The sequence below is a fragment of the Rhinolophus ferrumequinum genome, chromosome 26 (assembly GCF_004115265.2).
Source record: "Rhinolophus ferrumequinum isolate MPI-CBG mRhiFer1 chromosome 26, mRhiFer1_v1.p, whole genome shotgun sequence".
NCBI classification, from domain to species: Eukaryota; Metazoa; Chordata; class Mammalia; order Chiroptera; family Rhinolophidae; genus Rhinolophus; species Rhinolophus ferrumequinum.
The window spans coordinates 2729185-2972977 of NC_046309.1; the positions used below are offsets into that span (position 1 = coordinate 2729185).

Consider the following 243793-nt stretch of genomic DNA (forward strand, 5'->3'; position numbering starts at 1 on the left):
CCCCATTGCGATGGCCTTTTGTGAGAGACCAGTGAGCGTGATTAAAAACGTTAGGATGGCAGACTTTGCACACAGCACCCAGCCGGGAAGGATTGCTTCTGTATGAACCGCATGCTGACGGAGGCCTGCAACTAATACCTCCTTCCTAGGGATTCTGCTTAGTAGGAAGGACGACTAAAATTATGTCTTCTAGGATTCTTATACATAATGCCCTTCTCCCAGCCAGGAACACACAGTGGCCTGGCACTGCTGGGAGGAGGGCACGTTTCCGATGACACTCCAGGCTGACTTTGCTACGACCTTCAAATCTTTCATTGTCAGGAGAAGCCCAGAATGGTACTTTGGCCCCGCTGGCTGTTACTGTCCCCGCAGGACACCTGTAAGTGCGAATAGTTCACGGCCTCCAACATTGATCTGCCATGACAGCAGGTGACGAAATAGTAGCAGCAGCGGCAGCAGCACCGACATGGATTATTTCTTTGGAATTCTCCAGTGAAAACTTAGCAGACAGATATTGATGCCTTCCTAAACCGATTTCAGCAGTTTAGAAAGATTTCACACAGAAGCGATTGGTCAGCTTTACTTTATCTGTGGAAGAAAAATTCATAAGTTTCCGACCAAATTTGTTCCAGACTTGACGTCTAGTTCTTTGTCATCAGCGCTCTACAGGGATCGCAGTCAGTGTTTTTCTCGCCATGTTTAACGAACCGTCAGGTGATAGCTTATAGACCTCAGTAGACTTCTTCATTAGGGCTGATCTTGGTAACGTTGCCAAAAGTTAGGGTGCCAGAAGAAAATATATAATTCCTCCCCAGTGTGGCCGGGAAACTATCCCCAGACAAGATATTAATCCTTGTGTAGGAAAGGTATCTTGGAAGTGCAGAGAAATGCAAGGAAATGCCTGTGAATTCCATGCACAGCTGACTAGGGCTCCCGCCAGCTGGCCCAGCTTTACACCACCCAGCCCTCAACTGAAAGGACATCCTTTCCCTGCCAGGCCCCTGAAGCACACAGGGGTCCATTCTGTTGTGTTGGGTTGTGTTCCTCCTCCAATAAGATGTTGGAATGCCTTCCCTGAGATACCCCCAGGATCTGTCAATGGGACCTTATGTGGAAATAGGGTCTTTATAAGACATAATCAAGTTAAAGTAGATTACTGTGGTGGGCCTGAATTGTCCCTATGAAAAGGGGAAACTTGGACACACAGACAGGCCCAGAGGGAGAGAGCTACGTGAAGATGGAGGGAGAGATGGCGGTGAGGCACCTATAAACAACAGAATCCCAAAGATGGCGAGCAAACCACCAGAAGCTCCTGGAGATGCGTGGAAGAGATTCTCCCTCAAAGCCCTCAGAAAGACCCAACCCTGCCAACACCTCAAGCCTGGACTTGCAGCCTCCAGAACTGTGAGACAAGGCATTTCTGCTGTTTGCGCCACCTGGTTGGTGGTGCCTTATTATGGCAGCTGGAGCAAACTCGTACACTCCTTCCCTACCGAGGTTCGCAGGCCGAGAGGGGCTGTGCTGCCATGTGAATCTCTCTCCCCAGGGGATCACGATTCTAGGGGAGGCCGTGTCAGAAGCCGCCCCTACAGAGGGGCCCACACACCGAGGAGGCCCGCCTCCGGCAGCGGCCCGTGAGTGAGCTTGGAAGCAGAACCTCCAGGTGACATGACCACAGCCATGCCCTGGCCAGCAGCCTGAGGCAACCTCGCGCCCGTCCCCAGCCAGCACCACCGCCGAGGCGGGCCTGCCTGCGGTTTTCAGCTGCTAAGACTTGGACTTCACTAACACTGGACGTGGTAACGGCGAAGGAGAAACGCAACCCGAGCAAAGATGGAGGAACGATGCTCGAGCCTGACAGGTATACTGACGGCACAAGACGGTGACAGAAAATGAGACAACCCTTTCCCGCAGCTGAAGATGTATGTGGAAAAGCAGTGGTAGATAAAATCAGGTTGACGGGGCCTGATTATGGAGGCAACTCAGTGAGTTTGGGGGCTTGGGGGTTCACCTAATCCAATGTTACTGGAGAAACTGGTCCAGGTAATATTAATAAGGGGCCCTGATAAAAACCAGTTCGGTGTCTCGTACACGTTTGGAAAGATTCAACTGAATAAAGCTGAACTCGTTTTTTGATGTTCGGTAAGGAATGAAAGGAGTGGGGAGAGGGAGAGGACAGCTGGCCTCTCGGGAGGAGGGAGACGGCATTGCAGAAAGCTCTCCTGCCTCTTGTATTGTACATGATGCCCCGCAGCCCCTGCTGAGGCCCAGGACATAATAACAGGGCTCACCCATGAGGCTAAGACAGGGAACACGCCAGGTGAGATTGGGGGCAGGCCGAGGGGTGGCAAGCCGTTCCGAAGGCCTCACCTTGACAACAGACTGCCAGGAACAGGCTCCTTCTGGATATTCTTGCTGCAGTTATGGAACTGCTGGCGGGGTATTGAAGGTGAGCAAGTCCACACAAGTTGGCGTGCGGGTCGGGTGGTCCCCTGGTGTAGACAATCTGCCCAGGTACTGGAACCATACTATGTTAGAAAGAATTAGGGGCAATACACCCCTGATGGCGTCGGGGACGAGGAATGGAACACAAGGCAGGCAGGTGTCCTCTTGGCTGTGTTCTGTTCTATTTGAAAACCTACATCACCCTCATTGCGTTTTCTGTACCATCGAGAAACAGGAGGACCTGGTGTCACATTCCATCATCTTCCGGTTTTTGAAGCTAAAACGGGTATTTGTCCAGGATATGTAGGGTGCACACATATGGAGCTATTACCAGAGGAGAGGAAGAAGAGGGGGCAGGAGTAACAAAAATAGCAATAATGATACCCTGTTCACGTCATGGTTAACAGGGGCAAGGAACTTCAATAAACACTTCATCCTAATAACGCCGGGAAACTACCAGGGTGTTACCCAATTTTACTGATGCTGACAGCTCACGGAGCATAAATAATTACCCACCACTGGAAGTGGCAAAGCCTGAAACAGGAATCCTGGTCTTCTGGCCATTAGAAAGTGCTCCATAATAAATATTCGAGTTGATTTTAATGCAAATGGACACAACTCAGCCTTACCTAGAAGACTAGGTAAGGTGTATGGTTCACACGTTGCTGGGTGGAGTAGGAAGACAACTAAGCTAAGCTCAAGGCTGAGGCCTAGGAACGGGAACACCTCCCATCCAGTGCGCTGCCAGACGCGAAGTCGTCACCAAAATAATTTAATGGTACAGATCTGTCAACCGACGCAATGGGAAAACATACGGCACACACAGAAAAATCTGACACTCTTCTAGCCAATTCTTACATCAAAACATCAACTACTTAATTCGACCCAGTTTTCACTGCAGGCTGAAATAAACTACGTGTCTCCGTCACCAGCTGAACGGGTATGGGATGTGTGCTGACTAGGGAGCTTGACCGATACTTGGATTCATGTATCTGAGTTTTGATCGCCCCACAGCAAACCCTTCAAAATGCTCCCCACGTGTTCTCTCACGCTACAACAGCAGGCGTCAGGTTTCCCTGCAGGAATGACCACTTTGGTCCATTGCGGATGTGACATCCTTGGGCTCTGAGGGCAGATGGGATATTTGGAAGCAGCCAAGGTCATTCTGGGTTGTTTGAAGGTAAACTCATACTATGCTGGGTCAAAAACCAAACTAGTAGTAGTCAATTCTAGTTGCATTAACAAGGAAGCTTTTGGCTATCACCTGGCCAGACCTGCTTTAAATTTTTTTTTAAGGCGACGCTTTGAAGCAAAGATATGAGGTGGAATCTCCACAGTAAATATAATACCTGAACACAAATGATGTTGCAGCTGACATTTTGTAGTTGTGTTTTAGTCTGAAGGAAATCTATTGCTGAAAGAGTAATTCCTGTTTCTTTAACCGCTTGGGTTTGTTGTTCTGCTGTGCTTCGGGCGAAACTCTGAGTAGAAGATGTTTATCATGGCAGAAGAAAGATAAGCAAGGTTTACCTGGCTTGTTGCCTATTCTAGTGAGAAATATTTATTATTTCCCATTAAGTTTCATTCTCTCAGATGCAGCCAAGGAATGAATTTAGCACTTCGGGAAGTCATATGTATACTTGTAAACCACTAAGCCGCTAGTTCGTCAGTTACTAATCCAAAACAATAAAGTTAGCCTGAGATAGTTTTCAAAATTCATTAGAATGACGAAATTCAACCTGAGCTGAAAATTTGCTTTGACACATCTCACCTTTGTGACAGCCCACACTCCCACTCTCACCATGCGATGGCTTGTGTTTCTAGACTAAGAGAGAAACCATCTCATCACCAAAATCTACTAAATTCCCAGTACTTAGCACAGCACCTGATGTGTAGTAGGTGCTCGTGTGTTAAGTGAATTAGTGCACAACATGGTCCTAGATACAGACAGAGGGAGGAAGGTGGAGGCAAAGGAGGGCATGTTGAAAGTGAAAAACACAAAATTGGGTCCCTGCTCTCAAGCAGTTTGTAGTGCGAGATAAGCAGCTTACAAACGAAAATTAATTAATCTGTGTCATATTTTCTCTAGACTCTTCCTCCAGCCCCAGAGAAGGAGGAGAGCCTAGCATATTTAAGAAATAGAAAGAAAATCACTGAGCTTGGCCACAAACGGAGGCGGAATTTGAGAGAATGAGCTAGGCAGACGATGGAGAATTCAGAGGCTGGGGGAAGGAACTCTCATTTCATTCCAACAACGAGAAGCCCCTCATATGTTTCAGAAGGTAAACGATGCGATGCAAGGCGATTTGTGTTTATGAAAGTCACCATGGTTGGTAGTGGAAGAATGAATGGAGGAAGATGGAAGAGGAACAGGATGGCCGGTGAGGAAGGTATCGTGTTATCCAGGTGAGAGGAGAAGATGGCTGGGTCTAGAGTAACAAACATGGAGAAAGCCAATGGAATAGTCCTCTGTTTTGGTGACGCAACTCCGACTGGATTTTCAGATAAATTGGGTGGTCAAGAGAAGGGAAAAGAAAAAAACTAGGGATGGCCTATAAATGGTTAGCTTGAACACTGGCCAGATCCCCGCTTGCACCCCAGACTGGTTCCTCCAGTTTCTCCGACCTCAGAAAAACATGGCGTCTTGTTGCAATTGTGAAGTTCATTTGTTCACATGGGTTTCCAGATGCTCTTCCGCCAAGTAAGTGGTTGTACACAGACATCAGAGCTCAGAGGTGCAGTCAGGGCTGGACTCACCAGCGTCCAGGAGAGTTTTAGAGCAATGGATGGATGGGACTCTCTAGACAATAAATACAGAGAAGAAACAAGACCAGGATAAAGTGGGGGACACACAATGCTAAGCATGCTGGTGGAAGAGAGGGAGCCTGGAAAGGGGCTGATGAGAGGCCGGAGGAGCAGTGGAAACCCTTCTAAAGTCAAGAATGAGACAAATTGCAAGGGAGGAGCGAGCAACTGGGTCACACGCTGCTCAGCTTTCATGAAAGATGGGGAATAAAAACACCGTCTGCTTTGGAAAGAGGTTGGTGGTAAATCTGATGGGACTAGTCCCCTGCACAGTGATAGGAAGAGACGGCACCTGGAAACATCTGGGAGGAAGCAGACCCCAGACGGCACCTCCTTCAGCCATCTCCGAAGAACGCTGTGCCCTAGAGAGGACAGGCCTTTGCCTAAGCACAGACTTTGACTTGTGGTGACCAGGACGTGTGGCGTGTGTGTCCCTGAAGGCCACCAGCAGGGCATGGAACTGCAGCATAGGACAGACGTCCTGCACAGAGCTCCTTGCAGTCCCTCCAGCACACATTAGCCGAGCACATTCTCTCTTAGGAGTAATCGGTCTGGGGCCCCAGACCTACGGCGTAAGAGAGACTACGTGCAAAATTGCATGCAAATACATTTTTCTGGTGAAAGGGCCCATAGCTTTTATCAAATTCACAGTGGGGCCATGACTTCCCCTCAAAAAAAAAAGAAGAATTTTGTTTCACACCAAAGAAGTTGCACAGCTCACCAGGCCGAGAGAGACGTTCTCTAAGATCAGGGTGTAAGTGCAGAAAGGCTCTGATTCCAGGGACACGTCACTGCTGGGCGTGGAGCTGACAAATGCCAGCCGGCCCACGGATTGGAGGACCAGAGGGCGGAGTGTCAGTGCGAGGCCACACTGAGTTCTGGCCACAGACTCACGGTCGCTGGCGCATGCGGTCCTCGCTCCTCGGCACTCGGATTTGGTCAAGCTGTCACAAGGGTTTCATGCACTTTCACTACTTGGGCACCAGCTGCCAGAAATACTCGATGACACTGAGCCTTCTTCTCCCAAGAACATAAAGGAATTTGGGGACTTTTGCGCTCTTGGGAGTGCCCGACGTGGGGCGTAAGTTGGCTCCCTGCACACTCAGAGCACACTGCACTCGTACGGGACACCAGGAGGGTGTGGGGTGACATCTGATTCTGGAGGCTGATGTCTCCACATCGAGGTTGTAAAATCTTTGGAGGTAGGAATGGTTCTACTTCACTGTCTTCTCCCGAGCCTCCCACTTGCAAAATTGTGGATGGATTGTTGGTTTCACATCCTCTGAAGTAAAATTCCTCGAATTTTACTTCTCACCCCCTGACAGCTTTCCAGTCCAAGAAGGTGGAATAAGTCTGTGTGTCTATATTTCCGCTCTCTAACTCCCCTGGAAATGAAAGAGATATAAGAACCTAAAGATCACTGGAACACGGGAGGAGTGCTGACATGGGAAAATATCTTCCATAAACTTCTGGCCAATACACAGACAATGGGTGTGGACAGGTGGGATGATGGTCTGAGTGCAAACAGCACAGCCGGAAGGATACCAGCTGCAGAGGTGAGTGAAAAAGGTGTGATCAGCTCCCGCTGTAACTTGACTCCCTCAGAAGACATCCCGGTCCTCCCCACCCTCACCAGCGAGAGCTCACGTTCTTCTTTCTCTCGCTCTCCAAGGGAGGACCATGCAATAACACGCTTGGTCAGGACCTGACGCTCCTCGTTTACTGGACCTCAAAGCACGAATGGGACAGGAGCTTCCCACCTGGACCATCCAGAATTCCGTCTCTATTTCAAGGTCAACTGACGAGCACCCTTGTACCCCAACATGTTCATAGGTCCACAGGATAAAAATGTGGGCATCTTTATGTGTCCCAAATCCCTCAAGATAATATGGGACAGAAATACTTAATCCGAGACCCAACATCAATGTAAACTAGGGAGTCCCTATTCCAAGTAGAATTGACAAAGCTGTATGATGGATCAGAGATACTAGTCTAATTTTTTTTTTAATGCTTCGTAACTTTGCAATCTGGTACAATAAACTAAATGAAAAGAAAACCACCAAAAACCTCCATTAAATTATTTAATTAAGACTAGTTGAATTATTTCTGCCAAGGGATCAGCTCAGGAGGCCCAGTCACCTTTCAGAAGAGACTTCTTATAAATTTAGTTATAGAGTGTTACAAGCTTCTCCGTTACAACGCTGCAAAACTAAATTTTGTTATCTCCTGCCTTCACACCCCACCCGCAGGAATTAGCCAATTAAGAACCAGACCATACACACAGAGACAGAGACATTTTGATAACGCAGCATCCAGTTTTGACTTTATCATCGTCAACATGGCTTTAAAGTGAGTTCCCACGCTAATCGCATCAATGTTAACAAGCCCCATCTATTTTCCACATTGTGTGACTAGTTAGTGGGTAGAGCTCTCTGTGAATGGGGCTTTGTTGTCTCTCTGGGAAACTATCCAGCAAATTCGATCCACTGCACAGCGACGTCCACCTTTCTGCCGAGTATGGGGGGAGGGGCAGGGTGGGATGCAGAAAGTAAAACCTGTCATGCAAATGAGCGTGGAGATGTAGAAAGGAGAGAAAGACAATCAGGAGGGATTTGAGAAGGGCAAAGCATAAATCCATCGGCTGTGATTGGAATCTATGAATTTTAATATCTTTTCCAACAAGGAAGTGTTTCCAACAGAAAAGAAAGAAGTTTAATAGGTCGGTGTCTGAGAGGAGGTTGGGTTCAAAGGCACCAGGAAAATCTTAGCGTGGCCACCACACCATGAGTTTGGAAACAGAATTTAACGGTAGGTAGTTAACAGTTATCGTGAGTTAGGGAGGGAGATTGCAATAGCCAAGCATTAAAGGGTGTTCCGGGTCAGCTTTGGCTCTCCTCGATGGACCCCGGGAATAGGGGTCCCCATCTTGTGTAACTAGATACTTTGTGTCCACGGCAGCACCCCCACAGGCCCGGTTAGAGAGCATCAATGGTTAATGCATCAGGGAGGACATAGTGATACCCCTAAGAGCTCCCTTCCCTCGGCTCTCCTTTGGGCTGGAAAGTTGCTTATTACATATATGGAAGCTTCGCTAGTTCTGAGACCACAGGACTAGAGTTCCAAAGACAGAGAGAGAAATATGGGTTGTAATACGAAGTGTAAGGGAAACTGCTACCACGTAATCAGGCAAGTTGATGAAGCCAGAAAATTAAATGTCAAAGAAATATTTGACCCACTGGCTGAATGGCTAGAAAGGCAGAACCAGGACACACTGAGTCAGAATCTACCAAAATGTAAGTCAATTCTGCACATCGCACGATGGACGTCAAGGGAACCAACAAGAGGCCGTGGGTGGCTATTTTCCAAAAACTCTTTGACAACAGGGTGATGATATCCACACAGCAGCCAGTGAATGTGTGACATATGGTAAAAAGCACACCACTAAAATGCCCATCTAATTCTTCAAATGTTTTTATCAAGTCAATCGATACAGTCAAGTTCCTACGGAAAAGCCATCATCACTCAACAGAGCATTTTCTGGAAATGTGCATATTGGTATAGTGAGGAAGCTCTATGATAGTGGTTACCTAGTGACCTGAAGAGATCCTGGTGATGCTGGACGCCCCGCGGAAGACAGACGTCAGCCACAGGAAGGTGCAAGCTGCCTTTGGTTGCACCACTGATCCAGCGGATCCTAACTCGTAAATATATCCAAAGGAACACACACACACACACACATGGACCTGTGCCAAGAGCAAAATTATACTTGAGAATCTTCCAAATAGTCTCTCAAACATTAGAACTTGGAAACAGAGCCAGCATCTCTGAAAAGACGAACAGTTATTTCCCATCCCATGTATATATGTTTTAATTAATATGACACAACTTATATTATGAGGACAACTAACATTCATTGAGCCTTTCCCACATTCCAGGCATTATGAAAGTTTTTTATATATATTTCATTGAGTCCTTACAATAAGCCTTGGAGCACCTGTTATAATCCCTCCTTTATCAATAGGCGACCAGAACTCAAAGATCTATTACCCAGGGTCACCGAGCTGCAAAGGCAAAACAGGACTTGAACCCAAAACCTTCCTAGGTCCAGGCCAGCGTTCTTTCTAGAAATTTTTCATAAATTTCTTTTTTCCAGAAAATTTTTTTGGTAAACATTTTCATTTATTTCCATTTTTGTCTCCACTGCACATTAGAGTCCAGCATATTTTTTAACTTTCTATTTTGAATAAAGCATCAGTGGGAAAATGGACAGGGAGGTTTTATGGACCCGTCGTGCAGTTTCCTCCAACAGCAGCACTTTGTGTGACTAGATTACAACATCGAAACCAGGAAACTGACGTTGGTACGACCCACTGAGTTCATTCAGATCTCACCAGTTCCACATGCACTCGGCTGTGTGTGTGTAGCCCTGTGACATTTTGTCACATGTGTAGCTTTGTGTGGCCATCATCAGAGCCAACATTTTTAACTGCCATCACCACCAGGAGCCCTCCCATTATCCCTTTGTAGCCACACCTGCTCCCTAACCGCTGACAACCACTGATCTGTTTTCCGTTTCTGTAATTACGTTATTCCAATGTCCATAATTCATCTCAATATTCCTAATTGTATGACAAATATTATATGGAAAGAATCATGCAGTGTATATCCTTTTGAGGCTGGTTTTTTTCCACTCAGCATAATTTCCCGGAAACTTCTCCAACTTACTGTACGTCTCCATATTTGTGCCTGTTGACTGCTGCATAGTTCTCTGCGGTGTCCATGCCCCAGCTGGTGTAAGCAGCCACCCACTGAAGGATACTTGGTAGTTCCCAGTTTGAGGCTGTGACAAATAAAGCTGCTGGGCACATTTGTGTGCAAGTGTCTGTGTGAAAATAAGTGTTTGTTTCTGGGATAAATGCCCACGAGTGCTGGACGGTGTGAATAGTTTGAGTGGCCTCTGGGCTATAGGGGTCCCTAGTTATCTGGTACCTGGCACTTGGGGCAGGGGGGATGTGGCTTCATGTGCGAGCGTTAGATAAGGAGGCGGTTGGGGGTCTGGGCTCTGGCTGACATGGGAAAGAGGTGTTCAAAGGAAGCTGTTTACTTTCTCTGCAATCAGCTGGTAGGGGGGAAGGGGGCAGTCTCTCCAGGATTAGGCACCAAGATGTCAAAGCATCATAAATACAAAAAATAAAAACATGATTGACACAATGTGGCAGTGGGTACCTAACTTTACAATGAGGGTCAGCAAAGTTCTATCTGAAGAGCTGATATTGAATCACAAGAAGGTGTCAGAAACACAAAGGGAGGGGGAGCGCACCAGACAAGGGAAACACGGATGTGAGAACGAGGTCAGCCCCATCTCAGAGGAGCCAGGCTGGACCAGGACACGTGGCTGGCGCAGTGAGTGCCAACAGGCATCAGGAGACGGGGCCAGCCTGCTGGACTCTGGAGGTTACGGCCATTGGATTTGTTCTAACTGCAACAGGAAGATTACAGGGATGTACCGGGGAGGAGTGTGGTCTGACTTACATTTTGCAAGGTCACCCCTAGGCAGCGAGGAGACTGGGTGGCATATGGGCCCCGGCGGGCAGCAGTGAGGTCAGGTGAGAGCTGCATGCCCACTGCCTCACTTGGGACGTCAGCCCGAGGGCCATCCCCTGCTGTGTGTCTAACCCTGACACCTGTCACACCTGCGCTGTACAGGGCTTAGCTCACATGGCCTTCACCACAGACACCATTCCTGATCACGTTTTCCCATAAACCGAAATAGTTCCAGTTCTCAACGTGATCCCCCACACTTATCCCAGCTGTCTGCGACGGCCGTCAGAAAGCACCCCGGGAAATCCAATCATTTAGCCGAAAGCTACCCATGGATTATCTAGTACATGACCCCAAAAGTTTGGTAACTATGCAAAATATAACTACATTTGCTGTATAATAGTCCCAACTACAAAAGGGAAACTTCTAGTGCAGACTCAAGAAGCTCGGAAGTAAGCAGGATGAACCCTAAAACAGGGAAATGGACACTGGACACTCGGGAAAGGGGCCACGAGGAGGTGAGACATGAACCGATCCTTAAAGAATTGAAATTGACTTCTCGGACCTCAGAGCACTGAAGATGGCAAAAGATCCCAGGGCCCACCTGGCACCCACTGTGCAATAGAAAAAAAAAAAAGACTTATCTGGTAAGACTTAAACAGGAACAAAATAGAAAACAAGCTGTTATAAACCTCTAAGTACCAATCTGATGGCTTGCTTACGATTTAGTTCATGTAAAACAATATAAAAGTAATATTCCAGTAGGTATACATACTTTGTCTTTATCCATTTGTCCACCAAAGGACACATCTTGGCTGAAACTCTTTGAACTTGATCTTTGGACATTTTGACTTAGGGGCGTCTACCAGCCCATCCCCAAAGCCAGAAGAAATCCCTGTCATTGAGTCACGAAATACTCTGCAGGACACAGACAAAGGGTGGCGTTACAAAGGAAGGCAGTCCCCTGAAGAACAGATACGTAAGGAAGGGCAGGTGCAAAGGCCGTGAGAAGGACTGTGAAGAAGAAGAAGTGAAGCTGGAGTGAGAGATGGGGTTTCTACATTTCACATGAAGTCCGACGAACAGCTCATGGTTGCTACGTCACCAACTCACATACGTATTTATGGCTGAGTTGGCCACAGAAACAGTCTTGGGTTTCAAAGCAGTGGAAGAAGTCGATACGAATGATACATTTTTATCTATGCCAGGATCTTAAAACGGAGCAGCTCTGTCCCACCTGTTCAATCCGTCTGCTCTACTTACACTCCAGCACGAGTGTTTTAGTGGAAGTTCCATCTGAGATGTGAAATTGTTTATGCTGCTGAGACCAATTCAAAGCAACCCGCCATCTGTAATTTGCCGTGGGATGGACTTTTTAAAGCCATTGGTTATCACAGACTCGCTGCTGAGAAGAGAGGCCGCAGATGTAGCGTAAGTGGCTTCCTCTGGGACATTTCTCAAGGGTCCTCCTCTTGCAGAGAAGAGGTTGTTGGGTAGCTCCGATCCCCTAAGGAGACCCCCCCACCCCCGTGCAGACGTAGAAAAGAGACACCTTGTAGCTCAAAGCTAAACAGCAGCTCGCTTCACCTCTGTTTGCTTCAAAGGTTTCCAGAATAACAAACGTTTCAAATGAAAAGGAAACACATCAGTAGCTTGAACACCAGAAAAAAAATCCAGAATTCTAAGCTTAATTTCCGAATCACAATCAGAGTCATGAGCATAAACTGTTGCGTGTTATGTGTTATGCTGACATGCCCTCGTGCGATCGCTTCTCACCCGTTGTTGGGAGAAAACCCGTGTGGTAATTCAGGGTCTTCCCATCTTGCCAGGAGGTGAGGTTCTGTACGTCCAATGGTGTGGGGCAAGCCAGAAGACCCCCTGTACTGTAAAGGACCGTGTGTCGGCACCTTGTGTCACCTGCCACTCAGAAAAAAAGCTTTGTAGTTCTCTTCTGCAGCCCTCCGAGCTAACTGACAATTGGGTGGAGCGGGATTCTGATGTCCGATAAGAATGATAAACTCAGTAAAAGAACGACAGCTCAGAGAACTGTCAGACGTCGGTATAGATGCGAATGGAACTAACATATAAAGATGGACATAAAGATGGAAACATGCCAGTTACAGGTGTATTTGTATATAGCTAACACATAAAGATGGCAGCCAGCTTGGGCGGAAGATATATCACTATATCCACTGGTCAAAGAGTTTATTACAGTGATGGTCTGTGATCCAGCCCTGAGCTTAAAATAAAAAGAAGGATGAGAGAAAAGGACAGATGAGAAAGAAGAGAAGGTGGGAATACGCTGGAGGAGAAGCGAAAGCAGCTGTTTACATGGGCAACGACTTCCCTCCAGACTTGCCCGTCTGGCACCCTACCCATCAAGGGCTACTCCTGAGAACACCTAGGAGTCCACAGTCTTCAGAAGATTTCCACTTCTGATGTATGGGATGGATTTGCTTTTTTGTGGGGTGAGGAAGGGACGCAGTGGGGAAGAGGGCTCGTTAGATACTTTTATGTCCTTCTTCATTCACGACTCCACACGGAGCTCGGTCAGAGGACTCGGCTAAAATCAGTGAGTAACAGCAAATCTTCTGATTTCAGTTGCCATAGCCTTTCCACTACATCGCCATGTCTTTAAAATATCATTAGACTGACATCAAATAGCACTTTCACTGTGACAGACGCACCAGAGACCATGATTTAAATTAAAGGATTAAATCGGTAATGGTGACATTTCAGGCAACATGCAGAACTTTAGTTCCCATTAAAAAATGCAAATCCTTCATAATACTTTTTTCAAAAATACTTAAAACTAATTTTTACTCTAACAAAAGCCAAGTTCCCAAAATCAATGCTGTAATTCAAAACCCTCACTTAATGACACTTCCCTGAGTATGCTCATTCTTTCAGATCATTTTTCCTGAGGCCTGAAAAACCTTTAGCACAGAGGTGAGCTGCGCCTGGTACTGAGAGCTGTATCGATCCAACAAGAATTCCACCAATAATAGTTACTGAACAATGCTATAGCGTATCTTAGTCTCAGCTAACAAAACAAAGGCTGTTAACACTTACTAAAATATTAAAATATTTGGTCTATTGTGAAATCAATAAATTGGGCTATTGAACAGAATTAAGAATGTCCATTTTAAGCTCTAATATGTTACAACGCTTCACTGTCCATTGTCATTTACAAGGAAAGGACACCACCCAACAAGGAAATCTCATCCATAGACATCAATTTTCAAAACAAAAGCGTTCAAGACGTGGCTCTTTGAAAATTACTGTCATAGAACACAAGAGATTTACTGACAGATACACTGTGTATCAGGGTTTTCAGAGACGCTTATGAAACAATACAGATGCCTGAGCCCACCACAGACATACTGAATAGACCCATCGGGGTAGGTGAAGGCATCTGCTTTCTAGGAAGTTCTCCAGGTCCATCTGCTGAAGAGCCAAGCTTGAGAATCCCTGCTGTGATAGACAAGAACATATCCCTAACCGTGGGAAGCATTCCTTCTGTCTTGTTCTGCTTTTCCTGTCCTAAGAACGCTGGACATCCTACTGCCTCCATGAGGCCTTCTTGTGTCAGTGCAGACGATGGCATTTGCCAAAACCACATGCCAACCACGGCAAACATGGAAACCCTAAGACACATGCCAACGAGCCTCCATTCAACACAACTCTCTGCAAGTGAAAGAAGCGAGGACAGTTCCGCCAATGAGAAAGTCCCAGCCCGCACGCCATACTCTATGCAGCAGGTATGTAGCTGTACTTCTAGGGGACTGGGTAGAAGTAAACAGAGTTCAGTACATTGCGGGCGCTCACAGCATTATCAGTTTCCAAGCCAAAAGTAAAGAATTACCTACAAATTAAATAATTGTCTGGTTTGTAAACAAAATTTGCAAAACAAACTTTTGAGAGTCATTGTTAACTATTTTAATTATTATAATAAATACCGTGTTTCCCCGAAAATAAGACCGAACCGGAAAATAAGCCCTAACATGCTTTCTCAGGATGACATCCCCTGAACATAAGCCCTAATGCGTCTTTTGGAGCAAACCTTAATGTAAGACCCGGTCTTATTTTTGGGAAACACAATAGGAGAGCACATGGCTTAAGGGGAAAGTGAAAAGGCGTTTCTGCAGTTCCGTGCATAGCGATGCGGTTATCAGTGTCTCCACGAGCTGTCTTCTTGCCGAGTGCCACCGCAGGTCTTTGCAACGCCTAGCCATTAATACATCACCATTTAAAATTCTCATCGCAGAGTCTTCAGATGACACTGGGCTCGATACACATATTTAGGCTGCTCTCGCCAACAAAACGAGAGCCAAGTAAGCATCTTTTAACGATTTCAAAAGTTATAGAAATAAGAGACCAAAAAAATTCCTATTCAATACCACGAGGTCACAAAAATCATTGGCTTTCTCCAAACACGCAGACAATTTGAAAAAAAAGAAAAGTTGTATTCGATGCAGTTCGGAGCTGCCTCCAGAGGCGGAATTCTGGAAAGGCAGCTTGAGGAGTCCAGCGACCCTTCTCCCCAGACAAACAAGCACTTATCTAGGGAACGTCAGCCCCGTTACTAAGTCACCCTCCAATGATCCTAATCCGAGTATGTCCCTGACAGGCAGCCCTCACCCAGGTCTTTGGAGGAGAGTCCAAATGCGGGGAGTGGCGGGGCCAGCAAGCCAGCCAGCCTCAGGCAGTTGCTTACCTGGCGCCCCCTCACCTTACCCTGAAGTCCTAGCCCTCTTTCTTCATTCCGCAGGAACACCGTGCCCTGATGTCCTGATGACTACAAAGGAAAGTCCTTTTGTAGCAGGATTGACTGGAAGTCATTTATCCAGTTTTATAGAAGAGAATCCCAATAACGCAATATAAAGCATCACTTGTAATTACCACAAGCAATTAGCCCTGATTAAACAGCTCTCGCATTTGTCAAAGAGCCATTTCACCTTAATCGCTAGGTGTGTTAAATAAGCAATTAAACACAAATTAAAGTGAAGACCACATAGGAAAGGGAGGCAGGCCAATCGGGCAGGAACGGCACCCCAGCAGAAATGCAGCTCTGCTCTCCTGCCCAGTAAGCTCTCGATGAGACAATATCAGAAACACACACGGGGGCGTTGGGTTAGAACCATAAACTAAGAGAATGGGAATTTGGACCTGGGAAGGTAAAATCCTTTCTGGAGTGTTCTACACAAGTGAATACCTACTCAGTGTCTCCTTTGCTGAGTTTGACAAGGAGCATGGAAGCCACTCCCTCTCAGTTGCTGGAGTGATGCTGTCTTGTAAGACTTGCTGTTTCCAGTGCTCAGGGGAGTGGCAAAGGCGTTAGATGTATGAGCACACTCAGTGATACGGCTCCTTAAAGCGTCTCATAACCAGACACAGTTTAACGGAAGAGGCAGAATTTTGGTCAGACCTTGTCATAGGAGTAGGAAGAAAGAAGCGAGGGCATTCTAGGCCAAAAAAGTGGCATACCCAAAGGCTCAGAAATCGGAGCTGCTCTTGCGTGCACCCCATGTAGGCGGTAATGTCGTGAGACGTGTTGATCTGAAGTATGTCTTTTGGGGTGAGTTGTCTCCATTGGGGAGCACTTGAAAATTTTCGGGTGGGTACGTCACACAATTTTCTTGGTGCACTACTCCAGTGGGCCCAGTAATGGGCTGGCTATTCTGAGCAGCTGTTGGAAAAGAATTACCTAATTCCCCAAGAATCATTCAGCTGCCAAGAGACAAGCCAGCATCAATGTCAACTTGTGACCTTCTGTAAGACGCTTCATCTCAGAGGAGCATGTGTAAGGGACGGGGACAGTGTCGACGAGTTTCCAGACATGAAGGTGTGAGCACGAAAAGATCTTTACACGCCTCACACAAGTAAACCGCATTGATGGTCAGCATTACTGAGCTGCTCCAACCGCACTGGCAGAAGGGCCAGGTCTGGAGGCAGCGCGCTGTGTTCCAGTGGTTGGTTTTAATGAAAGTGACAAGATTCCAGGCTTCATTATTTTGAAAGCACTAATACCACACAAGGTCTTGAGTGGATGTTGCCAACCCAAATGGAACATTTCTCCCCTCGGATTTCTGAATCTTTCAGGACCGGTGCCATAAAAGCAAGTGTGAGGCAGATGTTTGGTTGGGGAAAATCACCAGTAAAAAATAAAATGACAGGTCTCTCCTGATGTCAAGTCCAGAAGTCAATGGTTTCTAACTGAATGACGGAACAAAGCCAACGCCTTTCCATACCACTTGCAATCCTAAGGCAAAGTCAGTGACCCAGGAAAAATTAAAAACTAAAAAGGGTACAGGGAGGCGGGAGCCACACATGCATTTATTTCATAAATGCGGCCACGCTCTGTTCCTGAAAAGATACATATCTCATCTCCCCAGCCAATGAGTGGTTGACAAATGGGAGTTGGGAGAGGTTGGTACCTACCCCAAGGGGACATCTGGAAATACTGGGTGGGGGTTACTGTTTGGAACAAAATTGTGGGGCAAACGAGACCGTGGTCTGAAGAACCATGGCTGCTAACCATTCTGAAGTACACAGGTGCGACCACGCCAGCGAGAGCTGTCCCTCCCAAAATGAGCATCCCATTGAGAAGCGCCATGATGGCAGCTCTGACCATTCGGCGAAGTCATCTTGTGACCAAACTGTCTTCTTCTTGCTTGCTTCAGCTTCAATAATGCTAAAAGCTTTATCCCATGAGAATAGAATGGAAGAAGCCACCGGGCACAAGTGTGGTTTTGTTCACATGACTAATTGTCATGCCCTCTTAGCAGAGATTTAAGGAATACAGACAAGATCAAGAGGATTTCAGGCAACCGCTTGTAATCTAAGCCCAATCCTCAGACAGAATCCAGGACAGAGTTAGACCACCTCAGTTCTTCCAAAACGTGACAGATTATAAGGATCTAGGGGTATGAGAGCTAAAGGGTGTGGAGGTGTTTTTGAGGCAATAGAAACGTTCTAAAATCAACTGTGGTGATACTGCACGTAGCTGTGAATATCCTAAAAAAAAACACTGAACCACACACGTTGGATGGGTGAACTGTAGGCTGTGTGAATTACGTCTTGGTAAAGCTGCTTTAAAAATGGAGAAATTAAGACATCCTCAGAAAAACAAAAACGGAAAGAGCTCATTGCTACCACTATTAAAGAGAGTCTGTCAGACTAAAACAAAAAAAAACACTCAAATAGAGTATAGTACTGTATTTATAAATACAACATATAAATACAACTACTGTGAGTAGTATATTTGTATACTGCTAGTAGCCGTTCTAGGCTAGTACTGCTGCTAACCAGGTATAAATCTCCCAGATCCAAGGACCACAGGAGCTCCCCCTGTATTTCCCCTCCCACATCTAGCATCCAGCACAGAGCTTCAAGCCTAAGATGCTGTATCTTCAGTGCAAATGAGGAGTGCAGACTGACCAACGACCAGCATGCTCCGGATAACACGTTGCCTACACTCAACACACCAAGATGGAATTTTTGGCAATCCAGTGGGTGGGTGAGAAAGCTGTTTAATAAAGGGTCTGTTTTTCTGGCTGAAATTCTCATACAGTGTATGAACAGTCAGCAGCTCTGAGGATGCCACGGCCAGATGCAGACTGCCTGTGACCTTTGCAGCCCTTCGACCATCACGGCCAAGTGTCAGAAGACAGCTTCCCCCCTAAAGTGACTGACAAGTACAGGCGTGATGCTCTTGAGACTTGAGAAAGCCCGCGCTCCCCAGGCGGTGGCCGGTAGGATGTCCACTCCCTGGGGCTGGGACGTGTGTGACACAGCACATACAGGTCCTGTCCCTCAGGGGGTTTCGAATGTCAGCCTTACACCGCTCCTCTCATCCCCTCAGCCCCTCGGCCTCCCGGGTCCAAGCGGCTTCTCTATCTTAGCTGATGCCTTGGTCTAGTGACTCTGAGAGCCTGGCCACCCAGACAGACCTCCTTCCTCCTTCCTGTGTGACCCACTCCTCAGAGGGACCAGCTTCTGCTCAGAACCAGCGCCTCTGCCCAGCCTCTGCAGGATGCTCAGGCTCTGACTCTCTCACGTCCGCAACGGGGGCGAAACGCCACATCATAGGATCCGACCTTCCGTGTGGTAACTTGAGGGGGAGGTGACAACCCAGAGGGAAGGGCAGAAATCCCCACGAGGCAACATTGACCAGCGGCAGAAAACGTTCTCATCCTTTCCCTCAAATGGACTGTTCCAAGGCGCCGACTCTCTGAACAGCCTGTCACAGGTAATCCCGTGTGGCAGGCAGGGACACCAGCATGGTGACCAAGGGTCCTGTAGCAGCTCCATGCAAAGCAGGCGCCAGTGCAGTGCCTTGGGACCGGCCCTCCCTCCCACGGCCCTCACTGCCCTTCTCCATCTGTCTCTGCCCGGAATAGCCCCTCCTACAACCCACCTGTGACCAGCCCTGGCCTCAGGTCTGCTGTCACGGGAAAGCCTAAGTCACCTGGTTTTCCACTGTCATCATTCAGTGACATCCAGCACATTGTCACCGCACGCCTCTGTGCCAGCGTGAGCCAGGGTGACTGCACCGGATGGACCTCAGCTCGGGTGCTCCCTCTGCTGGAAGACCACGGACAAGTCCCTCAGTGTCCCTGCATCAGATCGGGGACCTCACACAAACCTCGCAAGACAATTACACAGAAATGAGCCCATTTGACACATAAGACGCCGAGACAGAAACTAAGTAACCTTGGAAACCTCTCCCTCCTCTATTTCTCTACAAACACTTGCGTTCGATTTGATATGTTCAGGGATTACCAGTCAGCTACGAGGTTTCACTCTCCCTTTTTGAAAATAAAGATTGACCTGCTCACGCAAGTTCTCTCCATGACACTTGAAAAGTGAAATAGTCAGTGAAACAGGTATCCGGATCGTGAAGACCAAAACACAAGCTTCATAAACGAGCTTAATACTGTGAGCGCCACGTACTGGAGACACCCACCTGCTGGTGGCTGTGAAGTTTCCTCCAGTAGCGTGCTGACGTCAAATGTAAAGCCATAGGCCACTACGGGGTTTCTAAAACTGTTTCCAGGGGCCAACATCTCAGAAACGCTGTTGAGATTCGCGGCCTGCTGTCTGCACCACAGCTGACGTTAGAGGCCCGGGGGCTGAGCTCTGCAGAGCTGAGCTCACGGGCCTCTGCCGAACCCCAGACGCCAGGAGCACCCACAGACACACAACCCGAGTTCCCGGGAGCCCAGGTCCCAACAGGGCTGGAAACAGACTTCCTGCAAGAAGCCTGACCGTCAAGCTGGCCAAACGGAGCAGGAGCCGGAGCTGTGAATGGAGCACAGCTGCCCGTAAACACTTCCTTCAATTCCAACTCCACCACGGGCAGGGTCCGGAATTGCCCTGGGGAGTTTCTCTGAACTTCTGTGACGTCCCAAAGCTGCCATGGAAAGAACAAGGGAGATAGGAAAGCTCAGCCCAGAGTCGGGGACGGAAAAGCTGCCGGCTTAGTCACTGCAGGGATCCTCAGGTCGTGCCCTGCCAGGGATTCCCGAAGCCGAGGAGCACGGGTGCGGGCCTGCGTGACACCTACAGGTATTGGGCAGATGAGCTGCTGAGACTGACAGGTAGTGCAAGATGTGCTTATTACAGAGCCCGCCAGAGCCCTACTCTCCATTCACACCTGCTCTCCTACACACAAAGGGCTCAGTGCACATTCACTGACACCGTCCCAGGACCCACGCACTCAGGGAGCGTGCGCACGATGGCAGCTGTTGCTCCAGACTCCGAGGACGGGGCCGGGGAGAGTCACAAAACCTCCGCCCCGGGAGCTTCTGCTTTCCTGGGGAAGGCAAAGACGGCAAGAACACGGAGACGGTCACTGCAAACATGACGTCCATGGGCTGTGATACATGCGATAAAAGAATCAAACAGGGCTGTGGGCAATGAGTGACGACAAAGGCTCTCGTTTACCCAAACTTCGGGCCGGCTCCCCGGGGCCCTCTTCTCCACGGGCCCTCGATCGTGGCCCCATGTGTTAGCAGGAATCGACTAAGTCATTTACAGAGAACTCCTCACCGGCGATATCCGGCCAAATGCCTCACGCCCCTCCCCCACATGACGTCATCACCTTGACCTGCCTCCCAGCAGCAAGAATCCTGTTAGGGCAGGTTAGCGAGCACCCCCCACCCGTGACGTCTCCTCTCGCTTTCCACCCACCGACACCTGCTCCCGGCTGTAAATCCCACCCTGTCCTTGTTGTACCAGGATTTGAGCCCCATGTCTCCCTATCGTGAGCCGTGGCACCTACCACGAGAGTCCTCAGTGAAGACCTCCCCACTGTGCTAGCAACGGTCAGAGTCATTTTTTCTTTAACAGAAACCAAAGGAAGAGGGTGTTACTTCTGATCAGGTGGGTGCGGCAAGGCCTCTCTTAGGAGCTCAGGTCTGAAGGCTGAGAAAGACCTGCATGCAGGAGGATGAAGGGACGGCTTCCAGGCTGCGAAGGCAGGACCCGCTGCTGGCGTCACATCCAGGGCTGAGACGACAGCCAGGCAGGTCCACACAGAAAGCAGAGCGCCGTGCAGGGGCCTGGAGCCTGAGGGTGGGGGTGGGGAAGCTGCTGGAGGTGGGCAGGGGCTCACCTCACAGGCCTTGCCGGAATGTTAGTGGCTTTCACCCGGTGAAAGGCGGAGCTGGGGAAGGTTTCTAAGTAGGGGGGTCATGCTCCAAGGGACTGTCGAGAAGAAGGTGCGAGTTAACTTCTGATTGTATATACCGGTCACCTCTCTGAGGCTGAGTGTACACCAGCTCCCGCCCCACAGCAAATGCACGGTGTGTGTAAAATCGTTAGCTGGAGACTCCGGGAGAGCTAAATAGCACTGAAGCCTCCCCTGAGGACACTGCAAAGGATGCAGCACAAAGCTTCAGCCTGGCTTCCCGCGTTCTCTGCACTGAAGCAATGTCACGGGCTGCTCAAGGGACCCCGGCCTCATTACATCCCACAGCTGTGCTCCTCAGCTTACCCTCATTTGGAAGGCTGGCAGGAAGGAAGGGTCAGAGGAAACCACGTGTGGCCTTTAGGAAAGCTGAGATGCCCTGCCCAGGAAGCCATGAGCAAGAAAGACTCAACAAGAAGAGAACGTGGGGGCTTCGCTCCCTAACTTCCCAGCCGTCCATCTCACCCTCGCCCTCTGTCCCGGTGCAGGTCACGGAGGAAAGCTCATTCTCGAGGCTTCGTGCAGTTTCTTACATGCTAAGAATGTGTAGGACGTAAATAAAATAAAAACTGTATTTTTAAAGTATACTGGGTGGGATGAATGTTATAGACTAAAAAAGTCAAGAGTCATATTTTTAAAGGCATCCTTTAAACAACTCTCCGTCAAGCACAGTGGGTGTCGTCGGCACCAGTGACAAGTAACAGAGCACGGTGACAGGCCCAACACCGCGCTAAGGGCTCTGAGTATCCTTGGACAATGAAGCGGATGTGGCCCTGCTCTGACGCCCCACCAAACATCCGCCATCCTTGTCCCCGACCCCCCACCCGTCCCCATCCCTGTCCCTGGTGAGCACATGCTCAGAGGCTGGAGACCCCCTCTGAGCTCATATCCGGTGAAAGGCGGAGGATGCCTGGAGAGGAGCAGTCCTGGACCCAGCAGGTATGTCTGGGCCCCTCCTGGCTACACCCTCTCTGCTCACTATGGGCCAGTTTGGAAATGGAGACAGTGACATGTCCTCGGGAGTCGCCATCCGCTTTTCCTGGCTAAACACCAAGGCAGACACAATGCCCAGCGCACAGGGGGCTGAGACTAAAATCAAACCTCGCTGCACAAGTGAAGTCTTTTTCTGAGAACAGCCCTCTCCCATGTTGGTGGCCGTCAACTTGCCCTGGTGTCTCATGCCCACTGGGTCACTGTGCTCATCTTGGATCACGAGTCATGCATGACGTTTGGGTTTCAACACCTGGAAGAAGCAGCCGGGCCCTGCGCAGCACTGAGCCTCGCCCGGCTCTCCCACGGTGACAACCCCTCCACGTCCAGGTTCACGCAGGTTCAACAAATTAAGTTCCCACCGCACCCTTGACACTGGGCAGAGGCTCCCCACTCTCAGGGGACCTCCACAGTATCCCTGGCGTGGGGGGAGGGTTAGGGACCACCCCGACTCCATTAATGAATAAATGGAGATTCTGGGATTGTAAATCCCCCAAGAGCAAGCTAGGAAGGGGCCGCTCTGTGATTCCGGCCCCAGGAGCTTCACCATCCCCACAGCTGTGTGTTCCCAGAACCAAAGAATGAAAAGCAATGCAGATACGGCAAAACCACATGAAGGTAGAACCTGCCAACTAGTTGCTTCAAATTATCAATCAAATACTCAGCAAGAAATACAACTTACAAAGCTTCCGACCACATACAATCAATCAACCCATTAACAACGTGTTGGCAAGTGGAAAGCTTGTGAGCACCTGCTTTAATGAAAATAATTAGAACTAGCACAGAATTCGAGTCAAAAGCTGCAGCTGGAAAGCAGTTTTTCTCAAGTAAGATGACCATTTCCCAGGCTTTGCAATCATTATTAATTTGCTTCGACTTAAAGACGAAGCCTCCCTACCCTACACCTGACCTAAGGGCAGCTTGCAGCGCACACTGGATGTTTTTTCTGCCTGGCACCCTTTTGCCCTGCTTCTGATAAGTGTCAGTGGAGTTCTTTGGGCACCATTTCCCCCCACCCTTTGAGCCTTGTTTGGGTAGGGCTGTCTCCATCTTCTCTCCAGGGGGGACATATGACCCAGGCCTGGCCAAACCCAACACGGAGCTCCCTAGGAAGGATGACACTGGACGCAACCCAGTTCCCAATTTGGGGACATAATGTTGGCGTTTCCAGCAACGAGAACCTCTTTCTGCTGGAATTGTTAACAATGAGAGAGCTGGCAATGAGCCTGGACCGGCCACATTTGCAAGGTGAAACAGGAAAACGTAGCCAAATGTAAAAAACAAAAAAACATTTGAAGAGAAGGGAGACACCGTGAATGGATTTACCATGTGTGTTCCTGGATCCAACCGTGCCTGAGTCTATCTCTGGAAATTTATTGGGTAATTTATTAAGTTACCCAATAAATTAAAAATTAAGGCAATTAAAGTGGAGCTACTTGTGAACAAAAATCCTTGCCAATATTGCTTCTTTGCTTTCCAAAGAAAGACAACCTTTGACCATGGTACAAATGTAATTTCCAGTCCAGCGCTGTGGAAATGGAAACCAACTCCACATAAATAAGGACTAAATTGAATGTTTGATTATACTGCTTTCTGAAAAATGAATAATCTTTGTATCTCATAGCGGGTTCAGCCAAGACTGGCAGAATGCCTGCAGACTTCCTGTTCAGGGTCATACGCTCGATTTCTCTCTATTGACCTGAAGTGCCGAGCTTACCACCAAGAGTGGTGTTTTATGGCAAAGACACAAAGGAACATGATGTAGGATGGGATACTGTCTCCTCCTTGGATGTACAGTCACTTTGAACCTTGGGACGTGCATCCTGCCTCATCGAGTCCTGGAGATACAGATCAGCAGCATAAGCTAGTGGGACATGCCCTGTATTTGTTTTCCAGAATTGTCTTTTCTACGGGGAAGTATGCGCCTGGGCCCAATATAAAGCGCTCTCACTTGTCCAAGGTCTGTACAAGCCGCCGCCAGGGAGCCAGGGCACCTTTACACCAAGTTTGCTCTTGGGGAGCCGTTTCTCCAGGAGAGAGTAGCTCTTTGCTGCACAAGACAAGGCCTTGCTCCTGGGCTTCTGTGCCACACACTCCTCCCCTGCCTGTGAGACTTCCCCGAGCTTCCTTATCCAGTATGGCTGCTCCTGGCACCACCAGACCCACCAGGTTCTGTGGCTCGAGTGGCAGGCCAGCTGGCACCCTGCCTGGCCTGGACTCTCTGCCGAGCCCTCTTGTTCTGCCTCTCCTGAAACTGTCATCCTTCCCTCTCACACAATTAATGGATCAGGGCGATATTCCCCACAGCGGTGCGTGCTGCCTCCAAAGCCTGCGCGGGCGCATCCAGCACAGCGCCTCTTCCTTAGCAGTAAATGTGCCGAGGCTCAGTACCTTCTCATTCGTCTTCCAGGGGATATCCTGGCATGGCCCAGACCACAAACTCCAAATAGTCATGGGGTTTTATCCCTCACCCTCTGGCTCCCAGGTGAATTACTAGGGCATTTACTACGTTCTGTTTATCAGATCCAATTAGTCTTTTGCATCAATATTATGGACCAGTGCAGTATATGTTCGAGGCCTCTGGGGGCTGTATGATGATACACAACTGAGTCCGCATAGCCACGGGGCAAGACAGTGAAGGAGAACCGCTGTCCCTGCTTTCTGAAGATCAGCTGATTTTTATCTTCCCCATTGATGACTCAAGAAGCAAGCTTTGATTCCACTTCTAGGTCTATACCCAAGATAAATGAAAATATGCGTCCACACAAACACTTGCACACAAATGTAACAAATCATAATTCATAATCATCAAAGTGTGGAAACAACCCAAATATCTATCAGTTATTGAATACACAAAACGTGGTGTATCCACACAACGGAATGCTTGGCGTCCCACGGTCAAGCTTCCCACCTTGACCTCAGCCCAGGAATACAACAGGAGCGGTTTTCAGTGCATCCGTAAGTCTCTGGTGCAGATGGTGTGGCTCGCTCCAGAGCCCCAGCTGTGATTCCAGGGAAGAGAAACAAGGCGCACCCAGGTCACCACTGAGTTAAATCTGGAGGCCTGACGCTGGAGACTGGTCCTTCCTGAACTCCCGGAAGGACCACGTGGTTTGCTCAGGGACCAGAGAATTTCCCAGCGACCAGGGAGGAAGCGATGAGCATGGATGTAAGGTTCTCATGCAGCCCCAGTGATGCTGCACCATTTTCAGGGCCCACCCTGGGCTGCAGGCGTAAGGGTGAAATGGTTTTTCATTTAATTCTTCTTTCTTCCTTGGACCTAGATGTGTGTCTATGGGGAGGGAGAAGATGTCTGGAGCAATCCTGTGCCCTGAGCCCCCTCCTTCCGTCCTTGAGGTGAGTGGAGGTGGCGGGGTGCCACTTCCTGAGGATGAGTGAGTGCTGCTAGCAGACGTGTTCCTGGGGGCCCAGCCCCGCTGCTCTACACACCTATGTGGTCACGTCCAACTCCCAGCAGTGCCTACAGAGGAGGCTCCCCCCGGGACCATAGTGAAACCAGAAAACTGTCCTGTTCTCAAAATATCACATCTCTCTACGAGTAAAGCTGCCAGTGCGCCTTTCCCAGCAGACTCCATGTTCCCCTTCCTTTCTCTTTCCCCTCAATAGCTGTGATAGAAGCTTTTCAGGTCTTCCTCTTGAAGCTTAATCTGCTTTATTTCATCCAGGCTGTACTTACTTTAAAAATAAACACATTAGAAGCACTCCCTGACATTCAGCATGTATTTTTTTAAACATTCAGGGCTGTTTTATTTTGGAGGAGAAACATCCAAAAAATAAAAAGTTTTCTTCCTTCCTCCTGGCAATTTCTTCAGCAGGCAATGCCTCCTTGGAGAGGGCACCTCCAAGACTTTACAGGGAATACTTTAGCTGACGGAGGAGGTGGGTAAAAGGCCCTGACTAATTGTGCTTCTCACTTCTGAAGGGAGAGAACAAAATGGATTTCCAGTGGTGCAGAAACATTTCGAAAGTGATTTTCACAGGTGATTTCTCCGAGTGTCTCCAAGTCTCCCATCTACTGCAGAAGTCGCTTGTCAAGTACAGCATGACGTGGGCCCCCAAGGTCTCAGAAAGCCTGGGTGCCGTGACTCAATTATCAATTGCTAGTTGGTTTTAAAAATAAGTGAGGGTTGGGGTGGCCAGTTAGCTCAGTTGGTTGGAGCATGGTGCTGATAACACTAAGGTTGCCAGTTCGACCCCCGCATGGGCCACTGTGAGCTGCTCCCTCCTTTAAAAAAAAAAAAGTGCAGGTTGTACTGCAATCCTTAGTTGGGAGGTACATCTCGCCTCGTCTTCCTGGGCCATGTGGAGCTCCATCGTAACATCTCAGGCACAATATTTGATCGAAATTGATTTCAGTCGCCACTCAGGACCATTCATGAAGTTCAATGTACCTCAGAGTTTGGCCTATGCGGGACCTATGCCAGACTCACGGGGATTGCTTGTTAAAAGAAACACATTTCCTGGTTCTCAGTCCAGACTTACTGAGTCAGTGTCTTGAGGGGCACCTGCAGATGTGCCTATTTTAAGCTGGGGTCCTGCGTGACTCGTGCGCATGGCGCAGTTTGAGGGCCGTCCCTCTCCGGAGCGATTCCTCTTAGGCCACAGGGAAAGGAAATACAGGGAAGGGACAGCGCGAGTCACTTCTTCTCAGCTGAGACCAAGGTGCAGGGCTGACGGGTGCTCTCTCGTGGCCCCTCTGGTTTCCATGGAAAATCCATGTTTGCATCTGAGAGAGGAAGGGCCTGCCCCACACGTCACCCTGGACCACCCACCTCCTTGGTGCAGCATGTGGCCCAGCGCTCCTCCTCATTTCAGTGCCTGAGCGACTCCACCTGCAAAGGGGCGGACACAGAGGCCACATTGCACGGCGGGCGTCCTCAGCTCGGCTGAATTTCAGATTAAAACAGAGCTTGGGGACTTAAGATGAAGCAGTCCTTCCCAGTTTAAAGGGTTTCTGACGGGGAACTGAATATAAACTCTACCAGAATCAAACAGAGCCATTCTTTGCATCACTCCTAAGAAGAAATAAAACAAAAGAAAGCCAAGCATGAAGCTCCCTTCAGGAACACTTTGCACACATTTGCACTTTAGGATTTGCCCTAAATCTGCAGCAGGCGGGAGTGAGGACAGAGCCACATGCTGCACAGATATCGCCATGGGGCGTGTGGCCTTCAGGTTTGTCCCCATGGGGTCTGCGCCATTTGGCCTGTGCCGGGGGGAGCTATCCCCCGCAGCCCCACGGGCCCTTAGCTCCCAGAAAATGTGCTTCCTTTTCACTCCTCACGGTCGGCACATCCATCACACGCTTCTGCCCCTGCACACCAGGCTCTGTGGCTGAAATTCCCACTGAGAAGGATTATGTCCTACTTCCACCCAGATCAGCAGGACGTCGGCACCTGCCATGGCAACAAATTGCAAGAAAAACCCCAAGCAGTCTTGGATCTCACCTGCTCTGCTCTGACACCTTCACCTGCTGTTTCAGAAGCATTTGAAAACAAACACGGACACAATAAAACTGCCTGTTGGCATTTTTCGGGATCACCAATGCAGCCCTCTGCTCCCAAGCGCTGTAATGGGAAAGCATGAAATACAATATGATCTCCCCACTTTTAGGAGCAGTACCAAGAAAATCTAATTTTGCTTTTACAAAGACATCCCCCTGCTGCCACTTTGACCTGACTTATCTACTGAAGAAACAGTCTTCGGACCAGAAAGAATGGCTATGAGCAGCGTTGAAAGCATTCAAATGCATTCTCTATTCTATAAAGTAGTAGATTCAACTGGAAAGACCATGAAAAGGCAAAGGGATCTTTTCCATCATTAATCAGGCAAATAATTGTTGGACATTCCCAACCTTTTATGGTTTACAAACACCCTGATTTCAACTGCTTTAATTTTTTGAGATGACACCTAAATCTCATTATCTCTACCTCCCGGTCCCTCTACCTACCAATACAAACACAAACACATACATTTAGCTGACAGAATTAAAGCTAGTTTTGATGTAGAGGTTTTAATATTGCTTCAGAAATTGCAGGTGGAACCGTCAAAGTCAGGCGGTTAATATTTTCATCTAGTACTTCTCAGATTTCCAATCACATCATGAAAAACAGTTATTTCTTGTTTCCAAATCCAGAGGGTTTTTTCTTTTCCTTCCCTGTTGCTCATAGGAAGGGCAGATAGTAGTTGAATGAATCTTGTGATTTCCTGTGACAGGTCATTTCTATTATGTCTAATTCTACGCCACGTTCTCAGAAGCAAACGGAAGTCTGTAAGCTCTCCTTTGTTTTTCTACCTTATGTATAGCACAGAGAAGACATGTTTTGGAACATTTTAGGTGTGGAGCACAAAGAACTACTGGTTTATTACTGGGGGTAGACATTAGAAGACTTTGGGCTGCAAATGAGATAAAATGGAACCCAAACTGAATGAAGGAAATTATTTGGCTCTACGAGCGAACGTCTACAGATAGGGTAGTGCTTAGAATTCATTAATTCAGCAGTTCAACGCGGTCATTAGAAACACAGGTTCTCCTCTCTTCTCTGTTTACCAGGAAGAGACCGCTGACGCACAGATATGTGCCCCAGAAACTGCTGATACATGCTTCCTCAGAATGGCTATACAGAGTCTTCGGGGGCTTCTAGTAGCATTTCCCGGGTGACTGAGGAACCCCATTTTCCAGAAGGTTCTAGAAGACCTTGGCCTGAATGACATCACATGAAATCCGGGCACAGTCTGTATACAGACTCATGCCTTCTTCCCCTCACCCCTGACCTGTGACCGCCCCCTTCTCATCTAAACCCACAGTGTCCCTTAGTGCCCAGCTTCCCGGAAGCCCGTCCTTCCATTCCTTTCTTGTCTGTGGTGTGGTGCAGACCCCCATTCCACATACAGCATAAATCCCATCCATCGGCCATGTGGGATTCCCCAACAGGCCGGCCACACACAAGCACAGAAACCAAAAATCGAACGTGAATAAATTTGTCCTGCAAACTGTGACGGTATGGGGGGACACCTGGTTTATGATGGTAGTTTGGACTTGATTTTGAGCTCCTTTTCATTGCTTAGGGCTTGTATTTAACTTCTTGAGCTCAACCTTTGAACATATTAATAGTTAAATGGGTTGGACAGGCCCTAATCTGTATTTGAGCCTATACTTTGCTACTTACAAGGCACTTGAATTCGTTGTATGGATGAAAAAAGCCCTGCTCACAGGTGACTGCCCAGCTCCTAGAGTTTTTTTTGTGAAGACCCCATGTGCACTTATGTAAACCACCACGCTCTGTCCTCCGTGAATTTAAGAAGTATTTCCCTCCCCATCGTGGGGTCCAGCACGTGCGCCTGGGGAAGGTGAAAGTCTTGAATTGCTCTTCTATTTTCTGAAGAGCTCTCCCCTAAGGCCCTACCCCCACCTCTGGTTTCTTTGGCTCCACAGCGCCAGGCCGGGGGACACTCACGCACTGACTCCTTTCCAGCCTTTTTCACAGAGTTACATTTCCACGGCGAACCCTGTTCCCAGGCCGGGCCTGCCAAGGCTCCTTCCAGCAAACCGCTTCATTTGGGATTAGGAGGATGCTGGCTTTTCCCTTGTCGGACTCCTCCTTTGAACTTTCCTCGGGGCTCTGTCATTTCACTTTACGCTCAGCCCTGTGCCCCCCCTCATGACCTGGTGCCACATAAATCCCTTCAGATGGGTCTCCATGTGGCCGTCACATAATCTCGGCCGGGTGCCTGGAGAGCGTGCTTCACTGGGCACTTCGAGGCGGCTGCAGCCCCCCGACTCCTCCTTACCCACCAGTACTTCCTGGAGCATGGGGGGTCGAGGCGTTTGTGTCGGGATGAGAGGGACGGCCCACAAACTGCCCTGGGAGGTGACTTCCCACAAAAAGCCAGCTGAGACGGGGACCTCTTCCAGGCAGTCCGAGCTTCTCACTCAGCTCCCTGCAGGACCAGGAGCTCCTGCCTGTCCTCTCAGGTTCCTCCTGCAAACACGGCCAGGTACTCCAGCCTGCCCGGATCCCAGGGCATCATTCTGTCCTCCCGGGTGGGAGCTTGCTCTGGCACTGCCCCCATAAAGGTCGCTTCCAGCAAGACCGAGTGTCCTGGCCCAGGAACCCCTCTGCACAGGCATGAGACGGGAACAGCCTGCCTTCTCCCCGGCTAGCCCTGGTTTCGGAACCCCCAATAAGCCAGTTCCTTAAGCCACACCGTGTGATCAGGACCCCCAAGTCCTGTTGCACAGCAGGCGGTGTGTTGAGTGTTCTCCACCTGTGTCGCCTCCCCCACTAAGTTACCTTCCAGCACCTTTAGCAAAGGAAGCAAATCCCGTGATGTATCCGTGCTTGATGCTCTTTCGGTTGAGAAGAAATCCAAATACACAACGCGGATCCTGACCCCAACTCCCGCAAGAACGGAACTCGCACCTCCCAAACTACCATGACTACTGCGGAAGGTAATAAAATAAGTAATGCATGTACGGTTTTCAAAGGGGCATTTTTCCTTATCTTTCAGCATTGGATCCTCCCAGTCCAATCCAGTGTGATGATAAGGCAGATGGCGATATGCCCATTTTATAAATAAGGATGCCAGAGGTGAAGGAAGATCGATGACTCGCTTAAATCTGCGCACTTAGTAACCGATGGAGTCAGGACTCAAATCCAGGCCTTGTGACTTTGGACTACAATTTTCTTTTCCCATTTTATATTCTACTTTACTCCTCTCCTCGACGAATTCATAAACCATTATTTCACTGCTTCTTTCTGCAATCTCCCTTTATCAATCAGAAGGAAAGATCCACGGAAAGCTCTGAATCACTTCTGTTTCCGCCTAGATAAAACGCTTCGTCGGCAATTACATTTCACGTGCACTTTGCTGCCTCACCTGAGTGCCGTGCGTCCATCACACTCAGCAAGCCAAGCACGTGATCAAGTGGCGCCCAGTACCCTCTGGAGACGACGAGTGCCTCCCTATTCGGGGAGCAGAGTTATACTTTAGTTTTCGTTCCAAATGTTTAAAAAAGGGAAAAAGTTGGTGGCAGTTGAACATAAAAATATTTCTCTTCATTAAAATCTGAAATTGTATCTGGCCCTTAATTTTGCTGTTCTGGTCCTAATGGGACTTTTTCCTCCCGTTCTTTGGATAGGATTTTTTTTTTCCCCCAAGAAAAACAAAAATGTTAAGCATGAAATTCTCTTTCACATGATCAGGGGCTCCATCTTGTTCCCACCTGGCTGACAGGCGGAAGGATGCAGGGCTGAATCACAGATCAGCAGCGGATGCCTAGATATCGTCTGTCTGGCTCCCACTCACAGGCCCGGCATGGAAACATTAATGCACAGTCGTAAAACAAAATCAAATTGGCAGATTTGAATAACTCCGTGCAGATATGGAAAGAGTGCAAGCTAACAATCAGCAAGCTTCCAGCTCTCCTCTTCAGAAGCTTCGGTGTGTAAAGAGATTCTTTCTCATTTACATCGTTATTCCATCTTTGTCGTTACTGGAACCTCCTGAGGAAGGAACGGCTGTACTGTGAGGCTTGAAATTAAGACTCACTGTATACACTGACGTGACATCTGGGAAAGTGGGGAGGCCTCAAATGGCCTCGCTCTGAGCCCCCTTACCCACTCTGCTCCTGCAGGTAAATCCTCTAGTCAATTCCAGGGACCAGACGTGAGTAGTGGGTTAGGTTCCCTAGCAGCCTGCAGAATTATTCAAACAAACCAATCTCATCCTCCTGTGGGAACCAGGGGCACCCCCCTCTTGTTACTACGGAGCCTCCCTCTCACAGCTCCTACATGTTCACTCTGCCCCCAAGGCTCAGCCCGTGGGGCCCTCCTCCCACAGCGGTGAGTACACGTGACCAGTAAGTCGCTGTCAGTCTGTCTGTCCCGTGTCCCCACTGATCACGCTCTTCTTGACCATGGTCTCCCTCTGATCATCAGTCGTTCATCACTTCGCCCCGCTCTTCTTTCTCTAGCCCTTCTTTGTCCTCCCCATTGCATTATCTATGGCTTTCTTTTCTTGCACAATGCGCACGACATTAAATGTGCCAAATCCCCATACTGAGATTTTTATGAATGCTCACACGCACACACTATCTAATGTTCCTTCCAGAGGAAATTACAGGCGATCCCCTGCAAGTCCCCTAATTGGTCTTTCTTTCTGCAGCCGGGAGGGGAAGGACAGAGCTCTGACCTCCTCCAGAAGGCTGGGGCCAACCTCTGGCTCCTGCTGACTATTTATACCACCTGGGTCGAGTTAGGAAACCTCAATGGCTCTCGGTTTCCTCATATACAAAATAAGGACAATAATACCAACCGCATACAATGCATTTTATTGCTCATCCGTTGTTTCTAAACATTAGAATGTGTATAATTCCTCACACGTTATATTATGCTTTTAAATATATGATTTACTTTATTTTCACTGTACAACTTAATTACTGTTCCCATTTAACACAAAAAAGATCAAAAGATTATCCAACTGCCTTGCCCAAGATCACAGAGGTTAGGGTCAAGACTCAAATCCAAGTCTTCTTACTTTAGAATCTGTTTTTTTTCCACTAGGTTCTGTTGCCTGTCGACAGTTTTGGAACATGAGGGCCTATGAATAGGCATTATGCCCAAATGAGGAAACTCAGGCTCAGCAAATCTAAGTACCAAAGTTTGCTCCAGGCTAGTACATCGTGGAATCGGGTTTCACTCCCAGCTCTGCCTCACTGAAACCTCTGCCGGATCAGTGCACTCGTACGTACTACTACGACCAGCAGGTAATACATGCCAGGCACCGCCCTAAACACTCTGGGCATTAATTCCGTCAGTTATGACCACAATTATCCCCATTTTACAGAAAGACAACAGACACAGAGCACTTGAATAACTTGCCCAAGGTGACATGACTAGTAAGTGGCGTGTTAAACATAAACCCAGGTCCTCTGGCCCCAAGGTCAGTGTTCTCAGCCACCACACGAGCTGCCTCCATGTAAACGAGTAAGTGCAGAGCAGACAGACATCTATGTCTTGGTTTTAGTTCAAGGTAGACATTTTTATCTCATTAATCTTGTTACCTCCAGCACATAGAATAGGCTTTTGGATGGATGGATGGTTGGATGAGTGGATGGATGGATGCATGGATGGATGGATGGATGGATGGATGGATGGATGGATGGATGGATGGATGGATGGATAGGTAGATGGATGGATGAGTGGGTGGATGAATGAATGGACAGATGGGTGGATGGATTACGGGATGGAGGGAGGGATGGCAAGCTGAAATCAGTAGGACAGACAGAAAGAGGAACAGGGGAGAATGCTGAATAGAGCCTTACTGTTTTAAGTGGAGTAGCATATATAGCAGCACTAGATACCTGTGTCTGGAACATAATACACACATAGGCAGTAAATTTGGCTAAATAAACCCATACAACAATAATCTTATGAAATGAGTACTTTTATGTCCACATCCTAGGTGCACAAACTGAGGCTCATTTAAGCTAAATAACAGGCTTTGAACAGCATCCAATAAGTGTTAGAGTCCAGATGCGAATCCAGATGTGAAGGCGAAGCCCCGCACGGTGCCATCGGCCCTGCACACAGTGTCAGATCACCCCGTACTGTAACCACCTGCGTCCCCTGAGTTGGCCTGTGGCAAACTGATTTCTCCAGGGCACCTTCCTGTGTGACAGAGGGGGCGGTGCAGGCAAGGAGGGGAGACTGTCTGTTACTGAGATTCCGTCCACCTCCTGGTAAGAATAATCCTTGTCAAGGAGCCCTTCCCTCTTGTCCATGAAATCATGGCAGAAACAAAGCTGCCTAATGCATTTTTAAGCTTTCATTCTCGGAGTTCCTGAATTCATAAGAAGATAATAATTATCTTTTTATGGGCTCTTAAGAGAACTCTTTCTAACTGCGTTCTCAATCACAGCATTCGTCTCCAGGGCTATCACTCAATCTTTTTGTCATTCTTCTACCGTATTTCCCTGAAAATAAGACCGGGTCTTCTATTAAGTTTTACTCCAAAAGACACATTAGGGCTTATGTTCAGCGGATGTCCTCCTGAAAACTCATGCTAGGGCTTATTTTCCGGTTAGGTCTTATTTTCGGGGAAACACAGTATGATATGACAAGCTCTGATGTGTTTTCAGTGCCATCATGCCCACAGGAGACTATCTTCTTCTTTTGAGGGTGTATACGTCTGGACCAAGGCACGTCTTTTCCATCAGTCGAGAGCCCACACAATTACAAGTATGTGGGAGAAATCAGAGAACCAGGTGTGGGCTGCCCGGGGATTGTAGAATTCTAGGAGCTGACAAAGACCTGAGAGGCCATTGAATCCCCTTCGCATTACAAACACGAAACCCCAGAAGTCAAGGCGCTCAATTAGGACTGTGACCCACTGTCTGGTTTCCCGGCAGAGCCCCACAGACCAGTACCAGTGGGGACAGACACAGCCGGAAGTCTCAGGTCCTCAGGCAACACCCCTCCTGCTCCCAGCCGTCATTTGCCTCAGCGTGTCCCCGCTCTCCCTACCACAGACCTCGGCAGATCCTGACCTCACGTGGCCCCAGACCTCGTGGCTTCTCCCTCCCAGTTTACACGTCCTGCTACAGAACTGAGAACGACAAGTGCCTTGACCTCTGAGTTCCCGAGGCCATCACCTCTCAAAGGGTTAGGAAAACGGGAATCAGGCTCAGAGACAAGCTACCCCTGGTCTTGCAAGACAGGTCTGGAGATGGATGGCATCTGTTGCGGGTAAGTCATAGGCGGGTAGGTACACCCAGTGCGGGGTTGCTTGCTAACCCAGGAAGCGGTGCCATGGGCAGAGAACGGGGTGACGGTCCCTCTCCAGCAGGCGCGAAAGGTGTTCTGGGGTTAGAAATATGGATTCCAGGAGCAGAGCACCAGAGAAGAGCATCTGGTACGAAGACATACAATTCAGGTGTAGAGCCACTCGGGCTGACTTCACGGGCAGCCGGCCTTGACAGTGGCGCTTCCTAGGCCACCTCAGTGGGTGGCACAGCCAGAGACTCTCTATAGACAACATCTGGCCGCTTCCAATACGGAGGGCTGTCCCCAAGCACAGTGCAGCCAAGACTTTCCACTTCCCCTCCATCCCGGTGGGGGAAGAGCTGCTAGCAGGAAACCAGTGGACACGCTTAAATTCTATCTTCTTCTTTTCCTGCGGGTTTTAATAGGAGGTGGTTTGGGGGCAGTGGGACGCCCAACAACAGCCTGGAGGAGGATTTCATGTCCCTCACTGGTATTTACAGTACATACTATGCACCAGGCACTGGACTAAGCGCTTCTGAGGGGACAAAGATGAATGAGACAAACCCACGTTATCACAGAAGAGGGAGATAAAAACATTCCTGTAACGAACTAAGATACACAGAGCAGCAAGGCACTAGCTAATCCCCAAACTGTGACGTTGGCTCCTAGCAGCTTTAGTCAGGAGAAGTCAGCCTGATAACCAGCTACAGCAACGGGGTTTGCGGGCCGTGTGTTCACGCCCACCTTTTCTAATGCCGCCTCCTGTGAGAGCTGGGGTGGTGCAGACGGAGGTTTCAGGTGGGAGGGAAGAGCTTGGTATGGCCGTGTGGTTGACTGCTGATTCCCTGTGTTAGGGACATGAGTTTGTCACCTACACAAGAACAAGAATGGGTGCGAAATGGCCAAAGGGGTGAACACCTTCTGTCCACCCATTCCCCCCTCACCTGTGCTGCTGGAGGTTGGCCTGGCTGCACTGCCTTCTTGGTTCTGGTCTGCTGTGGGCAGACGGAGTCACAGGCAGATCAGAGCGAGAGGAGAGGAACTGGGGGTGGCCATAGCTTGGCTTTCTCTCTGAGTCACCGTGGATTTGTCACCTCCCTCTGTCAGAGGCCACAGCCCCTGTGAGCGTTCCCTCCATGCAGCCACTCCCTGGGTCCTGCTGCTGACACTCTCCCCTTGTCTTTGGAGGCCTAGGAACGACAGGGGCCCCACACTGCCGCCAGCCCCGGGGTCCCACTGCCCTTGTTCCCCAAACCCTGCCCACGTCTTCTCTAAATAGCCCCTTGGTTACATTCTCCTCCATTTCCCAGTTGGAGTGGGCCACCTGTTTCCTGCCAGGACCCGACCGAGACGCCTCCCTCCTTTCTGTTTTCATGTCATTTGTTTGCAAACTATTTCTTAAGAAACGATTTGTTCCACACGACACGACTGAGAGACATTTGAGCCTGGGGAACATTGTGATGTCTCACCGTCCCCTCCTGCCCCCAGCCAGGCACTGGACCAGCCTGAGGAAAATAAAAATGAACAAGGCACTCACCTCTTCCTGAGACAGGCTTACAGTCTGCTGGAGAAGACAGCCACACCAACATTACTTATGTGTTACAGCAGAAGTGGCCCTGGGGACGGCGTGACAGGGACATCAGTATCTCCCTAGGGGCACCTGGGAAGGTCACCAGGACCAGTGAGACAGCTGAGCTTTAGAGGACGAGAGGAGGCCAAGGAACGAGCCAGAAATCTCAGCATGGTGGACGCCTGAGGCCACAGGCAGGTAGAGGAGGAAGTGGGGACCAAGTGGGGGAGAGAGGCCTCTTCAGGGGACACACATCACTCAGATCCGGGTGGACCCTGTTCTGCAGCACAAGGTCGATCAGATTTTTCCTGCCAACCAGAACAAAATGAAGCCGATGTGTCAGCTCAGTGACCCCACTGGACGTCTCTGCCCAAGTGTCAGGCGTGAGCAGGGACGCGTCCCCGAACGGATCTGGTAAGTCTCAATATTCAGCTTCCGTGCCTTTCGAGCCTTTGCAGGAAACTTTAATTCTTGTGGCTTTTCAAATGAACCCAAACTCTGAGACATTTGTCACTGCTGTCTTAAGCGCTCTAAAGTGGTTTTTCCCTGTGGAGAGCAATCTGTCACTAGCCCGGGGACGTGGCCCGGGAACAGATAGATCAGCAAGGCAGTAACTCTCAGGGCAGCCTCACGAAGCCACCTCGGTGGCGACAGACGGCTAGGGGGATAGTGTGCAACGAAGGTGTGATAGCAGCTGTCCGGTGTCACCAGCTCACGGGCGGACAGCAGGAGTAACGACCCAGAGGGGTGTGGACCGTGTCCAGCGGGCGGGATGCAGGAGCTGCTCGTGGGCGGCTGCCAGGTGGGGACACAGACTCGGCAGAGAGCCATTTGGAAAGCGGCCTGTTTTAATCTCGCGTCCACCATTAGCATATTTAACTCGTTTTTCATCTGCCCTCCTCACTCTGATGGAAACGGCCAACAAGGAGGGAAAGTTCAGCTTCACGGGGTGAAACATGGCAAACAGTGCGGAAACAAGCTGGTCTATTGCAGGGCAGGTGTGAGTAGAGGAACCAGACAGACAAACCACAGGGGAGAAGTCACAGGCTGGACCTGCATCACGCTCGACGGTGCTCGGTGATCAGGACCCGAGAAAACAGCCATCATACAAATGACGGATGCACACAGCCAAATAGACAGACGGTCTGGAAGGAAGTTTCTGAGGACCGGCTGCCAAGAGGTCCTTGGGGGGTTCAGGCACCCTTCCGGCTTTGAGAGCCCGTCAGCTCCCCTTGTCCTGGAGCCCCGGGAGCTGACCTCAGAAGCCAGTCATCCCCACCTGGCGGGCTTCATCACCTGACGGGAGGAAAGCCGAGAGCACGCCCACACGGCTGTCCTCCCTGGGGGGACATCAGTAGTGGCCTGAAGACACCTGCCTCGTCCCTACGGCCCCTGGGGGACACCAGGGACCCACCAGGCAGCACTCACCCCTCCCGGCCTTCAGGCCTCCAAGTTGCCCTCAGAAGCCTTTGAAAAGAATAAGAACCAGACAGGAAGCTTCCACAATCTTCCTTCATATAGTGGGCTGAGAATTTACCCTTCTTTTATTTCAGCCCCAAATTGTACACAATTATTCTATCAGTCAAGCTAAGCTAAGCTAAGCTAAAATAACTAAAAAATAAAAACGGTTCCAAAGCCTCACCAGCTTAGCACACAGCACTGTGTTCGCCCTCCCTGTAAAATCCGTGTGAGTGGGCAGCCGTCCGGGGCATCTCAGCTGCTTCAGTCACGTTCCCCCAACTCGGGAAAGCGCAAGGGCCATTGTGTGACCCTGGACATGCGTCACCTGGGCTCACAGCTCATTGGCCAGAACGTGCCACGTGGCCCTGCCTAACTGTCGGGGCTCTGGGAAGTACGGTCCTCCAGAACCAAGAAGGAGAGCCCTGGACATGGACGGGCAGCGGTGTGGGCTGCAAGAGCTGCCCACCACGCCCACCCCCCATGGATGTAGGCACAGGAAGCCCGCAGGTAACGTTAGACGCCCAGTTAGCCGTGAGGGACGTGCAGCCCTCTCGCTGTAAAGCCCGGGTCTTGTTCCCATGAAGCATTTCAGATCCTGACATGACCCTCCCCTCCCACAAATCTCTCCCTTCTCCCATTTCCTTTACTTCACTGTTCTATGAGTTTGGGCCACAGGGATGCCACTCAGGTCTCCGGGGAGAGCCCAGTTTCCTTCTGCAGCCAGGGGAGCCCCGAGCCCTGGTGCACACATCCGCTCCGCGTCTGAAGTACTTGTGGGCACTGGGGTCGGCCCTTCCGTTTAGAACTGTGTGGCGCACGTGACCTCACTGCCACCCATGCACCGCTCGTAGGTTTTCCAAGCTCAAAACAGGGCTTGGGTGAGTGGGAAATTACAGTACTCCCCCAGATTTGGGGGCCCTTTGCCTCCCCTTCATGAGTGCTCTGTAAGTTTTCTACTTGCATTCTCAAGTGTCTGGAGGGCTTGGCTAAGCCTCCCGGTCACCAGGAAAACAGCTGGGGTGGGGACTAGGCAGTGAGCTGGCCCACAACACGCCAAGCAGAATGAGTCCCTCCAAGGTCCGGGCTGGGCTCACCTGAATGGTACCCCTTGGGCCTCACTGCAACGAGATGAGAGTGATCCATGCGACAAACCATCTTACATCAGAGACCCTGGCATGGGTTTTGTTTTTTGTTTGGAGGACAGTTGAAGAAGAGACATTCAGTGAGGTTTAACAGGGAGCCTCGAGGAGTACTGGAATAAATCCCTCTCCAAAGAACACTGATGACAGCTGACCCCTTTCCTCATACACCCTGAAAAGAGGAGGACGGCCCCACCCCCAGAACCCGCCCTCTTCCTTTCCCCTGCAGGTCCCTTCCTCGTCTCTGAAAGAGATCATGCCTTCGAGCGGTTTAAAATGCCGGATTATCGCTGTAAAATGTAACGCAATACGAGGACAGATCAAATTCACAGAATGCCTTTTATGAGACTCTCCCCAAGGGCTCTGTATAATGGCCATAAAATTGCGAAACACATTGTGGAACAGATTTAATTTCTAAAGCAGCTGAAATATATATCTATTAATGATTTACCGTTATTATTCCTCATCAGAGGTCTTTACGAATACTAATAAAATGACTCTACCGACAATTATTTTCATCCAAGTGCTTCTTCATGAAATTCAATCTGATCTTATAGCATGTAATTAGCCAATCAAAATAATGTTCTGAAGGGGGGGTAAAAAAAAAAAAAAGACAGACATAGAGTCGGTTCAGCCAAAGAGCCATCCTGTTTTGTGTTTTGTGTGTTTCTTCCTGCTCCTTTACCACCAGCTCGGCCTGTGCCTGGCCCACTTAGCGTCGATTTGCGTGCAATCCTATACTGCCCGAGTGACATTAGGGCAACAGACGTTTGATGGAAGCCTGTCTGCCCTTGGTTCTCGCTAGAGAAGGCAGGTGGACCTAACCCGCCAGACCCAAACCCCAACCGGCCCTGCACTCCAGTCCAAGCCCCGTCCTTATCAGGGGAAGGACTGCGGCAAGCCTGGCACAGGCCCCGCCTCGTGCCGCGGACTCTCACTGCCTCTGGTTTATGGCGGCCGTAAATCCAGAACAGGGGATTGGCGTCCCCTGGAGTAGTGATCACCAAGGACCATTCTCTCTGCCGCATTTTCGTGTTGCCCTTTTCCCTTCTCTCCGGTTTCATGATCCCGTAACTTTCCTGGGCACACCCCTTCCATGGTATTCTCTAGTAAAATGTCAGAGGGGCTCGCTGGTCAAAACCCACGTATCTCGTGTGACAGAACCAGAGCACAGAGCAAATCCGGAGCGTGAGATGGAATGGAGGCCATGCTGGGCACGGCCTGGGGCAAGGAGGGCCCTGTGTCCCTTCCTCCTCACCGTCTGCTGTGTGACTTTAAGCAACTCGATTAAACTCTCTGGCTCTCGCATCTGAAAAATGAGGTTTGGGGCTACGATGCTTTCTCAACTCCCAGCCTTTCCACTCGGTAACTGATGGGTTGCAAAGCCACAGAAGGCGTAATCATTTGGGACGGGTCTCATGAATACAAACGAAGGAAAAGAGCCTGGCCTTGTAAGATCAGCAGCCAAGACGCCCAAAGCAGCCAGAAGCACTGCTCGAGTCCCGAGGAAGTTTGGAGATGCCGGGAAGGGAAAGCTCCTTATGGCTTAATCCCTCTCTGTCCAACCAGTCAGACACAAATCCTTTAATCACATCTAATAAGCTCAGCTCAGCTTTGACATGGGGGCTGAGGAATAACTAATGTGTTTTCTGTCCCTCCAGATTTACTCTCCTGGTCTCCTCCGTGAATGTGCTTCCAGGTGATACCAGGAAGGAACAGGGATGGAGAAAAGCAAACAGGTATCGTGAGGAGCCTTGAGGGTCCACAGCAAAGGAGGCTCCCACCAGCTCTCCCGGGACGGGAGCTGGTCTCGTTGTAGATCAGAGCAATGGCTGAGGGGGCCCCACCCCAGTCGTGGCAGGCGGGACATCAGGGCCCAGGAGAGAGACCAGGGCAGCTGAGGCAGGAATGGGGGTGAGAGGACAGTGTAGGAGGGGTGGTGACATGAGTAGGAATCTAGATGCCAGCAAGAGGCACATTCAGACCCGGGACCCAGGCAGAGGCAGAGGCCTGGGCAGTGTGACTCCACGCTCCTTTCCACGTCATCATTCATCGCCTCCCCTTCTTCCACCAGCTCTGACATCAAAACGCACCAGGCCCTCTCCCTTCCAGCCGAATGGGCGAGTCTGCCCTGATCCCTCCGCTTGCCCCACCCCTCTGCTTCCAGCTAATCAGCCAACACGGGGATTCGGCTTCCTTCACACCACCCCCACCTGTCCCCTCCCCCTGCCCACTGTCTCAGTGCCAAGCCGAGCTCCGAGGTCACCCTCCACGTGGCACAGTGATAAGTCCTGGTAGAACGAAAGCACAAAGACCACTGGCTGCCCGCACCCCGGGTGCCCAGCCAAGGCCGCAGAGGACCAGAAGGCTTTCCTGTCCCCAGCTCTCCGCTGGGACCTGAAGCTCCCAATGAGGGTCTGTGTGCAGGTGAGGACGGTGAAGCCAGAAGAGAGAAAGAAGTCCGATGTATGCTCAGAGCCTCAATCGTGACACAGGAATACCCCCGAACTAAGTCTGGGTCCGCTCACGTGAATGCTTAACACTCCTGAGGCCCTTTGGATCTCAGCTTAGAGCTCATCGGAGAGGAGAATGGCACTTGGTCACGGGGAACGCAGCCTTCACTGCGTCGTGGCTTCTGCGTCTGCCGCCTCACACAACACAGACCCCACACACGCCAGCGATCCCGCCCCGCTTCCTAGCTGGCCTTTCCACCTCCGCTCTTACCCCTCCAAACCTCCCCACACCGTCCCCAGGGCAATCGTTCTAGAACACAAGCGCAATATGACAATTTATGTGCTATGGAGACAACTCACAGCTGAGAACAAAAAGTTCTAGAAACCCCACTGCTGGGTTTGATGAGAAGGGCAGTTCTGCAGAAATGTGGGGGAAGCCAGAGTCCCCTGGTCTATTGAAGAGAACGGGAGAAGGGGACAGGCTCTCCTTTGGGAAGGGCAGTGGTCAGACGTAGTGACACTTCCCCCTGCCGGCCGTTCCATGGGACAGGTCGCCCAGCCCACACAACTGGGTGGGGTTGCTGGAGCAGGACACCTCTCTGACCAGGCGAAAACATGAAGATATTTGGGTCCCATGTGACTGCTCACCAAAGGGAGACCAGAGAAGAGAAGGATTTTCATACTCAAGTTGCTGGAGGACCTGTTGTGCTAACACCAGTCAGGCTCTTTCCCCCACCACCCCTGCATCACCCAATGGGCTCAAGGATAACACGGCCCTGGTGGCAGGGATGGAGGTGACACATGGGCTTCCACTCACCGGGCGGACCTGGCTGGGGCCACCACTGAGGGCCCCGTCTGCCAGCAGCAGGGACCACCGCTGAGCCCCCAACATGGCGTCATTCCCCAGGGTGACCCGCCAGCTACCTGGTGGCGGGTTGACTGCACTGGCCCCGTCCACCATGGAAGGGGCAGTGTTGTCCTCACTGGAATAGATGCTTACCCCGGTACAGCTTTGCCTTCCCTGCATGCAATGCTCCTGCCCAAACTACCATCTGTGGACCTTATTTCACACAGCACTGCTTCGGGTCAAGGAACTCACTTCACATAAAGTAAGTGCCACAATGGGCCACGCTCAGGGAACTCTCTGCTCATACATGTTCCCACCATCCTGAGCCGCTGGCTTGATGGAACGGTGCAACAGCCATTTGAGGACTCCACCACAGCATCAGCTAGGTGACAGTTCCCAGCAGGGCTGGGGCAGGGTTCTCCAGGGGCCGTATCTTCCCTGAATCACTGTCCAACATGTCGTGCCATTCTCCCACAGCCAGGCGTCCGGGTTCCAAGAATCAATGGGTGGAAATGGGAGTGGACCCCTCGTTATGACCCCTAATGACGCACTAGCGAAAAGTTTACTTCCTGTTCCTACGACCTTCTGCCCTGCTGGTCTTGAGGTCACAGCTAGAGAGGTAGGAAGGCTTCTACCAGGAGATACGGCAATGATTCCACTGCACAGAGAGGTAAGGCTGCCGCCTGGCCCGTCTGGGCCCTCGTGCTTCTGAATCAACAGTCTGCGGCTCCACAACGGAGGAGAGGAAGACCGAGTCTGCAGGGCAGGCGATCCCTGAGGGCACTAGTGTCCCATGCCCTGGGACTGAGGTCAGTGGGAAACTATGACGACTCAGTGCAGGCAGGGTGACTAATGCCAGACCCTTTAGGAAAGAGGGTTGGGGCCACCCCACCAGATACAGAGCCATGAGCAGCTGAGGGAACACAGAGTGGGTAGTGAAGAAGGTAGTTATAAATACCGGCTGTGACCTGGGACCAGTTACAGAAATGAGGGCTGTAATTGTCATGAGTACGTCCTTCTTATTCTGTGGACAACATGTTTGTGCGTGTGTGAGTATATTAAGCAAATATCATTGCTTCCTTCCTTCTCTTATCACGTAACATAAGAGGTACTGACTTTATACCATAGTATTTAAGTATCGTTACTATGACATCACGGTATTTAAGCTTGAGATACCAAACGAGTAAACACACTCAAGGGCTTTACCTCCCCTTCTGGGGTGGGAATTAGTGCATTTTCGGTTTACTCAGAAGAATTGCACCGTGTTAGGCAGATTATGCCTTTGTTTCTGTCTTTATGTGGAGATAAGTATGGTTTAAGGAGATGTGTATGGGTGTCAGGTGACAAGAGGAAGACTTGTGATGGGTAATTTTATGTGTCAACTTGACTGAGCCCCAGGGGGCCCAAACATCTGGTCAAACTTTATTCTAGGTGTTTCTGGATGAGAATAACATTTGAATCAAATTAGCCTGTTTTCTCCTTCTAAATTTTGCTCTATAGTGACTGACAACTGTCATGACTAAGGCTGAGTGTACTTGGTGACTTCCAGAGTTGATCTGAATATTGAGCCCGGTTCTCGTTTGCATATGACGTGAGTGAAAGGAGGGCTTACAGACTGGAAACCTTCTGCCACTCCCAGCGCCCTGGAAGCGAACATGAACCATGGCTGCCAACCGCCCCTTTGCCAAGGCCTGTGTGTGCAGGCCAATGGCAAGTGGAACTACTGCGATCCTGGGGTCTAGACAGTCTTCTGCTTTAGAATTGAGTCCGCTCAGAATTCTTAGGGCCCCAGAGCCCTGCGGCCCGCCTTCCCCATGTGCTTCGTGCAGCCACGTGCCGGAGCAGAGAGGTTAAGTGTTCGGCGCTTTCCTTCCCCGGGCCCATCGCAGTCAGACACAGAGATTCATGGCGGCCATTTGGGGCTCTTGTCGCATCGTTTGTCATGAAAATGAGGTATTAGAATTTTCAGCAGCTAACACGCTTCCTGAGTTATAATGGCGAATACAGTGGCTCCTTTGGTATTTCCGATAATAGGTAGTTTTGTCAAAGGCTGGTGGCAAATGATCAGTTCAAAGGTGCTTGGAAAAGCACACTCTTCGTGTCAAAATCGCTTACACTGCGGAAAAAGTTACTATCAGTCAAAATGGCACATAGGGACAAGCTCACGTGCGTAGAGGAAGCCGCTCTAATCCTCATAAAATACATATAGTGAACCTCCAGCTAAAGAACAGACAACCTCCAGGAAGCCTGTGTGAAATGCACCTGGTCTGTGGCTCCGCTGGTTACGGATGTCCCGCTTGCACCGCCCCCCGCCCCCCAACGCCTCCCAGAGCATCAGGCCTGGACTTGTATGTGGAAAGTTCCCCAAAAAACTTCTTGTTGCCTGAAAGTGCCTCCCCACCCACGCAACAGTGCCCTCAAAATGGTCACTGTGACCTTCACTTTTGAAGAGTGATGTAGACATAGACGCATTTACACTAAGTTAAGTTTCTATCTTCCCGGAGAACGACAATACATCACCAGCTTACAGGGCCCATTTAGAGGAGAAAAATAGGGCCAATGGTTGAATGAATGCTCTGGGGGGAAAAAGATTTAATCCAACTGGAACCCAACATGGAAAGGGTTGGGACAAAGAGCTCTCTGCCTCCTGGAAGTGTTCAGGGGGCGGCTGGATGGGCCTCTTTTACAGGGGGTAGGAAGCTGGACCAGGCTCCTTCTGACTCACAGATGCTGCAACTTTACCCTTAACTCATAGGAGGGCAGGGGTATTCTCGCCTCTTCTTTGGAAAGCATGTTCCTTAAGTAAAAGGGTTGTCCTCAGTCTCTCGTTCCCTTCCCATTCTGGACTGTACAATTCCCCGAGCCTGAGTATGTCGTACAGAATCCTTCCGATTACTTTAGATGACAGAACAATCATATAACACCAGAGTGGCAAACAGGGAGCGAGTCTAGCACCGATCCTCATCAATGGGTAGTAAGTAGCCGCTTAGAAAACTGTGGCAAAGAAGGATTCTGTGGTCACCTGGAGGTGAGTGGAGATAGCTCCACAGATAACTAAGGATGTCTGAACAAGAGCCTCGAGTGGAAAATGTTGATAATACCCTCCGTATTTACCCTCCCTGCAGCAGACCCGTGAAAACTCAACGTTTCCAGTTTCAACTCTCACAGGTGATTAATGACCAAGGAAAGGACAGTGGCTGAAATGGGCTGAGAAGCTGCGTCATGCCCTCTGACCAGAGGCAGGAAGCTCGCCAGAAGCCCAGACTCCAACTCAACGCCTGGGGCTCCTTCCTCACCCAGCACTATTGTTCTATGTCTAGCACATCTGAAGTCGTTTGTCAGACGTTTCGATTAAGTTTTATTCCGTTCCATGGGGGAAATGACACACATTGATTGCGAAGACTTGAGAGGGCTTCTGGAAGAAATCACTCACAAATGTTAAGGGTTTGTTGTGTAAAGCCTTCCCTATGGTATACAGGAGTGTTTAAAGCATGAATTGAAATAAGATATACAAAAGTGCTTTCGAGGCACAAAGTTGTACAGCTGTAATGCATTATTAATTGTATTAAAAATAATTTGTCCTTCTTCCCTTCAGAAATGGTATCAAAATACACAGTGGAAGATGAAATGCCAATCAAACAATTCACCTTAACATTAAGGAGACTGACAGAGAACTAAGGTCTAAAGGGACAGATAAAAATCGGGTGAAATGAAAGAATAACGAGTTCCTAGGAGGTATACCATACACTCTCCACTTACCTTTTCTCTCTCTTTTTTCTAACTCATTTTTTCATAAATTTCGAAAATAACATGAGGATTGAGAATAATAAAGTAGGCTTAATAAAGAAATGACTACACGATGCTAAACTGTTCCTTAGAATATTGAGTGGCAGCCACTGTTGACACCAGAAGTCCTGGAGAAACTTGCCAATGAAACCTCAATCAATAAGCCTCTCATGGGGCAAAGGACTGAGGCTGGGAGAGAATCTGGAGTTGGATCCCCTTGCAGGAAAACAAACTTTGGCAACTAAGTCAGTATTTTCCCAAAGATTAGTCATATTTTCAATTTCTCGGTTTGGGCTTGTTTAAGTCACTGCTGGCCTGATATGAAGGACAAAAAATAATTAGCTCGAACTCTGCCCTAAGCATGGGTTAGCCAGGTATCTCGAGAGAAACAGAACCAATAGGTGATACAACTACTTGCCAGAGAGAGAGAGAGACAGAGAGACAGAGAGACAGAGAGAGACAGAGCAGTCTCAAGGCAGAATACCTTCTGCTCTGGGAAACCTCAGTTTTTGCCCTGTTGTGAACTGAATGTGTATCCGCCTCCTGGTATTCATGTGTGGAAGCCCTAACCCCCAATGTGATGCATTTGGAGATGGGGCCTTTGGGAGGTAATCAGGGTTAGATGAGGTCATGAGGGTGGGGCCCTCACGCTGGGATTATTGCCCGTATGAGAAGAGACATCAGAGAGCTTGCTCTCTCTGCCCCGTGAAGACAGAGTAAGAAGGCAGTTCTCTGCAAGCCAAGAGGAGAGCCCTCACCCGGGAACGGAATCAGCCTGCACCTTGATCTTGGACTTCCCAGCCTCCAGAACCATGAGAACAGGTTTCTGTTGTTTCACACCCAGTGGGTGGTATTTGTCAGGGCGGCCCGAGCAGACAAGGACATGCTCTTAAGGCCTTCAGCTGATTTCACGAGGCCACCACATCGTGGGCTTCATAATGTAAAGTGAAATTTCTGACTTAAAATCACCTGATTCTAGATGTTAACCACACAGCGTCACCTAGGTAGTGTTTCATTGAATCACCAGGTAGCACAACCTGGCTGTGCTGACACTTGACACTAACCTGAGAAAGCGTCCTGAGGATGCCTACAAACAGCACTGGTGACAGGTAGGAAGGCCCATGAGACCCCTCGGCTGTGGAATAGGATTCTTGGCTCTTCTATGAGTTTCTGTCATTGAATCCATCACTGACTACTAGGGCGGACCCAATAAATACTGTCAATTGACAGTTTGTTGATCACCACACATCTCTGTGCATGTTTTTTAGATTTGCATAAATATAGGCATGACCATTATGCAAAGTAGACAGTGTTTGGGCCCCATGGCATAACTCCCCAGCCTGCAGGTTGGGAATACTGTTTTAGGATGTCCTATAACCTACCCCGAGTTTCCAAGAGCCCTGCCCACCCCTGTCAGAGGTGCAAGCCAGCTAAGTTAGTGGCTAGAATTTCAGGCAGCTGCACAGAACAGTTTTTCAGCAGGAAGGCTTTCTTTGATCCTAACATTCAGCATGTCCTGACAGCATTTACAGCCTCACCTCTTCCTCTCCAGGTCAGAGGAGGGAACAAGAAAAATCAAATGAAGAGAACAGGAAATTGCTTTAGGGATGTACAATCAGGGAGAGGGCTGGTGGAAGGTAGGAGAAAGAAAATAGAATTGTAGCTGCGTCCTCATGGGGAACACTTCCAGCCCCATCCTGCTATCAGGGGTCACGACTCTCCTCTCCATTTATTTCTAGACTCATTCCCTCTCCAAATGACCCTTTCCCACGTTCTCCTCTCTCATCAGCACATGCACACACACACGCACCATCCTTACTGACTCCAGAAATGCTTGGGTGGTTTGCATCATAGTAAAACCAATTATAGTCACTTATGAGCTGCTTATCATTCATGCCTAATTACCAAGTAGCGTAATAACCACGGTGCATATAATTAAATGCATGTTAGATTAGCTTTGTTGTAAGTTTGATTTGATATCAATACTGAGCTCTGTCTGTGAGCTCAGCCTTCATTGTCTGGAGGGCTGTTGTTCCTGACAGGATAAGAAAGGAGTCACACACAGGAACACCTACCAGCAACAAAGCAGCCATGTAGAGTTTAGTGACAGGACCAAGAGGTTAAGGGCAGATCTGGAGACGGAAAACAAAGCCAGGGGGTCAGGAAGCAGGTGGACACTGGAACAGAGAGGGGACTGGCAGAGTGGGAGCAAATGCACTAAAACTGATACAGGTAGGGCACTGGTCATCAGGTGTGTATCTCATGTACAGAAGATGATACCAGATCTCAGGGACAAACTGAGTACATCTGAAAAGCTGTGGATGTGGCAGGTGTACCCATTAAAGATCACAAGTAGAGGAAACACCAAGGTTTATAGCAGTATTATCCACAACAGACAAAAGGTAGACACAACCCAAATGCCCACCGATGGGGGAATGGATAAACAAAATGTGGGCTATCCATACAATAAAATATCCTTCAGCCTTAAAAAGAAATGAGGTTCTGACAGAGATTCAAGATGGTGGAGCAGATAAACACTGTGTCTGCTCCTTTCCATGAGCACATGAAAATTACAACTGAATTATAGAACAATCAACCTTGAGAACCACCTGAAGTCTGGCTGAAAATAATTCCTATAACTAAGGATATAAAGAAGAAGCCATGCCGAGACTGGTAGGAGGGGCAGAGACGCGAAATGGGCCGAACCCACACCTGTGTGTGGCCGTTGAGAATCAGGACGGGTATCTCAGCCATGGAGTTTCCCCCAGAGGAGTGAGGGACCCCAGCCCCACATCACGCTCCCCAGACTGGAGTATTGGTGCAGGAAGGTGGCAGGAAACCCAGACATCCTCTTAAACAACCTGTACACAGACTCACTCGCTCACAGGCACTCACCTGGGTCTCCCATGGAGGGATGGTGACTTGGGGTGGGGTGGAAGGGGGCATCAGAGGCATAAGGGACACAGACTGAAGTGTGTGGCTTCATATCGAGGGCTGGAGGACAGTCATCATTTTCCCTGTGAGGAGACCTGCTCCTGTGCAGGCAGCAGGTGGGTGCCATCTTTCCTGTGTTGAGCCCGCCCCCTACACTTACAGCCAAATCTAAATCTGATTGGCCTGATGAGCTCTGGGGCTCCGCCCTGCTGACTCACTGGGATCAGGCCCCACACAACTCACAAAGAGCTGGAGGCACTTTCTCTGCCAGCCGCCAGCCCGGCCCACATTGCAGTCTTCTTGGAAAACGATAGCTGTCATCAGACCCCTGGCAGGCAACAACTAGCCTCAATGTGCTCTGACACTTTAGACTTTTGCTGAGTAGCTCCAGGCTCAGCACTGGCACCAAACCAGAATTTACATTAACTTGGTGACCACAACTCTTCCCACTCCAGTGACTCTCTGACACCCTGCCTCACCTAACTCGGGCACCACGTGAGGCTTTATCAGTGGCTAAACTTTAAGGGAGCTGGCAGGTAGCAGCAGGCCTCAGCGTGTCCTGGTTTTTTGCGCAGCTACCCCAGGCCTGGTACTGGTGGAAGCCATCCTCAGTTTGCAGCCTGGCCTCTCCATATCAGTGGGTAAAAGAAGAGGAGGAGAACATTTTAGGAGGAGATGGGGAATCCAGCGTTAGACATTTTGAGTTTGGGAATGGCAAGGTTGAACGGCTTGGCTCGTTAGTTAGTCTACAATTCTCTTAGGAAAACAGCGGCTCTAGATGATTCTCATTTTCAGGATGCAATGCCTGCCCTGGTCCAGTGCTTGGGACGTTGGGGACCCACCCCTGCTCTGCCTCTATAGCTACAAGGGTTACCTGGGGCCGCTGGGGAGAAGCACAGAGAGGAGATGTACATGAAGCAAATCCCATTACTGGGAACGTCTGTCCTCTCCAAGACCCACTGTCCTTTAAGAGTCTTATTTGGTGGTGACTTTTTTTTCTTTCAACACTGCCCTTAAGTAGTGTGAGCGCACGCCTGGCACACAGTCGGCTTGTACAGACGTTCTTGGGGATGACGGAGGCCCTAGGGGTTACGTTGTGCAGAGTGCATGGGTGAGAAAAGCAGAGGTGGTGCTGACGCACACGGCACCCCAAGCCCTGGGCCCCTCTAAACCCAGCAGGGCCGCGGCAGCAGCAAGACTCCATGTGCACCGACCCAGAAGCCCGCAGGCCACAGAACAGGGTGGCCCACATGGGAGCTGCTCACTAACAAAGCTTCCCGGTGGCACTCATTCATCACTGCCTACGACGGGGGCTGCACTTAGCCCTGGGAGAGCATTCACTTAACAGGAACACATTAAGTGCCGGTGTAAATTAAAAGCCTAATCATTCTATAATCAAATAGCCATTATTCCAAAAGGACTTACTCACTGGGCACACTTTTATCAGTATTTATGGCCCTGTTATATTATAATGGGCTATTTAATAAAAAATACATCCTATTGATTAGACTCCAGCATTGGATGCAGACAAAATTGCAGAGGTCCTGTGTATATTTTCATTCATCGTACAATTTTCTCCTTGCTGCCCAGCTTGTGTTTTGCCCTGATCAGCGGGAACAGGAAGGACACAGAGATATTTTAGCCGCTGCCGTTTGACGGTGGGTGTTACTCTTTGCGATCCTTACAGGATACCGTATTACACCTGACACACACCTCCGACTTCCTGGGGCTGGAGAGACACCCCTTCCCCTTTAGCCCAGGAAAGAGGACACAGAGTGTCCAGGCCGCTGTAACCTCAGTAGGAGAGGACCGGCTCTGGGAAGCAGGGCTGGAGAAGAAAGGAGCTGAGAAAGGGGGAGGGAGAGGGCAATGAATGAAAGAGAAAACGGGAAAGGGGGCAGAGAGAACAAGAGACAGGGGAGGAAAGAAGAGGGAGGAAGGAAGGAAGAGGGTGGGGGAGGCAGCAAAGCTCTAGGACCAACAGTGGGGGTAAAAAGGGGAGGTGGGGGCAGGCCTCCTCACATGTAATCTCCACCCCCCATTCCTTCCCCCAAACCATGCTAAATAACATACAGGATAAGCTGACCCGGGGCTTGCTGAGAAAGCACAGCTTCAGATAGGTTGCACCCCCCTTTCCAACCCGACTGACTTCCCTGAGCTCCTGCTAAAAGCCCAGCTCACACACATAGGCCGTGAGACTGTGCAGAAGTTTAATTTAACTCACTAATGGGGGCAAAAAACAAGTGCAGAATCTAAGGGCTGGTTGAACGGGGATATGAAAAACTGGGGTGTATACCATCAGGGTGAAAAACAAATGCTGAAATAAGATTGTTGCATTATATTTAAAAAAACTGGTTAATAGCCTATAAGTCAATAAAACCATAATCTGTGAGGTTATATTTACTATAAGTCAGAAAGAAATCAGAACACTACAAGCTAACCTCTCATTTTACAGGATTTTAAAATATCTGGGTCTTAATCAGTTGTTTAGAAAATGCTGGGTTGTGCGATTCAAAGGTCATGGAACTATGTTTCTGGCTGTTTTCAACTTTTAGACTATTTTTCCTGAAAATCCTCTTAATTAAAACTTCTAGGGCCTTCTGGGAATCTAACACCATATTAAGTTCAACCAGAGCTGGAACTACCTGGTCTGCAGGTGTCTGCCCTTGGGGCAGGAAGTCTGCTGCTTCCCTAAGCAATGGAGACCCTTTTTTTTTTGTTTCCATCTAATCAGTCTAATTTATTTCTCTTTGAAAACATGGAGGGGTTCCTGGGGTGAGGGGCAAAAATGTGAAACCCTGAAAGGTTGCTCCAGCCTTTGGATATCGATGGGGTCAAATAGCCTAACACACAATCAAATTAAAGCCCTTTTATTGCCTCCAGAAAGAGCCCTTCTGTGCAGTGAAGAATTCATTCATTCAAAGAGAGACACGGTCCTTGTTAGTTGGGTGGCGCCTCTGAGACCACACCTGCTAGTTTACCTAATGAGGTGACACAGGGTGGGGTCTTAGGTTAGGGCTGGCCATGCCAGCCAGACCAACAGTGGCTAGAAGGTTGAGACTTTGAGCCACGTGATTTGAGGCAGCCCCATCTCTGGGGAGGGAAGGGGGGCAGAAAATTGAGTTCAGTCCATCATGCCTGCAAAATGAAGCCCCAGTAAAATGTCTGGCCTGGAAGCTGGGATGGCCGCCAATACTCTGTGCACCATCTGTCACACACCAATGCTGGGAGGGCCACGTGTCCCTGAGGACATGGAAGCTTTGCCTTGGGGACTCCCCCGCCCCAAGTTTCACCCTGTGCATCTTTGTCTGGTTCTAATACATATCCTTTCACAACAGCCAAACTGTAATTGTAAGTAGAGCATTTTCCTGAGTTCTATGATTCATTCTAGTGAGTTCCTGAGCTCGAAGGTGGGTGTGGGGACCCCCAAATTTGTAGCCAGCTGGTCTGAAGTGAAGTTGGCCCTGGGCACCCCAAACTTGTGGCTGGGTTCAGATTCTTGGGCAGACCGTGCCTTTCCCCTCGTGTGTGGCCAACCCCGGTGCTCCTTCACTCATGATCCTCTGCTGCAAAACAAACCGCCACTCATTTAGCAGCTTAAACAATGCCCTGGGACCGTCTCATACTTTGTTGGTGAGGAGTCCAGGCCCCACTCACCAGGCCCCCCCAACTCAGGGTCTCTCACTAGGTTTCCACCAAGGTGTCCCCCAGGGCCGGTCCTCTGAGGCTCCACTCCGCTTCTGAGCTCGCCTGGCTGGGGGCAGATTCAGCTCCTGACACTGCAGGACTCAGGACACAGGGCCCGCTGGCTGCTGGCTGGAGGCCACCCCAACCCTCCCGTCCCCCGTCCCTGTCACGTGGGCCTCCCCTATGGCAGCCGTTCTATCTGAGCTAACCAGTACAGGCTGGCCAGTGAACCAGAAGTTACGGTTTTCTGTAATGTTGTCCCGGAGCTGACAGCCCATCATTCTGTGAGAACCAGACAGAGGGAGGGATTACACAGGAAGTGAGGGCAGCCGCCATGACTCCCACCACGGGACGCCCAGGGTTGAAAACGTTCTAACTATTTTGGCTTAAGCCACTGACGGCTCAGAAGGAAACTGAAATCCACAGGATCAAATCGCCCTCCCCCAGTAGGAGGATGGGCTGTCCTGTCCCTCGCTGCGGCCCTCGCTGCAAAGCCCACAGACGTGTGAGCTGGACAGGCCAGGACGGGGCTGCACACGCGGCCGGGCCTCCTGTCGAGGCTCTGTCCCCACCTCGTGCGAGGTCCTGCCCTCACTGCCGAGGACACGCAGATGAGTAAGACAGTGTTCATCCTTCACGGGCCCTGAATAGGGCCCGCAGACAGAGGAAACAGGGTGTAGAAGCATTTGGGCGGTCATGTGCAGGGTGGGTGCTGCACCATTTTCCTCCTCCTATGATTCTTGAGACTCTTTCCTGTAACCACGCCAGAGTCCCTGCGGCCAGGAGAGCAGCCAGAGGAGCTGGCAGGCGGAAAGAGCGCGTCTTCCTTCATCGTATCCCCTTAGGAGTGGGACAGCAGACCCAAGCCAGGAGTGGCATGGCCCTGTCCCTCTCTGTCTCCTTCCGTGGTGTCACTGCCCCACTCAGCATGTCTGCAGGGCAGAGCTGGCATCCACACAGGACAGCCTGTCTCTGAAAAGACACGTTTCAGCAAAGTGACTCGGTGTCAGCCTGGAGGCCAGGATGCACGTGGTCCAGCCCTCTGTCCAAAGAGGACGTTGATAATGGAATTGGAGCCAAGTGGGAAAGAAGAGGTCAGTGAGTCTACCCCCTTGTCACGCACGTGGGAGAGGGAGGCCCAGACAGCACAAGTAATTTGCCCAAGGTCACCCGGCTTTTATTACAGAGATTCGTCTCTGCAAGCCAGCTCTCCAAATCCCGGGCTCTACCCACATTTTCATGACTGTACATGAATCGTTCACTCTCGCTTTGGCCCCGATTTCTCCAGACACTTCCCACCACACACTCAGTTCCACACACGGTACCATGAAGAAATAACACAGGTGGCTAGACGGCACCACAACCCTCTGCGACATTCACATGGGTGAGGCTCCTTCGCACACGTCACAGGTGACAACTGCCTCACCCCGGCTTCCATATAATCCCACGCGTGTCCACCAAGTGCACGTGCCTCTTCCTTTCCTGTCGCGGCTCATTTTCCTCTCTGGATGCCTCGTTTTCCCCTATCATAGGCTGCGTTATGTCCCCTCAAAATTCATACGCTGATGTCCTAACCCCCAGTAACCCAGAGTGTGACTGAGTTTGGAGATGGGCCTTTGACGATGTGATTAAGATAAAATGCGATCATGGTGGGGGTACGTCATCCAGCGGGACTGGTGTCCTTACAAGAGGAGATTAGGACTCAGACCCGCAGAATGAAGACCACGTGAGGACACGGGGAGAAGGCGGCCGTCCACACGCCAAGGGGAGAGGCCTCGGGGGGCCAGCCCTGCTGACACCCCGATCTTAGATTTCCAGCCTCTAAAATGCAGGAAAAGACATGTCTGCTGTTGAAGCCACCCCATCTGTGACACTTGGTTATGGCTCCCCGAGCAAATGAATACACCTTATCATCCTCTTTGATTTTCCCTTCTGGTTCTGCTAATTTCTACTAACTAGTCACAAGATAGCTATGAAGGCTGGTTTTAATTACTTTTCCACTGAATTTTCATACCTCCAATTTTTAATTTTCTAAACAGAGAGAATGTTTAGCTTTATCTCTGTAAAATACACAAGTTACTTTTACATATAAAATAAGCCATATACATCACAGATAACGTTCTTAATATTATTTATTCCCTGAGGTTTAATCAGAAAAGATTAGCCAGAAAAGACGACTCCGGCTCAGCTCCTGAAAATCAGTGCTAAGTTGCTTTCTACTGAGTGTGGATGATTTATCAGACACTGTGCAAGAATCACTTATTTATTCAGTCCACAACTGTCTGCCTACTATTAAAATCAAAAGCTCACCAGGTAGATGAGTCTTATTTTCAAGAAACAATTGCCTCTGTGACAGCAGAGAAGAGTGTAGAAGACCCCTCGTGCGTCCAGGAGCCTAACTCATCTGAGGATAATACGAAATAATTTAAACATGGATGTCGTAAGGAAAAGAGCAACCAAATGTATTCACAGAAAGGTAACACTAACCATAAAAGTGTTGCCAGGAAACAGTTGGAAAGAGGGACCTAATATTTCACATGCGTTTTTTGTTTGTTTGTTTGTTTTTTAATCTGAAGAACTGCCTCCAAGGACAAGCATCAATCCAACAGGCAATAATCCAGGAAAGAGAATGAGACGGTCAGAAAAATGACAGAGCCTCAAGGAGCAAACCTGGGAAATAAACTGGAGATAAAAATAAAACCATCAGAGAAGTCACGGTGAAACTGGAATAAGAAAAGGGACAAATACGATGCTGACATAAGACTAAGTGGTATAGAGGTGGGGACCTACAAGCCTCCCCTTCACCTGGGGACCCGGCTGACCCCTGTCCTGCCCCTAAATCTTCTCTTTTGCTCCCACATGGAAACTTAACTTTCCTCGTCCTGTCCCCTCACAGTCCGGCTCTGTTGGGCAAATACATAAACGAACCTGCATGTCCACGTGCAAATTTATCCAGAGGTTTTCGAACTTTTTCAGCCATAGACTAACCCTGCCCCCAGCCGCACCCCCAGAGCCTGATTTCACTGGTTTGGAGGAGGACCCAGGCATCCGTTTTTGCAAATTCCTCCAATGTCCCTAGTCGGCAGCCAGGGCTGAGTGCCCACCTGTGCCCACGTTGGCAGACAGGGCAAGGGCAGAATCGTGACTTAGTGCCCTAGCCCCAGAGCCTAGCACAGTACCTGGCACAGCTGAGCATGCAACGGGGTTCATCTGTGAGCCGGGTGGAGACCCACGTGCAAGGCTAAAGGGTCCCTGACAACTTCCATCACCTCTGAGCTGAGCCCTGTAAGGGGCAGTGAGAGGCAAGGAGAGAGTTCGGGCTCCAGGACAGGAGACGTTGCTGAGTCTTTCCGCAGAACGTGACAGCTTGTCTTTCCTGGAAGCCCTGTGCTAAATGCCCAGAGGGGCCCCAGCCATCCCTTTGGGCGCCTCTCCAGCCTGGGGTCTCTAAAGCCCCCAGCCCCTCGGGCACGAGAGCTTTGCATCAGGATAAGCAGCCACAACCCTCCACGCTCCTTATCTTGTGGTAACACATTGAATGACCAAACTCACAAGTCACTGAGGGGAAGGAAGGTAGCTGCGTGTACCTGTTGCAGCCGACAGGGGTTATAACCCGCCCCTAGCCCGGCCCAGCTGATCAGATAACCTGTGGATTTCTGCCAGGCTCTGGGGCCAGTCTGGCCTTCTGAGGCTGTAAGCCTCCCCCTGGGTGATTTCAGAAGCAATGTGGAGATAAGGTACCTGCTGCAAATATCAGAACTCCTTTCCAGTTTCAGCCCTTTGACTTAGGGCTAGGATAGTAAATATCGTTCCAATAAGCCTTTGTCTTCCCCTAGAGCTTGAGAAAATCTTTTAATCATCTCTTACTACTTGCATTTCTTCCCCTGAGGGCTTGTGGGTGGTACGAAGGTTATGGATATGGTGTAAGGTAAGGCATACGGCCTTCATCTTCACTGGGGGGGAAACTGCCCCACTGGCTGAACACACAGCCCTGGAAGGCCCGTGGCAAAGAGAAACAAGTATGCAGCTATGTTTCAGAGACACAGAGCATTGTATTTTGTGAAGAAACCCAAAGGGACCCCCGTGGAGACCTGGAGACAAGACGCAGAGCAGGAAGAAGTACCAGCCACCACGGGTGGGGGGGTATCCTTCACTCGAGGTATTTGTGTTTTTACTGACGTCTTCCGTGCATCCACTTTTGTCATGTCAATGTTGTCTGTCATCCTGTTGAAGTACCGAGTGTGACGGGAGAAGGCAGGCACAGGCTGGGAGGTGTCCCGAGATACAGAGGGGATTGCAGCCATGCTAGCGAAGGCCGGGTGGCTTTTCCCAGGCGTCAGGACTTGTAGTGTGACAGGCAGGGTGGGCGGCTGCCTGGACACAGAGCCGCACAGTTACCTCCAGGCTTTTCGGCCTAAACCAAGGTTGCCTTGCACACATATTTCTGGAGTCAGAGGGTGTCCCCACAGCACACCCTTGGCCGTCACTGGCGGGACACTTGGATTACCAGTGTTAAGGGAAGGCCCCTAGAAATCCATGGAATCGTCAGTTGTGGAGCAAGAAGAACTGAATTCTTGGAAGTCTAAAGGAAAACCAGCCCCTTAAAAACCAAAAACCAACTGCTGCTGAGTCTTGGGGGCTCCTGGCACCACAAAGACTCAGTGGATGGTGTTTAGCAAAGAGTCAGCAGCTCTCAGAGAGCGCAGCATGGTGTCACCTTCTTGTGGCACCAGCCAAACCTGGAGAGGTGTTTACTGAGTGTGGGGGGGGTGGGGGGGGGAGACAGAGACAGACAGACAGAGACTGACAGGGATAGAGAGAGAGAGAGAGAGAGGAAGTGCTGGAGGGAAGGAAGGAGGAAGGACGTGTATAATATTTAGAGGACCTGGAAGAACGGAAACCCAACAAAAACAAAACACACCTGCTTATCCACCCTCCTGAGCCCCACTGCAAGGGTTAGTGTTCAGTAACTGCCTTGAATGGTGACTAAAACATTACAGGGTTGTGAGAAAACATGTTCCAAAGTAACAAGGGGGCGGCCACAAATTTGCTGTCCTGGAGCGCCGTGTGACCACACAGCCCTCGCCTCCCTCCACTTTGATTTTGTCATCTTAAAACTTATTGAAGAATAGCTGCCATCCCTTCTGGTCAGGCAAGGTTGGTTTCGAGGCTTTAATGACGTGTGTGAGTGTGCTTTGTAAGCCAGCGAGCGCCGTGCAAGCGGCATTATTATTATTCGAGTCCGCAGCTACCGGCTGAAGCTCAGCCTCACGATGCCGCACACGATAATATTCACTTTTTACACACTGGCTTAGGAACTGCTGCTAAGCTCTTCATTTAACCAGTTTACAGGTACCGTCTCACTCATCGCTTATTGAATCTACGCACAATATGCAAAGCCTTTTCAAATCTACAAGTCACAGTGGGGGATGTTTACCACATTCTGGAAGGTGCAAGCCATCCCTATAACTCAGAGCCATTCAGTAATCCAGCGAGTGAGAACACACACGGGCGTGGGGTGCATATCGTGAGAACAAACTCAAGTCTCCTAATTTCAACCTCCACATCAATTTAAAAAACAATAAGTGAGGAAAAGCACAGTCACGACTGGCATGCGGACTTCTGCGCTGTTTTATTTCTTCCTGAGACTAAATGAGGCCACCCGAGGTCCTTGTGCTGGGCGTCCACCACGCGGGTGCTTCAGAGTCTTTCCCGAGCATTCGCTGCCCCCTCGGACACAGTGTGTCCCCCTCCCTCCTCCTGGCCCCCCAGTCTCAACACTGCGTCAGAACCAGGCCCAGCCTCTCAGAGGAAACCCCAAACCTTCCAGACTTTGGTTCTGCCCCCAGGATGAATCACAGGGTGGCAGCACCTCCCTTCTAAGCTTCGTGGGAGGGGCTGATTGACAGACGGGTGATGGACTGGGTTAGAAGGGCAGAGTGGATGAGGAAAGCACCGATCCCCGAGACCGCTCACATGTCACTGCTTCCAGGATGACAGGAAAATTGATGCCCATGTCATTTCGGAGAGCTGCTCCTTCCCAAAGCAAACCTTCCGTAAAAGCAGTTACTCTGCCAGCTCCCAAAACAGATGTACGCCAGCGGCTCATCGGCGGAGACGCTGTCTCCCTGTGACCTTGTTCAAGACCCTGTTAAATCGGCGGCAAGTCCACAAATACTAAAGCATAGGGCCTGACAACCGCCCTGCCTGCTCTTTCCAGGTAACCCCGTGTGTTCAAGTTATCACCCCCTCGGGGAGAGGGGGACACTCCAAATCTAGAAGCCAAATCCTGGAGCAGGGAGCCGGCAGGGCTCAGCGAGACCGGCCTGTCCCGGGCCAGTGTCTAAGCCCTGCAGCCTGCCTTCCACCCCCACCACGTGTGTCCCCCGCATGACTTCCCTAAGCAGTGGCTGTCATGGGAGGTCTCCACGGGATCCTTATGCTGCATCCGGGGCGCCCAGTCGGGTCACCATCTGAATTTCCAGCCCTCTGTCTGTGAGACAGGCACCCTCAGCTTCTATCAAACTAGCCTGGTCCCCGGACACCAACATGCCTCAGCCTTCCCTGGCCCGTGACACGACCTGCCTGCATCGCGCCCGCCCACCCGCTCCTTCACCTGCTGACGACATATAGAAACGAGTGGGTGAGTTGGCTCTTGCTTTTGGAACCACAGCTCCCTCGTCCCTAAGCCATCCTGATCACAGAGGCACGTTCACTACCACAGATGCACAAATCTGCAGCTACTTCTGCTGAGGGCACCATTTTCTTCCCCTTTCTGTGTCTCTTCCAGGTAGGTAGACAGACAGACAGACAGACAGACAGACGGTAAGGGGAGAGAGACAGAAAGGGAGACAAAGACAGAGAAGGGGAGAAAATTAACTGTACGGAAAAAAGTGAGAGCTGGAGCATCCTTAAGCCCTGGGGGGGGTTGGTGGAAAAGTCCTGCACGTTAGGGGGAGGGTGGTCAGTGTGGCTGGGCCATCTGCCACTGCTAATTGGCGCTCATGGATTTAGGCTCCTCCCCTCCCACGGAGTGTGACACACAGAGCACGATCTTTCTTGTTGATGGCATTTCAAAGAGAAGGTTCCCAGGTCTGTGAGAAAGACAGTCCTGGGTTGTCAAACTGGCCAGAGGCTGGAGGAAGATTTACATCTCAAGCAGCAGAGAAAGACTGTACAATTACACGATTCTAAAGTAAGTGCTGGAAGGAAAGGAGCTCAGCGGCCCACAGCGAGGAAGAAAGCTGTCTAAAGTTTAGCCAAGCTGAGGGGAACGTGTGGGCCGTCTCGAGTCACCAGTCCACTCCTCCTGAATCACGTCTGTGCAGAAGGACCCAGGAATCTGTGTTTTAGCAGCTACCCAAATGTTTCCAAAGCTGCCAAACGGCCAATTCTCAGATCTCATAACCCAAGTAACTAGAAACCCGGTGTTTAAATGCGCTGCGCTTAGCAGATACCATTTGGATGAACTAGCTCCCCTACAAAACAAAGCAGGCAAGGGGAACACTCAGAAGTGGGATCTCCGTTGTTAAAGAACCAAATTCTGTCCAGCAAATGTGAAGATCTAATTGGCTTTGTGAAGTGATTCATGACCGGGCGGCGTCCCATGAAGCCACTGGCAGGTTGCTCAGAAGGGTCGTTCAGAAGGGAAGGGTTTATAGGCAGAAGGGTGGGCCGGGGATGTCATTTAGCAAAAGAAAAGATCGGTTCAGGCCAGGATGTCTTCTTTTGGAGGGAAAGCAACCAATAGGGTTTTAACAAACAGATCACGTCACTAGTGCCAATCAGGACATTTCAGATTGACCACTTAATGGTCCCATCCCTGGGAGAGGTTGAATACTGCAATTATGTCTTGGGTTCCTGTCCTTGTGGGGGCAAATGACTCCATTTTGCGCCTGTTATTTCGTGTGTGTTTTTTAACACCATGTTAGCCCTAAGGAGATAATACCCAGTGGGATTTAGAAAAGTCCTGGACTTTTGTTTGTTTTGTTTCTTTTCAATGAGAACCCCCCCCCCCCCCCAAAATTTACTTTCATTCAAACAGGTATTTTCCTTGGGGCCCTGGGTGTCCACCTTTTGGTAAAGGCGATTTTTTTCCCTTTAAGGTTCTGTATTGCTTTCAGTATATTAAAGCTACCACTCTCCACATGATACAGGGACGTGTTCTTCAGGGGTCCTGTAAATCACAGGATAAGAGCTAATTGAAACGTGCCTGCATACCTTAGTGGGCTGAGTCTTGCAACAGGAAAGCAACCAGCCAGCAGTTAAAATGCTAATACAGGCTCACCCCAGCTGGGTGCTTTTGCCCAAATCCAACAGGGAGCGTCAGCAGAATTCATAACATCCAGCCAGGACTGGACTGAATTTAGAAGCCATTGATTTATCACAGCTGCAAATAACACGGCAGAGATGGTTTGCAAATGGAAAATAACAACAACAAAAATAATAATAATAAAAGCACTGATTGTTGTGATGCAAACAAAAACTGGACTTAATTTAGAAGCCATCGATTTGTCAGAGCTGCAAATAACACTACAGGGGAAAAAAATTCCACAACTATAATGAGATGGATGTTAACTAAACGTTGTGGCGAGCATGTCACAATACACGTATATCACGTCATTATGCTGTACACCTTAAACTTACACAGAGCTGTATGTCACTTACACGGGAAAAAAACACCATCAAAGACATTTTGTCAAAGGAAAATAGCAACAACAACAATAATGAAAGAATTGATTGTTATGATGCAACCAAGTTATTCCCAATTGTCTAGAATTCAGTGCAAATAAAACCAGCATCTTGGGTTCAGTCCCCTAAGGCTTGCTTTTGGGAGGGCCCAGCCTATGGGAAAAGCTGCAGGTGCCCCAAAGATTTGGGGCACCAGAAACCCGCCTGAGACATGTAAACAGGGGCTGGTCTTACGGACTCTCGAGCTGAACTGACCTCCCTTCAAGTCCTGACGCCATCACTTGCCAGCACCTCATCTTTGGCAAAGTTCTTTCACTGCTATGTGCCTCAGTCTCCTCACCTGTACAAGGGGGATATGAAAATGCCAACCTTGGAAAGTTCTTCTGAGCGTTACATATGATAGTTCAGCAGCTAGCACAGCACTTGCCCAGCACGACTCCTTTGTCAGGGATTGTTATTACTGCTATTATTACGAATCTCTGCAGACCCTGCGCGGCTCTGGCCTCCTGCCCTCATTTGTTCTGCGTTGCTGCCTTAGCTGCCGTACCCCTGCTTTGTGCCTATTCTTGGGGTTTTGCCCGCAAGCCCTCCATCAGTGTTCCAGTAGGAGTCTCAGCTCCCACCTCGCTGCCATGGGCCAGACCCACCTGGCCCCTGCACCCAGCTGTTTCCCACACAGAGGTCACGTGCTGCTACCAAACTGTCCTCCTCCTGAAGGGCACGTGAGAGCAAGGGATCTACATAAATTCCAGTTCAATTCAGAACCACATATGCAATGTCTACGAAAGGTCAGGCTCTTAGGAAGTTCTGCACACGGAATTAGATGGTGCCATAAGCAGAACCACACGCCCGGCCGCGAGGTCCACCTCCCAATCCCCAGAACTCACGCGTATGTCACCTTGCGTGCTGAAGGGGCTTTGCACCTGTCATCAAGGAAAGAAGAGGTCCAACTGGGTTAGGGTGAGCCCTAATTCCAGTGAGTGGTGACCTCCTACGGAAAGAGAGATTTGGAGACAAACGCATGCTCGTAGGGAAGAAGGCCATGTGACAACGGAGACAGACTGGAGGGAAGCGTTTACAATAGAAGGAGCACCAAGGATGACGGCCATGCCACAAGCTGGAAGGGGCCAGGAAGGACCTCCCCTCGAGTCACCTGAGAGCATGGCCCTGCAAATACCTTGACCTCAACCTTCCGGTCTCCAGAGCTGGGAGAAACTTCCAGTCTCCAGTCTGCTGCTGTAAACCACCCGGTGTGAGGTCCTTTGCCACGGCCACCCTCGGAAACTGATACCCTGACCAACTCAAGGATTCAGAGGACGCAAACCCCCTTAAGCCGTCCCAGCTGCAGCTAACTCAGCAGGAAGGCTCAGGCCAACTTCGCCAGGAGCAGGAAGCACGGCATCAGGAACAGCTGTCCACGTGCCAATGTCCTCCTAGCAGCTGCAAAGAACCAACCTAGATGGTGTAAGTATGTCTGGGAAATACCTGCCTGATCAGGAAGTTGGTTTTCTTCGTTTAAGAGAAATAACTCACAGGGCAGGAGCTTGGTGCCGAGAGCCGGCTAGTGGCTATTTTCTTCAACACCCCCCAACCCCATCCCACTCCAGGAGGCGCCCAGCCACGCTTCAAAGCTTCAGGCCACGACCAAACACAGCACCATTTCAAACAGAAGTAGCAGCTCAGATCTGTTCACGGATGGTGACATCACTATTCACCATCCACTCACTCATCCAGGGGAGGAGACATCAAGATCAATTCACGTTACAAAAAATAGCTAAGCTGCCAGAATGGAAAGGAAGGCTCCTCTCTCCAGCACCCGTCATCTTCACCACCAAGCCTACAAACACCTTTACCACCCACACAGGTCCCAGGGGAGCAGAGAAACCACACCTGATGGGCGAGCGGGGACCACCTCGTTCAGGCCCAGCTGTTCTGCAGCCGTGATTTTCCTCTCCTGTCTGGTGTTTCATCTAACCACAAGGCCCCGGTTCTACATGACAGCTGCTCAAGAAACGTGAGCAGCAAGATTCCTCCTAGCACTAGGCAAGGATAAGCCTTGATAAGAAAGCTCTAAACAGAATGTAACATTCGTCAAGACCAGCAGAGAAGCAGGGAACGCAGTCAGGCCTCCTTTTCCCACCCTGAGAGGGGAGCTCGCCAGTGGTTCTAGTGTTTCAAGAAGGTGAAGATCTGTTTTAAACCCCATGATGAAAGCCTGAGGGAATCGTTCTGTCTGGCCTCAACTTAAGGACAGAGGGCTCTGAGTGGAACCTTCTCTTAGAGGGAAAAAGCGTCCCTGTGTGGACTATTTAGGCATAAAAAACTTCAGGCAGCCTTAAATGCCTCTGCTTTAGGAAACACACGTAACCATCATGGCTGCCCAGTCTCAGCAATGGGAAGGAGATGCTGTACTTAGAGTCCAGAGGGAAACTGGTTAGCTGGCGCTGCTGAGGACAACTCTGGGGAAACTTGGCTTAGGTCGTGGTGCTTCAGAAAGATGTGACCAAAATGATGATTTTCCAAGTTCATTAGAACCTGGCCTCTACTGCAGACATCTGTACACATGTGGACGGTGCCCCCAGAAGGTACCCGAGGACAGACAGTAATTCTCATCCTCTCTGCCTGACCCAAGGCCAGAGCTCACGCTCATTGAGTAAATGTTTCTTGAAAAATGGACAAATGAATGTTGCATAAATACGCCACATTTTCTCACAGACTGTACGATTTATTGATCCAGTGGGAGGAAAAATGTGGTCCTCTCCTTATAGTTCCTTAATTAAACCGAACTAGACTGAAAACAAGGTATAACTTGGAGAGCGAGTCAGGTCAAATCTAGGACTGATCCCAGCTCTGCCATTTATTATGTCTGTAACCTTCGGAAATCCACTTAAATCCTACAGAATGGGAATAACAGTGGTGCCTAACTCACTAGGTGGGTGTGGGGATGAAACGGGAATTACTCAGCCAAGTGCTGAAACACAGAAAATTCTCAATGCACGTCGGTCACCATCAGTCAGTGCCCAGTATTTGAACACGTGAGCTGCTCTCCCACATGCGTTCAGTAATCAGAGCTTTTACACATGGCACTCGGACTCTTCCTCCAAGTAACTATATTATTTCCCAGGAAAGAAATAACATGCTCGGAGGAGACCCAACATGGGAGAATAAACAAACGCTGTGCTTGCCTCATTCCATGAACACATCAAAATTACAACTAAATTATGGAACCATCGACCTGGAGAACATCTGAAGTCCGGCTGAAAAGAAGTTCTATAACTCAGGATATAAAGAAGCCGCGTCAAGACTGGTAGGAGGGGCGGAGACGCAGAGCGGCCCCACACCTGTGTGGCGGGCGGTTGAAAACCAGGAGGGCTACCTCGGCCGTGGAGTTTCCCCCAGAGGAGTGAGGGAGCCCAGCCCCCCACAGCAGGCTCCCCAGCCAGGAGCACTGGTGCCGGGAAGAGGAGCCCCCACAACACCTGCCTGTGAAAAACGGGATTCTGACTGACCAGGTGAGACAGAAGGTGGCGGGAAACCCAGGCGTCCTCTTAAAGGGCCCGCGCACAGACTCACTCGCTCGCAGGCACTTACCTTGGGCTCCAGCGGAGGGACGGTGACTCAGGGGGACATCGGAGGCATACGGGGAGCAGACTGAGGCGTGTGGCCACAGGGCGAGGCAGTCGCTGTTTTCCCTGTGAGGAGACCTGCCCGGTATAGCCGGTAGGCACCCTTTCTGTGTTGAGCCCGCCCCCTACGCTTAAGGCCAAATCTGAACCTGATTGGCCTGGTGAGCTCCGGGGCTCCGCCCATCTGACTCAGCTGGGACCCCGCCCCACCCCACTTTCACACAGCTGGAGGCGCTTTCTCCATGAGCAGCCAGCCCCTTGCACTCTTTCTGGGAAAACTATCAGCGTCCACAGGCCCCAGGTGGGCAGCAGCTGGCCTCAGTGTGCTCTGACACTTTTGCTGAGTAGCTCCAGGCTCAGCACGGGCCCCAAACCAGAATCTACATTAACCTGGTGACCACAACTCTTCCCACTCTAGTGATTCCCTGACACCCTGCCTCACCCAACTTGGGTACCACACGAGGCTTTGTCAGTGATTGAACCTTACAGGAGCAGGCAGGTGGCAGCAGGCCCCGGGGTGTTCTGGCTTTTTGTGGAGCTACCCCCGGCCCAGCTGGTGGCAGCCATCCTCGGTTCGCCGCGTGGCCTCTCCCATGTGTTTCCAACTCCAGCACAAGCAGCAACCAACCATGGGTCACTTGTAGCTCCTACCAGGTGGTCTCTGGGTGGTCACAGGCAGTGGGTAACCTGGACCTGCACCAGGCAACAAGAATGCCATCCAGCTCCCAGGATGGACAGGGCTGATCTTCTTGGGGGCTGAGTCTAGCCAAGTGCCACCCTGAGGAGTGATGGCATGTCCCCACCACTCAGAGGGAGGGCCTCGCCCCCTGGGCTGTGTGACTACATGCAGGTAGTTAAGTTAAAGACACATTAGGAAAATAGAAAGTAAATTTGCCTAGAAGATGGCATAGTGTGGGGGAGAAAGAGAAGACACACATATCACACAAGGTAAGGTCTTTATTCCTCAGCTAACACACACCGAGCTTAGGAGTAACATTTTGCCAGAGAAACTGTGTACAATATGAGGACATTCTTTACTCCACCCACAGGAGAGGTCACCACGCTTTGCAAGTCAGATGAGCAATGATCTCTTACTGTGTGATTGGAGAAGAGGAAATTGCTATAATAAGCATTTTTTTTTTGGTTAACTCTTCTCCATAAAATAATTGATAACATGTCAAACTTCTCCTTTAAAACATTCATCTTATCCGTGTACTTAGTAGAAAGATATTCTCAGCTTGCTCAACTGTGGCTGCAGCAAAGCAATTATTTATTTGACATTTGCATTCAAATGCAACTGTACTCAAATTCATTAAGCCAGCATCTCCGATGCTAGAAACGGAGGGCGACGCTGTCTCTGCCCAGCTCTTTGAGGCATCTGCTCTCCCCATAAGGAGACAGCCAATGGTCAACGCCAGTTACAGCTGACTTTATGGCATGTGTCATTTAGACAGACTGGTCACCCTGGGCTATATAGGCACTTTGTTAGATCACATGGGTTTTTGGAATTCTAAATAAAGCAGCAACGTGCAATTTCGACAGCATCGTTTACAATGAACAGCACCAGAGATCTGCCGCAAGAGGTCCTCACCTTCCCTCAGCAAAGCGACCGTTCCTAGAATCTGCCAGTCCAAGAGCTCTTTAAATTCAAGGGCACCCCCCACACACACCCACCCCCGGTGAACTTCAATCAGCGGTGAAGTATAATCCCAGATAAGTCACAGAGGATGACATCGTATTCTTCTTGGGCTGGAATCCATGCCCCAGGAGCTCCCCGACAGTCAGTAATTTGTAGTTACTGTTCAATTGTTTCTATTTCATTTCAACCACAGGCCAGGAGGCCTGCACAGCTCCCCCTGTTCAGAAGGCAGTTTGGAAATAAGGTGGCTGGTGTGTGACTTTGTCCGATGACGGCCCTCCCCTCCCCGAGCCATGCTTCCGCGCCGGAGCCTAAAGTGCTTGCAGCAGGCGCCTCTGACAGCCTTTCAACCACGCAGGAGGTTCAGCAATTTGTTTCCCTCCAACTTGCTGGAAGAGACCAGGGAGAACAAGATAAGTGTATTTCATTAAGACCACCAATGCTTTTTCCCTTGGTAGGGCTACAGTTACACCATCCAGAACGAGGATATCCACTGGGGCAGAGCCAGCCCTGAGATCAGCCTTATGTCAGGTTTGTGCGATCCCAGAGGCTCCTCGGGGTTTGGGTTCCCACTCCTGCACCCGGAAGGAGCTCAGTGGTCCTGAGAACTGCTCCGTGTAGGAAGGAGGATTCAGCCCGGCTCAGTGATGGCAGGATACAACCAGAAGCCAAATGCCTGACCTCCCACCCTGGGCTTCTTTTCCCAGAGCCAGACCTAGAAAACCAGACCTTCATTTATCAGACCCTATTCACTGGGGATCTGTATCCATGGGTCTTCGTCTGGGATGCTAAAATCCTAAAATTAATTGTTAAATATAAAACTTAGCTCTGAGTTTTCTGAAAGTTAGAAGTGTGGTATAAATAAATATAAAAGAAACAAGTTTGCCAAGAAATAGTGTGAGCAAGATTGCAGGGTGTGCGTGTAACCTAATTTAATAGAACAAACCATTTGGAGATACACAGAAGGAACGGTTAATGTCCAATAAGCCAAACTCACATACATGTCATCGTTAACGATCCCGTTCATTTATTGGAGTTTGCAGGGTGAGTAGATGATACTTTGTTGATCTCAGTAGTGCTTTGTGTAAACTTGAAGGTGATACAAGTGTTTAGACGAATGCTGTAACTCAGACCGCACAGATTCCTTCTGGCTTTACCCCCAATTAACCTGAATAATGAGTCTCAGCTATATTTGCATACACATCTATCAGCGCAACAATGTTTCTCCAGGAAGTTATAACTCAGCTCAGACATGCATACCCTTAGGGAGAGTTAAAATCAGCATGCGTCTGTGGATCAAATGAGCAGGTTGGAGAGCCTCAGGTGTGAGAGGCAGCCCAGTCACTCCAACCCACCTTGGAAGAGGGGGTCCGTGGCACAAGACAAAAAGTGAGGAAAATGGGAGGACGTAATGTGAGAGAAGACGGGGGTGAGCGTATAAAGACAGGGGCAAAGAGAGAAAGGCATGTTTGGGGCAGTGAATGAACAGATCAGAGTGTCTGTGCATTGGTACCTACACCTCCCAAAGTGTTTGAGGTGCCTTTTAACAAAAGACATTGAACCCAATGGAAAGCATTCAAATAAGGGTAAGATGACAAAATCTACTCGATGAAGATGGGAGTGAAATAATTTCACCAGGAAACCTAGACCTCCGAAATCTATTCACGCTAAGTGCAAACCTTAGTTCTGAGTCCCCTGATACAACAGAGACCCTGTAAAGAAATGAGTCTGGGAGGGCGGCTGAGAGCCATGCTAAGAACCAGCGCTCTGCCTTTTCCGTCATCCCAATGGCAGCTCGTCCTTTCTTCCCCTCATGTGAGTCGTCCTGGCTGGGGTCTTGGGTGTGACTTGGTCTCAGTGCTCCTCGTTCGACCGCCAGCCATTTGTTCTCCCAGCGTGCCGAGCACCTGCTGAGGGAAGGCTGCCACACATCAACCCCCCGTGGCAATCCACTGACGAGTTGCCGTGATCAATGGCTGACTTATGTCACTTCCAGGAGGACCCCCAGCCATGGATCAAGGGCAGACAGCCCGATGACAGAAGGATGTGATTCACCACCCCTAGAATGGCTGGAGATTGGAAGTAAGCTGGGCACACAAGCTGGTGACAGTCAATCAAAGCACAGGAGGCCTGGGACAGCCTCGTGTGTCCACAGACGAGGGGGCTGCATCACCAGAGACACCAGCAGTGAGGTTTGCTTCCTGGGGTGCTCTGTGGGACGGCTGTCAGGGTCCTAAGGCCACAGTGAAAGGTGACATGACTGCAGACACCAGAAAGGATGGCCTCTGGCAAAGTTCAGGAGGCCCCATCTCCACCTGTGTCAGAAACAACCGTCTCCCCACGCCCTGAGGGCGCTGAGAGTGGCTCTGGCTTTTCTGGGCCCCTGAGCTCTCAAACCAGACTCTCCAGCGCTGCCCAGCGCAAGTCTGCAGTGGGGTCGCCTCCTCCGCTGCCGGGAACGGCCGGCCAGCTCTGGGCCTCCTAGACGGGGATACCGGAGCCAGCCCAGCGATGTGGGAGGGAGGGGAGGTGGGCAGGTCTCTGCCTGGCCAGGCTCCTCCCCCTCGTGCTGCCCTTTCCTCCCGCTGCCCTGGGGGTACTGAGGGGTGGGGCGAGGAGCTCAGGAGGAGGACGCCCCACCTTGTCCCCTCAATACTTACTACTGACCAGTGTACACTGAGCCCTTCGTGGATTCTTTGCGTCCTTCTCCCCAGATAGATCGCAGGAAAGGGGCTGCGCCATCTGCAGACAGAATATATCTATCTTGACTTGTCAAGCAGGCCCCGCTGTATGTAGCAAACGGCCCACAGTGATACCCACGGGGTGCACGGGTCGCCAGCTTGGTGAAGAAGCATCGCAGGAGACCTCCCAGCCCCCTGCCTCCCCCGGTGACATTACTGTCTGAAATTGCATGGAACAGAGTGATGAGTAGTTTTCTGAAATTCGTTTTGCAGAATGTTGGTCGGGGGGTACATTTGAGAAATGCTCAGTTAACGCAGAGCAGGCTTCTGGGAGCTTTGTGTGTTGCCGTGTGCTGTGGGGCTCCAGGAAGAACGCTAAGCAGGAAACACCCGTCTCACCACCTGTGCAGCTGCTGAGCTCACGGAAGCCGCCATCCTCTCCCACCTGGATCCTGCAGTAGCCCCACCCCCACCCCCACCCCCACCCCCGGCTGGTCCCTTGCCTCCCTGAAGCCTCTCTTCAGCCTCCACCAGTCAGAGTGACCCTTTGCAATCTTCTGATCAAAGCCTTCCAGTCGCTTCCTAAACCACTGGGAAACAGCTGAAATCCCCAACTCTGGCCTGAAACGCCCGCCCACTCTGGCCCCCCTTCTCCTCTCTGCCCTCCCCTCACCCTGCCCTGCTCATGCACTTCACTCCAGCCACGCTGGTCACCTTGGTGTTTCTCAAAGCCACCGGTAACTATCCCACCAGGCCCTTTGCCACGCCTGTGCCCTCAGCCTGCATGGACCGTGTGAGCTGCATGCTGACTGCCCACCCCGGGCAGGTCTTTGCTCGGGTATCGCTGGGCAGGGGCTCCTCCCTGCAGGCGCCCGGGCGGCCACCTCCACAGCCCCCTACAAAACCACACGATGACCACCACCTCTCCCTCGGAGGAAATCCTCCAGCAACTGGCCTGTATAATGTACAGGAAAAATGCAAGGGATGCTCGCCTGTGGGGAGGGCCCCTGGGGGTTAAGGTGAAGCAACCGCAGGATGGGGAGGCGGGGTTTTGTGAAATGCTCTTTCCCCAATTGTTGAGGTGATCACACAGCTTTGCTTCTTCCATTTGCAAATCCAGTGAATTGCACTGATTTTTGAATGTCAAATCCCCCTCAGATTCTGGGATCGACCCACCCGCCCCGGTCATGATGTATTTATACATGTTTGGATTCAGACTGTAAGATTTCGTTATGAATACGTGCATCGAAGTTCATGATGGAGATTGGTCTACGGTTTTATTTTCTTGTATTATCTTTCTCTGGTGTGGGCATCCATGTAATGCTGGCCTAAGAGAACGAACTGCAAAGGATTCTGTCCTCTTCAGCTCTGGACGTTTGTGTACAATTGGTAATGTGTCTTCCTTAAGTTTTGGTAGAATTCACCAACAAGGCTGTAGTTTTATGTGAAGGTTTTTAATTATAAACTTGATTTTTTTTAAAATAGATGCAGGGACAGCCTTTTCCACCATGTGAGGACACAGCAAAATGATGGCTGTCTATGAACCGGGAAGGGGGCCTTCCAGACACTGAATCTGCTGGCACCTTGATTTTGGACTTGCCAGCCTCCAGAACTGTAAGAAATAAATTTGTTATTTACAAGCCAAAATAAATAAATAAATAAATAAATAAATAAATAAATAAATAAATAGATGCAGGGACATTCAGTTATATCCTTTTTCCTGGGTGAGTTTTGATAGTTTGTCTTTTAAGGAGTTTACCCATTTTATCTAAATTGTGGGATTTTTTAGCGTAAATTGTTAATAACGGGCTCTTACCTTGTACTGCGCACTGAATGGTCGGCTGTGCTTCTCTCGTTCCGGATGTGGGTGCTTTGGGCCTCACTTCTTCACTTCCCAATCAGTCTCGCTAGACGGGCATCCGTCGGGTTGATCTCCAAGAACCAGCTTTTGGTGTCATTGATTTTCTCCACTGTTCGCTGCCTCTTTCATTGATTTCCGTTATCTTTATTGTCCCCTTTCTTCTGCTTAATTTGAGTTTGATTTGCTCTTCTTCAACTAGTGTGCATGCTGGGAAAAGGCACTGATGAAACTGTGGCCTCTGCGTTATGCTGGAAACGTCCTCGGGTGCCGCCGGCCTGTGGTTGGGTCACGCTGCAGCAACGTGCACAGCAGCAGGAAGAAAACACTCCCTGCCAAGGGGACAGTTTCCTTTCAGGTCAAACTGAGGCTCGTCTGCGTTGGATTCATATCATCACGGACTCTAGGACGTGTGGCTTCCATCTTCACAGGATTTGTCCTCACTACCTACCTACCGAGTTCCCCTGAAAATAAGCCCTCGCATGATTTTTCAGGAGGACATCCCCTGAACATAAGCCCTAATGCGTCTTTCGGAGCAAACCTTAATATAAGACCCGGTCTTATTTTCGGGGAAACACAGTATCAGCTTATGTCTAGATTAACTCACGATTCCCTTAAGTGTTTGCTATAGGAAGTTAAATGTGTAAGACTGTTTGTTACAGAAAATCACCTGTCCTCTGGGCATTCTGAACAATGTTTGCCATAGACAACCGAATTCACTTACCAACTTGTTATAATTAACCCAGTAGCTTGGAGCAGACCGATGTCTCCTGCGTGAAATTACCTCTAGATAAACCGAATGCATTCTCCTGCTAACTCACCAAAAACTCTCTCAGATTATGGGTATAGATCGCTCTTCCTGCCAACTCTACAAGGAAAGTTAAAAGGGCAGTTGTAGCATCTGTGTCTCAGCGCGATGGGCACTCCCTCACAGCACCCGCCGTGCAGACAGGCACCGCGGAAGGTGCCTCAATCTGGGGGTGACAGCCGTCCTCCTCGCGTTTAAGCTGTGGGACCCTCTGAAGCAGGGAACTGCCGGGGGCTACAACCCTGAAGATGCCCGGCACTCCTGCCAACTCCCTCCTGTGCTTTTGGTCCCCGGGCTCCAGGGGACGCACCGGAGCTGCACAGGGGGACTGGCTTCTCCCCTACCGTTCCGCTTGCCTGACAAAGTCAGAGAACCTTCAAGAAGCTCTGGTGCCAAGAAACTACCAGAGGTTTTCTCTTTGCCACTAAATCTGACGTTATGAGGAGAGGGATGAGGAGAAACCGGGCAGGCCCCGCCAGCTCTGACAGGCAGGGGAGTGGCACCAGGGAAGGCTTGGCCGTCACCTTTGTGCTGTGGGCATGTGTGAGCTTCGAGAAGTGACAGTATCCATGCACTGCATTTCCAGATGGAGCCCCTCACCGGCTTGAGCCTGACCCCCCAGAATGCACTAGCCCCTGAAGGCAGGTCCCGGCCGGTGTGAGGGGCACTGAGCGCCCACAGCCGCCCAGAGCTGAGGGCAACACGGTCTGCGTCTCGCCGCCCCTGCGGGTTCTGGACCCTGAGCAAGGGCAAGCTCAGGGAAACCCTGTCCCTACCTTCATGTCACCACAAGCCCCTCGACCCCACCCCTTGGTCCCCTTCACCACGCCCGCCCACAAATTCCCCAAGACCCACTTAGTCCCCAAAAGGTGGTCATGGGTCTCCCAGGGCCTGGCCAGCCTCCACTGCCCTGCAGGGACACTCTGGGACTCTGAACCCCACCTCTGAGTGCCCGCCCTCCCCGCTTGTCCCCTCCACTCCCACACCCACCTCCATCAGCCCTGCGCGCTCCCTGGCCACCCGACATCCTTGCCTGACACCTTCTCCATCATCCCTGTCCCCACCGACAATGAGCCACTGACACCTTCTCCATCCTGCAGCCCCACTTTCAGTCCCAACAGGACACATAGGCCCCTTGCTCCCTGCTCTGCCACCACCTCTGCTGTCCCTCTCTCTCTCTCTCTCTCCCCAGGAGCAGAAATGGCTAGTGATGGAGAATCAGGGAAGCTGGTGGCCATTTTTTTTAATGCAAATTTTTTTTTTTTTTAAGATTTTATTGGGGAAGGGGAACAGGACTTTATTGGGGAACAGCGTGCACTTCCAGGCTTTTTCTCCAAGTCAAGTTGTTGTCCTTTCAGTCTTAGTTGTGGAGGGCGCAGCTCAGCTCCAGGTCCAGCCGCTGTTGCCAGTTGCAGGAGGCGCAGCCCACCATTCCTTGTGGGACTCGAGGAGTTGAACCAGCAACCTTGTGGTTGAGAGTCCACTGGCCCATGTGGGAATCGAACCGGCAGCCTTCGGAGTTAGGAGCACGGAGCTCCAACCGCCTGAGCCACCGGGCCGGCCCACTGGTGGCCATTTTTAGGGACATAAAATAACAGATGCAGGAGGGAGCGGGGAGGACATGCTCTGCAAGGGCTTTGGGGGGGTCTCTGAAGCCACCTTCTGAGCATCAACCAGGAGATGCCGCCCGAAAGAACCTTCACCAGGTAACGACAGCCAGACACAGGGTGACTTTCACTTCCATTCCCAACACACTTCACGGTGAGGGGGGGGGGGGGGGGAAAGCACAGGCTGACGAGACGCTTTGCACCAGGGTGCTCTTCGTTCTCAGACTGTTGTCGGAGATTTCCAAGGGAAAGCTCTAGCAGCACAGGCTCCACGAGGGAGCTGCAAAGACCCAGCTGCGGTCAGACGCTGCCTCCTGGGCAGTGAGTGACGTTCAGTCCCCTGTCACGCAGAGCCCTCACCTGGCCTGCTGGGCTTTCTTCCTCAGTCTCGGCCATTCCTCCAGTTGGGGCGCAGCCCTTTCCTCCCCCTTCTGAGGTGCTAAGAGGCCAGGGCGGGCTGCCTGGTCAGAGGTGTAAGAAAAGGCAGCCCGAGGGGGGCGCCCCGACCTCCCAGCACAGGGTTTGGTGAGAAGTTCTCCTTCCCCTCCTGGTTCAGGGCGCCTGGGGCCAGAGCCCAGGCTGCTGGGTATACGGCCCCCGGCAGAGGCAGAAGCCCCGACCCAGGCTTTGCATTGGCCGCTGGGTTCTTTGTCCCAAAGATCCCTGAGGGTTTTATAGGCACGTTCACTCTGAAGGGCAAACTGCAAAATAGTTTGCGTTCTGTCACCTAAATCCCCGGTGGTTCATTACACTCCATGCGATGACAAGATTTTAAAATAGCCCGGAAGGGTTAACGCAGGTTAGCGGTCCTCGGTTCCTTCTGATTTCACTGACCTCTGAGGATGGGCCGTGAGTCCCACGCTTTCCAGTCACACAGCATCAGCCGCAGCCAGGACCCCGGCGGGTCGCAGAAATACGGCGGCCGCGGTGCTGGGGCGCCCTCTGGCGTCCGCCTCCGGGACAGGCGGCCTGCACCCACCGAGGGCACCGGCCGCCCGCACCGGAATCCGGACCCCGGACGCATCTGGACACCGGACGCTGCCCTCACTGGGAACCTCAGGATTCAGGGAGCAGAGGGAGGGACGAGCGCGAAGGGGCCGGCACCCAGAGATGTCATCTCTCAGCATCTCGCATCCCTACCTCCTTTTCGCCTCCCGCAACCCTGACAGCTCGGTTTTGGGGCCCAGGAAACGGAGGGTCAGAGGCAAAGAAACACACCGAGCGAGGTTCACACGATTAACGAAGGAGGACCCAGGATGAAACTCCCGGCCTCCGGGGCCTAAGCGCCCCCCGTGTTTAACGGCTTCATGGAGGAGGCGGAGGGAGGCCCGGGTGGGTTGAACCGAAAGCTTCCCACCCAGGCGTGGGGAGGCAGGGCGAGCTGAACCGTGCACTTGACCTCACTCGTCCAGGGGAACGCAGTGCCTCGCCGTGCGCGCCGTGAAAGAACGAGACGACACCGTGTAGGAGGAAGGCAGTCTGCACCGTGGTTACCATGTCACCATTCACGGTTTTGTTCTCACTGATGAAATAGGGCGGGAGGGGGGGGCAGAGGGCAGGAGCGCGGCTTCCTCACCCACACCGTCCTTCTCTGCTCCTTCCCTGAGCGGCTTCCGAGACGACCACGTGGGTTCAAAAGGCGAGCGAGCCATCCCGGTGACGCCTGGACAGCGGTGAGCTATTCTTGCAAGGTCTTCATTGCTTCCTAATTGTAGGGAGGTATTGGCTTCATTTTTCTTGTTAGGAAACATTTAAAAAATTAATCTCCAATCTCGGGCTGCTGCTCATTTACAAGCTCCTCATTTATTAATGAAATATTAATATTGCGTGTTATTTCGATCACATCCCACATGCCAGCACGCAAGCGCACACATCACTGATCTCAAAGTGCCTCCCCTGCTCTCCCTCCTTTCTGGTCACTGTCACTGTACTATCCAGTTGACTTGAAGAGGTCACTTGATGAACGTTAGCATTTAAAACTGCGGGGGTGGGGGAGGCCGATGGCTCAGTTGGTTAGAGCCGGAGCTCTCAACAAGGTCTCAACAACAAGGTCGTGGGGTTTAATTCCCGCGTGGGCTGGTGGGCTGTGTCTCCGGCAACTAGATTGAAGGACAACTCCCTGGAGAAACACACTGTCCCCCAATATTCCCCAACAAAATTTAAAAAAAAAAAAAGTTTGTTTTCCCTAAGAGATAGAAATTAGACGTCACAATGATGATTGCCGCACTCTGCTCCCTCCCAGCGAACCCTGGGGATCACTGGCACCTCTAAGTCCCTTCCCTTCAGGGCATTCTGTGTCTGTGGGAAATAGAATCCCAAGAGAGGGACATTATGTCCTGAAGGAAAAAGTGTCTGCCGGAATGCAGTCTGAAGAGAGTAACAGACAATGTTAGCATCACCTTAGGTGGTAAGTATGAGCAGAAGAAAGGAAAAATGACAAAAGGAAATGCCAAACAGTCCGTCTGGTTAGTTAAAACAGTCTTTCTGCAAAGTACCAAAATGCCCTCTGTGACTTGAATTTTCATTAATTATTTATCACCAATGACCATCAGAAGTACAATGATCATTTCTCTTCTGTTCACAGTAAAGTGAAATATTCCAAAGTGAAAAAAAAGAAAATCCTTTTTAGAAAGTTTAACTGGTCTCTCTCTCATAACAGTCAGTCTATCAGGAGCAAGAATACAGATGCGCCTCCATCGACAGCCCTGTGAGGGGAGCTGTTCCTGGGGGATCCCATGAACACTGGTGTCCCAAGCTCTGTCCTCTGGACCAATGGCGCTGAGTGCGCTTCCTGATTTGCCAGGCAGGTGCTAGCACGAGAGGCTGGGTACATCACTGTGAGCTCCTGCTCAGGACACGGCACATCCCAGCATGTTAAAAGCGCTCATCAACTCTGAGCAAAGAAACATGTCTAACTTCCACACAAGGTTTCCCAAACATATGTGACCTTGAAACTTGTTTTTAATCTCTCTGCTGTACCGAGCATACTCACGAGCAATTCCGTAGTAGGAAGCCAGAGCTCACCTGGAGCAGGACGGAGTGATTTTCAGTGGTCTCGCCCACGGGGTCACTGGTTTGAGTCCAGTGCAATTGATCCAGCTTTACACTGGCCCACAGACAAACTCTGACTGCCATCAGTCACTTCTCATCACGTGTCATCGAAAGGACCGGTAAGTGGGGAGGACGAGCAGAGGCAAACCGGTTGGTCTGAAGGTCTGTAGCTTTGTCATCCCCACAGATCCATCTAATATTGGGGAAACAACGCCAGGTCCATTTCCTGTTCTACTCAAACTGGCCATGGGCGTCACCTCTGGGCAGGGGACTGAACAGATATAAACACACTATTCACAGCCCAAAGCTTCTGGAGCAATCCATTGTAATGGTAAAGTATAAGATTTAAGGGGAAAAAAATACTCCAAAATATATATCCCTTTGTGTGATTATTTTTAAGAAGAAAAAAAAAAAAACCCTGAAAAACTGTCCTGGGTTGTGGCTCTTAAGCCCTGTCAATATTGTTATTCCATTTCCACGCAGCTAATTTCCTGATGTGTCATTGTGAAATCAGGTCGTAGCTATGACGACTTCTCGGGGCACTGGCACAACCGACTTCACACACAATTATTATGAGTGACATAGTGATTCCTACTCCATTATGGAGGACACGCCCCCTTCTCCCCCCACAGGAAATGATGCTGTCCAGTAGAGTTTTGGCACAAGTGCTGTCAGCTCTTTAACGGTCATTCAATTGTAAATCAGCCCAGCCGTGGTGAAATGCATAGTACCACAAAGCTTACAACGCTATTCATCTTTGCCATTAGGGGACATTTAAGTGTGTATGCCACTGTGGTAACATTCTTAAACGCTAATTACATAACGCAATTGCTCAGTGATTCTGAAGGAAAGCTACAGCCCTTGGTAGAAAGTTGTAGGCATGGCTGCATAAATCCTCTCACTACTCTCCTACTTAAAATCTTCTTACAAGCTCAAGGACTTTGTTCTTAAGACCAAGACCGATATTCTAACACATGCCCATCCTGGACGCTGTTACCTCCATGCTTCCTTCCGCGCCAGGCATAAGTATTAGTGAAGCATGGAAGCTGCCGTGTCAACCTCTGCTAGGACTGCTTCTCACCCCACCCCCAACCTCCCACCCTCGTGATCTCAGCTGAAGGTCACTGCCCAGGAAGCCTACACACACACACACACACACACACACACACACACACACACACACACCCCCCACATCCTCTGGGGCCCCTGCTGGATGTTTCAGCAAACCCTGCACTTCTTTCTCTCACAGCCCTTTCCCAAGGTGTAACTGTCTGTGACTCTCCTGCTAGAAGGGAAACCCCAGGACCATCCATCCGTCAGAGTGGCTCACAGGCACTTAGCAAATATGTGTAGGCAGATGGGAACTTAGCACAGCACCCAGAACCGAGCAAGCAGGCAACAAATGATGGCTTTTCCCAGTTTAAAAATAGTAACAAGGGGGCCGGCCCGGTGGCTCAAGCAGTTGGAGCTCCGTGCTCCTAACTCCGAAGGCTGCCGGTTCGATTCCCACATGGGCCAGTGGGCTTTCAACCACAAGGTTGTTGGTTCAACTCCTGAGTCCCGCAAGGGATGGTGGGCTGCGCCCCCTGCAACTAAGATTGAAAGGACAACAACTTGACTTGGAAAAAAGAAGTCCTGGAAGTACATACACACTGTTCCCCAATAAAGTCCTGTTCTTCTTCCCCAATAAAATCTTAAAAAAAAAAGTGACAAGAAGGATCGGCGGCACAGGCCACCCCTGCAGGGCTGCCCCTGGAGTTGTGCAGTGACCATGTACCCTGCCCCTCACATCCACTCCCATCACGCACAACTTCCTCAGCCACTCCGCTAGGCTTAGCTTTCCACCGAACCCTCATTTTCCGAGTTACTCCATCCTGCAGGATCCAATGACCGCTGATTACCGTTATCTGTGAGGTAAGGGACGGAAAGGAGACAGACAGAAAGAAATGAACTGACGGTAACGAGGACCGCTAGCCAGTCAACAGCGGTGCCAGAGTCTGAATGATGACTTCTGCTTCATCCCCAGGCTCTGCTACACTGACCGCTACGAGCCAATGACAGGAAGTACACCTCGCTGGAAAACATGAGCACCTGGCCACCACTGCCAACCAGACAGGAGAAGCACAAAGACAGATGACTCAAGGCCAAAGTACGCAGATATTCAGAACTTATCTGCAGCCAGTGCTAATGTGGCCAAGAGTGAATTAAATGGAGCTTTGATCTGACCTTTTAATATTGAAAAGATAGCCAACGCCTAAATTTTCATCATAAATCCTTAGGTTTGTAATTAATTTTTTAATAACAAAACTGTATTATCAATTATCAATCTTTGCAATTCTTGCTGGCAAATACTATTAATACGTATATATGAGTGCACACACACACATAACCAGAAATAATCCATAGCACCCCAAGCTAAACACAAAAGGGTAAAATAAAACCTGAGCCCTCAACCTGCGGGGAATAAACAGCTGCTTACTTTGAGACATAATACAGAGTAGAAAGAACTAGTATTTTAACATTAGAAAAATCCTTGCATAATACCAAGATCAAGCCATCGTTTCTTTCAGCTTTTAAAAAATATTTCCATCTGAACAAGTAAAATTGATGTAGTTGTCAATCAGAGCCTCACACAATTATTTTGCCAATCAATTTATATTCCTTTTTAATAAGCCTGACAGTTGCTTTTACAAGAAACATTATGAGATATTCCCCAATTAAGTAAAGAATTATTTAACAGATAAATATTCTTAATGGGACTCCCCTGCAGTTTTAAATAAGCTGGGCACTTGATTAACCACACGAGCTTGTTTGGCACAATCGTAATTTTTACAAATGAGATAGAAAGGAGGGATCACAAAGAAGGAATTAATCACAGAACGACCGGTACTTCACTCACACAAGAGCTCATTATTCATGTTAGTTAAGCTGGAGAATGAACTGGCTGCCGCCGCCATAAAATACACTTATGCCTGCGAGACTCCTGCAGGGCAGTTTCTGTGCGGGGCTCTTTGTTGATCACACTGGGGACGGTGACCGTGGGGGACGGCAGCCACTCCCACGCGACGTGTCCGGGACACCCACTGCCGTCACACGGAGGGGCCCGATTCCACATCAGTGAATGTCTTAAGGTAATGCTCGGTAACATCCCAGACACTCAAGGACCAGCTTTCACCTGAGGTCACCCACACACTCAAGGCTTCTCCGTATAGAGCACACAGAGCCTGGGAAAACCCGAGCCACAGGAATTTAACTCAGTGTTTATTGGGCACCGACCAGGCATTGCGAAGCTCAGACTCGTATTTCCGAGGGCCTCCGTCTGGAGAGGGACACAGGGCACACCCGGGTAAGGACAGGCTGACTGATGGGGGCGGTCAAAGGCTTCGTGCAGAGCTGATGCTGAAGAGGCGGGAACAAGTAGGAGCACTCCGGGCAGGGGGGACCCCTCTGGGGGCCGATCGCTTCAGGACGCCATCCACCATCCTGCCACTGAAATAACACGGCGATGCAAGAGTAATTCTCCAAGTCCCAGTGCGTTAACTAAAGCGTGTCTATGGAACATGCGTCACCAGAACTGAAGACACCTCAGAGTGCTTATCAAGGACGCTGCCGCCATGGCACCAGCGGGCAACAGCTGCTGTGCAGGCAACACTGGGTGATGTTTTTTATTATATGTTTGATAAAAGTGATTCAATTTTATCAGCAATTAATAATAAGAGCAGGCCCCATGATGTTTAGATTCTACAACTACATACTAATATCTTTTAAAAACTATTTTCTTACTGAAAGTCCTAAAGACCATTTAGCTCCTGAGCCTAAAATTCTCTTTTCCCCAGCGAGACCAATTTCTAATGCAGTTTTGGCGAGCAGGACTCACGGGACACAACTGCTTTATAACAGAGTACGAATGGCTGAAATTTATCGACCACTGACTATGGGCCCATTACGGCTCTAAGTGCTTAGAGTAACAATTCTCTTACCTCATTTGCCTTATAACATAAAGTCAATGCACGTGACAAAACATACTGGCAAAGCATTTTGAACAAAAACGAAAATAATTCAACATCAAAACATCCGGGATCGGTAGCCTCCTAGAAGACATGACATAACACATAACAAGGGATTTGGGGGTTAAGGGGGATTTTCCCACCTTCCCACTGTGCTTCCAAACTCTCTATTCCTGTATCTTATGAAATCATGCCAGAGACTCATGGTCTTGGGTTTGACCAACAACTAACTCTCCCACTCGGTGGCTGTTACCTACCAAAGAGCCAAATGCTTCTGTACGAAGGCAAATTTTCGGAGAATAAAACATACTGCATGATTTAGAGAAACACCATAAATACCAGTTTAAAAAGGTAACAGTAAGTACCCTAGGAAGAATGAAATAAAACTAAATCTCTTAATTAAGCAGATTACCTTTCAAGCCAGCAACTCAGCAAATGTCAGAACATTTAGAGTCGTGAGAATAAAGGCACGAGTTCTGAATTCCTCGGAGGGGGTGCTGGGGATCGCCAGGTGTGTCCCCCCCACCCCCAGCCCTCCCTCCCCCAGCCCCTAACAGTCTCCCCAGGTCATCCGTGCCACGGGCAATGATGGAGGAAGGGCATCATTCTAGGAAATTTCCTCCCACAAACCCGGTGCTAATCAGGAAATCCTCCACCGAGGTGAAACAAATCTCAGGATCCTTTCAAAGAAGCACGGGCACAAAGGAGAAAGCCACAAGACCAGCAGGCCACACAGGAAATGTTTATAAAGAGTCTAATCGCTTTTATTACAGTGGTGCAGGGGAGTATTTCATCCAACACTCACCGGCAGCAAACCAGCATCTTCTACAAAGCAGTTCCAGAAAGTTCAGACAAGAACATGAAAAGGTATATGATCTGCAATAATTCTCATACAGTACTGTTTAGTGTTTCAACTTCATGTCACTCCAATAAAGTGCAGTCATTTTCTGGCAAATGTGGCAAAAAGTTTGCTCTGGTTTACGTCCTCTGCGCCTACACATGCGTCACAACATGCCTCACAATGACACACGTCTGCCACAGCGGCACTAGTGACACCCACATCTGCTCATGCTCAGGATTAGCTCGCTGTACCAAATGTCATAAAATACAAAATGATAGGAAATATAAACAGCAATTTGTATTTCAAGTTTAGAACACGTTATTTACAAAAATAGGTTGGGAGGAAAAGGGTTTACAGCCCCATATTCTTTCCTGGAGGTAGGGAGAGGGGGAATATTTTGCGCCATGTTCTAGGGTTTTTCCTAATAATTCTGAAAGTCACAGGGAAATTCCTTCAGAATTACATCTGTCAACTAGAAGCTCGGGTGGAGAGGCGGAGGGGGCGGGAAGGCAGGTGACAGGGGGTGGGCACACCGATGGCTTGTACTGAGCTGACTGGCGATGCCTCATGCACTCGGCGACGCAAGCACGCTGCTCGACCCCAGCTCCCGACGCCACTGCTCCGGGAGCTGAGGGCTTCTCCGCACTCTGAAGGGCACCTGCTCGGCAGCTGACACGACTGGACGACGCCTCGAGGCCGACGCTAGGACATGACTCCAAAGACGGGGTTGTGGCGGCAGATGCTGGGGCCGTACTCCTCGTAGTCCTTCTTGGTGTGACAGACCTGGAAGAACTCGGGCTGCAGGAGGCAACGGTTAGAGGAGTGTGTCCGCGTCCCAGGAAGGGAAGGCAGCTCAACAAACGACGGCTGCCCCAAACCTCCGCTCTGCCTGCACACCCGCTGGGACAGCTGGAACCTCCCCCAGGGCCTGACTGCCACATGGAGTTCATTTCATTTTCTTAAACTTTCCTCAGCCTCTATTTTTGTGCTTGCCCAAAATTATCAATTCTTTATCTATTCATACATCTGAAGAGGAAAAGCAATCATTACTTGGAAAAGTCCCTGGAAATGATGATTAATTCAAGGCATTTTAGGTTATTTTGGGGTTTCACTAATCCATACAATCTTAACCCCTAATCACAGGGATACATGCGAATTCCCTGGGCCGTTTAAATGATCCTATGTTTTATATCTCACAGAATGAAATGTGCGATCGTGTAGAGCCACGCACCATTAGAACACACACTACTGCAGCTTCGTAAGTCAATATTTAACCAAACTCAACAGAGATCGCAGAAATGAAAACACAGGACAAGCGAGGGAAGGACTCACGGTCGAGGCCAGCATGGAGCCCCCGAACCACACGGCGTAGCGCTGCATGTGGTGTGTGATCACCTGGACCTCCACGGGCTTGGGCTGCAAAGCAAAGGGACGTGTGCTCACTCAGCAGGCAGGCGGACACCCTCTCAGCACCTTCCAGGGGACAAGGCAGCGGCTGCACTCTGGCCACCGCCACGAGGGCCTCCTCCCGCCATGACGCCACAAGGCCCTTCCTTCCCTGCTGCCAGGTCCCTGTGTGGTGGCATCAGCCTCACCGGCCTCTTACAGGAAGGTCCTCAGCCGATCCGCTGCCAAAACCCCGCCTGCAGCCCCCGGCGCCCTGCCCGCCCTGGGGTGCAGAGAACACAGCACACCCGTCAGGGAGGGCCTGTCTTTCACAACACTCAAGGCATTTAAAACCCCAAGCAACTAGCCCAACTGATTTCTTTTACTAAACAGATGAGATGGGTTAGGAATTACTGTAGAGCTAATTCCAAGTAACACGGAGGATCCCAAAAACACTCCCAGAAATCCCATTTTCCAACAGTGTGATTCCAGCAGTGAGGACATACGCTTGCTCCCCATTCACCCGACACCAAAGCCCGATCTGCTCAGAAGCCCAAGTGCAATGGGCAGGGAATGAAGAACCACTATCCGGGAGGAACACAGCGGAAGTCCCTGCGAGTGTCAGTTATCTCAGTTTAAAGAGAACATTCCCAAAGGACATTCAAGATCCTCAGTGTAAACAGACCCCGTCTTCTTGGGATACCGGTCATTACCCGACAAGCCTGATCTCTTACAAAACAAAAGACAATTGCTGGCAAACGTGGGTCAGTGAGAGCAGAAAATTGTTGTTGCTGTATCAGTAGGTATATCCGTCCTAACTACATACTTGGAATGAGTTCAGGCAACAAACCGCTACATGTAATTTCACAGTGTGGCTGAGAAAGTGATGCAAACTTGTCTTATTTCACGTTACCCAGACAATAAAGTCCTTCAGCTGTGTGTTAGGGAGACAGCCACGTCAGCTCAGGTACAGAAACTCTACTTCATTCGCATGCCCCAGTCCCAGCCCCGTACCTTTATTCTGCCACCACTGAGCTCCTCACTGAGTTTTAGTCTGGCATCCACCACCCTTTTTAAATCTCTCTGTAGTCGACGTCCAAAATCCCTGAACATAGTGGAGCCTCCTGAAAGAACGACATTCTAAAAGACACAAGCAGAAGGGTTTCCTTTGATGAATTATCCACCCACAATGTTCTAGTAACCCACCCACACAGAATTCCCACATGCCCAATCACTTGTGTGAATAACACATGTCAACCTATATGAAGAGATGACAACTGAAGCAAAGTTAATGCTATCAAAAGCGTACACTGTACTTTTTTCCTGTATCACAAATTCTTCCTCTCAGTACTTTCCTCAATTATAACCAAGTGAACACATAAAGCAATTCTGCTTCCACATGCTCCCTCTGTACAATGAGGAAGCTTTACAAGGACCAGGAGGCCAGAGAAAACTGTATAAGTCGACAAACTGACTTGTTATAATAAAAATCTCAGGCCAAATTAACACTGGATATTTAGTTATTTTGCCTTAACAATCACTGGGGAAAAGATAAGTTTCCAATTAATACCAGAACCTTTCAGAAGGGTGATATTGGGGAGAGAGGGAGCGTTATCGAAAGTACCAGAAGTGCTGTCAAACGAGACATCCTTGCTGCCCACGCCCCTCCATCATCACCCTGAGATTCTGCTAAGAGGCCACAACAGAATCCCATGTGTGGAGGGGGAAGTAGGGGAGATTCTCATTAATCTCTTATCAGACTTTGATGAAACAGAAAAGCTGTATTCTTTCAGGCTACATGTTACTTGGGACAATGAAAGTGAAATTACGTATGTGCTGCCTCCGACTGTATTTACTGTCTGGCCCTTCAGTCCCCGATTCACACTATGGTAGCCACGCCTCCCAGGGTTGGGGGTTCCTCCAAGGCCCTCCCTGCGCCCCCTTCCCAACCTGCTCTCCTTCCCATCCCCACCTCAGGTGCTCCCTTCTACTCACACTGCTCCCTGCTCTTTCCAGACCACACCGGGCCTGCCCCGGCCTCAGGGCTCTGTGCCTCCTCCTGGGCTTCTGCCCAGGTGCTGCCTGGACCGTGCCGCCCCCGGACGCGCCTGGCTGGCTCCCGCGGCCCCTCGAGTCTTTGCTCACACGTCGCCACGGCCTAGAGGAGACCATGCCCCCACACCCCAAGCTCCTGCACTCCGTCTCCTTTTCCTGCTGTACTTTCCTCCTTGGCACCTCACTATGTATCCTGCTCGTTTATTTTGTCTGTTGCCACCACAGAAATGTAATCGCCACAATGAAGGGACTTTTTCCCCTGTTTGGGTCACAGGTGATCCCGCAGTGCCCAGAACAAGCACAGCACACAGGAGGCTCCCCATAAATACTGCCCAATGAATAAATAATTGATGGACCTGGAAGCGCCCGTAAGCCCACTCGGAATTTTGACAGGAAACCCCAAAGTGCTCAAAGACCTGGTGACCTGGGAGCATTTCAGCCAGAAAGCATCTGCTCCCCTCGGTCAGCAAGTTCTCAGATGAAAACCAGCCAACAAAAAGGCAGCACTAATTACACACGGCCATGTGTGTCTGTCCTGGGAGAGAAAGAAATCATGACCTCGGCTAGAAAAATATCAAAACCTAAATACAGGAAAAGAGTTGGACACTGAAACAGACATAGGATGGAGCATTAAATTCCATTAAAAAGAATGTTTTTGAAGAACGTTAATTACTTAAGAAAATGTTCACAACATAACGCTAAGTTGATATACAGGATATAAAGTATAAATATAGCCTGATATGTCTATCTACCTATTTATATTTCAAAAAAACAAAAGAGAAAGATAGTCAAAGTAATAAATGATAAGCAATGATTACAGAGGAGTGACTTCTGTTTTCTTTATTAAAGATTTTGGTACTTCTCAAATTTTCTAAATGCATTTGAAGTTGGAAATAATCATCTTTGCTCATGTGTGGAGTCTAAATTTTCTTTACCTAAATTGTGTTTTTGCAATGCAGTCCCCCGACCTGCTAAACGAATCCTTACTTGTGGTTGGCATGACTGCACCACATTTGTTGAGCTCACTTGCCGACTGGATTTCTTAACAGCCCTCTACTGTTATCACAGCACCTTCCTCTGCCACACAAATGTTTATCTCATGACGTCAAATAAAGTCTCAACTGTAAATGACCTCTACAATGGGAAGGTCCCGTTCTTCATGCTGGCCAAAGAAGATCGCAGCACATACCATTATAAACACTACACATAACCTGTCAGTCACCTGAAATTTAAGTCAGACAGATACAAAATAAAGTCTCTGTTAATGGTAAGTTCATTTAATAACGAACTTGGTGCTAAAAATAACGACCATTCCGGCTCCTGTAACGTAAGTACGTTTTGTGCTACGGGCTCTCGTCCTATTCCCAACCGTCTGACAGACACACAGCGCCACCTACCCGCCACCCGGCGTACCTGTCACGGGCCGCCGCGGTTCACGCAGGCGCGGAGCAAACCGCCCACAGACAGGAGTGGGGCACGGCCACTCCCCGGGAAGAAGAGGGCTCAGCCACAAGCTCCTGGGAACTACCCCGTCCTGGTCCCTGCACGGCAGTGTCTCTTTAGGGCCTCGGGCCTTTGCACTCTTGAACTGAACCAAAGGCGACAACCCCAGCAACGCTAACCAAGCCTATTTCTGAGGTGGGGGCTGTAGGCGCGCCCAGCAGTCCTAGAAAACATGCCAGTGAATCTCAGCGCTGCTCTAACCCGCGGCCTGATCACAGGGGATGTGACAACTGGGACAGACGTGTCTTCTCTGCCCCCAGGACTCCCCTTTCTCCTCCGACCGCTGTAACTCGCCTGTGTCTACCCGCCCCCCGCCCCCCACAGGCTGTTCACCTCCCAGAGCTTCAGTGGCCACATCTTCACCCTCATCTTGTGTGACTTCTCAGTGTCACCTGATAGGGCTGGTGACAGCTGTCTTCCCTTGGCTTCCAGAGTTTTCTTTCTTCGACTACTTCTTGGCTTCTGTGTTGGTTCATTTTATGTGTCAGTGTGGCCTGGCTACAGCACCCAGTGATTTACTCCAACACCGCTCCAGGTGCTGCTGAGGGAGCCTGTAGGTGGGGTTCACATTCGAGGGGTTCGCAGTGGAGGCCTCCAGAGCCCAGTGGGCCTCACCAGGCAGCCGAAGGCCTTCAGAGCAGCGACAAGGGTCCCAGAACAGAAGGAATCTGCCCCACGTCTGTAGTGCCAACTCCTGCCGGCCGGCACCATGAATTCTGGACTTGCCAGACTGAAAGCAGGCCGAGTCCTTAAATCTGAGCAGGACACAGAGGCAGAGGTGGAGGTGGAGACACCGTCGTTTCTCTGGAGAACCCTAGCCGATACCCAGTCTCTTTGGTCTCCCCTCTCTGTCTGTCCCTCACAAATCTGCCCAGGCTTCTTGTCCTCGCACCCGCACACTCCCCTGGTGAGCCACTTGCAGACCTTTTCATCCTTGCAGCATATGGATGATCCTCAAAAATCTAACCCAGATCTTCCTCCTAAACCTTCAGCTGTGCAGCCAAGTCAGTTCCTCCAGACTCCACGATGGGGCCCCCTTCTCCTGCATTTCCACTTAGCAAAACACAGCGGCTCCCTCCCAGATGTGCGAGCCTCTCCCGCTCCCCGCTCCCCGTCCCGCACATCCCCTGCCCCCTCCCCATGTGGGCACGGTCCTGTGTCGCCTGCAGCACCCCAGCAGCCCTCACCCCCATCCTGCCTGCCCTCCACTCCCTCCCTTGCAGCTCAAGCACTTTCCTCAAACTGAGTCGGGTTATGTCACCTCCCTGCGTGAACCCTCAGTCCCCTTAGGAGAAAGCCCAACTCCACGAGGCCCTTCCAGGGGACAGGCCACACCTCTCCCTGAACCCCACTCAGGACACCACGGCCAAAATGCCGATTTTGAGAAGGGCTGAGAAAAACCAATGATATCTTAAAATATGTACATTTCTCTCTCAAATAAAGATATTTGGGGGCCGGCCCAGTGGCTCAGGCGGTTAGAGCTCCATGCTCCTAACTCCGAAGGCTGCCGGTTCGATTCCCACATGGGCCACTGGGCTCTCAACCACAAGGTTGCCAGTTCTAATTCCTCGAGTCCCGCAAGGGATGGTGGGCAGCGCCCCCTGCAACTAAGATTGAACACGACACCTTGAGCTGAGCTGCCTCCTGGATGGCTCAGTTGGTTGGAGCGTGTCCTCTCAACCACAAGGTTGCCGGTTCGACTCCCACAGGGGATGGTGGGCTGCGCCCCCTGCAACTAGAAAACGGCAACTAGAAAACGGCAACTGGACCTGGAGCTGAGCTGCGCCCTCCACAACTAAAAAAAAAAAAAAACTGAAAGGACAACAACTTGAAGCTGAACGGCACCCTCCACAATAAGATTGAAAGGACAACAACTTGACTTGGAAAAAAAAGTCCTGGAAGTACACACTGTTCCCCAATAAAGTCCTGTTCCCCTTCCCCAATAAAATCTTTAAAAAAAAAAAAAAAAAAAAAAAAAGATATTTGAACTCATTCAACCCTAAGAATAAAAAATAAGATACACAAAATTTAATTTGCAATATGTTTCTCATCTAAAAAGCATAAACATAAATACACACACACACACACACATACACACACACACTTTAAGCTATTTTGTTACAGGAAAGTCATTCCTTGAACTATATCGAAATGTATTTACATAATAAATAAGCATTGTGAACAACTCCCAACCTGCTGCTAAAACAGGCTGAAACTATTTTACCGCCAGCCCCACCCCCTCCCAGACTTGTCTCCCACTCCTGCTACTACCATGTCTGGCTCCACCCAAACAGATTTCTGAAATCTCTGCTCTACCCGCACCCCTCTGCTCATCCAGTTCCCTCCACCTGTCTTGTGGCCCCTCCACCCCCCAACTGCAGGCCAAGCCTTCAGATTCAGCTCAAATGCCAGCTTCTCAAAGCCTTTCTTGATCCCCTCTAATTAAATGCAGCCTGCCCCTTCTCTCAATTACCATAATTTGCATGATTCACTTTCGTGACATTCAGCTTGTAGTGGTTCCCCTTAGAATTATTTCGGTATTATTTTTAGTTTTTTTATAAGCTCCTGAACCTAAGAACCATCTCTCACACATACTTAATCCTCTAATTTAACAACAGTGTCTTGTGTATGGTGGGCACTCAGATACCTGATAAACAGAATTCAGGATGAAGCATCCAGATGGATTGCCAAGCAACTCGAAACTGGCTTCACTCTTGAGTAAGAGCATAAAACTAAACACTAATACTAAACTAGTCGCTACTGTGGTTCTCAATCTAACTGCACGTTAGAATCATCTGGGAAGCTTTTAAATCCAGATGCCCAGGCCCAGCCCAAGTATATCAGTATTTCTGAGGGCGGGACCTGACACATGTATATTGTAACCTCCAGGTGACGGCCAGGGGCAGCCAGGGCTCGCACATGCTCCTTGCAGTGACTGGCCCTTTGGGGACATCACAGGCCTGCCCAGACGTGCCCGTCACACACGATTCCCCTCCAGGCCCCAACCTCTATCCTACTTAGAAGCTGAACAAGAAAGAAGGCCTGTAAATACTTTTCTTATCTATAGCCCAGAATGAAATAAAAATTAGGTTATGACTACTTCCGTGTAAAGAAAGTGTTTTGCTTTTTTAAAGATTCTACATTTTCAAAACCACCCTTTATTCTCCTTCTCCCACCGTCTCCACCAATAGGAATGTCTGCATAGAGATGTCAGTGACCTATTTGAAGCATGACGGCCGTTAGTCGTGGGATGAGATGAGGCACCTTACCCAGGAGGCTTATACCTTATACAGCGGACGACGTACATCGATGGGACAGTTCTGTATCACTTCATCAACAACATCTGAGATGGATTCCATAAAATCGGGGTTGGCAAACTAAATTTTACATAAATATAAAAGAAACATTACACATTTCTCTCAATAGGACAAAACAAAAGTTCTTTTTACAAAGTGACTTTAACAAATACAAAATTGACTATATCTTTAAAAACTTCACATGGGAATGAATGATATGTCAAATGAATCCCATGTGACTAAGTGTGCATGGAGTGATGAAAACATATGTCCCCTCAAGAGATGAAATATATGGGTTTAATGAAGGAAAAATGTCAAACAGTGACAAAGGCAGACCAGCCCTGTGTTATGAATACACAGTGAATCGTGCTAATAAGAGACTGTAAAAAGCAGGTATATGATGTATGTGATGTGGAATGACAAACACTATGAATATATAATTAGTATATCACTTGTGAGTACCAGTATTATGAAAAAATTAGCCAGGATATAAAAAAAGTCAGTGAAAGATCACTGAATGGTGGCTTTAAAATGAAACAATCAACACTTGTTCATGTCACCGAGTGAACAGCCTTAGATTCAATTCCTTAAGTAAGCAAAAGTATGAATAATTCAGTTACGTGACGTTTGAAATACGTTTTTAAAATCAAGGAACGCGTCAGTGTGTAACAAGTCAGGGAGGAAGAAGGTAACATCCAGCTGTTCAGAAGCTGTTCACTGGGCACGGTCAGTTTCGTGTCGATTTCAAATCAATCCTATCAAAGGCACGAGTGAATGAGTATGATATCTGAGCTTATAGTAACACACACATTTTATGCCATTTCCCTGAACAAAATAGTCACATGCACATGTAAAAATAGGCAGCAGTTTATAACCTACCTACTGAATTAGGCAGGAAAATATACCAAACCATGAATACAATGTATTTTATTTAAACCTTAAAATGTTGCCTCTTAACTACTGTTTCTACAAAAGTAATAATAATTATTTGTGACTACCAATTAAAATGATAACATGATTCTTCAAGACAAGATTCTTCAAGACAAGACCTGCTAACTAGGGACCAGTCGAGTCCTCAGACAAAAGCTTTCACTAACTGACAGCAGGGGGCACAGCAGGACCAAGTGTCCTGGGTAACAAGTGGGGAGCAGGAAGGACAGTCAGTCATGAAAGGTGGACAGGCTGTACGTCAGCCCACACTGGGTCCCTGAGATGAACGGGTTTTCATACCAGTGTGACAGTCATTTCAATTCCACTATCTTCTATTGCTCTTATAACCACTCCTGGTATAATCAATTGCTAACTATTTCCAGATGAAGTCTTCGGAGAGGCAACCGGACACAATCAGTGAGCAGACAAATCGCACAGGGAGCTGTGTCTGTCTGCAGAGTGAGGCCGTGTGTGGCGTCACTGAGAGGTGACCTTAACGCACACGAGGTGGCAGTATCGCTCCATGCACGCCAGACTTCAACACACTCCAAAAGCGAACATCTCACCTCCGGGTGAAAGAAAATCTCAGGCCCTAGGAACCTCTCGTAGCCGACATCTATAACGAACTTCTTCCGGTTGATGGCGTTGATCCCCGTGTACTGCTTGATCCACTTCCGGGGATCCACGTCGTACTTGGCAAACTCCTTGACTATGTCGGGGCAAATGTAACAGTATTTCTCCTGCATACACAGAGAGACGTCCCCAGGCATTAACAACTGCCCAGATCCTCTTCCCTCTGACAAATCCCAGTAACCCCAGGCACTGAACACACGTCCGGAATGACACCTCCCCACACCCCTAACTGCAGTGCGGACATGCCATCGAGCCTCGTATTCTATCGTCTTTCATAGCAGACATGACTTCGCTTTGATTTGGGGTATGTAAATCGGCTTTCTTTGCAACTCGGCTATTAATCTGTCTTACTATATCAAATTTGTTGCCATATTATCTGAAATACTGTTTCAAGGTGTCTATCGAGTACCTTGTCTCCAGCTCCTCTTTCCTTACTCCTTTTAGGCCCCACATGGCGCCTGCCCGGGTTCCCTGCCGTCTCCCTCTGGACAACACCCAGAGACCTACCACCAGCGGTCAGCTGGGCTCTCACCTTCTCTGCAGTCATCGGCTCCACAGCAAGTATTTACTGGGTGCCGAGGCACGTGGGATGCACAAGTGAACAAAACACACACAGATCCATCGCTGCCTACTGGGCCACCCGCTCTGCGAGGGTCCGGAATAAGTAAGGAGATGGCATGGCACGCTGTAGGTGGTAGGCGCCATGGGGAAGGAAAAGAGAAGGTACATGTAGGCAGGGCTGGGGCTGCCATCCATTGCTGCTGCACAAGCACTGGCTGGGCCATTTCACCTTGGCACCTGAGATGTGCAGCGTGTTGGCTCTGCATCTGGTGATGCTTCACTGGGATCTCTGAGCCCAGTACCTGTCCTGAGAATCAACCTCAGCAAAGCAGCAGGGGGCACTTGAGTACCAGCCTCTGAAAATAAGTTTCCTGTGGGCAAGAGGGATGGAGCAGGGCGCCTTACACACACGGAGCAAGACTGCCCGAGCAGCTGCAGATCGCCATGGAGACACTGAAGCCACGCTCACTCAGAGTGGGGTCCTGGTCTCGCCCTCCACCTCGGGGCCTTGGGACATGGGCCTTGAGTGGCTGACGTGTCTCCATGGTGATCTGCAGCTGCTCGGGCTGTCCTGCTCCCTGTGTAAGGATCCCCCTCAAGGACAGAAGGCAGCACACGGCTGGTGCGCACTACACGTGTGGGAAGGACCTCTGAAAGCGTTTTCAGGATGTGAAGTTTGAAGTTTCTTGGCATCCCTGAACCGTATGCTAACACCATGCCTGATATACTCTAGCAGAATTATGAGACTGGCAGGCAAGACTCGTCACACAACCTGTGTTCCCTGATAACAGAGACACAGTGAGACAGTCACTACACCCTCAAATCTATCAGGCTGGAGACAAAAACTGAGTTACTGTTAGAGGCCTGCTCAATTCCTTATGGCCTCTCAGCCGGCGTAACTGATGGCACGAGGCCTAGGTGAGGAAGGTGGGGTGGAGAGCGGCGGTGCTGGTCTCCAGGTCTGGACTCGCTGCGAGCACGGTGCGTGCCATGACCCACACGGCCTGAGGCCAGCTCAGGACCAAGGACACAGCGCGGGGGCAGCTCCACACCACTCTCTCCAGGAAGAAGTGAGGCGAGAACTAACAGCAGGACAAACCCCCCCACAGGGCCCGGGCAGAGCACAGAGGACTGTCCCTGACTCCCCACCTGCACAGCTGAGCGACACACCATCACAACCTGAACGGGCCGGCTCCATGCCAGGGGCAGACGTGGCCCCAGAGAGCCAGTGAGGAAAGTCAATGCCACCATGAGGACAGGAAAGGGACCTCATGAGTCAGCGCAGTCAGGGATCTCTACTGAAAAGGGGACACTCACACTCACCAGCCCCACCCTGAGCGTTGGGAACAAGAGGTTCAATTCGGATTCACATTTGTAACAGATTTGGGGGTGGTGAGGGAGCTTGGATCAAATATTCAAATTTCTTTCATTGAAGAAAGGCCAGGAAAGGAAGAGCAAAAGTCTTGGGAAATATTTAGCATAAAAAGGAAGTCTTGGGATACTGGGGTAAACTTCCCCCTCTTCCAGTCTGCCCAGGGCTGCACGTTCCGGCTGAGTGTCCCCATCCCTGGGAAGTCCCGTCCCAGGGACATCAGAGCAGCTGGCCTCCGGCTCACAGGAGCCCTGACCTGTCCCAGTGCTCCGTGCCCTTAAAAATGCCTGTTTACACCAAGAGTGCCATGCAAAATGTGGGGGTCACCTCTGATGCTGCTGTCCCTTCAACCAGCGTTTTCGGTAGTTTGATGGGAGGAAAGCAATGGGGGCGGGGGGTGCTAGGGTCGCCTCTCCACAAACAGGGAGGGTTCCACGAGAAAGGAGACGCTCAAGCTCCCATGTCACAGCCCACACTTAAATTCTTCTCCACAAACAAAACAAAATCCTGCTCTCTTCATCTACCTAATAATTATCCTTGCATTACTAAGAAGAACCTCTTGCATTTTGACTAAAAAATAATAATAATTTGTCCTGCTTTTCAACCTGAAAAGTTCCTTTAAAAAGGTCCTGTCGACTGCTATGTACATAGTAACACAAAGACGAACATGATGCAGCAGGTCAGGTGGACATTTAAACATGGACCAATAAGCCATCTTTCTTCTAATCCAATGGCTTAATTGTATAACTTCCTGTAACAACTGTAGCACGGTAGCTAGAGTCCAGAGATACAGGTGGACTTTGTTGAATGATTCTGGATCCCAGAATGGACTGCTCTGAACTTTAGTTCTCAGGGTACAAACCCCACATACAGGTACAGGAAACGCACTTGAAGACTGGCTGACGTCACTGCTGTCATTAGCTCCCTATTCTAGAAATGAAGCCGGGGGTGCAGAGACACACCCCACTAGCTGAAGGCTCCATCTAACAAGGCTGCGAGAAAATGACGTGCAGCACGTAGCTGGTGCTCGAGCCTGTTATCAGGACGTTATATGTTCAGAGGAAGAGGCTGAGCCGTCAGTCTTTCAGCCCCTTCCTAACGCAAGTGGTAAACAGATCAAGACCCACATTCACGGGGAGGGAGAGGAAGCAAGGCGGGAGCGGGAGTGATGGCAGCAGAGGGAAGTGTGCAGACACCGTCTCATCTCTCTCACCCCCAAACCGGCCAGTTCCCCGTCTGTTTTTACCTTGATGGCTTTTGCGGTCTCCAAGGATTGCTCAGGAGGGATTCCCACCTCCCTCTCCCTTAGCAGCTGCTGAATGAAATACGTAATATCTCTACCTGCAATCGGGATGTGCTTGATACAGCTTCCAATTACATAACCTTCTGCCTAGGGGAGAAGGGAGGCAGAGGCCGTGTTAGTGAGTGCCGCGGGAGGGGCCCCCTCCCCCCAGTGAGAGGGAGCGAGCTGGCGGTGTCCCATCCGTGCACCCGCCCGACTCTGCGTTCACAACCCCACACTGTGACCCGATCTCTCCATCAGCAGCCAATACGACGCTTTCATCAGAATAAAAACAGAAAAACACATAGTTCACTTCCAGACAGTAATGCTGTGTGTCAGAACAGTGAATCCAATCATTTTTGTTGTTCCTCACCAAAACACAAGTGTTATCTGCAAACTGCTAAACCAACTATAAATCTACTTATATTTCAAAATCAACAATTTGGTTAAGTTTGCAGGAAGTCAGTTCCAGCCTGGATTCAAATCCCAGGCCCACATTTGTCAGCTGAGTGGCCATGGACAAGTCTGGTTCACGTTTCGGCCCGGTCCCTTTACCACAAACGGGGCACTACTGCCCCGTGGGGCTCACCATACAGAGTCAATGAAATACAGTAGGGCAGCAGCTCACAGTGCTTTGGGCATTTACTAAGTACTTGGTACATGGTCCCACTGGCCACAGTAAGGACTGTCCTGTTAGGAATCGCGCTGAGACGTTAACCTACACAGGACGCCATCTGAGACAGCCTCAGTCAGGAGCTCGGACGCGCTCGCTCCGAGGCCAGTGAAGCCTGGTCTGCCGGGGGCAGGAAAGGGGCTGCTGCCCATCCCCAGCGGGGCCGGGGCCAAGAGTTCACAGGCCCACAGCTCAGCCAAGGCCCCTCCTGGGGGCATGGCTTGCCCCAGGCCTGGGCACACATCCAGCTTGCTCTGTGGGGACGACAGAGTGGGCATCTCCCTACCGGTTTCATCAGGAAAAGACGGGATACCCCAGGTTCCACATGACAGCACTGGCTTCTGTGCCGCGTGCCCACACGAGACGTTGGGAACGGTGGCGAACTGCTGATTTCATCTTACAGGTGGACTAGTTCAAATGGTTATAAACTAGCTGTGGTCACCAGGGAAGTTCCAAGGACAAGTTACTGCATTCCTCTAACGTTTCTTTCTGATGCACCTAACTTCTAGAAGTAAGAGATTTGGCCTTTTCACAGAGCCCGAGTTATTTGTGAAAATACTTTAATATGGAGATAAAAGATATGTACAAATTATTAAAATAGTAAAGATCAACTTAAAGCCATAAGAATATTAGTTCTCTAACACAAACTATTGACAATTATTATACTCTTCCATCACGTTTAACATTTTTTAAAACTAATTCAACCAGTGTATACACAGTATCAGCTTCAGTACAGCATTCGAAACATGAAAATAACCTATAAGTCTAACAACAGGAAAATAAAGAAGTGAATTATGCTATCCCACATGATGGGCTATTGTGTAGTTATAAATATTTTTTTCACAGGATAGTTAAACATACAAAAAAATATTAGGACTAAATCAATATGCTAAATATAACTTGAGCATTACATTACACAATTAGAATGCAAAATCAGACACAGGATATTCCAATTTTGCTTAAAGTGTATACACGTGTGTGTCTATGGAAACGAGCTTAGAAGGCTAAACAACCAAAACTATCATGTGTTCTCTGGGTGAATTTATGGTCATTTCATTTTCTTTTTCACATTTCTCTATTTTATCCAAAGTTTCTACAACAAATATAATTTTGATAATCAAGAAAAAAACTAAACTAAGATACAGATAAACATTTTAAAAACAATTTTCTCAGCGGGCCTGTATACCATGTGAAATCTGTTTTCTTTTCTCCTCCTCAATTGGATACACGGATGGAAGGAAGCGGGCCCACAACCCTCTCCCCACACCCGGGCCTGCACTCGTCTGGGAGTGTGTAACCTCAGGGAAGAAGCCAGACGCCTGCATTTCCAGTCAGTATTACACGTCAAGTGGCACCAGTGGGTCTCAGTGACTACAAAACGAGTAAGTGTTTGAGACTGGCTTGCAGGTGCTCCAAGCACAGAATGCTGTTGGGGGCTTGCGGGGGACCTTCACTCTGGCCCTGGCCCTCCAGATCCCCGTGCAAAGGGCATGCTGCCAGGGGCACAGGGTGAGCAAGGGAGGAATCTGGCTTTTTTCCTTCCTGACTATAGGCACATCTACCAGTAACCCTTCCCCTCCAGCAATTTCTAACCTTGAAGGAATTAAAATCATAAGCATATTAGTACAGCATTCCTTCAAATTCCCAAAATGAAATGGTGACTATTTTTTCAACTTAAGTAAATGAATTGTTTTTAAAAAAAACAAAGAACCCTCGTTTGCATTTTTAAAAAGTTATACATATACACATACACCTGAATGTGCAGAAAACTATTTGTAATATACCTAAATAACTAGTAAGAGGGGCTGCCTCTGAGAAAGGGGGCAAGCTCGGGAATGAGAGCAAGCCTGACTTTGCACTGCACACCTTTCTTTGATGGTTTCAATGAATTTCAAAGAAACCAACTTTAAACAATTCAATTAGTTTACTGGACCAAAAAAAAAAAAGAAATGGAAGCAATAGATGTCTCTTAAAGCCCGAATCATTCTGCTAATATTTTGAAATTTAAAACCAAAAAGTGACATTGCAGAGCATTCTGCAAGTCAAAATATACAATCTCTCCTTCTTGGCTCTTAAATAAATAAATAAATAAATAAATAAATAAATAAATAAATAAAAAAGAAACAGAAGCCATTTCTTTAAAGCACGAGTAAGTTAAAGCCATCCGCATCTCGTCACAAAACAGAGTTAATCCTTCAAGTGGTCAAGACCACACCTGCAATTCGAATATCCATGATGGCAGCTATCCCTGTCTATCCCCACAGCTCAGGACACGCCAGCAAAACCCTCCTGGTGACATCACACCAGGGATCAAACAGAGCCCTGGAGACCCCACACAACGGCTGACAAATTGTAAACGGCCACAGATGTTGGGCATCTTTTTCTTTCTCACATACCTGGTTTAAAAACTCTTGTTACCTTTACTAAGTACAGTTACGACTTTAAGAGTGGTATTTTAATTTATAAAGGGTTTTTTCCTTTACTTCTTCCCTTACCTCAATCAGGTGAGTCCTACAGGGAGGCACTGACTAATCTGCTTACCACTGGGATAGCGTGGGTGACCCCATCCCCGCTGTCAATGACGGTCCCTGTTAACGTACGTTCGCCAACTTGCCGAGACGTCCAAGATGCTGCTAAGGCCAGCACTGCCTGGGCAAAAGATGGGGGAAACCGTGAGCACAGGGGGACATTTTTCTGAAGTAGTTTGCATGCTTATTCTCAGGTTGAATCTTTTTTAACTTAATAAGTCTGAGTAACTCTTGCCCTTATGATATCCTTCACCTTTCCTCCCAAAATTCAAATTCCAAATTGGACAACTAACATGCAAATTTTGTATACTTAAACTGGAGGAGCCAAATTTTCAATAAAATAAATCATTTTTTTACATAGAAAAGCCAGTGAGACAGGGATTTTATTCTGGAATATAAAACTGTAACTTCTAATCCACTGGTTCCCAGCATGGGTCCCCAGACACGCTGCAGTAAGATCACTTGTGGAATTTTTAAAAGACAGATCAGTAGGTCTCACACCTGGGTATTCTACACTGGTTCTCAACCTAGGGCAATTCTGCCCCCCAGAGGACACTGGGAAATGTCTGGTGCCATTATTTATTGTCACACTTGGGGGAGGAGCTGGTGGTGGTGCTTTTTCTTGGGTAAGGGCCAGACATGCTGCCAAACATCCTATAATGCACAGGACAGCCCTACCACCAAGAACTGCCCAACCCAGAGCACTAAGGTTGGAGAAGACCTTGGTGTGAGATGAATGGTGTGTGTGTGTGTGTGTGTGTGTGTGTGTGTGTGCTGAGGGAGTGGAAAAGGAAGAACACACAACACAACCTTACTACAAAGAGCCTTTGGAATCACCATTTCTTCCGCTATTAAATAGGTAAGGTCCTTTGGGAATCAAAAACAACTTTGTTTTTACCTGAACTGCAATGTAGAGTCCTGGTACATTAAATGATTCAAACATAATTTCTGCCAGATATTCTCTATTTTCTGGTGTATTCAGTGGAGGTTCTGTCTGTAAGAAAACAGTCACCATATTTAGTGTTCACCCAAATTTCATGCAATTACCTCAGAACCACAAAATAGTTAACCTAAAAGCATGGTAATTAGGATGCTGGATGCCTCTCTAATTTTACAGACAGAACAGACCCAGAGTGATTAATTAAAGAAATCCAGCTGTGGGTCTTAAAAGCTTTCATGTGGCAGAGTAAAGTCCTCCCTAAATACTTCTGCTCTCAGTAACCACCCAAAAAGAGGAACAAGTCACAGAAAAGGAAACTCCACCTTTCAAACCATAACACCTGAACGCCCTGAAACTGAACAGACCTGTAGGAAGTTACCAAGGGCAATAAAAACCCAACCAAGACGAGTAAAGACACCAAGAGAACACCGGTGACTTCAGATCTCAGGACAGCACAGATTCTCAGACAAGGAGGGGAGGCGTCAGCCATGGCTGCAGTGAGAAGACCCGTTTGAGCAGAACCGCAGCAGAAGCCTCCCCAAGCCCCACCTGCCATTAGAGCACAGAAGATAAATAAGGTCGGACAAAACATCTCTGCCATCAGCTGCGAGGCAGAAAATTCCAGAAAACTCTAGGGCAGAAGCAGCTTCACCCAGACACCACCCCCCACCACCTAAACTCACACACGTGCCTAGTCCAGGGAGAATTTCCTTCGTTCAAAGATGAGGAAAGAACACAAAGAAACTGGCCAAAGACCATATAAAAAAAAAAAAAAGAAAAAGAGAGGGAAGAGAAAAAATAGGAAAAACCAATGGCAAACAAAAAACTCATAATCAGAAAAGCATAAAAATAAAGCAGACTAAAATCACAACCAAAAACATTTCAAAAAATTCAAATATCTATTTTATGCTAATAACCATTATCAAACAGGAGGAAAGGAAAGGATTTCAGAAAGATAAAAAGAATACGTAAACTTGCTTTTGGTCAGTCAGCAATATGTTGTGAATTTTTCCAAGTCAATAAGTATGGATATACATCACATATTTCAAGCTGCAAAAAAAAAAGAATAAATAAAAATTCTCTAGGTCTTTTGCAAAAAAAAAAAGTCCACATTACTCTTTGTTATGCACTGAACTATGTCCCCCCAAATTCCTATGCTGAACCCCCAAACCCGAGTGACTGTATTTGGAGATGGAGCCTCTAGGGAGGTGACTGGTGTTAAATGAGGTCATCAGGGTGGGGCCCGAATCAACAGGACTAATTAATGTCTTTACAGACGCAGAAGCCAGAGAGCTCTCTGCAATGTCAGAGCAAAGGCCACATGAGGACACGAGGACAAGGTGGCTGCCTGCAAGCCAGAAAGAGAGTCCTCACCAGAAGCTGGCCCCGATGACCCCTTGACCTTGGCCCTAACGCCTCCAAAACTGTGAGAACACCAATGTCTGCTGGTTAGGCCACCCGGCCTGTGCTATCTTGTTGTGGCAGTTGGAGCAGACTCAGGCACCATAAAGGCACAGAAAGCACAGGCGGCCTCGGCCACTAGCACAGCTATGTCTAACCCTGGGACACATGGGTCAGGCTTACAGAGTCTTTAGAGCAAGAATTCTACTTCTGACCATACTGTCAATCGAGTATGTTGCAAAAACAAAATACCTTTAAACATGTAAGAACTTGGAGAATTTGGTTCCCACGAGCCCTGCATGAATTCACTATTAGAAGATAAACATTAGCCAAACAAGAAGGCAGGAAGTGTAGCCAAAGACTTACAGAGAGCCATTAATCTATTTAAGATGTAACACAAAAACATTTTCTTTTCTGGGAATCACAGTTATAGAACAGAATGTAAATGTTATAAATTAAAACAGTAGAAATAACAACAAGTTGAGAGACGTAGAAGGAGAGACTATAAACACACTGATAGCCTCTTATGATGGAATCAAAAGATACCGTTTTAAACTGATAAAGTATCAGAGGCATTAGTATACATAAAATGATAAATGTTAACATTAGAATAAGTTTAGTAATATAATCAATCAAAAGCAGGTGGTAGAGGAAAGAAAGAGGAGGAAGAAAATGTGGAAATGTGCCACCTTGGTCACTAATTACAGCAGGAAGTAGTTAATCACCCCTAAACAAATAAAGAGCAAACATATAAAATTCTTAGTTACATTAAAATACGTAAAAAACAAAAAAAAAAGGAAAAAATATATTAGAAAGAACACACACCCAATACAAAGAGAAAACCAAGCCTGAGTTGTACAAAATTAATTCATAAATAAAACACATTAAAAACAAAAAGCAGGGAGGCCGGTTTGCTCAGTGGTTGGAGCACGGTGCTCATAACACCTGGTTCGATTCCCACATGGGCCAGTGAGCTGCACCCTCCACAACTAGACTGAAAACAATGACTTGACTTGGAGCTGATGGGTCCTGGAAAAATGCGTTGTTCCCCAATAAAAATTTAAAAAGAAAAAAGCACAGCATAAAGTAAAATAGCGGAACCAAGACCAAGCTTTTCTATCTGTTGCACAGCAGCATACCATCCCAGCGTGGTTCAAATGAGACCTGGAGTCCCATCAGCTGGTCCAATCCCGACATTCGATCTGACTGCCTTTGGAAAGTGATTTCCCCTCTCGGTGTGCATTTAGCACCTACCTCACTGAGTTGGGAAGATGTAAGGAGTCTAAGTGCTTACTAAGCGCCTGGCACATGGAATGAGCCCAATGAAAGGGAGGTTTTAGTATTAAAATCACCAGCAAACACAAGTGAAGGATTCACCTACTAAAAAGAGAAAGTGTCTCAGCTAACACCATGAGACAAAATTAAATCACATCCTACAGGCAAGAGACCCACCTAAAACAAGGCCTCAGAGAGATCAGTCAGCGTTGTTTGGAAGGAGTGGAAGATGAGAAACAATCTGAAAGCCCATCATTAAGGAACTGATTAAATACATTATGTCATATCCATAAAATATCATACTTTGTAGCAATTAAAAAGGATGAGTCCCAGATGTGCTGATATGAAACAACCTCTGTGATAAACTGTTAAATGAAAAAAGATGCCTCATAACACATACATTCTTAAATATTCTTTTGTATTGACAATGTTTAACGAAAACTTTTTTTAAAAAGCTGGTGTATGGGGGGAAGAGAAATGGGGAGCTGTTCAGTAAAGTTTCGTTTGGCAAGATGGAGAAGTTCTAGGCATGTATCACACAACAAAGCAAATACAGTCAACATCACGGAATTAAACATGGCTAGGAAGCTCAGCTTCATGCTCTGTTTTTAATCACGATTTTTTTTTAATTCTTTTAAATTTAAAAAATCAGGTGTTCGACAGTATGTACATTTTATTACCAGTTGTATAAAACAAAACGTTTATGCGTGATGCATATGCCTGCACACAATTATTTCTGGAACGATGAGCAATGAGTTGCTTAAGAACTGGTAAAGGTGTTTCTTCTAGCAGAGGCCACAGGGGGCAGAACAGAGATGGGAGCGGGGCGTCCTTGTACCGGAAACTTTTGTGCACCTTCTTTCGGACTTCACTGCTGTGTGTGTGTATGATCTCGTCAAACACACACACACACATCTGGCTGTCAACTAGCTGGGTGGTTTAGTTTAGACTCTCGTGTAGCAACAGACACAAAGCTCAAACACAGTGCCCAGGTAAGTTTTAGTCACTGTAATTCGAATCGTTATATTCCAATGTATTCCCTGGATGAGGGAGAGAAAGCAGTCTTAAAACATGGAAGAGAAATAATGAGGTCCCACTCAAAAGCATATTGTAGACAGGGATCCAAAAGTCACTGAACGACTCCTCACTTATTTTAATGTGACCCCCTCCAGGGGTTCGCTAATACCTGTAAGGTGTTACACAGCATTCCCCTGGCCTGGTGGCTTCCCCATGGGGATGACACTCTCCACGTGGGTGGACTCCAGCCAGAGCTGTGAAAAGAGCTGAATTCTTTCTTGTGTTGCCCCTCTCTTCATGGCTGGCAGGCACTGCCAGTGACGGGCCCAGTACCAGTTCTCCCTCTTCCTCACTGACAGACCCTGATCAATCCCAGCAGGTGGCAACAGGCCCAGAGGAAAAGCATTTCTCAGAACTGCCTGTGGACAGGATGGCTAAGTGAGTAAGTTCTGGCCAGTAAGAAGCCAGAGCTGATGGATTCGGCTTCTGGGAAAGCTGCTTGCAGGGCTGAGGGTGGACTCACAGGGGAGCCTCCCTGGGGCCCCTAAGCCCGTCTCCTTTCCCGGAACACAAGAGATGCAGACTGGGGCTGCAGGAGCCAAGCTGTGATTGTAAGGTGCCCTTAGAACAGAAGTCACATGTTAAGGACACTAGAGCACAGAGGTCCCTATGACACCAGGGAGCTGCCACACCAGCACTGGCCTCCCCGCTACAAATTTATTTAAGAACAATAAGACCCCCTAACTGGTTTAAACTTCTGTTTTTTAATACTTCTATTACTTGGTACCAAACAATACACCATCGGTGAAGGATTTACATTAAAATCTACATACTTCCATTTAAGGAACGTTTACAATGTAATTACGTTCTCCCAGTTCTTGACTCAAACTCAGCATTAAGGGCATATCGTCATGGGTTCTGAGAACCATACTCAAAAATCCATTTCTCCCTCAATCCTCCATTCTTTCTATGTTTACTATCAGTAATTGTTCCTTTAGGAGACCAATTTAAATAAAACTTTCCCAAACCATTGTTTATAACAAGTTCTGAATTGGCGGTATCGAGCTTTTCTTTTTTTTTAAATACGGAAGCATATGATTAAAACATCACATGAATGCAAGCTACATAAACATTTTTATTCATAACAATGGCAAAAATACCATCTGGTGTTGATTCAAAAATGAATAATTAATCACCACCATAAAAACCAACCCATATTTCTGGATAAAGAGTAAACTGAACACATGTACCTAATACTGCCCCACCACCATCCTTCTCTGTAATTACAGTAAAGAAACCTTTTTTAAAAAATATAAATCCTCAAGGACGGGAGACCAGGGGAGGAGATGACAGTACCCTGGAAGCGGAAAGCACACTACCTGAGCAAACCCAAGGCGGTCAGCCCCCACGCCGCCTGGTGGCTGCCATGCTGGACAGCGCAGGTGTCCATCATTCTCAAGAACCAGGAAGGCAACTATCCAAGTACGTCAGGACACGCTGCATGCGGAGGTTCATTTCATGCGTCAATGTGACCACAGAACTGCTCCAACACGTCTCCTAGATGAGTCTGGGAGGGTGTTTCTGGACAGATTAGCATTCGTAGACTGAATAAGGGGTGGTGCCCTCGCCAGTCCGGGGGGGCATCATCCAATCCACCGAGGACCCGTGAAGCAGGAGTCTGAAGGGAGGCTGACTGACCCCCATCCCCGCCCAAGCTCTCCTGCTCTCAGACGTCAGAGCTCCTGGTTCCTGGGTATTCTTGAGCGGCACGTGCAGCTTGCTCCCGTGCTTGATTTATATTCAGAAAGTTTGCAGATCTCTTCTGAAGCTGTGACTCGATTTCCAGTCAAGAGCACTGCAGGTCTCTGAAAGACACGGTTCTGTTGTGACCTCTGGGCAGCTCAGGACTGGATTAGAGTGTGGCCCCCATGTGCCACCTGCTCAATCCACATGACCAATACGAGTTGAGGCTCTGAAACTTCTTGAGAACTATGAGCCGTGAGAAGCTTGTTTGCGCCCTGTATGTTCAGATGTCTGCTCACAGCGGTCACAGAGAACAGCTGTATAGCGACCGAGGGACAATAATTTAGAACTCTGAGACTCTTTTACACCAGGAAGCGCTTATCGGCTGCAGCAGTTCAGTAAATGTCTTCAATGACCTTCCACGGCTTGGCCATCAATCGCCATGCCTGCTTTCCTCCCCTTGAACCAATCCACTAACTGATGAATAAGGGCATAAACTTGAAAGAAAGTTACCATTCTCATCACTTCCACAATCACATCACGCAATGAACTGACTTGCAGAATTCTAAGCACAATACACATAAAACAATATTTAATTTAATAAACTCGATTATTTTTGAACATTCATCGCAGGTACTCATTTTTGGCAAATGGCCTCTAGCTTTTCCATATTCACACCAAATACTTCCATTTCCTTCTTGGCAAGTGGTTTTATCTTACTAGCCTATATATGCCAGCTAAGTCAGAAAACATTTCCTTTCAGAAAAACCTCCTGTGGACTGGGTCCCGGTGGTGTGCACCTGCCCCACAGGCCTAGCTCTGATGTCTTCCAGCGCAGCAGAAGGGAGAAACCCTGGCAGGGTACACTGAGGAAGACACAAAGATGGCACCTGCTCCTGAAGTCCTGTCCTACCGGTAGTTATGGGATGCGCTAGAGAAGGAAAATGCCAAATGTGATAGGTGAGAATCTGGGATTTGTTTTGGCTACAGTGACAAAGCCACTCAGACAGACACACTGTCCGTTTCCTGGCTCCCTTCATTGTGCAGTAAGCACTGTAGATGCACAAGAGAGAAAACACAGTGGGCCGCAGAACACAGCTCCCACGCCTGGCTCCTACTTGTGAGGGTACAGCCAGGACTTGCTTCAATGGATAGTAAATGCACACGTTCCACTAACTGTCATAGTGGCCTTGCAGTTACCAGATTTTCAGCCAGATAATTCCAAAGAACACCATATTCAACATTAGAAAGAATTATGTAATTGCATCTGGCTGGGACCATTTCACAATGTACTTGTATGGAAAAAATCCAAAGCTAAGTTTTGTAGGTTTTAATATTCAGCTTATGTTATATGCAATTGCTCTCTATAAAGCAAGTGTTTTGTCCATGTAACTAATTTTATCTTAAAAAGAACATTTCATGGCAGAAAACACATAATATTGAGGAGAACAATTAGAACAGATTTCATAACCAAGAGATAATTCTTCTGTATAATGTTTTGTTTGAATAAAGATTAAATACCATAATCAGGGCCCCTAACTCAGCTCAATTTTATCTTACAGTAAGATTTAAACCCTGGCAAAATAACATCTTGACTCAGTTTCCTCTGCTATAATAAGCAAAAATCACAGTGGTCCAGTTGCTTCCTGAAGTTATCGAAGTATTACACAGATGGTTTCCTACCCAAATCCATTCCTCCCTCCAATTTCCTCGCTGTGTTCGTTCAGGTACCTACCCTGCCTGCCTGGGCCAGGTGGTCAGAGATGGCCCCAGCCCCAGGGAGACAGTCTTGATTACTCTAACCGAATTCCATGTCCCTTACTACTGACCACGTGAGGCATGGATGACAGCACAAATCTGCTGGGAAGGTTTCTGGGAATCTTAAAAAAGTGCAAACATATGAGGTGACACAGAAGTGGGCAGCCATCCTGGGCCTGGGGGGAGCCGACACTGGACGCCAAGCTAGCGCACTGGCTGGGTCCCCGCTTCTGTGGCTGAGCCCCTGTAAGAACCACCCTGGAACTGCCGGACTCTGGCTCCCATTTAGTGAGAAAATGAGCCCCGTTTGGTTTCAGACATTCTTGTTGAGTCTCCTGTTATTTGCCCAAAAAGCATCCACGTCACACAAACAGCTTCAGCAGAAATGAAAAACTCCCCAGGGAAGAACATCTTGAGTTTAAAATCTAAGCAATTTGGAATTCACAGAGATGTACTCCTCTCGGCCCCAGTTACTCACCATTAAAAAATAATGGTCCTCAGGTTCGGCTCGAAGATACTTAAAAATCACCTGCTCCATGAACCTTTCCATGAGGTCCCAGTCTTCAATGATTCCATGTCTTATTGGCCACTAACATGAGAGACACCAAAATACGTCAGGCTTCCGTCCACACCAGCGACAGTAACCATTTACCAGCACTGGCCGGAGAGACCGAGTTAGAAAACAAAGGTCTCCATTGCATGAAGTGAATGTAGAGAAACAACAGGCACTTTAACAGAAGATTAAGTTGTATTATTGCTTATATTCTGCTCCACCCTTTCCTAAGTGCAAAGAATGTCTTAACAATGGAGTAACAGATGGGAAAACGCCGCCAGTCTACCATACCGCCCCCATCGGAGGCTTTTTCTTTTCTTAGAACAAGTGTCTACTTAAATAACTTCAGAGCTTTACTTTTAATTACTCAATCTGCGACTTTCCGTATCTGACAGGTTAATTAGCCAACCTGCCATGTCCCAGCGCGGCAGATCTGGCCCCGCATGGCACCCAGCATTCGGAGTCCATTCTGCATTCCAGGGTTTGTAAATCTGCTTGATTCTCCACAGCAAAAATACCATATTCAAAAACAACAACAAAACCTCTTTTCAAACCTAAGACTAAACACATCCCACAGCCCACGAGCACACCTCTCAGGTAACGGACCATCCTGCCTTATCCATGCCTCCGCCCCCTGGACGGGGCTCACCTTTGTGGCGTACGTGGGTTTATCAATGGCTTCATCCCCTATGAAAAAGTCCAGGTCGTCCACGCCCCGCAGCACTCTTCTTTGGGCTTGGTCGACCACCTTTGCTGACTCTCTGATGGCAATACCTTTAAAAAAAAAAGAACAGCACAAAGATTTCCATCACCACCCACATTTATCTGAATGATGAGATATAATATGATCCCTATGTACATACAAGTAAATTGTCAACACTAGGGTGTTATCTGGTGTCGAGGGGATTCACAGAAAAGACACTATCAATGAGCCAACAGACAGCAGGACTATTACGTCCCATGACTATTTTCAGTAAGGCACAACAATGTCGGCTGTCTGCTTTTAATGCTGACAGAAGCTACATTACTTAATTTCTTGGTTTCATCTGAAACAAAAAGATTCCATAAGATGGTACGTGAAATGCTCTTGGAGAACATATCGATAGGTTCCAAATTTTAAAATACAAGACAGAGGGAGACAAAATTAAAAATACAGAAGCGAATTAACTGGAAAAATAATGCCTATCCGCTCTTAAACCGCTCAATTTAATAAAACTGTGCATCAGATAAATTAAAAATATATTTTTAGTCCTGTTACAGAAAAAAAATAAAAATAAAAAATAAGTTCCCATTAAAAAGAAAAACTAGGAGGTTGCTGGTTAGTATCTGTTGCAAAAAGTACAGTAATCAAACAACTGTGTTATGTAAAAACATTAGTTTTATGGTATATTATTTTCTTAACAATTTAGCCTTGATATTTGGGGATATACTTAGGAGTAAATAATTATATAAAACCTCACTCCAGAATTTACCATTTAATGAAATGTGGAAAGCTCTGTAAAGATGTGATTTTCCATTTAAATTTCTGACCCCTGGTAGTCTGAGCTCCCATAAACCCATCTTCATCACCTTTACTCCAAAACAAATTAGTAAACATATACAAGTATTTTTAAAAGTAGATTATCCAAAATATATGGTGATGGAAGAAGAACTGACTCCAGGTGGTGAACACACAATGGGATTTATAGATGATGTAATACAGAATTGTACACCTGAAATCTATGTAATTTTACTAACAATTGTAACCCCAATAAATTAAAATAATTTTTAAAAAAGTAGATTATCTGAAATCCCCAATTTATTACAAATGAAGAATAGCAATAAAGCTATAAGAGTGACCTTCAATTCTTTTTCTCAGAAAGGTATCTTGAAGTAACAGGAAGAAGTGAAAAGAAAAAGATGCAGGACAGAACTGACTTTGCCCATCTCCTTTTCTCACTCCAATGCAAGTTACAAAAGCTGGCACAAATCTAAAGGACAGAATTTCTGCAGGGCTGAAGAAGCAGGGACGACGTGAAACGCTGGGGACTGAGCCGAGAGAGTGGGGCCAGGAGAGTCTGGTGGGCCATACTTACTAGGCAATCTGTAGAAATAAATGAAACTCATCTCTAAAAACTGACCACGCCATTCCGTGGCACGCTGACACCACCACACAGAATCATTTGGCTCCCAAGTGAGGCATTTCAAAGGACCCCTGGAAAGATGGCTTGCAGCAGACCTCAAAAGTCCTTATACCGTGTGCCAGGACAAGTGACACATTCTATCCTCTGGGCAAGATCAAACTTAATTATGCATGAATTTAGAATTAAACTGCCAAGTCAATATAAAAGATTGCAAAGAGACAAAGGCAAAAAGATTCTGCAACTCATGACATCATTCAAGTTTACCAAGAATTGGAAGGCAAGAATTTTCACCCAAAGAAAAATCACCACCTTAAAGAAAAAATGCTGAACTTAGTGAGAACAAAACTACCACACTCAAAAATTTAAATGACAACAAAGTAAGTCTAATCCCTCCTAAAAAAGCAGATCAAAGTTCTCAGACCCCAAATCATAGCAGAACTATGTTTAGAGGCTCTTGGAAATGACAATAACAAAATTAATGAAATACACTTCTTTTAACTATTATACAGGAAGCAACTGAATCCATGAAAAAGAATAAAGGTACATACAGCTTATATTCAAATCTTTTGTTTATACCTATGAAAAGTAGATGTGGCCCCAAGAGCCCTCACAAACGTAACAGAGAAATGTGCCTGAGAGAGCAGCTGTCAAGGAACACCTATGATTATTCATAGATTATACGACTCCTCACAGAATAAAGATCTATGGCCCCCAGCAGCCATCTCCAACACACCACAGCATACAACAGAGCCCTGATTCAGGTGTAGACAGAGAAGACGAGAAATGTACGAAGGAAACAAAGACGGAAAGGACAATAACTATAACAGATAACAGAATGGACGTTTAAACATGGCAACTGCTGAAATGTATGTGGCATCTCCATGCAATGGAATATTATAAAGCCATGAAAAAGAATGAAGCCCTCTTCATGTATTGATCAAGAAGGATCATTAAGACACGGTGTTTAAGAAAAAAGGCAAAACCCTGTACATCTGCTGTATCTGTAGAGTATCTCTGGAAGGATGGAAAGAAACCAGAAACAGTAGTTGCCATCTAGAAGGAGAAACACTTTGGCAGTTTCTTAAAAATACTAAACATAAACCTGACGTGCAACCCAGCAACTGCACTACACAGTATTTACCCAGAGACATGAAAACTCATGTCCACACAAACAGCTCTTCCCAAGTGTTCACAGCAGCTTTATTTGTAACAGCTGAAAGCTGGAAATAACCAAGATGCCCAGCAGTAGATGAACGTTTAAACAAACTACGGTACATCCATGTTGGAATATTATTCAGCAAGAACAAGGAGCAGTGTATTGGTACAGGCAACGACTTGCCAAGTGAAAAAGCCAATCTCAAAAGGGCATGTACTGTGTGATTCTGCTTATATAACATCATCAAAATAACAAAATTATGGAGATGGAAACAGATTAGTGATTGCCAAAGGTTAGGAATAGTGGAAGGGAGAGGAGTAAGTATAAGTATAAAGAAATAGCTCGGGAGAGATTTTTATGGTGATGAAATAATTCTGTATCTTGAGTGCAGAGGTGGTTAAAGGAATCCACACATGGGATAAAATGAAACAGAACTGCTCCCCCGCATACACACTTACCCATGTCAGTTTCCTAGTTTTCACATTGTACAACATAATTATATAAGATGTAACAACTTCCTGTGAATCTGTAATTATTTCAAAATAAAATATTTTTAACACAAAATGTAGTTTGCAAATGATTTAAACAAATTAAAAAAAATGAAACACTTCAGTTAGCTGTAATGATTAATCAAAACTAACAAGATTAGACTTTACATAAAGAACAACGTAACTGTTCTTCAGATTAAAAACAAATGTTTAGGTTGGAATGTGCATAGCCAAAAGAGACAGGCTGTTTTCCAAATGCCAGAAAGTCATCTGAGGGTAAATCTAAGGAAAATTATCAGGGAGATTATCTCTAAGGAAGAGTGTATCTAAAGATTTAGATACAAATTCTGTATCTTAAGAACACTTGCTATAGCAGTTAACAGAGGATATTAATTTTTAAAATAAGAATATCCAGTGTGTTTCCCAAAAGAATGTCATATATTTTACTAAACCTTCAAGGAATAAGTAATTCCTAACATGTAAATTGAAAATAGAAAAAGAAAGCTAACAAACTCATTTTATAAAGCCAGTATAATTTTGATATACAAACCAGACAAAAATAGTGTAAGAAAGGAAAATTATAGACCAATCTCACTTTTGAACATTGATGCAAAAAATAAATATTTACAAATAAATACCAAAACTCCCAAATAAATATTTGCAAATACAGTTCAGCATGTATTTCTTGGTATTTCATCACCAAGAAGGGTTTGTCTCAAGAATGAAACAAATGACTTTAACATTTGAACATGTTAATGGGATTTAGGATATTAGGGGTTTAAATATTCAAAACCATATGATCATCTCAAAAGATACACAAAAAGTCTTAATTGTCATCATCCATTCATGATTTAATAATAATTTTTAAAAAACCAAAACCCTCTGAATAGAAGGGTACTGTACTAAACTGCAAAGGCATTTCCACAAAATTCTACAGTAATAACTAATGAAACACTAACCCATTCTTTAAAATCAGAAAGACAAAAGCACCTGCTATTTCCAATTCTAGTCACTGTGGCAGAAGTTTTAGCCAATGCAACAAGACCAAGACAAAAATATAGATGAACTATTGGGATTGGAAGAGACAAAATAACTATTATTTGCAGTTAATCCAACATCTGCATAGAAAACTAAAAGAATCTGCAGACTATTAGAACAAATCAGACAGGTCAGCAAGGTTGCTGGATTCAAAAACAACTTTAAAAACTCAGCAGCATTCCTCCTATGTGCTGGCATTAGCTAATTAGAAAATTCAATTCTAAAAAAATTCACAACAGCAACAAAAACATAAAGGTACCTAAGAATAAATCTAGCGAAAGGTTGCCTGAGCTTTTTGCAGTTTCACAAACATTACCGGAAGACACAAGAGACATGAATGAACAGTACAACATATACCATATTCATGAATGGGAAATTCGATTCATAAAGAGGTCAAACTTGCCCCAAATAATCTACCAATGTAATGTGTCTATAATCAAAACCCCACTATAATTTTTCACAGACTTTAAACCGACTCCAAAACTTACAGTAAAGAGTAGGGCCTAAGGATAGCTAAGGCTATTCTGAGAAAGAAAAAGGAGGAACCAGACCTACCAGATATCAAGACACGTGCTAAAGCAACAGCGCAGATTTGGGACAGAGCTAAGCAAACGCGTGGCTGAAACCAGAGTCTCGCAGGCACGTGTGGGATGGCAATGTGATGAAGACACAATCCGTATCAGGATACGCGCCTCCATAAGAACTGCTGGGACAGTGGCCTTCTATTTGGAAGACAAACAAAATGAATTCTCTCACACCACGTTAAAAAATAAAGTTTCTGTAGAAGAAAGTATAGAAAGTCTTATGACTGAAGTACAAATGCATGTGTTAAAACAGAAACAATTTATAAAAGAAGACTGAAAACCTTGACTATGTCAAAAATTTCTAACTTCTAAACAAAAAGAAATTATTTGAAAAAGATGTCATGGAATACAAGAAACATGCAATAAATTAGTATTCGGAGTGCACAAAGGGTTCCTATAAGTCCATTTATAAAGGATAAAAATGCAATAGAAAAAGAGGCAAAGACATGAACAGGTGATGAAAGGTACTGAACCTTACTAGGAATCAAAAAAGTGAGACTTCATTTTACAGTCATTAGACTGGCAAAAATTTTCAGTCTCACAGTACCGACTGTTGTCAAGGACGTTTCTGCAAAAGCAGAAACACTCGTCCACTGCTGATGGGAGTTCAGATCAGAACAAGCCTCAGAAGAGTAACGGGGTAACACCTGACACACTGAAGAGTGGCACCCCTGAATGACCAAACAGTCCTGTGTCCCTCTATTTTCTGTTGGGAAACTAGCACGTGTGGATAAGGAGATAGTTACTGCACCAGTTTGTATAACACAGAAAAGTGGAAAATGCCCAAATGAAAGAAAAAATTGCTATGGAAGCACCTGTTGGAATGCTGGCCTAGACGTGTGTACATCAACACTGGTGTCTTAAAACCGAATAGTGAGGGTTTATTCAGAAGAACAATGCAGAGAGTTACTCACAGTACGACACCATTTCGGCAATGTTTAAACCACAGAACACTGCTACATATGTGACAAAAAGAATGCTACATATGTGTCCTGCTATCTGTAAGGAAAGGACCAAACATGGATGGACTGGATGCAGAAAATACCCACCAGAGGGGAGGACCGCGAAGAGAAAGGAGGGCCGGTACCCCGCCGCCGTGTGTACCCAGGTGTTTCCAAGATAAAGTCATGTTAACATTTGCTCATCTGGGTGGTGAGGATATGGGTCTTTGTTATAATATCTTTTGCTTTGCTTTCTTTTCTTTTTTCTTTTTCGCCAAAATAAAGGTTTTAAAGGCCTCTACTAAATTTTTCAAAAAAGCAAAACCGTCTCGGGCTCAGCCCCTGTCCCCAGTCCAGAGCTTTCCCCAGAGCACCAAGCCGTTTACCCAGTTGCCCACTGGACCTTTACACGTGAACTCTTCACACCCTGGTACCTAAAATGGACTTTCTTTCTCCCACCCCTCCTGGGCCCTCCCATATCCTCTTTCTATGGATGCAATCACCACACACACTCCTCTGTCTGAAACTTTTCAGTGATTCCAAATATTCTCTGACAGCTTAAAGGAAAAGGAGAAAAACGTAGGGAAACCTTTCCTTCAAACAATCAAGCAATTTTTGTAGAGGCTGGAACTCAGACACAAGCAGAGCTGCCATGCAGCAGGACAGGCTGGGTGCCTCTCCAGTCGGGGCCAGGTCTCCGCGGGAGCCTCAGAAACAACTGGAAAATTCCCGGTAGCAAAGCGAAGCTCAAGTTCCTTAAGAGGGCGATTCCAAGACCTCCTCCGCGTTCCCACGTTCGCAGGCGCTGGGCTCGGCTCCGCTAGGAGCGGATGGGAGTGCGGCCACCCCTCCCTCACGCACACGCGTGGACCTCGCCTCTGTGCCCTCCAGCTTCAGAGGCAGCATTCCAGCACCTACCACGCAGCCACACACATCCACAGAAGCCCCCTTTTCTCTCTGGATCCCACTTCAGCACACACGGCTTGAACTTCGCCACTGCTCCCAACACTAACACAGCAGTGGGCCAAATGCCCAAGTAACCAAGTCCCTGTAGGGGTCCCAACACCCGACTCCTGCGCAAACGTCTAACCTGCCTCCTGCGGCTGCTCTTTCGCAACAAATTCAGCAACAATGTAACTCTTCTTTTACTCCCACATCTCTGACATTTTTATTATCTTTCTAGCTTCTGCCACTGCAAAGGTTCTGACAGCACCCATCTGAGAGCTGCCATGCCTTTTGACAGCAAATGAAATCCTGCTAATAACTGACTTCAATTCCCCCTCTCTATTAATGGTGACAGGTTAAATGGCTCAGACAACTAAATGCTGCTGACAGATTTAAATGCCAAAGCATCAAAGCACGAGGTGCAAGACCAGCCTCTTAGAGTTGTTGCACTTGACAAGGTTAGAATTTAATCTGCTTTGAAAAGTCAGGAAGTTCCTTTTACCAATTTGGCATAGAATGATCAAGTTCCGGGGCATTCACAATAATAAAATTCACAAAAGTCTAATGTATCCTACAAAATGCCAACGGCTATGGACTGAACTGTGTCCCCTCAAAACGTATGCGCAGAAGCCCTGAGCACCCGGTGAGTGCACTGGAGAGGCGGCCTCTGACTGAGGCCAAGGGCCTGGGCCTTCACACCCAGGACTGGTGTCCTCATAAGAGGGAGTGACCCCGGGGACCCCTCTCTCTCGGCCACACGAGGACACAGTGAGAAGCCACCATCCGCAGGCCAAGGAGAGGCCTCACCAGAAACCAATGCTGATGGCACCTTGACCTTGGACTTGGAGCTTCCCTTCTGTGAAAAATAAATTTCATTCAGACATGCAGTCTGTGCTATTTTGTTACGGCAGCCCCAGCAAACTAATACACCCAATTCTGAACAAAAACTGACGACACAGCAGACCAATCGTGCCTATTGTCAAGGACACCCCGTCATGGCATGGAAGTATTCAGACCTAGAAAATCAAAATCATTATCAGTTACCCAGCAAACAGGAACTGGGACGAGCTGACAGACGTGCTCGAGGGATCTGGAGTACATTTTCCAGTGATGGGAATCCCATGTCCACTCAAATGTCTTTCGTCTTCCCTTGAATAAACACTGACCAAGCGCCTTCCCTCCAGCTCTGGTGTCCCCCCAAGCCATGCATGTCCCCTAATGGTCACGAGAGCCTGGGCATTACCATGTTGCTGGCCCCACAGCAGCTTACAATGTCTAAGATCACAAATCTTACCAGAGCTACATGCAGGAGGCAGAGTCTCACTTCCCTCTTGATTGCTATACCTACTCTTTGGTCAACTGTCTCCAAATTACAACCCAGAATTTAAATAGTTTCAGAGAAGAATTCTACCCTTTACACAACTGATCTGACCCTTGAGACTCCCGTGGGAAAATGTGAGGACATGTCTTCTTTTCAGTTTATCATTCTCTACTGACTAAAATTTAAACAAAAACAGAACATTTCCTAACACAGTAAAACAGGCCTCTCATTTCAAAAAACAAAAACAAAAAAGTCTTTCAATAGAGTGAACAGTGAGTACAATGGCTATTCAGCCCACAGAGATGCTAAGCTGATAAACCTGTACTTACTTAAAAAGTACAAATTAACCTTCAAGAACCAGATGTACTTCTTCCAAACAGCTCCGACATCTGATTGATGAAAGGCCCTACTCGTCACCCTCACAGAAAGTCCAATGACAATGACAAAGGGCTGTGACAGAAGAGACCAGGAAGGACGAAAAGCCTGAGGGGTGTTTAGGTCACAGCACAGCCAACAACAACATTCAGGAACTAAGTGTGGAAATAAACAACCCTCCCCAGGAACCAGAACAATCTCCAAAGTGAAGATGGCACGTAAATTAGTACACCTTGGGAAACAGAATTACAGTGCTTAGAACAATGCTGAGAAACACAAGCCTTTATAACCCGTGGGCGGAGCTTTACTTACATGACGGAATAATGAACTGGGGCTCAGTGTTGCCTGCGTAGCCCAGCTTGCTGTACCTAAAAGCACAAAGTCATCGACACATGTTTAGAGAATAATACTCTCCCCTACATCCCACTATGTCTCTTATTATAAGCTCTCCAAGTCCTCAAATAGCAAGTCTCAAAATATTCTCTTGAAATTAAAAAAAAAAAAAAAATTGTGATGCCAGAGAATCAAACACTAATTTCGGATAAGCAAGCAGTTACAAAAACGTAAAATATTATGCTTGTTTCTATTGGAAAAATTCTTGCACACATCTATGAACATACAAATTACACTTGTGTATCCCTAATAACTTTAAAAAGGATTTTACATGCTTAATCTTTACAAAAACCCTGTGAAGAAAGTAAATATTATCCCGATTTTGCAAATGAGAAAACTGAAACACTGAGCAAATTAGGCTGCCCAAAGCCCAACAGCTAGTGAGCAGAAAAAAGACCCAAAGCAAAATATGCAGGTGCTACTTCCCGAACTGGCTTTCAAGGAAGGGTACATCCTTCCCAACTTGGTGAACTTTTGGGGGGGTTAGAAAATGATTACATAATTTTCTTAAAATGTCATGGCATATGTCTAGAAACAGCTAGTACCACCTCCTGAGAATATCTGACAGAAGCATCTCTTTATCGTCTTATTTCAGGATGAGCCCATTTTCTGTCAAGATACTCTCTGATAGATTCCAAAAGTCTTAACTGAAATGAATGCCAAAATGCTACTATCTGTTCCAAAATCATTTGCTAATCTCCTAAATTTAAAAAAGGAGGCGGGGGGAGGGTACACCACTCGGAACCATCTGCTGGAAATAAAAAGTTGAGAAGACTCATCAGCTCTTCCCTTCTGATTCGGCCTGCTGTAATGAAGAGGAAAGTCTGGACAACGAGCATCATTCTGCGTGATGCTTGTAATGAATAAAAATATTTGCTAGCAGTGTTGAAAGTACCTTTATCAATTCATTTTATTTTACAAATGCTTTCAAGATGCTTGATACTAATTTTTTGATGTGGTAATACATTCCAAATTCTAACCAATTAATTTTATAATTTTAAATGCATTTTACCATATGCTAACTTTCCTATTAATATTTTCGAACACAGTGAATGAATAGGGTTTGGGAAGACAAAAAAAGCAAGCCAGCTCCACTTAAAGCACAACTTACTGCTCAGTCTCCAGAGATCTGAGGTCTTGGTGCCACAAGAGCTGGGCAAGGCCAGGCTCTGAGACCCACTGAGCAGGCCCTACAGAGTTTCTAAGTGGCAAGACCCAGCAGAGGGCCCTCCCACGTCCCACAAATTCCCAAAGTACAGTGTTCCCACAAGTGCCTCACTCCGGGGCTCACAAGACCCACAGAGAGGGTTCAGTTCAAAGCCAACCCAGAGCCTGGGGGCTTTCCAGAAGGAAGGCAACATAATGCTCAATTTAAAAATTCCAGATCATCCCTGATTCAACCATCTTCTGGAGTATATTCCAGATAACGAATATACGTAAATAGACTGAATTACTGACCCAAGGCTAAAGAAGCCTACGGGGTCCAACACATGGGCCAGGAATCACTAAAATCATCACATTTAAGTCTGTGTTTTTAACAAGCCACATTTCCCGCTCCCATCCCCCACCCCCACAAAAAAAAAAAATGATGCAGCCTGCACTTAAAGAAATCCACCTTCCCACGCTGCTAAGATTCTGAGTTGCATGATGACCACAACGTGGCCCGTTTTCTTGATTGTGTCTCCACCCAGCACAGGGACTGGGACACGGGTCACACTCTGGAGCTGAATGAGCTCTCACCAGATGTGAGAAAAGGTGATCACTGTCAGACGGCTAAGGAAAGCACCAGGGTGTCAAAGAGGAAAGCTGAAAAAGGACCTGAGGGGACCAGAAAAGACCAAACACCTTGTCTAATACAGTCTCTTACAGATGAGAAAACACTTTGTGTAATGGGATTACTTAAAAAAAAACACAAAAAACTGGGAAGGGGTGGTAGATGGGAGTAAACGGGATCAAATACATGGTGATGGGAGGAGAACTGACTCTGGGTGGTGAGCACAGAATGGGACGTATAGGTGATGCATCACAGAATTGTACACTTGAAACCTGTGTAACTTTACGAACCACTGTCACCCCGATCGACTTTAACTCATAATAATAATAATAAAACCTGAAAGCAAATATAGTAAAATGTTAACATTTATTAAAATCAGGTGCTAAGTATCATTCTCATCTGTCGTATTCCTTTCTGTATTTCTGAAAGGAAGTTGGGTGTGTTGTATTGGTTAAGAGCACAGACTCTGGCACCAGACTGCCTGGGTTCAAATCCTAGCTTGCTATCTACGTTTTAGTTGTTATTTTTTACTATTATTTTTCTGTGTTTCAAATATTTGCTCATTGAAATTTTTGAAAGTTTTCAGGTCTGTCCTGGGTCCTAGGTCACCTCAGCCGTTCTGCTGCACACACTGACACCACAGACACACGGACAGGAAACGCACACGTGGAGAACCAAGTGGACGGCAGACGTCCTTCCACGCCTGGGTCTCATCTCTGCCCCCAAGTTTGTATCCTGAATTCAGAAACTGGCCCAGAGCAGCAAAGGGTCAGGCTGCAGAAATGGACAAGAGCATTTTTAGGCCCTTGGCACTAAAATTCAACTCACTACTGATGGTGCCCCTCAGCAACAGTTGCTAGAATGTTCCGAATGTGAGATACCTCGTCCTCGTGGGTAGTACAGCCTTCACAGGAGGCCTTCTGCCATAGTCACATGGGTACTTTAGCAGCAAGAGCACTTAGCAAACAGTGATTTTCATGACTAAGGCAAATTGACATTAAGATATATTAATATTCTTATGTATTAACAACTTACTGCGAGATCTTCCCTTACCATCCTAGTGAAACTAAAATCATGAAAAACACTGGCAAGAGCCAGTGTTTTCAAATCACTTTCTGGTAATTTAATATCTTTAAAATTTCCTGTGCTATTCCTTAAGTAGCATCAAAGACACTTGAAGTTTTGTTACTTTGAATAATCACAACACAATGAATGTTTAACACCATTTTTTTAAATGAGATATTCAAGTTTAACATTTTTATCAAATCTTCATCAACAAAGCTATCTCCCACTTCAGCGAGAACCTATGGAACACAACATCGTAAATGGAACCATCCAGAACTGGTCCTGGTGACCTCTCCAAGGCCAACCCAGTGCTAGATTGGTATGCCCTATTAGAGGTGATCTTAGACAAAAACGACTCAGCTACATAAAGAACAGAAAGCAAAAGAAACAAGTAAAACACAACCTTAAATGTGGAAAGTGTTCAAGATACCACTTATGGAAACAAAGAAGCATCTTTATTCCAACCAGTTTACTAGCTAGAAACTATGTAGCAGGCACCCTGTGAGGGCGCTAGACAAGGGGTGGGGATGGCCTTGGTACCCAAAGTGTTTCACAAAATGCTCACCTATTAGAAACATGATTTCAGATTGAGCGTTTCATTGTAGCAAAGGCCTACTTTACGTGGCAGGCTAGTTTAAGATCATCTGGGTAGGCTTCTAGACATAATGTACTGAGCCTGGCTGATTAGATCACCCGGGAAGCTTCTAAAAGAGATTCTCAGGGCCTGTCCCAGAGTCACAGAGGAGCCTGGGCATCTATATTTTAAACATCTGTCCCTCCCACCAGGATTCTGAGGGTCAACCAGCTTAGGAATCACTGACTAAACTATACCACAGGCAATCAATCATCTTTACATGTTTATATAACGAAAGCTCCCCACCTTCACGTTCACATTCTAACAAAATCATGTACCACGTAATCAAATAAAATGTGCCTATAATGTTGAAGTTTAATACTGGCCAGAGTTCATAAGAAAGGACTCAAATGTAGCAATTTTGTCTTCTTTAGAACACTGTGCTTAGGTATTCTATGAAAAAAAAAAATGTAGTAAATACTTTTCAATTCAAACTTTATGTAATTAAAATGTGGTGAAAAGAAATCCAGGCTCAATCTAATAGTGGAAACAACAACAAAACAACAGGCTCAAAACAGAAATATTTAACCTTAGGAAGAGATTGGGGGGAGCGGGGGGTCTCTCAAACCAAAAGATAGTAGAAAACTAAAACCACCCCTATTAAAGTCAGAATTAAGTCAAAGAGACCCAGTATCATTGCTCTCATTTAACACTGTTTTGGAAGAAGTAGATAAGACAAATCACAAACTAAATAAAAGGAATAATATTGGGAAGGAGGAGACAAAATTTATTTGTAAATCGTAATTATACACCTGGAATACCTAAGGAAAGTAAATGAAAAACTAAAAGCAATAGGAATTCAGTAAGATGAGCAGTTGCTAAGTGAAGAGACAAAAGTCAACAACTTTCCTACCCAAAAAAACAAGAATACACACTGGATGAAAAGATCCCACTCATAACGGCAACACCATGAAATAATACTGCCCTGAAAAGGAAACTGCACGATGCGTGTGGAGAGCTCTCCATATACACACAGATAAATAAGCAGACATATCTTACTCACACAGGAAGAGTCAGGCTTTCAAAAGATACATCAAGTATCACTAAATCCACCTATAAATTTAATGGCAAACATTCAAAATCTGGGCCAATACTGAAGACGATGGTAGTAAATTATACGTGGGTGTTAGTGAAGGTCGAAGAGTCATCATAAAGGGAACTTTCGCACTGTCCAAATTTTAAATGTTTATCCCCTATCATCTAAACAGCACATTCCTAGAATGTACCCCACACGAAGCATTTTCACATGTGTGCAAAGATAGGCACAAAAAAATGTCCACTACAGCGTTACAATAATAATTAACAAACACTGTAAACAACAAAACACTGGAAACACTCAAATGTCATCAACAGAGAATCTACTAAATACATTACATTACAATCATTCAATAAAAAGCCGCACAGCCATCAAAACGGAAGCAGACCTACGTTACTGCCACACAGAGATGTACAGTACAGTTTGAAAGTAGAGGCAGAACAGTGTATTTATAACGTGAGGGGGGTCCTTGGGGCCTGCAACGCTGCGTTCAGAACACAGCCCTGGCCACGTGACGTCAGGCCGGTAAATCCATCCTCCACACTTCAGGTTCACGGCCGTAAAAGGCGAAGAATCACAATCCCTACCTCATGGTTCATATGACCATTTCTGGACGTTTCCTATTCAAAACAAAAGGCTCTCATTATTCAATAATTTTATTTAACAGTTTACCAGCAAATGTTATTTGCCGTGTACTAGCAATCTATATTTCTTCCATGAATTGCCCTTAGACAATTTTTCTACTAGAGTTTTAGTATCTTATCAATTTGTGTGAACACTTACATACTGGGGATATTAACACTTGCTCATATAAAGCGCTAGTTTTCCCCGGTTTGTGGTTTATCTTCAGTTGTATGTTTTCTGAACTATAATTGTTTAAACAGGTTAGATGATCAAATCCACCAATTATTTTCCTGAATATTTCCTTCATAGTTTCTACTTGAAGTCCCTGGCTATACTAAAATTTCCTACTCTCTTCCAATTCTGTGTGTATCTGATACATGTGTACATAAGGAATCGAGACCAGTAACTTTTACGTTAAAAGCCCCTGGTTTCTTGTTTGTTTATCTGAACACTATCTTCCAAAAGGACAGCCTGCATGGCGGGCGCAGGCCCCGTTCCCAAAACTACATTAACTCTATGTACAGATTCCAGTCACAGTCTCAACTCAATGCATCCCTTGACCTGAGGACTTTTCTGGTATGGAAATGAGGACAGATATGGAAAGAGAACAGTAGCTGCATAAAGCAATACCGACTGTTAGTTACAACTCTACCTTTTAAACAAATATGTTCTCCTAGTTCCAACTTCCAAACACTACAGAAAGGTAGCCAGTAAGAAATGTCACTCCCCCTCCTACACCCAGCTACCTTCTAGCCACTCCTCTTCTTGTGTACCTTCCAATGTCTCTTTCTATAAATACAGTCGATCCGTATTTGCCCCACACATTTTAAACAGTCCTTCTGCAAAGCTTGTTAAATGCCACTGCTTTCCTCAGCAGTAACTTTCTGCAGTCAGGAGAATTAATCTGACTACTGTCAACTCAACACACATATAGTTGAAATTCCTCCTACAACCATTTGGCTAGAGCAGAAGGTGACAATGTAAGCGCAATTAATTTATGTTTCAAAGTGGAAATGTCACATCTTAGAACAGTGTTTGTCAAACCACATTACTGCAGGGAAGTTCTTTTGATTAAGACCCTTATGAGGTCCAGCCTCAAACCCCAAACTTCAACCAGGTCGACTCTCTCCTAAGTTTCTCAGTTAACAAATAAATAAATAAATGTGACTACAATTACCTGCGAATATGGTTTTGATAAAACTAAACTAAAATTGTTCCAAGATCTTAATGATAGGTTTCTAAATAATACACTCCCCACACTGTACACTGTAAATTAATATATGATCAAGCTCTTCCAACATTCCTTGGGTTGTTGAATAGAAAAGGGTGGTCTCTGTTCATAGGACACAGAGCTCACCTTGCATGTTGAAGTTTATTGTTTTATCTAATCCAATATCCTGGTGTCTATTGGATCTGTAAGTGAAACACCACCTATGGTACATGTCCATCTCACCTTCTACGAGCAGCATTTTTTGCTCTGTCTGGTAAGCATAAGATCATGAGGTATGTGTGGCCTCTGTGGATTTTGAGCATTATTAAGTGAATTCTGACTTCCAAGTTAAAACGATGGACTAAACATCTAAAGTCACTCTGTCCCAAAATCCCACAAAAAGCAAAGCAAGATGATGTTTTAAAAGATATGTTAAACCACACAATATGCAGAAAAGAGGAGGCCAGAGCAAACTTTGGCCCTGGATAGCAGATCAGTGGTACCTGGCTTTGGAGATGTAGGAAAACCAGCAGAGGCAAAAGCTGAGAACCAGACAACACACAACCGGGTCCTCAAAAGCTCCAGAACTGGGAGCCGTATGGGACCCTGTGCAACTGTGACTGAAGGGCCCCAAACCCCGGGCCTGGATTCCCCTCCCCTGCCCCACACTGCTGGGCGACTTCTCTTCTCCAAACCCAGCATTCTCTGAAATCTAAAGATCCTAAAACCAGAAAATTCCCCCAACAAACAACCCACCTCTGTCACCCTTGGTAAAGCTCAACATCAGTAAGCCAAATCCTCACATTCAGAGATTCCATCTAACAGCTCCTTAATTTTCTGACTTTTAATCATGAGCAGGCAGCCAGAAATTACTGACATCTGAGTAAAGCCTCTACTATTGAATATAGAGATGAAAACAGACAAATCAAAAAATCAACTTGGAGGAAACAGAAACTATAGGAAGAAACCTCACCAACACCACAAAAAACAAGCAAACAAACAAGCAGAAAAACACCATCATCAATATCCTATGAGAAGATATTGAACGCAAGAAACAAAAACAAGATACTAGTAAAACAAAATTAGAAAACAAAAAGAGCTCTTGAAAATTAAAAATTTAGGGCAAAAATAAAAGGACTAAAGAGAAGGGCCAGAAGATAAAGTGAGGAACACCCTAGAAGAAAAAAGACAGAATGATGAAAAACCAGAGAGAAAGTTAAAATCAGAGAAACAGTCCCAAAATTCAACACATGAATAACAGAAGACCCAGAAAGAGTATCCACGCGTGCACACACACACACTTATATTGGTGCAAATATCTAAGTAAAATATTAACAGAATCTACCTACACATCAAAAAATAATGTGTCATGATCAAGTGGGGGTCATGTCAGAATGCAAGAGTGGTTCAATATTAAGAAAGCCATTAATATAATCCATCCCAAAAACTGACTAAGAAAAAAACAACACACGTTTCATTTATGTTAAAGATATCTGACAACATCCAATACCCATTCAAGTTATAACATTCAAAAAAACAGAAATTGATGGATAATTTCTTCACGATTTTTATACACATATGTTTATATACATATATTTGTATGTGTGTGTGTGTGTGTATGATTATACCAGCCCAAAAGCCAGTATCTTATTTTAGAAACACCAGAAGCTAGCCCATTAAAGTAAGGCACAAAAGAATAATGCCCACTAACTCCATTCCTAATTAATATTATTTTGGAGGTAATGGCCACTGCAAAAAAAAAAAAAACACACACACACAAAAAAAAAACAAGAGATCCTAGAAATGGAAAGAAGGAGAAGGCAAAACAATCTTCATTTGCCAATGAAGATTGTTTCTGGAAAACCCTAAAGATCAAAGGGAAATTTCATAAGGGCATTTTATAAAGTAGCAGGTTATAAAATTAACACAAAAAAACAGCCTTAATGTATTCAAGAAAAACAAAAAATGTAATGAAAGAAAAGACACCATTTATGACAGCAGAAAAGAAAACCGCAAGCTTAAGTGTAAACGTAACAAGAAATCCACCTGAGACAGGCACGGTATTCCTAAGACACAAAACAGACTGGAACTAATAGAAAGATACCTCATGTTCTTTGATGGGAAGACTAATGGTCTCCATTAACTTATAAATTTAATACAATCCAAATAAAAATGCTATCAGACAATTTTCCCTGTGAAACGAGAGAAGTTGACTATAAAGTTCATTAGGAGGAACACGCAAGAATAGACGACAAAACCCTAAAAAAACGGACGGGCAGGGAAGGCCAACCCCATCAAATATTATTCTAACTCCTCAGTAATTAAAACTCTGTGGTGCTGGTACATGAACAGATTGATGCCACACTAAACAAAATCCAGACATAAACACAAGGGCACGGACAATTTTAGTATACAATAAAGGCAGCAAATTCAAGCACTGGGTTTTTTCGGGGTTTTTTTCATTCCTCTCTTTTAGATAGCCAAAAGGAAAAAAGACTTGGTGCAACTGGGTCCATTCCTCACACCATATCCTAGGATAAATTCCAAGTGGATTACAGACTTAAATTAAAAAAAAAAAAAAAAAAAAAAAATTTAAAAAAACCCATATAATGTGGAAATGGGGAAAAAATCCTCTTAACTATTACTCAAAATCCAGAAACAGTCAAGAAAAGATAATACATCTGATTGCTTAAAAAAAAAAAATCAACAAATATATGGTGATGGAAGGAGAACTGACTGTGGGTGGTGAACACACAATGGGATTTATAGATGATGTAATACAGAATTGTTCACCTGAAATCTATGTAACTGTTCTAACAATTAAAAAAAAAAAATCATTGCCTGGCAAAAGACAAATAATACATAGGGAGAATGCATTTGCAACTTAGGTCACAACGGGTTAATACCCATAGGTGCAAAAAGGAGTTAACAGGTCCAAGACTGCTCTCCTTAGAAAAGCCTGCTCACAAGCCTTGCCTTTGACTGGCATATGAGCACTCCAATTTGAGAGTTCCCATCATTCCTTAAATGATAAGAGTGGACCACAATGTGCCCAAACCACGCAAACAATACATTTTATGCTGACCTCCTGCTTTCCTTGTGGGGCTCTGGAATTTCAGTGTGTGCTAGGCAGAGGGTGGCATGACCAGTCCCCAGTAAAAACACAGGGCAGAGTCTCTAATGAGCTTCCCTGTTGTGCTGTCACAACTGGGTGCTGAGCAAACGCGTTTGTGTGACTCCACTGAGGACTCTGGAAGCTTCTTCCAGACCTACCTCATGTGCTTTTCCCCTTGGGTGCTAACTTGTAGCTTTTCACTATGGTCCTGTGTTCCTAGCAAATCACTGGACCTGTGGGGGGTATGTGGGGCCCCAAACACACCCTAACATATGAAGAGCTTCTAAAAATAAAAGGAAAAGACCAAAAACCCACAGAAAAATGGGCTAGAGAAATGAAGAGACAGAAGACAGAAAAGCAAATGCCTCTTAACTATATGAAAAGACACTCACCTTCCCAAGTAATATAAGAAATCCAGATTAAAACTGAAATAAGATACCACTTCTTACCTTCTAATTGGTAAAAGTAAAAAAAATTGGCAGTAGACTCTGTTGGTGCATTTGAAGACGACACAGGCTCTCACACTCGTACATTGCTGGTGGAGACACACACTACTGAGTGGGACTGGACACTGTCCAGCAAAATTATATATACATTCACCCTTATACCTAGAAATCTCACGTCTAGAATATTATCCAGAGATATTCCAGCAAAAAAAAAAAAAGAAAAAGAAAAAGAAAGAAAGAATAAGAAAAAAAGATGTATGCATTGCACAGGTTATCACTTCAGTCTTTTAATAATACGTAGCAAAACGCTCAAAAAATGATGTGGACATGTCTGAACAACACCAGAAACACGTTGAATGGGATTCTGTTGGCCAAATCTGGAACAATTTAAGAACCAAAACAAATAATAACAGATAATAACTCACAGCATATAGTAGTAATGACATAATGGATTATAACCCTTTGAATAAAATAACCCATACAGATGACAACTAAATAAATGGGGGCTATGGAAGAGTGCTTCCTTATAGTAAGATGTCAATTAACAAATGGAGATAATACTAGTGTTTTTCTAAAATCACATTTTTTGTGACTATCACTATAATAACCAATGAGGACAAGAATCACCAAAGTGTACTAAAACAAATGGGAGAACCTTTAAGGAAGAGCACGGTATGTACAGAAGCTCAAAATAGCTCTCCAGAAATGACATTAATTACAAAGGGGAAAACTATACAGTGAAGAAATCGAGTGGACATCACCGTATCCAAATAACCCAAGTGAAGCTCATTGAGCACGAGGCCGAGCACTATCTTAAGCACTCTGATCAGATGAAGGGGTTCTGGGGAGACAGCAGAGTGATTATAGAGAACAACACTGTACTTGAAAGTCACTAAGAGATTAGATCTTAAATGTTCTCACCACAAAAAAGAACCAGTAATTATGTGTCGTGATGGAAGTGTTAGCTTGACACTATGTGTAACCATTTTGCATATAAATGTATCAAATCAACACATTGTATACCTTAAACTTACACAATGTTCCATGTCAATTACATCTCAATAAAACTGAGGGGAGAACATGCCTTCTGACGGGATGCACTAAGGAGGATTGATGTCACTTCTGTGGCATTCCTGACAAAAATGCATAACCTATATCTATCACAAGGAAGCACCGATGAGCCTAAATTGAGGGACATTATCCATAACAACTGGCTGCCAAAAATGTCAATGTCTTGAAAGACAGAAAAAGGCTAAGGAACTGGTCCAGTTAAATGAGACTACAAAGACGTGATGACAAGCAAACACAGTCTGTGGTGCTAGATGAGGGAGCAGAGGTGAGAATCCGTAAGACATAAATGGGGCCATTTGTGTCAGTCCAGACTGCGTACAAGAGAACACTACCGCACGATGTCAAATCTGATTTCGATCTTTCGCCTGTGATTGTGTGAGAGCTCTTTGTTCTCAGAAAGTATACACTGAAGTATTTTGGTATAAAACCACACTTAAACAGTTCAGAAAAATAATAATACATATAGATATACAGAAAATGATAAAGCAAATGTTAATAGTTGGTGAAACTGGATGAACAAATAGTTTTTTGGTACACTTCTTGCAGCTTTTCAGTAGGTTAGAGCTGGTCTCAGGGTTTATTAGAGGATGCTAGGCTACCAGGATGGAATGTATTTTGCTCTAACAAATACTCTTTAGCACGCTGTCCAATAAATCATTAGTGTCTACCATGTATAGTTCAGTGTGAATTTTTATTCTAGAATTCAGTACTACACAAAGCTCTTTCACCAGAGTAACGGGCCTTTTTCTCCCTTCCTGATGACAGGAATTACACAACTGCTGATGGCTCTTACAATTTTGTCAGACAGGAAGACGAAGGCCAAATGTGAGGCTAAACTACAGCAGCCACCGGCCCACAGCTTCGGGGACTCCCCAGGCCCACTCTTCTCCTTGGCTGTGGTTGCTTTTATCTGCATGTCACCCCTTTTTATCCTATTTTGAGGTAAAAGTCAATCCAAAAACCATTTTAACTCTCCGGGAAATGTAAGAACTACTTATATGCTCTCAGTAAATTAAGGCTCTTCCAGGCTGCTCCTTCTGGCCATACACTGGACACTAGGACTTCATGAGTGACCAGTTGTTGCCATGACAGAGTATGTCCACGTGAGACCCACTGGGAAGATTCTGTGCCACTGTTTCTAAGTTGACACCAAAGCCTATGGCAGCTTGGAGACAAGAACATGACTTGGGGCCATAAAACAATGACATACTGAAGTTACACCTCGGACAGAGCAAAGTTACTCTTATCACGTACCTCTGAAGGTCAAAACTGGGCACCCCATTTTGGATATTTATAGCAAGAATGATGAGTTAGGCCCTCGGCTTACTAATATTAAAGGTGACAAACTCTGTGAGCATTATTGTGTTCCTATCGCCAAGACATGCCTTGTATTCCAACAGTTTGACAAGACCAGAAATACAAAAGCAAAAATCATTTTGGGAATGAAAAATACTTTTACCTGTTGCCTTCAGTCTTGACACAAGCAGACCTCAAGTGGGTGTGGGGTGAACACTAGCTTGTGGGAGGGGATGCGTAAGGGAGTTAACAATTGGGGGTGTTAATACCAGCGCTGATTTGGGCTTGTATGTTGGGTAGCAAAACGACTTCTGGTACAGTGCGTATTTCAAAAAGCTTAGTATAGAGGCAAAGAGGCAGTTTATTTTTGTGGGTGTTTTTTCCAGCCTGTAACCACTACCGGTGGCTTCAGCAGCAAAAGGAAAAAAGAATCAGTAGGAGATGGACTGCAGCAAACTAAAGAAGACACCCCCACAAGGTTGTCAAGGAAACCAAACCAACTGCGTTTCTCCATAGAAAAGAATCAAGGCTGAGAGCAACGTGCCATGGAACATTTTGTGACAGAAGTGATTACAACCCCGTCTTGAAAACTCTTTAAGAGGCTACATCACTTCTAGGCTATTTTAACCAGTACTTCATCTAGAAAGCAAGCAGGCAACCTTGCATTTCCAAACGACCGGCGAGACGGGCTCCGTAAGCACCTTCGCAAGACCAGCTAAGCGTGGACCACGGCAAGCACAGGGCATTTCCAACGGTCTCTTCTGCACATCTTAACGTCAAAAGAAGCAAATCACACCCAGACAGTAAAGGGACAATAAAACTACACCACAAATAGGCTTTCCCCAATGTAAACTTTCTGTGTTTCAAAATGGGGCCCTCCCCCCCCCCACCCTTTTTTTTAACCTTTTTAAGCGAAAAGGCAAATCTACACCGACTAAAGCGAGGGCGTCGCCTGGGTGAGCCATTCAGTCCCGGGAGAGAGCAGAGTGCGCTGCAAAAAAGGTGTCAAGTTGGTCACGATGGGAAAAGCTCCCCAAGTCGGTGGGCGAGAACCCTCAGCCGGCGGACACGGCACGCACGCGGGGGCCCGGCGAGGGCCCCGGGAGGTGGGCGGGAGGCACACGACGTGCAGCGCCTGCAGCGACCCGCCGGACGCCGGCCTCCCCGGGAGGCTGAGGCCAGGGGGCGCCCGCCCGGCGCGAGGGCGGTGCGGGAGGCGAGCGAGCCGGGGGACGTCTGCCTCGACTGTCCCCGGTCAAGGTGAGGGGCCGGGGCGCGCGGCGCTGCCGGCTCTAGAGGAGCGGGGCGGGGACGGGGAGCCGCGCGGGCGCAGCTCGGCCTCCAGGTGAGCGAGGGCGGGCGCGGGGCAGGTGCCTGGCGCCGGGGCGGGAGCGGGCTGGGCGCCAGCGGCTCTTACCCGGTGCCGCAGTCCACCACGCAGGGAGGCAGGCAGCCCGCCATGCTCGGCACGCGCGCCGCTAGGCCCACGCGACGGCCCCGGAGGCCCCGCCGCCGTCCGCTCGCCGCGCTTGCCCCGCGCAGCCGGCTCCCGGGAGCCTCCGCAGCGCCGCCGCGGGAGCCCGGATGCTCGGCGGCCGCCCACGTGACGCCACTCCATCCGGCCAATCACGGCGCGGGCACTCCAGGCCCCGCCCCCGCCCCGCCATCTTTAGTGCTGGCGGCGCGGCTTCCTTGCCCACACGCCCAACCTTGAAGAGATTGGGGACTATTTTTAACTGACTTACCGTGAACGTGACCGGGTTTCCGAGGCCTGGCTCCTCATCTGTAAGTCTCCCTGGTTCCTTCTCATCCTGTAAGTCTGGGCTCGAATGTCACCTCGGGGAAGTTGTCCCCTCGCACCTTACTCTGTATCTCAGGAATCTATTGCTTTCCTTCGCTATTTATTTGTCGTCTGTCCCCTCACTGGACTATAGGCTCCCCTAGGTTAGAGCTCGTGTTTGCTTACCATTGGTGACCCAGGACTGCACTGGTATGCAGGGGACTTGGTGCATACATGGTAAGCACCCAAATGTTTGTTGAATGAATGAATAAACGTCGCCATACAGAGAAAAGACACTCTGGTAGACTTACACCTAGCAGAACACTGCAGAAGTTATGTAACAGAAGGAAATATCCAAAACAAAGGCATGGCCAGCATGAAGGAATGAATGTCCTTAGATTGAATTAACACCACATCAAGGTCATTATATTCGGGGAAAATCTTTTCAAGTATCAAAGATGGAATCATCCCAAAGTTCTTACTGAGACCAGGGACCAGAGTGGTCAAGCACCTACCACGTCATAAAGGTACTAAAAGTCCCACTTGCTTCCTGCTGTGTGTCCTCTCGTAAATTCTTTTTTTCCATAAATTCTTGACGTTAACCTGTAGGAGCTTTCTGGAGATGTCATTTCATGTAACTGAACTATGTAGTATTAAAAGCATTGTGGTTTTTTTTTCCCTAGAAGAAGTAAAGGCCTTGTGTTAGATGGGGCATGAAATGGTGAGCAGGATACATACTCAACGTGTCAGAATCTAGTGAGAGAAAGCAACAGTCTACAGGCAGTTGCACTAGTGTGGTGATGCCTGGATGGCCAAGCCCAGGGTACCCAGAAAACCACTCACAGAGCCCCTAACCCTGACATGGCAGTCAGTGGAGCCTTCCCAAAGCCATGGGCTCTGAGCTGAACCGCAGTGAGTGGGTAGAGAAGAGCTCCCTGGTGGACAGTGTGGGGCAGTTGCGTGTCTCTGGGTGGGAAACATGTACAAAGGCCAGGAGGACCTCGAGACTCATAGGTGGCCCAGCCCACTTCACCAGGTAAGAAGCCTTTATAGGGACTTGGGACGGGCTAATTATAAAGAAAGTCCCTTTGGGGGAGTGTCCCCACTGCCTACGACGTATTGGAAGTGCTGGCCATGGTCAGAAGCTGGTAGGAAATAAAAGATTTCCTGACTTCCATTCCTTCCTCTGGACACCCCTAACTTTAGAGGTATCAGTTAAGATGTTTTCAAAGGCAGGTAACAGAAAACTTAAGGTAGCCCAAGGAATGAGCAAATGTTATTATGTCATAGGATCGGAAATCCAGAAATTCCAGGGTAACTCAACCACAGGTGTCATCAGTGTGGGCCTGTGCGTTTTGTTCTACCAGGTTTGCACATTGGCCGTTGTCCTCAGACTTACCCCCTTGGCGATGTGAGATGGCTGCAACAGCTGCTCCATACACCAACTGCAATGGGCAAAAATGGGGGAGAAATGCCCCGTCAGATTCCTTTCTAAGAGAGAGAGGAAGGAAACTTTCCCAGAAGGCCCTAGCTTATTCACCTGGCTCCATTCACCTGGCTCCAATAGGGGCTGCTGTAACAAAGCAAATGTAACAATTGTAACAATTACCTACAAACTGGGCGGCTTTAAACTATGGCACTTACTATCTCAGAGGTCTGGAGAGTAGAAGGCCAAAATCAAGGTGTGCGCAGGGCCCTGCCCTCTCTGCAGGCCCCAGGGGACAATGCCTCTCTCCCAGGTTCTGCAGGTTGTCCATAATCCTTGTCGTTCGTTGGCGGGTAGGTGCATCGCTCCGATCTCAGTTTCCAACGTCACAGGCTATTCTCCCAGCTCATATGTCTGCATTCATGTGGCGTTCTCCTCTTCTTATAAGGATACTAGTCCTACTGGATTGAGGGCTACCTTAATGACCTCATCTTAATTTAATACAGCTGCAAAGGCCTAGAAAGACCAGATCAGATCCCATTTATTATACCAGGTTTTAGGATTTTAACATGTCTTTCTCGGGGACAGTTCACCTCATAACACCAGCAGCCATTGGTAAAGGGAACCGAGGTACTGTGATCAGCTTAGACTATGAAGGGTGACCCCCTCGGGCTGGACGGGGGTCTTGTGTCCTCTGAAGCATATGGCTGCCAGTACCTGACTGGAGTCGGGTTTGATCAGCAGGAAGGGGAATGACAGCCAATAGTTTCTGCCTCACTCATAATTTTCCTACTTAAACCATTTTCTCCCACTCATTCTATGCCCTTTCACTCCTCTAGCCTCTGCTTGGAACTGTCGTTTAAACAAACCTTCCTCTTCCCCCTGCTGGAGTTTTGCCACCTCTGTGAAGGTGTCCCTCAGTTTCACAAAAGACTGTCACTCTCCTCTGCTCCGAGAGAGCCAGCGAATCCTTCCACGTTTGTACTTATTGGGTGGCATCATAATGGTCACACTTCCATCACCCCAGTACCCCAGGAGAAGCGTAGAACTGTCTACTAAGATGAGAACTGTCTAAGAGTACAACTGTTGGATACATTTTTTATCTTCATCGGGCACTGCCTGGCCTCTCTGTAGCCACTCAAGGAATAGCTATTGAACAAATGAAAGTCTTTAGGCAATCTTTAAACCTCTCAATTACACATCACACTTGCTATTACGTGCTTTTTTTATCTGGTATCTTGAATATTTTAAGCAAATACAAGTGGATATTATGTATCATTCCTGTGTTAGTGTTCTTACCGTTTTTTGTCTTTTTGTGCTGTTCTTCTGTATGGTACAACGTATTCTTCTGTGATATTCTTCTTAGGTCGTAAACTCCTATCGATCAGAGACTGGTGGCATCACTGACAAGTGCCTTAGAGCAGAACAGCCAGAGAGAAGCACGGTAAGTACAGTCGCCATTAATTACATTGCTAAGGGAGCTTGGCCCCCTCCCATATATTGCGCAAAATTCTCCCTCCTTGGAACAAGAGGCACATTTGAGTTGGCTTCCTTTAGCAAGGCATCTCTTTACTGTGCTTCTACCCAACAATGGCCGTCTACTCTCCCCTCCCAACAGGCAGAAACGTGGAAACCAGAACACTTCCTGTACAGGACCCAGCATCTCTTCTGGCCATCGAGGTGACTTTTTCTTAGCTACTATCCTTAGTGCTGCACAACCCAGCACCACTCTCAGCCGAACTTTCAGTAAACACCTTTTGATGCATTTTGATGCCTATGAGGACTACTTTATAAAATAATCAGGGCTTGGAGATCGTCCATGGAATGGGGTTTAGTCCGTGAGCGCTGGGACAATGTGATCCTAATGTCCTGCACTTAACTGGTTGCGCTGGGCCAAAAAGGAAAAAGAACACACAAAACGAAAGGCTGTCTTCAGAAACGGCCCACCCAGCCGCTCTGTGAATCTTGAATCACAGAGCTGGAGCCAAGCGCGATCTGGGTGTTCTCTGTTGCCATAGGATGCAAATAGAGAAAGGAGTCCCCAAAAATGAGTGCCGCATGCCTTTGAAAGTAGCTGGCATTCTCCTTTAAGAGGAAGGGCCTGTCACTGCACTCAATGGACCTCCCAGGGGTCTTGGCAGGAGTGGTAGAAAATGGTCCCAGCTGCAGCCGATTGGCCAGACCGTGGTGACTGTGTCAGAGGTGGTAACAGACCCGAAACCACAAGGTGGGTAAGTTGACCTGACCATCTTCAGATCAACAGTCCTCTGTTTCTGCCTCCCCCATGGCGGGCGATCACTGGCCTGGACGCCCCCTCCTCTCTGGCCTCGTGTCCTGTACCACTCAGCTGCCACGTCCTGTTCACCCCATCCCACCACTCCCCTTGTCTGTAGACCTGCTTTTTGTCTTCCTGCTGCTCTTAACTGAACTGCTGCATATCTGTCCATCAGCCACCCTGGCTCCAGGCTTTGGCCTGTCTGAGACTTCTCTGGGGCAAGCAGTGCTGCTCTGAGAGGTGTCTGCCAAAACAGAGAATGTGTGTACATCATGTCAGCCTCCTTCCCCCAAACCTTCAGGGACTTTCCCCAAACCTTCAGAGAGACTCTCTATTATTACAGAATTTGATCCCAACCCTGCTTATGACATTCGAGGTCCTCTGTGATCTGCTCCCGAGTCACCTTTCATATCTCATCTCACACGATGCCCCTTGCCACATCTGGGCACAGCAGAGCACGTGCCCAGCCCGCTGTGTTGGCAGGTCTTCGTGCAGGCCCCTCAGTCTAGAGAATTCTTCTTCACTGACCCCATCTCCTCCTTCAAGACTCTGTCCAAAGCTCACGCACCCTTCCACTTTTGATTCAAATCCACGTCATTTTTCCCTTCAACAAAATAGGCTGAGGGCTTCTTTATGCCTCTACTGAGGAATCAATCCCTAAGCCTATGTCTACGAGTCAGGACCCAGTGATGTGATCTGGAGATGTGCGTCTCATTAAGGTCTTCTGTCCCACCGTACAGTGCTGGGGTTTGATTTGTAACCACTTCCTGCCCAGTTCTCACGGAAAACTGAGTTCTGATAACGTCTTCGCTTACAAAGCATTCAGTACATCATCACGTTGACTCTTCATAACAATCCCATGAGGTAAATGTTATAAACACCTCCCTTCATCAAAAAAGAAGACTGAGGCTCAGACTTTTCAAGTTAGGGTATATTAAAAACGTAATTTTGTCCTGGGCACCTTCGTTAGGACCTCGTGAGAAAACAGGAAAATGCTCTTGCGTTCCTACAACCAGCATCTGGTAAGCACAGGTATAATGTTTGTTAGAGCCAGAAGCAATCTCAGCGACTGGTCCTTCAGACTAACTTGGCCCTTTGATCACTTCACATGCACTTTGAAAAATCTGAGCTCTTCACCTTGAATGTTTTCTATTTCCAGTAACAAATGCCCCTGAGCTCCCATTAGGCAGTCACTATACATTGTGGAGACTGAGTAGTAGCCAATAAAAATGTAACTTTTGCCAACAGGCATGAAACTGCTGAGTAGTGTAGCTGGATGCCAAGCAATCTGGACAGAGCGTACTGCCAAGAGCTAAGTCCAAATGTTTCTTGCCATTGTGTAATCTCACAAGCAACAGGTTTTGGAGGAGTTGGCTTCCCAGGGGCCTCTCTTTTCCTTAATGATGTCCATTCTAGAACATTCTTTTAGAAGCAGCACAGCAGCAACTCATATGTAATTATAATACAAGGAATGAACCAAGACCATGCCACTTCAGAATCTCTTCACCAGATACTGACTTGGTCCTTTGGGACAGAAGTTGTGCAGGGGAACTGAGGTTGTAGTGAGCGGGGGAGGGAACGAAGGAAGAATGGCATAGAAAGGTGGGGAGGGAGAACCCATGCCTGCTGAGTCTGTCTTTTCATCCAGATGAAACTCTGATCGCAACAATAAGTGTCTGAAAACTGGGCACAAAATTACGTTTCCATGTCGTGTCTTACTGTTTCTTTTGCTTGCTTACTTCTGAAGGTGCAGGGTGTTTCTAAGCAAACAGAAAGTATAGCCAGTGTTGCTGATCGTTGGAAATGGTGCCAAATAGCAATCGGTTAAGGGAAAAATCACACTGTCGTCTTAATCCAGACATTTTTAATTGCGTTAATTTATACCAGTAAAAAAATGTATGGGATTAATTTTACTGTTTGAGTATGGAAAGAGCCCAAATTTTGCAGTCTTTCAGAACTTTGTTCACGTCCCGTTTTAGAGACTTAAATGTGTTTCTGCATGAGTTATTTCCCGTCTCTGAGCTCTGGTTTCCTTATCTGTGAGGAAGGGTGTTTCTGAGTTTTGTTTGTAGACATACCAGGCACAGTGTCATAGAACGTGTTCCATGTCACCACGGCCCCAATTCTCAGCAGCCTCGGTAGTAATTCTCTCCACCTTAGATTTGTGTGGCCACAATCACATGGCTCTGTGCTGGCTGTTAGGACACTAACTAAGGGATCCAAAAAGGGTTGGAATAGCCCTATCCTCACTATTACTTTAAGGTTTGAGACGTTTTTCCGTGAGTGGAGATGAGCTATGTTTAATCATTCGTGTCCTCTTACCAGGTCTCCCTTGTGACCGAGGACTCAATATCATCACAGTACTAGCAATGCTGTAATTCCGAACTAACTGGTCTACGTTGGTGAAAGGTATGGGCTTGGAAGGCAGACGGCCTGGGCTCGGATCTCAGCTCTGACTTCGTGCATTTATTATGAAGTACCTTTTAGGTACTGGCAGTGAGCCATGTGATTGGGGTCTAAAGATGCATACCCGGGAAGGCGTGCAGAGGAGGAAGTGTGTACATGTCGGTCTAGAAACATGTTGGGTAGAGTGAGGACGTTGCAGGGAACACCGAGAGAGAACAATTCATTCTGCTCAGGCAAACAGGGACAAGGTCCAGAGAGGGAGAAACATTTAGGAATACAATAATGAAAAGTGGGAGAAGAAGAGCGTTTGCAAAGGCACCCACCGAGGCTTCTTTTAGGAAATGACTCATAGTCCAGTGGGAGCTGACCCGGGGTGCACTGGTTGAGGTGAAGTTAGAAAGAAGTGTTTGAAGTCAAGTTGGGAAAAATCTTCAGTGCTATTTTATAATACTTGTGCTTCATTCTAGACAATAAATACCCAATTATTTTTCAGGAGGGAAGAATGTGTGTGTGTGCGTGCGCACGTGTGTGTCTGGAGGGAGTCGGGAGGGTGACACCGGATGTGAGGAAATTCATTAGGGTGCCACTGAGGTAGCTCAAGTAGAGGGTCATGATGACAGCAAGAATGGAAAAGATATTTCAGTGGTAGGAACATAGAAATAAAAGCTTTCTGGGACCAGTTGGATTTTTTTTTTTTTAAGTGAGGAAGAGGAAGACAGGTAATTGCTATTTTGGTCTTGGATGGCTCCATGTATGGTGAAGCCATGAACTGAAATCAAAGAAGGATCCACAGGTCCCCTGTGAGGTGGACATCCGGGGAAGAGGCGGTTGGGAATGGCGGTCTGGAGCTGAGCAGGGGCACACTGCTCGCCGCCGCTGGATCGCAGAGAGAGTGTCTCTCCTTCTCCGTTGTGTTTGGAAGGGCCATGGTGAGTTGCCGGGTTTTTCACCTTTGTCTTCGTCTATGACACAGGGATATGGAAATGTCAGAATTCTTCCCGCTGCAGTGCGAGCCCCCTCTTTCCAGCTCTCTCTGCCCAGCTCTTTCAGCTGCCATATCTTTGGCACACATCCCAGCTTCAATTATTCGGTCCCATTGTCCCCGTAAATTTATTTGTAGTTGTCGGAGTACGTGTCCCAATTTTTAGTTTGGACAATACAAGTACCTTAGTCATCAGTCATCCATCACCCACGGTCCCTGGTTGGCATCTGTCCCTGGTTGGCATGTATTTCTGTCCCACAAATATAGACAATCCCTGGCTTAGTCACTGAACAAGCACCCACACATCAGGGGCCCCAGTTTTTCCCACATGCCCTCTACCTTCCAAGTATCCCTGAAAAAATCCCGGGGCTCTTAAAAAGCTGGGTTAAGGAATGGAAGAAGGAAAGAGCTGATGAAGAAAATGGGACCAGCTTAAGAGAGATGATCCCGGAGGAACTTCCAGGTGCAGCTGCTATGCCTCGATGCACCGTCAGTGGTTAAGGTGACCCATAAGGAAGCAGATGCGGGAGCAGTTACCCTCTGAGGAGCGATTCATTCGCAAACAACGTTGTGAGAAGGGCATTGAACATCCCAGGGCCACAGATGCCAGCATTGTTCAGTGTCACTGCCGGACACTCTAGATCCCGTTTCTTTAAAAACGTAGCCAACTCTGGGAAGGTGGAGGACATTCACGTAGCATCGTAAGTGGGTGGCTTTCCTGAGCCAGCTGCTGGGGAAATGGATACAGGCTCAGGGTCATTCCCCATCTCATTGCAACACTTTGCTGAAGATACAGTCTCCGAGGATACGACGCGCAAAGCCACTCAACGTGCACCTAACCTCGGACTTCACCATGTGTTGAAAGCAGGGGAACAGTGAGGGGCCACCGCCAGCCCCTGGGGGCACCCCCTGTTCTTCACTTTCCATCAGTGACACAGCGCCAGCTGAGGCGCTCACCCATGTCCACCAACCAGGCTATTAGATGTCAGCAAAGCTTTGTTTTGTTCCTGTTGACATAAAAATAACAGCAGTCCAAATTCTTTCTATGTTCCCTGCAATGCATATATGGATACATCTTGTATACATTTTATATGTCTTATATACGTCTTATAGTCTTATACGGACGTATCTACCCCAGTTTGGAAAGCAGTGCTCTAGGAAGATGGAGATGAGAAGTCCTTGCACCCAGCCTCAGGCTGAAACCCAGCAGGACGGTGGTAAGGGTCACCCTGAGAAGGTGCCACTGAGCAGGCTGCCAAACCCAAAGTCCTCACGGCAGTAACCAGGTCCCAGGCCTGAGGGCAACTCAGGGGATGCCCCCTCCCCCAATGGGGACGAAGGCCATCCTAACCTGTTTGTTTGCTTCTTCCTTGACTCAGGGATTAGCGGGACCAAACTAAAGGCTGCAGAATTTCAATTCTGCAGCTGGACAGGAGCTAGGAAGGGTTTATAGGCAGGGACCTGGAATAACAGCTCATGAGAACAGCGTTTGGAAGGGTGTCTACGAGTTTCCAAATATGGGACCTTCAGCAAAGCACATGGCCCCCCTCGTCTCAGCTACCTCGCTTGTAAAGGAACGGCGTTGGTCAGACCAGGTGGTCCTTCTCAAAAACTCCTCTAGTTCTGTGAACTAAAGGTAGCCAGTGCTACCTCTGGAAATTTAGTATCATTCGTAAATGTCATGCATGCCTGTCTTAATCCTTTATTTTTGTTTAAAAAGCAAAGAGAAAATATTTAATATGTACATGCAATCCTTCATCCATGCCCTTAGTTCTAGCCGTGTTTCAGAACTCAGAATCGTTTAAACTTGAGAAAGGAATCGGTGCACAGACACAGCCTCTCGTGCCATCAGCGGGTGCTGGAGCAGCACCCCACCAACCATCACCTTAATATTTCTGCACTGAAACCTCTGAGTTTTCACACTAAGTAGGATAAAGACTAAAAATAGCCTCCCATCCGTTCAGGTCAAGTTTTACAGCCAAAAATGATTGCTGCATCCTCAACAAAAAAAAAACCTTGTGTTTTCAGAGCTCTTTTGGACTTGAGAAGTTGCTGCAAGGGTCTATAGATGCGTGCTGTGTCCTCACTCATGCTAACACTTAGGTAATGATTTCTTGTGGAATACATTCAACCCAGCATTAATAGGTTCCAGGTATTTCACAACCTACTAGCACTTGCATGATTCTGCATTTAAAGGTTAAAATTCACTGTGATTGAAATGTCTCCTGCCTGTTCTAAGCTCTTCCGTTAATTAATCACTATTGAAGAAAATTACGATTGGTCTGTCGAAACGTGTCCTTCACAAAAACCAACGTTTGAGATTTTTGCAAGTGGCCTTCTGAACATTTTTAGAATTGAAGTAAAGTGGACTGGACTGTAATCTCTAGTTCCACCGTTCTCATTTTCTAAATACAGGCCATGCGTGTGTCCATCGGCACCCACGCTTCCCCTTGGACTCCCAATATAACTAGTGTCCTTCACATCTTACACTCTGCAAGTTTTGGGTGTAGAGTTAATGCAGACCTGCCACCAGAAATTCAACCTGGAGGAAATGTGGACAAAGCTATTCCAGAGGGGTGTTACCCTCTTCTCCTAAAAGAAATCTTCCCAAAGCTTCTGGTTTCATTACTGCCTGTCAGTAGTGCACGGAACGTGTAGGTCTTTGCTCAAATGTTCCCTTCTGCCAGGATATGTCCACACGTGGGCAGCCTTACAGCTCACTGTCTATTATCGCCATGGAATGGGGAGAAACATGTATTTGACCATTTATTATAACCGTCTGTTCTTAGAAATATTAAAAAGCAGTAACATGAGCTTGGTTAATTTTCAGTTACTTTGATTGTATTTTCTCAGCTCACCTTTGAGTGGAAGTCCAAATGATTGTAAACTCTCACCCCACTGGCTCTCAAGCGGAAGAGACATGAAAAGCCCAAATCAGCCCCAAAATCAAGATGTGTAACTATCAAGGGACAATTTCCCCCCCGCCTTACTTTATAATGCTGTGACATCCTGAATAGAGATGTGTATTCAGAAGCATTTAATTAAAAGAAAAAAATTATAGCTACTGCTGACTGTGTTATTCAAAATATGAAACTTAAATGCTCTGTGAAAATCAAAATATTGCATGTCTTTTGCTTCGCTATCTTTAGCAATCAAAACAGTCACTCCCTTGGAGAAGAAAATTAAAAAGGACTGACAAGCCTTGTTCTCATAGGTGTGCTTTATAGTTGATTGATTGATTGCTGTCAGCCATCGACAGCACTGTGCTGTCGGTCAATGTCTTAGACAGACAAATGGAAAGTTAGAAGATTTGATCAGTTAATATGAATACTTACAAAGACGTAAGTAATATTCAACTAAAATAGTAAAATATTTCCTTCATCACAAAGAGCTCCATCAGTTTATAACAGCTTTTTTGAGGGAAAAAAAAAACCTGCTTTAAATGAAGTGTTTAGAGTTTAATGAGTGGGAAAATGATACCTTATATTTGAAGAAAAATTCAAAGTGTATATTCCTGCAAAGTACCAAGCATTTATCACAGCATCTTATACTCGAGTGTAAGAGAAAGAGTACATTCTCCTGGATAAACCCGGGGTGGTGGGCTTTGTGGCTTTGAAAGGACATGCCACCTACCTTTTGACCCTATTTCCAAGTTTTGGATAAATTTTTAAATAGTCTCCCCACCTTGTGAACACAAATAATATCCGAAGATTATTTCTGATGACAAGCAAAGGCTGGTCTCCTTCTGTTTGGTCTGATTACTACAGAGTTGCAGCAAGAGTGTTATATTAATTTGTCAAGTGTGACTCTCAGAGTATCTGTGGATTGAAAGTAATTATTCTGCAGCTTAATTTGATTAAAAAATTACTTGGAAGGCTCTCCATCTCAGTGCATGGAACTTGAGGAGCACTCCTTTTTTCCGATGGAAAAAAATTTTCAAATATCAGTAGTGTTGTCCTGCGTGTGTGTGTGTGTGTGTGTGTGTGTGCAGTATACTTGCAGAGAGCACTCTAATACCTTTGCTGCAGTAACTTCACTCCCCAAGTTCTTTCCTCTCTCCATTACCTAGGAAGTTCAGTAGATATTTGCCTCAGACGTCCCAAGGGCACCTCAAGTTCAAGCACAGGCAAAGAGTTAAGTTACCATCTTTGCCAGCAAACTAGATCTTCTCTCTATGGAGACAAGTCATCATTCTCCACATGGTCACGAAAGCCAGATACCCAAAGTCCTGCATGTACTCTATTAAAAAAGTATCATTTTCAAAATGATGAAATCATGATTCTTGTGTAAATATAAAATGAACACTTGTCAAATATTTTTTTTCAACTCGCTAATTAATGCGGGAAATGGTAAGATGTTGAGACTGGTTCAAAGACCAATTAGGATAAGATTGATGGATTGGATTTAAAACTGGCTAATATCCTAGAGGGCAATAGAACATAACCTTGGTTGTTGTTTTTCCCCCCTCCCCTGGAGAGAAATTATTTGCATCTCTACTAGACAAAAATATACAAGTTAGCATGTAACTTAGAGCTCTAAGTCTGGGAACTTTAGGCCCTAGTGAATAGTGAGTGGAACAAAGTACATCACCTTGATAATCCTTGGGTGGGTGTTTGCTCTTATACAATGTCATTGAAAAGCTGTGTGCCTACCTTTTGACCTTGTTCTAAGTTTGGGACAATTTTTCCCATCATCTCCCTACTCTTCCCCAGCCCCTATATTCAATTCTTGTTCGATTTCCCTCTATGGTCTCCCTTGTATAGATCCCCACCACCCATAATGCTACAGCCTTATTTCATATCCTCATTCTCTTACCTTGGCTTTTGCAGTTGTTCTTCCTGAATAACTTCCTGAATAACTTCCCAAATTCCATGCCAGAGGAAACTCAAATCTGATCATGGTAACGATGTATTCCTCACCTCAGAGGTTACCTTTAAGATTGGATACTGGGCCCTCTGTGACCTGCAGCATCTCTAGCCTCACGTCTTCAGCCTAGAACCTCATTGCAATTCACTACACACTTTTGTTTCGTAGCTCTGCTCACCCCTCTTGGAATCTTTTCCGTGCCAATGTCACCTCTTCTCCTGGCCCACCCCACATTCCCTGCCTTATCTCAAAACTCACCTACTATGTACCTACTTGTTTCAAAACTCAGGTCACGGATCGTCTTCTCCTCCTTGCTCCTGCCCCAGGAGAGTAGAATGGGCCACACCCTTCTCTGTCGCCCTGCATGCATCTTCACACCTTTACTGCACCACCTGGACCCTCTCTTTTTGAACTTATTTCATTACCTTTCTGTCTCCCTTGCTGTTTATAATACCTATGCTATTGACCTATCTCAGAGGTTATGAGATTACGTGGCAAACGATTATGAACGTGCTTTAGGAACCAGCGATGCACTTAACAAATGTAAGCTGGTGCCTGTTATAGTGGAGACCACAAAATAAGTGCTCAATAGACAGTGGAATGATTATTGATCACCAGCCCCGCTGGCTGCTTTAGAAAACCGGATGAAAATATCTATTCAGGACACATTATTTTTTAGCATTTCGTTGTCAACACCAGTACCAAACTCTCAACCTTTCTGGATTTCCAAATCCACCTTAGAAAGAGTTTATGTAGAGAGTCAACACCTGATCAATCTATTCAGCGGGCTAATCGGCCAGGATGGGCAGGATTAAGTCAGAGAGAAATAATTCAGCTGCTGAAGTGTGGGTGGGAGTTCTTGCCACCTGAGAGCAGGTTAATACTAGTAGAGAAGAAAGAGATGGGAGCACATAGGGGTCCATGTGAAAGCCTGGACATCACTCAGATTGACCCGTCCAGGGGTAGGACCTCAGACAGCAGGGAAATCTTTTATTCCTTCAGGTTAGCTTGACTCTGGCTGTGGAACAGAGATATTCTTTTCTTATGTACATGCTTTTTGTCTCTTTGATTTCACAGTTCTTAACTTTTAAAATATCCCCAACATTTAAATTCTAGCTGTTCTCTAGGGTGATATTTTAAAATCCGGAAGTTTTCTGTAAAAAGAGGAGGCTGTAAATTTGAAAGTATTGATGCCCATGATGAAAAAAAAAAAACACAAGAGTTCTGAGATGTTCTAAATTAAATTGCAGCGGCCAGAGTGAGAGAAAGAGACAGTCTGTTAAATGGCTGTGTGCCAGCTCACAAGACTTCTCACATTCCTATTTTGCCTGTTGGAACTTCAGATTAATTTCCAGGTGGCTTTTTTCACAGATTATTTTAGCCAGGCCTCCTCTCAGTCCAGGAGCCTCCGTCTGACGTTTACACATGGACTCTCCAGACTGCTGCCCACAGGAGCGGACATTTCTTTGTGCGGATTCTGCTATCCCAGAGCTGGCCCCACTTCACCTTCTCCCGCCCCTTTGCCTATAGCTCATGGAAATTCTTTCAGAGTACCTCTTTCTTCCCCCTACCCCCTGCTTGATGTATAAAAAAATGTTTGCAAAACTCTGGGACGATGGCCATGCTGTCTTTTCTCCCTAGTCATGCTGTCGGTGGTTTAGAGTCTGTGACCCAAGACCGGTCTTTTGGCTAGCATTTTTGGCTCAATAAAACCTTTCTTACAAAAAGACTTTTCAGCCATGAAAGTTAAGAACTTTCTGTGCTAAACACCCCTTCATTTTGTAAAACTAATATATTTCTCTTCAGGTTCGGTAGAGTTGAGATTAGATGTCTTTTGTCTCCTTCCCTTTTCCCTCATTCCATCTCTTCTTATGTCCCATTTCCTAGGGTCACTAGTCCACCTAAAAGAAAAATGTTAAGGCATTACTTATAATTAGAAAGACGTGGCATCAGCCTCCTTCAGTAGACATGACTGGATTTCTCCTTCTGCCACTTAGATCATTGATCCTGACCACCTCACTGATCCTTGCCATTAACAGGAGCGCTAACAATGCCTTTTCTATCTACCTGAAAGGCTTATGGGAAGGTCAAATAAGGTAACAAATGTGAAAGTGCTTTGATGAAATAAGAGGAGTGATCCAAATGTCAGGTATTATTACTAATAACTCATGAGCTGAAACACTAATATTCTCTAATAGGAAATTAGTTCTTGGATTTAGATATTTTTTTTAAACTACATTTAATTTTACTAGAAGGTGGTTTTTACTAAAAACTGGAAATGTAGGGGTGGCTCGGTCTCAACAAGCTGTTTGCATGCAAGGCACTGAAAATTAAAGACTTACTATGTCAACAGAGACAATTAACTCAAGGCTAAAGCCCCATTGTACGACATCCACACACAAAAAAAGTTTGAATAAAAGGCTTTTAAGAATCCCCTCTGTTGCAGCTTTGGGGACGGTGCTGAAAGCCCTGGGGAGTCAGCAGTCATTTAGCAGGATCTGATGACATCAGTCTGAGTCACGCTAGGATGGAAACCCAGTATGAGGTCATTTTAAGCTAATCAAATGGGTGGCTGCAGGAAGGTGCCATTCACTATTTATTACCTCAACTGGCCACAAAAGGACTGCATTTAGTTCATGGAAACCCGGGGCTTAATGAACCAGACTAAATAAGGAGGGTGGCGTAATTGTGTCATTAAAGCCATAAGACTGAGAATCTGTCTACGTCTTCTACTGGCCCGAAGACGACGTTTCCAAAGGTGATTCTTTGGTCATTGAAAAAGGTTTCTGCTTTCAAAGGTTGAGCTTTTCTTGTTGCAGAGCCTGAAGTGTTTTCTGGGTCATTAGGGATGTTCGTTATCGGTCTGCAAAAATGTTGGTAATGCCCACCGAATTCTCTTACTGTGGCAGATGTCTAATCAGCCAGGTGATGTGACTATATAAAAAAAAAAAATCAAAGCTGATTTTATTGAATGGCTTTTGGAAACTTGTCTCATTTTCTTACTGTGCCATCACATCAGACCAGCACACAAATTGTTATAATTCAAGGAAAGTGCCGTAAAAGAAGTGAAAAGGGCTAAGGGGGAGGGGAAGCCCAATGGACGGACATTTTCTTATATCTGACCCATAGGCTCAGGGACTGCTCTTTTAGAAAGGTGACTCTCACAGCCATTAGAAGATGGACTGAAATAGAGACAGGAAGGAGAAAGCTAGCAGTAATGAGAATCCGAGAAATCTAGAAAACTATGGTATCAGGGCTAGAAGATTAGGAATAAGTGAGAGATTTTTAAAGATGATATACATGAAGTATAAGGAGAGAACAGTGTGCCACCCCAAAATATACCTCTTTGGGATAGTGATTATTTTAGGCTGGCTGATTTTAAGAACCAGCAGAGCTGGGAGAAGCTCTGAAAACCTTTGTAAGAAAAGGCCTTTACATTTATAAGGGCCATCTCTGTCTGTAATGGTGTCTTTTGCACTGGATCCCGCATGCCCTCGCTAGCTAGTGGCGCAGGTGGGGACTTAAATCTGCATCACCACCTTATCCTTGATTTCTGTGCTTTTCCTGGTAACCCCCAGTAACTGACCCTGCACTCAGCGTCACCTTCTGTCTTTAGCTGAGGTGGTATTTAAGGTGATGGTTCCCGCCGTTTGGGCGACTCACTTAATGCTCCTGGGTCTCTGTCCCCTGCATACAGGAGGTACGGAAGTCATAAAACTTGAATTTGCTTTTCTCTTGTTAGTCTGTGTTGTGTTAATTTGATTATTAGTCCAGCCAGAAGAGTTGAGTGTAGAGGATGATTTTGCACGTAGTTGGTGTTCCGTGTGTGATTTTATAGGCTTGTAGGTCGGAAGAAGACAAGATGATCAGGTAGGTAGGCACATGGGCACTCACATAGACGAGCAGAAACCTGCCACATGTGGGCAGGGAAAGGAGGTACAATGAGTGCAAGGAAATTTGTGATGAAACCGTGTGTCAGGGATGCATTTTGGACAGGAGTTCACCGTCCTCAGAATGCTGGCGTTTTGGATAAACCTGCTTTTCTTTCTACCACACATGCACACGAGTGTCAGGATAATTCCCTAAGGCAAACAGCAGTTAGCCCCAGGTGCCTTTGTACCTGATACCTGGGTTTGCCCACACGAGTTACTGACCATTTTAAAGACACAGCTGGGGAACAAGAATAAACATGGGGAAAAAAAGAAAAATAACAAGAATAAACCCATTACCAGTTAACATAAAAAAAAAAGAATAAACATGGTAGCTGGACAGCATCCAACGAGAGATGATAAACCACGACAATGCTTGGGCCTCACCGTCCGGGTTGTGGGGTGACTACTGCAGGTGCAGTTGAAAAACAGATACACACCTCTAGTCTCAGATGCTGGAGTTGGGAGACAACAGGTGGGTCCAGACTCTTTTTCTGGGCAAGATTTAGAGCATAGGATGGCACCAAGAACATGGAACGTGTACAGAAGTAGGGAGAAAAGAGGCAAGTGTAGCAAATTATACTAAATGCAGGGCCAGCTACAGAATTTTCAGGTCCCAGTGCAAAATGAAAATGTGGGGGCCCCAGTTCAAAGAGTATGAAAAATTTCAAGATAGTGTCAGTAGTGCTGAACCAAGTATGGGACCCTCCTAAGTGCAGGGCCCTGTTTGTACAGGTCCTGCCCTGTGGAGCTGACCCTGGCTGCAAGCCCAGTGTCAGCGTGGTGCTGTGGTACACACACTGGGAAACACAAGCAGCCTGGGTGTGCAAGCTCTGTCGCATGGCTCACTAGCTCTGGCAAGCTCTCAGGGAACAAAAGAAACTCCAAGAGAAAGAAAAACCTCTTTTCTGTCATTTAGCATCCTTTCGGTGCAAACTGGGGACTTAGAGTCTGATGTGGCCCTCAAAAGCATTTTGGGGCTCCCATGACATTTGAAAAGTTGAGGAAAGTGGATGCCTTCCTGACGGGAAAGTCTTGGCCGCAGCTCCTGTGATCTCAGGCCTCCCTGCCGGGCTCATGAAGACGAGTTTGTAGACTCGGTTGGAATCCTAGCCACGAAGAGTGGCCAGTTCCTTATTTGGGATCACTTTGTGATTAAACTCTTACACCCGTGAGGTTTACACTGATCAGTAAGTACTCACTCAGACCTACTGCAAAGACCTTGTCTCCCGCCCACCGTGGCTTGGTGTCCACACATGTTAGGCAGTGTCTCCCTCACACACTAGGAGGCAGTGTTGTCCAGTCTGGAAGGACCGGTTTTCTTTCTCAGGCCCACCTACTAAAGGACTTTGAACCTTTATGGTCAAGAGGTGAAGAACCACTCGTAATTGTCTACTTCACGGCAATTGATGTTAGCTTTCTGAGGGACGCTGCAGAAAAAAAGTGCAGGGCTAGTTTGGACTGCAGGGTGTCCTTGTAAACTCGATTACATAATCCATTCGACCTAAAACCGGGGCTCAAATTCTGGTTTCAAGACAGGCTGAGAGAGATTCTAGTGAAGAACTGTCCTGAAACTGAAGGCTGCTCAGATTTTCTTTCCCTAGGAAACTTGCGGCCCGTGAAGCCCCAGGCACTGGCTTTGACTGGAGGGAAGCTCGACTTCATTCCTACGGCCTGAGGCTCAACAGCTTTGCAGTTTGGCAAAACAAAGTAGGAGTGATACTGAAAGAAGCTGCTAGTACTGGTCTGCTTCCAAGGCCATTCACTAGCGCTCAGGGCAGGACTTGTGAGCAATCCCACCCCCTCTGGCACCTCAAGCCCCACTTCCCGAAAAAGCCCCCAGTCTTTGTGTTCTCAACATTCACTGAGTTCCTAGGATGGGCGTAGAAACAGCTGTATGTTGTTTCCCATCTTTGTACGTGTACAAAGAATTCATGTACACAAATAACTGCACACGATGGTGTATTTAAGGAGATTACATGAACTGGACAGTCCATGCAGTAGGATTTCCAGGGGAGGGAAGGCGATCCCTCAGACTAATAATCTGGCTCCACAAAAGGGTGGTACCTGAGAGGAGAGGTCTTTCGGTCCAAGGAAATGAATAGAAGTCAGAAAAGCACAACTCTGGCTCGAGGGGCAGTGGGTAGGTAAACCTCTGTGAGAGACTTCTAGAAAGATGAATTGGAGCATATTGTGAAAGGCATGGAATGCCAGGTTAGCAAATATAGGGTTTAACATGTGCAATGCAAGAGCCAGTTAAGATTCTCTGGAAAAGAACGATGTATCTGAGAAAGTGACTTGCAGAACTTCAGTAGAATAGAATGAAGGAAATACAAGCAAGAAAGCACTTAGAAAAAAATCATCCCCCAAATTCAGCTAAGTGGGGGGAGGGAGGGCTCAGGCTGTTTGCATGTGAATTCCAACTCCCCCGCTGTGGGCTGTGAACTCTGGGCGAGCTCCTGAACCCCTCTGACCTGCTGCTCACCTGTAACACAGAGCTGATGGGAATACGGCCCTCATCGCTGATGGTCTGTGTAAGTAGGGCACTCAGTACAGTGGCCAGAGGAAATGCTCACTAAATATTAGTTATTGATGATGATGATGAAGATGGTGGCATTGGGAGGAAACTGTAGCCCAAACAGATCCAAAATGAACAAGAGGCAAAGCTGGAACACAAACCCAAGTCTTCGGGCTTAGATCCAGTGTTTGTCATTCTTGCACATTTAAAAAAGTGGGGAAAGTTTTCCCATCCTAAAATATCTCCAGCATTCCCGTGTTTTGATCTTTATGTCAAGCACAAATTCTTTCATACATGTAGGTCCCATAGTAGCTCCGTTTTCATAACCCCGAGGAAGAAAGCCTAATCACTATCAGAGTTAACCGATTTCTGGTTAATAGAGATTTTATATCGCTGGGCATTGACGTTGTCCTTCGGTTTAATCCTTTTATTTTCATTTCAGTAAGTAAACTTGGTAGTTTCTATAAACATGCTATACAGTAAAATATACTTAATCTCTTTTCCACTTTAGAAGATATACTCTACAGATTTTTAAAAAGTAATCTAGATTTTTAAGGTTTACTTTTCCAGCTGTGAAAAAAAAAATTACATGAGTATCTGATTAGCTAATTCATGCAAGTGAAATTCAGATATGAAGTCTTCAGAAGGGACCATTCTGTAACCCAATGCTAGAATAGCATAATGCAACTGTATAATGGCGTAATAGTGCTCTGATAGCAAGAACAAACAAACCTTCCACCGAAAGTGATTAACTTGTTTTATTTAACTCAAAGCAAGCTTATTGCTCTGAATGTTTTTCTTTGGCAAGAAATAAGCATAATTATTTTAATTCTACAATGTCACAGGAAGAATAAACGAGCTCCAGACATGTTGGCCAGAAATGAATTGTGTGGTAGTAAAGGGATGGGCAATGGGAGAGATGCAGGGTGGGAGAAGATAAGGTAGAGAAGAGAGCTGTCTTGAAATTCTTGCAGAACCATCATTGCATAGAAGAGTCTGACTCATTCTGTGAAGTTCTAGAAGCAAAAGCAAGGACAGCCATTTGAAATCCACAGAAATTCTAGTTCAATTTTAGGTACAATTTTCTGTCAATTAGAGTGCTCACAGTGAAATTTAACATAGAATTGTGTTTTAAATAAAGTGTGTGCGTGGTGCTGGTTGAAGGACGCATGCTACATACATATGAATACATGTACAAAACCCTCTTATAAAAATGCGTAGAGACTTAACCATGGTTGCCAGAGGGAGAGGGACAACAGAAGTAGGATGGAGAATTACCCTGCTCAGTATACTCTTTTGTTCTGCTTGTGTTTTAATATATAATAAAATGAAAGTGAAAGGAGTGCCCTAACAATTTTTCTGACATTGATGGTGCTTGAGCAGTCTTGTTAACCCGTTGCTGAGAATGCTTTAAAAGGAATTCCTGCTTTGGGTCAGGACTGGCTCCTGGCAGCATCACTAAAATAGTGTAAAGATGCTATGAATAACTTAGGTGAAGACAGATGAGACAGGAGAGCCAGGGAAAGTGGGGAGGCTTTGATCCACCCTGTTTCTTTCCAGGTTCCCGGACAGAAGGGGCATTAGCTTCTCCGAAGCACAACACAGAACCGGCAGTGGTTATCAGAGGCAGAGAAAAGTCTGCAACCCTGTCTTGTTTTTCTCCTCAGGCTTTTCTGCTTGTGTATTTAATCCCTCTTTTAGTTTCAAATCAGCACAGTGGCAGATATTATCACCAACCATTATCCCTGTCCTGGGGTAGTTGTCAACCTGGGAGAGAAATAGGATCAACTCTGGGGAAATACCCTGGGCTTTGTTTCTGGAGGCTGTAATTGCTTCTGTCAGGAGAGGGATAGAATTCCGTTTCCCTCTCTGCCCATAGAAACCAGCATGAAATTCTCTTCCCTTGCATCCTTCCAGGAAGGTCTCCTTCAGAACGAGGCTGGCTGTGGACCAGAAGGAAGTTAAAACAGATGCCTGAATTCCAGTGTCTCACTGGATCCTTCCAGGGGCCCCTGCTCTATCCAACTCTGCTGACCTAACCCCCTCCCCGCCCCCCGGGCACTGCGGCCTGCTGACTGCCAATGCCACCTTACCTCCTTAGCTTGTGTCCACTTTGACTTATGGATGCGGCCCAGGCTTTGACTGATGTATTTTGTATTGACCCCTGACTTGGCCTGATAATCTTTTTTATGAGGTCACCTGCCTTGCTTGCACCTTCAGCCATGTGCTGCCTATACCCTTGGTGCAACATATGGTCTGTACAAGCCCAGGTCATTGAGGAAGTAAAAACCAAGTTCTGTCCTACTCAATGAACTACCTGATTACTAATGCTTTGCATAAAGAGACATGTGCTTCAGGGAACAAATAATGCATAAATGTTGAAAATGTGATTGCCTTTTTAAAAGGAGAGTATCTGTTCAACCTAATTTGGGAAATGTTTCTTTTGTCTCCATTGTTCAGGTCAACTATACAGCTCGTGAATTAACCAGATCTTGTCCTTTATCTTGTTTGGCCATCTCCCTTGCTTCTCAGTTATTTTTAGAAAGTGCTTTAATAGCATTTTCACCAATGAGTAACAAAACAGAAAATGACACTGAAAAAAAGAGAAAAATGTGGTTTTTTTTTCCTACTAGCTTATCTGGTAAGAATAAAATTTTAATAAGGATTGAATTAGATGTCTTCTGAAAACGGCAGACTAGATAATGGGGAACAGCCCTTTCACTGAGAACAGTTAGCAAAACTGCACAAAACGTAAGAAGAATTTGTTTAAAGGCACTGAAGGATCTAACAACACAGTAAAGAATTATAGGGCTGAGATCTAAATGAGAATTAAACCCAAGGAGGTACATCCAATTTTAGGTCTACTGTTCTTCCATGGCCTCTGCCAATTCCTAAAAAAGCAACTGAAAGATTGAGAAGCTGAGCAGATGTTTTGACAACCATGTGAGGGGGACCTACAATGAGGGGGAGCTCTGAAAACAAAACAAAACAAAACAAAACAAAACCCATACTCTGGGTTGGGAAACTCAAGGGTTAGACTCTAGGAAGAAGGACGACTAGAATCCCAGCTTCCAATCATCTTAAGGCCTGTACTGGAGCAGCCTTGTCTGGAATTGCTAGTGTGTGTAACCATCTGCCGAAAGCAAATGCAAATCAATCTTCTCCAGCAAAAGATAGCATTATACTAGACTCAAATGATTTCTGTGATAATTAACATACACTGTCTTGTACACAATAAAAAAATAAATAGGCTTATGAGGAGCCAAGTCAGTTGAAACCTAGAGAAACAATAGACAATAGAAATAGACCCATAAGGGAGCAAAGTAATGGAGTTCTTACTCAAATGTGTAAAAATAACTATGCTGAATATGTTCTAAGCAAAAATGGAGATTCTAGAACTCAGCAGAGAATTGAATACTATAAAATGGAATTAAATGCAAATTACAGGATTAAAAATATCACCGGAATTAAGAACTCAATATATGGGACAGTGTCAACGTCACAGTTTTGCTCGATGAAACAATAGATACACCTGTGGGAAAGGGAGTTTTTTAAAAACACATTCCAGTGAATCACTTACTAGGTTGTAAACTCCGTTCAGGCATGTCTCTTATTTTTTGTGGTCTTCCGAGAACTTGGCACAAGGCCTGACATGTAGTAAATACTCAATATCCATCTATCTTTTATCATATATTGATTTAATTCTATCTAGTTAGCTCAATGAATGAACTTGATAACCAATAGTAATAGAATTCTTCTACCTCCAAAAAGAACTTGATAAATGTGCAGGCTTGGTATGTTTTTAAAATTCTTTTAAATTTAGTGTACTTTTGCTTTTTCTTTTTTTCAGAATTAACCATGAATCACATGCACAGCCAGCCAGAGGCTTTTAACCCAAGAATGGACAGAAAAGCCTGCTTTCTCAATGAATATTTTAATAGTAAAAAAATAATAAGTATTATACGTGCTGTGAGTTGTACCTAATGAAAACGAAATGAAGTATATGGAAAGAAAAATACCATCACTAGCTGTCTCTCGGTCTCCCAGGAGACGGCGTCTGACGTCACCAGAGCGGGGCCCACGCCCTACTGCGCATGCCCGGCGCCGCCTGCGGGCGCCGCGCGCACGCGCGCCTCTGAGGCCGCGGAGGAGCGCCGCTGACTGGCTGGCGGGCGGCCCTGACTGGCGGGCACGTCGCCGCCGGTGGTTAACGCCGCCGGTGGCGGGAAAGTTGAGTACCTGGTGCGCGGCGCTTTCGGGACGATGTGTAGTGACCTCCACAGGGCCGAGTCAGGGACGGAGGTGAGAGGCGCCGGGGTGGGAGCGAGGGAGAAGACGACAGGGCCGCGGGCGGGCGGGGGAGGCCGGAAGCGACGCGGCCTGGCCGGTGGTGCGGCTCGGGGCCTGGAGGACGCCCGCCACCCCGGCCCCGCCACCCCCGCCCCGCCGCTCGCCTCCCCCTGTGCGCCGCAGCCCCCCGGGGCCGCGGGAGCCCCTGAGACGGGCGGCCTGACGCGCACGCTCCGAGGGGAGGCGGAGGAAGTCCTTGGTGGCTGCGGGGGGTTACCCGCGTGCACGGACGGGGTCAGCTGCCAGCTCTGCTCGCCGGGATCGTGGTCCACCCCGGGCTGCTGGACTCCGGGCGGAGACGGTGCGCTGGGCGGGCCGCGCGGGAGGAGGGAAAGCCCGCTGCCGGGAGCCTGTCGGACGCCGGCCGGGGACGCGCGCGTCTGTGCGGAGGGCGGCGAGCCCGCCGGCCCCGGCCACATGTCCAGCCCCACGACGTATCTGCAGAGGCACACAAGCCGTTTGATGTCCGGCACGAATTTATGAAGGAATCGAACCGACAAGTGTCAAGCGTTGAGTACGCACGTGTCACCCACTGGTTAAGGAACAGGGGTGAGAAACGGGAGAAACAAGTACTGCCGATCAGAGTTAGTACAGGAGGTTGACGCCAAAGTCACAGCGGGTGCGTATGTCAGGCTGCCCGGGAGGGGGGCGGGCGTCCTGGCCGGCCACCTGGGACCGGGACCGGGACCGGGACCGGGACGGGCCGAGCTGAAGATTTCAGGCCGCTGGAGAGCGGCGAGTCGGTGGGCTCTGCGTTTGGCGAGAAGAGCATGGCTCATTTAGGGAGCTGCCGGTGGTTACAGTGGTTGGAACGAAGCCAGTGAGGGAGAAGTAAACTGAGGGACAGGAGCTTCCATGTGGGTGAGGGAGAGCTGGCGAGCCGCTCAACACTCAGCAAATGTAGTCACGTTTAGGCTTTGCAGGCCCAGTGGTCGCTGTCACTCCGACTCAGCTGGGCAATTCCAGGGTAAAGGCAGCCCTGAGGATGGGAACAAGGGCCCGCCGTGTTCCGGCGAAACTTACTTTGTGAACGTTTGCATTTGGCCTGCTGGCCATAGTCTGCCGCCCCTGGTCCCGACGAGAAGAAGCAGCGCCAGGTGTGAGAGCTGGTTCAGTTACCGCCTTCCTTACTAAGCCGTCGTGCGAGGCCCAGGCTAGACGCGGATGACTTGTGCAGTCAGAACAAGCCCAGCGTCCAGGAAGTGGGAGCCCCGCACGGTCACGTCAGTACGCGAGGCCTTTAGCCTCCCGCGCTCGGCGGCCATGTCCGCCTGCAGATCCCAAAGCCGATTTCCTCTGTCCTATTACGGGAGTACCATGGGGTGGAGAGGAGAAGAGGCAATGGGGCTGTTGGTACTTTATTCTTTTTCGTGGTTTGACACAGCCAACGAAGCAAGCCCCTTCCCTTAAGCACGAGGCACCATAGGGCCGTCGCTTAATTTGTTTGCGTACTATTTTCTTTCTTTGCACGATAGTCTACCCAGTGGGTTCCACTTGGAGACGTGTTGAGGAGATCTGAAGCCATAAACTATCCCAACAAACTGAAATAAGCCACTTAAAACGTTTAATTCGATGGGATTGCCATCTTATAACATAGCTAATCTTTCCCACATCTTTTCAATAGTAGGGAAAAGACATTTCACACAGGGTCTTCCAAGAAAACAAAGTTGCGAAGAATATTTTAACGGATCCTTGGGATGCAGTTTATGGTAGACCAGATAGCGAGTAGAAAACTTAAATAATGAGCCCTTTATTTAAAGGGCTCAATAAAATCATTTTTTTTTTACCTTTTGCACAGTAGCAATGGCATTTTTACACATATCTTTCTGAGAGTATAGAAAAGACAGTGATTTTGGGCAGAATTTTGGTATTGTTCACCAAATGACTTCACTTGGGCACAGTTGTTAAATAATGGCGTACTTTACATTTTCTCAAAAATGGCAAATGCCTTAAGTTTGAAAATAATTGGTGGATGTAAAATTGAAAGTGTCCAGTTTTTGTTGCCACACATACTGTACTCTCTGCTTGTTTTTTTTAACTTTATTGTATTTTTTATGAAAGTAGTGCATGCCTATAAGAGAATATTCCAATGCTGAAGTGAAAAGTAGGGAGCTTCCCACTTATCACTTCCCAAGGTGCATTTGTACATTCTTCTGTAAATGTTCTCATGGCATAATTTTGGAAGCTGAGATGGAGAATTCTGGACGAGAAGTTCAAAGACCTTGGTCCTCATCTTGGCTCTGCCATGGACAAGCTTTGTGATTTAGCATAACTTATTAAACCTTGGCTTCTACTTTTGTAAAGTGAGGGTCGTAGACTATGATTTCTCAGTTCCCTTTTAGCTGTACCTCTAGGAGGTGGGTTCTTATATTTGTATCTTTTCACTAAGAATTGTATTCTCTGCATAGTAAACACTTGATAAATATTTGTTAATAATAACAACAGGTTTTCCTTTCTTAGAAAAGGTGCAGGGTGGCCTTTTTTGCCAGAGGCAAATATTAAATACAAATGTTTAGTATTTATTATATTTTGGTTTTGTGTGGTAGAGTTTTAGAATGTCTGTCCCCTTCTCTATTTGCTTTCCTTCTCACGCAGAAAAGAATTGGTGCTGTATCATTACCATTACTCCATTATAAATACCATCAACTTCCTTGTCTCTTTACACCCTAAACCTGCTTTCCTAACCGTGGTGAAGCCCAGCTGTCTGGTTTCACTGTGTCTACCCACTCAGCTGAATTTTACTAGAGAAAATCTCAAGGAGGCTGACTGATTGCGTGTTAATGTTATAACCATCAACCTCCAATGGACACCCAGTCCAACTGTATTTACCTAGTAATGAGTTCACTTTTTCACTTCAAAACGTGTCATCAAATCCAGCCTTCCTCCTGAATTCCAGACTCATATGTTCTATTTTCTTCTTGACCTGTCCACCTGGATATGTAGTGGGCATCCCAAACTTAGTAGGTCGTCATGACCAAATTTTGGATCCAGGGAAAATACAATAAAGAGTATATGTCAGAGAAGAATATTGTGTGTACTTGTGTTAAATTTATTAGTGATAATTGTAATGAACTTGGACAAGAGAAAATCATTTTGCTAAGAAGATAGAGTATATTAAAGTATTTCAGGGGAAGTAGTTCAGCCAAAAAAAACTGTTGAAGCAAATTTGGCAAAATGTTAGCAATAGGTGAATCTAGGTGACGTATACAGGTGTTCACTGTACTGTCTTGAAGTTTCTCTGTAGGTTTGAAATTTTTCAAAAATTAAAAAATTGAGGAAAACTTGAACATGCCCCAAACAGAAGTCTTGACTTACCACCACCCACGTACACCCACATTCCAACCTGCTTCCTCCCACGTCTTCCCTGTCCTGTGAAATGGTGACTGTCCTACCTGCTGGCTCAAGCCAAAAACCGTAGTCGTTCTTGAGTTGTTTTTCTCTCACATCCCATATCAACCCACATTCAGTTCATTAGCAAATTCTGTCTGCTAAACCTTCAATATATGTCATGAATTTGCCCACTTTACTACAGCCATTCCTCGTCATCATCACCTGCTTTATTGCTGTAACCTCCTAAGTGGTCTCCGCTGCCATCCTTTCACACTTACCCTAGTATATTTCCCACCTAGTAGCCAGGCTGATCCATTGAAAACATAAGCAGACTACTGCTCAGAGATTTCCAGAGGCTCCGCTATCAATATAATTATATCCGGAGTCCTTATTTCCTCCAGTGATGCAGGGTTTGTAATTTGACATGAGTGCCCTCCAGCCCCACCCATAACCTCTGATCTCATCTGCCTTTCTCATCTCATCTCCCACTCTTGTTTCTGCTACTTAACTCTTCTTCATCCCCAGAGCCTTCTCATCTGCCTAGACTGCTGTTCCCTCAGAAATTCACGTGGCTCACTTCCTCACTTGCTTCAGGCTTCTGCTCCGGTGTCAACTGGAGAAGCCTTTCCTGACCCTCCAGTATAAGGCAGTCAGTCCTTCCTACTGCTAATCTGTACGTACTCCTTCTCTATGTTGATAGTAGTTACCACACCTGACATTTTACACTGTTTACCTGGTGCCTCCCTGCTGCCATTTAGGGACATGAGAGCAGACTCTGGGATTTCTCCTTTGGTCCCAGTATCCAGAGCAACATTTCCTGCCTGCCTTCTCGTCCTCTCCCCTCTTCCTACCTTAACTCATGTGTCATTGAGAAAACAAGAAATTTGACAGGAAGGCCCTTATTTTTCCTGTTGTTTTTCTGTTATGATTTCTCGTTTGTTTCCATTGTAGTCAGAGAACATCCTATGTATGATTTCAGTCCTTTTAAATGTGTTGAGGTTTGTTTTATGGCCCAGCATGTGATCTGTTTTGATGAATATTCCCTGGGCACTTGGAAAAAAAAAGTATATTCTGCTATTGTTGGGTGGGATGTTCCATTTTATGTATACGAATTAAGTCCTCCTGATTGTGTGGTTCAGATCATCTATGTCCTGGATGCTTTTCTGTCTAGTAGATCTATTGGGTGCTGAGAGGCGTGTGTTGAAGATCCAGCTAAACTTGTGGATTTCTCTCTTTCTCCTTTCACCTCGATTAGTTTGGTTCTTGTATTTTGAGGCTCTGTTTAATAGGTACACATTTAGGATCATATGTCGTCCTGGTGGATTGATTATTTTATCATTATGTAATGCCCTCTTTATTGCACATTTTCTTTGCTCTGAAATCTACTTTATTGGATATTAAGATAGCAACTCTTGCTTTTTCATCAGGTCTATATTGATAATAATATATGTACTACTTCCCTCTGAATTCCCTTCTGTAAAATAAAATATTCTTGCTTGTAAAGAGGGCAGTGTCTCTACTTGTGATATGGATTCCATCCATCCCGTTTTTCCTCCTCAGGGACATCATTCCTGCAGATATTCCTACTCCTACATCATTGCCCTGTCTTTTGCGTCTTCCGCCAGTATCGTAGAATAAAACAATAAAAACAAAATAAAAAAAATCCTTCGACGGACGATGGTGGTGCATCCCCTCCAGCCCCATTCCTGTTCTCTTCAGCGCAGCAGGATTGTTTGTACCTTCCTCTGCCTGCTCGTGCTTATCTCCCGTTCACTCTTTGGCCACCGTAATCTGGTTTCTCTCTCCACCGGTCCCCTAAAAGTGCTCTTGTTCAGGTTGTCAAGACCTTTCTGTTTCCAGATGTGGTGCTCAGCTCATTCCCATGTCCTCCTCACACTAGACTTCTCATAGTTGATCGTATAGCCCTGAAAACATTGTCCCCTAACGTATGTCCATCCCTCAGGCCCCTAAGGCCCTGCTTCTGTCAAACATAGGAACATGGCACAGTGTGTATTTCCTGCAGACAAGCTGGCAGGAGAGAGGAGCAGGCTGATGTATGTGTTTTGAGTTCCTGCTCTTAAAATTACCCCTTAGAAAAATCTCTCCTGCTCTGAGGAAGAGAGAACGAGGAGATGGAATACCGTACGTGTTTGGCCAGCAGAGTTTCTCCTCATTCAAGGGGGTGGTATAAGCGTTGCTTCTGTGCTTTACCGTCTCTTTTTGGGGATCTTGCATGTGGTTGATTGTCTAAGTGAAATTTTAAAGCACAGTGTGATATAATTTCCTAATGAAATCTTAAGCATTCGTTTAATGGAATTTGTTGTGGAATGTCATAAGTTTAAAATTTGGTCCTTGTAAATTTTGCTAGAAATTAATCCTTAAATAGGTATACGTAGTAATTTTTGCTTGGCTTTTTATATATTTATCTCTCTTTCCTTCAGATACATGATTGTTTTTTAAAAATACTGATTGTAAAAGCAGCAGCCCGTCAGAGAATATACTTAGAAAGAATGGAATTTCACCACATAGTATTTGAGTAATTGTCTTTTTTGTATAATTTAGACAAAAGCTTTATTGAAGAGCCAGGCCTAGTACTGTGCCCTGAAAGGTGGTTTAATTTTCAGTGTCAGAGGAGTCTGATACCACGTGTGAAAAGAATTAGTCCTCTTCTTTAAAGGACTACCTTGATAAGGGCCAAATTTGCATGGATCACATACATACATAGCTGCTGGTTTCCCTTGGTCCTGTTCATTCTGCCCTTCTCTTCCTTTCCTTGTGCTCTAGTTACTCACACGTTTTTGCCTGAAGTAAATTTCCTTCTTATATCATTAGTAAAACTATTAAGAATTGCGTTCAATTGGTAGGTAGAAATCCAGCCCTGCCATAGGGCAGGTTTGGGAACACGTGGTTTAGACTGTTTGCTTCTTTGGGTAGCCCTTTATACTTAACTGGTTTGAAACCTTGCTGCTGGAGTCCGTCTGCAAACAGATTTAATCACAAAAGGTCAGGGGAAATGAGCCTTTACCCAAATAAGTCTTATAGACACGTGTTTGCCTTCATGTCATTTATTTCTGGTTAATTTGATCTTGAAGCACTCCTTCCTGCTCTAGTGTAGGCTTTCCCATAACTAAATGATGTTTAAAAACATCTGTATGAAATGTAGTCTACTTAACAGGCATCGAGTGTGTATGACTGCCTCTAAAATGGACTTTGTTGGTGAGTATTAAGTACTTTGATGACAGCCATGAGAGTCTCGTGGACTTTTGTTTAGTAGAAGTTTGCACAGATTATCCAAATATATGAAAATCTCAATTTGAGTTTCTTTATACTCTCTCTTCTTCCCCGACTTCTACCTATTTATGCCCTGTTTACCTTCAATTTACCAGGCAGCTACTAAGTTGCTGCCAAATGTAAAGCATTTGGAATTGGTGGCCAGCCAAGCCAGATCCCTTTCCTTTTATTAAGCTTTTGCATCCAGATGAGGGAGACAGGCTGGTAACGTGCTCTTAAGTATGTAATAGCTTCATGGGAGGAGGTGATCTTGAGAATGTGTAGAATTTGGGTTTAGTCTAAACCCTAGGGAATTCAGTTGAGAGAACAGGGCAAGGACGTTCCAGGTAGAAAGAAGAAAAAGCATTTCGCTGTCAACGCTCAGCGTGTACCTACCTGAAAGAACTGTGCTAAATCTCTCGTTCAAATGAAAGGCGCCTCGCACACAGGTCAGAATTGACCATCTCTTTTTTATGTCTTCACAGCTCCCCACGTGCATTTCTGTTATAGCACCTACAGTACTTTATTGTACTTCTGATTCTCCCCATTGAAATTCTTTGGGGACAGGAGCCGTGTCTGCTGCATGTCTGCATCCCCAGACCTCGCTCAATTCCTGCACGGCTCGGCTGAGATGTTTACCAGTAAACGTCTGTATAACAGTGTTGCCCCTTGTGTAGACTGTACTTTCAACAGCTAGGGCTATTGAAAACATTTGGGCTCCTTGTTGGCACTTAGTACTCCTTGAAGGAATACTAAGAGAGATGGTTGAAAGAGGCCTGAAAGTTGCCTGCACAGGACCTCAGATTGGTTTCATCTTTAGCTCGTAGGTCCCAAAACTATTTTGTCCCTCTCCTCAGCTTTGATCAGACTCGGTGATAACTGCCTGAGGCTGCGTAGCCTCAGAGGGGAGGGGAATTCTAGGCTTTGGGAGCCAAGAGATCTCAGTTAAATCCTGGCTCTGGCGTCTGCTAGTTTTCTCATCTGAAAAATAGAACAATAACAAATAGAGTTAATGTGGCAATTAAAAAGGGAATGTGTATGAATTATGTACTGCTGATACCACAGTAATCACAAATAGCAATTATTAAATAGCTATTGTTATGATAATAAAACCTAGTAGATACTGGTTTACAAACCAAATGACAAATCTATAATTTACAATATTTGTGAAACCACCAAATAGACTAAAATGAATGTGTCCACTGTATGTTCTTTCCCAGTTAGGAAATTTGACCTCAGGAAGGTTGCTTAGTTAATCAAGAGAAATAGTTGAATTATCTGAACGGCTGCCATCACCAAGCTCTGATTGCCTAGTGTGTTAATCTTCCCTGAAAGGATTAAACTGGCACATCAGGCAGAATTTATTTGGGTTCCCTTTACCCTGGATGCTTAAACTCCTCTCTGCCCTTCGGAAACTCCAGATTGGCTAATTATTTCTTTCGTTTCATTCCTCAAATCTGGACAGCATCATTAATTTTAATTTCTATAAGTCAATCAGGTTTATGTCAGATTTTTAGGGTATTTTCTGCTTATGATTGGAAGGTATCTTGTCACTTTATTGTTAATGTTGTCCATTATTTGTAAGGTAAATCTATTACGAAGTCCTGGGAGTTCACTTTCACTCCCTTTGCACACTCTGCTTTTGGCATTGTAAAACATTATTTTGACTATTCTCGATAGTGGAAAGTTTCCATCCTTTGAAAATAAATTTGATTTTTAAGTACCAGTGGAAAGTCAGATGCAAATTGGCTAAGTCAGCTAATAGTACCATCTGTATCCAAGTCAGGTCAATGACAACGATACTTTGTTGAACACCAGCTGACAAGGAGTTCTCAGAGGGGCGGGTTCTGGAATACTGAGCAGTGACAATAAGAGCAAACAATAGGAGTAACTTCCTGTCAGTCATTCTGCGGAGGATGTTAGTCATCCGTACACGCTCCGTTTCAAACATTTTGTAGTTGTTTTATGTGCTCCATCTTGTCCATGGGGGTTTCTCGGTCCTCTCTTTCTAGCTGGACTCTCAACCTTCTAACTCAGTGGTTCTCATACTTCTCATACTTCTCCGTCTCAGGACAGCATTACACATTTAAACATTATCGAGGATTCCAAAGAGATTTTCTTTGTGTGGGTTATATCTGTCAGTGAAACTGAGTAGTTTAAAGTTTAAAATATTGATATTCACATATCAGTAACAATAATAAACCCATTGAATATCATATTTTTATGAAAAATAGCTATATCTTTCTAAACAAAGAAAATGTAGTGAGCATGACAGTTTTACAGGTTTGCAAATCTCCTTAAATCTAGCTGAATAGAAGTTAACTGGGTTCTCATCTTCTGTTTCCACTGTTACTATATGTTGTCAGGTTAAAGTCTATTAAGAATACCTGGCCTCTCCCAGATCTATAGTTGGAAAAAGGAGGAGTGTTTTAAGATCTTTTCAGGTAATTATGGATGTTATTCTTTGATACTATACCAAAACTCGACAAGTAGTAATTTTCCTAAAAGTTATTTGCACTGTAGAGTATCAAATTATATCAGTAAAGTTTTCAGGCATTGAAGCCCATTGGTCTGTCCTATACTTGGACTGACTGAATCTTTTACCCCAGAATGATTTGACATCATGCATTGGTCATCTGGAAATACTGGTTCCCTAAGTTATGCAGATTTTCCAAGTACTGACACATTTTGTTAAATAATTATCCAGAAAAGCTGCCCTCATTGAAATCACCAGTGACTGCACCAAAAAGGACCTTCACGTATTGGGAAGCTGTGACGCTCACAGTGCTGGGTAACAGTGTTCCCAAGCTCAAATAATAAAAGGCTATTCCATGAAAAATGCATCCATCTCTCACAATCACACAGTTGCTTTTTCTAGAGAAAGACTATTATATTTCAGTTTGGAGCAGAAGTGTTTTATCGCTGAAGTTGGAGGGGTCCCCAAGGCTGCCTTCACGTCAGACACCAACTGCAGAATCGAGGGCCCCAAGAACATGTTCACTCTAACACTAACTGCAAGTTTGGGGGTCCCCAAGACCACACTCAGGGTTAAGAATTCTTTAGAAGGACTCAGAACTCACTGAAAGCCATTGTATTCATTGTTGCCACGCAGCAGCCTACCCGTCTGTCTCCTCGTACCTGCCCCTAAAAAAAGGAGTCTGTGAGACGGATCTTTTCAGGGACTTTGCTTCATCTTTGTGCTTGCACCTTATGGCCTCCGTTTGGCCCCAAAATATGGCTGGCTCGTCAATGACGGGTAAGATTCCCCACGGGGGTGGGGGTGGACAACCCAAGCCAGACACAGCCCCGTGGGGACCCACTGGAGAACTCGAGGGGTTGATAGAGGTGGGCACAGCCCCCCACCTTCCCCAGGCTAAGGAAAGCCTCTGCCTCTGTGGCGGCATTCCTTCCCACATCCTGCAGGGGAAGTGACTCAATGACGTACTCTCCATCTATTCATATGCATAAAGGTTTTATCGCTTGGGGAGGTACTTATCCTGGGACTTATGGTCCCGCTGCCTGCAGGCAAGGGTGACTGGCTTGAATCAGTTTCCATTGTAATGTGCGGGATTCACAGATCTTGAAGTTGACAAGCTTTATCTCCTTTACTTCCCCACCTAACTAACAAAACCCATGCGTAGGCCCGATTCTGGGCTCAGTCCTTGAGGCTGGAGTCCCTTGGCCCCGCTTGCACTCTATTCTTGGCTACTGTATTTCTTAACCCTGTGCCACCCTCCTCTCTCCCCACAACTTTTGTTGTGCAGGATGCGACAATTCATGGTTATGGTTTCCTGCCGTGAAAGGAATCAGATTAAAATCAGCCAAGGGAAGAGATGTAATGGGACCAAGTCGGAAGAATTCATTCCAAACACAGAGCTGCCAGTTGTCCTCTCCCAGTAGAGTCCAGCAAGTGTGTGACAGTATGCCAGCCAGTCCCCTGAACTTTGGCGTCCAGAGTCATTACATGGCTCTGGTGTAGACGTAGTAAAGCAGCTGACCTCAGTCTCCACCCCTCTGATCTCAGAGCTGATCCCAGAGTTAGAACCAATGCAGAGCCCGCATCACGTGGTTCGAGCTGACGCGGAGCCCCCACCCTGTGGTTTGAGCTGACGTGGAGCCCCCACCCTGTGGTTTGAGCTGACGTGGAGCCCCCACCTTGTTGTTAGACTATCTGGTGTGGCTCAAGGTCCCCAGGGACACATAAAAGACACTTTTATGGGGCAGGATATTCCAAGAACCTTGGATATTCCGATACCTCCCAGGAACCTTGGGCAAAGGCCATGTGTCTTATGTCAAGGTTAAATTCTTCACTACTCTTCCCCTGTTATCACAAAGAGTATTTTAAAGTCTTCAGGGGTCATGATACTTTTTACTGCTTCATCAAAGACATTCTTACGTAAAACTAGTTTTGCTTATTTGGGTGTTTGCCCTGCGAGTGAAGAGAACCATGTGTGTTAACACCGTTTGATGCCACTTCCTTGACTGTGCTGGGTACCTTGACTGTGCTGTAGTTTTACTCACCGCTGCTGTTGCACCATCAGTGCAAGTATTAGCTTAGTGAAAAAGACAAGTAATATCTTACTATTTATGAAAATGGTTTTGACCTGAGGTCCACCCTCAGACTGCTCTAACTCCAAGCACTCTGTCTTGGGTGGGTAGCAGTCTTTACCTTGTTTTGTCCTAAGATCTCATCTCCTAGCAGACCTAGCCTGCAAGTTCTTAGAGGGCAGGTTGTCACCTTTATCTTTGTAGTCTCCATTTTACCTGCTGTGGTGCTTTGTGCATAATAGAAACTCAGTAAATATTTCCTACATTAATATATGGAACCTTTTCATCACTTCAGGAAATCTTTTCAAAACCTTCACTTCAGTTAAACACAAAGGGTGACTGCTTTTCTTCCCATTTGTGATATGCTCTTTTCTCTTTTGTTGGGTTGTCAAATCTGTGCTGTATCCTAAGAAACTTGAGAGTCAGCTTTGATTGCATTTCCCTCAGTGACATTTGAGTCAGTCGCTGAGTTTGGCTTGTTTTCGTCCTAACTTTGACTCGGTGCAGGCACTCCTCCACGTTCCTTGACAGGCTCCAGCGTCTCTTCTCTCGCCTCCGTTTGTACTCAGATCCATCCTCGGCTAGCCCCCAGGATTATCTGTTGGAAGTTCCAATAATAGTAGCTCAGACATACATCGTTCTAAGTGCTTGTAACACATCGAACCCGCAGCACCCTCGTGAGGGAGATAGTGTTTGTTAGCCTCCCTTTACTGACGAGAAACCTCGGGCCCAGAGAAGTGACCTAGCAGGTCTGCATCTGGGTTCCCAGCTGCCTCCTCCGAACTGTCTAGCCTGCTGCTCGCTGCGTTGCTCTTGTCTACAAGCCAGAGAGCGGGATCCCAAACGTGGTATCTGAGCCCTGTGATCTGACTTCTCTTCTGAGGCTTCAGTATCTCCTGCCGGTTTCATGCTACAAGCTCTAGCAATTCAAATCTGCTAATAGTTTACTGCATTGATAACCTCTGCGCCTTGGCCGATGTGATCCCACCTGCCTGGTATGCGGCCTATGCCCCGTTTACCTAACCAGTTCAGGTAGGAGCTTCTCAAGGAAGCATTTCTCCACATTTCTCCTTTGTCCCGTCCCCCCACTAGATAAGGAGCTGACAGTATAATGGGCAGGCAGTTAAAAGCTGATACCTGTGTAACAGGTTTAATAAGTATGGTGAGAAAGGTAATTATAACACATTAGGAAGGTAGATACTTCCCAGTTAGCATTTGGTCCTATGTCCCAGACCACAGCGTCAGCTCCTTTGAGGGCGGGACTCCGAGTTTGGTATGTAAACAAAGAAAGAAAGATTCTCTGAATACGTGGATACAGCTCTTCTAAATTATATTCCCTGTTTCATCATGTCCTCCAAATCCTCAGAGAAATTATGAAAAGTCTTTTTTATAAACTTTTGGAAAATCATATGAATGTAGATTTCTAGGATTTTATAATTACGGGTAATGACTTTTCCTTCTCTCTCTCTTCCTTTTGAAGCTCCTTGCCCGACTTGAAGGTCGAAGCTCCTTGAAAGAAATAGAGCCCCATCTGTTTGCTGATGAAGAGTCACCTCTGCATGGTAAAAACACAATCTCAAACCAAATACAGTCCTATGTTCAGTTTTGTAAAGCAGCGTTTTTTCATGTATATTCACATACTCCTAGCACGAAGCTATATGGTTAAACTGTAAAGTTAAACTGAGAAACAGATCATGACAACAGTTTTAAGCCTCCCTTGTCTACGTCAGATGACGTGAAGTTTGGCTTAACTGAGGTGAATCTTCAGAATAAACATGGACCTCTTTTATCCCAACACAATATTTGTGGGAATTTTGCTTTTTTTTTTTTTTTTAATTCTTTAAAAGTTTGAGAATCACAGGAAAGTCCTTAGGTACCCTTTGTTCTGTTAATGTTTCTACAGTAGGGAAAATACACACCTTTTTGTTTATTAAATTTACAAAGACGATAGTGTGCTAAGGTTGTCTTTTTTAATGTCACAGCTTTATAGAAATGAAGTTCACCCATTTCAGTGTACAAGTCATGATGTTTAGCATTCACAGTTAGGTGACCGTCACCACCATTGACTTGAGAACATTTTCATCCCCCAAAGAAACTCATGCCCATTAGTCGTCACTCCCTATTTCTTCCCACAGACCTCAGCCTTAGGCAACTGCTAGTCTACATTCTGACTTTATCGACTGGCCTTTTCTGGACATTTCATATAATTGGAATCAGGTAGCAATGTGGTCTTCTGTGACTGGCTTCTTTTATTTTGCATAATCTTTTCAAGGTTCATCATATTGTAGCATACGTCAGAAGTTCATTCCTTTCTATGGTTGAATAATATTCTCTTGTGTGGGTACACCACATTTTGTTTATCCATCCTTCACTTGATGGACATTTTGGTTGTGTCTACTTTGGGGCTGTTAGGAATTATGCTGTGATTATTTGCGTGCAAGTTTCTCTGGATATGTTTTCAATTCTCATGGGTGATACCTACCAGAGAGACTGCCAGGTTGTGTGGTAATTCTGTTTAACCTTTTGTGGACCTGCCAGACTGTTTTCCAAAACAGCTACTCATTTTACGTGCCACCAGCAGTGAAATGTGTGATGGTTCCAATTTCCCCACATTGTGCAAACAAATGCTATTGTCCTTTTTGAGTAAGCCTTCCTAGTGAGTATGAAATGATGTCTCACTGTGGTTTTCGGTTCCGTTTCCCTGGTGGCCAGTGATGTTAAGCATCTTTGCATGTGCTTATTGGCCATTTGTATGTGTAATTTAGAGAAATGTCAGATCTTTTGCCCATTTTAGAAATCGGGTTGTCTTTTATTATTGAGTTTTTATAGTTCTTTGTATATTCTAGATACAAGTCCCTTATCAACTATATGCTTTGCAAATATTTTCTCCCATTTTGTGGGCTGTCTTTTCACTATCTTGATGGTGTCCATTGAAGCACAAAGTTATTTTGATGAAGTCCAATGTATCTATTTTTTTCCTCTTGTTTAAGCTTTTGATATAGTTAAGAAGCCATCACCTAATCCAAGGTCAAGAGGATTTACCGCTTTTCTTGTTGTTACTGATTTCTGTTTTCATTCTTTTTTGATCTGAGAATGTCTATGAGTCAATTTATTTTTTTTTAAAGATTTTATTGGGGAAGGGGAACAGGACTTTATTGGGGAACAGTGTGTACTTCCAGGACTTTTTTTTCCAAGTCAAGTTGTTGTCCTTTCAGTCTTAGTTGTGGAGGGTGAAGCTCAGCTCCAGGTCCACTTGCCGTTGCTAGTTGCAGGGGGCACAGCCCACCATCCCTTGCGGGAGTCGAACCGGCAACCTTGTGGTTGAGAGGACACACTCCAACCAACTCAACCATCCAGGAGTTCAGCGGCAGCTCAGCTCAAGGTGCCATGTTCAATCTTAGTTGCAGGGGGAGCTGCCCACCATCCCTTGAGGGACTCAAGGAATCGAACTGGCAACCTTGTGGTTGAGAGCCCACTGGCTCATGTGGTAATCGAACCGGCAGCCTTCAGAGTTAGGAGCATGGAGCTCCAACCGCCTGAGCCACCGGGCCAGCCCCTGTGATTCAATTTTTTTAAATTATTGAGGCTTATTTTATGGCCAATCATATGGTCTATCCTAAAGAATGTCCCATATGCACTTGAGAAGAATGTGTGTTCTGCTACAGTTAGGGCAAGTGTTTTGTTGGTGTCTCTGAGTTCTAGTTGGCTTTTAATGTTGTTCAAGTCTTCTATTTCCGTGTTGATCTTCTGACTAGTTCTATCCATTATTGAAAGCGGAGTGTTAAAGTCTCCAACTATTACTGTTGAATTGTCTATTTCTCCCTTTAGTTTTGTCACTTTTTGCTTCAAGTACTTTGGGGCTTCATTTTACCCCAAATTGACTCATTTACCTTTTTTATAAAATGTCTTGTCACCTCACACCCATCAGCATGGCTACTATCAAAAGAACAGAAAATAACAAGTGTTGGTGAAGATGTGAAGAAGTTGGAACCCTTTTGCACTGTTGATCAGATTATAAAATGGTACAACTGCTATGGAAAACAGTATGGAGAGCTTCAAAAAAATAAAATAGAACTATCACATGATCTAACAATTCTACTTCTGGGTATATTTCCAAAAGAATTGAAAGCAGGGTATTGAAGAGAGATAGTTTGCATGCATCACTCACTGTAGCTTAGAGATGGAAGCAACCCAAATGTTCAATGGATGAATGGATAAAAATGTGGCAAATACATAAATGGGATATAATTAAGCCTTAAAAAGGAAGGAAGTCCTGTCACATGCTGCAACATGGATGAATCCTGAGGACATGCTATGTGAAATAAGCCAGTGACAAAAAGGAAAATACTTATATGATTCCAAGTATATCAGGTGTCTAAAATAGTTACATTCACAGAAGCAGAAAGTAGAATGGTCTACCAAGAGCTTGGGAGAGTGGGAAGGATAGTTGTTCAGTGGGTACAGAGTTTCATTTTTGCAACATGAAAAAGGTCCAGAGATCTGTTTCACAGTAATACAAATATACTTAACACTACTGAATAATGCAAATATACTTGACTGAACTATACACTTAAAAATGGGTAAGCTGGTAAATTTTACGTTATGTGTCTTACCACAGTGAAAAACAAAGTGTCCTTTGTCTCTAATAACAATTTTTGTCTAAAAGTATATTTTGTCTAATAATAGCATAGCCACTTCAGCTTTCTTTTGATTACCTTTTGGGTGGTATAACTTTTTCTGTCCTTTTACTATCAACCTGTTTGTAACTTGGCATGTAGAGTGTGCCCATTGTAGGCAGAGAGCCTATAGTTGGACCATGTTTTTTAATTCCATTCTGCCACTCTCTGCCTTTTGTTTGTACTGTTTAATCCATTTATAGTTAGTGAATTACCAGTAAGATAGGGCTTATGACTGCCATTTTGCTGTCTGTTTTATATAATTATTTTACTATTAGTTTTCCTGAGGATTACAATTAACATCTTAATTTATAACAATTTAGTCTGGATTAATACCATCTTTTTTTTTTTTTTTTTAATTTTATTGGAGAATATTGGGGAACTGTGTGTTTCTTCAGCTCCAAGTCGTTGTCCTTCAATCTAGTTGTGGAGGGCGCAGTCTTCAGCTCCAAGTCCAGTCGTCGTTTTCAATCTTTAGTTGCAGGGGGTGCAGCCCACCATCCCATGTGGGAATTGAACCGGAGACCTTGTTGTTGAGAGCTCGCGCTCTAACCGAGCCATCGGGCTGTCCATGGATTAATACCATCTTAATATTTTTTTTTAAAGATTTTTTTTATTGGGGAAGGGGAACAGGACTTTATTGGGGAACAGTGTGTACTTCCAGGACGTTTTTTCCAAGTCAAGTTGTTGTCCTTTCAATCTTAGTTGTGAAGGGTGCTGTTCAGCTTCAAGTCGTTGTCCTTTCAGTCTTAGTTGTGGAGGGCGCAGCTCAGCTCCAAGTCCAGTTGCCGTTTCTAGTTGCAGGGGGCGCAGCCCACCATCCCTTGCGGTCCCTTGCCATGGTTGAACTGGCAACCTTGTGGTTAAGAGGATGGCGCTCCAACCAACTGAGCCATCCGGGAGCTCAGCGGCAGCTCAGCTCAAGGTGCCGTGTTCAATGTTAATTGCAGGGGGCGCTGCCCACCATCCCTTGGGGGACTCCAGGAGTATGAACTGGCAACCTTGTAGTTGAGAGCCCGCTGGCCCATGTGGGAATCGAACTGGCAGCCTTCGGAGTTAGGAGCACGGAGCTCCAACCGCCTGAGCCACAGGGCCGGCCCTAATTTTAATATTTTATAAAAACTTTGATAGTATGTATCTTGATTTCTGCCCCCTCCCTTTGTGCTGTTACAAATTGCACATTTATATATTGTATGCCCACAAACGTTTAAAATTATTTATTAATATAATTGAAATAATTACTTAATGCAGTTTCTTAGATGAAAAAAGTTACAAATATAAAACACATTTAGACTGTATTTTTTATTTAGTTAGGTAGTTACATTTATTTGTGTTCTTTATTAAGTCAGTGGGATTCAAGTTACTGTCTGCTGTCCTTTTACTCAACCTAGAGGATTCCCTTTAATATTTCTTGTGGAGCAGATCTGTTAGCAAATAAAATTCTAAACTTTCAATAATAAAAGACAAATTTTGATCAAACGTGTTAGACCTGTCTTTCTATTCTTTCTGTCAGAAAGGATATTATTAAGTTGAACCTTATGAAACTGACGTTGAAACATGGGTCTGTAGCACAGCTTATGCATTTGAATATTACATTTATAGAAATTCTAAAAACACCATCTTGTTCAGTCGCCAACAAAGTTTACTTAAAGCTGTCGTGGATCTTACAGCTGTAAGGTAGTTAGATGAATGCTCATCAGAGCACTAGCATGCATAAGACTGGGATTATAAAGCTGACTTCACACGAGTAATTTATCAGAAATAGTGCTAGGGAAGTTCAGGTCGAAACAGTTGGAGATTTACGGGTTTTAGGAGTCTCTAAGGCTGCTGTAAACGTGTTTTTAATGCTTTTTTGGATAGTAGTTATTCGGTACCATATAACAATTTATTACCTCTTCATTGCTCTGATTGTGATCTGCAAATTCAACATATTTGTTACATAATTAGTAGGTTGGTATCAAGAGGATATATTTTTTGGCTGTTTTTTCTTTTCCTTGTTTTGAAGGATCTTTAGATGCTAAACTCGCTGTGGCAATCTGTTACCCAAACCCTTTGCAGTATTCTATTTGTGAGAGTAACTATCAAGGCCAAACCATCCAGATTTCCTGATTTAGTTTAATTGACTCAAGTGCCAAACTGTAGAAGGGTTTTTTTGTGTTTTTTTTCCCCACTACAAGTTGTCATACTCAGTACTTTTTGACTGGACAAGGGTGCAATTTTTTGTAACAGCTCACAGAAACATATGACCTAGTGACTTCAAATACACTTAAAAGGACGGTGTCCCTCTATTAAACATAATACTTGAATACAATTTTTGGTCTTCTGATTAGATAGTAAATGTTTATAAAATCAGTGAAACTGATTTCAATTCATCATTAAGCATATTTGTAGGGACTCTAGTTCAAGGACCTTAATGATATGTGTAATTTGTAGATTTTACTTCCCCAGTTTTTATAAATGACCTTTTTACGTGCTTTTCTATTAACCTGTGAAAGGAGAAGAGTGTCTTTGTATACCTAATAACCTCTTAACCAAGCACTTGACTTCAAACCTTGCCTCAGGTGCCTCAGTGCTGAACCCAGGATGGAAGGAACCCGTCAGTACATCAGCTATTTCCTAGTTGATGTGTGGACTTAGAACGCCGTATTAAACCATGTAGGAAAGCGCTCTCGACCGGTTCTTTTGAGTGATGCTGAACCGTGTTTATGAACACCACCCCTCTCTCCAAGGACAGTCTTGGCAAATTTTTCATTGTTTTTCCTATTCTGAGAATTCCAGATCATATCTCACAATTACTCTCTGACTAGTATCATGTATTTTTATCTCTCTATGGAGTCCCTTGCCTTTTACCTCAGAATACAGTACATTACTCTTAAATTATCTTCATTTGCGTCTCCAATCTCATGAAACTGCTGTTGAGTTTCCTTACTTCTATATGAACATCAACCACTGTATCCCTTTTCTAACTCCGCATTTAGCGGCTGACTTCTATAACCTGAGCTCTGTTTTTGGTGTTCCTCTAAAAGCAGTGACTGCTCCCCACAGCGCCTTTTCAGTCTATCTTCCGGTATCTCCGTTTTTGAAGTTTGGTTCATAAAATAATATGTATGTGAGATGTGCTTTTGCAAACTACACATTACTGCTCTACGGTCACTCTTCAGGAGCTGTTGTTCCTACCTCTCCCTGCCATTTTTTCATTTTTAGAATTTTTCCATTGCATTTAGTATTGTTTAGCACTATTTTGTTTTCTTGAAACCTTATTTTGTGCTCTGTGTTATTCTTCCTCCTGCTTTTTCTATTCCTGTTTTATCTGACTTCTTTAACTGTAGTTGTATCCCAAGCATTGAGCTTTTGGCCTTCCATTCTTAATTTTAAGTTCACTCCCACCAACCTAAAAGAGTTTCTCTTCTATTACCATGTAACTTTCTCCCAGATCTCTGTATCCAGCCTCTTACTACTGTCTTAAATATTAAATCCTAGTCGTTGTAAGACATTTTTATTTTGTGACTCCTAGGTCTCAACATACCGTTTTGAAAACTAAATTCGTGTTAGGATATTTACATAAATTACGTGAATTAAAAATCCCTACTTTGCTTATGTACTTGATTTCTATGGGTACTTCTAAGCCTATCTCTTCGTAGTACTTTTAAATCTCCACCCGTACCTTCACACCTGCTGGACTCTGCTAAGCACGGCCCACCCCCAAACCCTCACCTGCGGCTCCCCCCTTACCAGACCTGCTTCCTTTCAAAATGCCATTTTCCAAAATTGACTTTTGGGCGTCTAACCCTGCCCTAATCCGGACTTACATTTTCATTCTTTAGATGTCGCTCAAGAAGTTCTTAAGAAGAAAGTAATCCAATGAAATACATTCAAAAGATAACGTGTTTTGTGCTGGGAATAAAATATTCACGTGCCAGCCTTGAAGTAGCCAACAGGAAATATAATCAAATAAATAGGCAGAATTACGTAGCATGATAAATGTGGTCATGGTTGATGGTCAAGTTTGTTATTCCCACCTCAGTGTTGTTTGGTCCCCAGGGCTATCAGGAAGCAGTCCCTTTCCATTTGTCAAGTACTGTGGGAAGGCCGGTGCTGCTGACCAGCCTCTCCTGCCTGCTTTTCTGGGGAGAGGAGAGCGGAGAGCTGGTGCAGTGTGCTTACGGTTCCGCGCTGTGTTTCTGCACAGTCCATTCATTGTGTCCCACAAACCGCTTTCGGATTGATCTTGCTACAATTGTGTTTTCAACTTGGCTTCACTGCCATTAATGTTGGTTCTGTGTTAACGTTTCTTCAGCTAGTGTATACAGTTTATTCTCCTGCTATAATATAAGGCAGTAAAAGACTTTGTTTGGGGACAGCTTAGCTCCTCAGTAATATAGTAGGAGAGAGTAAACTGAACATCTGGGTTGAATATAGTTTTAGTCACTATGTTAACTTTTAATAAGAGCAGCCATGAACAGTTGTTGATGTGAAAATAGTTTCACTCTTTGAGACTGGAATCTTTGGGGGTGGTTGCGAAGGGGAATCTTTTTCATATAAATTTTGAATTGCAAATTGTATGTAAGATTGTAGAAGAAATTGGCTGAAGATTTATACTACCTTAAATATAGTATGGTGGCAACTTGCTAGATTTCTTACACATTATTTGTGAGTGTTCCAACATATAATGGTTTGTTAGTAATAACAGGAAGTAAAGTAACTGGATTCTCAGACTATGTAATTTTTGGGGGCCCAGAATCTGCATTTTAATGGTGTTCAATTATGTGGTTCAGCCATAAATTAAATGGCAATAGTTTTAGCAAATTTTAATTCTAGCAAGAATTGGAAGGCCACTGTTTAGAGCAGATTTTGAAAAGCTCTGGAGGCAGGACACTTTCCCCAGTGTTTTATTTAATTTGTGCTATGCTCAATGAAAGACAGTTATTGGAACCTACGTAGAGAGAGATTTAGCGTCTTCAAAGTTCACAGTAGTTGGCTTTGATTTATAATGCTAAGAGAATAATTCAAAATGCTGATATCCTAATCGGACATAGTTCCAAGAGAGATTCATACAGCAAAGAATAATTGAAGGCAGTGTGGAAATGTGTGGCGTGTTTTCAGCGGAGGGATTCTGTTGGCACTCAGGACCTAGATGTGTGAACTGCACAGTCCAGAATTGCTGTGCCCGTAATGCCAGTAACCTCGAGACCCCTAATCAGGGGTTATTGCATCTGATTGGAACAGAAGTCCAGCCTAGTAGCTTATCACGGACAGGCTTGTTTTCCTCGTATGAAAAGTGGTCTAGAGGCAGAATGTGCGTAACTGGTCCGGGATCCGTATTGTGATCACAGTCCTGGGCGAGGCCTCCTGTCTTAGAGCCCCCTCCTTGGAGACCCCTCCCTCCTCACTGTTTCAAGATGGCTGTTTGAGAAGGCAGCGAGAGAGCAGATGTGGCACCTGCATCAGGAAAGCAAAACTAGAAATCCCAGCAGACAGCTAAGTGGGTCTCATTGTCCATGGCTGAGATACCTGGTGAATCCTCTTTGCAAGGAAGACTGAGAAAAATAGTCTTTAAGTTGGCCGTGCTTCCTGACCCAGTTGGGGTTTTGTACTGAAGGAGAAAGGAGAGAATGGACGTTGAGTAATCAGGTACCAGACGCCGTGTGACCATGGTCACCAGTAGAGTTTCGAAAGGCCCTGGGTCCATTGCAATTTATTCTTAACTCTCCAGCATCACCAACATAAGTGTGAATGCATGTGGACCCACCCCCAGGAGGTTCCCTTAGGCCCCTTTCGACCATGTCATTCTGTTTTTCAAAGGTTCTTGACGCTAATTAATAGCTAACTCCATTCTCAGGGGTGAAATTTAATGATTTAATTTCCTGGTTTATTTGTAGTTGCTTATGACAGATAGATTTAGATTTTCTTTTACATTCCAATAAATGTCTTTTAAAATATTTTTGCAGGCTTTTCGTTTTGTAGCATACTGTCACTGTGTTGCTGCATTTTGACTGCCATTTTTAAATTTTACACAGGTGATATTCTTGAATTTCATGGTCCAGAAGGAACTGGAAAAACTGAAATGCTTTATCATTTAACAGCACGATGTATACTTCCAAAATCAGAAGGTGGACTGGAAGTAGAAGTCTTATTTATTGATACAGATTACCACTTTGATATGCTTCGGCTTGTTACAATTCTTGAGCATAGACTGTCCCAGAGTTGTGAAGAAACCGTAAAATGCTGCCTTGGAAGATTTTTTTTGGTACACTGCAGTAGCAGCACCCAGTTACTCCTCACACTCTACTCACTAGAAACCATGTTTTGTAGTCACCCCTCTCTCTGCCTTCTGATTTTGGATAGCCTGTCAGCTTTTTACTGGATAGACCGTGCCAATGGAGGAGAAAGGGTTAACTTGCAGGAGTCCGCTCTGAAGAAATGTTCTCAGCTCTTAGAGAAACTTGTCAATGAGTATCGCTTGGGCCTCTTGGCAACAACACAGAGTATCATGCAGAAAGCCTCAGACCAGGCTGAAGGGCCTTGCTCTGCCTCCAGCCACGCCCGCGACACCCACGTGGACTACATCCCCTATCTCTGTAAGGCGTGGCAACAAGTGGTAAAGTGCAGACTGTTTTTCTCCAAAGACGATTCTAAAACCAGTAACCAGTTTGCTTTAGTTTCACGTCATTTAAAAAATAACAATTTAAAAAACCATGTTTTTATTATTGGAGAAAGTGGGGTTGAGTTCTGTTGATATCGTATGTATCAAAATAATCTTGTAGGATATTATGCAAGTTTTAAGAAGCTTAATAGGCAAAAGTGATTCAGTTCTTAAGTTTTACACACTAAGGGAATGAACTTAGCAGAATGGATTTCTTAAACTAGAACAGTACAACCTCAGAATATTCTGTTCCTAGGTCATTGAAGATTAATCAAAGTGATATTAACAATTAAACTGTATATTAAACTTGTTTTAAAACACATTTCAGCCTAAATAAAGTACACTTTTATGACTTTGTGTCCCATTTCTGGAATTCCGTTAAGTACTTTTTTGTTTACGGAGGTTTAAGTGCATTTCTGGTTCTTCACATGTAACTCCTTTAGGGAGCTATGGCTTTGGAGAATGTTTCTGTAGAGTGGTTATTTCTGCAGAGGGGCAAAAACAAGTAGTCTGCCCTCTGCCTTCACACCAGGAACCATAGAAAGTTAGAACATTTTAATCTGAGTTAGTTACGCTGAATTCCAAGATGGAGTTCATTAGTTGGGTTTTTGTATGATTTTTAAAACATAGGGAAATGAAATCCCCATTCAAGGAATTCTGTAAAGATAGTTTTGAAATTTCCATCACCTCCTGGTTAAGTGATAGACAAATGCTATATTAGAACGGTAAGTTACTAGCATTTTCTTACCCATTTAGAATAGTCCTGACATGCCCTGAAATGAATTGGATCGTTTTCAGCTGAGAGCTGGGGAGGCTGTCTGCCCTTTGGTCCAGTGACTGCCAGATGGGGGGAGCATGCACCTCAAGGGCACAGAAGGTCAGGTATTGTGGTGGAGACAGACAGGTGTAGAACTATTTATACGTGTTCATCCAAGAAAAGATTAAATTACACCAATATTTGATATTCAGACTGACCCTGGCCCTTGTTCAATCTATATGTCAGATTGTCTTCTGTCACATACATACTCGAGGTGTCCCGCGGGAATAGCAGCAAGAATTGACAGTGGAGTTCTTGTGGGTGTGTTCCTTTATGTCACCTATTTAGTTAAAGCTGTCAACTCTAAATTTACTTATCTAACAAAGATTTTTTTAAGGGATTAAAAAAGAATCCTGCAAAGAAACCAAGACTGGAGATAGTGTTCTTCATAATACAAGAATGTGGCAGCAGATGTGGCATATGCTGTTTGTGCCCTACCGTGTACCCTGGGCCTCTCGCTCATCTGTGGGTTACAGAACCCAAGGATTTCTGAAGGGGTCTTCCAGATGCCAGGGCCTGCTAGGCTGCGTGGGGGCCAGCCCGGGCGGTCTTTAACCAGTGAGGGTCAGGATTTGGTCTGTAAGTTCTCCAGCCTCCTCCCCCTTCAGTGAGAGGACACTGAGTTGGTTCTCAGTGCCCCCCCCCCCCGTGGGATTGATCCCCAGTTGCTTAAAGCAATAATCTGTTCATTGACACACTGTTTATTTACCTTGCACCCTTTGCTCTCACTTCCCCACTCTTACGGGGCCCCCTGGAATTGTCTCCCTAATGAATGACAAATCCTTGTCTAGGAACTATTTTGGTTGCAGGGTGAGGAGGGGACCAAACTGTCAGAGGACAATAAAAAGTCATCAACTAGCAGCTCTTCTAGGTCCAACATCTGCTCTTCAGCCATGTTGTGAGATTAAAAATGGTAACAGTCAGATTGGCAATCAAGTGAAATTACGTTAGATCACATGACTGTCACTCACACCCATGCACCTGCATGCCCTCTATAAATGTTATTTTGCCATTAATGTAATTTCAAATATTTTTAAATGTTATGTATTTTATCTATAGTTCATCCTTTTTCAATTTACATTTTTGTGTATATTATGTGCAACACATGTCACACATAAGTAACTTGTAAATATTCGTATTTTGGGAAATTGTGCTTATTTTTCCCCCTGATAAGAGTGGGTGGTCATTAAGATTCAGAATCTTTTGCTGTACTCTAGAGTACTTCTCCTTTTAGCTGTTAAGAAAAGATACGACAATTCAGTTACCTTCCCTATTAAGCTCTGCACTCTGGTCGTGTGTGTGTGTGTGTGTGTGTTTTTACAGATGTATATGAAAAACTTAGCAACTTAGCAGAATTCTAGCCTTGGATATGACAGGTTTTTCCATTTATCCTCTATAAGTGAAGTGTTAATTTAATGGACTGTTCACAGATTTATAACTTATTCTTTGGGAACATGATTAAAAAATCATGAATTTTTATATTAACTTAAATTATCAATTACATATTAAAGTATCACACCAAAGACTTAGTTATCATAAGAAGATTTGTTATCCAACGTGCTGGAAGGAGTTAAGAATCCTGGTTAATAAAAAATTCTTTTAAACTGAAAGTTATACCAATGGAATTTCTTGAACACTGGAAATTTTAATACTTGTGAAAAGAATCAGGCGTAAGAAGAAAGATTGAAGTGGCACATCCCAGGTAGCAGATACCAGCAGTGTTGGATAGAATTAAAAGAATAATGAGAGTCATTACACACCTTAGAAAATTTAACCCATTTGCCTCTGAGAAAGAAAACAAAGGGTATCATAAGATATTTTTCTTACAGGTAAACTCAAGATAATTGTGAGAATCCAGTAAAAAATGCATATGGAAGATATTTCAGAGATTCATCTGATGAATGCTGTACAAAATTAAGATAGTGCTTACCTTATTACTTCCTTTGTATATATAAAGTTTTCAGCTTTCAACCATCAAATGCTGTATTATTAATACCATTAAAAATTTTTTGAGTCAGATCGCTCTGTTATCTGAGATTGAGGGTAAAATAAAGACATTTTCAGATGAAAAAAGAATGGAGAATTTATAACCAAAATAGCCCCATAAAGGAACTTCTAAAAGATATACTTCAAGGAAGAGGAAAATTATCCCAGAAAGTCTGGGATGTAAGAAGTAACAGTAAAGATAATAGTAAGCACGTAAGTAAATCTAAAGAAATAGTGATAGTATAAAACAATAATGTCTAATTTGCTGGAGGAAAACACAATGTAAAGTAAAAATTCTAGATAACTAATTGCCTGGAAGCCTAATGCATGTAAGGTTGGAAATTGAAATGGTATCAGTCTAATGATTTTGTATTCTGAAGGAGAGTAAAGGTATGGACAAACTTTAGACTTAAGTATGAACTTGACAATTTGAAGAGCTGCCTTTAAAAGAAACAGTGCATGTTCCAATAATGTATGTTGAGGAGACAGAAGGAAAAAGGGGATGGGGGAGGAAGAACAAATAAAGACAAAGGAGAGAAAGTGGATAAGACAAAGAAGCACTGAATAATATGGTAGCGATAATTCCAATTGTAAATGGGTTGAACTGTTCTGTGAAAAATTGTGGTTCATTAGACTAAATTTTTAACAATCCACTATATGCTTTTTAAAGAAATGAATCTAAAACAAGAATATTTTGAGAGCCTCAAAAGCAATTTTCTCAAAGCAATTTTGAGAGCCAAGAGATACCAGAGAAATACTGAAAGGAAGCTCCTGTAGCTGTGTAGGTAGATTTTATAGTAAGATTTTCTGTTTTAACGCAGATGCTACACAATGATCAAAGGTTTGATTCACCCTTTAAGTTTATACGTGCTCAGTAAGACAATTTCATAAACTATAAAGCAAAAATTTAGAGAACTACATGGAGAAATTGACATCATCATCATCATGGTAGTTATTTTCATATACCTGGGAGATCATGTAGATAAAAAAATCAGTTAAGGACCTACAATCAGAACACAAAGTTAAACTTAAATAAACATGTAGAACTATGAGTACAAAATATACTGCGTACAAAATATATGTAGAACTCTGAATACTCTTTTAAACACAAAAAGGAAAATTTATGAAAACATTACATGCTATGAAAAGACATCATCAAATTTCAAAGAATCAGTGCCATGCAGATCATTTCACAACCAATGCAGTTGTCAGAAGGCAACAACTAAAAGGATAACTGAAAGATGCCAAGTGTAGAAAAAGTTCAAATTTCTAAATAATTAATATGTCAAATAAGAAATCATTTGAAATTAGAAAATACTAACATATGACTTAAGTTAAAAAAACAGTAAACTGGGGTGTCCAGCTAGCTCAGTTGATTAGAGTGTGGTGCTAATAACACCAAGGTTGCCGGTTTGATCCCCATAAGGGCCACTGTGAGCTGTGCCTTCCTTAGGGAAAAAAACAAAAACAAAAAAAACAATAAACTGAAAGGACATTAAAAAACACAGAAATTACTGAAATAGAAAACAACATAGGAACAACAAAATCAAGTGACCAGAGAAAGCTCAAATAAACAGTTTTAGGAATGACCTAGAGGACATAACTAAATAGAGCAGAGATTTTTTTTTAAAAAAAAAGATTTTTTATTTGGGAATGGAAACAGGACTTTATTGGGGAACAGTGTGTACTTCCAGGATTTTTTCCAAGTCAAGTTGTTGTCCTTTCAATATTAGTTGTGGAGGGTGTGGTTCAGCTTCAAGTTGTCCTTTCAGTCTTAGTTGTGGAGGGTGCAGCTCAGCTCCAGGTCCAGCTGCCGTTGCTAGTTGCAGGGGGCGCAGCCCACCATCCCTTGCGGGAGTCGAACCTGCAACCTTGTGGTTGAGAGGACACACTGCAACCAACTGAGCCATCTGGGAGCTCAGCGGCAGCTCAGCTCAAGGTGCCGTGTTCAATCTTAGTTGCAGGGGGCGCTGCCCACCATCCCTTGCGGGACTCGAGGAATTGAACTGGCAACCTTGTGGGTGAGAGCCCGCGCTCCAACCAACTGAGCCATCCGGGAGGCAGCTCAGCTCAAGGTGCTATGTTCAATCTTAGTTGCAGGGGGCAGAGCCCACCATCCCTTGCGGGACTCGAGGAATTGAACCGGCAACCTTGTGGTTGAGAGCCCACTGGCCCATGTGGGAATCGAACCGGCAGCCTTCGGAGTCAGGAGCACGGAGCTCTAACCACCTGAGCCACCGGGCCGGCCCGAGATTTATTTTTGAATATTAACATATCAATAAATTTGAAAACTGAAACAATGGACACATCTTACCAAAATTATGTCAAAAAAAAACAAAAATGAAAAATACTATAATCTTTACAAGCTTTGAATCAGTAATTTGAACTCTCCCCACAGTCATTTAGGGGGACTTCCAGTAATAAGAGGATATGTAATTGAAACAAACTCACTTGCTAAAAGTAAAAACAAAACAAAAACTGGGTAAGATACAAACATTTCAAATGTTAAAGAGCTAACCAGTTAATGAAGAATTATTTGGTAAAGATCCAGCAAAGAAAGGAAATCCAGATGTCACTGGCAGGAGCTGAGAGTAAACAATGCTTTTCTTGGTGTCACTGTTGGGGAACCTTAGTAATCACACCCCAGAATCACAGGACCCTGAATGGTGGTACCCTAGAAATAAGGGTGAAATTGAAATAAACCAGCCCTTGCACAGACTGCAGCTTGGACTCTCATTATGTGGGTGGCTAAAAAAAAAAATCACAAGACTTAAAAAAATCATTTAAAAAATGTATTTACAAAATGTTGAAAGTGGGGAAGTATAGCTGAAACAAGAAGAGCAAAATATCGGTGGTTTAAATCTGAGTGATGGGTATATTATGTACTCAGATTTTTAGTGCCTCCACGTACCTACCAAAACAAAAATTTTCTCTGGAGGATGGTAATATCATCCTGGGCCTCAAATTATTTCTAAAAGTGAATTTTAAAATGCATTGTCCAAAATGCGTTCTAAAGTAACCTGACTCACCAAAAGACAAGTCTCTGTGAGTGAGAAACTGCAGAAACAGATGACAGCCCCACCCACCCAGCAGACACGCACAGGTCATACAGATTTAGAATACGTGGAAAGAACATATGAGTTGGGAGTGTGGGTAAATGGAATTAGTGTTTTAAGGTCCTCACGTTGTCTCAGAGAAGGGAAGGTATCAGTTAACATTAGACACTGACAAAGAGGTTGCATCTTACTCTTTCTAGAATAACCACTCAAGAATAGGAAAAGGATATAACTTTAAAATGAATAGAAGAAAAATAATGGGACGATTTTTTAAATCTAAGGAGAAAAAGGGATAATACAGTAGAACAAATTGAAAGAACATGATAAGATGCTATTTTAAAGAGACAGCTAACAAAGTGCAGGAAACTTAATATTAAAGAAATGAAAAGATCCTTCATTAAACAAACAAGAGAAGGCTGGTATATATATATAGTAATATCAGACAAAAGATATTAAGAAGCTGGAAGGTATTTTTTACTAAAGGTAAAATTTCAAAGCACCAGGATAATACAAAGTTTACAGAAGTATAAGAGGAACAGATAATTTCAGAATCATGATTGGAGATTTAATACCTGAGTAATTGGTAGAAAAAGTAAAATGAATAAGGATACTGAAGATAGAACAGCATGATCAACAAGCACCACACTACCCATCCAGTGCAGAATACATGATTTTCTAGCATGCTTATAGCATTTTTTTTTTTTTAAGGAAGGCACAGCTCACAGTGGCTCATGAGGGGATCGAACCGGTAACCTTGGTGTTATTAGCACCACGCTCTAACCAACTGAGCTAACCGGCCGCCCCCCTTGTAACATTTTTTAGTGATCATTTACTGGGCCATAAAGCTGTGTGAACAAAATTTAAAGGATCGAAATCACAGAGTAAGTTCTCCAGTGACAATACAATTAAATCAGAAATCAGTAACAAGAAAAAAGAAAGAAAATCTGCATATGTTTCAAAAGTAAGGAATAAACTTCAAAATAAAACATGGATTAAAGATATCACAATAGAAAATACAAAATAGTTTGAACTCACTAATGAAATTCATATCAAATTTAAGAAGTATGGTTAAACCAATACTCGGGAAAATTATAACCTTAAACCCTTTATGTTAAAAGGAAAAGCTGAAAACATGAGGTAAATAAGCATTTACTTAAAGAAAATGAGGACCAAATTAAATCCCCTTCCCCAAATAAAAGAATTGAATGATAAAAGAGTAAATTAATAAAATAGAAAACATGTAAAATTGGATCCACAAAGCCAATTGTTGGTTCTTTGAAATGGCTAATAAAATTGATAAACCCCTGGCGAGATCAATGAGGACAGAAAAGGGGACACCACCATAGATTCTGCTGACCTTCAAACTATGTTATTAGGAATAACTTTATGCCCCAAATTTTTGAAAAATGGTAAAACGGGCAATTAATAGGAGAATAGAGCTTATTAAAACCAGCACAGGAAGACATTTTAAAAGCCTGAATAGTCTATTAAGAAAACTATCAGAAATGTGAAGACCTAAGGAAACTACAAGCTGTGATGGCTTCACTAATGGGTTCTGCCGTGTTTCCCCGAAAATAGGACCTAGCCGGACAATCAGCTCTAATGCGTCTTTTGGAGCAAAAATTAATATAAGACCCGGTCTTATTTTACTGCAGTATGAGAGCGTGTCTTAATAATATAAGACCAGGTCTTATATTAATTTTTGCTCCAAAAGACGCATTAAAGCTGATTGTCTCGCTAGGTCTTATTTTCAGGGAAACACGGTATCAAACATTTACGGAAGAGCTTTATGTGAGCTCTTTCCGAGAAAAGACAAAAAGAATGAGATTTCAATTCCTTTTATCAGGCTACCAACACTTTGATGCTAAAACTGGACAGAGACATTATAAGGGAAATTACACGCCATTCTTATTCATGAACATGTATGTGAAAATTTCAACAAAGTATAACCGGGATACTCCTTCATGGCCAAATAGGATTTATCCCAGGAACACAGGTTGGTTTAACATTAGAAAATCAGTCTACTTTGTCACATAAACTAGATTAAAGGGGGAAAAGTTCACATCATACCAAACAATGCAGAAAAAGGTAAAAATACCAAAAAAAATAGTTTTGTTTTGCTTCACATTGGAACTTGACAATCTGATTCTTAAATTTAGTAGGGGAAGGAACCATGAATGATAGCCAAGACCTTTGTATTAGTTCAGATCTTCCAGGAGGCAGATGCTAAAATGTGGTTAGAAGTGTAAGATGTGAAAGAAAAAGGGAGGGAGGAGGGTTAGGCCGGGAAAGCTTTCAGACTCTGATGCAGGTCTGACAGCTGGAGACGGGGGAAGGAGGGGGTAGCACAGAGAACCTCAGACTGGCTGCACAGCTGTGAGAACACCTGGGCCGACCAACCGGAGCTCCAGTGCAAAGATCATCTGTAGAGGGGCCCACATTCGTCAGGCCGTCGTACCCCTCCTCTGCCTGGGAAGAGCATGACCTCCCCTCAAATGCTACAGCAGATCCAGAAGGTGAAATGAAGCTGGAGGCTGTCAACTAACTCCACCCATTGTGGCAGATTCGCTTGCAAAGGCGGATCTGCAAGGCTGCCCTGTGTTCTCAGAGAAGACTGATGTAGGGAGGCTCGCCCTGTTGCATGGAAAGGTTTGTATGCAGAGTGATTAAGGTTGTGTGTTATTAGTACAGGGATACACAGAACAGACTGGAAAGCTCTGGCACAAACCCCCACGTGTAGAGCTTCACATACGTCAGAAGTAGCAAATCATGGGGAGGATGGACTATTCAAATCATTGCAGCAAGTATGGACGATGATACAGAAAAACATGTAACTGGATCGTAATATATATATTTTAAAAATCCATAAAGACAAATGTAAAAGCAAAACATTAAAAACTACGGAATTAAAAACTCATATTAAAAACTACATATGAGAATATATTTGATTTTGGGGTAGGGAAGTACTTCAAACAGACACAAAAAGCAACAATCATAATGGAAAAAAATAAATTTGATTACATCAAAACTTTGAATTTTTATTTGTCAAAAGATACTGTAAACAAAGTGAAAAGATAAGCTACAGACTAAAAGTATATTTGTAGTTCATGTGACTGTTTAATATCCAAAACAAACTTCATATAAAATTATATGTATAATGTGTATATCTTATTTGTATGAGTGTATATGTTGTACACTCAAATCAGTAAGGAAAAAATGAATAGAAAAATGGGCAAAACATTCAGAGCATGTCGCAGAAGAAACAAGAGTGGCCAGAAGACATGAAATGAGGTTGAGTCTCATTGCAATTGGAAAATACAAATTAAGGTCTCAGTAAGATATCATTTCGACTTGGATGATGGAACCTCAGAGGAGGACAATATGAAGGGCACCGAAGGTGATGTAGAACAAAGAGAATAGTAACTCAGTGCTGGGCCCGTGGAACCCCGCTCCCCGCCCCCCCAAGTACCCAACTAATGAGGCATTGCTTTGTAAAGTTAAACACGTGTATACCTTTACTCTGCTGGATAGCCCTGAGAAATTCTTGCTTCCATGCATCAGGGGAGATATATAAATATATTTATATTGCCATTCTTTGTACAAACTAAAGGAATACGTCAGCCATCATCCCACCATCCTGAGATGTCTACCATTAACATTTGGAGTACCTCATTCTAGACTGTCCTCTATACATTTATACACATTTTTTGAGATAGTGTTTTACGTTTTTGTTTTGCTTTCTATTTTTCCCCTCTTACTGTACATACTGTTTTATGCTTGTTTTGTTTCCTTAACAATGTGCTGTGGACATCCACATTTTCAAAGCTTTGTACACCATAGTTTACTTAAACCACCCCTCCACTCCTATTGGACAAATACATATATATATTTTTATATATATATATATTTTTTCCCCCTCATACATACAGCTTCGTAGTAGTCCAGTTCTTTCCTTTAGATAAAGAAAGTGATACTGCTTGGTTAAAGGATGTTTACTCTTTTGAATTTTCAGTACATTAATAAACACTGCTGATGGTTGCAGAAAAAAGCAGAACCAGTGAGCGGCAAGGTCACCTCCTGCACAGCTCAGTCCTTGGACTTTTCACTTGTCTGAATCATGTGTTTACATCTGGCAGAGTTTGTAATCTGCAATTTCAAACACTTGCTAAACTAGAGAGGTTCTTGACCATACCTGTATTAGCATGACAGTAACATGAGGTTCAGGTTTCAACCATGATGGGAACTGCAAATGGTATGGTTCATGTGTGTGCTAACAAGTCATTCAGATTTCGGAAGTTTGCTTTTGTTTTATGTAGATATGTCTAAGAATATCGGTTAAATATTTAGAGTATTCTTAGCCTGATATATTACATTGCAGCTGAAGTCTTGAATTGACATGAGTTAACCTATACATCTTTAAATATTTGTAAAATTGTATTTTGTATGAGCCTGTAATAAATGACCATATTACAGTTCAGAAGCTGAAAAGTGTAGTGAGAGTTGCCATGGGAACCTTAATATGACATTCCGTCGCTTTCATTTAAATTTCATTTTTAATATTACATTAAAATTTTTGCATTTAATGGATAGATATTTGAATTAACATTGAAGTGACCTCTTTAATATAAATAAAAGAAATGAAAATGTGATTTTTCTTCCCATGAACAAATGAACATATAATCCAAGATCTTGTAGAAATAACAGCACTTGAGTTTTAAATTGTTAGATTCCATCAATTTATTTTGAAGTTTCTTAAAGGATCTCTTTGAAAAGATTAGGAAATATTTATTGGTAGTTACATAATTCATGTCTGTACATTTCAAATATGGTTCAGAATTTTCTGAAGGCTATTTGGGGGCAATTTCCTTTATTGTGCTTTAGTTTATTCTTCTGTATTTTTATGACTCAATGACCTCTGATTCCTTTCCTGCCTCTCTATGTTCATTTGAGTGTCCTAACCACTAATAGGGTGATATGCTTTATCTTACTTAAAACAAAATACTAACTGTATTACCAAATACTACGTGTTCTTCTATTTAAGTTCATTGTAGAAAACTCTAACGTATGCCAGAGATACAGGGTATTGCTTTTTATTACAAAGGATTCTTGACTATACGAGAATATTTACATATAAGATTCTGTGAATAGTGCGTTTAAAATTGAAATGTATAAAATGTGTCGACAATAGAATCTGTGACTGGAGGGAGATCTCAGATGTCAGGAGTCTTCGATTCTCTCTGATGCATTCCAGCCAACTAGGTCTGTGACTGTGCAAATCATTTCATCTCTTACAGATAAAACAAAAAGACTGACTTAGGATCACTGGGCTTCTTTTCTACTTACATACTCCCTAAACGAAATTTGGAAAATTGTATGTCACCTTACATCTTCTGAATTGACATTCAGAACTTTAATTCATAAGTGTAGATATTGGCAAGAGGTTTGATTTCTGACATGTTGACATTTTAAAATAAAACGTGTATTAAATATAGCTAATGAAATGTATATATCACAGCAATTTGATACCTACAACCCATCTTTTTAAATATAAAAGTGAAGCTTACATTAACACTGTGTAATTCCTCTTATGGGGAAAGTAGAAAGTATGAATAGAATAGTGGTTGCCAGGAGCTGGCCGGAGGGAGACATGGGGACTTGTTTAAGGGGGAAAGAGTTTCTGTTTTGCCAGGAGCTGGCCGGAGGGAGACATGGGGACTTGTTTAAGGGGGAAAGAGTTTCTGTTTTGCAATTTGAAGAGTTCTGTAGGTTGGCTGCACAGCTGTGTGAACGTACATCACACTCCTAAAGTGCACACTTAAAAGTCGTTAAGATGGTCAGTTTTATTTATGTGTATTTTACTACAATTTTAAAGTCAGAAATAGATTTTAAAAATAAAGCTTGTATTTAATAGTCAAAATTTTTACATTATTACTGGTTTCCTAAATTTGTATTCCCATTCCTCTCCCCTTTAGAATTTTAATCCAGTATATTTTTTATGTTTGAAAGCTCTTTACTGACTTTGTTGGCCCAATCACGTGTCTGCAACAAAAATATGCATATAAATTTAAATTAGCAACTGTTTTCTCCTGTGACCTCAAAGTTTTAAGTATTGAGTAATTATTATAGTTAAGTAGAACACAACTGCTCAAAACCTAGCTATTTCCAATATTGATAAATAATGGGTAACAGTAAAATGCGCTGGAACTCCATTTCTTAATGAGATCTGTTAATTAAGTTGAATATAATGCGTACATACTGTGTTTCCCCGAAAATAAGACCTAGTGGGACCATCAGCTCTAATGCATCTTTTGAAGCAAACATTAATAGAAGACCGGTCTTATATCATGTAAGACCCGGTATTGTACTGTATTATATTATATTGTATTATATTATATTATACCCGGTCTTCTATTAATGTTTGCTCCAAGAGACGCATTAGAGCTGATGGTCCAGCTAGGTCTTATTTTCTGGGAAACACGGTAGTAGGACTGAATAAATGAGCAGAATTAGTTATCAGTCACATTAGGAAGGAGACTTGCCCCAGTTAAAAAAGTAAATATGGATAAAGTCCAACAATCTCAAAGTCAGTGAAACTGTAAGTCTAACATAAAACACTAACTCACCTAGCGTATGTGTTTCTTTCCTTTGAAGTGGAGAAGTCCATCTGTCAGAAGTAACCGTGGACGTTTTCATGCCTCATCCTTGGAGCCAGGCAAAGGACACGATGCAGACAAGTCACAGCCATGCTGAGTGAGTTCTTTCCCATCATCAAGAGCCCTGAAAATGCGCTTTGTCACAGATGGCATTTCCCAAGGTGATATTTACAAATCCTGAGTGTTTTCGTTCCTGGATGGATGGGTGGGAAGATGGGTAGGTGGATAGGTAAGGTCCCCAACCCTGGCCATTTTATTGCCTGGGTGAAGTAAGCCTCCACTGCCTTCAGTATTTTGAACTGGTGCCTCTTTACTCACATGATATTCTTCAGAAGTTAGACATTTTTCTGAATCATCAAAGATGTGTGAGAGGTCATTAAAAGAACTGTTTTCTCGCCACTGACCCAGTCTATAAGATATGTCGCTCTTAATGAGCAGGAGAGGGGAAAGCATGAAACCCTGCCATGGGTTTATGGTTTTGATTAAAGGAATCCTCACAGACACCAGTATTTCAGATTGATCCCCACCCCTGCCCCCACCTTGCTTCGTGTATGTGTGTGTGTGTGTGTGTGTGTGTGTGTGTGTGTGCACGCGCGCGCCTGTGGGGAGAGGTCTCAAAAGAGTCTGTTTCCAGGAGCAGCGTACGATAATAAGTTCTGCCGAGGGTGACAGGTATAAAATGAAGGGGAAGACTTGCTTTTATACAGTGGGGGTATCTCGTGATGCTCTCTCGTCACAGAGAGCTGTCGATGAGCGTTTGCAGCAGCCAGGGCCCATCCAGGCAAGCGGCGTGGGATCCTGGGGGGGGGGGGGAACCACCGATTCCAGTTACACACGGAGGCCGGCCTCCGTGGCACACACTGTCTTGGCTTCATGAGATGACTGGCCGGTCCCACTAAGATTACGCTTTCATTTCTGCCTGTGGATGTTGGTGTCGTAGGGGGTCTGAGGGGATCTAAGTGATGCAAGGGGGTGACTGTACCATGCTGTCTCGTGCCCACAGAAGCCCACATGTCCATGCCCGTTTCACACACACACACACATGCTCACACTCACACACGCTCACACTCACACTCACACTCTCTCTCTCGCTCTCCCTCTCCTTGGTCACTTGCCTTCAGGACTGGAGCGGCACTAGCAGTGGCTCCTGTTCCCCACGGGGTTGTAGTCCGCTCACAGCTGCAGCCATAGCCCTACAAACTGTGCAGCCCCATGGGCTGACTGACCGTGCAAGGCCGCGTGCGGTGCCTGCCCGCCGGCCTCCCCAGTAACTGCTGGAGAGGCCCGGGAGCAACCTGGCAGTGTGGAGGTCAGCGCTTGGGCTGACCCTGACTGAGGAGGGCGGGAAAGGGCCACTAGCCACTAGCCTCGCCCTAGCACGTACGATGTCTTCTCTTGCTCCTCCCACCCCCACCATGGAGCGCTCCGGGGTGCCTGGCTCTGTAGGAACGGCCTGCAGACACCTGTGGGGGCAGCCGGCCTGTTACGGTGTGTGCCCCTGTGGATGCTCTCCTGACTCCCCCTCCCCCAACTACTAAATTACTGGCATGTAACCTTCACCTCGTTCTTTTCCTGGGGAACATCGCCTAAGGCAGTGCTTATGGAAACATTTTTCTCTATGTCTATGATTAATTCTTTAGACTAATTTCCTAGAATTGTTGTTGCTATTTAAAATAGGACCATTTTTTCAATTTGTAAATAACTGTATGTTTGATACTCTGATTTTAAAGTCATATATGTTTATTGCAGACATTTTACAAAATGAAGGAAATTAAGTTATATTAACTTTATCGGTATATATCCTTTCGGATTTTTTCTTAAGTGTTATATTTATAATACTTTAAAAAATGTATTTCATGAGTTGAGTCCAGAGTTTCTCATAAGAAAAAAGTATATATATTGGCATAGAATTACATCAGTGTTAAATGAGACCCAAAGTTATCTGGAAAGAAGCAGGAAAACAAAGATCCTTTTTCTCTTTCGGTTTTTTTTTTTAATCAAAACTGGGACCATACTGACTGACAGGCTTTTTATAACGTGTTTTTTTGTCACTTACTATTTTGTAATTTTTTTCACACCATTAAATTTTATGTGATTACAATTTTTAATGCCACATGATATTTCCATAATTTATCCAAGAAATCCTCAGTTGTTGGATGTTTCTTTCTTTGCTTTTTCCTTTTAAAAATTGTTTTGAGTGTTTTGATGACATTCACGTAGATACAATCTTTATACCACTGTCTAATTATTTTCATAGGATAACTTCTTCACAGCGGAAATGCGTTTCTGAAGGAAAGGTGGTACCAGTTTCAGTTCCCAGTAACTCTACAAGGGCTCTCATTCATACTCGTGCTAATCGTGAGTATTTTACCTTTCTTTAATCGTTGTTGTGCTTTGCCATGCAAAATGGTGTCTCATTTCACTTTGTATTACTTTGCTTTTTAGTAGGCTCAAATACAATTTTGGATGTTCATTGGCCATTTCTATTTCTTCCGTGGCTTGTCCACAGCATGGGTCTGCTTTTCTGAATATTTTTATCTCAATGTGTCGCTTGTGTTTGCTTATGGTAACAGATATGTTTTTCTACATAACTGGAGCCATTCTGAGGAGAAATACCATAGCAGCCTTCATTTATTCACAGTCATTGCTTGTGGAGAATTTTCGAGTCAAATGAGTATTGACTTCTCCCAGGCCCTTTGTCCATGAAGTCTTTCCCCGACTTGCTCTGTCGTGTCTGAATACTTGCCCTTCTTGGTGTGTCCCCACCTGTGTGCTGACACATCATTCCCGCTTTTTTGTAGTCAATGTTCTCAAAGCTACTTCCCCTAATATATTATTAGGTTGGTGCAAAAGTGATTGCAGGTTTTGAAATTATTTTTAACCTTTTAAATTGCAATTACTTTTGTACCAACCTAATACAAGGTTTTGGAAAGCAGGAACAATATCTTATTCCCATTAGTACAACTCAGGGCCAAAGAAGGGATCTGGCAAATAGTACATATTCAACACAAGGGGTCGAATTGATTTGTTAGCTCTTTAAATAACAATGCTTTTAGATTTGAAAATATTTTCCATAGATGTGTTTTTGTATTATATATTTGCATATTTTCTTGAGCAGAGATTATTGAAGGACAACTTAAGATTTTTGAAAATAAGTTAGACGAAGATAATTTATAGCCTTCAGAGGTTTATAGTGGTCTATTGTAAACAGCGTAGGTGCTTCTGGATCACGTATTGCTCTAATGGTCTCTCTCTGCTGATGTGTGATTGTGTACCCAGCCTTCCCCAGGTGAGCACGAGTGTTAGAATTAAGTCTAAAATTGGAATTAAATACCCTGTAAATGGATATCTAGGTTGGTTCTCAACTGGGTTCCAGATCACGGAGGTTGCCATGACCTCGTGCTCATTACTACTCACTGGGACAGTTGTTCCCTCCTTCTCTGAGTCTTGTCATTACGTAAATCCAGTCATGTTTTCTCCAACTACAGAATGAATACCTGCTCTGACAATGTTCTTTTATACTCGGGACCGTGTCCTCTGCATTATAAAGATCCGCAAACTTCTAGTGTGATGTCGGGCCTCTGCCATCACATTTTGAAAGCCTCATCTGAGTGTCAGAAAAATTATTTCAAAACTTAGGATAGAACAAGAGATTACTGGGTTTCCTTCCATGTACCGCCGGCCTTGCGCCGTTTCTGGACTATCCATTGACTGGGGTATTTGAAGGCTCAGTAGGAGAGAGGTTCATTTTTAGGTTCTTGTTCAGTTAGAGAGGCAAATACTTTCTGTCCAGTGAGAAAGCAAACCCCAGAGGTGGTGGCTTATGGCCCTGTGGGACACTGACTGGTTTTATACCTAACTGACTAATCGTGTCCTAACACTGCTTTATTAAGTAGTTATAAACACCTAGCTCTTCAACTTCTCATTAGAACCCAGTCTTTTGCCATTTTCCTCATTCACTAATGAGTGAAATAAAATATTTGGCCACACTTTCATTTTGTATTTGTATGAAATCATGTTTTTAACCTTTTGAAAATTGTTCTTTGGCATTGTGGGACACCCCTTATTTTTACCTGCGCCTCCAAGCAGGTTAGGTTGATTAATAAATAAAAACATACACTACTACTACTAAAAGTAAGCCGACTTGTAATCAAATCCCAGCCTTTCTTTTTCCTCTTTCTTCTTCCATTTTGAGTACTTTCTCTGCTTGAAACCTAGAAAAGATGGGCTAGAGCGCTCTGCCAGAATCATTTTTTTAGTTAACCCATCTGCCAACGGCGTTTATTAAGCGCCGTGTGTGAAGAGCAAGGGACTGGAGGGCACGGGAACACACAATGAAAGCGGGATGTTGCTGCATAATTTCATGTTACTGTTTTCAGATGGAATTCTGCTTGGCCAAAGCAGGAGGGGAAAAAAGCATGAGGATAACGAAATGAAGCTGATACATTATTAGCATTTTGCCAGAGAAATAGACAACCCTTCCTGCAGCATTAGCTAAGTTGTCCAGCGATGGCCGTTTTTCTTTACTGGGTGGTGAATACCCTAGTAAGACGAACAAATTTCAAATCCGATCTCTGGGTTTCTTTTGGGGAAAGCACCGTGAGACTGTGTCTGAGGGAGAATATTTCACTCAAGACAGCTGCTGATTCCATCACATTGTTAAGCTTGGACTGAGCTGCAGCACCCAGCTCGATCCTACGTGCTCTGTGGAGCCCACGGTTAACTTCTGCACTCCTGTCTGTGTCTCTCATTTGAGACTCATCCACTCTCTTGACTGTTATTTTTATGTGCATGTCTTTCTCCCAGTCGAGACTGTGAATTCCTGGAGAACCACTTTTACCTCCTATACTTTCATATCCTTCATAGTGTTTGTTACGTGGTGACCATTCAGTAATCAATAGCTGTTGGTCGGTTCATAGAGGAACAAATTACTCTTAGCCAACATAGGTAGAAAAGGTACTGTAGCCTGACTTTTCAAAAAGACAGTCACATTCATTGGCAAGTGATACAGTTTACTTCTCTGGATAATCTTGAAATAATGAGTCTAATCTGCTCTAAGCATATTTCAGCTATCCACACCCACTATTGTTTTCTTTATACTGCACTATGCTTAAAATTGAAGTTGTATTTATGTAGCAGAGGACTTCTGAAACTGTTCTTGAAATGTCCATGTAGTGTTTAAATTTGATTCATCTAATGAAGAGCAAGATGTGCACAGGCAAAGAACAACTCTAATTCCATATAATGACAAGCATTTTACATTTGGTTGAATGTAACATTTATTACAGCAACATGCCTGTTTCTCACTGCAGCTAGCCGTAGCGTAAAATGGTCTCATACGTGGGAATATTAGAGTCTAACAGGGTGACATCGGGATTATTACTTATTTTAATGGTAGCCGGTCTCTCAGTCACAAAAGTGAAGGTTTTGTAACGAATGTCTATTCGGGCACCGGCGTGGGGAGGGAGGTGGGGGGGAGGGGTAAAGTGCCAAAATGGTGCTGAGGGAGGAGAGTTAGTCTAGTTAGAGAAGTCAAGAAAGGCTTAAGGAGGAAAGTGGCATTTGAGCTGGGTCTTAAAACAGTTGTGAAAGTCTTGGTCAAGAGTAGATCCAGATCTTTTCTCCCCCTGATAGTCAAGTAACCCTTCTAAACAAAAATATGTCATATTAATAAGCAGTGATAAAATTTTAATTATTAACTAGTTACGTAGAACTTTATGGATGTAATGTGATGAGCATTTTTTCAAATGGAAAATACAAAGGGAAAAGATAAGTAGACAAATAAATAAGGTGTCAAAGCTTAGTCATCGTGGCCTCAGTGGCCAACGTCTTCTTGTTTGGATCTCTTGAAGGCCAAGCCGTTTTCCTAGTTGTTGGCTCTCTTGAAGGGATAACTAAGAGATTGAAAAAAAACCCAAAATTTTCTTTAAAGGTATATGTTTGGTCTTACCAATCCATAGCTTTTAGAATTTTGTTGTCACACAATTCATTAAACCTCATTGTATTGCTTTTTAAAAAAAAAAGAAAGAATATGTATCCTCCATGGTACAGGTCTTCGTGCCTTCCTCACGCGAGTTTATTACATATTCCTTGACGGAGTCATTCGGGTAAGCTGTCAGCTAACACAGGGACAGCATCAGGGACCACTTTCTCCTATGGGATCAACCCTGTTCCAAGTACTTCCTAAGTCCAAGTACATTTTAGGGTGACTGGATCATAAGATCCTAAATAAGGCAGTGCATTCATGGCATAAAAGGGTAAAACTCTTGGTGTTTTTACCAGTGCTTCTCAAACGTTCACGTGCATACAAACTACCAGGGTGTTTTGTTAAAATGCAGGTTTTGATGCTGCGTGTCTGGAGCGAGGCCTGAGAGTCTGTATTTCCCAGGTGGTAGAATTTTGTCTGGGCTGCACTCTGATAATCATTGCCTTAGAGCATCTGGGACTTTCAGAGCTCTCGGTGCGCCCTGGAATGTACCCGATTCTTGAAACCCTTTTTCTTTTCTCCTTCTTTGCTCCCCAGCCCACACGACCATCATGGCTCCTCCCTACCAGGTATCCCTGTTTCTTCACCAACACAAAATAGGACGCAGCCCCCTTCCTCTCCAATAATCAGCTATTTGTGATGGGAAAATGGAGCAAGGTTAGGAAGTGAAGAGTCTAGTTCTCCCCGACCTGAGTTTACTGTGTTGTAAGATTATTCAAACCAAAAAACTTGGATCTTTTACGTGCTAGGTGAGGATTTACCTGGAACCCATAGTGGAATTTAATAGCAGTTATAATGACGAAACACCAAGCTGAAATTCTGTCCCACGGGATGGCTTTGTTCATATGGGAAATTGGAATCCTTGGAGGATAGTAACAAGAGGACTATTTATCTGCTGCTTTTCATTTGGAAAATGACTCCCACTATACTCCAAAAACATACAAATGGAAAAACCGCCTTGATGCCCCTTTAAAATTCTGGCTCCAAATGTAAACTCCAAATATGTTGTAATGCGACATAGTAAAGAAAAACCAAAAGAAAGAAAAACACGAAGGAGTCTTCGGCTAAATAAAAACTTTCTAGTCCAGATGCAGGTTTAATTTTGTGTCTGCCTATGCACTCCTCTGATTACCTAAGGCCTACAAAGCTTGGTGAGTGGTTTACACTGTGATCCTTCTTTTGTCTTGATTAAGGGAAAACATTAAACGCTAAGCCCTTTCCTGCACTGACATGGGAAATAATGCATCTGAATAAGAAGGGGGAATCTCCCCTAGAAAACTCTCCTCAGTGGCCCTCCTACGTCATTGGTTTCCACTCGTACTGTGGAACTACCTGTGGTGATATCGCCACACTGAGCAGAGTAATACCAGAAGATATTAGTTGGTAAAGGGAAATCTTTGTTCTTTGCCACTTTGAAACCCAGTGGCTGTCTAGGACACAGCACTTGGTCTTAGCCTCAAATAGGCTTGATAACGAACCTGTCACTGGTGACAGAAGCATCATACAACCTCTACTTCCGGGCCTTTGCAAGGCTGGGATTGTACGTGGCTGTGCGTGTCCTAGTGGTGCCTTCTGTGCTTCCTTCATCCAGTCCCGTCACGTCACCCACCTCTTGTAATTGCAGCCACTCACGTTCTTTTCTCCCTTTCAGATGTTCCTTGTCCAAGCTGGCACTTGTCCTAGTTTCATATACGGCTTCCTGCGCTCTGTTCCCTTTCTCTCCAGTCACCACTATGTGTGGTGAAGGAAGACGGGTGACACAAACACTTACCAGGTGCTTCATATGCGTTTTTTTATAACCTCCCCAGCAACCTTCTGAGAACAGTCCCCTCTTTTAATAGTTGACAAGGTGAAATTCAGAGATTAAGTGACTTACCCAAGAATAACAAGGAGTTAGTAATCATAGATCCAGTGAAGCGTAAGCCCTACCGAAAGAACCTGGCAATCTACTTCTGATAGGTTTTCCTTCTGCCCATCTAAATTCTTCTGGCTGAGACAGCAACAGGAGAAAATGACCAAATGTATTACATGCCTACATATGGGGGTTCCCCAAGAATATGAGACCAAGGACCGATCGGACAGTTGAGGCATCTCTGCCACCTTGAGCTAAGTAGAAGGGGCACAGTCGTTTGGGCCTTCAAAGGGGAGGAAGGCAATTCCCATGGAGATGGAAAAGCAAATGTTTGGTAAATGAATATTTGCTGGGCCGTCTCTAACAATGGGACACAGAGGGCTTTGCTCCAAGGGACCTTGCTGGGTTCCTCCGTGTCTGTCACACTGAGTTCACATTAGACTATAGTTACCTGTGATGACAGCTCCCTTCCTGAGGCAGGGCCTCCATCTAAATTCTTTTAGGCATTTAGGGGGAAGGTCAAAGGTTTTTCCTGAATCTTTTTTTAAAAACAACCAGCTTAAAATAATCAGTAGCCCAAGGGCATATTTTGGGGTGGCAAACTCTGCTTCCCCTCAGATATAAGCCCCGGGACTAGACATAAGCATGTCTTTTTGTTTTCCCCAGAGAGGTGCCTATGCTAGCTCCACAAAATACTGTTCTGAGTTCTGATTGAGACACTTTACAGAAGCACACACCCGAAGAGGTTACTTTCACGTTTCTACTGGTACCAATCCAGGGGTGGATACTGAAGCCAGATTTGGTTTCTTGGCCCTACTCAGCCTCACCTCACACCTGGTCCTCAAGTAAGGGAGAGGCAAACTTAATTTACCTAACGGTTTTTGAAGGGTTTGATAAAGTGAGATTTGTTGGAGGGCAGGGTTCCTCAAATTCCAGCTCTGAATATTACGTCCACTGTCTTTCTATTTTGCCTTCTGCAGTTTGAGCAAATATATTTTTGGAAGGTATTAATCTAATCATCCATCCATCCATTTACTTCCTACCCATCTGTACTGAAAATAATAGTCTTGTGCACTGCATTATTCAGATCACATTGACATTTTTCCCATTTAATTTTGGCCAATTTTAAGAGAGACATTAAAAATGTGACTAGGATGTTTACAGATTCCGAAACTTCCCCATTTAAAGAAAGACTGAAGATTAATTAACTCTAAAAAGAAAAGAATAAAGAGATTTGATACTTGGCCTCAAATATTTGAAGGACTTTAATACAAGAAGGGTAATTTATGTGCTTTCAAAACTGTTACCAATCACAGGCACATTTCAGGTCAAAACGAACCTCTGCTAATTGAAGCTTTGCAGCATCAGACCCACTGCCTGTGTAGGAAGTCATGAGTTGTTTGTGACCAAGCAGAGACTGAAGGACCGTGAATTAAGGATGTTTAGGTATGTCCCCATTGATTGAGACGTTGGCCTTACTGACATTCGCAGTCCCTTCCAAATCTTAAAATACAATTTGTCTTAAATAGAATGTGAAATTTAAAAATGCATCTAATCCATTCAGATAGTTTTTGGAATAGTGGTGTTAGGAGTTCTGCAGACCCTCTCCTGGGCAAAGCCACTATAACTGGTAAAAATTACTTTAAAAAAAACCAACTGTGTGAAGTCTCTGGAAACGTGTTAAGGGCATACAACAAATGAAGAAACATTGATTCAAGAATCTACTAAGTCTCCGTGAGAGAACAGGGAGCGTCTGGCATTTGAAGCATGACCTTTTGTTCCCCTTCTGGCCTAGCTCAGTGTGAAGCTCCACACTGGGCAGATCCAGACAAGAATCTAGGGTTTTCTTGCCCCAGCTCCCAGTGGTGGGCTGCAGTATTTTCCTGGGAAGGACAAGCCACCAGCACTTCCCATTTCCTCCCAAATATATGTTTAAGAACCTTGATTGCTGGCAAAAGCAGCCGAGATATCTGGGTCATTCATCCTCACTCAGGGTGGAAGCTCTGCCCCCAGGCGCAGCAGGCCGTGAACACGGGGTGCCAACGGCCCTCCCCCCAGCTCCTCCACAGGGCAGAGTGTTTATGCCAGGAAAGGCAAGCCGAGAAACCAGAGGCTTCTGCCCCCAACCAGTACTGTGCTTATAAAGCAGGGATGTCACAGCGGGAGAAGCTGCCTCTGGCCCTCTGAGGAAAGCAGTGTGTCAACATAGAGACGTCCAAACCTGTAGAGAATTTGGATGCGTTTATTGGAGCCAAACTGATGACATTGCCAGGAAGCACGCTCTTCAGTGCTCCGGAGAAGGACAGTTTTAGTTTCTTTTATACATTTGGAATTGAGGGAACTATTACATGAAGGTGGGAAAAGCAAGGGACAGGGTACCGTGTTCCCCGAAAATAAGACCTAACTGGATAATCAGCTCTAATGTGTCTTTTGGAGCAAAAATTAATATAAGACCTGGTCTTATTTTACTGTAATATAAGACCGGGTATAATATAATATAATACCAGGTTTTATATTATATTACTATATTATTACTATATTACTATATATCAGTATATTATTTTACTATAATATAAGACCCGGTATAATATAATATAATAGATCATTTATAATATAATACTGGGTCTTATATTAATTTTTGTTCCAAAAGACACATTAGAGCTGATTTTCTGGCTAGGTCTTATTTTCAGGGAAACACAGTAGCTAACAACATTATGTGGTCCCTTGAGGGTGGTTACACCTTTGAGTGTCTGGAGAAGAGGATTACTTCTGGCATTTCAGAGGTTTGTTAACCTAGATACACAAGAACAAAGGACAGGGCTTACTTAAGGCAAAGTAAGCCTTTTAGTTACTAAAGAAGTTAGATGCCTGGGGCGTGACTACCCACCATGACCTTCCCTTAGGGATCTATGATCAGGTCACCCTGTGAGGTTACTTTCTGTCACTGAACTGGTGTATACTCCCTTTTTCGTCCACAAGAGGTACAGAGGCAAGTATAGAACAGAGCAACGAAGGATGTGATTTCATTTGGAACAGACTGTGAGGAAGTCCAAGCCTAAAGGTGCTCCTAGAAATAACGGAAGCCTTGGTGGTAAGCAACTACAAGGGGGCTGGTAGATTCAGTAGAGCAACAAGCTAGGGTATGAACCTGCTAGAAGTAAACCAGGGAATGAGTCGGCTAAGAAGTGCCCTGCTGGGATCAAAACAAAACTCAAAGAGTGCTCCTGCAAAGGAGCCTGAATTTAATTGGATCAGATTGTGGCAAAATGTACGTCCCGGGGCATTATTGAAAACAGTAGAGCAATTTGCCAGCAGTTACCAAACACTAACAGCTGGGTATGATACCAGCGTGGCAGAGAGCTTAACAGAGAGATCAGCAAAGCAGAGCTGACTGTGTGTGCCTAAGGCCGTGCCTCTGATGAGCAGCTGTCAGAGGCTGCCTCCTATGGAGGGTAATAGATTTTAGTAAAACAGTCCAGTCAAAGCACTAAGAAAATAAGCAGAAACAACAGGCCTGGAGGAGTGGAGGAGAAAGAATGAGCCCTAGAGTTATTATATGATCGAAAATGTCAAAATTTTTAACAAAATATTGCCAGTATGCAAAGAAACAGGAAAGTATGGCCCATGTACATGAGAAAAGAACAGGCAACAGAAGCTGCCTATGAGAGAGACCAGAGGCTGGACTTCGCAAAACAAATCAACGATTATAAATATAGTCAAAGAACTGAAAATAAAAAATGCTTAAAGAATTAAGGAAGCTTACGATGTCACTGTCTAATCAAATGGAGAATATCAATGGGGAAATAAAAATCATAAAAAGTAACCAAATGGTTCTAAAGAAGAGTTAATTTAAAGAAGAATTAATACCAATCCTTCTTCCAAGGGAAAAGAAAAATAGAAGAGGAAGAACACAAACTAATTTTATTACTCTGATACCAAAACCAGACAAGGACACTACAAGAAAAGAAAATTGTAGGCCAATCTCCCTGATGAAAACAGATACAAAAATCTTTACCACAGTATTAGCAAACCAAATTCTCAGTACATTAAAGGGATCATATACTATAATCCAATGGGATTTATTCCAGGGGTGCAAGGATGGTTCAAATCTGCAAATCAGACTACGTGATCACATTAACGCTGAAGGATAAAAATCATATAATTATCTCAATAGGTGCAAAAAAAGCATTTGACAAAATACAACATCTGTTTATGATAAAAACTCTCAACGAAGTGGGTATAGAGGGAATGTACCTCAATATAATAAAGGCACGTATGCCAAGCCTACAGCTAACCTCAGACTCAGTGGTGAAAAGCTGAAAGCTTTTCCCAGAAGATCAGGAACAAGACCACTCTATAAAGCTCTTCAAATGAATAAAATTGAAAAAAATAAAATAATAAAATAAATAGACCATTTGGGACTGTTTAAACAGATTAGAAAGATATTACCTAATTTTTTTTTTTTAGCAGTATTCTGCTTTACTTAAATGTGAAGGAAAAAAAAGAGTGTTTTGCCAGGATTTCAGGCTTTTCATCTTGAAGTTTCCTTTCCTAGAACAGTCGATCCTCTTTGTATTCATCCGAGAGCACTCGGGCTTTTTCCAAGTTCTCTGCTCTGCTGCTTAAGTCCCCTTCTTTTAATCTTTTGTTTCCCATTAACTTGTGAGTCTATTGCTATCACTTAACTTTATATAGTGGGTTCAGTGGTTTTCCGTCTAGAGTCCTATTCACTGTGAAACAAAAGCATGGCTTTAATAAGGAAGATTTCAGGATTCTTAGGTACAATGACAAGAGTTCAAATAAGGACGATGGAATGAAAGCGGAATACTAAGCAGCCCACAAGCCCAGCTCTGAGAAAAGTGAGGTGCTGCTAAGGTCACCTGTCTTTCAAGTTCTCCACTTCAGCCTAAGTTAGGTTTCCAGAGCTCCTGAAGTACGAGGACTTCTTTAAAATTTATGTGAAAATAGACAGTGAACGTTTACGATCAAGACTTTTTAGGATCTGGATTTTTATGTTAGGGTTCTTCGTTCCTAAATTCATAAAACTTAAGCATATGATGAAATACCTCGCGTTTGGTGCTCTAGTCACTAGAGTAGGATTCTACTTGCTGAACAGTAAGTCTGTCCTGGGGTTTCCGGGCAGCAAAGTCCTCAACATCTGAACCTTTTGTTGACACCTCTGGCCAGGCCTCCTCACATCCCGATTTCCTGGTAGCTCAACTATTCCTGGATTACAGAAATTTCTGTAATTAAAGAGAAAAGAGGAGAAAATAGAGGGGAAGAAATCGAAATCATCCAACTGAGAAAAAGGATAAATAGGGAATGAAAGGAAAGGAAGTTAAGAATAAAGAGGCTGCTTTAGTGAAGGAAAAAACCCAGCAAGGTCAAAAGAATAGTAAAGGAAGAGCATTGGATCCAAAACTGAGAGGATCCGATTCCAGGACCAGCTCTGATTTAACAAACTGTGTAATCTAGGGAAAATCACCTTCTTTCCCTTCTTCCTGCTTTACTGGCCAACGCAATTAGTAAAGCTTGTCTTCCTTTGCGTCACATGACAAAGAATGGACTCTGAGCAGAGAACAGTGAGATTTGTTTTCCTTTGAAGTTCATAAAACCCGTCTCCTTACCCTATAATAGGGCTATTTTGTGAAAACACCCTGGAAAAAAAAATAGTACTTAAGAAAAAAGGGAAATTTGCCAGTCTGTTTGCAAGTTCTGTTCTCTTGAAATTTGCAATTTCTGTTCTCTTGATGGCTTTCCTGAGCCAAGTCACTGACATTCATCTGTCACCTTCAGGTTCCTACCTGACCTCATCCCGGTTCAACAGCAACACAGAATAACAGTAAGAATTCAGTCCTACCCAACGGGCTTCTGAACACAAAGTGTCTTGAGAACCAGTAGTCGTAGAGACCCAACTGTGCAATATAATCCAACTCATCCCAACTGGGTCTGTTCTCTCCCCTCTGCAGCACCTGCCCAAAAAGCAAAGCCACCTGGGAAGTTGAGGGATTTCTTTATAATGTGGTTATGGCATTTCAAAATCATCTCAAATCTCAGCAGAACAGCAGTGTAGTACGACTTTGGGAAAATCAGAATCTTAGAATATTTGAACAGAAATGTAGTCTAATTATTACTCTCACATATACACAGTGTCTTCATGAGATGCCTGACTTTCTTTTATAAACGGGTCATATAAATAATGCACCTGATTTTAAAGCAAATGAAAACTCTTCAGTACTTTGAAAAGTTGCTCTGAAAAAAAAAAAGTTGCTCTGGATTATATTTGAGGTAAAAAGTTCAGAACGCATCGTAATCCTGTTTTTCACTTTACAACAGTTTTACTTTATCTTTGAGACGAGGGACCAGAATTTGCCTCTGCACAAAATTGCAAAATAAGATTGTGGTTTTCCCTTGTCTGAGTCTCATAAACTCTTAGAAAGATGCATGTGATTTCTGGAGAAACCAATTCACAGCTTGAGTCAATCTAATCTTTATGTGCAATCTCTGTGGAGGAACTTTCTCTGTGATGGGATCCTGCTTGTAAAACATACCGAAAGTGAGCTCCCACATGGATTTTCTCAAATAATACAACCCATACTTACAGGTTAAAACAGAAAACTCCGTGTGTGTGTTTCATTCTAACAAAAAATTCAGTTAGATGAGAAAGTGTAATTTGATGGTGGTGGCCGGGTTAAAAGTCCTCCGTATTTTGTTTCCGTAAGTAGTTTAAGGAGACCTCCTGTAATCTCTCTTTTGTTTTTGAACTTGCATAGACTCTAGGGTTCCTTGAGGATAAGGACCAGATTATCAGGCCGCTTCGTATTTCCAGAACCTAACATGCAGTCGGTGGAAATCGTTTCCGTGAAAACTGCCACTGTCTCTAGTGTCTGGTCACAAATTTCAAACTGGCAAGGGTGTCAAGTAAGTTTCTTCAGTGGCTGCCAGTGAGTCCCTGAACCGAGGCTGCCTGCTGCAGACCAGCTGCCCAAACTCCAGAGTGCAGCTGGAGCACCAAAGCTGCACAGCTGCCCCTCTGAAGGGGTGTCCCAGGCCGTCGTGCCCTGTGACACACTGGTTGTATCTCCAAGAAACAGCTGTCGTAATTCTGCTCTTGGCAGAAACAGGTTTCTTTCAGTTATAGACCAAACTTGGAGGGGAAAGAAGACTCTTTTGGGGTCCACAGGAGACCGTGAGCGTTTCACAGTGTAATTTCCAAGTGACCGTGGCAGGCTGGGTGCACGTGGGGCACTCAGTAAGTACCAGTAAACAGGCTTGCACATCGTACTCTCCTGAGGCCGTCCGTCTGCCCCTGCGCAGCTTTCCCTAATGGATTTCCATTTCTATCGATCGGGGAACTTCGATGCCGGCTAGCAATTAGTCCTAATCAGGCTGCAGGACTTTCCTAAGGGACTGCCAGCTCCCTAATTGCTGGCAGCTGTGGGGCCTGCTCAGCTGCCAGGGGCAGGCTGTTAACCCGCAGTGTCCCAGGCCCCACGGACGTGCTTGAGCAAGCAGAATTCCTGCTCGCGTGTGGCGTGTGTTGGGATAGGTGGCATGTCTTTATTTTGGAAAACTGCTGAGCGGCGTGGCTTCCTTTTCCTTCAAAGATGCTTTGAGATGGAGAGTGAACGGCATGTCCCAGCCCTCTCTGGAGCAGAAGATACTTCTTACAGGAGAAAGGGAAGCAGGATTTTTTTTTTTGAAGTTCTATTACGGAAATTCTAGAAAACTCACAAAAGTAGAATAGTATAATAAGCTCCCATATATCCATCCCTACCTCCGTTTTTTCCCTCTTACTGGAGCATTTTAAAGCAAATCTCAGACGAATCAGGTCACTTACAAGTGCTTTAGTGTAGAATTCTAACACAGTTAAAGATTTTAAAAATACAACCACACAACTATTATTACACCCAACAAAACAAGTAATAATTCCTTAATGCCACCCAATATCTAGGCATGTTCACATTTCCACAATGCCTCAAAACTGCCTTCTGGGTACATTTGAATCTGCGTCTAGTCAAGGTCACACACTGTATTTAGTTGTGACTGAATGACTGTGTGATCATTTGTTCTTAGAATTTTACATCCTAAAGTCGGCAGATTATGTTCTCATGGTGTCCTTTTACGTGTTGCTGGGCCAGCTCCCATGTTTTCTGCAAACCATAGTAAAATCTGGAAGCTTCATGAGAATTAGGTTTGGGCTAACTTTATACATGGTGCTGTGAACTTTCTTTTGTTTCTTAGGAGGCACAGAATGTCTAAATGTCCAGTTTTAGTGATGCTAAAATTGTTAAGTGAATTCAAATATGGTCAATCTGAACCATCCGTGATAAAGCTTGCCATTAACGTTTTACCTGGTAGTTTTAGCAGACTTTGATAATCATTGCCTACAATGGTTATTTCATTAGGGTTCTAAATGGTGGCATTCTGATATTTTCATTCCTTTGACATGTGTTAGCCATGATTCTTATACAGAGGGGAATTTCCCCCTTATGTTTGGAAAGGTGGGATAAATACTTGATTCCTTCCCTTTATTTTTATATCAGATTAATGAGTTGATTCCCTAAGCCACCCCATAAGGTAACAACCAAAAAACAATTCTGAGTATCATGGATTTCTGTGTTTGATGTGTTTCAGTCCATTGCAGTCCTAGTTTTTTTTAATGCTAAAGTTATCCCAGATTTAATCAGTGGTGCCTTTTCAAACTTGTTCTGAACGCTTTGGTCGTGTGTCTCTTAGTCTTTGACATTGTTTTGCCGTGTGCCTGAAGTAACACTTTTCTGAGGAGCCCTGGTTCCCGGTCGCAGCACCGGGCATTATGGGTATTCCGTGCAATTAGATTGTCATCGCTTCTAGTCCAACACGTTATGTTTGGAGACAAAGTGAATCTGTATTAAATTCAGGCTGGTGTCAGCATCCTTCAGATGTGTATACATCTGCACTCATCTCAGACTTCCTCCTACCTCTTCCAAAGGAACAGGTGTCCAGAATACACTTTAGACATGTCCGCTTCAGAGCAGTTCTTTCGATTGCCTCCCCCCGCCGTCCTCAACCTCAATCTCTCCCTGTCTCTCTCTCTCTTTTGGTGAGTCAGAGACGGCCACCATTGCTTCCCTGTCCCGTCTTCTCTCCCGAGCTAGACTGAAAGCTTTCTGAGAGCAAGAATGTTTTCTTCTCATTTTGAATCCTTCACAATGCTGAGCACAGAGGAGGTTTTCAGTAAACTTTTGTACTGAATTGTCGCAGGTCCCCATCCATGCCACATACACAGTGGTGGCATTCCTTTCTGTGCTCTACATATCTCATCCAGGGATTTTTTTTTTTTCCTTCCAACACCAAAGAAGCATTATCCCACAACCAATTTGTAGAGATGAAATAAAAGAAAACTCTGCAGTTGATTCTGTTCCAAAGAAGCCATGCACTGAGCCATCCTCGAGCGGCCAGTGTCATTTTGGGCTCCACGGCGAGCCAAGGAGGAGGGCCATTGAAGACTTCTCTGGAAGGAGCCAGTTAACGAGCAACATCCCTCCTGGGCGGCACACTTCAGCCCCCAGGCCTCCACAGTGCTCCCAGAAGCCCGGACGGCGGAAACCTTTTCTCAGTTCCTTCATATTTCAGAAACAATATACCGTTACTAATTCTTCACCTTTTCTAACAATATTTAAGGGAGATTATTTCATAGAGCCAAATAAGAGGTCCATGTAATAAGGCCGAAGTGATCGCAAGATAAACGATTTGCACACCCAGTTGTCTTTGGACACTAACGAGCGACGTCCTGTGTGGTCCTTAGCAGTGGAGAGACCTCAGGCGGAGCAGATAAAAATAGTAATTGGTCCTCTACCACAGGGAGGTGTGGGCCCCCCAAACTGGAGTTCCAGAAGGAACCCACATTGATATTATTGAGCTTCTAATCACATACTTTGTCCATTGCACTATTGATTTGTCTTTTTTCTCCTTAAATAGTAGGTGTAGTCTTTACGTACTATGGACATTGGATCCCAAGGGTCAGGGAACCCGCCCAAATTAGTTTAAGAAAAGAGGGAACTTACCGACTCCCAAAATTGGAAGTCCAGGAGTAGCTTGAAACTCGGGTACAAATGGATTCAGGGACCCAAACAGTTAGGTCAAAGCTTTTCTGCATTTATCTTTCACCTCTGTTTATCTCTGTTTGCCATGATTCAGTTTAGAAGTTAGATTTTCTTTATGCAGCAGAAACATTGATGGCCACAGGAAATCTCATTTACACTGTCTTCAGGCTGTCTAAACCCCAAAGTAGGGTCTGTTCTCTTCTAGCTCCAAAGCCAAAAAAACTAATTAGTTGACTTGGTGTACATATCTACAGAGTTATGGGGCCAGAGAGTGGGAGGGCCTGAACAACCCAAAACAACAAATGCCATAACAAATGCCCCATTCGCCTATATGTGTCCTTTTTAAGCCTCAGTTTCCCCACCTGTAAAATGGAATAAAATAATACCTGTCAATCGTAATTGGACAATTCATATCAAATGCTTAGCCTAATTCCTGGCGGATGATAACCCCTGCATTACTGTTGGCTCTTATTATCTTTATCTCTATATGCTTTTCCTAGGTGCTCATCTTTTAATTTCATGTATGGTGTCTCCCACTGGATAGACACTTATATTGACTTCTGCATCAAAGTGAAGGAGTGTTGTCTATTCCTAGGTTATTGTTTTTCAGGGCTGGTTCGTGCCTCTGTTGAAATATTTTTGTTTTTCTGCTCTTCTCTATTAATATAGTTGATTACAATGGCAGTAGATTTCACAATTTTAGGTCTCCCTGCATACTAATCTTTTCATTGATTGCTGGGTTTGATTTGTTAACATTTTATTTGGTGTTTTGCATCCATGTTTATATAGTTTCCTTTTTGTGTCTTTGCCTAATTTTGTGATCAAAGTTACGCTAGCCTTGTAGAATGAATTGAAATTCTTTCTGGCTTTTTTCTATTTTCTGGAACAGTTGAATAACAAAAAAATTATGCGGGGGAGGGGAGTAGGAGACAAGGGTAAAGGGGATCAAATATACGGTGATAGAAGGAGAACTGACTCTGGGTGGTGAGCACACAATGTGATTTACAGATGATGTGATACAGAATTGTACACCTGAAATCTATGTAATTTTACTAACAATTGTCACCCCAATAAACTTTAAAAAAAAAATTATGCTATCTGTAATTTTTTGGAAGATTTGATAGAATTTACCCATTGTAACATGAAGGTGGCTTTAAGTATTGTGGGGAGATAAATCTGTGAATACATTTTCAATTTTTTTTAAATATGTATTGCTTTATTCATGTTTTCCTAAAAAAATGTCCAATCAGTCATGTTTATATTTTCAAATTTATTGGTACAAAAAGTTACAATAGATTTTTAAATTTACTTGATCTTTTAATTCTTTTTAAATATTTAGTGTCTCTACTAGTCATTGCCTTGTCAAATTTTAATATTTCTAACAGTTTTTGCTTTATGATTTAAAAGCTATGTTGCTCAATTTATAGTCATTATTATATCTTCGTAATGAATATCTTTTATTAATATAAATATCTATTTTATTCTCATTAATGCTTTCTGCATTGACTATTGCAAGTCCTACTTTCTTTATCCAAACCTGTATTTTCAGCCCTCCTGTGTAATTTTGTTTGGGATGTACTTCTTGTAGAAAAGCATATAACTTTTTAAAATGCAATCTAAGATTCTTTGTATCTTAATAGAATTTAGTCTATTTCATTTTTTTACTTAGTCTATTTAAATTTTTAATGATCCTTGGTATGGCTGGTCTGATTTTTAATATCTTCATGTTTTCTATTTAGATGTACATGTTGTAAAAAAGCTTATAACTTTTTAAATGCAATCTGAGATTCTTTGTATTTTAATATAATTTAATCTATTAGAATTTTTAATGATCCTTGATATGGCTGGTCTAATTTTTAATATCTTCATGTTTTCTATTTGCCTTTTTATAGTTTCGCTTTTGTTCCCCCTTCTGCCTTTTGCTACATTGGTCTAATTTTCTTTATTCCCCTGCCCCCCCAGTTCAGTAATTCTACCTCATTTTGTTTTTCTAGTGACTATATTGGTTTAACCTGTGTTTTGTAGCAAAACCAATGAAAACACTGTACACTAATGAGTCCTGAACAAATTCTCTTGAGCAAAATAATGAGTACAATAGCAATAACATCACCCATATGACCTAAATCTTTTAACTCCAGTTCTCTGGCAGCACCTTAGTGTAGAATTGAAAACGAAGTTCATGATTTTCAGGTTCCCCCAACTGACTGTCCTTTGGCTCTCTCGCTCCCACTCACTTGAACGCTTCTGCTTTCCTCAGTGCGTCTTCTCACACACTGCCCATGACACTCCACATCTGGATGCTGTTCTTGGCAATGAAATTCTCTTATCCATCTTATCACCTAGGTCGCCCCACTGCTGACGCAGTCTCTATTCACTCGGACTTAAACGCGGGAAGCATAAGTAGTTTCAAAACTTCATTAATTCAACTAACACGGAACTTACCGAGAACTTAGGATGACCAGTGCTGTTCCAGGTAGAGTAGGCTTGACAGGGAGCAAGATGGTGGGTGGGGACATAGATAATGACAGATACATAAACAAATAGTTGTACAATGTCAGATGGTGACAGATGCTTTGAGGGAAAGTGAAGAAGAGAGAGGCCGTAGGTGATGACGAAGTTGCTATTTTGGATGAGGTGGTGAAGGAAGGCATCTCTGAGGAGGTGACATGTCCATAGCGCCCTATATGCATAGAGGGAGAGTCTTGCAAATATGTAGGGAAAGAACCTTCTAAGGAGAGAAAGTAGCAAGTGCAAAGGCCCTGCCTGGGAGCTGAGCTGCCATGCTCCTGGTGCAGCAGGGACTCAGTGAACGAAAGGGACCCTGGGGGATGGGAATTCAGCAAGGAGTGAGGGTGAGGCCATGGAAGGTCTTGGGGACCGTGGGAAGGATTTTGGATTTTATTCTAACTGTGATCAGAAGTCATTGGAGAGTTTTGTCCTGGGCAGTGACATTATGTGACTCCCGTTTTAGGAAGTAAGTGGCTTCTGCATAGAGAATATGTTGCAGGGCACGAGTGGACACAGGAACAGTGAAGGAGCAAGTTCACCGGGAAAGACGGGTGGTGGTGGTGGTGGTGGTGGTGGCGGTGGCTCAGACGGGTGGGAGTAGACGAGGAGTGGAGACATGCTATGCTCCAGCAGATACTTTTCATGTTGTGCTTATGGTTTGGATGTAGACTGCGAGAGAAAAAGAAACCTCAGTCAGAGATGACTCCAGAGTTTTTGACCTGAATGAACGACGATGGCATTTACTCAGGGGGAAAAAGTGGTAAGAGCTGCACGAAAACCAAGTTATTATGATGACTATATACATCTGCCCAAAGAGGATGATGAAGAGACAAATCAGGACAGGAAGCGCGAAGCACTGTGCATCTGCCCTTAGCTACATGACTGGCAAAAGCAAGCTCACGTGGGTAAGCCTGGACAACCTGCCCCATCTAACTCAGCACTTCCTGAGAGCTGACCAGTAAAAGGACGGACCATCACTCAGGTCTAATTTGGGGGCTATCCCATGGCCTCTTTCAAAGATCAATTTTAGATCCTTCAAATCATGGCCTAAATAATGCCACATTATTTTTTCAATTCTAAAAGTCACCAAATGGGTTCAATACATAAATAGATAATAACTCATAAAGTATACAAATAACTTAAAAAATCGGTAGAAATGGTCAGCCTAACTGGTAATCCATAAATGCAAATAAAAACAATATGGAACATCATTTCTGGCCAATTACAGGGAACAATTAATTTGGGGTAAAGCAGAATTAAAATTTCAAGCACTGCAGTAGAAAGTCAGTGCAAACGTTGTGAAAAGCCCCTTCGAAATCTGTGTCTAGATCTTTAAAATCCACATCCTTTGTTCTGGAAATTCCCCTTCTAGGACTCTATCTCAAGGAAAGTTTTTAAAATTATAGAAAATTATATATAAAAATGATCATTAAGTCGTTATTTACAATAGATATGATTGAAAATAACCTTCCTATTTAAAAATAACTTGGATACGTAAAGTGTAATATACCCATATAACCAAATATTATGCAGCCATTTAAAATTATGTCTTTTAGCTATTTTGCTTTTGATGGTTCCCCAAGTTTCTGCCTAACACGTAGGTTCCCCTTCTCTAAATGTACTGTAATACATTTATTTAGCTTATCTCCTATCTGAGACATTTAGGTTATTTCCAAGTTTTTTGTTTCCATTTTCGGTAGCACTCAATGTATATGAACATTCAGATGTACACTGAATGCCAAGAAACCTCTTGAAAGACAGTTGGAAGACAGCTTCAGAGCAGTTCCTGGCCTTGGGGCCTCATGCAGAGCTGCAGGGTCTCCAGCCACTGCCGCAGGCGTGGTGCGAGCCACAGCCCCCATAGCTCCTTCCAGACCTGGAAGGAACGTTCCCAGTTGCCCTGATCGCAGCTCCCAGGACCTCATGTTTGCGTTGAAATTGTTCGTGTTTGTCTTTGCTAAAGTCCCCACAAACAAGTCCATAACTGCTTAGAGACGAACTTACTCGCTCATGGGAAGAGAGCTCAATCCCTCTGAGGTGTTTGTAGGGGGCCGTGCCACAGGAGACAAGCAGCAAACAGAATTTTGTCTGGGAATTAAAGACTTGGATGAGGAGGCAAATGTGGTCCGTGAGGTGGCCCTGGGCAGCACACCGTGTGATAATCCACAGAACCTGCTTACGTGGGTTTGGGTTGGTTCGTTCCTTGTGAGAGCTACCAGTTTCTAACCCACAAGAGGAAAGTCAGGAGAAGGAGGTGGGGTAAAGCTGTGGGGGCTTTGTTTTCATAGAAGAACCAAAGTTACAGCAGGCGCCTGAAGTGGCCACTGCCTTGTTGGGACTCTGGTTGTGAGTAATTAAACTCCAGCTCAGTTCGGGCGTGCTGGAGTCTGAACGGACATAGTGGGGTAGAGGTCGTGACGGGGTGAGGCCTCAGCGGGAGAACAGCTTCCTCTCCCGTGTCTCGGGGAGTCTATTGCCGGGTCTCCCGGCTCCAGCAGGCGGAGGAGAGGGGCGGCTTCTGGAAAGGGTGGGCTGTGGGCGTCTGCACACCCTGAGCCCTCCCAGCTCCCCAAGGGCCCCATTCCAAGCCAAGTCTGCTCTTCCGTGACTGGGGTCCTGCCACGCGTACTCTCGGTGCCAGGCACACCGGGGTCGTGAGTGATGGGATGGACGGCAGCCAAGGTGGCAGAGCTGGCAGCTCCGAGGTCCCTGGTTGGAGGTCACGCTCAGAACGGCCACTTGGAAAATGCCGTAAGCCAAGGCTGAAGACTTTTGAGTTTATAATCTCTCTTTTTTGGGTCTCTAGCGTATTTGAAAACAATCGTACAACCCTGCAGGGTTTGACCTTCTTGTCATATTGTGTCATCCCCCAAAGCCTGGCCTTCAGTGGATATTCCAGGTAAGCACAAAGTGGCCCCTAAATTAAGTGACGCTGTGGGCTGCCAGAGCCCCAACCTGTCACCCTAAATGCACTCTCAGTGTCTTCAGACCCACTCCGATCGGATAACAAACCTTAGGGTCCCCATTTCCTTCAAAGTCCGTTGCCTCCCACCACTCCTGGTACCAATACTGTAAGGGTTAGGGGTTTCCTGACCAAAAACAGAGTAAGCCAGAATCCCATGGCTGATGTAAGCAGGAAGGATTTGGTGCAGACATTAGTAACTCACAGGCTCACCGTGAGGCCAGAGCAGCGGAACTGGACCTGAGCTTCCTGAAGCAGCTCTCAGGGCCACCCCACAGCCTCAGCCCTGCTGAGGACGGGGTACTTCAGAGTGGACCCCCCAGGCCTGACTGCCTCTTCCACCTCTGGGACGCACTGTCACCAGCACTGCCGCCCCCGGAAGCCAGATGTCCCCTCCACCACCAGCATCGGCGAAGCGGAATCCCTGTGCCGAGCCTATGCCTTCAGCCGGTCACTGTCAGCTCCAAGTCTAGTGCATGTTGAGGAGCAATAAACACTTCCCTCCGCCCCCAGTTACTGGAGCATCACCGGTGTAGTTAACGACGACGGAGGAACAGCCTGGACCATGGAACCAGCGGTTTTCCTGGAGACAGCAGGGCTGGAATTCGAGCGGTAGGTATGTGACAAATGCATGGAGATAACATTGCATTTTCTGGGCAGTATGAACGGGGTGAGGGAGGTGAATGCCTTCGAAGCAGAGGCCAGGGATGTCAAAGGGCAGAGGGCAGTCTGGTGACAACCAGAGCCACTGAGCAGGCCACTGAGGAACCCTGATCTGAAAGGCGGTGGGAAAAAACGCCCCCTCCGAATGCCCGTCAAAGCCACTTACCCTAAAACCGCCCGGGCTATTTCAGTACACCTACGTAACCAGTGACATGAATGTTAATATTTTATGGCTCTCGCTTGCGCTTCTAAAAGTTCTAATTAATCTCACTAGATAAAAACTGGCAAGCATGCTGTACAAATGAGGATCTCAGCCTCCTTGCAATGCCGGTGAGCCAGCTCATCTGGGATCCTGCAAGGATTTGCTCTCACTGTCTCAGCTCCAGGAAGGGGCCAATAATTAGCACTTGGAAGTGAGCTGTTTGCTCGTTGTTAGTTAATTAATTAATAGATTAGCAGTTCCTCTAGCACAGGCTAAAGACCTTTTCAGGACGGGCTCCCCTCTGCTCCACCCTCACTCTGGTGGGAGAAGAATTGCCACAACCTCCTAGAAAGCAGGGCTACATCTTAGATATTTTGCACAGTGTGCTGCACCGAGAAAACCCTTACAGAGGGAATGGATGGATGCATGGATGAATAAATAAATAGATCAGGAAAATATGTCATATACTTCCTATTTTGCTCCCATGTCAGAATTCTCTTTTAAACTTTACCTTGAAAGAGAACTTAATATCACTCAGTCTAATTTCATTTTAAGTGTAAGGATGTTGAGTAGACCACACATTCGGTCTTCTCGCACGAGAGAAAGCTGCGTGGTCTGCCTACCTCAAGCTCCTGCGCACGCTGTATGAAATACGAGAACATACGTCCAAATTTATCAGATTGTGTCCTTTAAGCACGTATAGTTTACACTGTATCAGTTATACCTCAGTGAAGCTATTTTATAGTCATACCTGCCATTGGGATACCTGTGGCTTTTTCACGCAAGCTGGTCTGTCATTCCAACCCATGGCACAGTCCCGGAGCAGCTTTGGAATTTCAACCCAAATGTAAGTTGATAGCTTTGTCCCCAACCCCAATGCCACATCCGCTTCCTTGTCTTGGAGACCGGATTCTTGCTGTTACTCCCCGCAACGTACGGAGACTTCTTGGGGCCCCCGTCCAGGACAGCGCATACTTGAGCTTCCGTCTAGGGATGGCACCTTCTCCCCTGATGTATTTAGCTGTTCCGGTTGCTGGGCCGTCACTGTCACACGCACTCGTCTGAAGAGAGCAGTCTTCCGTGGTGGAGGACTGTTTTTCAGCCGAGAATACAGCTCCGCTCCATTTCAGGGAGCTCTCCCAGGCAGCTACCACCATTGTCCAGATGGAGACTGGGGAGCAGAAGTGCCTGGTGGGAAGTCGGGGCGAGGCGAAGGTCCCCAGCTTGGAGGCTTCCCACTCTTCCCTCGCCTTGGGACGGTGGGAAGTGGCCTGCGGTCCTAGGTGGCAGGGCTGCAGGGTGGGCGGACACAACAGGATTATTATTTTTTTTTTAACTTGAGCCTCTTTGATATAAAGTCAGCCCAGAATATTTGCAATGTCACCAAGATAAAAGGGTGGTCCTCTCCACATATACCTGTCAGACTGGATTGCTCTGTTTACGTTTTGTCTCCTTTCATGTACGTTTAAACCATGTTTTCTCCTGATGAAAAGGTTGGAAGACCATGTGATAGCCACAGAATCCACCCTCCAAGTAACATTTCTCCTCCTTCCCGGACCCCCTCTCCCATTCCTGCCTAATTTGGGAAGTCAGGCACAGAGCAGCCTAATCACTCTCCCATTTGTCTGGAACATTCGTAAACAGGAGACACACAGAAAACATGCAAGTGGCTGAACTGAGGTTTTAAAGAAGTCAGCAAGGATCGCTTCCAATCCAACAGGAGAAAATGAAGGGAGAAGCTGTTGTTACTTAAGACAGTGAAAACGAGACCTGAATGAGATTCGACTGTCCAGGAAACACTTCCCTCTTCATTAGCAGCCAGCCAAGTGCCTTGAGCTCCAGAAGCTTCTTCCCAGCAGGTCCAGTGGCATCATGGAATCATTCAGCCATCCTTCAGGTAGCTCCACCCTGGAACAGAGAACTTTGGGGATCAGGAAAACTGGCTCCCGTGGCCAACAGGCCTCATGTCCCAGAGATGACCAGGGTCCCCCCGCTCCCCAGACGTGCAAATCCCTGAGCCCAGAGCACTGCCCTGGGGAAAGACCCACAAATTGCCAGCACAGCAGATTAACAAGAGCCCCAAAGAAAGCTGACGTTTACTGAGCGCTCTGCAGGCCAGTCATGGTGCCAGCTGCTCCTCGTACCCGTTTATCTAATCCCAGCTTCTGTGGAGTAGGGACTGATGGGAAACCCTGCCCCAGCTCCCTTTCACAATGGAGAACCAGAAGCACCAGGAGGATCGAGAGAGTTATTCTAACGTGGAACCCAGAGACGTTACGGAGAACCCCCTGGCCCGGCGTACGATAATAGCACAGGTTTTTTTAGAGAGTTGCAAGCTCTTTTATTAAACGGCAAGCAGGCATCTGTCTTCTCAGCCTGCCACAGAGCAGCGCCGTGAGATGCCAATGGTGGGCTGGGCTTTTTGGCCACTTGCTGCTCTAAAATCTGAGTCCCCCTGCTTAGCTTGTCGATGCAGAGGTGTCGGCGGCCTTCTGCTCTCCGATCCCAAAGCCATTACACCCACAGATGTGTCATTATGCATCTCAAATTCAGTTGACCAACACATACGGAGGGTCTGCTGGAATTCAACCTTACACTGCACTGGAGTTCCAAAGACAAATAAGGACTGGAGAAGCCACCAAAACGAGCCAAGACTTGTGCTACACGGGATGCGTCGAGGGCGGAGCTGGGAGGTGCCCAGAGAGCTTCCCGGGGCCTTGGAGGATGAAGGTGGCTCAGCCAAGCCTTGTCGTTGGGGGCGGCAGCTTTGTTCAGTCGGTGTTCGGGAGGGGCTGTTGGGACAAGGGGCTAAGCAGAGGTGTGAAGAGTAGAAAGAGCGCGTGTGTGCCGGAGAGTGGCTGGCGGCTTGGTTTCCCAGGGGAGGTGTGAAGTGGGGCGCAGCAGGAATGGGGCTGGTGAGGCCCCATCATGGTGGACCTTCTGTGTCTCGTTAGCTCTTTCTCCTTAAGGCGGGGAAACCTCAAGAATGTTGAGCAAGGAGGAGCTTTAGGTCGATTTTCACTTTAAAACTATCGCTCTTTTGGCTGTAGAAAACTCATGGGAAGAAGACGAGCTGGCCTACGTGGTTGATGATGGCGGGAAAGAAGGTGGGTCTGAAGGGGCCAAGGCGATTGGTTGTGGACGAGTGTGGACAGAGCTCAGGCACCATTTAGAGTTGCGGGTGTTGGGGTGGGAGAAGCAGGACCCCAGAAGACTCCCCATCCTGAGGCTAGCACCAGTCGGCTTGTGATCGCGGCTCTGTCCACTCCCCCAGGCTGGTTTCATGGCTGGCCTTCCCGCTGTGGCTTCTCCCACAACCCTAGGAAGCACATGGTAAACACTCAAATGCCTCTGGATAGTCCAGTGAATGGGATAATTAATTGATTAATCACTCTGCTGAGTACACTGCAGCTGAACATAAGTGTGGTTTTTTTGGTTTTGTTTTTTCTTTTGCTTTTTGCCAGACTGGGAGTGGTGCAGGAGAAGCTGAGAATCTGTTTCGGGTTATTGTGACTGATATTAATAAACATTGATGGGTTCTCTTGGGTTGCAGAAAAGGCACTTATCCCAGCTCCCCAGTCGGGCCGGCAGCGATTTCCTCTCCCTCGGGTCTGGAACAAGATGAATTCGCCCAGGGCAGCCTGCTGCTGCTGGTCACGGTCCCTGGAGTCAGGGAGCAGATTCGAACCCCTCGGGGCAGATGCAGGCCGGGGTCCAAGGATGGTCCTAGGGGTAAAGGTGGCATTCCGGTGTCTCAGGCTGTTTTTCCGTTTGGCCTCAGGTGACTCCTGGGACCGCTGAGCTGTAGATCCTCTGGTGGCCTGAGCTGGTGTTTTTGTCTTTTCACAAACGAGGGAAATGAGGCCCAAGACGCAGGTCACAAAGCAAGTAAAGGGGAGAAACCTGGATCCTAGGACTAGCATTGCAGAGACCTCTGGCCAGGAGGCCAGCTTTCTAGTTCAGTGAGAGCTGCTGTGAGTAATAATAAAAAGGAAAACAAAACAATAGAAGCCCAAGCCACTTTATCTGTGAGTCATGCAAATTCCCCAACACTCCCCATTTGCAGCAGGGGTACAAAACCGCCTGTGTCTGGGAACAGCTGTGTTGGAGGTGGGGCGCCTCAGTCTTCCGTATCGTCCGATTTGAGCAGAGTTGACCGTGGCCCTGCTTTCCCACGGTATCAATGATAGCAATCTGGACGATACCTCAAGCAGGAAGAGCTGATGGAAGAAAGGAACCACCCCCCAGCCAGAGGGACCTGTAGGCAGCGTTTCCGTGTCCTCCATGCAGCGTCTGTCTGTGGCCATGTGCTTGTAGATCTCTGAGGGAACATGGACTGACCCTCATTTTGTAAATGAGGAAACAGGCCTAAGGAGCACGGGACATGGCTATGGTCCCTTTAGGCAATAGTGGCCGGCAAGGACGAGCCTCATAGAAACCTCAGAGTCAGAAGGAAACCTAAGATGTGCCCTCCTCCCTGACGCAGATGGGTCCTCTGTGGTGAGGGCCAAACCAGCTGCTTTCCTTGTCAGCGCTGGCAGGGTGGGTGCCTGCCTCCCTCAGCCAGGGTGCCTTGGAGAGATGAAAGAGGTGCAGTCCCGTCAGGGAACACAGGTCATGTCCTCTTCCCTTCACTTCTCACTCGGGCAAAAGTTTTAAATGTAAAAGGTGACACAGACATGCATGCCGTCCCCACCAAGAAAACACCCTGAAACATGCCCCAGCATTTATTCTTAACGTAATTTTTCTGTAGCTTCATACAAGTGGGGTTTTTTAGTAAACACAGTGGATTGTGGGGAAGACACTTTAGTGACAGAGACAATTGGTTGAGCCATAGCTGCAAATGCAAGAGCCTGACTTACTCCTCACACCTTTTTTTATTACATTTTTTTAAAAAAAAAATTTTTATTGGGGAACGGTGTGCTTCTCCAGGGCCCATCAGCTCCAAGTCGTTGTCCTTCAATCTAGTTGTGAAGGACGCAGCTCAGCTCCAAGTCCAGTCGCTGTTTTCAATCTTTTTTAGTTGCAGGGGGCGCAGCCCACCCTCCCATGTGGGAACTCGCAACCTTCTTGTTGAGAGCTCGCACTGTAACCAGCTGAGCCATGGCCACCCCTCCGGAAGCTCAGCGGCAGCTCATGTCTTCAATCTAGTTGTGGAGGGCGCAGCTCACTGGCCCATGTGGGAATCGAACCGGCAACCCTGTTGTTCAGAGCTCGCGCTCTAACCAGCTGAGCCATCCGGCCGCCCATATTCCTCACACCTTTTAACAGGAGCGAGAAGAGGTAAAGCAGAGTTACTCAAATTGTGAGCCTCTTCTGCTACATCTTACATTCAAAGCAGCGCTGAACAATTGGATAGAGAATCAGACAGGAAAAAATTTAGGGTACATATCTGGGGTGGGGGAGAGTTGTTTTTACAAGCCCTTCATTAAAATTTCTTTGGAAAGAGACAGTAAAATTTTCAGCAAGCAACAGATGGCACAGAGAATTTAATTGTACATTAGCCACCATTAGCGATTTCAGATGTGGGAAAATGTCACTGGTATTCTCTTTATTTCAAATGCTTCCTTTAGTGCTTCATCTTAATGAAAGTGGAAAGCACAAGTGTAAGTTCTCGGTTCATTCAGCGTTGACATCCCTCCTGCCCTGACTTTTGCTCCTGACGTCTGCTGTTCCTGCAGAAGCTGTAGGAGGGATGTTCTGCCTGAAATAAGGACAACTGACAGAAAACCCAGGTATCGTAGGGAGTTAGGACATCATGCTGCTCCTTTTAGGCGACTGGAAGAGTTTTGAGTCAGCAGTAAAGGGATTCAAGCAGTGTTTTAGGACCGGTGAAGCCGCCTTGGTCTGTGGAATGGATTACGTGTGTGTGGGGGGTCGGGGGAGGGAGTAGAAGCAGGAATGGCCTGGGGGCTCCTGCTGACAGGTGACCCAGGAGTGTCCTCCACTGCTCAGGGACAGTATACCGGAGCGGTAACGAGGACAGGCCTGGAACTCCACCTCATAGCGCCCAGTGCAGCCCCAGGCTGTTCCCCTTGCTACCTACCCTAGTGCCTCAGTTTCCTCATTCCTAAATGTGGGTTATAAGGTTACCCTTTATCCAAGATTTCTCTCCACTCTGCCTAAAACCTCGCTAACTGCTTATTGTGAGAATAAAACAATGTGCGCTTAGAGCACAGTCTCCCTTCAAGCAAACTGGAGCTTTCTGTGGTTGCTACTGTGCCGTGTTACCCTGTTTATCCAAAAATAAGACCGAGCCTGACGGTCAGCTCTAATGTGTCTTCTGGAGCGAAAGTTAATAGAAGACCCAGTCTTATTTTACTATAATATAAGACCGGGTCTTCTATTACTGTATATTATTATATTATTTTACTATAAGACCGGGTATAATATAATGTATAATATAATAAGACTGTGTCTTATATTAATTTTTGCTGCAAAAGACTCATTAGAGCTGATTGTCCGGCTAGGTCTTATTTTCGGGAAAACACCGTATTAGGTAAAGCCTGTGAACAGTCCCTTCTGTCGCTCACCAATCACGGTAACGAAAAGAGTTCTCCAAGTGGCCCACCAATGATCTGTTTTTTCCTGTCAGCTGCCTCTCAGACAGAGGCACGCACAGATTTGTGCGGGTTTTGCCCTGCGTGTTGCGAGCCACAGCCTCTGCAAATGAAGCATGGGCCCTCCTGCTCTCTGCAGCTCTAGTCGTCGCTGGTGCTGTGAGCGTGACCTGGAACAGACCGAGACAGCAGGCGCAGCAGCCCTCTCCTGGCGGGAAAGCGGCAGGTCCTGAAGCGCGGGTTCTGGGAGGGAAGTGGGGCTCAGGCCTGGGACCCGAGCTGGGCTCCCAGGCCCCCAGGAGCTTCCAGAAGAAACCTATGTAGCTATACTGACTAGGAAAACTCAAACAGGGTCTTAGGGTTCCGAAGTCTGGGGGAGAAGGATGGAATCACTGGATTCGCAAACATCTGGGGGTCGCGTGTCCATTCTCTTCCCGAATCGCAGACCCCTGGGTGCAAATATATGCGACTCAGCTACATGGACTGCAAAGCATGTATTTCAGCAGCGCAAAGCTGAAAAAAACAGCACTCTTTCCAATTCCGGACATTAGGCTGTGTTTACATCGCACTAGCATTCAGGTAAAAAGGAGGGGAAAAATCAGCTAGGAATCCAAATAGCAAGTTGTTTAAACTTACAAATCAGGACATTTGGTAACCTAAACAATACAGTCGTGTTTATTGGGTAAATATTCGCCCGAAGTGATTGATATTTGCATTTGTTTGTTTAGTTTTTGTTTTTGAAAACTTGTTGGAGGACCACCAGCATCTCAGCAGAAATGTCTGAAGAACAAGTGGAATAGCTGCCAGGCCCCTGGACAAGCGGATGATTTTGTCCTTAGGAAAGAAATCTTTGGGCCTGGTAACCGCACTCTGCTTAATACAGTTTGAGTGAAAGCTGGCTGGGCCAGGACTCCGAGCTCAAGTCAGAAAGATGGGAGTGGCCTCTTAGTACGGGAACGTGTGGGGGGTTCTCAGGTCATCCTTGGGGGGTCCTAGGCCCTGACTGGGCTGTGACCACAAAAGGCAGCTGTAAGTTACAGTAAATTCTGAAACAAGTCAAGTTGTCTCATTCCCGTCCTTAAAACCATCCAGTGGCTCCAACTGTATTTAGAATAAAACCCGAAGTCCTTACTTAGAATGAAATCCCACGGCTGGACACTCGCCCCCCACCCCCGTCCCCCCACCCCAGGACCTGCCCACTCTATGGACACGTACACATTGGCCTTCTCCCCAGCCTTCAGACAAGTGCTTTCCTGGTTTAGGGATTTTGGCGATGGCTGTTTCTCTTGCTCAGAGGTCCCCAGCATGGCTTCTCACCTGTCAAACCTCCTCCCTAGTAGTTATTAATACCTAAAATTATACTGTGTATGTGTTTGCTTGTATACACGTTTATTGTTTGTCTTCCCCCAGTGGAATGTAAGGGACTGTATTTGCTTTGTTCATGGACTAACACTGGCATGTAAGAGACAGCAGGTAATATTTGTTAACAGGTGGCTCAATTCCTGCGTGGAATCCAGAGGGCAGACAGTTCAGTTAAAGCAAGAATGGTGTTTGAAAGCAGCAGTGCACTATAGAATTCTTACAAGAGAAGACTCAGATATCGCTTGTGTACTTACAAACAAGTCAATGAGTAGGAGCAGCAGTGGCAATCTGGAAAAGACTACAGCCCAAACACGGTGAATCACGCAGTTTTAGAATTGGAAAGAACCTTAAAGCCCATCAAGTGTGACAGTGGTCAGTGGATAGGTTAGAAAACGGAGTCTTGTCCAGAGAGCTAGATGATATTCACTGTGGCCGTCAGTGACCAAGCCAGATCGCAGCTCCGTTTGTCTTGCCTTGGTGTTGACCTTTTTTTGGAAATTTGGTCATCATTTTAGAAATTAGTTGGGATGTTCAAGATTTCTCTCCACTCCCCCTAAAAAAGACTGCCGTGATCTCTTCCTGGGAAACAATGGGTAGAGTTTGCCCTGCCCTTGGCCTTATCTCACCCCATGGTTAGAAGAATGTGAGTGAATGCCTTCTTAGTTTGTGGCTTGCATTGAAAAGCTTCTTGCCATCTGAGCTAAACAGTGTTTAAGTGCAGCCTGTCTGGGCTCCAGGTAATTATTTTGTTGTGAAGGCTCAGGTTCCGAGTGTCAGAACTAAATGAGGAGAGGAGATACTGCAACAGACTTTTGGTTCTTCACGTTTTCTTTTCATGAGGCAAGAAGCAAGGCTTGCACAAAGGAGGGACCTGTTGGTTTTGTAAAGAATCTAGACCTGATCGGGAATAAGGAGAAAGAATGTCCCAACTGGCCCTCAGCAGACAGGAAGTGTGTGCTCTCCGGACACGTGGCTGCCTCTCCCGCTCTCAGTGAGCAGCAGGTTGTTTGTTCAGACGTTCTTGGCCTCGGGCCTAAGGGCAGAGCTGCCAGACAGAGGCATTTTTCCCAGAAGCCCTTGGAAGGAGCACAGTCTAAACTTGTCTCCAGAATAGGCAGCGAAACCCGCTCTGGCCGCCCATTTCCCACTCACGGCTGCATTGACTTCAGTGGGTCAGGAGGTGGTAGTTCTCACTGCATGAAAATGCTGGTGTTCAAGAAAGGCCCACTGACGGAACCTCTCCCCATCCCATTCCTTCTTGCAATAAGCAATGATTAAGCTCTCATCTGTGTCAGGCCCAGTGCTAGACACTGGGGACAAGGGAGTACAAAGGAGTGGTTAGAAGCTGGGACTCTGGAGCCCGCTGCCTTCTAGTTTCAGGTCGTAATTCTAACACTTCAATTCGTAGTCAGTGCTTATCACATCAGATTGCTTCTGCTCATGTCTTTGCACACATGGGTTTCTGAAACCCATGATCTCTTCCAAGATTTCTTTCTCCTTCTTGGAGAACGTCCTCTATTCCTTCATTCTTTTAGAGAAGCTTTGTAGGTCGTAAAACAGCTTTGGCAGGTCCAAAAAGTCTCGATTTTACTCCTGATATTGATGGGCGATTGACTGAGAATAAAATTCTAAGATCAAAGATGATTTCCTCAGCACCTTGAGGATCTCACTCTAGTACCTTCTTCTACGCCAGTTGGCTGATAAGATGTCAGTCTAGTTCTCATTCCTGTCCTCTGATAGCTTTAGTTTTCTCTTTGTTCTTAAGGTGTGGAATTTATTTTTATTTTTCTCAAGACTCAGTGGGCTCTTTGATATAAATATGTATGTTCTGGGACATCCATATTGGTGGTCTCTCTCTGTTTAATTCCCAGCTCTCCACTCTCTCCTTCTGAACTTCCCAGTAAAGGATCGTTAGAAGCTCTGTACCTTTGTGTTGTGATTCTTACCTTCCGTGTAATAGTGTCCGTCTGTTTTTATCTTATTCTGGAGTCTGCGAGAATACCGCAGTAAAGTCTTCTAGGTCACTAATTCACTCTTAGCCCAGTCCAATCTTTTATTTAGCTTCACTCACTTTTTAATTTTACTTTTTTTTTTATTTCAAAGGTTTCTAATTGGTTATCTTTGAATAATAGATTTTTTAAAAAAAATATAACTTCATTAGTACCCAGGTAATAATCAAAGGAGTCCATCGATCAGGGAGAATGTGTGATGGCAAGAGAGGAGGGAAACTTGGGTAGCAGCCACCCTCAGTGGTGGTGCAGGGCTGAGAAGGCAGAAAGGCAGGGCTGAGGACCAGGGACGTGACACTGAAGAAGTCAAGCAAGAGGGAGTCCAGAGAGGGAGTGACCAATGGTGCCGGAGACGCAGAGAGAGCAAGTCAGATAAGGACTGAGTCGTGCATTACATCCTGAACAAGAGCAGTGCTTTTAGGGGGACACCACTGACGTTCAGGGGATGAAGTAGGAAGTTAGGTGAAAATGGGGAAAACAAGGGAGGAACGCTCTTTCCAGAGTCTTGGCAATGAAGAGAGAGAGGGACAGGGTTAGAAGGCTGGGTCCGAGGGGCCGTTAATTTTCCTTCCCGCTTTAGTGAGATGGCATTGACGTATAGCAAAGGAGGACTTTGTAGGTAAGAAGAAATTTGAACATATTTTGAGGCTCATGGGAAGGTGAAGATACAAGAAGTAAGAGGAATAATGATGGAGCAAGGTCACCGAGGAGGTTGTAGGGAATGAGACTGTGAGCAGAGGTCTAGGAAAAAGCCCTGAGAAGAGGGAGGACCCCTCTTCATCCGAGACGTAGTCAGAAGAATTCCTGCAGAGTTACTGGTGGGAAGAGTAAGGAGAAACCACACGCCGTGGTCTCACAACCCCCCTCTGTGGAGCAGGGCTGGGTGCCCTTCTGGCTTCCGGGATCTCTTCCAACCATCTCCCCTCGCTCCTCCTTCAAAATCCGCAGCTCTTTTGGGATTCATTCTTTCCTTCTCTCAGGTGGAGTAGCCATCAAGTCCTCCACTTCCTGTGGGGCTGCCCTCCGCCCGTTGCCATAGCGCTACAGCGGCCCAGCTCTCGGACCTTCACCTCCACCTCCAGCCCTGATCACCCCCACTGCTCCGGACTCGCACACCTGTTTCTAACAACCTCCCTCTGAAAGTCTAGTAAGTCATTCAAACAGCACAGGAAGGCAGAATCCTTGATCTCCCACCTCCCTGCCAACCTGTCTTCTACTAGTTACCCGCGGTTCTTCACTTTTTTCCCCACACTCAATCCATCTACAAGCCCTGTTAGTGTAGCTTTTAACACATATTCCAAATCAGGCTACGTCTCTCCCTCTCCTCTAGCACTTCCTGGCCACGTGCCCCTCTCTGGCCCAGACAACTACCGTGGCACCCTACCTGCTCTCCCTGCTTCCTCTTTTACCTTTCAGCAACCCACTGGCCACTCGGCAGCAAGTTTCCTTTTCAAAGTATAAAGTTTGTCACAGCCCCATTCAAATGTCCCAGTGGCTTCCAGCCCTACTTGGAATAAAATCCAAACTTCAAACCTTGGATTCCAAAGCTCAGTACAACCCGGCACTTGCCTCCTTTTTCAGACTTAATTCTTGCTTCTGCCCTCCTCGCCACTTCGCCTAGTGGCATGTGCCCTTTGACTGAACTTGGAAGAAGTGGACCTTTCGTTCTTTCAGAACTCAGAGGAAGCATCACCTCTTCCTGGGGTCTTTTAAGACCACGCAGTGTAAAACTTCCACCCATTCCTCTATCACGGCACTCCTTTCAGTTATACCGTTTACCTCAGCCTTTATTAATCAGAATGGCTTTGCCTTTTTGTTGTCTGTCTTCCCCCTGGCCTCCAGCAACAGGGGAAGCGTAGGATCAGGACCCTCAGCCTGGTGCCTGCTATAACCAGCGCGTCTGCAACTGTATCTGGGACCCAGTAGGTGCTTAACCCATATTTGTTGAATGAAGACAAGGCGGGCTCTGAAGAATGAGTTCGGGAAAAGGATAGGAAAGGAAAGGCCCACGAGCGGGGTTTGGCTAGCATTTGAAGGGGAGCAAGGTGGGTGGTGAGCAGAGGAAACCTGGGATGCTAAGTCCCCCGCTGATGACGCCGTCGGCTTGGCACTGTGGTTTCTCTTTCCCCTCCCACAGGCCTCAAGAGTCCTGGAATAAGAGTCAAAAACACAGACGGCCTCTATCTATTTCTTCATTTGTAAATGCAAGTGTTAAAGAAGACAACCTTTCAGGTCCCTGCAGCTTTAAAAATCTGTGATAAGTCAGAAAACTAGGTACTAAAACAATCTTTTGTTAAAGGAATAATCAGTGCCTCCGTAGCTAGTATCTTGAAGTTCTGAGTTTCACCCATTCAACTTCCTTGACAGAATATTCCTTTATACTTGGGAGTATAGTCCCCCCTCCCCAGCTTTACTGAGGTCTGACAATTAAAAATTGTATAAATTTAAGATGTACGAGATGATTTGATATATTGTGAAATAGTCACCACAATCAAACTAACATTTATCACCTCACAGAGTTACTATTTTCTCTCTCTCTTTTTTTTTTTTTGTTTCTTTTGTGATGATAGCAGTTGAGATCTACCCTCTTAGCAAATTTCAAGTATAGTATACAATGTTAAAAACTGTTGGACAAGGGTGTACTTTTTAAATGTTTTCACGTGGATTCTAAGTGTAGCTGAGCTTGTTTCGATATGTTTCCACTTCGATTTAACATGGATACTTCTTATTTTTCCCTATACAATGTAAATTCCTGAAGGGCGTATTCTGTGTTTGAACTGTTCTCATCGAACTTCCCCCGTGACCCTAAGAACAATGCCGCTCTCACAGGCGATACTCTGTAAAAGGAGGTTGATTATGTCAGGCTCGTTAGTCACAGGAGTGGTACAAGGGCAGGGGCCCGAGGGGCGGATGGGTCCTACAAATGGAAGGGGTTCTCGAGCCAGACGCCTGGCACAAAAGAAGCTTAAGGTTGCAGATTGAGAGATGGGGCTTAATGGGGCTGCTGGACAGCAGCCTGAACTGCACACCTGATTCAAATATTCAAAATACTAGGCCAACGTGTGTCATACAACTAGGCAGAAGTTTTCTGTTTTTCAGTGTTATTGCATATATACGTATGTATGTATATATGTGTGATACATTCTCATATCTTTTGTTGATTCCTTCACTAAATATATTTATGAAACATCTATAATATGTAAGACACTGTAGTAAGGGCTAAGGAGAATACGAATGCATGAAATACACAGCCTGCTTTCAAAAAGCGAAAACTAATAACAGGAAGGAAGATACACACCAGTGAGCAGAATACACAGCAGGATGTCGTGTGCTTGGAGAGCTCAGCTTTGGTGAGGAAGCGCTGCTTCATGGAGGAGGGGTATTTGTGTTGGGCCTCGAAGGAGGGGTAAGTGTTTTCAAAGCAGAAATGGAGAAGCGGGAGAGCTGTCACGGGGTCTCAGGGAATGGACAGTTCTTGCGTAGAAGAGGGCTAGACTTTTCATGACTGTCAGTGCGGAGGGGTAAAATTGAGACCAATGATTAAAACTTGTAAAGTTCAGTTTCATGTCAACCCCTTCTGACAAATGGATGTTGAATGAGATCCCCATCAGCTGAACAGAGCAGGTGTGTGCTGGCAAGGGAGCCTGTGGCTACCGCATGTGTAGGTCAGCTTCCCCGGGGTAAGGACCAGAGAAGGGCGAGAATGGATATGGGGGAGAGGCGGCTATGCAGCACCATGACACATACACGAGCCCTCAGACTGTGCTGTGACGATTATAACGTGATCATCAAGTAATTTGGAAAATGTCATATTGTTTCTCAAAACAAAAATGTGACATTCTCATAGAATTCCTTCAGACTCCCAAGAATGTGTCTGTATTCCTCCAGGAGCTCAAAGACCATATTCATCAGAGTCTGATCCTTTCTAACCTATAAGATCCCAAGAGTCTCCTAGAATGAAAGCTTAATGGGCATAAGGGACGACGTTCATTTTATTCCTCATCGTGTATCCACTACGTCCCATTATCTTCCAAACAAAATCCAAGCTCCTTTAATTTTCTAAAAGCACCGGTGATGTGGCCCCAGCTTACCCCTCTTTCCTCAGATAGAGCCTCTCCTTACTCTATTCCCACCTCTCTTTCATTTCCCCCCATGCTAAGCCTTTTCCTGCAAACACACTACACAGTCCCTATATGTGAAATCTCCTGCCTCCCTTCCCACCCTGGCCCACCCAGCTCTTCACGTGATGGACCCTCCTCCTGCTTTAGGTCTTGGCTTAAGTGTCACCTCTTTGAAGCCTTCCTCAACAAGCCTGTCCAAGTAGGTGGCCCACTATCTTTCTCTATCACTGCTCCCCATAGTATAGGAGAGAGGGAAGGGGAGGGGGAAGGGAAGGATGGAGGAGGAGGAGGGTTAGGGGAGAGGGAGAGGGAGATGGAGAGGGAGAGGACAGATGAGCAAAGTGCCAGAGAACGTGGGGAAATAGGATCAAGAACACAGGTGGGGAAGTTGCCTTGGGAAAGAGAAGGAAAAGAGCACGGGTGGAGACAGAAAAAGTTTCAGATAAAGACAATTTGGACAGCCCACACATGAGATAACCTAAAATTGTCATCTACTGAGAGTCATACGGAGGGAGATGGATTTGAACACTTGAAACAATTTTTAAATATGGAAAAGCTGTGTGGTAGACTGCTATGTACCTCCCAGAATTCTTTCTCTCCTCCTAGCACCTCAGAAGCCCAAGTGTCTGAGTGGGGCACATTCCTGCTGAGCCAAAAGACCGTAGTTGTCAGCTTCCTTTGCAGCCATGCGTGGACGTGGGCTGAGTTTTGGCTGAGATGAGAGCAGAAGTATTTTGGGGTTACTCCAGGCAGCCTCCTTAAAAAGGAGACTCACTTATTCCTTATTTTTCCTCCATCTCTTTTATTCTCGGTTATCTACTGCTGCCTGCCAAACCCCCCAAAACTCAGTGAAAACCATGCTTCTCTGGGGTGGCTGAACAGGCCTGCAAGATGGCAGACCGACACAGCTGGCAGACAGAGTGAGCTGTTGCCGGGAAACCCAGCTGAGGCTGTCAGCCAGGGTGCCTACCTGTGGCCTCTCCTTGTGGCCGACCTTTTTACCACATGGAGGCAAGGAGCCAAGGGGCAGCAGTCTAAAAGCAAGCTTCTTCCCTTAGGCTCCCAAATGTACAGCTGTAGCTCCAGGCTTAAAGCCTCTCAAATCCAATAGAGCAGGGAAGAGCGCCTGCCCTAGTCCCAAAGTTAGCAGCAGCATTCTGATGGCTGGCTGGCTTTGAGGGGTTCTGTGCCTGACTCGGTGGTGGGGGACTGGTGAGGGGAGGGACTCCCTTCCAGCAGATCTGAGCCACAGGCCCCTCCCACACCCAGGTGAGGAGTCAGCTTCAAGTAGGGCGATGAAATGTCCCACTTTACCTGGGATGGGCCTGCCTTATACGTTGGACCTGGAAGAATTATGAGTAGCGCCCCCTTTTACTCTCAAAAGCGTCCCAGTTTGGACAATGTGATTTTTGTGGTCACCCTAGTATCAGGAATCAAATAGGCTGAGAACAGAGAAGTAGCCATTCTCAGATTCCACTATTGTAACCTGCAGGAGGATAGATGAATCTGAGGCCGTCAAAAACAACAGATGTCTACTGCACTGGGTAAAGTCTCCATCAAGTTGACAGGTCTGAGCTAAGCCGCCTGTGGGGTGGGGGTGGGTAGAATGATAAAGGCGAGGTCACGGGTTCTGTCGGGAGCAGTTTCCTTCCACCGTCATCTCTAGGCTGCAGGTCTGGTGTGTCCTGCTTGGTGTTGGGGCTTCGGGAAACAAGGTTAGGCACCTCTGCTACCATTCTTCACTTGGGGACTTGAGTTGAGGAGACCTCCATGAAACAATTGTCATCTCATTAAATAGGAGAGTCTCTCTTGTTTGGAATGTACAGTGAGGTTTTCAGATGAGGAGAAATCCTTGTGGGCTGGAGTTTTCGGGAAGACGTCGAGGGAAATTGGAAGCATGGGTTGGATTTAAGCGGACAGAAAGGAGATGTGAGTGTCTCAGTCCTGACGACACGAGATATAAAGCCGGGGAAGTTAGGCTGCGTGGCCTGTGCTGGTGAGGCTGACGTAATCGGGCGAATTTGTCTGGGAATAGTGAGCGATACATGTTTGACGAGTTGATAGTGGCAGGACGTGAGATTTTATGTCAGGGTTAACATTGAGGATCAACGTACATGAGGACAAATTGGGTGTAAGTCAGTGGTGTCCGTCTGTGCCACTTGGTAATGAAAGGATGAGTGGGAGGGGTGGACGCAGGCAGGGGTTCATTTAGTCACTCAGCAATGTTTATTGAGCACCTACCATGTACCAGGCAGGTCCAGACTCTTCTGCCCAAGATGAGCTTACATCCTAGTCGGGGGAGAAGGAGAATAAACTAACAAAGAAGCAAGAGAATAACAAGGAGTGATGAGTGCCTGGAGGGAAGTCGCACAGGGTGATGCAGAGTGATTGAGCTGCTTCAGATCAAGTGGTCGCAGAGGGCTTCACAGAGGAGGTGGCAGCCGTGCCTAATTCAGCAGGAGAAGCATTGCAGGCAGAGGGAATAGCCAGGGCAAGGCTACCTTTGAAGGGATCTGATCTCTGCCACCTGTAGTCTATCTCGATGCCCCTTTTCTCCCCCACCCTCCCCCATGTGCTTTCCGCCACCGCTGCACTTGAACTTCTTCCGCTAAATCCGGTCTTGTAGTTCGAGACTGATTTCATTGGTTTTTCCCCAGCACACTTGCCACCAAGGCCTCTACTCGTGTGCTGCCTTGAACTCTGTCTGCCGTCCCACTTTCTTGCCCCCTCATCGCCAGCCAGCCTTGTTCTGGTCTCGCGGCTCTGTCTGCTAAACACGCAGGCCAGCCCGCATCCTACCGTAATGAGACAAGGGTGTGTAAGTTACGCCTTGATTTGGTCCATTGTAAATGATGCTGTCAGACGCTGATTTATCTCTGACTGCTGTTCACCACTTAAGACTTTATCTTCCTCGAGTACTCATCTGTTTGCGAGACTGCTCTCCCACCTCCCACTTTATAACCATAGAAAGTCTCATCTTCAGGACGCGTTACTCTGATTCAGGACAGACTCTCGTTGGAAAGATGAACTGGAAGCACTTGCTTTGTTTTCTAAGTTGGCCTTTGAACTTATATTTTATTGGTGGGCAAAACACAGAAAGAAAATGTCTCCTTACAAAGCAGAATTGGCCTGGATACCCTCAAGTCCCCTTGGGGGGCAGGGGCGGGCACAGAGATGGGAACTTCAGTCTAAGTGTGCTCACCTCTTTCGAATCCTTGGTTGAGACAGAAGCTGAACTTGTATTCTTCTCAAAGGATTCCATATGGGGTCAGAAACTCATGGATAAATTTAGAGACTAAAAAAACTGTTTCCACTTGGGATTCCCTCACCAACTCTCCCCTTTACAAGAAAACGACTACCTTCCGATGAGATTTTGTTTCAATGGTGAGACAAAACCTGTAATCATCATTTCCCAGAGAACCCCTGTGGGCCTGACAACAGGGGGCCCTGGGGGCCGGGCAGCAGAGTCCCTCCAGGTTCTTCAATTTGGAATTTTCTGCTTAGTCTTGCCTTCCTATTTTTAATTAAAAATAACTTTCATGTGCTGAATTTAGAAAGAAATGTAAAAACAAGAGACTCAAAGAAGAGAGTTAAAAGTCACCATTACTCCATTACTTAAGAGGTAAGTGTTGGTCACAGCTTGGCATGTGTCTTTATGCTCACTTCTCAGTGCACATATAAACAATTATTTTATTTACCAAAAAGGAGAAAATAGTGGTTGATTCTTCTATTGAAACCCGTGGGTGTGCCGTGTATTAAAACCTGTTCCGCACATTTTTCTGCTGACTGTGTGGATCCCACTCTATGAATGTGTCCTGCCTCATTTCATTACTCTCCTGGGGTTGAATATTTGTATTTTTTCCTCACTGTTTTATATCACAGCAACTCTACCATAACAGTTCTGGATGTCTGTGTAAGGAAACCTTCATGTGCATTCTTCCCTGTTTCCTCGGGATGAATTCTTATAAACGGCTCTTCTGAGTCAAGGCGTGCACATTTCTTGGTGCCTGGAGCTACCCTGACCTCAGAAAGGCTGCGAGCCACCAGCAGCGCAGAAAGCAAAGTGCTCCTCTCTCTTGCGCCGTCGCAAATACTAGTTTCTTAGACTTAAGGCTCAAACTAGGAGCATCTCATTACCTCACTCTGCACGCCCCTAACTGCTGGTGGGTGACATTTCTCTTTTCCCCTATCGGCTTCTCTTCTGTTATGTCACCGTTCACAAAGAGGCAGCGCAGTCACGTGGCTGGGCAATCGCCTGGGTTCCACTCCTGCCTTGTCATTAGCTGTTGGAGCTCCAACAAGTAACTGCGCCTTGGTTTCGGTGTCTGTAAAATGGGGTATCATGCAACTCAGTCATTGGAAGACGTCAGTGAGGGCATACTCGTACATGCAGACCACCCCAGCTCATGCTAAGCTCCTCAAACGTTGGAGCTATTATTTGCCCATTAAAAAAATAGACATATAAGAGCACGTTATGGAGAATAATATTCCTGTACTTCGCAAATATTTTCGCCTTGTCATTTTAGAATTTTCCATAATAAAGTCTACGTGACAGGTTTGACGAGATAGGGAAGGTCTTTAACATGACAGTTGTCTCCAAATGTCATCCCTGTTAGTGTAATATTTATGTCCCTTCGAGGACTTGGTTGGGAAAGTCACCTCAAGACTTGCAGGCCGGAATTTTGCTGGTCTGGGGTAGAAGGGATGCCCGACCTTAAGCGGACTTAGCATAGCACTGACTTTCTTCCTACAACTTTCCCTTCATCTGAGAGGAGAATATTTCCAGGGACTGGAGCCATCTTCAACCACTAGGAAGGCAACGATGTAGGCGAAAAGGGGTACAGTTGCTTTTATTCTTCCAAAGGGCCTAATCTACGAAGGAACTTTCTAGGTTTGGGAGGCATGGTTCCTCCTGAGTGGACACAGGCAGGCAGGGGTTGAACTGGAGAAGAGATTACTACCCACGGGAAGCCCGGATCCGATGAACTTGGTATCTCCTCGTAATTTAAGATTTATTTTCCCTTAAATTCAATGTAGGCTCTACTCTTCCTGGCTCTTCAATTACCTGATTACAAGGTGTATATGCTTTGTCTCACGTGTCCCTCTTCCTTCCACCTGACTTCCAGACTCCCCAGGAACTCCCGAGGCAGTGGGGTTCCCAAGACAGAAGAGGGGAGCCCTGGTTTTGCTTTTAGCCATTGGTACGAGGCCACAGCGACCCAAACTCTTGTCTCCATAAGTGAAAGTTTTCCCCTTGTTATTCCAAAGAGCTCCTTTCCTACCATTGTTGAAACTCAATGGTTTTAGTATTTGCCTCAAAAAAACACACACACACACACAAAAAAAAACCCACAAGAAAACACAACCCACAAATGACAAGCCAAGTAGACTAACTCATTTACATGAACCCCCGGGCTAGTTGGAGTGGTTACCTTCTCTGCAGGTGAGTGTGGGTGGCCGTCCCCAGACGGCGCTCTGTGCCCACCTGGAATTGGGATCATCTGACCGCTCCGTGGAGCTTCTCCTGAGCCCTCAGGGGTGAGAGTCCAGGCAGGGTGGGTTCCACCACAACCCAGCCGGTGCTCCCGGGCCCTCACTGCGAGAGCTGTAGCTTGCTGTGTCTTATATTAGTTCAAACTCCCGGAAAGGGGTGCCATCTCCAGGAATGGATTACCGTAAGTGAAGTCTTGGGCAGAGCTTTTGACAGAGCTGTCCCTACTTCATAAGAAATGGGGTGATTGAATTGGACGCAGCTGATGAGGTCGGTGGGTCTAGAGTTTGAAAGGAGCCCTTGCCGAAGGGGATGGACCCCCCAGAGCCCCAGGCCAGCCAGCCCCTCCTCCCTTTCACATTTACAGGTCAAGGCCCTGCTCTGAGTTTCTTTTCCTTCACTTAAATCTGACCACCTAACATTAACACGTAGTTAGGAAAGAGGAAGCAAACAAGCTCTGTGAGCTGAGTCCCCCGGGGAGTACCGTACAAGTGTAAATTGTCATCCGCTCACAGCAATCAAGCTGTGGCCCTGAGCCCTGAGGCCCCCCAGGGCAGCCCTTCATCTGGTAAACAGGAAGGTTCAAACCCCAAAGCATCTCTTGACTAATCGGAAACCCTCCCAGAAAACAGTCTCTTGGAAAAGTGCTCCCCGAGCCAGGTGCGTCCCGCCTGGCCTTGGTCCTCCAGTTCCTGCCCCGCTGGTCTGTCTTTTTGTCACGCACGCGCCCCCCCACCCCCCCCCCCCCGAGGCGGCCATCATGCCAGTTGAGAATAACTAGCCCTTGATGAGCACTGGTTGCGTTTTTCACCAGCTCCATTTCCGAATTCCTGTAATTTCTACTTCGTCCAGTGGGTATATTTTCACCTATTCTCCTCCAGCAGACGGAGCACAGACACATCACCCCCAGAGAAACGGCAGCCTTATTTCTGAGAAATCAGTTGACGCTGCTGTTTAGGGTGAGCTCCAGCCCCATTTTTCCAAAGCCTAAAAATTCACTTGAGCTAATCTGATATTCTAATTAATTCTATCCTGAAATGGATGCCATCTTAAGAAAGATTACCTTAAATCAAGTTTCTGGGAAGAGTATTTTGATGGAACTGTAATATTCTAATTCTGGTTAGGATGTTGAATGATGCATGGATGGCTTTGCATTTTATTTCCCCAGCCAACCTGCCTCACTGTGTAGTCTACCCCAAAGTGTGAACTGCACAACACGTTCCTCTGAGCTCTCCCCCCAAGGAAGGACCCCCGGAGAGAAATTCTGCAGGGCGTGAGTTCTATTACATATTACTCAGCAGGAGAAGCCTCACCTTGGTTTCATCCAATATTTCTCAAACTCATCTGGTGGTGGAGACTTTTGTGAGGGCAATGCTTAGCCAGGTACCCAGGCGCTGAATAGACATCTGTGGAGTGAATGAATGAACCTTCCAAAGAGTGCGTGCTGTGAGACACTGCTTTCCACCAAAGGACTAAGGAATATGAGAATATTAAATTAAAATTTCAGGGGGCCTCTGACGACCCCTTCAAATCATTCTCAAAGGTCCAGTTGCCCGGGAAGTCAGCCCTGCTTCGGCCTAGGCTCAGCTCCACCAGCTCGCAACGCCCTGAGGGCAGACATTGTTCATCCTTAGCCTAGAGGAGAGTGCCCAGTGGCTAGTAGGTGGCTAAGTCAATGCTTGAAGGTGTTAATAATTCAATTAATTCATGCTTACGTGGTGAATAAATTAATAAATATCACCATTCATATTAGAGAGCTTATTTCTCCTGAGAAATTCTTAGAGGCCATGCATCCCAACCGAGCCTTGTTCTACAGTTGAGGGAACTGAGACCACAGATAAGTGAGTGCTTTGCCTAAGGTCGTGCCCTGAATGAGTCAGGAGCTCTTCTACAGCAATACCTAATGCTGTGTCACTCACCCAGGCAGGTGGGCTGTTTGAAACTATCTAAGGCAGCGCCTTCATTTCAGCCAACACTGCAGGTAGGCACCATGGTTAACCTATGGTTAGAGTACCAGCAGCTATATTGCAAGTGCACGTTTAATAGTGTTAGTTCCAAGAACAGTTATGTTCAAATGTCTGAGGGGTTTTTAACCTTGTTACAGATTATCTAGGGATTTTCCCCTTCGGTATTTTTTATTGGAATTTTATGGAAGTCTTTCTTTTCTTTCTTTCTTTCTTTCTTTTTTTTTTTTGGCTCCCTGTTGAGTTCTTTGAAAGCTCAGAAGAAGTCACATCTATTCCCTTCTGAAATTGACTTACTCTCCAGGGAATGGTGGGAGGTTTGTTTTGCTAGAGAAGGATGAATGATCCTTGACAAACTTCTGGTCTTTTCTTGGTAAAAACAGAGGGCTAGTTGGTTTGGTCGCTGGAGTATTGAATTGGTCCGCAGAAGGCCTGCGGGGCTCTCTCTCACCTACCCATCCCAATTTTCTTACCTTCACAGTTGCCAAATCCAAATAAATCAGAGATCAGGGGATGTAATGTTAGGAGCGACAAATTGGCCCTTATGTCCAAAATACTTCCTCACTTATTTTCTTCAGTTACTAAATTCTACAACAAAATTTTAATAATTTGGATTAAAGTTTTGGCCATGCCTTCCAGTTCACAAAATATCATGGTGTGGGAAAGTTGGAAGCTTAGTGGTTAGGAGAACAAGCTTTAAGCCAGACAGTGAGGAGTTTGTATTTCCGCTTTGCTGTTTATTAGCTGTGGAACTATAGGCATACCATGTCAGCCTTTATCTCCTAACCTGCAAACTAGGAATGATATAATATCTGTCTCGTATAAATGTTGTGAAGACTGCAAATACAACACTGCATATAAAATGACTGGCTTAATAAGTAGTGGCTGTTGTAATCCTAGTGGTAATCTCTTTCCGTCCCCTCATTTTGCCAAATTGAAAAAAGAGGCACTCAAAACTCTCAGCTCCATCTAGACACATTACAGACCAGAGGCTTGCATGCTCTTTCAGCCTTACAGTTGAACCCATTTATATGTTTTCCAACCTTGAGGACAAGCTGAGAACGAGAGCTTTTGAGAAGTGACTAAAATGTAAAAGGGTGTGCAGGTGCCTCGTTTAGTGACAGGGCCACAGAATGCAGAGTAAGGGAGTGAGGAGCAAAGGAAGTGCTGAGAGAACAAAAACCGGAAGTGCTAACATCTGAGCCCTTTTAGGAGACAAATGACTCCCGAGTTTGGGTGAATCAGAAGCTTTCCCCAGTTAAGACAGAGGGAAGTCATTATGGGAAGAAAGAGAAGAAAAACTGTCAGACGAGGCCAGATAGCCAAGGTGAAGACCTGGGTTTTGGAGCCAGATTGCCCACTTGTGACACTAACTAGCTGTGACCTTAGGCAAAGCACTTAATGTCATCATGCCAAAATCTCTTCATCTGCCACATGGGAACCATGAATTATCTATTTCATTTCATGGTTATTGTGAGATACACAGTGCTTGGAGTCATTAGTGTCTCGCCAAGGAAAACTCTTACATTCGTAAGCCACCAGTTAGCAAGTAAGTATACAGTGTAATCTGAATCCAGTGCCGTTTAGTTTGACTAAACAAGTAACAAGTTAAATAGGAAAACAAACCTCATTTACGTATCTAAGTGGTTTGTATGTGTCTTGCTTATCTGGCCAGCAGCCAGTAACATTCAAATATCACACATACTTGTACTGAGGAACAATCTAGTATTTTGTGTTGTACTGTTGTTGCCCATACACCCAGTCAGTCTTCCAGAAAGAGAAGTGAAGTACGTGGCTGTACGCAAGTCTGTCTGTCTGCTCTAGGTCTCAGTTTCCTTATGTATAAAACAACAAAGTTGTTACTATTTTATCTTCAATGCTTTTTCAACCCTAACTTTCTGTGCGTTTAATATGACTGGCTATTATTTTCGAGCACACAGAGAACACTTACGATTGATCATATCCTGCCTCATGAAGGAGTTCTCAACAGTTGTCACATTATTGAAATAAACAGAATGTTTTCCCTGGTCATAATGCAATTATGCTAGAAATTACTAATAAAAGTTTTAAATCTCTGTATTGGTGGAGAGCAAGAAACATTTATACATAACTCATGGATTAGCAAAAAGGAAATTATAAAATATTTCAAACTGAAATAGTGAAATAATGAAAACACTGCCTATAAATATAGTAGGATACAGCTAAAGCATTAGTTGGGAAAAATCTGTAACCTTCAGTGCTATAGTAACAAGAAGAAACACTGAAAATTAATGAGTTAAGTATCTATCTCAAAAATGAGAACAGGAATAGCAGAAAACACCAATGAATGTAGAAGAAAGAAAATAAAGTAGACAAGAATAGATATTAATGAAATGTCTGTGAACACAAACATAACATAGAGAAACTCAATAAAGCCAAAAATTGGTTCTTTAAAAAGATTTGTTAAATTGATAAATCTCTGATGAGACGCCTCAAGAAAAAAGGGAGGAGGAACCAAAAAGTATACAGTTGACCCTTGAACAATGCAGGGATTAGGGGCGCCAACCTCCCAGGCAGCCAAAAATATGTTTAACTTTTGACTCCCCGAAACTTAAATTGTTCGTTGATATCCATGGGGATTGGTTCCAGGAGCCCCCGAGGATACCAAAATTTGTGGGTGCTCAACTACCCCATATAAAATGACACAGATGAATGCATACAGTTGGCGTTCCACGGACACCCAACTACAGATCAAAAACAGTACAGGTATTTTTTGGAAAACGTTTGCATATAACTGGACCCATGCAGTTCAAACCTTTGTTGTTCAAGGGTAAGTGTATTTGAAATGAAAAAACAAGACATCATGACAGATAGTGCAGACATTCATAAGATGATAAGAGTATACTATAAATCACTGTATGTAAAAGTTTGAAAATTTTGATGACAAAACTGACACAAAAAGAAAATGAAAACCTGAATGGTCCTATAACTATAAATGAAGCTGAATCTGTAATTTAAAACCATCCCCCTAAAGAAAACTCCAAGCCCAGCTGACTCTTCCTTGAACTCCATCAATAAGTAAGAAAGAAAGAAAACCAATGTCACACAAACTCTCCCAGATCAGTCAAATAGAGAGAACATTCCTCATCTCCTTATGTGAAGCTACCATAACTTTGTGCCAAATACTATCAATGATAATACATGAAAGAATAAAAGGTTATGAGCCAATATAATTTATAAACATAGAGGGAAAAATGCCACGTAAAATATTGCCAGAGTGATTCTGAAAATGTATAAGAAGCTAATGCATCATGACCAACTTGAGTGTATACTACGGGAGTGAAACTGGTTTATTAAAATGCACTAACACAGTAAAGGTTAAAAATCATTTCAATCAATGTGTATGATAAAATTAACTTATACAAAGATACTTAGGAAAAAAGTGTTGAAAGTTTTCCCTTTGAAATTAGGAATGAGGAGGGCTGCCCGGTGGCTCAGGCGGTTGGCGCTCCATGCTCCTAACTCTGAAGGCTGCCGGTTGGATTCCCACATGGGCCAGTGGGCTCTCAACCACAAGGTTGCCGGTTCGATTCCCACAAGGGATGGTGGGCTGTGCCCCCTGCAACTAACAACGGCAACTGGACCTGGAGTTGAGCTGCACCCTCCACAACTAAGATTGAAAGGACAACAAGTTGACTTGGGAAAAAGTTCTGGAAGTACACACTGTTCCCCAATAAAGTCCTGTTCCCCTTCCCTAATAAAATCTTAAAAAAAAAAAAAAATTAGGAATGAGGAAAGATGCCCACGACCACCAACTATATTCAGCGTTGTACTGGAGGTGGGGTGCTGATCTGGGGGAACTGGAAAGATAGGAAGTTAGGGTTTGAGCGTGGTATGTCGGAGAAGGTTCCATAGTTCCAGGGATGCCAAGGTTTACGGGGCTGAAGGAGAAAGGGGGTGAAGGCTATGGGAATTGGAGAGGAAAGAACCTTGGGTTATTCAAAGGGGCACTGAAATTACTCAGGATGGTAGGATGGAGGATTAAACCTGGGCCGAGTCTTCGGTGAATATGGAAGAATGACCAGGATTTGTGTAGATGGCATAGAGGAGGAGGGATTAAAAGTACCCCCCGGAGAGCCTATGGATTCAGTTCCAGACCACCACAGTCAAGCCAGTGTCCCAATAAAGCGCGTCGTCATCTTTTTTCCGGAGGGACTTGCCTTTGATTTGTAAAACACGCTACATCGAGGAAGCACAATATAACGAAGCTCAGTAAGTAAAATGAGCTGTGCCTGTAATGCAGTCAGATGGCAGACCCTCCAAGAGCATGAGGAGTTTTACACTAGGGAAGGAGGGTCATGCTGTGGACACGCTGGTGGGTAACCAAGAGCCAAGAGCACAGTGATCTCAGGTCCTGGTTACCGGGCTTCGCCTGCGCACACCACCTCCACCTGCCAAGCTCTGGGGGAGCTCTTGTTAGACAGGCAGGGGAAGGGTTTTGCATCAGATACTATCTCCACAGCGCCCACCGCAGTTCTGTCACATAGGAGACGTTACTGTGGCAAGGAAGGAGGGGTCGCAATGCAAACGGGGAGGAGGCCCCCACCAACAGGAGAACAAAAACGCCGCCGGGTGATGGAGGGGGAGACCGGGAAGTGAAGGCCAGCAGAATTCCCCGGCCCGACATCCGCTTCCTGGCGCATCTGTATTCTTTGGGAATAGCGTCGGAAGGATGACACTGGGGTCACATTCTGTCTCTGAGGAGCTTGTGGGGGCTGTGAGGTTGGTGATTGAGGTGCTACGGTGTCTCCATCCAGCCTATCTCCTATATTCCCTTTTCCTGTTTATTTCCATTAAGAACATCCCGATTCAGGCCCCAGGACTTCTCCCCTGGACTGCGGAGTCTCCCAACGAAAGTCCCCTCACTTGAAGGTCGAGACCTTCTACAATATGCTGATAATATTTTCATCCTGTCTCCTACACGTCACCAGTTGCCACTCACTGTTCCCCAAATCAGTGTCTCATTTTGGTCCTTCTGTGCTTTCGTTCAGGCCGTTGCTCCTGCCTAGAAAGCCCCCTGTGGTGTTTACTTGTCAAAATCTCATTCTTACCTGGTTCACTTCCTGCAGCAGCAGGCTTATCCCGTGCACACGCCCAGGGGTGATAGGAAAAGATGTAACCATCCGAGCAGAACAAACGCTGGCTGTAGGTAGAGTAGGGGCCCTCTATCTACAGAAACGATAGGCGTTAACACTGCCTTGCTGGACTGGGGGAGCTCTGTGGTTTCCAGGGAGGGAACCAAGGTGGGGGGAGTGGAGAGGAGGGCGGTGAGGGGCTCGGGATTTCAGTGTCTTAGTAACGAGTAGTAGAGCCCAGTTGCTGTAGCATCAGCTCCTTGTACGTCCTTCTTCATGCATCCTCGTTTGGTCACTTCCAAACGCGTTCTTGGACTTCTCCTGCAGCATTCGACCCATTCCGCTTTGTGGATCCGTGATCCACGCTTGTCCATCTCCTTCATCGTGCCTGCAACCAGGTTGTAAATGCCTCCGCAGCCTGTGAGACTCGGCACTCTGCTCTCCCACTGCACCTCGGCCATCGGCCATCACAGACGCTCAACAACGCTCCTTTGGCTCGAAGAAGGGGAAATGCACTTGCCAGTGTCAACGCAGTAAGGGTCCCAAGGAAAAGGGGGGAGGGAAATCATTTTTAATGAAGGCCTGCTCTGTAAACGGTGTCTCATTTCATTCTCACAATAAATCTGGGAGGTTGGTTTTCTCATTCCCATATTGCAGATGGGTAAATCAAGGCTTTGCCTGATTCCTTCCGTCTGGGGTACCCAGCTGGAAGTGGCAGGAATGAGATTGCCATCCTGTTTGTCTCACTCTAAGCTCATCGTAGCCTTTTCAAAGCTTGTGCGTCTCTTCTGAAGGATAATTATTTTGTTTATTCTCTGGTTCCGAGATTCCGTGGAATTTACAATTTTAATCTGGTGGCTCTTTTCAAAATACGCTCACCTTAGGTGTATACTTTTCCTCTTGCAGATCAGTGAGTGGGAACATTGCGCATGTTGTACTGGTAACCTAACCGAGATGGACAATGGATCCGGTGGAAAGATGCCTTCTAGTTACGTAGTCCTTGCAATTCTTTTACTGCCATTTTCTTTTTCACCAACTCAGTTGCATTTGATAGTGTTCTTTTGAAAGAGAGCTCTTTCTGAATCTTTGCAAAAGGCAGAATTTCAGCACGGCCAGAAAGCATAAAGGGAAACCATTTTCATGTTTTAATTCACGCCATTATTAGCTGCCCTTGCATCAGCTTCTAATTACGCAGAAGTGCACGCCTCTGAGTGGCTGGCCCTGACTCATGGCTCGCTAATGAGATCATATTTTTCATTACAATTCCAAAATCCCATCAATCTTTTCTTAATCATTTTTAAGTGAATTTGCTGCTTTAGAAAGGAAAGGGCGTATGTGGCACTAGCAGGAACTAGGAAAGTTTCATGTGATTTCCATTTCAGAAACTTTGTTGGCAAGATGGCCTGCAACTGTTGCCAATGTTAATAAATCAAATTTCGATGTCTAGGAACGGGGGGTTTAATGCCGTGCCCCCCCCACCACCATGTACCAGAACTCGCTCTCAGATGCAGTGAGTCAGACCTGCAAGCATTGCCACAGCAGCGCTGCCTCCACACATCTCTGCCAACACATCTTACACTCATCGGTGTAGCCAGGGTATCCGCGCCATGTCTGACGGTGGGTCCGAGCTGTACCACTGAAACCGGGTCCCGGGCGCCAGCTGCGCGGGGCGTAACCCTTTAGCAGCTGGATTTCCAGAAGCTCCAGGAGGTGCCGAGGGGAGGGCCAGAGCAGACAGCTTTGGGGGATGGAGGTGGGAGCAGCATCTATTTCACGGCTGGTAGAGGTGTGTTTAAATATTTTAATACGCGGCGTGGCGCAGGTGCTTACCACTCTCCCAGGCGTCTTCGCAGGGCCATCTCCCAACCCTAGATCCGAATTATCTTTCGGTCATGTTGTTGAGTTTTGTCCAACACTGGATGAGCTTTCATCAGCAGTGTCACCCCAGAGAATTTGCCCCAGTGACCCTCCAGCCCTTTCCACTTTGTCAGCTGTGGTGTACGCTGGTCGTCCAGCCTGGTCCCCGTGCAGTGTACCCAGCCCGCGTGCCTCTGTCTGAGCTTTAGGTAAATGAGAGGAAGACCAAGGTGGCCGGAGAATTGTGTCTTCCCTGCTCCAGCTGACTTCTGTATCTTCCCCATGAAATACGGGACCTCCGCTTGTCTGATTACACATTTAAAGGCTTCAATTAAAAAAAAAACACATTGTAAATGTAAAGCAGATGTTTCATATTAATGCCGTATTTGTAGCTCTTGGAAGTTGCAGTAACCCCTTGCAAATGTGACTGAAGGAAGCAGTGAGTAGGAAGGTGGTCTCCTCTTCTGGGCCTGAGGCTACGCTGACGGCCGGGTTCAGGCAGGAGGAACATCTGGGGGCACTGTCTTTCGGTCCACGGATGAGAAGCCCCCCCAGTCCCTGATCTTGGCAGCTCTGCTCTCTCATCTGCTCTGACACGAATGCTAAGCCTTTCGTTGGAGCCGGCTTCTTTTTTAAGTGTGCTGATCTTACTTGTTACACTTTGTGCCTGGGCGGGGGCTGAGCCTCACTGAACCCCTACTCCACACTCAGTACTGGTGTTAGAAATGCCCTAGGCTGGGGGGCGGGCTACCAGGAGCCAGGCGCTGCCCCTGCCCCCCCAGACTGGCGGGCCCAGGGCAGAATGTGACCCCCCACGTTGGTGGGCCAGGGAGCCCCACTCCCGCTCCGACCCAGTGGCAGGCCCGGCCTCCGGAACCTTTCCTCCCCCGTCCGTGTACTGTAATAACGAAGTCAGCTGGAAAAGAAATACTGAAGAAAGACGGAGGGAAACCGCGCACGGGGCAGCCCCGCCGGGAAGGAGGGCACGCAGGGAGGCACAAAGCAGCATTGTGCTGGGCTCCTCGGCCGCGAGGGACTTGGCAGCCGAGCCCACGATGCTCTGCTCTCTGGAGAGGGATCCGTGGATCCCTGCTGCACAAAGAGCAGCACGGGAGGAGGTTGGGGGCAGTCAGGGTCCCGCCGGGTACAGAGGACGCCGAGTGAGGAGGGGGCTGGGCCCGGACTGGAGCGAAGGTGGGAGCCCAGCCCCTTGTCCTGTGGTGGCCCCACCCCCAGCCCGGCACTAACCAGGCTCCATCGTCCTGGCAGCTCTCTCCAGGAAGAGCAGACTTCCAAGTGACTAGTCACCGAGTAGGAAAGCATGTTCTTATAGGAAGGGGGCCCAGGGAGACGCAGATCATCACTGCTGCAGTGGTCGTCCGAGGGTGTGAGTTCCAGGCTTCGCATTCATTGTATGAGACGCGCAAGGAACCGGGAAGAGGACAGAAGAAAAGGGGGCATTTAACTGCCCAGGGATGTCGGATGAAGGATTTCTTTTTCATCTCTTGAATAAGCTTCCTCAGCTTCCTGGTTTGGGTGCCCAAGCCCTGTCTTCCTCCCACTCACTCCTGGGGATCCAGGAACTGTCCTCTGACCGTGACAATATTTGTTCAGAGTGAAATTTACTGAGGAGTCAAGAGACTTTCAGAGTCAAGGGTCCAGGAGGCTTTGGCTTGAGCTGCCCCCTCAGGAGCCCCGGGGCTGCCAGCCAGGGAAACCAGTTCATCCTGGACCAGTGGTTTGCCCCAAGGACAAGTGGGGGTGGGGAGATAGGGACTAGCCAAAAAAAGTGCTAAGAGGAGGGAAGGGCTGGCACTGTTAAATGGAGGAAGGTTCCAGCAGCTTAATCCATCTTGAACAGAATCATTAATCAGGTGCAAAACTCCTAAAAGGAGCAAAACTAGGACCAGCTCCTTCCAAGGGCAGGCTGCCAGTATCCCCCACTCCCGTTTTGTTTCCAAATCCTTAGTGTCTTTGTATCAGGGCTGATCCAAGCCAGCCTAGTCAGGAGGCACCTGTTCATGTCGCCTCCCACCTCCCTGACCTCGGAAGTGAGAGGAGAAATGATGGGAAACCCAGACAGCTGCTTCGACCCGCGCCCCCACCCCGCGCCCCCGCCCATCCCCCACAAAACAAGCTACCCGGTTCTAGGAATTGGGCCAAACCCTGGCAGATGAGTTACTCTCTGTGAAAAATGCTTCTGTGAGCACATTAACTCTTTCATTCACTGACTAAGTCTCTCATTTAATAGAAGCTGAAGTCAGACCTAGGAGGGCACCTCCCTTTTCTTGTTCAAGCTCAGAAAGTTTCCGTGACCAGCCCAAGGTCAGAAGGTGGATTCCCAGCAGAGTCATGACAGTCAGCCTTCCAGATGACCCCCATGAGTCCTGCCTTTCCGTGTCACGGCCGTGGAGTCCCCTCTCACAGCGAATGAGGTGGGCCTGGGAAATCGGTAGGATTTCGCAGATGTGACCGTGCGTGACTTCCAGGATTAGGACATGACAGACATTGCAGCTTCAGCCTTCTCTCTCTTCACTGTGTGGGGGACCCAGCTGCCATGGCACAAGGACACTTAAGCCGCCCTGTGGTGAGGGTCACCTGCTGAGAGCTGAGGCCTCCCACCAACAGCCAGCACCATCTTGTCAGCCAGGTGAGGGACCAACCTTGGATGCCACGCCAGCCCTAGTCAAGCCTTCAGATGCGTGCACCTCTCCCGTCTCAGGAGGCCTTGAGCCAGAACTACCCAGCCGAGGCTGAGGCGCGCCTGAATTCCTGGCCCACGAAACCGTGTGAGTTAATAAACGTTCATTGTGGTGTCAAAGGGAAACAGAGCCGGGCGTTTGTTAAGGGTGGCAAGATAGGTTTTATTCAGACTACTGCAGCAGTGAGGAAAGACTTCAGCATAAGTTGAGCTCAGCTCCAGTCTGTGCAGAGAGTCCGGGTATTTTAAGGGAGGAATGAGAGAGGAGGGAGGTAACACCCACTTCGTGGGGTTGTTGTGAGCGTGAAGTGAAGAGAATGCGTGTACCTGACACAGGATCTGTGCCTGATCAA

The 243793-nt window shown here is 45.9% G+C and overlaps 2 protein-coding genes and 1 long non-coding RNA gene across 7 annotated transcripts; 2 read left to right on the forward strand and 1 right to left on the reverse strand.

Annotated features, from left to right (window-relative positions):
- Window positions 1-81847: 81847 nt before the first annotated feature.
- On the reverse strand, window positions 81848-130054 carry ACTR3B (actin related protein 3B). 3 transcript variants are annotated; one of them, XM_033098939.1, is made up of 12 exons: window positions 129907-130054; window positions 116138-116193; window positions 107504-107628; window positions 106780-106890; window positions 99066-99161; window positions 98181-98288; window positions 94931-95074; window positions 91685-91858; window positions 90177-90269; window positions 84349-84474; window positions 83281-83364; window positions 81848-82746 (listed from the first exon to the last, which is right to left on the reverse strand). In XM_033098939.1, exons 1-12 carry the CDS (start codon window positions 129948-129950, stop codon window positions 82651-82653), a joined length of 1257 nt encoding a protein of 418 aa, XP_032954830.1. In that variant the 5' UTR covers window positions 129951-130054; the 3' UTR covers window positions 81848-82650. The 3 variants fall into 3 exon arrangements, with proteins under 3 accessions (XP_032954830.1, XP_032954832.1, XP_032954833.1); XM_033098941.1 differs by lacking the exon at window positions 116138-116193 and having other exon boundaries at window positions 129907-130036; XM_033098942.1 differs by lacking the exons at window positions 106780-106890; window positions 107504-107628; window positions 116138-116193; window positions 129907-130054 and adding an exon at window positions 104180-104516.
- Window positions 130055-130178: 124 nt separating this feature from the next.
- LOC117018142 (uncharacterized) lies at window positions 130179-133460 on the forward strand. The gene is made up of 3 exons (XR_004422180.1): window positions 130179-130274; window positions 133062-133139; window positions 133314-133460. It is a non-coding gene; the product is annotated as an uncharacterized LOC117018142 (long non-coding RNA).
- Window positions 133461-152822: 19362 nt separating this feature from the next.
- Window positions 152823-243508, forward strand: XRCC2 (X-ray repair cross complementing 2). Of its 3 annotated transcripts, none has more exons than XR_004422190.1 (5): window positions 152930-152973; window positions 165650-165731; window positions 187999-188097; window positions 190258-190358; window positions 243037-243508. XR_004422190.1 is itself a non-coding variant. In XM_033099139.1 (3 exons), the coding sequence occupies exons 1-3, from the start codon at window positions 152935-152937 to the stop codon at window positions 175579-175581; spliced, it is 840 nt and encodes a 279-aa protein (XP_032955030.1). In that variant the 5' UTR covers window positions 152823-152934; the 3' UTR covers window positions 175582-175811. The 3 variants fall into 3 exon arrangements, 1 of the variants encoding a protein (XP_032955030.1); XR_004422191.1 differs by having other exon boundaries at window positions 242991-243061; XM_033099139.1 differs by lacking the exons at window positions 187999-188097; window positions 190258-190358; window positions 243037-243508 and adding an exon at window positions 174863-175811 and having other exon boundaries at window positions 152823-152973.
- The last annotated feature ends 285 nt before the right edge of the window (window positions 243509-243793 follow it).

Bases quoted from the DNA above. Each gene is read 5' to 3' on its own strand.
- ACTR3B (XM_033098939.1), bottom strand. From the start codon at position 129,950: ATGGCGGGCTGCCTGCCTCCCTGCGTGGTGGACTGCGGCACCGG. The intron at 84,475-90,176 runs GTATAAGCCTCC...TGTGTCTTTTAG, and splicing joins TACGTCGTCCGCTGTATAAG to AATGTCGTTCTTTCAGGAGG. The intron at 82,747-83,280 runs GTGAGTCCTTCC...TGCCTCCTGCAG, and splicing joins GCTCCATGCTGGCCTCGACC to CCCGAGTTCTTCCAGGTCTG.
- XRCC2 (XM_033099139.1), top strand. From the start codon at position 152,935: ATGTGTAGTGACCTCCACAGGGCCGAGTCAGGGACGGAG. The intron at 152,974-165,649 runs GTGAGAGGCGCC...TTCCTTTTGAAG, and splicing joins GGGCCGAGTCAGGGACGGAG to CTCCTTGCCCGACTTGAAGG. The intron at 165,732-174,862 runs GTAAAAACACAA...AATTTTACACAG, and splicing joins TGAAGAGTCACCTCTGCATG to GTGATATTCTTGAATTTCAT.